At 38.8% G+C, this 288,358-nt stretch overlaps 5 protein-coding genes and 1 non-coding gene across 8 annotated transcripts; all 6 read left to right on the top strand.

The window, feature by feature from the left end:
• Positions 1 to 10,900: 10,900 nt before the first annotated feature.
• LOC138823453 (U6 spliceosomal RNA) lies at positions 10,901 to 11,004 on the top strand. The gene has a single exon (XR_011370813.1). It is a non-coding gene; the product is annotated as a U6 spliceosomal RNA (small nuclear RNA).
• A 75,375-nt stretch (positions 11,005 to 86,379) lies between these two features.
• Positions 86,380 to 101,124, top strand: Tlr3 (toll like receptor 3). 2 transcript variants are annotated; one of them, XM_070016376.1, is made up of 6 exons: positions 86,380 to 86,704; positions 87,489 to 87,559; positions 90,492 to 90,941; positions 91,226 to 91,417; positions 94,335 to 96,172; positions 96,385 to 101,124. In XM_070016376.1, exons 3-6 carry the CDS (start codon positions 90,501 to 90,503, stop codon positions 96,611 to 96,613), a joined length of 2,700 nt encoding a protein of 899 aa, XP_069872477.1. In that variant the 5' UTR covers positions 86,380 to 86,704; positions 87,489 to 87,559; positions 90,492 to 90,500; the 3' UTR covers positions 96,614 to 101,124. The 2 variants fall into 2 exon arrangements, with proteins under 2 accessions (XP_069872477.1, XP_069872476.1); XM_070016375.1 differs by lacking the exon at positions 87,489 to 87,559.
• Positions 101,125 to 106,942: 5,818 nt separating this feature from the next.
• Fam149a (family with sequence similarity 149 member A) lies at positions 106,943 to 150,353 on the top strand. Of its 2 annotated transcripts, none has more exons than XM_070016377.1 (14): positions 106,943 to 107,776; positions 132,243 to 132,353; positions 132,977 to 133,112; positions 134,312 to 134,454; positions 135,803 to 135,928; positions 136,768 to 136,938; positions 138,384 to 138,574; positions 139,559 to 139,713; positions 142,768 to 142,871; positions 143,354 to 143,563; positions 146,714 to 146,834; positions 147,963 to 148,091; positions 148,178 to 148,256; positions 150,095 to 150,353. In XM_070016377.1, exons 1-14 carry the CDS (start codon positions 107,184 to 107,186, stop codon positions 150,166 to 150,168), a joined length of 2,343 nt encoding a protein of 780 aa, XP_069872478.1. In that variant the 5' UTR covers positions 106,943 to 107,183; the 3' UTR covers positions 150,169 to 150,353. The 2 variants fall into 2 exon arrangements, with proteins under 2 accessions (XP_069872478.1, XP_069872479.1); XM_070016378.1 differs by lacking the exon at positions 106,943 to 107,776 and adding an exon at positions 127,602 to 127,713.
• A 5,158-nt stretch (positions 150,354 to 155,511) lies between these two features.
• On the top strand, positions 155,512 to 175,465 carry Cyp4v2 (cytochrome P450 family 4 subfamily V member 2). Its single transcript, XM_070016346.1, has 11 exons — positions 155,512 to 155,831; positions 159,470 to 159,582; positions 161,430 to 161,515; positions 162,496 to 162,686; positions 163,067 to 163,136; positions 165,677 to 165,803; positions 167,902 to 168,084; positions 169,288 to 169,390; positions 172,215 to 172,349; positions 172,448 to 172,627; positions 174,072 to 175,465. The coding sequence occupies exons 1-11, from the start codon at positions 155,618 to 155,620 to the stop codon at positions 174,242 to 174,244; spliced, it is 1,575 nt and encodes a 524-aa protein (XP_069872447.1). The 5' UTR covers positions 155,512 to 155,617; the 3' UTR covers positions 174,245 to 175,465.
• Positions 175,466 to 181,425: 5,960 nt separating this feature from the next.
• Klkb1 (kallikrein B1) lies at positions 181,426 to 203,462 on the top strand. Its single transcript, XM_070016345.1, has 15 exons — positions 181,426 to 181,503; positions 182,145 to 182,203; positions 185,914 to 186,076; positions 187,066 to 187,172; positions 189,561 to 189,720; positions 190,411 to 190,520; positions 193,587 to 193,746; positions 194,974 to 195,080; positions 195,251 to 195,413; positions 195,504 to 195,616; positions 195,760 to 195,928; positions 199,099 to 199,274; positions 200,509 to 200,604; positions 202,358 to 202,497; positions 202,980 to 203,462. The coding sequence occupies exons 2-15, from the start codon at positions 182,146 to 182,148 to the stop codon at positions 203,166 to 203,168; spliced, it is 1,911 nt and encodes a 636-aa protein (XP_069872446.1). The 5' UTR covers positions 181,426 to 181,503; position 182,145; the 3' UTR covers positions 203,169 to 203,462.
• An 8,012-nt stretch (positions 203,463 to 211,474) lies between these two features.
• On the top strand, positions 211,475 to 230,356 carry F11 (coagulation factor XI). Its single transcript, XM_070015978.1, has 15 exons — positions 211,475 to 211,779; positions 212,627 to 212,682; positions 217,691 to 217,853; positions 219,262 to 219,368; positions 220,507 to 220,666; positions 221,270 to 221,379; positions 222,307 to 222,466; positions 222,635 to 222,744; positions 222,851 to 223,013; positions 223,102 to 223,208; positions 225,057 to 225,225; positions 226,594 to 226,769; positions 228,154 to 228,249; positions 229,235 to 229,374; positions 229,809 to 230,356. The coding sequence occupies exons 2-15, from the start codon at positions 212,628 to 212,630 to the stop codon at positions 229,968 to 229,970; spliced, it is 1,878 nt and encodes a 625-aa protein (XP_069872079.1). The 5' UTR covers positions 211,475 to 211,779; position 212,627; the 3' UTR covers positions 229,971 to 230,356.
• Positions 230,357 to 288,358: the final 58,002 nt, after the last annotated feature.

The following is a 288,358-nucleotide window of genomic DNA, read 5'->3' as shown; positions in this document are numbered from 1 at the left end:
TTTTTAAATTTTCTCAAGATATTTATTTTTTCCATCAGTCATGGGGCTTGAATTCAGGGCCTGGCCACTGTCCTTGACCTTTCTTTTTTTCTTTTTATTGTGAAAATACTGTACAGAGGGGTTACAATTACATGGGCAAGATAATGAGTACATTAGGGAAAACAAAGGAGGAGGCTACAATGCTTGATATTAGCATCATCTTACATGGTCATATGTACATAGCTTTTCAGCTTTTCTGCTCATCTGATAAGATTATACTAGACGTATACCAATTATTGCAAATAAGGGAAACCATGGGACCTATATTTCTTTGGGTTGGTTGTGGGCCTGAACTTTAGGCCTGGGCACTGTCCCTGAGCTCTTCAGCTCAAGGGTAGCACTTTACCTCTTGAGTACCAGTGCCACTTCCACTTTTCTGGTGGTTAATTGGAGAGAAGAGTCTCATGGACTTTCCTGCCCAAGATGGCTTCAAACTACGATCCTCAGATCTCAGCCTCCTGAGTAGCTAGGATTATAGGCATGAGCCACTGGCACCCAGTTTGCTTGCACATTTTAAGCTCTAGATTACTTGGTACAATGCACATGATAATAAAATACTTACATGGAATTGTGACAAGAACAAAATTCTGCCCCTGTTTAGAACAGACTCTTTTTATTCTGAAATATTTTCAGTCTATGGTTCTTTGAATTTGTGGATACATAACCACAAACTGAAAGATCTTACTGTACATGAATTTGTAGTTAGAGTGCTCTGTTCTATGAAGCAACTATGGACTTTTCATTAAAATAAACAGGTTCAAATCTCACCTCAGTCATTTATTAGATCTATTATTATGAATAAACTCCTTAAATTTTCTGAGCCTTTATTTCATGGTCTGGGCAATGAGTTAACATTATCTATTCCAGAACATTTGATATGAAGCAATATGATGAAGTGATATGTTTATAGTGATTTAGACTTCCTTCTTTCCTTCCTTCCATCCATCCTTCATTCATCCTTCCTTCCTTCCTTTTTTCCTCCCTCCCTCCCTTCCTTCCTTCCCTTCTCCTTCTTCCCTGACTTTCTGTCTTCTTTCCTTCTTTCCTTCTAATTTCTCCTCTGGAAAAGTAGTGAAACAGGAAAAGGATACATCTCATAAAAGATATGATTTGATGTGTTTGCTATGGAGGCATTTCACTGAGACCTCAGCTGATATACTGAGAAATAGCTGATACAGTGTCTTCACGGTGTTAGCCATCCCTATTAACCACTTTCTCTTTATTTGAGGGGGTTGGGGGGAGCATATCTTATTCTTTTGCCATCTTTCTATGCTTGGATCTTTGGGAAATGTCAGCAGTTGTCACACAGTGCAGTATTTCCTTCGCTCTCTCCTATGTCTTCTTTCCTGATGTAGCCAGTGACATTCACTATATCTATAACAATGTTTCTAGGGGAACGTAAAACACCTTAGCATAATATAGACAAAATTCCAGAACAAACTTCGTATTAACTTAGGAAACAGGGCAAATGGCTCAGATTATACTATACTTCAAATTTAAAAAAATACTACCGTTCTGAATTCTTTTTTTTTTTTTTTTTTTTTTTTTTTTTGCCAGTCATGGGGCCTGAACTCTGGGTCTGGGCGCTGTCCCTCAGCTCTTCAGCTCAAGGCTAGTGCTCTACCACTGGAGCCACAGTGCCACTTCCGGCTTTTTCTATTTATGTGGTGCTGAGGAATCGAACCCAGGGCCTCATGCTTGCAAGGCATGCACTATACCACTGAGCTACCTTCCCAGCCCCCGTTCTGAATTCTTAAAGGAATGAGAGTCATTATGCGATCTTTCTCATCAATCTTCCTCAAGAACATTGTGTATCTTAATATTTCCACCTAAGGAAAACAGAACCTATGCATCATTTACATTGGATAAAAAGATAAACACTGTTGGGAAACACTAGAAAATCAGTTTAAAGTAGCTTATCAGCTAATTAGATTGTATCAAGCTGTACTAAATATTAAACAAGGAAAATCGTAACCGTCATAAGGATAAATTCACGATATCCAAATAGACCTCATAGTCTCTACAAAAGAGGACTTTTAAATTCACTCTTTTGACAGATCTTGAATGGCCAGATAAAAATCCGAACTCCAGCCAGTTCCCACATCTCTGAGGCGGGCTCCCATTCTGTGTGCCGGATGACTTAATGGAACCCCGAGGCAGATCAATTTACTGTAGCACAAGGTGTCTCTGTCCCAGGATTTGTGTACCTGCATTTGTAGCGAGTCCAGTCATATATTACACACCTACTTTGACTGTAACTGGAGACAGCTGATGTACAATAGTGTTGAAAGAAGTGTACTTTTCTAGCCAGGGAACTTGTAAGTGATCCTGCTTCGTCTAGAATTGCCCTCACAAAGTACAGAGTGCTTCCAGCCCATCCTTCCAAAAGTGCTTGAGAGATTGAAAGTGGTAAAAAGTTGAGCTGAACACAGTGGGCATGTCAAAGCGGGCCCTAGATATTCAACATTCCCAGAAGATGTAAGATAAGTCTTGAGTGTTTTCAAATTTTTGTTGTGTTTTAACTGAATACTTGAAAGCAGTTTATGAGAAAATAGTTTATTTGTAATTTTTTTTTACTAGTTTTCCTTGAGAAACTAGAAGAGTTCACAGACTTGGTACCTGCAATCCTGAAGTTTAACAAAATCTATTTTGCTGATCTATAGGAAAAGTGAGGAAAATAAGATGACACGATGATGATTAAAGTTATTTGCATAAATCAATAGCATAGGAAGGTCATAAATTTGGGCAATCTGGATGCTTTCAGTGAGCTATTCAATAGAAAGCTCCATCATGAAGGTCTGAATTTTAAGTATGACATGAAGTTGTGGCTTCCACTTTGATAAGAGTTCTTTACCACAAGAAACAGAGGGGTTCACAGAAAATATTGACACCTACTTATTAATTGGGTTGTTGTTTTTTGAGGATTTGTTTTGGGGGGTTAAGTTTTTGAGCTGTACGTATACTTTAGATATGAGGTCCTTGTCTCATGTATAACTAGTAAAGATCTCTCATCCTGAGGGCTTTCTATTTATCTTGCTATTTCCTTTGCCATGCAGAAACTATGCCATTTACTGCAATCCCATTTATCCTGGATATTAGGAAGTTTCAACCTCTGCCAAGGAGCTCTAATATTTTCCCTGGTTCCTGTAATATTTTCAGGGTATCTGGTCGTACATTGAAGTCTTTGATCCACTTGGAATTGGTTCTGATGCAAAGAGATATATAAGGATCTAACTTAGTTTTCTGCACATGTACAGCCAATTTTCCCATCACTCTTAGTTGAAGAGGCTCTCTTTCTTTCATACTGTGTTTTTGGCTCCCTTATCAAAGATTAGGTGGCTATAGGTCTGTGGGTTCATTTCTGGGTCTTTACTTCTATTCCATTGGTCTCCAGGCCTGTTCATGTGCCAGTATCAGTTTTGTTTTGGGTTTTGTTTTTATATCTGTGGCATTGTAATAGAGTTTGAAGTTTGGTATTGACATTTCTCTAGCACTGTTCTCCTGCTAAGGATTGTTTTTGCTCTTCAGGGTCTTTTATTATTCCATATGAATTTTTAGATAATTTCTTCTGTATTATTGAAGAACGTTGGGATTTTAGATGGATATTGCATTGAATTTGTAGATAGCTGTGGGCAGTATTGCATTTTCAAGATGTTAATCCTCCCAATCCAGGAGTGTGGGAGGTTTTTCCATTCCTTAAATCTCCTTTTATTTCCTTTTTCAGGTTTTAAGCAGACCCAAAGAAACATAAGATGCATACTTTCCCTCATTTGTAATAACTAGAATGTATCTATGAGTATACAAGTCAATCTAATGGATAATAAAAGAGAAATAATTACCCTTGGATATGGTTAGTTAAACAGTACTCTAAGCATCCACACACTGAGAATAAAGGAGGATATTCTTCGGAGAGGAGTGGCTCAATAACTATATGCATATGACCATATAAAATGATGCTTATCAAAATGAACTCCAAGAAATAAGAGAGAAAAAGGAGGTTTTGTACTGTTTGCAGCTATTTCTTTTTTCTCCTTTGATTTATTCCTTGTTGTCACTGTTTTTTATTTCTGTATCCTTTGTCTTATATATAAGTTTAGCTAATTTGGGGAAGAGAAGGGGAATCACAGAAACTGTGGGACAAAAAGTGAACCAATTAACAGCGATATTAGATTCTATGCTCGAAATGAATTCTACATCATGAGAGGGGGAAAGTTGTTGCGGGGGGAGTGGGAGAAAATTAGGGAAGGGTGACACTGTTCAAAATGAAACATACAGTAGTTTGGAGGTTCCTCAAAAGACTCCACATAGAGCTCCCCCTATAACCCAGCAATCCCACTTTTGGGCATTCACCCAAATGATCACAAACAAGACCATACTGAAGCTACCAGCACAACTATGTTTATTGCAGCATTATTTACCATAGCTAAGATATGGAACCAACCCAGATGCGCCACAGTAGATGAATGGATCAAGAAAATGTGGTATATATACACAATGGAATTCTATGCCTCCATCAGAAAGAATGACATTGCCCCATTTGTTAGGAAATGGAAAGACTTGGAAAAAATTATATTAATTGAAGTAAGCCAAGCCCAAAGAAACATAGGTCCCATGGTTTCCCTTATTTGCAATAACTAGTGTATGTCTGAGACAAGCAGAAACGGTCAGATAAGTTGATGTTAGGTGAAATGAACCCCAAGATAAGGACTCAAATGGTTTTTCTTTCTTGCTATTGTTTCTAACATATTTATAAGATATTTCCTTGTTGCTTTTTATGTCCTTCCCCCACAATATAACCCCTGTTTACACTGTATTTGATGTTGGTATAATTTGGGAAGAGGAAAAGAAAACTAATTGTTTAAATAGGGATACAGGTGGGCCCATTGCAACAATGAGATATACAAGATGTTATGTCAAAAAACGAACTTTAGCACTTTGACTGGGGGGGGGGGGGGGTGGGGAGGGAAGACATGGGGGGGAGGCGGCGAGATGTGAAGGGATGGGAAGGGGAAACAAAGGAGGAGGCAACAATGCTTGATAAGAAATGTACTCATTACCTTGCTCATAATTGTAATTGTAACCCCTCTGTACAGTATTTTCCCAATAAAAAAAATTGACACCTTATTTGGCAACCACGAATCTGTTTTCTTCTTCATCAAGGGTATAGAAGATTATGGAAGGGAAAGGGGTCCAACCAGATAGCCATGGGCTCAACTTGTATTTCTGTATTATATGTCAGCTTCAATTTTCCATACTTTTCATTCTTGCAGACATTAGACAGCATCCTTTATCTTTTCTTTGGCAGCTTTAATCTCTCTCCACTTAGCCATTTCTAAATTGAGGACAACACCAATACCAAAGGATTAGTTAAGCATGTTTGTGAGTAACTGACAATCATTCTAGGGTTTTTTTTTTCTTTTATAGTGTTACTTCAAAAGTGAAATTTTATGTAGTTTTCCAAGTTAAATAAAGAGATATCTCCTGATAAGAAATTGTTTATGGACATGAGGAAAAGCATGTCTTTTTTATCATTGTTGGGTTTGATCAGCAAATATTTTATTCAGGAATTCTGTATCTGTAAGTATATATGTAAACATATATAGGATGATATTTATGCAAACATATTAGCATACATATGTGTGCATATGTATATATGAAAATTCCAATGGTATAACTCCTTTTAACAACTAACTTACAGCTTAACAAAATGAACACCAAGAAGTTGGAAGATAATTGTTAGGGAGAGTGAGGTCAAAGGGAGAAGGAGTCTAGCATGGATGATGGGGTAGGAGAAAAATGGAATGAATTCTGTTGTAATATTCAATGTATATGTGTGAACATGGAACCAGGTAGATTGAGGGGATGACAGGGTTGGGAGAGATCTGGGAGAATGGTAAAAGGAGTAACAAGGATCAAGATGCATTATACTCATAAACCAACACGTTGAATTGAAACCCCTTTGTTCAACTACATAAGGATAATAAAAAGTAAATTAAAAAATGCATATTGGCCATATACTAAATAAATATAATTTTTAAAAAGAAAGAAAATGTCTATTCAATGGCTGCTTATCATTTTGGAAGACAAATATATTACAATTAAGTTTGAAGAGAGAGAGGGGGAAACTGGAATGTATCTTAATTAGCATAATAAGCCGAGAATAGTTCATGAGAGCCACAAGGTTGTAATGGCTTGGAGTTCATAGGTTTCCACCTTCACTTTTCAAAGAGACAGCTCTATCAACCTACCAATGAGATGGCTGCTATTTTTAGTTAAGTCTTTATGTAAGGGATTTGCAAGCTTTCCAGGACTTCAAAGGAGGTGATTCTGTTTTTTCTTAAAAATGAAATCCTACATTCCTTAGCACCAACTACCAACATTCATAGAGCCTCACCTACTCAGATGCTCAACTAATGGATATACCTGTTGGAGGGACATCACTAATTGTGACAATACATGCAGTTGGTTGAAATTCTAGTTAAATGGTAGGGAAATAGAAGTTGTTCACTTCATGAAAAACATCCTCCATATTACGAATAGATTGTTACTAACAGTCTTGTAATGTATGAATCTTTGATTCAGTTGCCCATTGCCTCAGCTCTCATTAGGCATCTGATGGCTGCATAGAATTAATTTGATTCTCTTCTGGCCAGTTGTTGGTAATGGTAGATTTTCACCAATCTTACTCTTTGCCTGCTTGAAATGATTCCTAGTGCAGTAATTGCAGTAAGGGTTGAGGGAACCACACATGTTAGAAGAGCCAGGGGTCACAGTTCTGCCTCTGGCCACAAGCAAGTCCCTGAACTCTCCAAATCCCAGTTCCTTCATTGTGGGTTCCTTCTAGATCTTTCACCTCAAATTGGTAGATTAGATCTTGGCATTGGGTCCCAGAAATGAATCAAAAGTCAGAGATTATCCTATTTTCTTCTGGAACCTGATGGGTTTACCCAGGAGTTTAAAGACTTGAAATCTTAAAATTATCCGTATCATAAACCCGTAACTCAAGAAATAAGGCCTTTTAAGTCAGATGGAAAACCTGGTTGATGTTTTCCAGCAGGCCTTTAAGAAGGTTATTAGACTTATTCTCTGTAAAATGGCAAGTGCTAATAGGCGGTGAGAATTGAAGGGGATAATTTTTAATTGTTGTCACATGGCATAGTTAACAGAATCCAGCAGATAATGAGTGAGCACACTGTCCTTTCCCCTCTTTTTCCATCTTTTCCCTTATTTCTATTCTGGTCAAACTTTAATCTGTGGTGTTTATGTTAGAACAGTATGACCAGCATCATTTTCTCAGTAACTTGTTCTCTTGGATCAGACATAATGGTGCTTTACATTTCTAAAACTTCAATTGAGAGCTGATTGGCTATGAATACTCATTTCCATGGCAATGAGTCTCAGGAATGCAGACTAACAACACACTGCATTTATAAATAAATAAAAAAGGCCCCAAAGAAGAGAAACACTTCCCCACTGCTTAGATATGGTGTCAGGGCTCTAAAATTGATTTCTAAAGTGTAAAAGAAAAGAAAAGAAACCCTGAGATTTAGTTATAAGAAATAAAAGTATTTCGCCTCTCCTTAGATTATTTCTTGAATCTCAAAAGCAATGGATTCTCAATGATTTCATCAGAAGCTCTCTCAATGGATCATTTCATATCAATCCAATCCTCTATAACACCCATTATCCTGCAAGAACGGAAGCAGCGTGAAGAGAGGGAGCTGGATGGTTTTGTTTTCTTTTACTGTACCTTTGTAACCTGGAGTAGACATGAGAAACCAGTAGGATTCAATGAATATCTGTGGCATGATTGAGTGAATGAGTAGATGAATGAAGTGTTGATGGGTCACCTATGCTGTGTGTGTCTGAGGATTGTTATATAGAGTTAGAGATGTTGCTTGCCTGCCCTCAAGAAACTTTGTCCATTTCAGGAGACAGAGGCTAAAAGCAGGGCAAATAAATCTGCGAATACAGGCAAGGCATCAATATTAGGAATAGGGAAAATATATGCCTTAGAAGTTCAGGAAATCCAAGATTCAGGGTAAGAGCTGAAATCTTGCTTTTCTTCAATAATCACTCTGAAAATGCTCAAATGGATACTCATCTCATGAAACTGATGATGATCATTTTCAAGCTCAAAATATGTCACCATTTAAATTCATTCAGAAGATGAAATTCAAAGCAGAAAGAACTACCATGATATAAGAATATACAAAAAATATGGTTTTATTTGCATCTCTTTTTTGGTGCCAGTATTAGGTAATCAGCTGAAGTCTTTTTTTTAATTCAGGGCTGTTGCTTTACTACTTAACTACCCCCTCAGTCCCTCATTTTGGCTGGTCATTTGGAGATAAGTGTCCCTCAGATTTGTCTGACTAGGCTGATTTCAAACTATGATTCTTTTAGTACCATGAGTAGGTCTGACCAACTGGCAAATGGCCACTGACAGCTTTTAAGTACAGAACTTCACAAGATCTGCTTTATACTATAAAAATCTATATTGGCAACAATGCCAGAGGGATTTGATGAGTGGCCATCACTGTTTCTAGATGAGAGGTTCTGGTGTCTTGTTGGAAGGTAGTAGCAGTGGAGGGGGAAAAACACTGGTGAGTTTAGGCTAAGTCTTGGAGTTGGTCTCTGAGGGCCTATACATATATAACATTGTTAAGAATAAGAGATGAAAAATGAGAGAACTTTAGAAAGGACAATATTTAACTTTTTAAAACACGCTTAAACTATTCCTAATAGTATAAACATTTATTTATATGCAGATGATGGGAAAAGAAAATTTTCATTGGCAATAATTTCAGATATGTGGAGTTGAAAATATCCAGATTATGTTTTCTTCCATATGTACAACAATGAAAAATTCTATTGTAAAAGCTATTCTTTTTACTGTAAACATCAATTTTGGGACCATGCTTTCCTATTTTAAATTAGATTATTGTAAATAATCTAATTTGTTTAAGTTTTCCTTGACTTGTACCTGTATGCCCTTAGGACACATGCTAGTTTAAATGAAGTCTTTTGATGTGTCTTAGGATTTTTCTTTATTTCTTAAGCCTGTGGCTTTTACAACCTCTTACATACATGGTCTCTCCTTATGGACTTACCCATTGCCAACCTTCACATCAACTTCGTCAACATCTTAATTGAGAATAAGTAATAACCTAAAGGGGAAAGCGAAGCTAGATCTTTGTAAGTCTACAAGTCAAGGAAAAGGCTTACCAAGGGGATTTTACAGTTTATTACTTTCATTCTAGTTGGTATTAATGCTACATAGAATGTATATTTTCACACCTTACATATAGCTATATACAAGCCTACACATGTGCACATACATATGCATACACATATCATGTTTGCTTGGCTTTTGAGGTAGAGTCTCCCCATGTAGCTCAGGCTGGGCTTAAACTCAAAATTTTCCTTCCTCTGCTTCTGGAATGCTGGGAATACAGGTATGCAACATCATGCCCAGTTTTGATTTCCATAACTTACTTTAAAATATTTTTAGAACCATGTTCTTACCTAAAGAGTTTAACTAAGCATGCAAAACATTAATCCACATGTCCCTGGGTTTTAATTTGAAAATTATATGTATTTAGTTAGAAAGTGAAAGCCTTATTGCTTGTAATTGCATACATGAGCAAAATCAAAGTTATATTATAAAATCAAAGTTTCTATTATTTACCTTCCTCCTTTGGTTCTTTTAATTCATTGTTTGGTATGCTTTTCCCAAAAAGCATCGCGATTAATTTTCACACAGCTGTTCTTTTGACAACCATCATGGTTATACTCTAAACAATTAAAGGCTTCATGACTGCCACAAAGGAGAATGAGAATGTTCTTTGAGTTACTTATTGGTGCAAGAAGAATTATAGAAAAAAATATTCCTTTTCTACATAATTTCATAAACAAAAAGGAAAAATTGCTTTGCAGACAAGTCAGCAGTGCTCTTATGAAGGGCCCCACAAGAAACCACATTGATCCCAGCATCTCATGGTTCCATTTAAAAGAAAGGTCTCCTCAGCTCTTGTCATGTATCAGGGAGGTGAAGTATAGCTTTCTGAGAAGTCAAGGGCTGTGTAGTGAAATAGAGGGTTCATTTCCTACCTGAGAAGGCTCACACCCTCTTAGAAGAAAATAAACTGTGCTAGCCAAAGAGAAGATTGCTGCTTCAGACTTAGGCCACTAGTTTGCAGCTTCTGGCTTCCCATAATGACAGTGATTTTCTTTGAAACTGAAATGTCTGAATAGATGCCTTTGATGTATATAAATAGCAAGAAATGCTTATAGCACAGACACTTAAATGTTCATTTATGTAACAGTCCTACAAGGAACTTGTGGCAGATATAGATAACATATTTTCTTTATATATACATACATATATTATCTAGGTAATTTTTCATTTGAAGGAAAATGAATGAAACTGGAGATCATTATGATAAGTGAAATCAGGCAGACTCAGAAAGACAAATATGATGTGTTCTCTCTTACATAAGAAATATAGACTAAAAATAAATAAATAAATGATATGAGCATGAATGAGGAGTGGGAACCAATAGGAGGGGTGGAAGGTTAACAATGTAAAAGGGAGGAGAATATGATGGAAGAACTTTATATACATGTTCAAATATCAAAAATAAAACCTATTAAAATGAAAGGGGAGGAGGATAAAAAAGAATAATGGAGTGAATTTGATCAAAATAATTATATGAATGTATGAAAATATCACAATGGAAAGAGCCTCTTTGGACAACTAATATATACTAATGAAAAAGGAAGAGAGACAGAAGTTTCATAACTCTTAAATTCTTCCTTGAATTAGGCAAAATTCTATGTGATAGAAAAAGTAACATTTGTGCTCACTTCGGCAGCACATATACTAAAATTGGAATGATACAGAGATTAACATGGCCCCTGCGCAAGAATGACACGCAAATTCGTGAAGCGTGCCGTATTTTTAGGACAGAATAGGAGAAACCCTAGATCTCCTTGGCACAGTCCGAAATTTTGTTAATAGAGACCCAGAAACACAACAAATCAAAGAAAGGTTGGACAAATGGGATTGCATGAAATTGCAGAGCTTCTGCATGGCAAAGGACATAGCTAGCAAGATCCATAGAAAGACCACAGATTGGGAGATCTTCACTAGCCATACAACAGACAAGGGTCTCATATCTAAAATATACCTGGAACTCAAAAAATTAAATCTCCCAACAACAAATCTTCAAGAAAACAACTGTCCAATAAACAAGTGGGCTAAAGACTTAAAGAAAAACTTCTCTGAAGAAGAAAGGATGGCCAATAGACACATGAAGAAATCCTCAACCTCCCTAGCCATAAAAGAAACGCAAATCAAAACAACATTGAGATACCACCTCACCCTAGTTAGAATGGCTATAATCAAGAACTCTAATAACAACAGATGCTGGAGGGGATGTGGACAGAAGGGAACCTTACTGCAATGTTGGTGGGAGTGTAAACTTGTTCAACCACTTTGGAAAGCAGTATGGAGGTTCTTCAAAAGACTACACATAAAGCTCCCCTATGACCCAGCAATCCCACTTTTGGGCATTCACCCAAATGATCACAAACAAGGCCACACTAAAGCTACCAGCACAACTATGTTTATTGCAGTATTATTTACCATAGCTAAGATATGGAACCAATCCAGATGCCCCTCAGTAGATGAATGGATCAAGAAAATGTGGTATATATACACAATGGAATTCTATGCCTCCATCAGAAAGAATGACATTGCCCCATTTGTTAGGAAATGGAAAGACTTGGAAAAAATTATATTAAGTGAAGTAAGCCAGGCCCAAAGAAACATAGGTCCCATGGTTTCCCTTATTTGCAATAACTAGTAAATGTCTGAGACAAGCAGAAACAGTCAGATAAATTGATGTTAGCGAAATGAACCCTAAGATATGTATTCAAATGTTTTTTTTTCTTTCAGGTGATTGTTTCTAACACATTTATAAGATTATTTCTTTGTTGCTTTTTATGTCCCTCCCCCATGTTATAACCCCTGCTTTCACTGTATTTGATGTAGGTATAATTTGTGGAGGGGAAGGAAAAAAAAAAACAAATCGTTTAAATAGGGATACAGGTGGATCCATTGAAACAGTGAGAGGTACACATTGTTATGTGGGAAAACAAACTTTACAACTTTGGTGTGGGGGGAGGAGGATTGGGTGGGAGCATGGGGGAAGGATGGGAAGGGATAGGATGGGGAAACAAAGGAGGAGGCTACAATGATTGATAAAAAATGTACTCATTATCTTGCCCATGTAATTGTAACCCCCCTGTACAGTATTTTCACAAAAAAAATAAAAAATTAAAAAAATAGAAAGTAACATTCATAAAAATTCTATGAATTTCTTTTTGTTAATGTATTAAGCAGCATATTTTAATAAAATTTCAAATGCCTTTAGAGTATATGCCATTTTGAGGGCTTAATGAAAGTCTGCTCCTTAGAAATTCATCAGTAGCAAAGCTGAAGACACATTGATTAAGTGAAGAATAACATATGTAAGTATATGTAAAGTGAAGATTTTTTTATTTTTATAGTATAATTACATGAATAAGTCTATGCAAATTATGGTTACATTATAGAATTATAATTGTTATTTTTCATTTTTATTCAAAACAGAGGAGGAAGGAGAGGAGAAGAATAAGGGAGAAGTAGGGAGAAATCAGGAAAGGAGAAGATAATCATGGTTTTTCACAATGATGTTGACTATAAATGTAATTCTCTCTCATGAGCCAAGAAGAAAATTTTTACCTAAGATGAGCTTAGAAATAAATTATAATACTTTTAATACCACAGAAAAATGTATCAATGGCTTTATTTACAGGTAAAGTGTGTTTCTAGAAGAGGAGACTTGGCTTAACTTCAAGGAAAACTAAAGATGTGTAGGCCAGGAGTAAGGTTGAGGGGCAGTGGATTGAAAGTTAAAGAGGAAATATCCACCCCCACGGTATAACCTCTGCTTTCACTTTATTTGATGTTGGTATAATTTGTGGAGGGAAAGGGCAAAAACAAATCATTTAATTAGGGATATTGGTGGACCCATTGCAACAATGAGATGTACAAGTCGCTATGTCAAAAAACGAACTTTACAACTTTGGTGGGGGAGGAAGATGATTGGGTGAGGGGAGATGGGGGGAGTATGGAAAGGGATGGGAAGAGGAAACAAAGAGGAGGTAACAATGCTTGATAAGAAATGTACTTGTTATGGGATTGCATAAGGTTGCAGAGCTTCTGCAGGGCAAATGACATAACTAGCAAGATCAATAGAAAGCCCACCGATTGGGAGAAGATCTTTACTAGCCATACAACGGACAAGGGTCTCATATCTAAAATATACTTGGAACTCAAAAAATTAAACCACCCAACAACAAATCCTCAAAGAAACAACTGCCCAATAAATAAGTGGGCGAAAGACTTAAAGAGAAGCTTCTCTGAAGAAGAAAGAAGGATGGCCAATAGACACATGAAGAAATGTTCAACATCCCTAGCCATAAAAGAAATGCAAATCAAAACAACATTGAGATATCACCTCACTCCAGTTAGAACAGCAAAAATCAAGAACTCTAACAACAACAGATGCTGGAGGGGATGTGAACAGAAAGGAACCTTACTTCATTGTTGGTGGGAATGTAAACTTGTTCAACCACTTTGGAAAGCAGTATGGAGGTTCCTCAAAAGACTTCACATAGATCTCCCCTATGATCCAGCAATCCCACTTTTGGGCTTTTACCCAAATGTTTACAAACAAGACCACACTAAAGCTACCAGCACAACTATGTTTATTGCAGCATTATTTACCATAGCTAAGATATGGAACCAACCCAGATGCCCCTCAGTAGATGAATGGATCAAGAAAATGTGGTATATATACACAATGGAATTCTATGCCTCCATCAGAAAGAATGACATTTCCCCATTTGTTAGGAAATGGAAAGGTTTGGAAAAAATTATATTAAGTGAAGTAAGCCAGGCCCAAAGAAACATAGGTCCCATGGTTTCCCTTATTTGCAATATCTAGTATAGGTATGAGTCAAGCGGAAAAGGTCAGTTAATGTGATGTTAGGAAAATGAACCCTTAAATATGTATTTTAATGTTTTCGTTTCTTTCATGCATGTGTTTCTAATGCATTTATAAGATTATTTCTTTGTTGCTTTGTATGTCCCTTCCCCACAGTGTAACCCCCGCTTTCACTATATTTGATGTCAGTATAACATGTGGAGGAGATGGGAACAAACAAGTCGTTTAAGGATTCAGGTGGACCTGTTGCAACAATGAGAAGTACAAAATGTCATGTCAAAACCAGCTTTACAATGTCGGTGTGGGGGGGGAGGGGGGTATGATTGGGTGGGGGGGAGGGGGGAGGCTGGGAAGGGAGGTGAAGGGTAAACAAAGGAGGAGGCTGCAATGCTTGGTAAGAAATGTATGCATTATCCTGCCCATGTAATTGTAACCCCTCTGTACAGTATGTTCTCAAATAAAATAAAATTAAATTAAAAAAAAAAAGAAATGTACTTGTTATCTTGTCCATGTAACTGTAATTGTAACTCCTCTGTACGGTATTCTCACAATAAAAAAAAAAAAAGAAAGAAAAAAAAAGAATTGGTTGATATTTAAGAAAAACAAAAAGGAAATATCCAGGACTAAATTGACTTTAAAAAATGATCACGAGGAAGACAGGCCAGAGAGATAAGTTATCAGGCGTGGGTTTAGGAATTTTTGTCAAGTATCAAGTATGATCAAATAGCAGAAGTGGGAAATTGTTTATTACTCTGGATCAGCAAGATACATGATAGGAGTTGACACATGGGTCAGGACAGAGCACAAGGTTTGGGCCTTGGAAATTTAAACAACCTGCCTAGAATCAAGCAGAGAGTCTTTGCAAATATACAATATAAAAGAAGAAAGAAAGAGAGGAAAAGAGGGGGTGGAGGGTAGAGTGACAGACAAAACAGACACTGAAATAAAAATGAATATGGAAGCAAATGGTCAGGGATCTAAGTTTAAAAGAGTTAAGAGAAAGTAGGTAAAATTGGGTGGAGACAGTTCTAAGGTGAGCTTGCCTAGACTACCTCTTAATTTGTAAGGAAGCCTCCTGTATATATTAGATACTTCAGAAAAAAAGGATCGGAGGGCAGAACCCCAAGATCATGAAGAAATATGAGTATTTAAAAGGAGCGAATAGCTGGGTAGCGGTGGCTCACACCTGTAATCCTAGCAACTCAGGAGGCTAAGACCTGAGTATAAATTACAGTTCAAAGCCAGGCTGGGCAAAAAAGTCCCCATGAGACTCTTATCTCCAATTAACCACTCAAAAAAACCAAAAGTGGAGCTGTGGCTCAATTGGTAGAGTTCTAGCCCTGAGCACAAAGAGGCTCAGAGACAGTACCCAGGCCCTGAGTTCAAGCCCCAGGACTTGCAAAAAATAAAAATAAAAAAGCATTGATTCATGTAGAGAACTTCGGGGACAGCAAAGAAGAGGTGGCAGATAGTGGAGGGTCTGAATCACCAGCTCCAGTAGTGTCTTAGATAGAGAAAGAGAAGAGAATTGGTCTTGACAATCTGGAGGAACTTCCTACAGAACATTAATGGAAATAGACAGGGGTTTCTTTCAATGGTCCACATGTGGTTTTTATAGTGTCAGCCACTATTTGTCAGAAAGGAGGGAAGACTGTAATTCTATGGCAATCTTAGTTCTGGATGGCAAGAATGGTGGTGTATATTCTGGCCAGTGACTACCACTGCCATTAAAAATATCCCACATGTTGAAATACAAGGTTGGCTAAAATTAGGTATATACCACATCAACACCTCCCTATATAATATCTAAGCCAACTGTGTGGCCTTTTCTTGTCAGCGAGAGCCAAGTGCTTTTTACAACATGTGAAAGAACAGAGTCACTTGAATTAAAGTCACTGCGTTGCAGGGCTGCATTCACAGGTAAGATTCTGAAGCCAGCCTCTGTCAACTGGTGTGGTGGAAACCTGACCTGAAGCTGATCGGGCCACTGACATGCTGACCTTTTGCCCCAGCTGGACCCTTTTCTATCATTTATCCTCTGGGAGGTACTTACCATTTCCTAAGAGCTAATACAAATTTTTCTAGATGTCTATCATTCATTAGAAATGTGGCTATTTAAGGACTATGCTATCAATTATCCTCTAATGCTTTCTGCTCTCAATAATCCATTGTTTAAGTCACAGGGAAAAAATAATTCTTCTTAAGCCTCCTAATTCCAAATGTTTCTCTGAAAAGTACCTTCCTTAGCTAATAAAGTGTTTCAGTATCATTATTGAAAGTGTGGGTCTCAGACAGTCAAAGCTATGATGAGCAGTTTCAGCTTTCAGAAGGAACAAGTTGATTTAACACTGTGACTACTAATGACCAGTCTGCAAAAACAGCACAGTGTGCATGGGTGATTAAGTTCTCATGTATTGGTAAAAACACCATCCACTCAATGGTCTTATGTCTACTTAAACATTAAACATCAAAATTAAGACTGCAGGGCTGGGAAGGTGGCTCAGTGGTAGAGCGCTTGCTTTGCATGCCTGAGGCCCTGGTTCGATTCCTTAGCACCACATAAGCAAAAAGGAAAAGCCAAAAGTGGCGCTGTGGCTCAAGTAGTAGAGCGCTAGCCTTGAGCTGAAGAGCTGAGGGACAGTGCCCAGGCCTAGAGTTCAGGCCCCACGACTGGACAATCCCCCCAAAAAACCAAATAAACAAAAAAAAATTAAGACTGCAGAATTATGAACCGTGCTATTCATTTCTGCCACTGAAGTAGGGAAGTCTTTGAAAAAAAATCTCTGTGAGCTTATTAATCATCATCATCATCATCAACAACAACAACAATAATAAAGTACCATGTGTACTTGGGGGGAGGGGGCTGGACTTTTTCTCCTTTAATGTTGGCATATTACTGATTGAGCCATAGCTCCATTTCTGGCTTTTGCTGGTTAGTTGGAGATAAGATTCTCATTGACTTTCCAGCCTGGGGTGGCTTTGAACAATGATCTTCTGATCTCAACCTCCTGAGTAACTCAGATTACAGGAGTGAGCCACTGATGCCTATCTAGGATTGTTACTTTTGATAATTGGGAAGGAAAAGTGGTTCCATACCTTTCTCTAGTTTCTGGTGGTTTGCTGGTAATCCTTGCCTTGGAGCTGTATCATCATAACCTCTGCTTTTGTCACACATATTGGCTTAGGTGTTCACTCTATATGATCTCATCTTAAGTAATTAATTAAATAAGTAAACAATGACCTATTCTTCAAAAGGCCACATACCAAAGTACTGGAGGTTGGAATGTCAACATATATGTTTGGGGGTGGTGCACACAATTTAACCCACACAGTGCCATTGTGGTGAAACTAGGTCACCTGAAATTAGTATCATTCCTAAAAAGATTAGAAAACTTAGGTTGGCCTCCAGTAACCTTTAAATACTTTCTATATCTAACTTGCTATGCTACATGCTTTCCAAAGATTGTGAGGGTTTTTTCTTAATCAAAAGTCTCTTCTTCAAAGCATTTTTGTCTGTAGGAAAAGAGTTTTCCCACTAGGTTCCATTTAAACCTCCCTCTCCAGCTGGCACTTGAGCTTTTGTGTGTTTCTTCCCTCATGACCTCCCTGGATAATATAGCAACTCAGAGCTTTTTAAAGGGACAAGAGGTCTTTCTGGTTCTCACTCAACAAAAGGGTTTGAGTGCACTCTTTATGTTGTGACCTTTATTAGCCCCAAAGGACAAAAGCATGCATAAGGCACTGTCCTTGCTATTGATGGGCTTGTACTCTACAGCTAGAGCTTAACAAGGATGCTATTCTACAATGAAGGTCTCCAGTTTGTCTTAAGTTAGAAAACTTTGGTTTGCTAGCAAGAGAAAGCTCTTTTGATCCCTACTAGGCTCAAAACTGTGTACTGACAAAGCAAATAAATACACACACACACACACACACACACACACACACACACACACGAAAACTTCTACTGTTTAACCACGTGATGGTTTACAGTACATAGAAAAAGTATTTGAGAGCAAAATCAAGGCAGTTATGATCATCTAACTCTGATCACCTACTCAAAATGAACTTCCTTTTCCTGAAAGTTCTTGATTTTTTACATGCTTTTCTAGACTGCTTTACATTCAAACTAATTGTGACTCTTCTCCCTAGCAAGAATCAAGCAGCTTTTGCATAATTGGCATTTTAGTGCCTTTTAAGTACCAAATATGTTCTACATCAAATCCAATAGAGATATTAACATAAACCAACAACCAGGACTTTAAAAAATTCCAGACAAGTCAATGTTCAATGTGTCAGTTGACCAGCTGATGGAGAACAAGACCCAGGCCAAGTTCAGCAATGAGAAGCTTTCCCGTTCTTAATGGATTTCCATGTGTTTTGCTTCTTCCCTACATGAAGGGCTCAAGTCTTGCTGCCAAACCCAAGACTGTCCATTTGCTACAATGTGCTTGAACATCACTTGTTTGTAACGTGAAATTCAAATGTAAGACATGGAGAATTTGGTGTGTAAGTAGAGATGATTGAGTTTCGTATCTGTTGGTTTGGTCCTCCAAGGCTTGTTGAAAACACATTTCAAAAGACATAAAATAGTACAAAACTTGTAGTTGGTGCCCATTGCATTTAAGTATAATTCCAGGTGTTATAATAATATTAAGATGTGTATCACCAGAACAAGCCTCATTAAACAAAGAATAGCATTTTGGACTAGCTATGACTGTGCACAACTGTAATCTCAGCCACTTAGGAGGTAGAGAGCATGAGGATTATGGTTTGAGACCAGCCAAAGTTAGCAAGATCTCATCCCAATTAATCTGGACATGACAGTTTATGACTATCGTCCCATCTACACAGAGGCAAAGAGAACATTTCAGGCAAAGACTGGCATGGGCAAAAAAAGCAGGAAACCCTATCTAAAGAGCAACTAAAAGTAAAAAAGGGCTGGGTCATGATTAATAAGCTTAAGGCCCAGATTTCAGCCTCCATCTCTCCTCCAAGTAAAACAAGTAATCCCCCCTCAATAAAAAAGCACAACTAGATAGCAGTTCATTACTAAGGGTCAATTGTTAGTCAGTACCCGGAAACTAATTCCTTAAACTAACTAACTAACTTTAACTGGGTTCTTCCCAGTGAGAAATCATTATCAGTTTGAAATAGACCATATAAAAATTGGAGAGGAAGGTGGTTTGGGGAATACATATATATGGAACAATTACACTCCCAAAGAGACACTAACAATTAAAGTGAGATATAACTGGCAACTTCATGCAAATATTATAGAAGAACATGAAAAAGAGACATGGATTGCTATGATTGGGAAGTGTCCGGGCCCCATAAAAGTCTCATATGCAAGAGCATGAGACCTCTAACATAACCCATAGATTATTTGCTGAAGTATTCATGATTTGATAGCCTTGTTGGTAAGTGGTAGAAGCCTTTGGATGTGGGGCCTGGTTGGAGGAAGCAGATTGCTTAGGGCATGTTCTTTGGAGCTATCTGTTGTCTTGGCCACTGACCTGTCTTTGTGCTTCCTAGTCTCCATGAGGTGACAGGCTCCTCTCACACATGCTCCTATCACTATAATATTCAGCCTCATAACTGGTTAGATGCAGCTCTGAAACATGAGCCAAGGAAACCCTTTCCTCCTTTTACATTGAATTACCTCAGGTATGTTGTCACAGTGATGGGAAAATTTAACACCTAGGTTACCCTGAAAATAAAAGTGAGAAGGTTGTGTATAAGTAGGATTTCAGTTAGGAGAGGTTTTCCATTTAAATTTTGCTACAGATTTAGATGCAGCACACGAAGGAAGTAGGAAATCTTCACGAAGAAAAAAGAACGAAGGAATATATCATGTTCTGGTTTGGGTTGGCTCCATGTGCACCCATCCTTCCCTGCTGTCAGCAGGCATTGATTGAGGCTGCCTGAGGGTAGGTCTCCTATCTGGAGTCTAACTATGAAGATTTGCTGTACTTCAGCACAGCCGATGGCCACAGCTCAGTGTCACAGAGCCAAAACACACACTGAAGTAATAAGACCTCAAATTGGGAGGGAGATTAACAGAGAGTGTTTTGGGGCTTTCAAGGTGGGCAAATGTTCACAAGTGTGACCCTGAGAAATAAATTCCGAAAGTAAGTTTTCTCAAATCTGATGTGAATTATAAACCTTTCTACAATGTGATCCCCTATGAGATGTATGATTATCTAATCATGACATTTATGAGATCTCATATTCCTATGATTCTCCTAACTTTCAATATTGTCAATTCACATGTCTCAATTTTTAGACCAGAAAATATGGCCATGATGGCAAATGGAAATGCAATTTAAGGCAGGTTTCTTTTTCTCTCCTGGTTCTGAAATTGCAAGAATCTTTCTTCCATTGCCCAACCTCTCTCCTCTGCAGTCATTGCTAATAGCACAGCACAGGGCTGGTTATCAATTTCTCCAAGACTGGAAATTCCTCAGGAACACCTGTCTAATCAGATTGTTTTAAAAAGAAGTTTATCTTCCCAGCATTATCCTTTAATTATAAACAATTGAAATCCTACACTGAATTGTCATCCTGAATGATGTTATTCTATTCTAAGGTGACACTGATTGATTTTTAATTGCAACAGTTTTCTACTGCCTAGGTACTTCTAACAAACTTTAAGAAAACATTCACTAGTATTGTACTGGTTGTGAGCTTTATAAGCACATAATTGGTATGGTGTTTCTTAAGCCTCTGAGAAAGGTACCACATATCTTTCTAAATACCCCTTGCTCTTTGGGTACTGGAAATTGACCCCAGGGCCTCATCTTGCGGGCTAAGCATGTACTATATGTACTAACTACACCCCAGCCCTAAGTGACTTTTTGAAAATTATGTCAAACACCACATTTACTAATAGCCTCACCATGTGCAAATTAACTTCTTTAAACTGTTTACTCTGACACATTGTAGAGTTCAGACAGTTACTTACCAGAGATTAAGATTAAATGAGATGATTTCTTAGGCAGGTGACTAAATCCAACTCTTGTGCTCATTTTTTGGCAACATAATGTCCACATCTCAAGACTGATGGGCTTGTTCTTAGTAATTAAAGGCAGAAATGGAAAACCCCAAATCTTAAATACAAGGGGTAACAAGTGAAATCCTTTTTGGTTCTATAAAACTTTGGTTCTATTCTCCTGCCCCAAAGGGCTCAGAGGCATATTTACAATGACTCTACATTTATGGCCAATCCCCTTTCACGATCCTAATTCAAGAGCTTAATAGGTGATGCCCAATAAAGCCACGAAGCGTAAACCATCACTTTGCTTCGATACAAAGTTGAGAGAGCAACTTGGAAAGAAGAGGCAATGGGTGAATATGACATGAAAGATGGATGCCGCCTTACCTAGCACTAGAATTTAGTCCCAGAGGTGGTGCTTTGTGACTAGAGAGTTACTCATCAGAGCAAATATCTCTTCTTTCATTCCTTGAAACTGCTTCATTTTTCTGAATAATATCTTCACTACATTACTCCTGTTGAGATACTTCCAATGACTTTCTACTTCCTAGATTTTAGGGAAGTCGTTCTTAACATTTTGTAGTTCAGATATTCTTTTGATGACCTGAGGGGACCTAGGACACACACACACACACTCACACATCCTGTTGTTTTACCTCAGTACTCTAAAGTCTATCCATGGGCTGGTTCATACCTGCAATCTCAGCAATTATGGAGGTAAAAGCAAGTAACTGAAAATAAGTAAAAGCCAAAAGGGCTAAGAGCACAGGCCTGGTAGTAGAGCAATGTCGTAGAAAGCAGTAGGTGATGAGTTTCAGTCTTAGTACTATCCCTCTGTCTATGAACTCCAAGTTATACAATATGATCAAGAATGTAAGAATCAAAAGCTTTGTCTAATTTTGCCATTTGTTACCAGTGACTTGAGCGTTTCTGAAACCCCAGCTGCAGGTGCGTACCCTCTGATACACATCCTTTATCCTCCCAGGCACTTATTGTAAAACTTCTTTCTCTTAGAATCTCTGTGCACACAAGCAGAGCTAACTGTAGCTTTTTAGAATGTCACTCATCCAGTTATATTTGCCATTCTGCTTTCTTTATCCCATATGACATTTTGTACATGCTCCACATGGGAAGGCCTTCATGTGGATGCGAATCCATAACCATTTTCTCCCTGTTTTCAACTTTCCATGATTCCAAGATCAGTGACTGGGTCTAGATTGGGTCCTGAGTGGAGACTGAAGTGCCAGTAAATCCACTGAGTAGATACTGCCTTCATTCCAAACTTGTACATATATTGGTATGACTTTGATCAAAGTTACTTAAAAACCTACATACACTGAGTGAGTCTCATTCCCATTTCTAGGGCTCTAGATTGTATTACACACAAGTTCGAACAAGTGAGCCCAGGCTAGAAATTTATATAATTCAATATTAAGAAGACAGAATATATCTGAAATTTGTATCCAAAAGTGCAGAAGACATACAGCTCTTTTCAGAGACACCATTATTTATGCTTCTCACAAGACAGAGAAATCGAAATGTGACACAAAGTCTTTGTAAGTATTTAGCAATAAAATTCCATAAGGAAGTTTGGCCCCATATATCTGTGAATCTTCACTGAAGACACTGATTAGACAGACAGATCAAGTGACCTTTGTTCTAGAAAATGAAAGCAAATATAAAAGACTATCGATGATCCTGTGAACTTCAGGAATGCCCTTATTGGGCTAGAAATCCTACATTCATGGAACAATGTGTTAATGCTTTGGTCCCAATGCACAGGTTATGTACAGGCTTAGCTGAAATATTTAGTGTCCTGTTAGTTATCTGTTGCCAATCACCTCTCATGGAATTTTTCAAATACAGCTGCCAACATTTGTGTGTGTGAGAGAAAGGGCTTTCTAGGATGGCCCCAACATAAAAATCAAGAGTTTCTGGGGCCTTGAGTGTTTCTGAATCATATTAAACAAAACAGTAGTCTGTGTCAAAGCTGTCCACATTTTACTCAAAAGTCACTGGTTACTTGTTGAATATTGTTACCCCCTCCTTGAAATGTGCTCATTAAACCACTCTGTACAGCATCTTTACAATAAAATTCAAAAAATTAAGTCACTGGTTATGTGAAGAGAGGCTCTGAGCGTTCAATAGACTATTAGCCATCCTCAATAAGGTAAAGGCATTGCAGTTTCCTGAAGACTTCACTCATCTATTTGACTCCATCAATTTGTGGCTATAACAACTACCATAGTGAAAGGTCTACCATGTTCAAAATTGGATGAACCCCATCAGCTTTGCCCCCACAGAATCAGGTTGAATGAACGAGGAGGCCAAATCAAATATTTGAGCAGGATTACCAGCTCATAAAAGGCATATCCTATTACTTAGAAAATTTTTAACTATGTGTTCAAAATTTGGCTGAGGCTAGGTTGAACAAATGCCCAAATTTTTCCGTGGGAAGAATGAAAAATAATGATTCAAATCCTAAGGGGCTGCCTGATCACTGTACAGTTTGGGTCAATCTTTGAAAAGTGCATTTGGTTTTATCTATAGAGCGTCTTCTAGAGGTTCGCTGGCTATTTTTTACTTGGACATGTTATTTTTCTTTGCAACTTTCATCACAGAAAATTATTGCTTTGTTATTACTCAGTCATTCATTCATCTACTCAACAAGCAGTGAGAACTAGACAAAGAAATAAAGTATGGCTGGTATGTTAGAAATAGAGATGAGTGGTAAATTAGCTCCAAAGAATATCTAACTGATGGTGGATAGTGGGAGAACAATGGAAGGAGTCATGAGGTGTTTGCTGTGAGCTGTGACGTACACCGAGACAGAGGTCAAAGCAGAGTGGTGCCTGGATGGAAGGGAAGAGGCTAATGTTTCAGGCAGAAGTAGCAGAATTCAGAAGGAGTAACCTTGGAAAAGCAAGATACATTTGGTAACTAAGTTGCCTAACAACTAAGTAAGTTGCTAAACTAAATAAGTTGACTAACTAGTAAGTCCACATGTACAGAGCCCCGAGTGGAGGCATTATGGGTTCAAGTATTCAGAGGTGATTATAAAAGGCTTTACAATTAATCCATGACAAGTGCTGGGCTTTATTTTGATAACAAAATTGAAGGAAGTTACTAGAGTGAGTAAATGTGCTATAGGAAGTAAATCCTGGTACTTAGGCAAAAGCCAGAGGAGGTAAGCCTACAGATTTGTCAAGGCTATTAAGGAGTGGTGAGATAAAGATAAAGGAAGTGATTGAAAAGAGAAATAAATGTTTTTGGAATTTTAATTATATGAAAAAGTAGAAATTCATGAGGTGGAAGTGAAATTTAGGTCTAAGCATGCATGGCAGAATAATCTATGAATGGTATTTCATGAGCAGTTATGTTTAAAGACATTTTTATTTAGTAAATAGAGCTCTGATCTTAAAAACAAAAATAAACAAAATAAAACAAACCAGCAGTGGGTCCTGCCTGTAATTCTAGCTCCCAGGAAGCTGAGATCTGACAATCACAGCTCCAAACTAGCCTGGGCAGGAAAGCCTGCGACTCTAATCTCCAATTAAATATCCCCCAAAGCCAGAAGTGGAGTTGTGGCTCAAGTGGTAGACTGATAGCCTTGAGCATTCCAAAAGTTTAGGGTCAGTGCCCAGGCCCTGAGTTCAAGCCCCAGAACTGGTACAAACAACAAACAAAAATAGAAAATGGAATTCAAACTACACTTAAATTTAAAAAAATGAATTTCCTTCTCTTCATCTACTTTATTTTTCCCTAAACAACAAATTCACTCTTTTAGAAATTTATCAGTAGAGTGAATGCAATACTTAATGTACATTATAACTAAACAAGACATATTTATAAACAGAACAAACATTTCAAAAGTAAAGTACCAGATAAGAAAATGAAACTTTCAATTAGGGTTTTTGTTGTTGTTGTTTTTTTCAAGTGGGACTGGCTGTCTAACCACACTGGTATTGAAATTCCAATCTTACCTTCACCTCCATGTATGGCGATAATAAACATACAACACCACACCCAATACTTAGCCTTTTATTTTACCAACTCAGTAATGTTATATAATAAAAGTCTCTTTCTCTTTTATTTCTTCAGCACTGGGGATTGAATCCAGATATGCTCTACTTTTTGAGTCACATCCTCAGTCCTTTGGCTCTTTTTATTTGGGACCGTAGTGGAGTTTATATTCAGTCAGAGCTTAAGGCTTTCTAGGTTTGTGTGATACCTCTGAACTACACCTGCATCCCTACTTATCACTGGTTACTTCTAAGATAGTGTATCACTTGGCATCTGGGCACATGCTTGAGCTAGCCTGTCAGTTCGGTTTCCTGTCATTGCCAGAATCAAAGGCATATGCCACTGTACCTAGGTTCTTTCTGTGGAGACTGAATCTTACAGATTTTTTTTTGCCTGGATTGGCCTTGAACTGTAATCCTCCTGTCTAAGCCTCTTATATAGCTTTGGATGATAAGAGGAGGCTACTGTACTCAGCTATTGGTTGAGAAGGAGGCTTGCTCTCTTTTTTGCCCAGAGTGGCCTCAAATTTCAATCCTTTCTTTTGTAGACTTTCTATGTACTTTCTAAGATTACAGGTAAGGGCCATCAGTGCTCATTGAGACTCAGTCTCCCTAACTTTGTCCAGGCTAGTATTGAGCCAGCAACTCTCTTATTTCTGGAATTACAGGCATGAGCAATCACAACCAGCTGAATGCTGGCACTGCTACACTTGTTACTCAGTCTCATTTGACCCTGAAGCAGAAAGATTGTTTCCAAATTAAATATCAACTCTGCAACAGAAGGCATCTTAGACAGGTAACATTCATTATCATATTTAAACTTCAAATGAAATATATAATGGAGATACATACAAAGTCCATTCCATTGACATGGAAATCAAACTTGTCAACTTCTAAAACAGTGTAGTGAGAACTTGAACTGAAGTCCACTTGATTGCAAGATTTCTATTCTATTATCCCAAACAAGGTAAGGAATTACAAAGGAGGTGGAGGAATAATGTAAAAACTGATTATTAAGATAATAACTATGCAGCAATATGGAGGAAAACCTGAAGAAGAAAGAGCCTCAATGTAGAAAAGCCCCATTACAATATAAGCATTTGTCCTAAATGATGCAGGAGTCTAAACAAAGATCGTGTACAGTTCACAGAAAATGTTGGCTTTGAGATCTCCTTGGGAACTGAACTAATAACATTAGCATTATCAGGATGCTCATTGACATTTTATCCTATGAAACTCAAGTTATCAAGGGTCTTGCTGATGACTAGAGGACAAGAAGAAGAGAAGGGGCAAATAAAAAGTATTTTGTCTACACTGGGAATTGGCCTATCAAGAATATTTTGAGAAGAAAGTTTTCAGAGTAACATCAGGGTACTGCTCAAAATTCACTCTGTATGTTGTAATGAAATAAGAAGCAATCCAAGACCAAGCAAATAAAATGAAATGAGAGGCAGGCGAAGTGTAGATTCCTGGAAAAGCGATATAGTCAATGAAGCTGCCATAGTGTAAGAGGAGACAAAGATGTAAGGTAGAAGATCTGTATATCTACCTAGCCTCAGAGTTTGGCAACAACCCTTATTAATACATTTCCTCACAAAGACATTTTACCCGATTGAAATATTTACCAAGCACTTGAGTGTCCTCAGCAAGGTGGCCCAGGAATGATAAATGCTTATCCTTTTCTAGGATGTTAGCAATAATTTTTAAACGGTTATCTGGAATCCTAAGAAATGCAAGACCACATTGGGAACAGTGTTTAAAACTTTTGTACACATTTTGACTTGTTGAGAATCTGGGGTGTTTTTTTTTAATCAACTTTGCCTGTTTTTCCCCTAAGAACAAGCTGAGTGGGCTTTCAAGAGACACTTGAGACATTGCACAAAGGCCTACATCAACAGTGTTGTGGGGGATGGAGCCCGAATTCTCTTCCTGTGAACTGAATGGAATGGAGCTCCAGGTGGCTCCAGAAAAGCTGGATGGCCACCAAATGAACTGTATAAATGTTTCCCTTGGGTCCCCCTAGGAAAAACACCAGTGAAAGAGTTGAATCGGAGACAAACTGATTCACAAGTTACAAACCTAGATTCTACCTTCAAATGATCCTTCAGTGACATCATACGAAACAAAGCGAGACACAGTTTTCTGGGAGCATTCCAGCAGAATAGCTGCATTGTTTTTTCCATTACCTGCCTGAAAGGGATTTTTCTATCCACACAGTCCTGGTTGTTAAGCAATCACATCACTACTTCAGGCGTACTAGGGCAAACATGCACTTGCCTTCTCTCAGTTCCTACCAGGATTTTGAAAAGACATGAGTATAGTTGACACATTTGTGAGAAATGGAAAAGGCCTGGAAAGGCTTACTTTGACCAGAGAGTGGTGATTGCTCAGTCTCATTCATTCCATTTGTGCCTCATCAGACTCTACCCCAGTCCAGATGATCACCCAGCTAGTGCTGTATTCTGTGCCCCTCATCTTTCATAGGAGCCAGTGGAATCCATCTGTCTATAGACAGAGACTTCAGTTGTCCTTCAACATCTGTTCTCACCAGCCCTCCTGACATAGCTCATTCTGGATCTGGGCTCCTACACTAATGAGAATGGCTTATTACTTATTGTACTGCATTTGTCAGACTTGCTTGGACATCAACATAAATCCCTGGTATCCGAAGTCCCACAAGGGTTCCAGCATGCATCAAGCTGAAGTTGCTGTGTGATGTCAAAGAAAGACAAACTTTCCCTAATTATGCATTTTACTGCCTGGTAGCTGCTGGCTCATGTTGCATTCTCCTTCACTTCAATAGCTTAGTAGTTCCATGAGAATGGATGCATATGCTTCCTGGGAATTGGATGACGTTAGTGAATTGGATAAATATTTATATAATATTTTCTATGTCGTAGTGGTAGACTTGAAGTCAGACCCTATCCTTTTCCTGGAAGAATGTCAATCTGCTAGAGTGGCTAAGCGGGTATAGTATTTTTCTCCAAGATTGCTGCCTCTCTAGAATTTTCATTTTGTTTTGGACCCACAATTCCAAACTGTACATCCCTAGTTAAGTTAGTCTTTCTGTAGCATTTATTTATTAGATTATCTCAGCGTTACAACGTTTTCCAGACTCTAAACTTTTTGCCTCTCAACAACATCCCTCTTGCCTCTTTTCTAATACATTCTTTCCAATTTTTGAAACCTCTTCTACTCAGTATTCATCTACAAGCCTCTACTCCCAGGTCCTGCCAGAACACTGAGGTAATAACATCTTAAGGTATTCTTCCCAAAGCGATTTGCATTTAAATAGAATCCAAAGCATCAATGGAAGGTAATGTTCTCAAAAAGTAAAAGTTTGCTATTATTTGAGAGATAAAAAAGGACAAGGAGGTAAGGACAGAATGAAGATTTTAACAAGAGCCCTCTACTGTTTCCCGGAGGTCAATTCCTCTGTTTAGGAGTAATAATGTTAGCTCAATTAGACCCAATGAAGTAAAAATCTATCTTGCTCTCCTATCTTTATAATTAATACCTTCCTTACATTCACATGCACTGCTAATAGATGGGCTTCTCATTCATTTCACAAACCTGCCAAGCAGGTGTAATCCATCCAGATTACACAGGGAGTAAGCAGGATGCTGGGATTTAAATCAGCCTTTCTCATGTTAAAGGCCCCATTTTGGTTTTAGTTGATCCTTATAATGCCTCTTTTTGGTTTTAGTGCATTCCCTAAATTAACCCTTCTTATGCTTTCCTAAAGTACTTTACTAACATTTACTAACATTTTGGTTCTAAGACATATTCTACCTGTTCTTTTCCTTTCCCAGAAATAGATTTTGTACTGTCTCAGATCTAAGAACTCTTCTTACAGTTCAAGGGCAAATATTGTCCCTTCCATTTTCTCTGAGGCCCTGGGTTTGATTCCTCAGTACCACATAAGCAGAAAAAAAGCTGGAAATGGCACTGTGACTCAAGTGGTAGGACACTAGCCTTGAGCTGAAGAGCTGAGGGACAGCGCCCAGGCTAAGAGTTCAGGCCCCATGACTGACAAAAAACAAAAAACAAAAAAAAACACTTGTGCCCAGATTTTGACCAACATTCATCAAAGTTGCTAATGGACTCCTTTGGCCATCTGATTTATTACCTTCTTGAAAGCAATATCCTTTAAGCAGAGAAGTAAATAAGATAATGATTTCACACATACACAAAAAGTTCCTTCATAGTTGATTTCTAAATCATAAAATTTAGAATTTTAATTTTTGTATTATAATTGTGAGTTATATTATCTATAAGTAAATAGTGTTTTTAAAATATTAGGTATATATATATATTAGTTTTACTTGTTTGTAAGTAGTTAATAAATACAATCAGAAACATTTGGAATTCCAAAATGTATCAGAATAGCACAACTATTATTGGAGGCAGAATACATTGAGTTTCAAAACAATAACAAAGAAGTAAATAAATTAGTAAAGAGAGAGAGAAGAGAGAGAGAGAGAGAGAGAGAGAGAGAGAGAGAGAGAGAGAGAGAGAGAGAGAGAGTGAAAATATGGAGGACTCGGCAATTTAGAATTCTATCAATGTCTTAATATTTCCCTAAAAAACAAGACAAAACAATGCCACCAAGAATCTGTATAACTGATGGAAGCTTCCAGAGGTGTATCATAGGAGTGTCAGCAACCTTCATTTCCTTGAGGATTACTATGTCTGTGGGCCATGCTTTCTAGAGATAAGTTAAAAAAAAAATGAAACAGAGACACTTCCTGCAGAAACCAAGGGAAAACAGAAGCTCCTATTTCACTGAGGCCACTGTTCATGACCTACCTATGTATGACTTCTAACATTCCTTGGACAACAGTGACAACTTCCCAGTGAGATCTTTCACATGACTAACAATTTCACGTCCAAGACATAAATTCAATCTTTGCTAATAGATGGAATAAATAATTGTGTTCATGTAAATACATGGGACACGAGAGAAAACATTTCGAACAGATCATTGATGGAGTGAGAAACAAAAGAAAGGATCCACTCTGGAAAATAAACGCTCCACCAAGCAATCTCATGCCTCACCTGATATGCCATATGCTTCTCATGGGTGTTTGGTTACGCTGATACATATTAAATTTTCCCTCCAATTACCTTGCCGACTAAAACAATATCCAGATGAGTTTTACATGGTTACACTAGCTGTCAGTAATGAAGGATAATAAAGGCATCATCATTATTGAGCACAATGACAAAAATGCTGTGTTCACTTTTTCAACACAACTTGGCTCTTAAAGCACACAGGAATCCAAATGCTACTCAAATGATCTTTCACTATCTTTGATCAGCAATTTAGACTTTTTTTTCTCTTTAAGGCTGATAAACAGCTCTATAAATTGCAACAACCTTGAAGCTATGTAGCCTGATTTCATCCCCTCCGTTCTCTTTAGTTATGACTATAGCAGAATGTGATTTGAAGCTGCATTTGTAACCAAATTACCTTCAGAACAATAGCAACATAAACAAAGAGTCTGTCCTAATGAAAGGTCTGTGCACAGTTCCGTGAATGCAATGAAAAGTGTTCTTCTATTCAGCTGAGTACCGTCCCCCAACCCCCTCCTCGGGGCTTAACCATTTTGAAGCTGGTATTTAGGCTGAGAACAAAGCGTTACTAGAAAGCAGAGATCCTCCTCCCGCATCAGCCTCTTCGCTTACTGTAATTCTTAGGCAATATGGGGACTCAATGTAAAAGAACAAGTACCTTCAAATGAGAACATTCCAGCACAGGAGTATTGTCTTGCCAGCTGCTGTGCAGAACAAGTTGCTGGGTCATCTATCTGTCCCTCTTCTTCAGGGTCTGCTGGGTAGCAGCCGCCAATGTAAGGAGCATTGACGACATTGATGTGGTGTTCATCCGCAATCAAAGGAAACTAACCAGCCCAGCTCAGTGCTGCTGCTTGCCTGCAGGCACCAGCTCTTTGGACCCTCTCCATCCTATTGGCTGCTTCCTGGTCTCACTGTACTGCTCAGCCTTAACCTTTGGCTGTCTTCAATAGATTTTCCCTAGGGAGAGTCAGAGAAGTGCCTGTTAGGCAGGTTAAATTGAATTTTTTTTAAAAATCATGGACATGATTTTCTATGAATACGTCTAGTGTATAATTTTCTAATATTCCATCTGTAGCTACAATCTATCCTGAAGAAATCTAATAAAATGGATAGGAATTAATAGTAGCAGTTTTGTTTCCTCCCTGAAAACATCTTGAGTTAAAGACGCGTGTAACACACATAAAATGATCAAGCAGCATTTTGTAGCGTGGCTTATCTGTATCATCAACCTTAAATCAAAACAGCCGGGATGACAGAATATATTAAGAGAGTTATTAAAAATGCCAAGAGATGCAGTTGAATAAATCCTCTGGCATGATCTCAAGAAAGTCTTTGTGATTTATTTTATATAGCTCTGATGACAAAAAAAATATAATCAATGACAGATAAAACCTTTATCTAGAAGAAAGAAAAATAAAATATTTTGCTATATGAGAGTACTAAAATAAATGATAGCAGAATAAAAGAAATACATCTTTTATCATCTTTCCATATATCAGATTCAATTTTCTCAAGAACTTAGAATAGGGTATTGAAAAATACCCATTTTCTTTTTCAAAGTAAGGGCTTCAAATTAAAGATAGTGATGTGACACATACTGTCAGCTTTGCTCACTCTCAAAATCTCACTAAAATGGCAGCACTGCTTTTATTTTATAAAGACAAAGAAAAAAAGGGAAAACAGCAAGCCAAACTTAGGAAAGTAGAAAGCAGATAAACTGATGGTTAAGGGAATAAAGAGAGAAGAATCCTCCAGTTAGCAATGGGCCAAGTTAAGAAGCAATGGTACTTAATCCACAGCTCTCATAAGCTCTGGAATTGGTAGCATAATAGACATCTGGAAGAGTGAATAAAGGTGAAGCTAAAAATAGCAGGTGAACCTGGGGGCTGTAAGTTCATGCCTGTAATACTAGCTACTCAGGAGACTAAGATCTGAGGATCCTAGTTTGAAGCAGCCACTGCAGAACAGTCTGTGAGACTCTTGTCTTCAATAAACTACTCAAAAATGCCAGAAGTGGCTCTGTGGCTCAAGTGGTAAAGCTTTAGCCTTGAGCACAGAAAGGCTCAGGAACAGTGCCCAGACGCCGAGTTCAGGCCCCAGGCCCTGCAAAAAACTAAACTAAACTAACAGCAGATGAGTGTCTGATATGTTGGGGCACACCTGTAATCTTAGCACTCAGGTTGAAGCAAGACTATCATGAGTTCAAAGCTAGTCTGGGCTACATGGCAGATTAAGTTCCAGCCTGGGATACACAACGATGCACCGTCTCACAAAACCAATAACAAGAAATGTGAATACAAGCATATCACTAAGAGTTAAGGAAATAAATTCTAGAAAAACTATAAAATTTTGCTTTGGTTATCTCTGTCAAACAGGAAATTACAGATACTGCTGTGATTTTGTTTTCTGGTGCTGGTTGTGGGGCTTGAATGTATGGCCTGGCCACTGTCCCTGAGCTTTTTTGCTCAAGGACAGCACTCAACCATGTGAGCTGTACCTCTGGATCTTTGGTAGTTAATTGGAAATAAGGATCTCATGGAGTTATTTGCCTGGGTTGGCTTTGAATAGTGATCCTCAGATCTCAGCCTCCTGAGTAGCTAGGATTACAAGTGTGAGCCACTGATGCTTGGCAATACTGTTGTTTTTCTAAATCACTGAATCCAACTCTCTATATTCATAGCATGCTAATGAAAATAAAAGAAATAATGAAACATTGAACAGAAATAAAATACACTCCCATTATTTAAGACTTCTACAATTCTTACTAATTTGGATTTAAAATTTGCTTTCTAAGCGTTAAGAAAAACATAAGATTTTTGAAAGCTTTGAAAATTGAAGTAATACATGAGTGTTCCTTAGTATATATCATATTAAACTGCATGTTTAATGTCCCAAATATAATTCATTTCAATAGCATAAGTGAATTGTCTATCAGAAGTTCTTTTAATGGCTGTGATTAGCACATCTGATAGGCAGAGTTGTTTGAGGAGTAGCTTGTTCACTCAGGCTAAGGAAATGGCCAAGAGCTTCTCAACAAATCACTAGTTAAAAGTTACTGAACTCGTGTAAAACTCTCTAGGAACAGAAGAGCTTTCAGTGAGATTATCAAATGCTTCCCACGTCTGTATCTTATCCTACTGGAAGGTCTTCAGGGCCGATGGAATGCCTGGATCTGCTGTCTCCTATCAAACAGACAATGCCTTCTCCTCAAATATTTCCCAAAGGACCTGACTGAGGCTCTTCTTGATAAGGTGTTACTCTTATCATAAATAAGTCTGGAGGTTTCATTGGTTTATTTCTATTTTTATCATAGATATAGTTATAAGTGGATGATATACCATGGACATTCCTATCTATGAATAGAAAATTTTCAGTGCTAGAATCCATGTGTTTGAACTTTGTAGGAAGACTGTTGATGTCTATAAAAGCTATTGTTGAACACTTCTCTGTGTGTTTTCTTGGGAGAGGCTCTTTTCTTTTTCCTCTTTGGAAGTTTCTTTTTCTTTGCCTTTAATTTAGTTATATGCTTCTGTTTTGGCTCTAACAACCTCTAATTAATCAATTCCTCAGGAATCATTTCTTTATTTTTTTTCTTGGTCCCACACCAGGACTTGAACTGAATGCATGATGTTTTTGCTCATGGACTAATGCCCTACCAAATGAGCCACACCTCTAATTTTTTGGAAAAAAAAAAAAAGGTTCTTTTCTTTTCCCTCTCAAAAACACTTCTAGAATTTTCTCATTGTCATTCTCATCGACTCAAATAACCAGTTGTCTACCATCTTAACTACAGCCTGTTGATTTCTATTGATTTCTGCATCCTATCCATGCTTGACAAGTTCTTTGACATCATAGAGTCCAAAGAATGGACTTATTGTGTTTTCTTCCAGGTGCCACTTCTGTAGGAATTGGATAACCTCACTCCAAGACCAAGTATAGTCAGAAATGTTTTTCCTCCCAGGATGGCTCCAGTGTCATCTCTGCGCAAAGGTGCTCAGAGAATAGGCCTTTTAGCTGTTCTTACTCCTTAATCCATTGGATGGATCAGAGAAGTCATGCCTGGCGGGTGAAAGACCATGTTGATATGAGGATGTAGGTTACCAATAAAAAGAAGATGTGCAGGAGACTTACCCATAACAGATAAATCTCAAAAGATATGCTGTTCTCCCAGTAGTATTCCCTCTAGCAATTCAAGCAATATTGTAGCTGAGGATATAGAATATCTGTGAGTTCTTAATGCTTGTATGATGCACTGGCAATGTGTACTTACTGCTATGCTGAAAGCCCTGGTGTTCCCACTGTACCAGGTCAGAAAGAACATAAAGGATTTCAATTCGTAGCATGCAACATTACCTGCAAACCAAAGTGTTTTTCTGACCTTAAAAGCTTTGAACTCTGGCATTACTTGTCTTCCTACAGATGAACATTGTTTTAGACATCCATCTTCAGAATAGAGACTTTCATCCATATTAAAGATTTGTTCTGGAAAGGCATTTCCTCCATAATCTTCTTACTTAGAGTTTCCAAGAATTCATTCAATGTCTTCCCACAAGCAGTCAGAAACTCATGCTTCCTTCATATTATTTAATGGATAAGGATTCTTGCTTAGTTTTATGTGGTTCTGGAGACTGGCCTCAGACCCTTGTTCTTGCTAGGGAAGTGCTCTAGCACTTAAGACACACCACCTTGGATTTTGGTTTGTTTTGCTGATAGAATCACGTAATTTTGCCTGGGCTGGCCTTCAATTGTGATCTTCCTAACTACCTCCTGTGTAGCAGGGGTTACAGATATGCACTACCACACCCACAATGAATAGTGATTCTTGAATCAGTGTAACCACACAGAATTAGCAGAAAATTCGATGTCAGAGTCAAGTCCAGCCTCATTATAAAGTTTTTTCTTTGGTTGTGTCCTCATGCTGCAGAGAAGGACATACTTTTCTGCATCTCATCCTCACTAGAAGTTTCGTCACATCTGATACAGGCTCTTCTTGAAGTTTTGTTAGTCTTCTCACTTTCAAAGAAGCAGATTTTTTTTTGCCAGTCCTGGAGCTTGAACTCAGGGCCTGAGCGCTGTCCTTTAGCCACTCTGTGCTCAAGGCTAACGCTCTACCACTTGAACCACAGCACCACTTCCCGTTTTTTCTGTTTATGTGGTACTGAGGAATCAAACCCAGGGCTTTATGCATACTAGGCAAGCACTCTACCTTTAAGCCACATTCCCAACCCCAGAAGCAGATTCTCTATCAGCCTCCATTACCTTGTTCTTGACCTTCAGGATCCTAGCTGTGGTAGAATGAGACAGGCCTGAGAAGTGAGCTGTGCCCGTTACTGATTGGCTACCTGGCAGGTCATAACAATTTTCAGTTTGGTGTCCGAGTCAATCACTTGACTTAGTCTCTTATCGCCAGCATTAGCCATGAATTTTGTTTCTGTAAAGGGCATGATGGACAAAACAACAGGAGACTAAAGCAAACACAGGATAAAGTGATACAATTGAGAGATGTGGTATTCACAGTATTATGAAGTAAATTATAGCACAGTAAATTGTTTTTTGGTAGTTATGGGCATTAAACCTAGAGCCTCACACATTCTAGGCAAGTGTTCTACCACTAAGTTACATTCCAGTCCAGTAAGCTTCCTTTTAAAATGGTAGAAGTACATTTCAAATCAATGATAAAGTGATTATGTACAGCAGACATATAAACTTGTTACATAACTGTCGTGTTAGCTCTCTTTTCATTGCTGTGACAAAATACATAAGCAACCTAAGGGAGGAAGGATTTATTTTGCTTATGGTATCAGAGGTTTCTGACCATCATGGCAAGAAGGATGTTATAGTTCAAAAGTGTAAGCTCAAGGACATCACTTGGGCCTTGAGTTCAAGCCCTGTGACCAACAAAAATAATTAAAAATTAAGAAAATGAGTGATTAAACATGGCACTCAGGAAGAAAAGTGGAGAAGGATGGAGCCAGGGTAAGATATATCACCTAAGTGACCTACTTAGTAGACCCACCCACCCACCTTATTCCCTTAATTAAAGTCCACCTCCTACTGTTCACCTCCCAGTAATATCATCATACTATGAATCCATCAAGACATTAGACCATTCAATACAGTAGCAGCATCATGATCTAATGGCCTCTGAGAACTCTCACAGACACACTCAGAGGTGTGTCTAGATGTTTTCCAATCTGATCGGGTTGACTATCAAAATTAATCATTACTGCTATTTGTTATCATTGAGAAGAGTTTTGTACTGAACCTCATGATAGGTGCGGTGCTTTTACGTGATTGATTGATAGTGTACCATGACTGTTTAAATAACATCGCCACACACCTGTGAGTATTGTGCTGTTCTCATTGCATGATGGCTACCACATCAATAAGTGAAAGGAATGTTCCAACTCCATTTTAATTTCATGGGATCATCATCAAATATGTGATTTCTTGTTGAATGATTCATTACATGATACCAGAACATGGTCAGCATGCCCAGGTCCCTACTTTGAGGTATAATTTCCTAAACCCAGAAGAAGCTTAGAAAAATCACATTTGATGCTTCTAACTTACAAACATTTGCAGGTATAATTAAGGGCTGCCCAATTTACTTCTAGGCTATATATGGAATTAATGGAGGAATAATTTAGACATCCTCAAACTTGTTTTGCCATTTACCAAATGAGTAAGCATTAGCAGCTTATATGTCTATCTTAAATCTTAATTTTTCAACCCACCTATCACACCTGAAATACCATGATAATCAAATGTCTTAAACCCTTTTTTTAGTGGTAAATTTAAGGAAAATTTTCTTACAATACAGAAGAGCTACTTTCTAAAATCTATATTATTCTTTTGGGTTTGTTTTTGTATCTTATATAAATGTGATAGTTTTCTCTGTAATGTCATTCATGGGATATTTATTTAATGTTTGCAAAGATAATAAATCCTCTGGTACCTGAGTCTTTTATTAGTAAGATTCTGCTTAGTTTCCCAAATTAGTTCTGGCTATGATGGTTAAAAATGTTGAATTATTTCTAAGTCCTTCACTGAGTATGACATCTTGGTTGGCATGCTGTTTCTGACTTATCAACTTAATTAACTTCTTATTAGAGATACTTTAACAGATCTTAAAATCAACTCCAAAACACTCTAGAAGTGGTATTTGAAACATCAAGTCAAATAAAATAGCATTCTCCAAAATATTTATAATTATTTGAAAATGAAAAAAACTCATTAATAAATATGAAAGAACCTGCTACATAAAGTACTGTCACTGCTTCAGCACCAGTAATATTTTATGCAATTAAAAGTTGATGGCAAATTAATTACTTGGGGAATTTTAAACAAATAGACAAAAGCTAATGAGAACAAAATACTCACTGAATTTGGAGAAGATCAAAGAGAGTCCAATTCAACTATAGGGAAGTTTAAAGAATTGGCAGCTACAAAACCATCTTGTACATCAGAGAAGAAAAATAAACCTTTAACATATATCTTTAATATTAGGATATAATCTATAATATTAGTTCATTAGAAAATTTGCTTAAGACAAATGGCAACTTCTTTGAACACTACTAAAAGATAATAATATGAACATTACAACTTGGGTGGGAGAATAGGGAAAGGTAAGTGGGAGATAATAAGGGATGGTGTAACAATGATTAAAAACAAATTACTTATTGCCTTACTGATGTAACTGTAACCCTCATGCTATCACCTTTTCAATAAAAAAAATAAAGAAAATAATAAATGTTTACAAGGATGCAGGGCAAGAAGAAACCTTTATATGTGGTTGTTGGAATGTAAATTAGTTCAGCCACTATAGTTCGGATTTAGTCTTTAGAACATTAGTTCTGATTTTTAGAACACTAAATAGAATGATCTTATACTTCTAAGTATATACCTAAAGATATTAAAGTCAGCATACATTCACAGTATCTGCATACTCAGTGCAGTATTCACAATAAACAAGTTATAAATTCAGCCTAACTGCCATGAATGAATGAAGAAAATATCGTATATACAGCACATATGTATTAATGTAATCATATCGGCAGGAGATTTGGATGGAAATGAAGAATATCACATTAAAAAAATAAGCTGGACACACAAGGTCACATATTGCATGTTTTCTTTAGTATGTGGCATTTAGAACTAAAAGGAAAAAAAAACATTAAATTTATGAAGATGCTGCCAGGAAGTAGGAAGGAGATGGAGAGAAAAGCAGAGGAGGTAAGTGAGGATAACATGACCAGTATGTATTGCATACATGTATGAAAGGATCATATTGAAGCCTATCAGTTTTCGCAATGCTAGTAAAATAGTTATTGAGTGAAAGTTGCTCTTGACAGTTTATACTTCAATCATTTATCTGTTGATTTAAATACTCTTCAAATTTCACATAAATACCCAAATTTGCATAAAACTTGATTTTAAAGCTTTGAAATAGAAGCTAGAAGGAATAAGAATTAGGAAGAAGAGTAGTCCATTTCTTCATCCTAACAGTATAATATATAATAGAATAATCCAGTATGGCTACTCTATTACCTCTATTTCATAAGATCTACCTAGAGATATAGAAGAGTAATTTTTGTCTCCTATTACTACACAATACATACAAGCAGATATGCTTTGTCTAATTAACTTTAATTTGGGCTTGCCAAGAGTTATTACAGATTTTTTTCTTAAAGCTTTGCTTCTAGAAAGTAATTGAGTAACTTTATATGTTATACGAAAGTAAAATCATCATGGAAGGCTGCCTAGTTCATTCAATCTGTGCATTTCTTAAAGAACTTAGAAGTCTCTCAGGTTTTCAAGTATAAACATTAACTAACTGGCAGTTTCACTTCTAACCACACAGGGTTATAAAATACACTTTTGAGACTTCGCCAGAGGTACAAGAAGGCAGCCTTTTTCTCTCCATGCACATTCCCACTGTTTATAGTCGTTCCCTTCTTTCCAATCTGTCAGGCTTTTGTCTGCTCACTTCAAAGCCATATTCAGCTGCAGAACCCCAGCACAAAGCAGCTGGCTGGTGTCTGCTTACTAAAGCCGAAATGCTTTATTTTAGCCTTGTCTTAACAGTAATTTTATTGGTTTAGATTTACCACCTTGACCTACTTCATTCATTTATTTCCATGAAAGTGGGAGACTTCTGATTCTGATTCATATGGAAGTATCCATTTGTTCCTTCCAGATAAAAAAGTAACTATCCAGGTAGATTGCACCATTCATATCTGCTCTTCTGAGGAGTAGGTAGAGGAAATAAAATACTAATGTCTAAATAAGCAATTATTGGAAAAATAGTCATTGCTAGTTTAAAGTATATCTTAATGTGTTTTTCATCTCTGTGAAATATAAATCATCCTTCAACAACACTTTCTTGTGTTTCTATCCTTTCAGACCTATTTGATCATAACTACTTAGTGATAGATGACCTTAGTTGAAATAATAGGAAACAGACATAAAAGAACTGAACTAAATGCATTTAACACAACGTATCTTCCCTCTATTTCTGTTTACTTTGGCTTAAGGATGAAAGATAGAGACAAGTTATTTCTGCATATAGCTTAAGGAAACCTAAATCATGCACTGCAACTGAGTTAAGGAATAAGGAAAATTCAGTAGTGTGTATATTCTGAGAAGACGCTGAGCAAGACCAAACTCTACAAAAATGTTACTGAAGATCAGTATGATTTTTTCAGCTGCAGTCTTTAAAAAAAAAAAAGATGGATTCTATAGTAATTTGATGACATAGATAAAAGTGCACTTCTTTTGTCTTTAGAAGATTAATGTGTATTTTTCTTTACAAAGCTTACTTTGTAATGAATTATCTTTAGCCAGAAAGAAAAAAATCCTAACTTTCGAAGTGACAATTTTCTTAGATTTAAAATAGAATAGAAAAGGGTTCAGTCCTTCACGAGATTAGCACTACTTAGTGAGAGGGCTATGGGGAGAGAAGGCAGAGACCCTACCTTCCCAGTCAAGCAGATGACTGAGAAGGAAGACTGGGTTTCAAGATTTCCAGCCTCAAGAAAACCTATCTAACATTCAGCACAGTTGGAAACCGAGCTCTGATAGACATTGAAAAGATCATTAATGACTATGGTAATGTTGATTTTCATTGCAAGAAAATTTGCAGTTTCTGAGACAATCTTGGAGAGGATTTTTAACATAATTGGAAATGTCATTCCTCATCAACACACAGGAATGGGGAATGAGTTCCAGAATGAAGTTCATGACAACAGTCACATTTTGGCTGAGACTCATGATTTTGCTACTTTGTATATGAGATATACAAGCCTTCAACCCCCTCCCTCACACATACCTTTTTTTGGAGGGGGGGTGGAGGAGGCTGGTCCTGGGGCTTGGACTCTGGGCACGGGCACTGTCCCTGGGTTCCTTGTGCTCAAGGCTAGCACTCTGCTTTACCATTTGAACCACGGTGCCATTTCTGTTTTTTTCTATGATTAATTGGAGAGAAGAGTCTTACAGACTTCCCTGACTAGGCTGGCTTCAAACCACAATCCTCACATCTCAGCCTCCTGTGTAGCTAGGACTATAGGCAAGAGCCACTTGTGCCCAGTAGCATTGTTCTTAAGGTATCAACTATGGTATATTAAAATGCATTTCTGTGAAAACATATTCTATAAATAAATATACCAGTATTTTTCAGACCAGAGCATAGTCTTTTTCCTGAAAACCCTGGCCCTCTTACACTCTGAGACCCAAACAGAGGTGCCGGTGAAGGACTGAGTTTGAGCTTAAAGTCTTGAGAATCCCACATTAACTCCTAGTGCAAGACAAAAAGTCTGGGCATTAGTAGGGTGAGTGGTATGAAATCCTAAAGTCAGAAGACTCAAGAACCAGGAGCTTTGATAGTTTGGGGGAGGAAGTACATGTCCCAGCTCAGAGAGAAAGGGAGAGACTTTGCCTTTCCCCTGCTTTTCTGTTCTATTCAGACCTGCAAAGGATTGGATGATGTCCGCTCTGATCTTTATTCAGACTACTGATTCAAATGCTGACCTTTTCCAGAACCAGCTTCCCAGTCATACCAGAATGTTTTATACTGATGTTAGCATTGCTCAGCTCAGTCAGCTTGACCCTTGAAATAACCATCATGATATCGATCACCTCTTCAGTCTTCCTTAGAAAGTTCAAGTGTTTTCTTCTATAGCAACCTTAGAATATAACTCCTTGTATCCTAAGGTGATATTGCTACTTGTCAAGAAGTCTCTTGGAACACTATTTGGATCACATTGGTGTCTCAATTTGTGTTTTCTGTCACTTTGTGAATGTCGTTCTATTTGTCAGCCATCTTTTTATAAATGAATCCACTTGCTCTGTGATTTGTGCCTAACTAACTCTGGTCATTCTGCATCATCTTTAACCTTTTCATTTTCCTGATTTTATGTCCCTCATCCCTGACCAAAGATGAATGGCCTAATTTGTGGCCAGTCACTAGCTTAGAAATCATTAAAAATTTCATTCTACAGAAAGTAGAAGATGTATTCCAGAATAATACACCATCATGGGCAATTCAACATAGACATGGCCTGTTAAGATGCACTGAATGACTCTCGGGGAAGAAAAGCTAGAGTCCTTGAGAAGCAGCTACTGACACAGCAGCAGCCAAGCCAAAACAGCAAACTTAGACAAAATGGGAATCTAGAATCATCCCAAATGATGCTGACAAATTGGAAGACGTATCTGCTTGTCTTGCATAGTTTACTCAGCATTGTTTTATGGACCATCCTGAAGGGTGAAATAAGAATCAAATTTACCAATAATAAAAAGTAATGTACCTCAGGTCATGAAAAGGAAAAAAAAAAACGTAGAGTAGGGTTTCAGCCTTACCTAACAGAGTGCCTCTTGAGCTGAGTTAAAAAATGACCAAGAATGAACTACAAGTAAGCAGTGAACCATTTTATGGTACTAAAGAGAAGGCTCCTGAATAAAGAACATGACACCGTTCACGTTCTCATAAAATAATTGATGAAAGAGACAAACTATTTATCCTCAAAGACCATACTTTCTAAGCGATTTCACTAGACGATAAGCTCCAAGAGGCAAAGGATTGATCTATTCTGTTTGTCATTGTTTTTTCTAGTGTATTCCTCATCTAAAGGTTGCAATCCAACACTAGTGTATAAGCAACACAGAGATCAGCTCATAGGATGGGACCAAGATATACTCTTTGAAGGCAGGCGTCCAACTGGCCATCTCCTCAACCTGGTTCTACCTTCCAAAGCATCTAATACCTTCTAGGTCTCAAGCTTTGAATCCATGATTGGGAGAAGATCTTCACTAGATCACTAGATCGTCACTACAACAGGTTCTAAGTACATCTAAAATATACTTAGAACTCAAAAAAATAAATCCTCCAACAACAAATCCTCAAAGAAAACAACAGCCCAATTAATAAATGAGCTAAAGACATAAAGAGAGACTTCTCTGAAGAGGGAGTAAGAATGACCAATGGACACATGAAGAAATGCTCAACTTCTCTAGCCATAAAAGAATTCAGGAAGTGGCGCTGTGGCTCAAGCGGTAGAGCGCTTGCCTTGAGCTGAAGAGTGCGGGGACAGCGGCCCAAGCCCAAATTCAAGCCCCACAACTGACAAAAAAAGAAGAAGAAGAAAAAGAAATGCAAATCAAAACAACATCGAGATTCCACCTCTCTCCAGTTAGAATGGCTATAATCAAGAAATCTAATAACAACAGATGCTGAAGAGGATGTAGCCAAAAGGGAACCTTACTGCATTGTTGGTGGGAGTGTAAACTTGTTCAACCACATTAGAAAGCAGTATGGAGGTTCCTCAGAAGACTCCACATAGAGCTCCCCTATGACTTAGCAGTCCCACTTTTGGGTATTTACCCAAACAAGGCCATATTATAGCTATCAGCACAACTATGTTTATTGCAGCATTACTTACCATAGCTAAGATATAGAACCAACCCAGATGCCCCTCAGTAGATGAATGGATCAAGAAAATATGGTACATATATATATATATATATATATATATATATATATATATATATATATATGAATTCTATGCCTCCATCAGAAAGAATGGCACCACCCCGTTTGTTAAGGAAATGGAAAAACTTGGAAAAAAAAGTGTATTAGGTGAAATAAGTAAGACCCAAGGAAACATAAGTCCCATGGTTTCCCTTATTTACAATAACTAGTATAGTCTAGGATGATCTTAACCAGACAAGCAGAAAAGGTCAAAAGTTATGTACATATGACCATATACGATGATGCTAAATGAAATGAACCCCAAGATAGGGGCACAAGAGTTTTTTTTTCTTTGTTGCTGTTGTTTTTAATGTACTATATGATTTTTTTAACTCCTGTTGTCACTGTATTTGATTCCGGTGCCAGTGCCATGCATCTTGTATATTCATTTTTCTAATTTGGGAAGGAGAAGGGAAATAACAAAATGCCTAAATAGGGATACAGGTTGACCCATTGTAACAATGAGATGTATAAGACACTATGTTGAAAATGAACTTTACAACTTGCAGGGGGAGGGAGGAGTTGGGGAGGTGGGGAGGGAAGGGATGGTAGAGGAAAAACAAAGGAGGGAGTAACAATGCTTGGTAGGAAATGTACTCATTACCTTACTCATGTAACTGTAACCTCTCTGTACAGTATCTTTTATATATATATATATATATATATGTGTGTATATATATATATATATACATATATATCACTTTGAATCCATTAGCTAAGCCCTCAAGAGGCCTCCTGATCTAATTTTTCTCTGAAACACCTCATAGAGACACACTCAAGTTGTGCTGTATTCCTAGTATCTCTCAAGTCAACCATCAAGATGAACTGTAAAAGAACATGACAACTGTACTGTGAAGGAGATGACATTTTGGTGTCTGAGTGGGGAGTTTTGACCCCACCTACAACTGTACTGCTATGGAAAAAGGAAGAGAAACTCAGATATATGATACCCAAAAGGTCATCCTCAAAGGTCATCCTTCTTTTAAAGGAATTATTTCCTCATTTGTAACCTAACGGTAAAATATCTCAGTAATCCTAGACTTTCAATGGTTCTCTAAATTGGTACTTGTATGATTATCCATTTGAGGTTACTTATTACACATCCTGGTTTATTAATCTCAAAGGCTTAAGTTTAACCAAACATTGAAATATGTGGCTTTTCAGTATTATATTTCATATTTGTGTTCGTGTTTATAACAGTTCGATAATATACTATTTATCTTTGATATAAATTAATCTTTTTAGTCAGCTTTGACATTAATCTTAACTATTCCACTGGTACACTTTTATCATCTTAGTCAGAAATTCCTGTCTTTGCCTAGGAAATCATTTTTTCTTTGTTCTTTCCTTTTCTATAATGCCTTCAATATATTTCTATGTTTTTCCTTATATTAGAGTTGATTTTTTTAAGTATCCAAATGTTGTCTATAGCTTTTTATTGTTTTTATCAATTGCTTAAACTTTTTAATCAATAATCCTGCATTTTCTTTTAGAGAGGTGAGAATGGATATTTCTTGGGGTGACTCCAAATCCCTTTCACTCTGGGGTTAATGGCTGATTAACTCTCCTCTTTCCTGGGAATGAGTTTTTTCACCACCTTTCATTACTCAAATAATTAACTTTGGGGCTTAGGGATTTACTAATTGGAGCCTTGACAATCTCCCACTGTTAGAAACTTGCTTTGACAAAACCACTTAGGGACAACTTTTCACAGCAGAAGGATGACTTATGATCTCACCATGTTCAGACAGTGCCAGGGCTCAGGCCTTAGTACTTCTTAATCCTTAAGCCATACCTCCATTCTATTGAGAACAGCAACAACAATCATAACTGCCCCCCAATTCTTGGTCTGAGTGGCCCAGTGAGCGTAAAGCAACCATACTGTACTTTAAGAAGCTGTTGTTCAAAAGATACTGAGCTTCTTGGACATATTATCTATCCAAGTAGTCAGTGAACTCTTCCAGGAAGTTAAGATAGCATGAAGATTAGGTCACTGATTCTGTAGTTTTAGTCATTGTACGTTGTAGAAGTTAGGAGACAAATCTCTGCATAAAAATTGCTTAAAAGTGCAAATGTCAATTAGTGGTATAAATGTGCAAACATGAACCTATTAAATTATGAAGTATAAAATGAATGAAAGTTAAAAGGCTCATTTCTATCTGCAGAGCTTTGTGATGGCAGAGGTAGAATCGGAGCGTACTCTGACTTTGCTCTTTTTTGTGTGACTTAACAGAGGTATGATGGTGCTTATTTTTTCTTCATAGATTTATCAAATGCAGCATATAAAAATATAGCCTTTCATGGGAATTAAAATGAAAGAGACCTTGTAGAATTCTGAAAATATTATCCAACTCTGCCAAGAGTAATATGGTCAAAGTTTCCATGAAAAGCATAATTTCATGGGAGTTATGCCTGCTCAGATGGATACAGCATTGCCTGCTTAGTGCTCCTTTCTGATACTTATACAGTGGAAATATGATTAACTTGGTTTACTGTAATATATACATATATACATATATATATTACCACTGTTGTTTTGCTATCGCTTTTGTCCATATTGAAAGTTTGAGATCTAATTTTTCTAGTTTAACATTAAAATGGGGATAATATGAACTATAAATATTTTTATCTGAATATCAATTAATGCCAAGTGACAGTTTATATAAGAAAGATTCTCAGGCTGGATTATAGAACAGTACCCAACCCTATAGCTTGTACAAGAAACATAGCTAAAATATAAAGACTCAGAAGGGGTAAAAATAAATAGTAGGGCAATAACCTTCAAAATGAAGATGGGATCAAGATTTTAGAATCAAAAAGATAAGTTAACTCAAAACATGTATCATTCATTAAAAAGTCTTTGACAGACACATAGTACTCTCTCTTAGAAAACTGAGAACCATGGAAGTGGGGCTGTAGCTCAAGCGGTAGAGCGCTTGCCTTAAGCTGAAGCAGAGCTGAGGGACAGAGTCCAGGCCCACAACCTACAAAAAAATAACTGAGAACCTAGAACATCCACTACCTGCTTTGTGTGTGTGAGAGAGAGGAGAGAGAGAGAGAGAGAGAGAGAGAGAGAGAGAGAGAGAGAGAGAGAGAGAGAGAGAGAGAGAGAGAGAGAGAGAGAGAAATGAATACTGGTCCTAGGGATTGAAATCAGGGCCTGGGCACAGTCTCCAGTTCTTTTCTCAAGGCTAGAGCTCTACCACTTGAGCCAGAATTCCACTTCTAGGTTTTTGTTATTAAAGAATCTCAGGGACTTTCATGCCCAGGCTGTCTCTGAAATGTCTTCATGTCTCATCCACCTGAGTAGCTAGGATTACAGGTGTAAGCCACCTGGCCCACTATCTGCTTTTTGAAAGTTAATTGGAGGTAAGAGTCTCCAGGACCTGTAGATAAAAGCACTAATTCTAATGCAGTTGCCTCTACATGAACTGAAGCACTCACAAAGCCTTCTTCATTATATTCATTGTGGAGATGGGGTCCCAACAGATGAATCTGGGGGTCTCATACATTCAGATGACACAAGCAGTGTTGACTATGTGCACCGGTGTGTGTCTGTACCTGTACACACACATGAACACGTTATTCTCTTACATGTGTTTCCATTCCCCTACGTGTTTCTGTAGCGAAGATTTTTTAATTCTCTTTTCATAATCATTTTGTCTCAAATTTTTTTATAATCACACATAGTAACACCAGCCTTGAGGAATCTCAGGCAATACAGCTTTTTTATGGCCATGCACATTGACAACATATGAGCATATTGATATTAGAACATTTTGAATTCATAGCTGCTTCTGAAAACCGAGGCACTGTCTACATACACCCAGGCTTTTCCTTCCATGTCCAGTTGTGCAAATCTGTGTAAGAAGAAACAGAAAACCAGGGGTATTTTGTGGGGGGTCCTGTTAGGGGAAGGGGCTTAGGTAACAAAAGGCCAAAGAGAACTCAGAACCCTGGTATCCAGGCAGCCACATTCCCAAGCCACACCAGCTGGCAAACGTGCCCAGAGATAGTGAACCAACAAGCATCAGCATTCTTGCTGTTTCCTGAGTTTGGGTTCCAGACTCCAGGAGATCTGGGGATGGTACCTGCTCCACACCTTGAGATGCTGGATCACTCTTCGACTCTGATCCTGACCTCAAGCTCGAAGAACCTTCTGGGCATTTCCCAGGAGAGATTTGCAGGGGGCACCTGTCCACCCCAGCCCACAGCAGGACAACACTGATCCAGACTCTGCTCTGACACCTCCTGACCAATCTGAGGTGCCAACCATAGTGGATGCCCAGTGGTCTACTCCACTCCAGATAAAGCTCTCTGGGCTGTTGCTGCAGCAGCTAAAAAGCCTCGAACTGGGCCTGCAGAGGAGCCACCACATTGACGTAGGGACATCGGTGTCCAAGTGGATTTGTGCACAGCAGCGGAGGCAGACCCAGGCCCACCAGAGGCATTGTCAGGAGGCCCGTCCCATGGCAGAACGGTTCTGCATCTTGATGTGCGTTGGCCCAGGGCATAAGATATCGGTCCACCAGAGGCAGATGATGAATGAGCATAGGGCAAAGTCAATGAGGTTCTCAAAGAACAATTTCCACCTTCAGCAGCAGCCCAAGAGCTATCACATGGGGCAGCTGATCTGCATTTGGAGTTCTTGTCCATACCATCAGAGACAAATTCGCTTGCAACTGCATCAGATGAAGAGCCATTCAGTATTAGAGCACACCTGCATTCTGCCGTGTATCTGCCCCTGGCATATTTTTGTAGATCCATCTTCAGAAGAGTTGGAAACTAATGAGCTAGTACATGGTCCACTCGGCGAGGCACGAAAGCCTCCGCTCCTGTCATTACAGGCAGAGTAACCCCTACCCATAGGCATCCTAGGAAGAGCCATCACATGGTAAAACACTTCAGTACCAAGTGGGGTTTGAGCTACTGCTTGTGAAGAAAATCCACTCTCATCAGTGGCTGATGTCTGAAAAGGCAGTCCATACTACAGCTGACCTCAATCTCCAGTTTCCCCCAAGTTGTTTAGGACAAAATGCATCACCAGTCTGTGCCTGTTCTCACTGCTCTAGAGATCTAGCAGGCTCTACAGACTTTGTCTGATAGAGACCCACCTTTACCTGCAGTGGGCAACTGAGCTCCAGCAGATAGATCCCAGTTTGATTCCAGTTTAAGACTTGGAGCACAACTTTGGAAGATTCAGAAACTTCTGAGCCCCACTGAGCACCAGCTGAAGTATTTGGTTATGTCCCTCTCTTTGGTGTAGTTATCTGCTGGGTTTTTCTGCTTTTTTACCTCTGTATAATGTTAATTGATTTCAATTAAAAAATGTGGTTTATTCATTTTGGTGTCATAATTCAGGGGTCTAAGCCCTGCCTAGCTGTAGAACCATGCGCTCTGCCAGCTGACTGGAGCCCCATACAGAGCCTGTGGTCTTGAGGAGAGGATGCTCACAGCTGTCCTGGAGGAAGTGGGAGGAAAGGCCCAGGATAGTTAGGAGACACCGACACTCTGATCAGACATTTAAACTCAAAAGATGCTCCCATGTGAGCCTCAGTCTCTTCATCTGTGAAATGGGATAGCATCCCCTCCCAGGGTTGGAAGAGAGAAAACAAAATAAAAAATGGTGTGTGGATCATCCTGTCACCCCTGAGCCCCAAGTCGGTGTTGCTGGGGTTTGGTCAGTGGTAGAGTGCCCTGCCTAGCATGTGTGAGGCCCTGGGTTTCATCCTTAGCACCATAAGCAGCAACACATTGGAAGGATGTTTGGGGGAGCTTTTGTTTTCCTTGGTGTAAGACCTAGCTACATCTCACTTAAGGCCCAGCTGGACTCCAGAGAGACCTGGCCTGGCAATGCTTCTACTTCCCCTGGCTGACCTCAGCGTGAGTGTCACTCCCCTTACCAACCTGGTTCTTTCCCCAAATGCTTCCATTTGTTTGGTCCGAGTTAATATTTTACTTCCCCCAAGAAGTATGTTCTCTTTGAGAGCGAGATCCCACCGGCTTTCTCTGTCCCATCCCCAGGACTTTGATTAGAGCACAGCGCCCATCTAGAATCCCAAACGTATTCAAATTATTCGAAATCATAGAAACTGAGGGATGAGACTATCTGGCAATGGAGTCCCTAGATGGAGGTGACCTACTGGATCTTATCCAAATGCTAGGTTGTCCACGAAGGAGGAGGTCCAGCGTTGAGGTAAGTGGTGAACGTCATGCGCTACTACCACGTCAGGAGTACTGCACACAGAACTAAATTAGAGCGGACTCGGTACGAGATTATGAACTGGCCAGATGCCAGACACGAACCGTGCCACATTATCCTTTTGAGCCCGCGAACCCTTCCAGCACCATGGGCACGGCGGTTCCAAGGGAATATCTGCAGCTTGGGATAGCTGCACTAAGTCCCACTGTGGGTCATTTCGCATTTCCAAAAAGAACGTGAAGGAGCTGGAGAAGCAGGCGCTGAGGAGGGCGCCTACCGCGGTCCCAGCCCATGTCTAAGGCGAGTTTCAAAGCCCCGTACATGACATCCTTATGGTGGACACGGAGCACAGACCCTCGCTGGAGCAGGTATTTAAAAATGGTCCGATAGCTTTGATCACTAGGGACAGGGTCCTCCGAAGACCCAGGCTTCACCATCACACTGATAATGAACCTGGGTTAGCATCCACAGGAGATCCTAGAAGCTTGGCTGGCTCAGAGATTCAATGGTGTCTTGGGCACATACCTGCTACTAGAACAGCAGAAGGCAGTGGGTAGGATGTGGCAGCCCCTTTAGCACCTTGAGTCCCGTCATGGCTTCCTGCCCATTCCCCCAGGGGCTTTGGCCTTACATGTCCTCACAGCCAAAGCCAGTGTGCCTGCCCCTCACCCCTCCACCTTCCTGGAGGAGGACCCAGAGGGGCCGCATCTAATATGTCTACTCAAGACACATCCATCCGTGTGCTGCCCACTTCCCCTCTTGGCCCAGTCCCAGCCCCAGACGCCATGGCTGTCCCTGTACCATCCACGGAGCGGAGGAGACAGAAGCAGGCCCCACGATGGTCCAGAGGACAGCAAGACCCACGCAGCATCCAAGGACTTGGCCCCCTCGGCTCAATGTACTGAAACAGCACAGAATCAGGGCAGGAGGTCGGGGTGGAGAGTCGTTGGATCAGCCTGGCTGTGAGACTCCCAGGTCGAAGCTTCTGGGCATTTTCCAGAAGGGACGCACAAGCCGTCCCCGCCTCCCTAAAGCTGGCCAACACAAGACAGCAAAGTAGCCTTGACTCATGCTGAACGCAGATCCCCAACGCTACGGATCTGACGCTGGGTGTGTGACTCATCAAATGAGAGCATCCAACTCTCCACTGTGACCGGTGCCCGCTGGGACAGTGGAAGAAGAGCCACCAAGTGGTACAGCTGCCCCGGGATCCTGAGCAGGCTCTACGTAATTCCTGAAGTAGAACAAGTTCTTTTTCGGGAGGAGATGGAAGCGCCACCCCATGGTTCGGCTGCTGAAGAGCTGACGCTGACAGTGCAGGTGAGCGAGCAACCTGCAGCCCTTAAGGCCCGGGTCTCCCCAGCTGGAGCCACTCCCAGCCGTGGCAGGAATTGAGTCCAGCAGCATCCCAGGACCCAGGACTCACCCCCTCAGGCAATGTCCTACAAAATCCTAAGCAGGAGAAGAGGACATGCTGGAAGTGGGTTCGGAGACACATTGCCAACAGGCTTCCGCACCATCGTTACAGCCAATGTCCTGTGCAGATGAGTAACTGATAGTGCTTTTGCCCTGTGTGCCTTCAGTTAAACTGGTGAGAATGCTAAGGTCCTGGGCGTGGGGGATGGGCCAACTGTGGGCTTCCCTCAGAAGAGAGCCTCAGCAGACAGCCCAGGGGTATGGCCCGCACATGGCCTGCCCCTTAGACTCTGTCCATTCTCCTGGGCGTTGTGCAACTGGCCAGACCGAGGAAGTCCACCATGGCCCAGGCCACCCTACCATCCTTGGCAGAGGATGTCTGAGCCTGTCTGGGGGTAAGCAGCCCCTCCACTGGCACCAGGAGGACTCACCACAGAACTCATCTCACAGTGGAGATGGTTCCCAATAGATTCCTCAAAAAACTTATAATAAACAGATGTTCCTGAGAGATGATCACATGCTTCTGTCTTGTATCTTTCTTGTACCAGCTTCATTGAGCTGCTGGCTTGAAAAGAGGGTGTTTGAACCTCTTGAGTAACTGGATTTACAAGCTTTACTTATAAGCAACTGTACTGTTGTTGTTGTTGTTGCTGTTGTTTAATTTTTCTTGAGGAATAGCATCATTCTGTGCAGCAAGGCAAACTTTTGGTCCATCAATGCCCAGCTTCTCTGGGTTTTTTTGTTATTTTTTATTTATTTATTTTGCAGGTTCTAGGGCTTGAACTCAGGGCCTGGGTGCTAGGCTCAAGGTTAGCACTCTACCACTGAGTTACAGTGCTACTTCCAGTGTTTTCTAATTAGTTTATTGGCCATAAGTGTCTCTTGGACTTTTCCTACCTGGTCTGACTTTGAACTATGATCCTAAGATCTCAGCCTCCTGAGTAGCTAGGATTACAGGTATGAACCACCAGTACCTGGCTCCTCTAACTTGTATACAAGTTGGAATAAATAGAGTCACTGTGTCTGGTTGATTGGGAAACTTGAATATAAGAGGTTAAAGAGACATTTTTACCAGGTAAAACTCACTTTTTAGAGCACACTGGTTCAGGGAACAAGCACACACCATGATTCTCGGGCTCTTTCAGGCTACTGTGTAGTCACTGTTTCAACCTGAAACACTGCTCCTTGTGGAATTCTCTGTGGTTATGGCACTTACTATAACCTGATGTCACTACCTGTTTATGCACAAAGACAGAATTGTTTATTTTGCCTATTCCCAACAGTACAGGTGTCAGTAATACATACTGTGTGAGCTAGGATTCAAACATTTAAATGACACCAAATAGAACAATTAGATGTGTGTGTGTGTGTGTGTGTGTGTGTGTGTGTGTGTGTGTGTGTGTGTGTAGGCTATTCTTGGTGCTTGAACTCTGGGCATGGCACAGATTGGGTCCTTGAACTTTTTTGTTTGACTAGGGTTTTACTATTGGACTTAGAGCTTTACTTGCAGATTTTTGGTGGTTAACTTGAGATAAGAGTCTGATGCACTTTTTTTTTTGCCCTGGCTGGGTTTGAACCACAATTCTTAGATCTCAGCTTCTGGATTACACGCATGACTCACCAGTGCCAACTAAGAACAATTCTGTTTTTTTTGAAGAGCTGGCAAATTAAAATTTCTGCTAAACAAGTGAGGTACTAAGAGCTCACACAATAAAAAATGAAAGAAAATTTCTGAGTACCTTAGTACACTTTTGTAATCCAACTTACTTAGAAAGTGGAGGCAGAAACATTGATATTTGAGGCCAGTTACCAAGAGTCTACTTTCAAAACCAGATTAAAAACAACAACAAAACTAAACCAAAAGTCTGGAGGTTTGGCTCAAGTAGGGAAAGGCCAACTCCAGTCCTGCCTGTGTTCAATCCACGGTTCACCAAGAACATTGTTTTAATTTGTGGTAGATTCACAATTCACCTCTTTTTCCTCTCTATTCTTTTTATACGTACTCACCTGGGGAGTGAGAATTTTCATTGCTATTGTTGTATATGGGAAACTCATTTTGTAATTATTGTCCAGTTACAGTGAAATATACTCCCAACATTACTGAAGAATAAGTTTGAAACCCGGAATGGTGAGTTACCCATATAATCCTATCTTCTCTAGAGGCTAAGATTTAGAGATAGATAGCTAAAGTCAACTGATATAAACTGGAAAATTGATCATGAATTAAGAAGCACAAAACCTGGATGACAGCATGGTTTAACTAGTAGAACACCAAGCATGTAAGGAAATTGAGTAAGTGTGAATACCTGAGTTCAAGCCCCAGTATAGCCAAAATTTAAAGAAAATTAACTACAATAATATTTAACTCCTCAGGCCCAGAATAGAAATCAAGCGGTTTTTATTCTCAGAAGGTTGGCTATTCATTAGGAATACCCTCAGTCCATCTGGACCCCAGTGATCAATGACAGGCATTGATTGCCAAGTCATCACAGACTAGGATTAATGCTGCTATTCAGTTGGCATAATGATCAACCAAGCCTCTCAGGATAAAGTTGATCAGGCTTGGTTTTAGGAACCAAAATCAACATCAAAAGAAATTTCAAAATCAAATGTGAAATTCCCAACTCAGTGGATGTGGAGAAGCTCAGTGGATCCCAAACTGTCTGTTAGGTTTCAGTCGCTATGATTTCTGCTGACTGGCATTTTGTGACAATGAGCCTCTCACAAAGCAAATAGTGCTGGAAACCAAGGGAAAAATTACAGTAATCCCTGCAAGGCAATAAGAGCACATCATCATAGAGTGAAAGACTGAGATCTGTGGAAAGAGGCTATATGCTTTTAGACAGTTAGGGATTATAGGAAAAAATGGTAAGCTAGCAGAGACTGAGAGAGAGAGAGAAAGAGAGAGAGAGAGAGAGAGAGAGAGAGAGAGAGAGAGAGAGAGAGAGAGAGAGAGAGAGAGACTAACAGAGTCAATACAGATTATACAGTTGGTTTATTAGATATCCTTTGCCAGGAGAACACTTACATTCAGAAGACTACCTTCAGATATACCTAGAAAGCTTGAGGGAAACAATACAGCCAAAATATCCCAGCCTACATACACCACTATCTTAACTTAATTACACAGAGGAGCTTGGTTGGTCTTCAGGAGAAAATGAAGTTCAAGGGAACCCAAGACAATCAAACACTTTGCTCAAGGAAGCCTGAGAAAAGTCCAGGGCCAGATTGCTTATCCTAGTAGCGTGATGCTGCACACAAAGACAGGTGTCCAAGTCCTCCTTGGTTAGGGGCTGGCTCTAAACACTTGGCAGCATCTGGAGGCCTCAGGCTCCATAGTGATGGTCCTTATACCCCATATGCCATCTTAAGCCCATTGCCTGGCCTTTGAGGGGCCTACCACAATGACTTGAAGCTGTCTGTGAACCAGCACTCCAGCTAAATGAGGGTGTGGTTGTGCTCCTCCATGCAATGGAAGTACTGTCTCCTTGCCCAAATACCTGCTCCTGCTGACCCTCTTCTAGGTAAGAAAAACAATGGAGCACTGGAGTTTTCCTGTCTGTCCCACCATGTGTCCATGCTGAGAGAGAGAGAGAGAGAGAGAGAGAGAGAGAGAGAGCTCATGTCCACATTGCACTCTGCCCATTTTACTCAGGACAGATAAAATCCAAGCAGCTGGTGGTAGAGATTGGACTGTAAATCTTAATTTTTATATATTTCTATGATACTTCAAGATACACATTTGAAGTAAGTTGGGTGGCTATTACTCTTACTGTTTTTCTTTTCAACTTGTAACAATGAAGTACAGAAATCTAAAGTGAACCTACATAGAAACCACATAGAAAGCAAATGTAAACTAACATCAGGTCTTTTAAGTTCCAGCTTTTTTCTGTCTACTAAAACATTTCTGAGCATGTACCAGTGACTCATGCCTGTAATCCTACCTGCTCAAGAGGCTGAAATCTAAGAATCATGGTTCAAAGCAAGCTAGGCCAGGAAAGTCTGTGGGATTCTTATCTCCAATTAACCACCAGAAAATTGGAAGTGGTACTGTAGTAGAGCACTAGCCTTGAGCAAAAGAGCTCAGGGGTAGTGCTCAGATCCTGAGTTCAAGCCCTACAGCTGAGCAAAAGAAAAAAAAAAACAAATAAAAGGAAACCAAAATCCTCTCTCTAATATACACCACTGTAAGAAATCTTAATAATATGAAATGATTGATTGTATTTAACATAGTTGTGTTCAGAGACTATATTCTTTTTAAATATTTTGCCTTAAATGTTAGCACAGATCACTGAACATGGTAACAAAAAGAAAGCTCCTAGAAACAAGGTCACATCTAGACTGAGAATCCCTGGGTCTGCCTAGAAGAGCTGGGAGAGAAGGCAACATTACTGCTTCTTTTACAGTAACTAAGCTGCCTTTGATAGATAGCATCTTTGTAACCAACACCACTGTCTCATTAGCGTAAATTCGAATCTGGCTTTGTGCAAGATTTTCCATTCAGTCCTTGGTTATTGTCCTTTGGTGGAGAGATCTGGCAAATGATATTTGTGTGACCTCATTCTTCTGAAATGAAGGCTTAAGCCAGAAACTGAATTTTGCAAAATGGAAATGGCTTGAGGGGAAAGGAAAATATGGAGACTGTATTAGTCAGAGAAGCTATTAGTGAGCAAATAAAAAAAATGATTGTCTCAGGATTGAATTTGGCTGCCTTTTTTGGGATTGATTAACAGGTAGCATAATGCCAAGTCATCTGATTAGAAAAAGAATTTACCAAATACAGGAGTATTAGATTTAGTGAGTTTTAAGCCAAATTAACTCTTACAAAAGACAATTTTCATAATGGTCATGCACATGTGGCAGGGAATTGTAGAAAACTATATTAAAATTTACATCATAGTCTACATAAATATATCACCAGGAAATATTTCACAACATCTATTGGTGAAATACATTTCAAAATAGTGTATTAGAATGTTGATCTCATTAAAGGCAGAGAATAAATTTTTCTAGAATACTCTAGAGTAATTGAGTCTTATTTTTAATAGGATTTACCATGTGACATTTCTTATAAAATTAGATCAGGATTGTCAATGTAAAGGATCAATTTATCTGACTACTTCCTGAACAACAGACACACATAAGATAAAAAAAAAGATAGCAAACTAATGTCTAATGCATGTTATAGATTAGTAGGTAAAGTATTATAATCTGTGTGATAAATAATATATGTACATATAAAGATACTCATTTTATTTCTTGCAAAAAGCAACAAAAAGTGCCTAAAGTACCCTTGCTGTGACCTACTGTGGAAAAAAGATATTCAGTAACAACCACTTGGACTGAGGTTTGTATCTCAGACCTGTTAAGATTTCTAGAACCACAGGCAAACATGTCTTAATCTCCCTGAGCCTGAACATTCTCATCTGTGTAATTTGATTGGTAATAAAATGAAATGAGAAGACAGTGGTATTTTAATAATGGGATGTTCCCCTTTCCACCCTTGGAGAAATAGAGAAATAGTTGCACATGATGTTTAGGCATCAAATACCTGATTTTCCAGCTAGGTAGAAATTTCTGAGTTGCACACCGTTAATTAGCATTGTAAATATTTTAATGAGCATAGTTTTTGCAATCTGAAATTTTATGGGCTATAAGTTTGCCTTTAAATGTTTACATTTTCATTTCTGCTACATGTTCACAAATTGACTCATGCTAAAATACTTAATTTCAGCATGTGTCAGAAATGTTGGAAAACTTTGGAAATGATTTTTAATGCTACTCCTTGAGTTAGATTAAAAGCTACTATTCACATGATCTAGAAATAATGTTATTCTTTGCCCATTAAAACTTTAATACTTTCACTGTGACCAGATTCAAATATTCTTACTTATACATTCAGCAAATATGCATAGGTGAAATGAATGAACACTATATTATAAGCAAGCAGAGTTGGTCTACTTGATTTGGAACAAATGAGATAATGACTGCTTCTGATTTTAGGCTATTAGGAGCCTTATTTTCTGAGCTGAAAGTGTGATTGTTTAGAGTCTGCATAGCAAGTATTAAAACTGATCATTCATAATTTTTCTATGTTATAGTAAGGGTGGAGAGGTGCCAGGTTTTGTAATTGGTCGTCTGCATTCCATCCTATAAAAATAAACTCTAGAGTTTTAAATTGAATCACAGTTATCATAATTTCACCAACCTAACCAAATTCTGAAGGCATGTGTTTATGCTAAAGGTTCCTTGTTACAACTTATATTTAAGATTTGCAAAGTTCTTTTATTTGTGTTGATGGGTAAAACTTAAAAACCATATCTCAATTACCTTTCTTCATGACCATTGACTTTCACCTTTATTACTTATAGCATATATAATATTGGTTTTGCCCTATAAAATCTGCATTATGAATAGCTCTAATACACAAAATCATATATGATCATTTATGAACAGTTTGGATTTTTCATGAGGTTTAGAGGAATAAATTAGTACAATTAATTGTTGGTGAACTAAGACTAAATCCAACATAACTCCCCTACCCCCTCCCAGTACTGGTTTCTTAGTGGTTAAACACTAAAAAGATACAAGTTGGGTTAAGATAATTAATTGTTTTTATTGCTCCGATTCGGTAACATTCTTTTGATAATGACACCCTAATTTTCTTTTGGCAAGTTATGTTCTCCCTCTTTACCCTCAGATCATTTGGCCTATACCTTATCCCAACTGTGATTTATTCATTAAAGGAGGCTCACAAGACCCAAGTCCTCCAAAAAAGACTTGACCTCAGGACTTGTGTTGAACTGTTGGGTAAAGGTGTTCATTTTCCTGTGAAGCTGTTGAGTTGTGATGTAAGCCTGGAGATGTGAGAGATATATGCCTACCATAATGGACGTCTTTTTTTTTTCTTCAGCTGATTAATTATGGCAATTTTAATTGGATTTCTGTCCCTTACAACTAGAATAATCCTGATCAATTTCAGTCTTTTCAAAGACCTAAAAGAAACTCTATACTTTGGAGTCCTAGAGAAGGTAGATAGGTTCCTAGTATGTGAGTGTATGGAAATGTCACGATTAAATACTTTAATACATACAATTTAATACATGCCAAAAAATAAACAACATAATTACCAGTCAATCAAATAATAATGCAAAGAAAATTACAGCAATTTAATTGTTCGTTGATCTCTCTGAAATGTCCTTCACCAAATCTGTAGTGAAAATGTTAATGGCTACCCCAATATGCATCTTCGATTTAAAATAAATAAATAAATAAATAAAAAGAACCACTCATCGAATGCTTTAGAACTTACTTGTAATCCAGAAGCAAGCCAGTAATAAGCATTAAGGAAGTTTAAATCGGCACCAACTTTACAATGTCACAGTCACTCAGGTGACTGCTTTCCATAGTCCTAGTAAGGGTGTGCCTCCTCTTGTATGCAATTCCTGTGTATCTGAGCCAGTCTCTGATGGCTCTTTGCACACAGCTCCTCCCACCTGGACTGCTCTTTACTCTTCCACTCTGCCTAATTAGCTTGTGTTTATTTAGCCTCTACATTTCAGTTCTGAGCAGCATCCCTGGAGTCTGCATGTGCCAAGGCCCTCTGTAATAATCACCTTCCTTGAACTTCTCCCTCATTATCAATCTATACTTAGCGTGCACACACACACACACACACACACACACACACACACACACACACACACACACACACACACACACACACACACCACTCTGTAGTAATTTGTCTGCAAAATATACACTCTAATGTAATCATCATTATTTCAAAGATTTATCCTACTATGAAGCCCTGACTTAGTCCAATGTCTTGCTTCAAAAGATTGGAGGGGCTAGGCACTGGTGGTTCACACCTGTAATCCTACTACTCAGGAGGCTGAGATCTGAGGACAGAGGTTCAAAGCCAGCCCGGGGAGGAAAGTCTCTAAGACTCTGGTCTCCTCAGCTGGGGGTGGAGAATACTAGGAATGATTAATATTGCAAAGTGCATCCCACTAAAAGGTACGTATTTTGTGATCTGAGACTGTGAATCACAAGCATCTTCTATGATCAATGGATCCTTGTGTGCATCTGTAAAAACGCCCTCACTGTGGACCCCTGACACCGTGGAAAGTGAACTGCTATGCAAATATTTTCAAAATCCTCAGTTGATCTTCCTAAAAGCATGACTATTTCCAGAGCCTTCTCTAATTCTAACTCCAGAGGGTTTCATATTAAAGAATTATTGGCTTATTTTTCTACCCAAGGAAGTCCCATTAACACAGACTCTGGGGATTCCCACAGCTGGTGAACCTTCTTGGCTGCTCATGGCTCCCTCCATCAGTGACCCCTGGCCTTCCATTTTCCTCAACTGATAAAAACACAGTTGTGCCCCTTGAAACAGACCAGTGTTTCTAAACTACTCACTCTGGTGGGGGGGAATGCTGGGCTAACTGCTTTATTTATTACATGCATTTATTGAGCATTGGCTATGTGTGAGACACTTTGAAAGCATTGAGAATAGAACAGTGAACAAAATAAACAACCCATGTTTTACAGCAGAGCTGGCAATAATGAAAGCATGTCAGGTGGCACAAAGGTAACAGAAGAAGAGATGCTGAGAAGGGGGAGCAGTAAGTACCATCAATACTAAGTAACAAAAGGTTTTGTAGTACAAACTCAGGACTTACTGAAAGAGGGTGGGTTGGACCTAGGGAACGGATGGGAAGCAGCTGTGAATAAGAGAGTACTGTTTGGATCTCGAAATGAGATCATGGAGAGCCTGTTGTAGTGGTGGAGAGAAAAAGAAATGAAAGACTGGTTCTCTGATCCAAAAGAGGTCATGAGCTCATCAGGGTGGGAAGCCATCAATATGAAGTCAGTAGAAATAGATCATGGGCGATGGATGCTGTTGCATAGGTCTCACGAAGTAAAATCTGTGTCAAAACACTCCACATGGTTTAGCACTCTTACCAGAATGATCACAGAAGCAGATAATTGGGTGGTGAGTCATAAGATTAAGACAAATTCGAACCCTTGTCAAAAACCACCTCTCACCAAACATGTCCTTAGCACCTACTGTGCACAGTCTACTCTTGTTGAGTGCCAGGGGAGGCTGAGGAACGCATGGGGAGCTTCCTGGGTGAGGATGTGCTGTGCTATCCACCCTTTTTTTCTAGGAAGGGTCAACACAAAGCTATGATGGAACTTAGAGGTGTCTGAGGTTGGAGAAAAATGAGCCAGTGGGCTTGCACAAACAGGTGGCCAAAAAGAGAGATGAGGAGGAAAAGACTGGTTTTCACAGTGCTGGGCTGTCTTCCTAGGTCTCTGGTGGTCAGCAGAGGGAGGTTGTAGGAGAAGACAAAGCCTGCTCATGAAAGCCCCCTAGAGGGGGAGCAGCTCCGGCTCACTGGAGCAGTGTTCCCTCCTTCACATGGCAGAAGCCGCGTAAAAAAGGCCCTCCAGTTTGAAAGAGGAAGCAATATGAACAAAGGAGATGTGTGAAATGTAGAATGTGTAAGGCTTTGGTAAGGCATCCCAAAGATTCTTAGTAACAGCTGTGCAAGGAGCTGGTTATTATGAGGCACTGCCAGAGAATGCATAATGGCAGACAGAAGGATGAGCCAAGAAGCAAGGACCGTTGGTGGAACAGATCATCATTGTACATGGGAAGTTGGAGGCACTCGAGGCTGGTAAGCCTTATGGAAACCAGCATCCTGAGTGAATATGTGTTAAGGCCTAGCCTACTTCTATAGAAGTAATGTGCTTTTTGCAGAATTGAAATGAATTATTCATCTAGTATTTCTGGAAATTGATTTCAAACAGAAGGTAAGGCCCTAGTGACACACATATTCAACTTAGAGGAGGAAGAAACATGGAACCCCACAACATGAATGAAGCCTTCATGGGCAAGGTAGGTGCCTGACTACTGTGGCTCTGTCTGGATGGAACAGTCTCCTAGCTAGATAACTTATGATTCATCAGCACCAGAGGGGACATGAATCCCATAGGCCAGGAAGTCAGCTCCAGTGTGAGATTGTTCTCCTGCACTATAAAAACTTATGGGCTATTTTTACATCCTTCTAGAAGCACTAGTTGCCATGCATTCATTTACATAGGCACTGGAGGAAACAATTTGGACATCAGTAAAAGTCTGTTGTTCAGTGTATTTTGGGGGGTAGAAGACAACCATTACTCACCAACAGCTCAGCACTTAAAGAGTGCACTAGGTTTAAAAGTCCTAGGATAATAATCATGTATTGGTAGCTTAACACATAGGAAGATGAAATAGCATCTCTACTAGGTCATGCAAAGTCACATCCCTGATATGTATGGCCTGTGAGGTGCTGGCTTACAATTTCCTTTGAACCCATACTGAGAAGTAAGATGAGCAGAGAACAATACTGCCCTCTACTGGAATGAGAGCTGGAAGTTTATTTTATTTTATTTCTCTCTATATACATACATATATATACATATACATATACATATATATATATATATATATATATATATATATATATATATATATATACTGTACAGAGGGGACCTGCATCATCTTGTATATACATTTTTCTAATTTGTAGAGAGGGAGGGAAATAACACAATGCTGAAATAAGGATACAGGATGACCCATTATAACAATGAGATGTACAAGACAGTATGTTGAAAAGGAACTTTACAACTTTGAGGGGGAGGGGAGGGAGGAGTTGGAGGGGTAGAGAGAAAAGGGATGGTAGGAGGAAAATAGAGTATGGTGCAACAGTGCTCGATAGGAAATGGACTCATTACCTTGCTCATGTAACTGGAAGTTTATTTTAATGTTTTCTTCCTAATGTCAGTGATTTCCCAGAACAACTCTCAGAGCAATCTGCTGCTTGCCAAAATGATAGATGGATTGATATAATTTACTGGATAAAATACAGGCCCAAATAATGCTATTTTTGTCTGACTTGACTGGATAATGACATCTGCGTGGTCCAATCCAACATCTGGGACAGTGAATGCTGTATATCATTCAGTTTCCTTAATGGCAAATTCAAGTTGTCTCTAGCCTATTAAATATGTATTACTTATTCTTTTTAAACACCTGTTCTTATCATCAATTGTATGCACAAAAGGGTTTCATTCTGATATTACTATGTATACGTATATGCACTGTGGCTAGACTCAATTCTCCATCACTTGCCTACCTCCTTCTGCCTTTCCAAAACCATCACAGAGTTCATTGGCCCATTTTCACATATGTGGATAAAGTATTCAACCATATTTACCTTCGTTAGTCCATCCTCCCACCAGTACCCACACCCTGGATAGAATCTGTTTTATAGTCTTTGCATTTTTTTCATAGACTAATAATTTGAAGGGAGTATTTCACACATTCATATGCAGTATTTTAATCAGATTGCTTTCTCATTTGGTCTCACTTTCCTCAACATTATTCCTCATTATTCAAGAGCTCTCAGCGGGCGTTGTTTTGCCAACTTCACTCACAAATGCAATGTATTTCAATATTGTTCACTCTCCAACATTTTTCCTTTTCCATTCCAATCCCTTTAGAAGGTACGCAATTATAAACATGCACACACGTGCTTGTGCACACACATGCATATGAAAGGATTCAATGATTGTGTGCGTGTGTGTGTTTGTGTGTGTGTGTGTGTGTGTGTGTGTATTCTCTCTTTGTATCTTTTAGGTCTCTCTGCCACATCTCAATGAAAACATGTGATATTAGTCCTTTTAAACTTTGCTAAACATGATGTTCATCAGCCCCATCCATTTCTGTGCGTAGGACATAATTTCATTCTTCATTATGGCTGAGCAAAGCTCCATTGCATGTGTATCTATGGGTGTATTTGTGTGTGTATATGTGTGTGTGTGTGTTTGACATTTTGTTGATCCATTTGTTAGTTTCAGCACATCTAGGCTGTTTCTGTAACTTGGCTATTGTGAATAGTGCTGCATTGAACATGACTGTGCACATGTCTTTATTGAATCCTGACTTGTACTATTTCAGATAAATGCCTAAGATTGGTATCATTGGGTCTTATGATAGCTCTATTTTTAGTTTTGGAAGCACCTCCACATTGATTTCAATAGTAGTTACATTACTTTACATTTCTCCCAACAGTGCATAGGAGTTCTTTTTATTCCCAATACTTGCCAAGATTTGTGTGTGTTCTTAATAATGGCCATTTTGACTGGAGTGAGATAAAATCTCAATGTCATTTTGATTTGCATTTTTATGACCAAGGATGTTGATCATTTCCTCACATATATACTAGCCATTTATATCTTCTCTCTTAAGAAGAATTTGTTCAGTTCACTTGTTCATTTATTAATTAAGTTGTTGATTCTTTGGGAACTTAATTTTTGAGCCCCCTATAGATTCTGGTTATTAACTCCTTGTCACATAGGATTTTCTCTAATTAGGTAGACTGTCTATACAGCCTATTGACTTTCCTTAGCTTATAGAGGTGTTATAGTTTGATATAAGCCCATTTGCCAAATCTTGCTCTTTATTGCTGAGCTACAGTGGAGTTCAATTTAGGAAGTTACAGCTTATAAGAATAGATGATAGTGCTTTCCCTGTTCTTCCTAGAGTAGTTCCAAGTCTTACATTATGATCTTTGATTTGATATTGGTACAAGGTGAAAACAAGGGTTCTGATTTCAGTTTTCTACATTTAGATACCCAGTTTCCCAGCACAAGTTGCTAAAGAGGCTATCTTTTCTCCAGTGTATGTTTGGGGTTCTTTTGTCAAAAATCAAATGGCTGATGCTATGAAGATTTGTTTCTAGGTCTTTTATTCTGTTCCATTGGTGTTTTGTATGTTTTGTGACAGTATTATGCTATTTCTGTTACTGTGGCCGGGCAGTATAATTAAATCCGGTCTTGTGATACCTTTAGTGCTGGTTTTTTTGTGTCAGATTACATTGACTATTCGGGTCTTTTATGGTTCAATATTAGTTTAGAATTTGATTTTTTTTACTTTTACGAACTTTTTTACTTTTATGAACAGTGGCATTGTAATTCTAATTCTAATAGGGACTGTGTAGAATCTGTAGACTGCTTTTATAGTACAACCATTTCCATAATAATTCTGTCAATTTTGGCTGGGAAGGTGGCTCAGTGGTAGAATGCTTGCCTTGCATGCATGAGGCCCTGGGTTCAATTCCTCAGCACCACATTAGCAGAAAAAGCTGGAAGTGGTGTGGTGGCTCAAGTGGTAGAGCACTAGCCTTGAGCTGAAGAGCTGAGGGACAGTGCCTAGGCCCAGAGTTCAGGCACCATGACTGGCAAAATAATAATAATAATAATAATTATTATTATTATTATTATTATTATTCTGTCAATTTATAATCATGGAAAGTCTTTCCATCTTCTGATGTTTTCATTTTCCTTCCTTAACATCTTATAGTTTTCATTGTAGAAGTCTTTTATCTTTTTGTTTAAGCTTATTTTTAGGTATTTTTTAAATGATTGTAAATGGAATTGTCTTTCTCAGCCTGTTCATTGTTGGTGTACAGAAAAGCTACTGATTTTTGTATCTTGATTTGTATCCTGGTACAATGCCAAATAACTTTATCAAATCTACCAAATTTGGAGGTGACATTTTTAGGGTCCTGTAGTGTAAGATTGTATCATCTGTAAATAGGAATAATTAGACATCATCCTTCCCTATTTGAATTATTATCATTTTATTATCTTACTTTTTTATTATTTTATCATTTTATTATCTTACTTCATTATATTATCTTACTTTTTTACCCTGGCTAGGAATAGAAGTACTATATTAAGGAATCGAAAAGGGTGTACAAGCTCGTCTTATGTCTGACTTTAGGAAACATGATTTAAGTTTTTCACCAGTTAGTATGATATTTGTGATAGCTTTGTCATATATAATCTTTGTTATAAGATAGATTTGATCCATTCCTAGTTTTTTGAGTTTCTTTAATCATAAAACTTTTGAATATTTTTCAACAGCCTTTTCAGCATCAATGAGATGATCATATGATTCTTGTCCTTGATTCTATTTATGTGTTGTATTATATATGTGTGTGTGTATATGTGTTATATGTACACATATGTGTATATGTATATATAGAAAGAAATAGATGGATAGATTGATTGATTTCCATATGTGAAGCAAACCTTGCATACTTCGGATGAAACCAACTTAACCATAGTGTGTGCTCTTTCTGATATGATGAATTCCATTTGTAAGTGTTTTATTGAGAATTTTTGTGTCATTTGATTTTTAAAATAGGTCTATAATTCTTTGTTGTTTTCCTGTCTGGTTTGGGGATGAGTGAAATTCTGGCTTCCTAGAATGAGTTTAGTGAGTTCCTTCCATTTTTCATATTGGTGTTAGCTCATTAGAGATCTAGTGTAATTTGGCAGTGAATCTGTTTTGTTCTGGAATTTTCTTTTGGGGGAAAATTCTTCAATGTTATTGCTTGTTGTAAATCTATCGAAGTGGTTTATATCTTCTTGGTTCAGTTGTGGTTGGTAAAATAAATCAAGTCATGTATTCATTTCTTTCAGATTTTCCAGTTTATTTGAATATAGGTTTTTCAAATATTCCTTTGTGATCTTCTGGATTTCATAGGGAATTTTTGTGATACCCCATTTTCATCTCTAATTTTATTTATTTAGGTCTATTCTTCCTCTTTCTATCATATTGTCTAAGAGGTTATCATCAGTCTTTACAAAGAAACAATTTTTATCTCATCAGCTCTTCAAATAGCATTTTTTAGTCTCTATTGTATTGATTTCTGCCTTAATCATAATTTTTTCCATCTTCTGATTTTGGGTTTGGCTAATTTTTTATTTTCTAGGACCTTGAGGTGAATCATTAAGTTACTTATTTAGGTTTTTGTTGTTAGTGTAAATGCTCATAGCTATCAATTTTCCTCTTAGCCCTTCTTTTGCTGTATTCCACCGATGATACTTAGACTCATATAATATAACATGATGGTGATTTTTTTCACCACAGCTGAAAAATATTCTCAGTAGAATATCAGATTCAGAAATCAGCAAGAGAAAACAAATTCCCACATACTGTGATAGGATAACAGGATATGGAGAAACATTTCTCATGAGGAAAAACCTTACTTAATGCAGATTTTTATTGATGTTGTATGGACCTTGAAGATAGTTAATACCTTGCTAGGCAAATGTTGACAGCTATTTTAACTTTATGGTTGCATAAACACTCAAAGTAATAGCAGAGGACATGGATGAGATTCAGACAAGCAAAGGTGGATCAGATATTTAGTTTGCATGTGGAATTAACTTAGCCCGCAGGGCTCAGTACATCTACTCCTTTGGTAGACTCTGGAATATTGAAGGCTGTTGTTATGTGCAATGCCAAAAAAAAAAATAGTGGGATTTTCTTTCTTTTTTTCTTCTTTTTGTTTTTGAGACAGCAACTTGCTTGATAGCCCATACTGGCTTCAAACTTCTGGTCCTCCTGCCCCAGTCTCCCAAGGGCTGGAACTACAGGTATGTACCACTACAGCTATATTAAACGGTGGGATTTTCCACATCAACTTTTTTCTCCTCTACCTCAGAGTCTGATTCTTTCACTCTTCGCTGTCTTATTTCATTCAGCGATTTTCCCTCAAGGAAAGGGAAACTTTTCAATCACTGAGCCATTTCTTTCCCTGTTTTTTTTTTTTAAAGCAATAAGCTTTGTACTTTTCACACCAATGTTTTCTGCGCATTTCACAAGCCACCTGTTAGTGCATTTGACACTTTAAAGTTAACCCAACAACAGTATACATATGGATTCATCTCTGTACTCCATATCTTTTTTGGTCACTAATTTTTGTCAATGTATTTTGGCATGAACTGCATGCATGCCATGCAGAAATGATACTCAATGGCCAATGGAAGTGGATTGATAAGATTAGGTTTACAGAGGTCAAATAGATTCTACAGTGTTAGGAATCATTTATGCAAGCTAGTTTCCCTCCTTCATTCCTCTTGCTGTCTTCTATTTTACCAGCCTCCAAGCTTGAATTGAGACAATGTGCTCATGGGCTTGGGAGCTGACATTTTCTGGGGATACTCTACCTAAGCTCAGCTGGCTGCAGACTCAACTTTTACCTTTAGGACCAAATTCTGGCCTATGTTCCATGCTCCTTTGGGCATCTGACGTTAGCATGTCCCTGTTTGGGCTGTGTTATTCTTGTCTTGGCACTGACAATTTGTGCTGTCTGGCTTATGCAAAAGAGGCCAGAATAGGACAGCTTTGAGAACTGCAGCGTACTTTCATTCTTTTCAGAAGCTAAAATAAACAAGTCTCAGTTATACATGCATTTGATACAACACAAAAAAAGTCTAAAGACTAAGACATTTAAAAAAAGGCAGGGTGGACAAATGTAAAAGATAGAACCTTAACTTCTGGTGTTAAGGTTCTTTTGTTAGCAAACAATCTAGTGTATTGGGGTTAGCCAAATAAAGAATCCAGCCAGCCTGGAAGTTGCTTATCCTTTGGGGAATTCTGTGGGCACCTGTGGGACTCAGACACAGACAGGATCAAGGCTAAGACTAAGTTGTCCTCAGGAGACAAATTGTCCCAAGAAATGGGATTCATACTAGTGGATGGGGAAGAGAAGGATTATTTTGCTGTAGGCAATTTCAAATCCTTTTCAGTACAAATAAAAACTCTTCTTCTAGGGCTGGGAGGATGGCTCAGTGGTAGAGCACTTGCCTTGCATGCCTGAGGCCCTGGGTTCGATTCCCCAGCACCACATATGCAAAAAAAGAAAAAAGCCAGAAGTGGCGCTGTAGCTCAAGTGGTAGAGCGCTAGCCTTGAGCTGAAGAGCTGAGGGACAGCGCCCAGGCCCAGAGTTCAGGCCCCACGACTGGACCCAAAAAAAAAAAAAAAAAACTCTTCTTCTAAACTCCAAAAGTTTCTCAAATAGTTGTGTTCAGATCTATACTCTTGAGGTGTTTCCTTCCCTTTTTTTTTTTATCCTGACATCCGTCCTACTGCTCTGTAACATTTGTTCATGTGCATTTCCTCCCTTTGGGTTGTAGGCAACTACAGAACAAAGATGGTGCCTTCTTTATCTTTGTTTCCTCAGCACTTTATGTAGTAATGTACAAAAAAACATGTTGAAAATCCAAAGTCTTAAATGCTTCAAAATCTAAAATTTTAGGGGGTGCTGCTTTGATCCCACAGTGAAAAAAATCCATGCCTTCATCTCATGGGACAAGTTGCAGTTTAAAAAGAAAGAAAAAAAAACAAGATCTTTGAAAATAGTATATAAAATCACTTTCAGTCTATTGTGTAAGATGTATAGAAAACACAAGTGAATTTAAGGTCAGGCTTGAGTTGTGACCCCAAAATAACTCATTATGTACGTGGAAGATCTGAATAAATCTCCAAGTTCTGGTTCGACTCATTCCAAAACAAGAAGATTCTCAGCCTGTAGCAGACAAAAAAATTACCCCTTAATAACTGAAAACATTTCATTTTTGAGGTTTCAGTAGCATGAGACCTTTGCCCAGCACAAACCAAATTCAGTTTTTGGATCTTTCAAAAGAGAAGCCAGCTACTTAAAGTGCAGATTGCTTCAAGATGCCACTCCATCTTTAGCAAGGAGCAAAAGCTTTGTAATCAGTGTATAGAGTTGCAGTCTTCATTTTTTTAGAGCACATCTAAAAGTTGACATTATGAGACAAGCAGGTAAACTCAGTTTTTGGAGAACGGCAAGTCCCCAGGAGAAGCAAGGGGCTGCTTTGTTTTGGGAAGAACAAGGAAGGAAACAGATGCTATCAGATTCTTCAAGACTAAGTGCATGCTAGTACACTTGATGGTTTACAACACTGAGGAGCCTCAGTTAAAAAAAATAACTTGCTAGTGTTTTTGCATTATGCGAAAATGAGCAAGATTTGGGGCAGGACAGGAAAGTCTCAGGCCATCAGTGTTGGACCATGTGCAAATGCTTGTGATGAAGATAGAGAACCTGAAGCTGTTTTCCCTGAGGGAGGAGCTGGAAAATACTCAGGTACTGGTTTCTGGGCCAGGCACCAAACACAGGTTTATTGCAGGGAATGGAACAAGACATTTTCTCCTTCCCAAGGCTCTAGGAAACCTTTCAACCAGAAACCGCAATGACACACCTTATTAGGCTTGTCTTTGTGGAGACCTCACTGCCACCATCTGCCTCTTAGTACCTACAACACAGGACATGGTGAGAGTCTGTGGGAAAGATGTCTGCACGATTCTAATGCATCTTCCATCAAAAAACTCCACTCCTCATAGTTGCCTGCACCTTGGCCTGGTGCAGTTCATTCCCCCCATCCAGATATCCAAAGGATCCCATGGTCAGGCCCCCAACTACAAGTGAGGTTGGAGAGTTACTGTTACAACCATTGCCTTTTCTGCTTCTACAGTTCAAGCAGAAACTCTAACTAAAGTGATTCTATAAGAGGACTGCAATTGGAGTTGGAAAGCCAGTTCATAAATCCTGCGGACATCCCTCCAACTAGAAGCCATTACATCCCATGCATTGCTTGTTTCCTTCCTAGCACTGGAGTACTTGGCTCACACCTGTAATCCTAGCTACTCAGGAGGCTGAGATCTGAGGATCATAGTTCAAAGCCAGCCCAGGGAAGGAAAGTCTCTAAGACTCTCATCTCCAATGACACACACACACACACACACACACATACATGCACAGAGTTGGAAGTGAAGCTGTGGCTCAAGTGGTACAGAGCTAGCCTTGAACACAAAAATCTCAGGAATAGTGCCCAGGCCCTGAGTTCAAGCTCCAGGACTGACACAAAAACACAAAACAAAAGTCACATGAAAGCTCAATTCATTTTTGATTTCTTGCTTAAGTCTCACTCTACCCCATTCATTTGTAAAATCTAGCCATGCTTTATTCTTTGTTTATCTTTATTTTTGTGGTGTCTAGGCTAGGAACTAGTATCTAGCAGAAAGTTGGCATGTGGTAAAAACTGCTGAATAAATGAGTAGACCCTGAGACTTGGGTAAGAACACAACAGTGGAAAAGTAGAGCACATTTGCAGTCAGTGTTTTGGCTTCATGGGTGAAAGGTTCAGGAAAAAGATAGTGATGGCGTGTGCTCCAGCTTACTTGCTTGAAATGCTTGAATATTGGGATGTATGTGAGCCACCTCATTTGTATCCCCAAAAAAGAAAAGTAAAGAAAAAAGAAATCTTTGAAATGTTCCAACATCTCTGGCAGGTATGCAATGTGTCACTGGCAGGTCACTACCCTAAAAGAACAAGCCATCAGCCCAGAGCCATGTTTGGAAGTCCCTGAACAGCCTACAGCAAACCACTCAGGCTCCATCTATCTCCAGAAGGCATTTACCCAAATTCCTGGAACAAGTGCCAGCTCGCCTTTCAAACTGGCAACAGAAAAGGAAGCAAAAAGAATTCCAAGGTCTTTGGGTGCATTTTTTTCATTCCCTTTCTACAGCTAAAAGGAAGCCAGAAGCTTAAAAAGGAGATTCATAATCGCTGAATAATAGCCAGAAAAGAAGATTAGCGAGGAACATTCTGTGAGCTGGGGGACTGCTCCTGGTTTGATCATGAGAAGAATTCGGGTGTTCTGTCTTGTGTATTCAGCTTGCTAGCGCTGTGGATATCATCCAAAACTTCAGAGCAGGAGCTCCCCATTGTCTCCTTTTTCCTTTGCTATGATGGGATTAAGAAGTAGGGGTGTCCATCATGTAGGTACAGGCCCCCCAACATACCCCAGAGGGGCAGAAAAGAAGGTCTCATCTCACGCTGCTACTTCAGACCAGAGACCTGCCCGCTCTGCTCCCATTTGCCAACCCCAGCAGAACAGAGAATCTAGTGTTGTGCAGAGAGGCCACCATTTGGCACAGAGAAAATCTCTTTTCAAGTGATTAACTTGCCAGGTTTCCATATTTCAAAGCAAGCCAGCAAATACACAGTAAATTTTAAAAATTGTCCTAAATTTCACAGTAACTAACAGCTTTCTGCTCTGTTTCTTTTTCAATCACTTTTCCCCTAACGACCTTCTTCCATTCAGTTCTGTGCTTTAACCAAATCAACAAAGCTCATTATTTAACCTTTAGACTTGTAAATTAACCTTTAGACTCTTCCCATATGGAATAAAGCCTGCTTTGCTCAAGGAAGGGAAAAGTAGTCAGAAATTTCACATTCATCTCCCTTTATGTTGCTGATAGTCTATAATGAGCACAATGTTTATGGAAATACATTCTTTACAGACATGCATCTGTTTCCTGTAAATCTTAATATCCTAGGCATCTCAGCTACCAACGGGTGAAGTTTAGTGCTTTAAAGGTAAAGAACTTCAGGAAATGCTGCCCCAAAATATACTTCTTGGGTATATTGGCAAAGCACTTGAGTGTGTTAGTCAGGTTTGCATTGTTGTGACAAAATGCCTGAAAAAAAAAACACATTAAAATGAAGACAGGTTCAGTTGATCTCACAATTTCAGTCTGTGGTCATTGGGACCATTGTTTATGGACCTGTGACTAGGCAATACATTATGGTAGATATGTGTAGCAGGTTCAGCTATTCACCTTATGGCAGCCAGGAGGCAAAGAGATGCGAAGTGAGGTTTAAATCCCAACAGCCCCTTCAAGAGTGCATCCCAAAGACCTAACTTCCTTCCATGGGGCCCCACTTCTTAATGGTTCTATCGCCTCCCAGTGACAACTTAGGTTAGGGAACTGAGCCATTAGCAGAGGGGTCTTTAGGAGACATTCTAATGGCAGTGCTATAACACAACAGCAAATGCGGAGAGGATCTTTCTCCAAATTTCCTTTATATGCCTGAATCAGGCCTGCCATATGGAACTCAATGATCACGAGGCCTTCTCCATAGGAATCTCCTCAACCAGTGAAAGTTAACTCACAGGAGACTGGAAGCTGACAGTCTGTGTCACAGGCTATTCTTCTGGGAGCCCATCTGTTCATTCTGAAAATCATCTTGTCTCTTAAGTTTCCTTTGTCTATCCCTTTTTCCATCTCCCTTGTGAGGAGAGTATGGAAGCTTCTAGATCTCATTAGGATCCGGAGTGTTAACTTTTCTTCCCGTCATGCCCTTGTGAATGTAGCAAGGCTACATTCTTTTTCAACTGTTAATCAGCCTGTTCTATTTTTATAGACTCAATTATCAGATCTTACGGGTGGAGAGGCTGAGTCTTGCCTTCTCTGTGAAGGGGGAAATATAGCTGCCTGCTTGCAGCAATGGTCTTTGAAAATCAAATTTGATTTTTGTGGTTGTCTCTTGCAACACAATTTGGAAGGCTGGACTTTAGTGAAGAAGAGAGAAAGAAAGAAGAGTAAGCAAAACCAATGGGGAGAGCAGAAGGAAGAGGAGATGAGAGAGGGGAGGGGAGGAAGCCAGAGTCACCCTTTTATCAGGAACACACCTGTGGTTACAAATGCACCCCTTAATAACAGCAGGAGTCCATTTGTAAGGGCAAGACTCTCACACCTAATCTTTCGTTAATTAACTCAGTTTTTAAGTAGTTGTACAAAGGAGTTGCCATTTCACAAAGCAGTTCATGAATACAATATATCACCTCTTAAAGCACAGTTGCACTGGGGAGTAAGTTGATAACACATAAACTTCTGGGGAGGAGGAGGTATTTGAACTATAGCACCAAGAATCAGAGACATTGAGCAGTAACTATAAGGGGGAATTAAATAAAGCCAGGTTAATTCAATCTTAGTTCATAATCCTGCCTTATTTCCAGTTCCCAGAGGTTGATACTTAGAAATGAGGTGATCATTACAGGCAGCCTGAGAAACACAATTTTCCTATCCATTCACATGGATCCACTTAGCCAACCAAAATAGACTACATGTCTATTTATTGGTGCAATAGTCCACTGGGAGGCAAAAATGACATTGTGAAGTAGTATGTGAGATGACCGAGTATTTTCTCAAAACAGATCTTTGGATTATTCTTTTTATTGATATAAGAAATCAAGGCAGCACTTTGCTGTTAAATGGCAACTCCTTTGTATAACTACTTGAAGATAATAAGCACGTATTTTAAAAAGTTAAGTCATTGAGCCTTTAACCTCTCCCCTTTCACAGAGGAAGAACTTTATTATTTGTTTATTTTTGTTTATTTCTCAATCTCCAGTGAAAGCCAGGTCATTTTAGCATCCTGAGTTATTTGCAGCCATGATCTGAAATGATGTTTGCTTTAGAAGGACAGCAAATTAACTTCCCACCTTTTTCAGAACTCCCAGACTTACACAGACTGACAGAAGAATCAGCATTCAGTCCCCATGTGACCTGCAGACTGCTCCAAAGACTCAAAGGCATTTAGTAAGATGAAAAACAAAAATTAAGGAAGTGATTAACACACTGAAAGGGAAATGAAACCAAATATTAGAAACCAAGTCTCATATACCCTTTAAGGAATACATGAACACATGGTGAAAAAAAGCTCAGGAAATTTCTGTCTATTCAATGAGGAAAATGGAAACATCCTAGCATTCCTTTCAACAGATTGCATTTAATTTATTGAAATAGCATCTACATACATAAAAATGGCTACATACCTATACAAGTTACCATTCAGTACAGAGATCATTTTTCAGTATATATTTTTTATTGTAAGGATGCTGTACAGAGGGGTTACAGTTACACAAGTAAGGGAATGAGTACATTTCCTATTGAGCATTGTTATCCCCTCCTTTGTTTTTCCCCTACCATTCCTTCCCTCTCCACTTCCTTAACTCCTCCCTCCCCACTCCCAAAGTTGTAAAGTTCATTTTCAACAGTGTCTTGTACATCTCATTGTTACAATGGGCCAACTTGTATCCTCAAAATCCTTTGCTACATCTTTGTGGCACAGCCTCCTTCTCTCTGTCCCAGAAATATTTCTTTCTTTTTCTTTTTCTTTTTTTTTTTTTGTCAGTCATGGGGCTTGAACTCTGGGCCTGGGTGCTGTCCCTCAGCTCTTCAGCTCAAGTCTAGCGCTCTATCACTTGAGCCACAGCGCCACTTCCAGTTTTTCTGGTAGTTTATTGGAGATTAGAGTCCCATGGACTTTGCTGCCTGGGCTAGCTTTGAACCTCGATCCTCAGATCTCAGCCTCCTAAGTAGCTAGGATTACAGGCATGAACCACTGGTGCCCGGCCCCAGAAATATTTCTGACCATATATGATAATATTTTGGAAAAATATTATTAATATAACTGTTTTTAATTAGTATTTTTAACACGTGTTGTTCAAATTGTATTATTGTTATAAAAACAGTTTGTGCAGTTAAAGTGGTTAATCTTGAGGCTGGGAAGGTGGCTCAGTGGTAGAGTGCTTACTTTGCATGCATGAGGCCCTGGGTTCGATTCCTCAGCACCACATAAGCAGAAAAAGCCAGAAGTGGTGCTGTGGCTCAGTGGTAGAGTGCCTTGAGCTGAAGAGCTGAGGGACAGCCCGGGAAAATAAAAGTGTTTAATCTTTTAAATTTAAATCTTTTAAATTGTAATAACATTTTGATAACTAATTCACAAATATACTGTTCCCTTTCAAGATCTCAATTCATTCTCTTTTATTACAGATCAAATCTACATACATGCCAAGCAAGTAGTCTACTGAGCTATACCTATAGTCTAGTTATTTTAAAATGCAGAATAGATATATTTTTAGTGGTCTAACATATGTCCGGGAAAAAATTGCTCTTGATATTTAATCTAAACAATGGAGAAGATTATTGATTGGTAAAGACAGAGACTTGAAGTAAAACAGACCACTCAGTATTTTTGTCTGTATATGTGTGTGTATTAACACACACACACACACACACACACACACATACACATACACAATTTTTGTGTTGCTAAAGGTTTAAACAAAGGATCATAAATGTCTTAGACAAGCACTCTGCCATTGAGCTAAGCCACAACTCACCAATCCTGCATTTTTATATAACCCACGGACTATCCTTCAAAGGAAAAACATGTTTGCTTTATATGTTTGCTGGATATTCTCACTATTCAGTTATTCATTTCCGTTTTATTTTTATATCCTTGCTCGTTATTTGATTTCCCATGTGGTTTGATTGCTGAGGTCAAGCCCAAATCTGTCACTCCGAGACACATCTCAATCCATTTTAATGAGCTAAAATGTAATGCAAATAAACCAGAGGTAATGTGGAAAACAAAATAGCACACAGTCGCCACAAAAACGACACAGCAGGAAACCACTGGTGACCAAGAGGAAAGATTACATGAGTGACTTCACTTGTAAAGAAGGAATGCGAACAAGCGCCCCAAATTCAGTTCAGTCACTGGCAATGGGCAACTAAATGAGAAGGACAAGTCAACGGGATGAGGTGGAAAGGGGAAAAGAGCAGGGAAAATAGTGAGGATGGATGGGAACAGTCAAGAACGCTAGTCATTCACTACTCATTGGTCCATGCATGGTCTGAACAAGTCAATAAGCAATGAACTTTGTGGAAGACTATATAACACACAAATGACAGGGGAAAGGAGGAAAAAGGACAAAGAGATAACCAATTCCGACTAAGAATTATACACTTTTTAGGTTGGGAAAGTACTTCTAGGGTTAATGGATTCCATTTGTTTGTTACACATATAAAAGAGATCATTAAAGTTGTGTTCTTAGAAAGGAAGGGATGCCAATGAGGGAAGAGGTGACACTGTTCAAAATGTACTCATGTACATCACCTTAGAATACAAAGGGAGGTTGGATTTTATAGGGCATGCTGGGAAATAAAAGAGCAAAGCCTGCCATATGCTCAGGTCAGCAGAGGATTGAGCTAGACCCTAAAAGAGCTCTGAGGACAGAGTTTAGCCACAATCCCAACACAAACCTTTCAGAACCTAGAAGACAGGCCATTCAACATGCAGTGTATCACAAGTGCTGACATCATTCCAGTGTCTCCATAGATAAAGGGAAGTTTAGATCACTAGTATGACCAACATGGACAGTGTGTTCCGCCCCCTCTTCCCCCACCACCACCACACACACAGCAGACACTTCTCTATTTCTGTAAAGTCAGTCCAAATCTCAATGTAGGCCACAAAACCAAAGGAGAATGAGAGAGCAGAGACCCAAAGGGGGTAAGAGACAAAGATAAGAGTTTGAGACGCTTGGCTTGGCTTGCTTAGTCGCCTAGCTACAAAATGAAAACTCTTCGGCCAGTACAGTATTTACAACTCAGAACTTAAATCGTTGGCGAGATTTATCTATTTGCGCCATCTACTGTTGAATCTTGAAATGACATGCTTCTTTGCCATCTCACAAGGGAAGGATCTGCAGTTGACTTGATCCATTAGCAACTGAATAACAGAAATGGTGAGCCAAAGGAAAGGGTGAACCAATGCAACAGTGATACTCACAAGATACTATGTTGGAATTCAACTTTACAATTTAGGGGTATGGATTGTGGGGGAGGGAAAACAGGAGAAAATAAGGGAAGGGGTAACACTGTTGGAGGGGGAGAAAGGTACTCATTACCCTACTTATGTAACTGTAACCCCTCTGTACATCACCTTAACAATAAAATAAGTAAATAAAATAATGACTTTAAACAAAAAAGAATCTGAATAAAGTGCAGGACAAAAACTTGATTCTATTGGTTCATAACTGAAAAGTGTTCCAAAGCAAAACATTATACATTCCAGGCACTGAATCAATGTTCTCCATAGTTCAAAAGGAAATCTTTAAATCTAGGACAAGGCAGTAATTGTGATCCAACTATGTCTAGGACAGTGAGAATAAACAGAGCCTAGGATGTGACTCTTCCTACAAGTCAATTTCAACAAGTGATCATTTGACAACATATGTATGAATTATACACAAGTGTAAGTTTTATTAGAAAGTGGGAAGGAAGGAAGGAAGGAAGGAAGGAAGGAAGGAAGGAAGGAAGGAAGGAAGGAAGGAAGGAAGGAAGGAAGGAAGGGAGGGAGGGAGGGAGGGAGGGAGGGAGGGAGGGAAAGAAGGAAGAAGGGAAGGTGGGTGTTGGGAATCTGTTTTGTAGGGGAATCTGCTTTGTTCTCATAAATCTATGTTGCTCCTCTCTCAGCCCAATGTTTTGTATGTATCCAAAGACCCTATATGCAGGTCTTGCCTCTCCCAATCTTTTTATGTACCTAAAGATGGAATATGAAGGATTGAGTCTTGACATTACCCAGGATCAAGCAAAGCACCAGGTGTGTGCTGATGCGCTTGTCTGCTGGCAGATCATTCTGATCTCTGCCTCTAGGAGATGAGAGCCCCCACACCCCAACATTCCACTGTGGACCTGGCCAGTGCCCTGGGTCCCAGGAGACTAAAGCCCATAAAATCCTTTGAACAATGGCCAAAGCCACAGGAAGGCCTGGGCCTCAATAAACATTCCGAGACCAGCCTATTCCCTTTTCCATTCTCCTCCATTTTCCCAACAGAAGGGAAGAAGGAAGGGGCAAAACTATGAGGTAAACTTCTACCTCTTATCTCTCTTTTTATTATTATTATTATTTCTTGAAGCACTGGGGTTTGAACTAGAGACTATGGCTTGCTAGCTGGGGACTTTACCACAGAGCCATGCTTCCAATGCTTATTTTCCACTGGCTATTTTGGCCAAGGGTCTTACTTCCTGCCAAGATGCATGTTTGGACCACGATTCTCCTGTTTTTCACTTCCCTCCCTACATGGGATTATAGACATCCACCGCCACATGCAGGTTCTTCCACTGTGATAGAATCTCAAACATTTTTTCTGTCTTTGTTGGCATGGATCTTTAATTCTCCCGTTCTCAGCCGCTCACCTAGCTTGGAATGAGAGGCTTGTACCACAAATCCCAAATAACAGGTAAGAAGAGGTTTAGAGGGGCTGGGAAGGTGGCTCTCAAGTGGTAGAGCGCTAGCCTTGAGCTGAAGAGCTGAGGGACAGTGCCCAGGCCCAGAGTTCAGGCCCCACAACCGGACCCCCCATAAAAAAAAAGAAAGAAAAAAAGAAAAATGAGCCAATGGGCTTTCACAAACAGGTGGCCAAAAAGAGAGATGAGGAGGAAAAGACTGGTTTTCACAGTGCTGGGCTGTCTTCCTAGGTCTCTGGTGGTCAGCAGAGGGAGGTTGTAGGAGAAGACAAAGCCTGCTCATGAAAGCCCCCTAGAGGGGGAGCAGCTCCAGCTCACTGGAGCAGTGTTCCCTCCTTCACATGGCAGAAGCCGCGTAAAAAAGGCCCTCCACTTAGGGGACTTTGAAAGAGGAAGCAATATGAACAAAGGAGATGTGTGAAATGTAGAATGTGTAAGGCTTTGGTAAGGCATCCCAAAGATTCTTAGTAACAGCTGTGCAAGGAGCTGGTTATTATGAGGCACTACCAGAGAATGCATAATGGCAGACAGAAGGATGAGCCAAGAAGCAAGGACCGTTGGTGGAACAGATCATCATTGTACATGGGAAGTTGGAGGCACTCGAGGCTGGTAAGCCTTATGGAAACCAGCCTCCTAAGTGAATATGTGTTAAGACCTAGCCAGAAATGTGGTGATAGGTATGGAATAAATGAATGAGCACAAAGTCTGAAACAATAGAATAGCTCAATAGCTAGGTACAGATGACCATATAAGATGATGCTAAGTGAAATGGACTCCAAGACATGGACACAAGAGGCTTTTCTTTGTTATTGTTGTTTTAATGTACTGTGTGATTTTTTTGTTTTTGTATGTTCTTCCTCCTAAGGTATATCCCCTATTGTCACTGTATTTGATTTTGGTACCATGGTATTGTCTACACGTTTATTTGAATTAGGGAAGGGAGGGGGAACAACAGAATTGTGAGACCAAGGACAAAGGGGGAACCAATGCAACAGCGATATTCACAAGACAGTATGTTGGAAATGATCTGTACAACTTGGGGGTTGGTGGAGGGCAAGTAGGAGAAATATGAGGGAAGGGGTAACAAGTTTGACAAGAAATGTACTTATTACCTTACTTATGTAACTGTAATCCCTCTGTTCATCACCTTGACAATAAGAATTTAACTTCATGTAGCATTTCCACTTTGACAGACAGCTCCCTTTGACCACAAGAGAAGGAGGTACCACCAAACAACAGTCTTGTCTGTGGAGACATTGGCCCCATGATGTCACTAAGCAGCATGATATTTGCAGCTTCAACTCAAAAGGAAGGTATGTCAAGTTCTGTCTTCATTAATCAAGAGCTCTTTCTGGGAACCAAACCATTCCACACTGTTTTCAGACATCACACTTCAAGTTTGGAACAACTAATTTTTATGAATATGTATGAAGGAATGTTGGCCCCAAAGTAGCATACTATCCTAGAATAGTATGATTTATCCGATACATATAAATCATATAGGTATCTATTACTACCACTGTTAAGCTTGAGGTCAAACCTCTTATGTAGAGAAATATAAAAGTATTTCATTTACTTCCTTTCAAATGTTACAGCTAATTTCTTTAATCCAGTAGTAAATTCAAGTCATCCCAAATAAAATAAATAAACCCTGAATAGATCATATGGTTATTTCACAAACAAAACCCTCTACTAAATAGTAGATATCTGTTGGAGATTGCATTGCATTGTTGCTATTCTGATACAAATATTTTCTTTCATGCTCACAAGCTGTTCTACACACCTGACTGGTTCACTTGGGGTATTTGAGACTCAAAGGACTCTGCTCTGTTTAATTATGACTCCGTTCATCTATACAGCAATAACAATAGCTTTGTTGTTTGAATTCATTCAAATATTTGGTACAATTGTCCCTAGTCCTCTCCAGAGTTCTACAAATTGAGGACATCATCTCCAAGTAATCAAGTAGGAAATATATAGTCAGAAAGATGAGATAATTTGTCAAGAGAAATCAGGAAGCAACTAAGTCATGAGTTCCATGAGTCACTAAACTGAATGCGTGAGTCCACTGAATTTGGTTAGCTCTATACTTCATGTTACTTCTGATGTGTCCCCTGTCTTTCTCAATAGTTAGAAATCACAGCTTAGAACTGGAATATTGGAATGCTTTCAACATGTATCACTGAGACATAGAAATTTATTGCAACAACTAAAGAAAGCAAAACATGATATTTACGAAGAAAGCCCCAGGACCAACAAATACATTTTCAAGTGTATGTCAATAATCTACATATTCTGAAGTGATTTCTTAAAACTTTTGACAATATGGCCTTGCTTCTGTCATGATCAGAATTTTATTATCACCACTTCCTGGTATATGCTCTATATGCTCCACTTCTGGCTTTTTGCTGGTTACTTGGAGATAAGAGTCAAATAGCTTCCAACCGCTGTTCTCAGATCTCAGGATGCTGAGTAGCTAGGATTACAGGAGTAAATCACTGGCACCCAGCTTTTGATTAACTTTTGAAAGTTGTTCCTTTTTCATTGTAATAAATATGCAAAACATAAAACTTGGTATTTTATGGGCTAGGAAGTTGGCTCAAGTGGTAGAGTGCTAGCCTTGAGCTGAAGTGCTGAGGGACAGCGCCCAGACCCAGAGTTCAAGTCCCATGACTGACAAAAAACAAAAACAAAAACAAAAAAACAAAAAAAAACCCTTGCTATTTTATGTGTGCCATGCAATGGGCTTAGTGGGATTGGTGCACTCACACTGTTGTGTAACCACCCTCACTATCTATGGGTGCAGTTGTTTCAGTATCCAAATGGGAACTCTGTACCTGTTAAACAATAACTTCCTGTTCTACCTCCTAGTGCCTGGTAGCCACTAGCTACCCTCTGTCTCAACTGTGTATTCTATTCAGGTGGAATGATCTATCCTTTCGAGGATGCCTTATTTCACTTAGTGTAATGTTTGCGAGGTTCACTTATGATGTAGTGAACAGAATAGTTTAATTGCCTTGTAAGACTAATATTCCATTTTATATATACAACATTTTGTTCAGCACTCACCCATGGGATGGATGTGAGTTTCTTTACACCTTTTGGCTATTGTTAATAATGCTTCTACAAGTAATAATAAAGGATGATTGAGTGGCTGATTTTCTTTCTTTTGGGTATACCAGGAAGTAGAATCTTAGGATCTCATGGTAATTTCATGTTTAATGATTTGAAGCCCAGCATACTGTTTTCTACAATGGTTGTACCTTATTACAACTTTCTCAGCAATGTTTAAGGTGTCCAATATCCTCACATCCTTCTTAACACTTAGTTTCTGCTTTTGTTGTTGTTTTTTATCCTAGCCACCCTAGTGGGTGAGAAATGGTACCACATTGTAGTTGACTTTCATTTCTCCAATTATAAGTGATGTTGAATTATTTTTCATGTACTTATTAGTCATTCATATAACTTTTTTGAAAATGAAGTTATTCCAGTTAAAACCCTTCAACCATTTTTAATTGGTTGTTTAACATTTATTGTTATCCTACATATTAATCTTGTATTACTGCATATTAGTCTGGATATTAATCAGACATTTTGATACAAAATTAGTACCCCATTATTTTCTTTGCCTTCATATTCTCTTGATATTACGTTTTGATGCACTAAATCTTTAGTTTTGGTAAAATCTAGTTGATCTAAGTTTCTTCTTTTGTCACTTGTGCTTGTGGTATCTTATTTAAGAAATAATTGCCAAATCCAATGCCAAAAAGTTTTTCTCCTATTTTTTTGTAAATATTTTTATAGTTTGAGGATTTATGTTGAAGAATCTGAGCCATTTTGAGTTATTTTGCATATGAGAATATTAAATGTTTTGCTTCATTCGTTTGCACTTGAATAATCTTTTGTTTTCAATAGTATCTGCAGAAAATTATCTTTACTGAATGATCTTGTCACCATTGTTACAAAAGTATCTGAACATATATGGTAATATTTATTTGAAGAATTTCAATTTATTTTATGAGTTTATATGTAAGTTGATATGTCAGTAACATTGTTTTGATTAATATGTCTGTATGGGAAATTTTAAAATCTAGACTATGAATTTTCCACCCTTGATCTTTTAAATATGGATGTTGTGATCTCTTGAAATTATGTAAATGTTTTAAAATGGATTTTGTTATTTCTATTTGGTGTTTCAAAAAATGTCTTTGGGATTCTTTTTTTGTCGGTCGTGGGGCTTGAACTCTGGGCCTGAGTGCTGTCCTTTAGCTCAAGGCGAGCGCTCTACCACTTGAGCTACAGCACCACTTCTGGTTTTCTGGTGGTTTATTGGAGATAAGAGTCTCACGGACTTTCCTGCCCGGGCTGGCTTTGAACCTCGATCCTCAGTTCTCAGCTTCTTAAGTAGCTAGGATTACAGGCGTAAGCCACCAGTGCCTGGAGTCTTTGGGATTTTTGTTGTTGGTGGTGGTGGTGGTCGTGGGGCTTGAACTCTGGTCCTGGGCGTGTCCCTCAGCTCTTCAGCTCAAGACTAGCGCTCTACCACTGGAGCCACAGTGCCATTTTTGAACTTTCTCTGTTTATGTGGTGCTGAGGAATCGATCCCAGGGCCTCATGCAGGCCAGGCAAGCACTCTACCACTGAGCCACCTTCCCAGCCCATCTTTGGGATTTTGACAGAGATTGTGTTGATCCTCCAATCATTTTGATCACCTACACAATATTAAATCCTTTGATCTATGCACAGAATAATTTTCCATTTGCTTTTGACTTCTTTAATATCTCTTAGGGATATTTTCCAGTTTAAGTATATAAATATTTCACTTCCTAGGTTAAGTTTATTCCTAAGTATATTATTCCTTTTGATTACAAATAGAATTGTTTGCATTATTTCCTCTGTAGATGGCTTACTGTTAGCTTACATGAACACAACTGATTTTGTGAACTGATTTTCTTTTTTTGTGTGTGGGGGGGAGGGGTCCGGTCATGGGGCCTGAACTCTGGGCCTGGGCGCTGTCCCTCAGTTCTTCAGCCCAAGGCTAGCGCTCTACCACTTGAGCCACAGCGCCACTTTCGGCTTTTTTCTTTTTGCTTATGTGGTGCTGAGGAATCGAACCCAGGGCCTGAGACTGAGCCACCTTCTCAGTCACCCTGATTTTCTATATTCTAAATTGTAGATTTTTTTTATCTAATAGGTTTTGTGGCATCATTGGAGCTTTCTACAGATAAACCATGCCATATGCAAAGATTAATCATTTTTCTTCTTCCTTCCCAATTTGGAGACATTTTGTTTTTCTAACCAGCACAATTGGTTGGCAGAGGGGACATTCTTATCATGTTGCTGACTTTACATCAAACTTCTCCTCTTTCATCACTATATATGATGTAACTGTGGATTTTTCATAACATTGTTTATTGTGTTGAAGAAATTTCCTTTATTTTTCGCTCAAAGATAATACAAAGGTAATACAATTTTGCTTTAATATTTTACGATGATTTTATCTTATCAGGTCTAATTCCTTGCTAGAGACCAGCAGTTCTCCTTCTTGAGTCACTTTCTGTGTCTGCACTTCAGTCAGTTCCTTTATCCCATGTCTGCGCCCCAGGCCGCTGTACATCTTCCCTAATTGCCTCAAAGACAAATACCACACAACCAAGGATATCTTCCACACCCTAGTATCCAAGAAAACTATCAAAGTAGTCTGTCTACAGCTTAAAATACTAGCAACCTTGTTCAAGTCTTGTTTGGCTTTTGCTCAAAATCACTAGGAGAGCAGGAAGCCCAGACTACTGGCAAATTTCTGCATTACCATGTCTGCTTTCTATTCTCTTTGTCAGCAAGTTCTCATTCACTGTGTTTGCCAGTGATTAAGTACTTTAAGTTAATTCATAATCACTGTACTCTTTTTAGTGCTATTGTACTCATAAACACCAAAACAGGGCAGTAATCTAATTATCCATCATGAAGGACTAGATAAGAAAAAAAAATAGAGTGCCTACACGCAATGGATACTATTCAGCCTTATAAAAAAGAAGGAAGTTCCATTACTTACAACACCAGGAGTACTATATGGTGAGCAAATGAAGCTAGATACAGAAGGATTAATGCTAGTGACACCATTCAGATGATGAAATGAGGGTAAACAAAACCAATAGAAGCTTATAATGGAACAAAGAGTTGGGGTAGCAGGGTTAAACAGGGAGGTATTCATTTTAGTCTACAAACCATGTGAATGTTATAAGATAAATGAGTCTTAGAAACCGACTATTTTATAGGATAGTAGTTAATAATACTGCATTGTATATTTTAAAACTTTTAAAGAAGATTGATCTTCTGTTAAACGTTCCTATCATAAAATATAATAATAGGTAAAGATGATAGAGGAAACTTTGGGGAGAAGTATAGTTTTATTGGATAGGTTGTGGTGATGGTTTCATAGGTATACACTTGTTTTCAAATGTATCAAGTTGTATCCAGTAAATATTACATATCAAAATATATTATATGTGTATGTCTATCATCATACCTAAATAGGATAACTTAAGAATAAAAAATAAAACTGCATATCTTATGACAGGAAAGAAAAATGTAATCATATATTTATTTGTATGTAAAGATTTTAATAGAATAAAAATAAATAAAAGTTTGGGCACCATCACAAGATTTTTGTGAGGAACACTGCTCTTTCAGAGGGGAAGTTTCTGTTTCACTCAGCTCAGTGGTCACCAGTGAGAGTGGAAGAGGGAACATGGCATTATTTCTTCTCCTTTTGAAGTTCTTCCTGTTTTGTTTTGTTTTTTTCCTATTTCCTTGGTCTGATTCACATTAGCTAATGTGGACTAAAAGTTCAATGAGCGGACATGGAAGTGAGGTTAGTAAGAGAAACTTTATCTTTTCTTTAGAGAAGGGTCCAAAAACAAAAGGAACACCTTCTAAACTTTCAGATTATACAGAGGCAGGAGCAAGTCCTTTCTCAGTGATGACTGTGAGTACCATTCACAGTGACCCTGTATTTAATGCTCAGAGGGAAATTTGACGATCTAAGTTCACATGGTGTCAATCACATGAATTTCCCATGCAGAGTTCTCATGATGAAAAAGTACACCTTGATTTTGAATTCCTGTTACCATGGAGATTACTCAGTCCCTCTTCATTCTATTCACAAAAGGTTTACTTCTCTGATTCTCTAAGAGCTATTTTAACTTAAATCTACGCATGATATTGACAGATATTGAAAACATGTCTCAACTGTTGAACTGGAAATTCATTATTGGAAGTAGTTTAAATGTTCCTCAGCAATTAGTTCTTTTTTTTTTTTTTTTTGACCATCATAGAATTGAGCAAAGTGGAATGGCCATTCAATATTAATCTGAATTTTTTTTTTTTTTTTTTTTGGTCAGTCTTGAAGCTTGAACTCTAGGCCTGGGTGTTGTCCCTGAGCTCCTCAGCTAGGCGCGGGGGAGGGGGAGATTTACCACTTGAGCCACAGCACCACTACTGGTTTTCTGGTGGTTAATTAGAGTTAAGAGTCTTGCAGATCTTCTTGCCTGGGCTGTAAATGAATCTTCAGAAAGAAATCGAGATAGAAAGGAAAGTAGCCCAAATGTTAGGGCAAAAGATGAATTTCTTGACCAGCAAAAATCAAGCAAAATGAAAGACAGGGAAAAGGATGAAGAAAGAAACCAAGAGAAACCCATCTCTAGTTCTGAGATGTCACTGGGAACTAAACACAGATTAACAGAGGAAAGGCAAGGAAAGGATAAGGAACAAGAAACACAAAAGGCTGTGAGCAAGTCTGGAAAGCGGAACAATGAGGAAACTCTAATGTCAGCTAGAGACAGGTACTTGGCCAGGCAGATGGCACGGATTAATGCAAAGACTTACATTGAGAAAGAAGAGGATGAATAGCTACCACAGCTGAAAGATTTGTGGAAGCACAGAACATTGTTACTCCTGGAACTGACTTTGTAAAAACTATGAAGGAGTATATGAACAGCACTTGGGAAGAAATTCATATTTTTATTCAGCCCTAAATTAAAAGTCGGTCCTTTTATCTTGAGTATCTCTGTATATATTTCTATGTCAATAATACATTGTTAGCTGTATCCAAAAATCATAAGTGTGTGCTAAATCTACAGGTACATAGGAAAATTGGCTCTACTACAATTAACAAAAATAAACTACTTTTCTAATGATAAAAAGAGAGAGAGAGAAATGAGAAAGAAATGAGAAAGAAAAAGAAGGAAAGGAGAGAAAAAAGAATGAGAGTAAGAGAGAAAGGAAAGAAGGAAAGAAAGAAGAGAAAAAAGAAAAGAAACAAAAAATAGTGGCTACATTCTGCCTTGTCGCTAACAGGGTTGCAAAGAAACTGAGGTTGGGAAGAGATAGTAGGAGAAAAACAAAGGAGGGGTTAACAATGTTGGAAAAGAAATGTACTTATTACCTTACTCATGTAACTGTAACCCCTCTGTACAGCATCTTTACAATAAAATTAAATTTTAAAAAAGCAAGCAAAATAAACAATGGGAAGTGCTTCCCTTAATTAAGATGAAGAGATTTTTTTTTCTGTTTTGAACACACAAACTATACAAAGATACAAATTTGACAGCTGTGTAATCGCCTACAAGTGTGATTTTCTCTGAGTTAAGCACCTCATTAACTTGCATACTTCCAGGCCCGCCCACACTCCCTCAGGATGTTAGTTCTTACCCTTTCAACTTTCTCCATTGCTGCACCAGAGTCGATTCCAATGCTATCGGTGTCTTTTATCAAAGACTCTTAAAAAGAGGAGACATTTGAAAGAAGCAATTTGAAACAGCTCACTGAAATTGTCCTGAAATTTTTGTGTATTTTTTTTCTTCCTTCACCCTCCTTAAAGCGAAGCGCAAAAGCCTTTTCCTTTTTTTTTTTTTTTTAAAGGTAAGTTTCACTTTCAATTTTCAGGAAACCTGCTGTGAGGGAGTCACTTCCGCAATGAAAACATGCCTGAATTTGGACTAAAAGGGGAAAAAAAGGAACGGGCTGCAGTCGGCAGAGTAAGGAGTGAAGGTATGCATTTTAAACTTATAATTGGGTACACTATGGATCTTGCTAAGCAAAGTCAGAATGTATTTGGCTCTTTTTTATTTTTTTAGCAGTCTTCCTTTAGTTAGTGTTTGACATTGCCTGAGTCATTCAACAAGGAAACAGAAATGGCAAAGGATACAGGTAGGGGAGAGAATGAGCCATTTTCAATTTCTTGAAATTTGTGTTCAATGTATAATGGACTTATTGGGATGTAATCCCACTGTAAATCCAGGAGCATCTGTATGTTGTTAGAACTGTTCTATTTTGTTGTTGTTTTGTCAACCTCTTACTGCATCTAATCTATAAAATAGATACACAGGTGCATATATGTGGGTAGAGACATAGTGTGTGTGGGTTCTGTTGCTATCTGCTCTATCACGTGGGCACTGGAGGGACTGGAATGTGTACATAAGGGAAACTACTGAAACATGCATCATAGGTAAATTTCAAAACTAACCTGTGCTATGAAAGAGGCCTTACGTAAAATACTGAATATTATCCCCTGTGTCTGAGATTATAAAGTACATGAAACTAATCCTTAGTAGGACAAAGGGCTGGGATAGCTTTAGGGCAGCACATTTGGGGAATAACCAAAACATGTTAGGGAATTCCTTGAGGTTAGAGTTTACACAAATGCATGCATTTGTCAGAACTCAAGAGAATGTACATTTATGATTTGTCCACCTGACTAAATTCAAGTTTTACATAAAAGTCTCCATACACAAATATTGAATGATAGGTAAGCATGTATATATTCCATTTACAGGGAAAAGCAAATGGATACTTCCTGTACTCATTTATGAACTGATGATAGATGGAACATTGATAAATGATTAGGTATGTCATAACACAAGCATTTTGTCTTTGAACTATATTGCAAACAAAAGATTTAAATTAAATATTGGAAAAATATTAATTGTAGTATAGCCATATGATGGAGTATTGTACATCAATGAAGATGAACAAGTGTGTTACAAAACACTGCGCATAAATCTTACAAGCTTCATACGGAGCCAAGAAAAATAGAAAGACAGTAAAATAATACACCCAGTAATGCCCTCACTCCACAGGTGAAGTGATCCGAGTCTCCAGTAGACATCTAAAAGTACAGATATACCAAATCTGTGTAGCTCTTGGTTTTCCCTATACATACAGATGTATAATAAAGCTTTATTTGCATGTTAGGCACAGAAAGAAAGAGAATTATTAGTAATTAGAGTAATTGTAACATTTACTATCATAAAAGTTAAATGAGTGAGTTTTCTCAAAAACTATTCTAGTTTAAACAATAATAGTTCAATGAATAATAGTTTAACTAAACTATTAATACTACTAAATAATGCTATTAAAAGTTGACTAGTTTAATAACAGCTTAATAATCATTTAATTAAACTTTTAACTCACTCATGGTCTATAGTAATGTTCTTGTGCTGTGGTATAGCTGTCCATCCATCCATCCCTCCATGCAATCAACCCAACTGGTTGTAAAACAATAAGTATGATTAAGAAGCTAGATGATATTGGTGTTGTGAAAATGTAGCTTCCTATAGTGCTTCTCTCAGCAATAACAAAATAGGGGAAGTATAAACTTTAAGAAAGTCATAGGCCAAATAGCCAATGAAATGGGTGATCATTTTGAAGAATTGGTTTAGTTTAAGGGAGGAGTATGGTGTTGGCTCTCTCACTCTAGGGTCACTGATGAGAGGCCCTGAACTCTGACTGCCCCGTTCTTAGCTGCGTTCATGTTCACTGGCAGAATTGCTTCCTGAATAACTCTATTGAAGGCAAAACATCCCAATGAATTAAAATCATACTTCCTTTCATTCTCTTGTGCAAAGCTGCGATTATATCTTTAGGCTCCTCAAGTGTGCTCATTTAATAAATCTAATTCTTTACATTTCCTCATGAATTGTACAATATCTTTCTGATGGAAGAGTAGAATTTATACATATATATGCATATATTCATATATATACATATATATATATATATATATATATACACCACATTAAGCGAAGTAAGCAAGACCCAAAGAAATATAGGTTGCATGGTTTCCCTCATTTGTGGTAACTACAATGTGCCTATAAATATACAAATAAATACAGTGGATGGTAATAGTAATAATAATAGTAATAATAATAATAACACACTGGGGCATGATAAATTATACAGGTCTCCAAAAGTTCACACAGAGACCAAAAGAGGATATTCAGGAGAGTGGATCACAAAGGCTCGATGTCCATCTGATCACATAAAATATTTTTCAAAACAAAATCCAAGAAATGGAAACAAGGGATTGTTGGTGGTGGTGGTAGTGGTTGTTGCTGTCTTTGTTGTCCGTTTGTCTTGTTTGTTAGCTTATTTGTCTTTGGGAGGGTAAGGGGGAGCACAGAAAAAGTGGGACAAATGCAGCAGTTACACTCACTAGACACTCTGTGGAAAATAAACTATATATTTGTGGGTGGGGACAGGATAGAAAATCTGGGAGAAACTGAGGGAAGGGGTGAGATAGTTTAAAAAGAATTGTACTCATCACCTGACTTATGTAACTGTAACCCCTCTGTTCATCTACAGTAACAATAAAAATATGTTGGGAAAAAAAAAGAAGAATTCTAACCACCTGGGAGGAAGGGATAGAAAGATTGCTATTTCTGGCCAACCTAGGGAGTAAAAAAGCTAGTAAGGCCTTATCTCAAAAAACTAGTCAAGGTTTTCCTGGCCGGAGGGCAGGGAGAAGTTCTAGAATCTATTTGAAAATAACTAACGCAAAAAAGTACCAGCAGTATGGCTGACATAGTAAACTTACTTGCTAGACAGATGCTCTACTGCTTGAGCCATGCTTTTATCCCTTTTGCTGTGATTACATTTAATACAGCCTCAATTTTGGAACCTGAACCATGATCTTCCTACTTATACTTTCCATCACAACTCTGAAGACAGACAGGTAACACAGCCCCCAGCTCTTGGTTGATATGGAGTCTCATGAACTTGTTTTCCCAGTCTAATTTGGAACCATCATGCTCCCAATCTCAGCCTCCCAAGTAGCTGAGGAATGGGAGCCATCAGCACCTAGCCCATAAAATGTTCTCAATGTAAAAAGAAATAAAAGTTGGAGGCAGTGAATATTGCAGTTACTTTAATCTGATCATTATATATTATATACGTGTATTAAAATATCACAAGCGACTCAGTAAATATGCACAATTATTATGTGTCAATAGAAATAATTTTTTATTGTGAAAATACTGTACAGAGGGGTTACAATTACATGGGCATAGAAATAATTTTCAAAAGAGATTTTTCTCTGAGGTTGACTGCTTTACAAATATTACAAATAGAGTCGGGGTATAGTTTTAGCAATTATATATGTAAGAATTGACTTAATAAAATAACAAGGTTGAGAAGAGATTAGGGAACTCATGATATCATCATCATGTTCTTTATCTTTAGAGTGGGAAGAAAAGGCTCAATGTCAGTAAGGAAATAGAGGGTCAATAATATTAAATGTATAGAGGTAATGGTGAGAATTGACAATAGAAACTCTCAAGAAAGGTAACCTTGGAGTATTGCAACTGAAGAAGAAGTAATATATAAGAAAGGGGTTGGCCTTTCTATGTAGTTTGGATTATCATTTTGTACAATATAGACATGCAGAAATGTAGCAGAAAATGATGAATAAAAGGATCATACAGAATCACCTATCAGTTATATATCTGATAAAGAATATACAATGCACTTGAGAGCATGTGTTACTTATGTATATGTACAGGGCATAACCATGAGATGTTTACCTGGTCATGTCTACTCCTTCCTGGGAATGATGCCCCTTTGGATTCTGGGAATATCTTCCATCAACCAATGCACTGTGAGACAGGAAGTAGCTGACTGCAGTCATCTGAAGTTGACTCACATACCTGATGACCTCCCAACAAACATCACAGTGTTGAATCTTACGCACAACCAACTCCGACGACTGCCACCTGCCAATTTTACAAGATATAGCCAACTTACTATCCTGGATGGAGGTTTTAACACCATTTCAAAACTGGAGCCAGAACTGTGCCAAAATCTCCCCCTATTGGAGGTTTTGAACCTCCAGCACAATGAGTTATCTCAGCTTTCAGATAAGACCTTTATGTTTTGCCTGAATTTGATTGAACTCCATCTAATGTCTAACTCAATCAGAAAAATTCAAAACAATCCCTTTAAAAACCAGAAGGTAAGATGAAAATGTTCATTGCTTCTGTCCAAGAAATGCAAAATATATGCTTGAATGCTAAGTTTTCAAGTCATTTATTTTGCTAAGAGAAATAATGTGACTCTTGAAGTAAAAAAACTAAATGTTTACAACAGGGTATTTTTAATCACAAAAAAGATTACTTATTACTCCTACTATTTGAGGTAATGTTTTGTTGTTGAACTATTTCAAAGACTGACTCAGATTTGGAGGAACTGCTTGGGATGACAAAACTAACCTGTATACTATTTTTTTTTAACTCTCAGAATTTAATCAAATTAGATCTGTCTCATACTGGCTTGTCGTCTACAAAATTAGGAACTCAGCCGCAACTGGAAAGTCTCCAAGAGCTTCTCTTGTCAAATAATAAAATTCATACACTAAGAAGTGAGGAACTTGACTTCCTTGGTAATTCTTCCTTACAAAAATTAGAGTTGTCATCAAATCAAATTAAAGAGGTAAGAAGTAAAAGTTATCTTGCTTCTACTTTTGTCTGACGTCCTTAACTGTCACATTGCTAGAAATCTCAAGTAGCTTTAGAGATAAAGCTACTGTGTCTTTCAGAAATTCTTCAACATTTTGCTTGGGTCCTTAGGGCCATTACCAAAATGGAGCTTTGTTAGTAATTACAAGATGGGCTCTGAGGTCAAACTGTAGTGTGCTAAAAATCCCTGTGCTGTCAACAAGAGTTCCTTGAACTGACCCTGGGAGACTGACTAGTCTTAGTTGCATTACTTTATCAAGTGGAAATAGTACCCAAATCTTGTGCATGCTTTCTGTCTCTCTGTCTCTGTCTGTCTCTCTGTCTCTGTCTCTCTCTCTCCCTTCCACCCTCTTTCTGTCTCTCTGTCTCTGTCTCTCCCTTCTCCCCTCTTTCTGTCTCTCTGTCTATCTGTCTCTCCCTTCTCTCCTCTGTCTGTCTGTCTGTCTGTCTCTCTCAATCTTTTTCTCTTCGCCAGACCTCAGGTTTGAACTCAGGGCCTAGCACTGTCTCTGAGCTTCTTCTGCTCAAAGCTAGCACTCCACCACTTGAGCCACAGCACCACTTCCAGCTTTTTCTGCTTATGTGGTATTGGGGAATCAAACCCAGGACTTCATGCATGCTAGGCAAGCACTCTACCACTAAGCCACATCCCCCCCCCCCCCCCCCCCCGCCCAGCCCTTGTGGAATCTCTTTTCTATGGTTAAGGAAACAGCTTTAGACTTGGGTTAGCTGTCTCCATGTGTGACTTTATCTTTTAATAATATTGTAATTGGGCATGTATTTGATTTCTTTCTGCTTCAGCCTCTCAGCTTTCAAATTGGCATATTAATGACACTGCTTCATAGTAGTAAAGAATTGGATACCCTATCTGACAGAAAGTGCTCAGTAAATGAGAGTTAGATCTGTTTTTTTACCAAAACTCTCCTCTAATGGAACATACATAGTTAGCCATTATGGATCCGTTATCTTTAGTTGAGCCATTTCCATACCAAATGTGCCTATATTCCCATGCTCCACTTTTCCATGCTCTAAGAATATTGAAAGAAGTAGTTAAGGACTAGTTAGGACTAGGCTACTTAAGGATTATCTTAAAGATAATCTTGCAGAATTGTTTTCCAGACATAAAAATAGACTATAAAGTGATCCCGGCATAAAATGAGAGTTCATGCAAGCTACTCATCTTCTGTTATTTATTTTCAGTGGTATTAGGGATTGGACTCAGGGCCTCATGCTTGCTAGGGAAGAGAGCTTTACCATTTGAACCATCTCACCCATCTTTTTTTAGTTTGCTTTTCAGGTAGTGTCTCACACATTTTCTCAGTCTGATCTGAGGCTGATCTCCTGTGACTACTTCCCAAGTAGCTTGGTGATAGGTATGCTCACCACACTCAGTCATTTTATTTTTTAAATGATATGTTCCCTAATTCGAATATTTGTTGTTATAATCTTATAAAACATATACTGAGGGGCAATAAAAATAAGGGGAGGCTAAGAAAAATCACTCTAAAGTCCACTTTAAAGAAATAAGCACCCTCCTACTTTGGCTATATTTATTTTCAGACCCTCCCCAAATAATTATTATTATAAGAAAAACAGGGAGTAGTTGTGGAAGTGGGAGAGAAGGGGAAAAACAAAGGAGGCGGCAATATGCTGGATAGGAAATGTACTCATTACCTTGCTCATATAACTATAACCCCTCTATACAGTATTTTTACAATAAAAATGTACAAAAAAAAGAAAAACAGAGCTAAATCTGTACCAAGCACTTTAAAGCATATATATAAATATATACGTACACACATATATGCTCTTTTAAATTAATTTATTATGATATTTTTATATAAGAGCGAATTGAAATTAAGAAGGATTAAGTGTTGTATCTAAAATCTCACAGGGTATTCATGGCAAAACAGTTCGAGTATGCACCTGGAGCCCCTGTTCTCAATGATGGTGCTAAGAACATCTCTGAAATGTTTTTTTCTTTTACTGCTTTTAAAAAATCAATATTTTTGTGTAATGAACATCTCTCATGTAACTTTAATTTTAGTGGCTAAAGAAACCACTATTGTGTAAATGTACCATAATTAATTTAGCAGTTTCCTGCTTTGCTTATAACTTCTTTTATTCGCAATGAAGACCATTTTCTTCCACACTTACCTATTTTATTTCTTTTGCCCAAACATCTCACCAGTGAAGCATTAGAAAGCAAAACTCCTTTACTTCCCACCTGTGTCTAACTGCCTGGGTCTGGCTACTATCCTCTCTGGATTGTTTTCCTCCTCCTTTCTTTTCTCTTGGCTCAGCACTGGGTCCCAGACCAGCCAAGGCTTCTGATGGGGGGAGGGGAGCTAGAAATGAGTGGTAGAGAGCTAAAAATATTATATAAAGTTAGGAGAGAACCTGGGTGAAAAGATGGGGGAAAAAAAGAAAAAAATCTGACCTCAGAATACTAGAGAGGCAGTGTGCATCACTGTTTCCTAATAAAAGCCATTCATTCATTCCTTGCATATCTGTTGATAACACAGGGGACACGATCAGGTGACTTCACAGAGAGTTCATTCATTTCAATTGCACCCAATGTAATACAGTACAGAAAACATGAGCTAGTCATGATTGAGAGCTCAGGAAAAGGCCCCTGCTTGAATGTTAGTGTTCATGGCATCTAAATGGATCCAGGAATGCTAAATGGAGATTAGCTAGAGGGAGGGGGAGGTCAGAGACTGGAGCCTATGGTCAGTGATACAGGCACGGAGGAAGGCTAGAGCTATGTCATGCAGAGGGGCTTAGCACAGGGAATATGATGAAAGCGGAGTGAGTATGCGTAGAGGATTTTCAAGGGTATAAACACCTATTATATTGTAGTTATTAACCTCTTTTTGTGTCCTCTCTAGTTCTCTCCAGGGTGTTTTCATGCCATTGGGAAATTATTTGGCCTTTTTTTGAACAATGCCCAATTGGGCCCCATTCTCATAGAGAAACTCTGTTTGGAATTATCAGACACAAGCATCCAGAATCTGTTTCTGAGTAACACCCAGCTGTCTCGAACCAACAACATGACTTTCTTTGGACTAAAGCAGACAAATCTCACTGTGCTTGATCTTTCCCACAATAGTTTAAGTGTGATTGGTAATGATACTTTCACTTGGCTTCCCCAGCTGAGATATTTATTTCTGGAGTCTAATAACATACAGCATCTTTCTTCTTCCTCTTTTTATGGACTTTCCAGTCTTAAATATTTGAATTTGAAACGATCTTTTACTAAACCAACACATCCCAAGATTGATGACTTTTCCTTTCAGTCATTGAAATGTTTGGAGTACCTTAACATGGATGATAGCAACATTCCAGACACAAACAGCCATATGTTCACGGGACTGGTAAACTTGAAGAATTTAAGTCTATCCAGCGCTTTCACTGGTTTGCAAACTTTAACAAATGAAACATTTTTATCACTCGCTCATTCTCCTCTACTCATACTCAACTTAACCAAAAATAAAATATCAAAAATAGAGCCTGGGGCTTTCAGTTGGTTGGGTGAATTAAAGGTACTTGATCTTGGCCTTAATCAAATTGAGCAAGAACTTACAGGCGAGGAGTGGAGAGGTCTAGGAAATATTTTTGAAATCTACCTTTCCTATAACAAATACCTACAACTGACTAGTAATTCCTTTGGATTGGTTCCAAGCCTTGAACGCCTCATGCTCCGAAGGGTGGCTCTTAAAAATGTGAATAGCTCTCCCTCGCCTTTCCACCACCTTCATAACTTGACTATTCTGGATCTCAGCAACAACAACCTGGCTAACATAGATGAGGAAATGTTGGAGGGTCTAGGAAAGCTAGAAATTCTGGATTTGCAGCACAACAACTTAGCACGACTCTGGAAGAATACAAACCCTGGTGGTCCTGTTCATTTTCTAAAGGGTCTTTCTCATCTCCACATCCTTAATTTAGAGTCCAATGGCTTTGATGAAATCCCACCTAAGGCATTCAAGGGCTTATTTGAACTAAAGAGCATTCATTTAGGGTTGAATAATTTAAACATCCTTCCACCATCTGTCTTTGATGACCAGCTGTCTCTAAAGTCACTGAGCCTTCAGAAAAATCTCATCACATCAGTTGAGAAGAGTGTTTTTGAGCCAGCTTTCAAGAACCTGAGCAATTTGGATCTGAGCTTTAATCCATTTGACTGCACCTGTGAAAGTATCGCCTGGTTTGTCAGTTGGATGAATAAGACTGACACAAACATCTCTGAGCTCTCAAGTCACTACCTCTGTAACACTCCACCGCAATATCATGGGTTCCCAGTGATGCAGTTTGATACATCACCCTGCAAAGACAGTGCCCCATTTAAACTTCTCTTCATGATCAACACGAGTGTGCTGTTGATTTTTATCTTAGTTGTATTGCTCATCCATTTTGAAGGTTGGAGGTTATCTTTTTATTGGAATGTTTCTGTCCATCGAGTTCTAGGCTTCAAAGAAGTAGACAACCAGCCAGAACAGTTTGAATATACAGCATATATAATTCATTCCCATAAAGACAGAGATTGGGTCTGGGAACATTTCTCCCCGATGGAAGAAAAAGACCAATCTCTCAAATTCTGTCTGGAAGAAAGAGACTTTGCTGCAGGTGTCCTTGGACTTGAAGCGATTGTTAAGAGCATCAGACGAAGCAGAAAAATCATTTTTGTTATAACACAACATCTGTTAACAGATCCATTGTGCAAAAGGTAGGTGATTATTGTGAAATTTTAAGTGTGTGCCATTTCAAATATTACCTACACTCACAATTCAAAGAATTTATTAAACAAAATTAAGAAAACAATCCTAATTTTTAATGGCAGATTCAAGAACTTTCTACCAAGAATTTTAGCTTGTTGCTCTTTTGACTGCTAAAAATTGATCATTTAACTTTATATTCCTTTTTTTTATTTTCACTTAGATTCAAGGTACACCATGCAGTTCAGCAAGCCATTGAACAAAATCTGGATTCCATTATATTGATTTTTCTTGAAGAAATTCCAGATTATAAACTAAACTATGCACTCTGTTTACGAAGAGGAATGTTTAAGTCTCACTGTATCTTGGACTGGCCAGTTCAGAAAGAAAGGATACATGCTTTTTATCATAAATTGCAAGTAGCACTTGGATCCCGAAATTTAGCACATTAAATTTCTTTAAAGGCTAAGTTAGCAAAGGAATTGCTGTCCAACTTAAAAAGTTTCATGGTAAACTTAAGTTTTACTTTAAAGTAATGTAATGTGGTGGGTCATATTTATGGATGAAGGTATCTCTCTTCTGTGGAAATGTATCTCCCTAGTTTAGGCTTCTTACTGACAGTGGACTTTCCCTCCTGTAAGAAAACTCTCTACTAGTGAATGCACAAGGGGTCTCTGATGCTTATCATGATTTTGACAGTTTCCTCATTTAAAGAAAAGTTAGAGTTACACTTTGTGATCACCCTTTTGGGATTCACTTACAATAGAAAGAGATAATTGCTTTGATGGGCATAAGGTTATTTCAATTGTAAAAGGGAAATGTGTTGCTAACTATGACCAGAGGTAGTGTAGTGCAGTGGGATACTGAGCCAATGAAAATTAGAAAACACTGAGACATAAACAGATAGATAAATTCTGTCTGGAAGAAAGACACTTTTCAGGTCTCAAGAGACCAGGGGTCCCAAGGTTCTCCCGCACTTGGACCTTGAGTCCACATAAGCAAGCACATTTTGAGTTTATTCTGGTATATTTTGGGTTGAGTTGACACAAGGAAGGTTGCTATAGGTACATGTAAAAAGTAAAGCATCTTTATTAATATTACAATCAGTTAAAACAAAGTTTATGAGAGACACTGGTTCCTTTATTTTGAGACAGGAGACTGTAGCCCAGGGAAAGTCCAGGCCAGTGTCTATATATTAACCCCAGGTTAAGTTGTGAAGGTCCCTGGTATAGCTACCAGCCCAAGGAAAGGGGGAGGTGGCTGCACCCCAGTCTTTCCACTCTCTCCAGAGTTTTAACCCTTCCATAGCCCGCTCCCAGCATTCCAAGTGCTGTCAAGGTGACATTCCAACCTCTCGAAACTTTTCCAGGTTTCACAGCTCAGCTTCAGAGTTCCCTGCAGAAAAGTATTGAGAAAAAAAATTAATTGCTGTCATATTTTCTATTGAAAAAGCTTTTTATTTGGGGGTCACCATGTTGATTTTGTTAAGTAATGTTTAATTTGTATACTCCGGGGCAGAACAATTCACAATGCACTTCAATTATTTGATGAAATAAAAACTTGAACTAAATACTCATTTGTGTTTTCCTATCCCTTGAATTCTACTAGAGGAATATTGTAGAAAGGCTTTCTTCCTAAAAAGTTAATTAGAAGGTAGACATTGTGAAAAAAACGAAGTTCTGTCTGTTGACTCAAAAGATGATGCCCAAGTCACTTGATTCTTTGTCTCTTGATCTTGAAAATTACAATGAAGAATAAAATTTCAAGTAGCTAGTGATGATGAGCATGAGTTGATGTGGAATATATTGTGCCAGTTTCATTTTGCAATCAAATTAAAAAGCTTAGCTTTAAACTGAGATAAAAATAGTCAAAATATTGGAAATGAGTAGTTTTTTGGAGTAGTTATAGTTCTGGTATTCCAATATAAGAAAGACAATGCTGAGTTTGCTTCTTGTATTCATCTCAACTTGTATTCATCTGGAAGTAGTTAAGCTGTCGTATTTTGGAACTTTTAAATATATTCCCAGGACTTGGTTGACATGACCCTGGAGTAGTGTTCATGTAAAGAGGGAGGCTTTGTAACACAGGGAAAGAGGACAATGCATAGCAGCAAAAAGGTTATTCCTTACATCTGAGCATCACATGACCCTCAGTGAAAAACAGACCATTCAAAACAGCTGGGACCAACCTGGCTGATAATGACTGCAAACTCCTTTTCTTCATTATAATGTCATCTTAATATTATTAACCCTGCAGATTGGCTCTTCCCACCATGCATCTGATACCACCATGCATCAAAAAATCCCCTATTACACTGGAGAAGAAAAGAAAGGAAACCCTATTCCATGAGTTCCCCACCTTCTCTCCCACTGTGACTCATGAATAATCTTTTCTTTCATGAAGCTTGACCACAAAATATGCTGTCCAAAAAACAAACAAAATTCATGTGGTTTGCTCTGAGAATGCCTACACTCACCTCTTGAATGTTTACCTTTTACTCTATAATAAAACTTTCTCCTAATGTCTTTCTTTTGTCTCTTCTCTGAAATTATGGTAGAGGTCTCTTAATCTCCTTCTCTGAGACCTCCCTCTTCTGATCACTGCTGATTTTGAAAGAGTCTATGAAGGAATAAATTTTCACTTTTGCATTATTCACAACCTCTACATCTACATATTTGTTTACAGAATTTTAAATGAGATTTGTTTTTAACTGAAATATCTTGTTCTATCTCTTGACATCATAAAATCAAACCATTACTGCTTTTCTTCTTGATATGCTTTGTATGTTATCTACCAATATCCTTAACTTTCATTAAAATGTTATTACATGATTATTATAAATTAATCTATGGTTTGTAAAAAGTGGGAGATAATTTTGCTTTAATTTCTTGTTCATGTACCTATAGGTGGTTGACTCAAAGGCCATAATTTAAATTGAGTTCAAACATAGTATTTGCTGAAGCTGTTTAATATTTTAGAGGCTAACACAGGCAAAGAAAGATTTGCTTAAATAAACACAAGTAAAACTAATAAAAGGTGAACTGTGATTTGCACTTGACCTGCACAGGAAGTAGCATCTGTCCTTCTTAATTGTTCTCAAGAGGAGACCTTGTCCCTTGGGTTCAAGACAAGGGGATTGCAGAAAAGGATGTTTGTAATTTCCACGAGCAGCTTGACTTGTTTGACTACTCTCTCAGGGTCACAGTGCTGTCTGCTCACTCCAATGTCTTCCTGTTCTCCATAGTGCAAAACAAAACCCAATTGAATCAATACTGATTTAACATAAACCTTAGTAGTTAGGCTTTACCAAAAGAGACTAATTTTTTTAGATTGTGATAAGAAGTACCTTGATAAATTCATTAGTGAGGTGGGGGATTTTTTTAGTGCCATTTAATGATATCTGGATATTCAAATATACCTACTTTTAGGTAACTTGTACAGTGAGTTCAATTAGTAAGCAATGGTGACTATCATACTTCAGACTAGGATTTCCTGCAATCTATAAAGACAGTTGTAAATGTAGCTCAAATGGTAAGTCATTTGTTAAACATGTGGGAAAAAAGCCTTAGTTCAATTCCCAGTACTGCAAACACAAACTATAGAGCTAGAAAGTAGCTGACAGGAATGGGGAGTCACTGCAGTAGACACAAGGTATCTTTGTAGCATGATGAAAGCATTCTAAAATTAAGTTCAGGTAAAGACTGCGCAAGTAAACTTACTGAAAAACACTGCATTATGCAAAGAAAACACATAAGTTTATGGTTATCTAAATTACATTTTCATAAAGATGTTAGAAATCATGTTCATTGAGCAGTCACAAGTGCCTAGCTCCTTGCTAAATTCTATTGTGTAAGAAAGGTGTGAAATACAGGTGTAGGAAATGGGACAAGTAGTGTAGAGAGTAAGAAAGGATTGTCCAATGTGGACCTGTACTAGCCAGGCTTCAGAGAACAGTCAGATCCTTCAAAGATAGGTCTTGATCTTATGAGAGAGGGGGAAGAAAACAGACTGAGCTGTAAGTCAGAAGGGAGGGGGGAGTCATGAACTTGGCATTAGAAGATAGTACGGACGCTGAAGAAAATGGAGACCTTCATGGCATGCAGATAGCATATGCTTTGTATGTTATCTACCAATATCCTTAACTTTCATTAAAATGTTATTACATGATTATTATAAATTAATCTATGGTTTGTAAAAGTGGGAGATAATTTGGCTTTAGATTTAGGTTTAGATTTATTCTATTAGTATTTGGAGTTGTGATTCTATGAGCTTCTTTTGGTAAAAACACATTTATAATGAAATTCCCTTGTGATATATATGTATACACACACACACACTCACACACACACACACCTTAGATTTACATAAAGGTCAACTGCTTTTATAGAACAATATAGCTTATAAAGTCCCAGTCTAAACAACCAAGCTGCTGCTTTCTCTCACAGAACAGAATAGGCTTTGAAACACTTCTACACTTCTACACTATGGTGTATAGCCATACACTACATAATAACAAGGATGGATCAAGGATGGATAGTACCAGTAATTCCATAAGATTATACCATTAAGTGGGCTGGTAGTGCAGCTCAGTGGTAGAGTACTTACCTAGCATAAATGAGGCCCTTGGTTTGATCTCCAGTACCACTAAAATGAAAGAAAGTATCACCTAGAGGTGACAGAGCCATCTTCGTTTGTATAAATATTCTAAAATACTCTAGAAGCTCAATGGCAACAAAATTATATAACCACTCATTTCTCAGAACCTATCCTTGCCTTTATATATTGAGTGGCAATTTATCTGTGTTAAAACAGCAGGGCATGTCAATCAACTGATCATTTGTTACTAATTTCAGTGTGTTGGATATAAAGCCTCTCTTTGTTCTTGTAAAAACTCTGCCTCTGTCACTGAAAACAATCTGGCATATTTATTAAAAACATCTAAATGGTATAAAAATAAATAAACTTTGAAGCAAATGTAGCTATGTTTTCCTTACTGTGTTTTTCTCTCATTATTTAATTAGATTTTTCTCACATTTAATAAAAATGATATACTGTGACCAGCTACTAGTGGCTCATAACTATCATCTTAGCTACTCAAGAGGTCATAGTTTGAAACTAGCTGGGAAGAACAATCAAAAACAAGCCCATACTAAGGCTACCATCACAACTATGTTTATTGCAGCATTATCTACCATAGCTAAGATATGGAACCAACCCAGATGCCCCTTAGTAGATGAATGGATTGTGTATATATATATATATATATATATATATATATATATATATATATATACAATGAAATTTTATATATTCTTTCTCTCTATATATATACAGTGTAATTCTATATATAAAATGGAATTCTATATCTCCATAAGAAAGAATGACATTGTACCATTTGTCAGGAAATGGAAAGACTTGGAAAAAATTATATTAAGTGAAGTAAGTCAGGACCACAGAAACATAGATCCCATGGTTTCCCTTATTTTGCAATAACTAGTACTTGTGCAGGACAAGCAGAAAAGGCCAAAAGCTATGTACATATGACCATATAAGATGATGTTAAGCAAAATGAATCCTAAGACAGGGACACATGCTTATTTCTTTCTTGCTATTGTTTCTAATGTATTTATAATGTACCATGTGATTATTTTGTTTCTTTTTATGTTCTTCCCCCACAGCATAACCCCTGTTTTCACTGTATTTGATGTGGGTGCCTGCATCTTGTATATACACTTCTCTAATTCGGGAGGGGAAAGGAAAACAAAATGCTTAAATAAGGATACAGGTTGACCCATTGTAACAATGAGATGGACAAAACACTATGTTGAAAATAGACTTGGAGGTGGGGGGGGGTATAATTGTGGATATGGGAGAAAGGGATGATAGGGGGAAAACAAAGGAAGAGGTAACAGTACTCAACAGGAAATGTACTCATTACCTTACTCATGTAACTGTAACCCCTCTGTAGCACTTTTACAATGAAAAACATACAAAAAATAAAAAAATAAAAAATAACATACTGCACCAGGTACTAGTGGCTCATGACTATAATTCTAGCTATGACCTCTCAAGAGGTCATAGTTTGAAACTAGGTGGGAAGAAGTCAGTGTGATTCTATCTCTATTTATGCAAAAAAAAAAAAAAGAATTTGAACTGCAGGTGTGACTTCAGCTATGAGCAAAAAAGGTGAGCAATAATGCAAGGTCCCAAGTTCAAGCCCTAGTACCAGCATGTGCACACACACAGAGAAACACACACAAACAACAACAACAATCAACACCCAATACCCATGTACCTCATCCTGACAGGGTACCACACGCCAGCTCTGTCCACTGCCCTTCTGGGTAGGAATAGTGTAACTTTCACAAGGCATCATTTGAATAGCTATTGTTATTATCCTTGAGCTACAGTTGAGGAAACTAAGGAACAAGGAGAAGCTGTATGTTGGTGAGTGGCTGAGACAGTCTAGCTATACTCTAAATAGCTTCCCTGGGTGCCCAATACTGAGTTGTTAAATCAAACAATGCCTTTCATTATTCATTATACTAAAAGAGGTGACGCTGATCAAGATGCGTTGTATTCATAAACTGCTTCGCACAACTACTTAAAGATAATAAAAATATTTTTTAAAAACAAGTTTCAACTTTCTCATGATAAAAATGTCCAGTGTTTCTCCTTATAGCCCTTAACCTTCCTGCCATGCTAAGCAAGGTAACTTAACTTCACAGAAAATTCATTGTTTGCTTTAACTTTCAGGTTCTCAAAACATGACATTTCTTTGTAATAACTTGTTCTTAACTCCCTAATGCTTTCTCCGTGGTGTAGCCAAGCGTTATCTTACACATCAGGGAAAAAAGTCCATCAAATTCTTAATTTAAAAATGTGAACAGAAGAATTCTATCAAATAAAACGCCACTTTGACACTTCTAATAGTCCATTTAAAACAAACATTGCCACACATAGACACTAGGATTTACTTTATTTACTTTCATTCCATTCTTCTTGAATGAATGGCTTCATCCAGTCCACAAAGAGAATACCCTGGGGCTGGTAATTAACCGGGAAGCTTGGAGCATCTAACGTCTGTCTTGAAAGACTGTTGATGGATGAACAATGGGTGCAATAGACCTAGCCTCTTACTACGAATGGCTCATCATGTTTGCAATTATGGGTCATTTTGAAAGGAAGTACCTCCAACAAAAGGATCAATTGTTCATTCACTGTCCTTTCCTTACGAGACTGGCTGTTCTAAAAAGCTACTTACAATGTCACTATCTCCCATGCTACCTCACTTCTATGAATTCTGACACACTCCCTATGGATTCATTTCTTCTGCGTCTTTTTTAGAGTAAATATATTTTTAAAGAAGAACTGGCAAGATACCATATTGGGGAAAGTACTTCCCAATTTTTTACTATCCCAATAGAGCATTAAGGGCAATCTTAATGAATTGCCACAACTGGGAAACTTAGACCAATAGAGATTGGAAACTGTAAGACTTAAATCAGGTCCTTCAGAACAATGCCCTCTGAAACCAGTGAATTTGGTTTCCTCTCTTGATCTTTTTTCTTCTTCTTTCCAGCAGTTGTCGCACTGTCTCTCTTGTCATATGGTATTGCCTCTTTGAGTCTGTGCTCAATGATTCCTCTTCTTAAGAGGACCTCACCCCTTGGATTAGGGCTCATCACTAATCTCCCACTCCCAACCCCATACATTTGTTTTTCAGGGTTTCAAAACATTACTATAGCACAATAAGGGATTATTAGAGATTGAGAGAGATGAAAACAATACAACAGATAAGTCATTTACATAGCATTTGTTACATGAACTGGTAGTTACAATTTGACCTTTTTTGAGACAGGATCTGCTATGTAGCCTTGAACTTGAACTCAGGATCTTTCAGTCTCAGCGTCCTGAGTGCTATGATTACAGGTCTTCAGGATTTCACCATATATTTGGGGAGGACACAATTCAACCCATAAACATGTATATACATTTATCTAATTTGGGGAATGGAAGGAGAATAACAAAATGCTAAAACAAGGACACGGGATGACCCATTGCAACAATGACACTCACAAGACACTATGTGGGAAATGAACGTTATAACTTTGGGGGGCAGGGAGGTAGAGGAGGGAAGGGACAGTGAGAGAAAAACAAAGGAAGGGCTAACAATGCCCAACAAGAAATGTACTCATCACCTTACTGATGTAACTGTAACCTCTCTGTACAGCATCTTTACAAGAAAATAAAAACATTTTTAAAAGAATCCATTGATTAGCAGCTTGGACACTAAAAAGAAAAATCCATCCTCCAGAAATTATCTCTTCTTGTAATGAGAATAGCCTGGTATAGAACTCAATTGTTCTTCTAGAATCAAGATGCTTATGAAGTAATCAAAAGAAAAAAAATTCTACAAGCTACTTTGCAATCTTGAAATGCTATATGGAAATGGCATGGTCTCTGATGGACCTTGCATGTTCTGGAGGCTTCCTGGTGAACTGGTGCATCAGGGCAAGGGTGAGAACAAGGGAAATATGGGTGAGTCCACCCCAGCCCCACTCTGCCGGCCTTGAGTTCTACTAGAGCTGACATAGCTTTCCTGGGCTGACTCTGACTTTTCTGTCCATTGCTGCTCCTGTATGTGCCTGCTGCTTATTTTCTTTTCCCTTTATTTTAATTCTTCCCTGTGGCCAATTGCATACCATTGCCTCTTCTGGTATCAATTAAGACCTGCCTTTATTACTCCATCTCTTAATTCTCTTACATACCTGAAGTTCTGCTTCCTTCTAGCTAGTGTTGACTATGATGACTGTCACCAGTGACCGTGGGGGGGGGTGTAAAAAGGAAAGGGTGGGTAAAGACAGTCTTAATATTCAACGTATAGAACTGAAAATGAACCTAGGAAACTTAAGGGGATGGATGGGAGGCAGGGAGGAAGAAGGATGTTAGGACTGTCACTGATCCAGATGTATTGCACATATCCATCAATGTGCTGGATTGAAGCTCCTTTGTACACCTGTTTTTTTTTTTTTTTTTTTTTTTGTCGGTCGTGGGGCTTGAACTCTGGGCCTGGGCGCTATCCCTCAGCTCTTCAGCTCAAGGCAAGCGCTCTACCACTTGAGCTACAGCACCACTTCCAGTTTTCTGGTGGTTTATTGGAGATAGGAGTCTCACAGTCTTTCCTGCCCGGGCTGGCTTTGAACCGCGATCCTCAGATCTCAGCCTCCTGAGTAGCTAGGATTACAGGCGTGAGCCACCAGTGCCCGGCTTGTACACCTGTTTAAAGATAAGTTAAATTTATTTTTTAAGAGAAAGCATGGGGCTGGGAAGGTGGCTCAGTGGTAGAGCACTTGCCTTGCATGCATGAGGACCTGAGTTCAATTCCTCAGCACCATATAAGCAGAAAAAGCTGATTGACAACAAAAAAGCATGCAGTAGGGAATGTCAGTTTACTTATTCATTATCATACTTATTCTTCTTCATTCCTTGAACTTTGAACTAAATCAGAAAACATATATCCTGATACAAAAACAAAACTCCTCCCATTATCAGTGGTAAGCACCACCCACCGCTTTAAAACAAAGCAACAACAGAAACGTTTGCTCAAACCTGACCCCCTCCTGCTACAATATATGTCATGCTCAGGATTCACTTTTCATACACATTTCTTCAAATGAAGCAAAATATAACCCATTCCACTGAAGAGCCTCCTCCATGTATCTTTGAGTCTGTAGATTGTATCTATTCATTCTCATTCACTGGAGTCCACAATACTTTGATTTACACAGGATGTTTCTCTTCATGCTCATAGTCCTTTGGACATGGATAAGCATGCACATTCACTAGCTGAGCATTCAGAGTCCGATTTCCAAAAACAAAACAAAACTGATTTTAAAAAAATTGTTTTTTTGATAGGGGAGGCAGTTCCAAGCTGTTTCCAATTGTCACCTTAGTGATTTCTTTCTTTCTTTTTCTTTTGTCTTGGGGCTTAAACTCTGGGCTCGGGGCGCTGTTCCTGCGTTCTTCAGCTCAAGGCAAGAGCTCTATCACTTGAGCTACAGCACCACTTCCAGTTTTCTGGTGGTTTATTGGAGTTGAGTCTCATGGACTTTGCTGCCCTGGCTGGCTTTGAACCGCGATCCTCAGATCTCAGCCTCCTGAGTAGCTAGGATTACAGGCGTGAGCCACCGGTGCTGGCAATGATCACCTTTAGTGACACACTTTGAAGGTGACCTTGGGGTAGGGAGCATATTCCTTCGAGTATAACTTTTTATCCACCTTTCCTCACATTATAAAACTAGCCCTGACCAAACCACGTTTTTTTCTGGTCAGAAAGAGATGAATTCAGAATCCTTTTGGCACCAGGATTTTGCTTCCCAGGGCTCTGCTCCACTTTTCTAGCTCTCCCGAATCCGGTGAAAACTCTTAAGGACCTTGGAGAAATTGGAGTCTGTGGCTTTAAGGCATGAATCAAGGAGGGAGCCTGGGTTTCTATTGTAGCCACAGCCCGGAGCTACCGTGTGGAGCCCATTTAGCCATTAGCTAAGCTGGGGTTTTGTTTGGCCTAGCAACCGCCCGCGCGCGCGGTCCCTGGGGCGGTCTGGGTGTCACCTGGCCTCTGGCTGCAATCTGCGCGCTCAGACTCCGGGGCGGGCGGTGGCACCGAGTCCGCTTTCTCTGCTCCAGGACCCTCGGCGGCCCCGACGTGTCGTGGCGAGGGGACTGGGGCGGGGTTGCGCCGTGCTGGGGGTGGTTAAGGTCGGGCTGTCACCACCTGCAGCCTCAGCTCTTGCTGAGCCCGTCAGGCGCGTCGGGAAAGGACCGTCCTTTTCCTGCAGTTTGGAAGTTCCTGGAGGTGCATCCAGAACCCGAGGCCTCCGGGACCCTGCGGTGCACAGGGACCCCAAGATCAACGCTCGCACCCGGGGCCACCCGATCCCGATCATCGCGGGCGGCGGCGGATGGAGCTTGGGATTCGGGCAGCAGCGGACACCGCATTGGCCTGGCCAAGGCCCCGGCATGAAGCTCGCCGTGTTGGACTTGGGATCTCTCTTTGCCAAAATCTTCAAGTCCTCGACGGCAGCGTCCCCCGCCGTCCCGTCGCCGGTCGCCCCGTCCAGCCTCCCCGGAGGCGCCGCCGAGGGCGCCTCGCTCGCCATGGCTCCGCCCTCCACCCTCTTCCCCTCGCTGGCTCCCGAGTCCTCGCGGGGTCCACCCACCCCGGTGCACCCTGCCCTCACCTGCTCCCACCCCAGGGGCTCGGCAGAAGTCCAGCGGTCCCCCTTCTCCCTGCCCGGTAGCCCGCGAACAGCCAAAGTCCAGCCCGCGCCGGGCGCCCCCGGCTCCCCCAGCCACCTCGGCGCCCTGGCGCGCTCGCCCCCCGGCCCCGGCGGCGTCTGGGCGGCGGTGCCTTCGGTCGCCGGCCCCGCGGGCTGCAGCGGCGGCGTGGCGGCGGCGGCGAGTCCGCGGAACCCTCGCCAGCCCGGCCCCGGAGAGCGCGAGCCCAGCGCCTGGATGGGCCCGGGGCCTGGCCCCAAGACCTTGTTCTTCACCTTGCCGGACATCGGGGAGGAGTGGGCTTCGGGCAGTGACTCGGAGGACAGCGAAGAAGGGTGAGTGGCTGCTGGGGAGGGGGGGAGGAGGGGGGAGGGGTCTGTCTGTCCAACTGTCCCTCTCTCTGTCTGTGTTTGGTTGGGAAAACTCAGTGCTCCACCTGCTCCTCGGGTGAATTTTCAGGAAAAGCTCCCTCCTTCCCCTTCTCTGCTAGCCTTTCTTGGCTTTCCAACAGCAGTGAAAAACTTTGTCCTACTTTAAAAACAAACAAACAAACAAACAACCAGGAAGGCTCAAGGGAGAAGAGGGGAAATTTTGTTTTCGTCTACCTGACGAAATGATCTATCCTTATATGATCTATCCTTATATGATCTATCCTTAGATCATTAGCAAGTGTCCACCGTGACTATGAAGGCTCCCTAAGTCCCTTTCTTTGTACGTAACCCACTGCGCACCTTGGCCACCAAGATTTGATTGTAGAAACAGTAAAACCCAACTAAGTCCCTACTTTCTAAGGATCAGCCCCAAGGCTTATCCCCAGTGGACTGGGGTTCCTGGATATGACGTGGAGTTCATTTACACATGCAGCTCATCTTCTGATGCAAACGGAACTGGCAAAGCTCACGACACCTCTGATTATGTCCCCTGGAGGTCTTGTTTGAGTTCTTGCTGTAGTGCCCTGGGTTGCTACAGAAACGCAGACTGACTTCATGAGATTACAACTCTAACTCTCTCTCTCTCTCTCTCTCTCTCTCTCTCTCTCTCTCTCTCTCTCTCTCTCTCTCTCTCATTACTTTTGCAAAATAAGTACTTCAGAGTAAAAGTGAATTTAAATTTTTACTGATCAGATCCTACAGCTAGCTATTCTTGCGAGTGCAAAAGATGTTTCACCTTTTTCAGAGCTACAAAGGAAGAGCGAAGTAGTCAAAGGCAGATCGGAGAAGCCCATTCACAGATGGAGGTTTCTGCACCATTCATCATAAAACAGTCAGGCTTAATAGCATAACCATTACCGTGCTCTTCCCCCCCCCCCCAATGTTCTGAGAAGGATTTTTGCTTTATGACTGATGCTCACTCATTTGCAGTTTAAAGAATTACAATTTCATAAAACCGCCTGACATTCCTATCAATGCTAAAAAAAAAAAAAAGCAGCCAAAGAATACTGAGTTAAATAAATCCATTCTTTAAAAAATACTGTGTTATGAAATACATATTTTTATTCATTGGTATTTTCTCCAGGGAAAATTAATTGTCATTAGAATTCTGCATAGAGCACATATGCCTAAGGAATTAGACCTTTGTTTTTAGCAACTGGTCCTTAACATTTATGCAATTAATGTTTTATAAGCCAACAGATCTACACACTGACCTCAAACTCTCAGTACTTTTAACAAATAGGCATTGCAACACGCCATGATCACTAAATGAAGTGGCATTAGTTTCCATTCTTCAACATATTAGCCCTGTATATGTTGTTCTAACATTTGTAATTAGATATTTTTTGAATAATGGTATACTTGGCATTAGTTACACAAGAGATTTTTAGGCATTAGCTAATTGCACTGAAAGTCAAGAAAATGAATTTTATAAATAATATTCTCAGAGATTTGTTTTCAAATTATCCTGATGATGAATGTTATCTGTAGCAGAAGATAAAGTATGGACAGAGGTAGTCCAGAAGATAACCCTTGTTTTGTTAAAATACACAACTACCCCTTTATTCTCATGCACACTTCTTCAACCTTTAAAATGTAAAAAGGGACAAAAGGGAAAGACTAATGCACTAAGGTACATTTTTTTCCCCAATGTTAGCAACCTTTAGCACTTTGAAGTATATTATCCCTTGTGGATCCCTGTAGTGGCTAGGTATAATATTGAGTAAACAAACACCCTAAGACAACACATTTAAATGATCTCCCTGCCATTTTAATTGCCTAACAGACAGTTGCTGCTGTCTGCCTGCTTGATTAATGTTAATGCTGAGTGTTTAAATTTCAAGAGAGACAGAGAGAGACAGAAAGAGAGAGTGGCAGAGACAGAGAGAAGGGGGATTGGTTAGTAGCCCTGGTTTTGAGCTTTGACCCCTGGATTCCACCAATGAGATCTTTGTGCAACAAACACCCTTTTCATTCACAGGACATATTGCAATACCTGAGTTAGGATGGAAGACACTGAGTTCTCTTTCCTTATCTCATATGTGCACCCCCAGATACGTGATTTGAACCTTTCACCTTGGCTTTTACCTCCCAATGTGTTTGTTTTCTAGATGCCACTTTAGTTATCATTTCCAGAGTCCCTCCTTCCTCCTCACGACCTTCTTGGCCACTGGTTTCTAGCCATGAAATTATCAGCTTGTAGAGGCCTTATTATTTGTTCTGTAAATAAAAGAACTTCCAGTGATGACTGATAAGTAGATAGTGCTGATTATGAGTGATGGTAGATGGCAGATGACAAACTTCAGTGAGGGAGTATGTGTATCTTTGGCAGGACATTGCTATTAGGATTACTAATTCTTTGTCTGATTGATTGTTTTCCACATTGAAAGTGTCTTAGCGTAGGCATATTGCAAGTAGCTGCCTGAAAAGCTTGTGAACTGGTTTGACAATAAGATTATTGCAGGAACTTAGATTTTTCCCATTTATTTATCAATGAGACAGCCTAGTATGGACCCAATAATCAGACAAGGTGGGCTTTAATCTTCAACTATTTTGCTTTTGAGTAATTATGAGAGTTAATCATTCTTTCCAAGCTGTGTTTTTTTTTTCCTTCTTGATAATATGGAGACAGTAACACTTTCTAAAAACAGATGTTCCAAATATTAATTGAAATAACATACTGAGTACCTAACATGTGGAGAATTATTTAAAAATTGTAATTACTACCTTGTTGGCACTGAAATGTAAACTGAGAACATGTTTTATGAAAAGAAATATAACAAATGAAGAGAAGAATGGAAGATCAAAAGGACTCATTTCTATTTCTTATATACATATAATAAATGACATATTTTCAGTTCAACTTTACACAGGGTAAAGTTTAGCTTAATTAACATTACCACCAAATTCTGTATTATGCCAAGAAGAAAATGTATTTATTTTCCTAGAACCAAATTTTTAGGGACAATACAGAGTAATCAGTAGTATCACCGAGCTTTTATATAGCCAATTTCCCTTCCCATGTGATCCACTGATTTATGTATCCTTTATTAGACTATAAACACTTCCTACTTGAAGCAATGCAGACTCACAAGAGGGATTTAGTAAATATTTTTTTAATTTAATTTAATTTAATTTGTGAACATACTGTACAGAGGGGTTACAATTACATGGGCAGGATAATGCGTACATTTCTTACCAAGCATTGCAGCCTCCTTTGTTTACCCTTCACATCCCTTCCCAGCCTCCCCCTTCCCCCCCAAGTAAATATTTTTTTAGGAATGAATAAAAATGTTTTTTTTCCTGGCCCAGCACTGGTTGCTCATACTCATAATCCTATTTATATAAGAGGTGGAGATTTAGAGGATCACAGTTTGAAGCTAGTCAGACAAGAAAAGTCTGTTAGGCTCCATCTCCAAAATAACCCAGGACAGAGTATGGCTAGCCTGGAAGTGTGACTCAAATGGTAGAGCACTTCAAACCAAGCAGGAGGTCTGAGTTAAAACTCCAGTACCACACATTGTTTTTCCTTCATGTAATCCTTTTTTTTTTTTTTTTGCGTTCCTAATTTCAATAGTCTAGAAACAATTGTTCTCTTCTTTAGGACTATTGTTGACTTGGGCCTTTTTGTTCAGTTGTCTTGGAGTTTTCCCAAAGCTGATTAATGCCTTCTGCTGGGATTTTACATTTCCACTGGGAGGAATGGTGATCTCACTGTACAGTCATCATGTGACTTATACTTTCTATTACAGTCATATGACCATGACTTTCACTAAAAGTAGTAAAGAGATTGGTTAGAATTCATTGTAAATGCATGGAAATACAATAATGAAATCTCCCCTCCCATATAGCTAATAAAGTTAATCAAAAAAAGAATAATAAGAAAATGGATGAAAGTTTTTTTATGTCTTTTTTTTTTTTTTTAAACTAGGGCTGAGAACAGAACCCAGGGCCTTGGGCACACCAGGCGGGCGCCCTTCCGCTGGGCTAAACCCCCAGCCCCTGAAAGTTTTTTTAAAAAGTAGTAATGAACTTGATAAAAGCTTTTAAAGTCTACTATTTGCTTAAAACCAAGAAAATGGTTTTGTTCTTACTCTTAGGCAGTATTTTATTTTAGCTTTCAATTTGCCTCCTTACTGGTATATTTAAAGTAGTAGCTGCTCTGTGTTCTTCTGTGTATTTAGAACATATTCTGGATTTTTTTCCTAATATAGTCAACACACATATATAACTTGATATATATTAAGCTCACAGGACCAATCACATGGTATTTGAGTTTTTGAAAGTTGTAGAACAGTAAACTTCATTTGAATTAGCTCAAATTTTTGAGCAAATATTGAAGTCAGATTGACAAGATACAAATTCTACTTTAAATCCCAAGAGTGCTAATTCAGTACTAATGCTGGATATCTTACTCCACCTCTCAAAGTCACTTCCCAACATTGAGAATTAAAAGTCATCACAATTCTTGTAATATAGTCCCAGTCTTCAAGGCAGTTTTTGTAACAAAGGCATGGATTGCAGATAATAATTCCGAAGTGTTGGAGACTGTAAAAGGATTGGCTACATCCAGCCCTGGGCACCAGGCAGAGGCAGGCAGGCACAGGAGAAAGATTATTATAAGGTTTATTAGAGGAGCCATATTTCCCCCAAGAGGGAGCCCATGGCCTCAGTCACCATCCAGGTAGCAGCAGGGTCTGGGGGTAGGAAGTGAGGTAGATGGGAGCTCAGGTGGGTCTGGGCAGAGAGAGGGAGGGGCCGGCTGTATGGCGGGAACTCCAGGAATGGGAGGGGGCCCAGGTCTGGGTGGAGCCGAGGACCAGAGGTGAGCTTACTAACCGAGACTAACCCAGACCTTTGACAGAAAATATATACGCACAACAGTCTCTCTATTCTTCTTATTTATATCTTTGGGAAGATTCTTTACTTAAAACTATGGATGATCATAATTTATTCTTCGCCCTGAATTCTCTAGGAAGGAATCATGTCACAGTGAGCTCAGTGAACTCATGTCTCAGGAGAGGAATTCCCCATAGCTTGAATTTAGTTTCCATTTGCAGCTCAGATGCTGCCAAGGTGATAGAAACTAAAACTCAGTGGACTGGGGCCTCCTTCATCTTTATTGTAGGCACGAATCTCATTCCGGTGGCTGTACATGAGACATGGACTCTCTGTGGTGAGGAATAAACGCACCATAAACAGCTTCTGTCCTTGGATCCATCAACATATTCATGAGCTCTTTTTGCCCTTGATTAGAGCCCAAGTCTCTCCCACAGATCCAGGAACTCCTGGAGTTCCCTAAGTCAGCCTACTGCTTTATTTTCTAAACCAATAGGCAAAAATGTCCTTTGGATTTTTTAGTGTGAGAAGGGACACGGGAAAATGCAAACACTAGAGTAGAAATGTCAGTTAAACATAAGAATCCTCTACTGTATAGAGAATCCTCCTTCTTTCTTTTTTTTTTATATATTTTATTTTATTTTATTTGAGAACATACTGTACAGAGGGGTTACAATTACATGGGCAGGATAATGCATACATTTCTTACCAAGCATTGCAGCCTCCTCCTTTGTTTACCCTTCACCTCCCTTCCCAGCCTCCCCCCTCCCCCCACCCAATCATACCCCCCTCCCCCCCCCCACACCGACATTGTAAAGCTGGTTTTGACATGACATTTTGTACTTCTCATTGTTGCAACAGGTCCACCTGAATCCTTAAACGACTTGTTTGTCCCCATCTCCTCCACATGTTATACTGACATCAAATATAGTGAAAGCGGGGGTTACACTGTGGGGGAGGGACATACAAAGCAACAAAGAAATAATCTTATAAATGTGTTAGAAACACATGCATGAAAGAAACGAAAACATTAAAATACATATTTAAGGGTTCGTTTTCCTAACATCACATTATCTGACCTTTTCCGCTTGACTCATACCTATACTAGATATTGCAAATAAGGGAAACCATGGGACCTATGTTTCTTTGGGCCTGGCTTACTTCACTTAATATAATTTTTTCCAAGCCTTTCCATTTCCTAACAAATGGGACAATGTCATTCTTTCTGATGGAGGCATAGAATTCCATTGTGTATATATACCACATTTTCTTGATCCATTCATCTACTGAGGGGCATCTGGGTTGGTTCCATATCTTAGCTATGGTAAATAATGCTGCAATAAACATAGTTGTGCTGGTAGCTTTAGTGTGGTCTTGTTTGTAAACATTTGGAATCCTCCTTCTTTCTGCATGTAGTACAGATACTCATTTAAGAACAGCCAAACCACAGATAAATATTGAGATTTTCATAGTTTTGCAATTCATAGACAGTTTCCCAAAAGTATATGTCTTATGTCTGTTCAAATAGTTCTGTTTGACACATATTTATTTAGTAAGATTTGATTCATCAAATACTATTTACTAATTATTGAGCTAAGGAAGAAACACAGTAAAGTCATAAGTAAAGCTCAAGGGTAAGAAATCAGTCATAAATAAGGAAGCTAAAACAATAGAATGGAAGAAAGACAGCCTCTTCAGTAAATGGTGCTGGCAAAATTGGTTAACTACATGTAGAAAACTAAAGCTAGATCCTTATATATCACCCTGCACCAGAATCAACTCCAAATGGATCAAAGACCTTGAACTCAAAGCAGACACTCTGAAAACATTACAGGATGGAATAGGAGAAACCTTAGGTCTCCTTGGCTCAGGCCGAAATTTTCTGAATAGAGACCCGGAAGCACAACCAATCAAAGAAAGGTTGGACAAATGGGATTGCATACGGTTGCAGAGCTTCTGCAGGGCAAATGACATAGCTAGCAAGATCAATAGAAAGCCCACCGATTGGGAGAAGATCTTTACTAGCCATACAACGGACAAGGGTCTCATATCTAAAATATACTTGGAACTCAAAAAATTAAACCACCCAACAACAAATCCTCAAAGAAACAACTGCCCAATAAATAAGTGGGCGAAAGACTTAAAGAGAAGCTTCTCTGAAGAAGAAAGAAGGATGGCCAATAGACACATGAAGAAATGTTCAACATCCCTAGCCATAAAAGAAATGCAAATCAAAACAACATTGAGATTCCACCTCACTCCAGTTAGAACAGCAAAAATCAAGAACTCTAACAACAACAGATGCTGGAGGGGATGTGGACAGAAAGGAACCTTACTTCATTGTTGGTGGGAATGTAAACTTGTTCAACCACTTTGGAAAGCAGTATGGAGGTTCCTCAAAAGACTTCACATAGATCTCCCCTATGATCCAGCAATCCCACTTTTGGGCATTTACCCAAATGTTTACAAACAAGACCACACTAAAGCTACTAGCACAACTATGTTTATTGCAGCATTATTTGCCATAGCTAAGATATGGAACCAACCCAGATGCCCCTCAGTAGATGAATGGATCAAGAAAATGTGGTATATATACACAATGGAATTCTATGCCTCCATCAGAAAGAATGACATTGTCCCATTTGTTAGGAAATGGAAAGGCTTGGAAAAAATTATATTAAGTGAAGTAAGCCAGGCCCAAAGAAGCATAGGTCCCATGGTTTCCCTTATTTGCAATATCTAGTATAGGTATGAGTCAAGCAGAAAAGGTCAGATAATATGATGTTAGGAAAATGAACCCTTAAATATGTATTTTAATGTTTTCGTTTCTTTCATGCATATGTTTCTAACACATTTATAAGATTATTTCTTTGTTGCTTTGTATGTCCCTCCCCCACAGTGTAACCCCCGCTTTCACTATATTTGATGTCAGTATAACATGTGGAGGAGATGGGGACAAACAAGTCGTTTAAGGATTCAGGTGGACCTGTTGCAACAATGAGAAGTACAAAATGTCATGTCAAAACCAGCTTTACAATGTCGGTGTGGGGGGGGGGGGGAGGGGGGTATGATTGGGTGGGGGGAGGGGGGAGGCTGGGAAGGGAGGTGAAGGGTAAACAAAGGAGGAGGCTGCAATGCTTGGTAAGAAATGTATGCATTATCCTGCCCATGTAATTGTAGCCCCTCTGTACAGTATGTTCTCAAATAAAATAAAATAATATTAAAAAAAAAAAGAAATCAGTCATAAGTGAAAAAAGGTGAGAAAGCATACAAGGTACTGAGTTCAAGCCCAGTAACAATAAACACACAAAAAATTGCTAGCACTTTAGGTAAAACAAAGGTCTGAATGAGGCAGAATTTCCTTTGGCAATATATTGCCCCTTTAAAATATACTTCATAAACAAAATTAGAGTGCCTGCATTAATTTAGCAGTGATACTATTATGATTGCTCTTTACAGGTATAGGTTTTTTTGTTTTCAGTGGAACTATTTACATAACTGGATTTTGACAAATCCTCAAGCTACATGGATGGCTTCTAAGACATCCATTGTTCCCTATTAGGAAACTGGCTTACATTTTGCTCTCTCATCTATTTCACTTATGAATGACTTCTTGCCATCGAGCTACATTTCTACTTTTGACTTTGACTGGTTAGAGATACGAGTCTCTCCAATTTGTCTCCCTGTGATGGTCTTCAGACCTGGACCCTCAGATCTTTGCCTCCTAAGTATTAGGGACTACAGGCATCAGCCACTAACCCCTGGTTTTGTTGTAGCATGTTGTAAATCATACTTACTGATTGATGCAGTGAGCTTTGCTCAAACATGTATTATTCTATTAGCCTCATAAAACTAGCTTTATGGACATTAACATGAGGCCCTAAACAAACGATCCAAAGATAGGAGTTTATTTTCATTTTACCAATGAAGAAATTGAGACTCAGAAAAGATAAGAAGTCATTGAATTCCTCATAGCCTAGGTAAAAAGTACCAGATTCAATTCCAGGCATCACACAGTTGTGCAATCAGGTGTGTGCAATGGATGGAGTGTTTAAGAGGGTAATGAGGATTTAAATCCACTTCTAAAGAAATGGGGAATGATTTTTCTCTTACAAACTGGCTTTGAGAAATTATATAATTAACAACAAAAATAAAACACGTTATGAATCTGTAAGTATCTTTATCAAAATAATATTTCTATTAGCAGACTCAAACAGACCACATTTGGAGTTTTTGTCCATTTTAAAATACAGATACAATTTTCTATTTTCTTAAAGTTAATGTTAGGTTTTTAAAAAGAGGTAGCTGAGTAAGAACCACACCATGCACGTGGTATTCAGGTAAGGGGTAGGTTTATTCATCATCAGGCTGGCACCTGGCCATGTTGGCCCTCCACGTGGCTGGGAAAGACCTGGGAAAGAGAGCATCTGGGCCTGGGCAAGGCTTTATCTAGGGTAGGAGTGGAGAAAGGTGTGGCCACATCAAATTCAGATGTGACATCAGCGGATGCAGATGTGACCTCTTCCAGGTGTGCCAGTCGCTTAGGTAACGCAGGTACTGTGTGGAGACTTTGCTGCGAGGAGGGTGGAGTCTGCTAGCCATTCAGGAGTGGACCTTACAGTTAAGATTTTTAAAAAATTCATGTGGTTAACTCACTTCAAGTTCACATATAATTACATTTTTAAACTAATAATTTTGCATTTATAAGACCAAATCAAATATTTAATTCATACTAGTAAAACATAATAAGCAAGCACTGTCTTACCAGAAGAAAATAGAAGCAATTAGATATGACACTTGCTAGGAGAAAGGTTATCCTGGCCTATTACCATTTTCTTAATTGAAAGTTTTACTTAAAACTTTAGAAGAAGCCTTCCCCTTAAATATTAACAGCTGTAACCCTTGGCAGGCACTAAGATTCATCTTGTTTTAATGAGTATAATTCTTGTCCATAACTTTTAATAAGTGGATCCTTTTTTTAAAGTACTGGTTTCTAAAATAAATCATGTAACCTTAAGGATCTAAAAATATAAATAACTGTTTTAAAGATTTATTAAGGTGATTTTTTTTTTTTGCCAGCCATGGGGCTTGAACTCTGGGCCTCTGCTCTGTCCCTGAGCTCTTCAGCTCAAGGCAAGTGCTCTACCACTTGAGCCACAGTGCCACTCACAGTTTTCTGGTGGTTAATTGGAGGTGAGTCTCATGGATTTGCTGCCCAGGCTGGCTTTGAACCACAATCATCAGATCTCAGCCGCCTGAGTAGGTAGGATTATAGGCGTGAGCCACTGGCACCTGGACAATTTTTAAATTAGTTATTCACTTTGATTCTTTACAATAAAATGTCTTTGAGTGTATCATAGAGACAGTGTAAAAGAAACATTGATGACAATTGCTAAATGCTGATGTAATCAGCTTACAACCACTCAAATAAACACCTTCTAGGTCTACACGATCTACTTTGGGGACTGCAAGAGAAATGAGTGTGAGCTTGCCATTCTGTGTCCTGCAGTCCGTCTTCCTGTCCATATGCTTTCTCCTCACTCCATTGGTTTTCTACACTGAATACTTTGTGTTGACCTTGTGATAGCATTTAACATTGGACATGATTAGTTCCTTTGGGCCCTGATATCTCCTCAGAGCTCAGATCTTGACTGAAATGGCCTTACAATGAGTGTTCTTAAAAATCTCCTACGTTCTGGCCAATCCAAATCTAGCTAAATGACCTTACCAATATGTTATCCTCTTAGCTAATGCCAGGTTTAGGCATGCCCTGCCTAGCTTGGAGAATGGGATAATACTTGCTTTCCTTTTGCTTTCATTAAATGATCACTCATCCCCAATTATGTTTGCATATTAGGTTAAAAAAAAAAAAAAAGAAGATGTCAAGAAGACATCTAAAAACCTGCTGCTGAAGAAACTCTGAAGACTAAATATCCTATGAGCTCCCTGGCCTGTTCTCACCATTTCATCCTCTCTGGATGAGCACAGGGCTTGCCACCTGTCCCACCTGCATTCCCTTTCAAGGCTCTCTAGACCTCGGTCCCTGTAGAGGGAAGCAGTTCAGGTGGTTTCTCAAACACAGGACAATGGTGCTGTGCTTCTAGATTTGCCCAAGGCTAAGTTGGAAACTTGAGGCAGGTAGTTAATCTATTTGCAACTGTTCATCAAGTGGAAGCGAGGCTCAGAAGGGGATGTGAATGTGGTGAAGTATGATTCTTCATGAAAATTTGCATGAGTGATGGCAGGCAATCCAGTGGGCACCACTCAGGGCTGTTGTCAGTGCCAGCAAGCTCAATCACATCAAGGACATGGCACAGTGTTTTGTTGAAATACAGGAATCTAATGAATTTTTGATGATGAATATTAATGAATGTTATTTATGGCTATACAGGTCCAGTTGATTCTGTTTCTCTACAGAACTCTGACATGGAGCAAGATGCAATTCTACTTTCCCTATAAAGATTGCAGGAACCATTTGCATTATTAAGTCATTAGAAAAACAATAGATTTTAGGGAATATTCTTTTAGAAAATACATGGTGTTCTATATTACACAGTCCAATATCTCAATGTGGAAATCTTCAGCAATGATAGGGTACATTTTTACAGCTCAATCACAGTCTAAGGCCAAGTAGAAAAACTAAACAATAAAAGTTGAAAGTCACTCAGCAGTTCAGATACATTGGGAAAAAACCCAGCCTCACAGAGCCGGAGCCTGGTGTTAGATTTTCTCACTTCTGATTGGATTAAGGTTTCCTGGGATGGTGTGTGACCACCATCTTAGTTTGCTGTATCCTTCACACAGTCCCCAAAACTGTATGTGTGTGTGTGTGTGTGTGTGTGTGTGTGTACTCCTCTCTGAAATTAAGCTACCAGCTACAACTGCATGTTCTTTATTAAGAAGTTCATGTCAATATAAGAATGTAGAAATATTTTAAATCTATCTATAAGTGAAGTATTTTCACATGCAAGTATGCTAGAAATAGGAAGACAGTATATGATACCAATTAGACTTGAAAACAAGGAGGATTAGTAGAGGTCCCAAGAGCCATTTTTGTAAAGATAAAATGGTCAACCTATTAATAGATATAAACATTTTAATTTACAAGCAACAATACTGAATGACAAAAATACACTGAAGAAATTAATATCTGCTTGTAAGACTTTCTGGACAGATGCAAGAAAAACATTTTCCAGTGTTTTGTGTCCATCTAATTCTGGAAGTCAACATCACTGGGGAGTATACAGAAATTGTATATAAAACACGGAAGATTATTTTAATATCTAAGAAATAAACTTTCATAAGAGTAAAAACAACGCCAGCTTGACTCCAAAGAGTGAATCTAAAAATTGAGTTTACACACTACATGTATAAATGATTACTAAAACTAAGAGAAGAAATAATCCCCAAAACCGAGTGTGAGATTTCAATATATCTTTCACAGTAATGATGTACATATAATTATTTGGAAAAATATCACAAATTACCTTTAAAAATTTGAACAAGAGAAATAGGCACATTTTCTTTAAAAAGCTATAGTAGCCATGCACCAGTGGCTCAAGCCTGTAATTCTAGCTCCTCAGAGAGGCAGAGATCTGAGGACTACAGATATAAGGCAGCTTAGCAAAAAAAAGTCCTTGAGACTTTATCTCCAATTAAGCAAGCAAAAATGCAGGAGTAGAGGAATGTTTCAAATGGTAGAACACCAGCCATGAGCAAAAAATGCTTACTTAGAATGTGAGCTCTGAGGTCAAGCCCTGGTACTAGCACAAAAAAAAAAAAAAACCAATAAGTTTCAGTAGATAAGACTTGAGACAAAGAGAAGAAAATAGAAGGTAGTACAGAGGCCAGAAAATGGATTTGTATATGAACATCTGATTGTTGCCAAGGTGGCACTGCAGATACTAATGAAAATCCCCAATGTACTGGCATTAGGAAATGGAGCCTTTGGCAAGTAATTGGGTGTACATTCAGTTATAAGGGCGAGATCTTCCTGACAGGACTCTCATGCTCTTATAAGAGAAAGATAGAGCTCTCTCTCCCTTGCTCTCTCCCTCCTTCTCTCTCTCTCTTTCCCTTTTCTCTCACCTCTTTCTCCTTCTCCCCTCCTCTAACTATACACATTTAAAAAATTGTAAGTCATTCTTGTGCTGATATCAAACAACAACACCTAGGCTAACCTCCAGAAAGGTTGTCAACCTTTACAGCCTGACTCTCAGGAAGCCTTTACTTGTTTAGCAGCTGAGGCTCTTCCTTTCATCCACACAATATACTGTGTGCTGGTAAAACACAGGCAGGGGCACTCTAGCAATTACTGGGGAGCAAAGAAGAGCTGTGGTGCTCCTGTTCTCTGGCTTGTGAAGCAGATTGCTGGTTGCTATAGTTCACAGGCTGTAACATGAAAACGACGGCCTCTATTTTCTGGTTGCCATGTTTGCCACTGGCATCTTTCTGAGGCCTAGGAGAGCAGTCGAGTGGTATAGGAAGTGTCTCCCAGGAGCTCTGTCACCCTGAGAGCAGCAGAACCCCAAGATCTGCTTTCAACTTTGCTCCACCGGGAGCCCCAGAGCGTGAAGAGGAAGGAGCCTCTCTGCGCTGCTCTGCCTCTTTGGCTTTAGTCTTCTAGGTTTTCATCACCGCCCAGCAGCACAGATGTGTTACTGTGTTGTGTTTCTTAGGGGAGTCTTCTTAGTATTCCCCACACATCGTGAGTAGAGCTCTCCACACACACACACACACACACACACACAGAGTCTTTGGGACTGTGTGAGAAATTCGGGTGTGGTCTAGCAAGTTAATCATTTATAATTCCTCAGGCACCTGTGATCCGGGAAGCCAAATGCAGTGCCCACGGATGGCAGTGCGCATGCGCAGCCTTCTCTTCTGCAATGACAGTTCCCACTTCAGACTTAGGGCAGATTGTGCCTGACATCAGCTCCAGGTCCATTAGACTGGTTTGCTTGTCTGATCCTCGAATACACTTTTGAAATTAAATAATTGGCTTTGTGAAGACACGCTATGTCATGTTCATAAATATGAACAACGAGGCGGGGCAGAGAGTGGATTCTCACTGTGTCCTGCTGGTTATGTTCCTCAGGGAGCTGCACAGTGCAAAAATGGCGACCACCAAACCATCACCAGCGTGGTGTGTGAGCGGTGAGCCATTGCTTTTAGGGGAAGCACAGTGCGCCTCCAGCCTCACATATTCACCGGCAATACATAACCTTAGCTCATATGCATGTGTCTAATATGCATGTAGTTTGTAACACATACACGTGTGTATGCATTGTTTAATGTACACAGAATTGACTCATGAACATTCAAGTTACAACTAATAGTAGCCGAATGACATAAACACATTCCCGTGTATTTCTTTTCTACGACTTTTCATGCTTCTGTAAACGTGGCCGCCTTGCGGGAGTCCCTGGTCAAAGTGAATTCACCAGCAAAGTAGCACAAAGATGCAGAAAGCAATTCACCACAGACCCCTAAGGGCCCCGCTGACTTAACTCAGGTGCAGCCACCTTCCCTCAGCTTAGCTGGGAGCCCAGGGCTCAGGTGACTCGATTCTTTATTGTTCCTATGAGCATGAAAGTATTGATTCTGGGGAGATCATTAATTTTAGCAAGTGGGTGAAGTCTCATCTCTCAAGCCAGAGAATAAGGAGGCTTAGCTAGGTTTTAATGTGTCTATTTACGTAATATGAAATCGTGAGTTTTCAGTAGTGACCTAGCTTGTGATTGCTACAAAGCCTTTGTTTTGGGCTGGGCTGCATTTCAAGAAGAAATCAAGAGAGAGCTATGGAAAACAGGTTTTAGCAAAGTTCAGCCCTACCAATATCATAGTTTGAGAAAACAAACTGTATTTGGGTAGCGATTTCCATTTTGAAAGACTGGTGAACTCTTTGTTAAATATGTCTACAAATCCGTCTTGAACAGTTTTTCATCTTTCTACTGAAGAGAAAATAGCAAAATCTTTAAAATTAAGAAAAATATTGGATACTAAAATGTTATGGCCTCCCCTTGTCTGAAGTATTAGGTTGAAACACCAGAAGTTTCTATTTCCCTGGCTCTTGACATTGTAGTATAGACCATTCCACATGGTTCTTCCTAATAATTATTTGTCCTTGATATTGTCATTTCTTTTTAAATTCAGGATTTCGGTAGTTAGGTGTTTTATTTAGAATAATATACTAATTGTGAATCGTGCTGTAATTTTTTTTGGGGGGGGGGGTCTGGTCGTGGGCCTGAACTCTGGGCCTGGACGCTGTCCCTCAGCTCTTCAGCTCAAGGCTAGCGCTCTACCACTTGAGCCACAGCACCACTTCTGGCTTTTTTCTTTTTGCTTATGTGGTGCTGAGGAATCGAACTCAGGGCCTCAGGCATGCAAGGCAAGTGCTCTACCACTGAGCCACCTTCCCAGCCCTTGTGCTGTAATTTTAGATGAGCTTAGGGACCTCCTAGGTGGCCCAGGACGTTGTGACTTTTATACTTTGCATAATAAATCTGCAATGTTTCACCTACCATCTCTTTCCAGAGACAACTCTATCAGTCTTGAAACTTCTTTCCATCCTTTGACAAACAGAGCAAGCCTCCATGTCTCTCTATCACTTGGAGAGGGCTTCAGGGGTGGGACTCATGTTGTGCATAGATTGAAGTATGTGATGGATAAGCCATGTGGCTAAAGGTCTTGCCAGTCTCAGATTTTCTTTAGTTTCCTAGACTACAGGATGGAACTGTGAGCAGTGCTCTTCCATTAACTGATTGTGAAGCTCAAATAGACAAATAAATGTGTACTGAGGGCTTCCAATAGGGGCTAGTATGTGGCACATCTTTAAGAACTATGGGTAAATACTGTCCCAGGAAACAATGATGCATTGAAAATACAGTAGGCATGTATGGACAGGAACTTTGATGGAAATCAGTACACCGACTTCTAGCCAAAACTCTGTAAGGTAACTATTTGATGGTCTCCATAAACTGCATGCCCATGGCAATTTACAAGAATGTGGCTAACCTTGACTTTCGTTTCCACATGGAAGAGAACCATAGCCATGGTTCTGGATGATTGTGAGTAGATTGCAGCTGGGCCCTATTTGCTTGTCAACACAAAGTCCTCAGCTCCACTCATCATAGATTCAAATGCCGTAAGACTTTCTCTGGGCTGTGTGTACCTAATTTGGTCTCCTGCAACAGTGATTTCTGATCTGAATAGGATTCAGTATCTTTTCTGAAAATGGGAATTCAATGAATCTTAGATCTTACAAGGAAAATTAAAATCTGAGCAAGGCTTATAGTGACAAATGAAGGGAAATCCTGACATCTAGTGGTTATCTTTAAGTACTACATACAAGCATTTGCAGTCTGAGGTGCATGTGGAATCTTGCTTTTCATAGATTGTAACTTGAATTTTTTCATGTTCATTTAATTCCACAGATAATTAATTTTAATTTCCTGGAATAATTTGAAAATAATATAAATTTCAATGCTTAATTTTTAAAACTCTTACACTTATTATTTTGGTCATTTTTTAACTTTCTAAGATGTTGATACCTTTTATATTAAAATAATAAAGCACAATATTGTTTATCATTCTTCTCTGAAAGTAGTATCTAATTTGTTTTTTTCTTTTTTATTGTGAAAATAATTTATAGAGGGGTTACAATTATATGGGCAAGGTAATGAGTGCATTTCTTATCAAGCATTGTTACCTCCTCCTTTGTTTCCCCTTCCCATTCCTTCCCATCCCCCCCCCACTTCCCCACCCTCGGCCAAAGTTGTAAAGGTCGTTTTTCGACACAACGTCTTGTACATCTCATTGTTGCAATGGATCCAGTTGTAACCCTATTTAAACAATTTGTTTTTTCCCTTCCTCTCCACAAAGTATACCAACATCAAATACAGTGATTATACAGGGGTTATACCATGGGGGAGGGACATACAAAGCAACAAAGAAATTATCTTAGAAATATGTTAGAAACAATCGCAAGAAAGAAAAAAAAACATTTGAATACTTATCTCGGGGTTCATTTCACCTAACATCAACTTATCTGACCATTTCTGCTTGTCTCAGACATATACTAGCTATTGCAAATAAGGGAAACCATGGGACCTATGTTTCTTTGGGCCTGGCTTACTTCACTTAATATAATTTTTTCCAAGTCTTTCCATTTCCTAACAAATGGGACAATGTCATTCTTTCTGATGGAGGCATAGAATTCCATTGTGTATATACAACACATTTTCTTGATCCATTCATCTACTGAGGGCCATCTGGGTTGGTTCCATATCATAGCTATGGTAAATAATGCTGCAATAAACATAGTTGTGCTGGTAGCTTTAGTATGGTCTTGTTTGTGATCATTTGGGTAGATGCCCAAAAGTGGGATTGCTGGGTCATAGGGGAGCTCTATGTGGATTCTTTGGAGGAACCTCCATACTACTTTCCAAAGTGGTTAAACAAGTTTACACTCCCACCAACAATGCAGTAGGGTTCCCTTCTGTCCACATCCCCTCCAGCATCTGTTGTTATTAGAGTTCTTGATTATAGCCATTCTAACTGGGGTGAGGTGGTATCTCAATGTTGTTTTGATTTGCATTTCTTTTATGGCTAGGGAGGTTGAGCATTTCTTCATGTGTCTATTGGCCATCATTCTTTCTTCTTCAGAGAAGCTTCTCTTTAAGTCTTTAGCCCACTTATTTATTGGGCAGTTATTTCTTTGAGGATTTGTTTTTGGGGGGATTTAATTTTTTGAGTTCCAGGTATATTTTAGATATGAGACCCTTGTCTGTTGTATGGCTAGTGAAGATCTTCTCCCAATCCGTGGGCTTTCTATTGATCTTGCTAGCTATGTCCTTTGCTATGCAGAAGCACTGCAATTTCATGCAATCCCATTTGTCCAACCTTTCTTTGATTTGTTGTGTTTCTAGGTCTCTTTTAAGAAAATTTCAGCCTGTGCCAAGGAGACCTAGGGTTCCTCCTATTCCATCCTGTAATGTTTTCAGAGTGTCTGCTTTGACTTCAAGGTCTTTGATCCATTTGGAATTGATTCTGGTGCAGGGTAATATATAAGGAGCTAGCTTTAGTTTTCTACAAGTTTTCTACCAATTTTGCCAGCACCATTTACTGAAGAGGCTGTCTTTCTTCCATTCTATATTTTTAGCTCCCTTATCGAAGAGTAGATGGCTATAGGTCTGTGGGTTCATTTCTGGATTTTGAAGTCTATTCCATTGGTCCTGAGGTCTGTTCTTGTGCCAGTACCAAGCTGTTTTGATTACTATGGCTTTGTAGTAGAATTTGAAATTTGGTATTGATATTCCCCCAGCACTGTTCTTTCTGTTGAGGATCATCTTAGCTATTCGGGGTCTTTTATTATTCCATATGAATTTTTGGATTGCCTCTTCTATTTCCTTGAAGAATGAGGTTGGAATATTGATAGGTATCGCATTGAATTTGTAGATAGCCTTGGGAAGTATTGCCATTTTCACGATGTTGATCCTTCCAATCCTTCCATGGGAGGTTTTGCCACTAAGTTCTGTGTTGATTTCCTTTTTCAGGTTTTTAAAGTTTTCATCATAGAGGTCTTTCAGTTCTTTGGTTAAATTAATTCCTAGGTCTTTTATTTTTTGTGGGGCTATGGAGTTAATGGAGTTGCTTTCCTTATTTCAGCTACACTTTTCTCATTGTTGACATACAGAAAAGCCATTGATTTTTGAGGGTTAATTTTATACCCTGTGAAAGTAGTATCTAATTTGGAAGATGATTTTTGTATGTACAGCAGAGACAGTTCTGAGTATTTCTTAGTGGCGAGCTCTTGACTACATGTAAAGACTTTGCTTTTAATCTCTACCACAGATTTTTTTTAAGTATAAAAGAAGGCAGCGCAAATAGAGTTTTTAAAAATTTAGTTTTATATTGAAAGAAAATTCCTGTTTTTTAAACATCTATTAGTATACTGGTACTTGTCACAACTAATGAATAAACACTAAGATATTACTATTAACTAAATCCACTTTTCTTTTCTGATTTCATTGGAGTATTAGATACTAGGTTTCTCAAGAAACACATTTCCAGTCGTATGTGTGTATGCATGTAAATATGCAAGGACAGACTCACACACACATTCCCAGAAAGCAGGGATTCCTCTCCCAGGGCAGGGGCGGCTGGAATTTCAGGCTACCCTCTAGAGGCCCATCTCTGAGTTTGTTTATTGTTTGTGTATTGCTGTTTGTTTGTTTTAAAATCATTGGCTCCTCCCCAAACCTAGAATCCTTGGGTGAGGATTGAGGGTGTAGGTGAAATCCTTGTGGACTTGGCTGCCTTTCTCTTGAACAATAAAATACTTCTTCAAAGAAGCAAGACGGGGTGGGGGGGGGACCCAGAGCCCGGGGGAGGGGTAGGGGGGTCTGACTCCTGCCCTCTGGAGGCTCCCACGGGGCGGTGGGTGGACCCCGCTAGGCCCAGCGGCCCGTGGCTCCAGCTCTGGTCACTGGGTCGGGAAATCCAGCCCGAAGCGGGGAGAAGGGGGACTGGGGTGCCAGAGCCGGTGGCGGGGCGGGGAGGGCGGGCAGGATTAGGCGGAGGGGTGGGGGGGACCCCGCTGGGCAGCTGGACCCCGGAGAAGGGTGCGGCTTGCGGGGAGGCGGCGGGGGACGCTGGCAGAGGGGCCGGGAGAAACCAGAATCAGCCGAGCCACGCGTCTGGCCTAGGAAGGGGGTGCAGGGCGCCCCGAGAGCGTCTGCGCCCCTGGGCCTTGCCGATCGGGCGCAGCGCGGCTCGGCCCGGGCGCCCGGGCACCCCCTGGCTGCACGTGGCCAGGCGGTGGCTCTAGGGGCGCAGGGCTGGGCCGGCGGGGGGCCGAGGCCCCGGGGGCGCGGGGGGCGCACAGCGGCCCGCAGCCTGCGTGGAGTCCGCCTGGGGAACCAGCCCGCGGCGCCCAGGCCTCGGGGTGCGGGGCCCGGCGTGGGGGGCGCGAGCCAAGGCCTCGGGCTGATCGTGATCGGGTAAGTGCTGCGGGGAGGGGGTCGGGGGGGGGTGGTCGCGGGGCGCAGTCGGTGCCGTGCGTGGGATTTGGTCTCCCCCCGGCGGGCGGAGTCGGCCCGCTCAGTGCTCTGGGCTCGGTGTCTTCCGGATCCACTCCCGACCCAGATGGCATCTGCACTTCCTCGCCAAGTCCTGCGGTCCCCAGGACCCGAGCCTTGGGCAACCAAGGACCTGGGCGCGTTCGAGACCCGGCTCCGACCGGGCCGCGGCTGGGGTTGAAGTTCTCCAGCTCCAGCGCAGCGTGGTAGATAGAGATGGTGGCCAGTGAAGGCACAAGTGTGTGGAAACGCACTCGTTGGAATGGGGGAGATCCGGGGGAGAACCCAAGCAGTGTAATTCCGTAGAAAGGCCCTGATCATAGCTCCCCCCCCCCACCCAGGAAATAGGTACTTGAACTGGGTTCAGTGGGTCAAAGGAAGAGAAGTGGGGGAGGATGCAGTTGGGGGGGGGGGGGCTGGGAGGGATGGGTGAGACGTGAAAGGGTGACCTTGATCAAGACGCATGGTATTCATAACTGTTTTGTCCTATAGACAATGACTTAAAAAGCTTTTTGTTTTTTGTTTTTCCCAAGAAGCAACCTTAGCAAAATGAATCAGCAGGAAGTGGGCCCTGGAAACGGGGGGGGGGGGGAACGGGGTCAAGGGGAGCAGAGTAGACAAATGAAGAGAAGAAGAGGGAAAGCGTCAAGAATCCAATGGCGCTGGGCACAGGTGGCTCAGGCCTGTAATCCTAGCTACTCAGGAGGCTGAGGTCTGAGAATCGCAGGTGGAAGCCAGCCCAGGCAGGAAGGTCCTTGAGACTCTTACCTCCAATAAACTATTTTCACAAAAAGCTACTGTAGCTCAAGTGGTAGAATGCAAGCCTTGAGAAAAAGAAGCTCAGGGGCAGCACCCTGAGTATAAGCCCCAGGACCAGCACCAAAATCAATCAATCAGTCAATCAATCAATCAATCCGATGTATATCCTGCAAAATTAAGAAAAGTGAGGGAAGAGTTGGGTAGGAGAGGGAGGGATGCAATATATTGAAAGGGGTAACATTGATCAAGATATGTTGTATTCATCAACTGCTTTGTTAAAAGGCAACTCTTTGTACAAGTACTTAAAGATAATAATAAAAATAGGTGTGTGTGTGGGGATGTAGCGCAGTGGTAGATCACTTGCCCAGCATTCACAAGACCCTAGCTTTCATCCTCAGCCCTGTAAACATAAGCATAAAAGTGATCAGACTGGAATCATTGGCTGAATGTTTGCCACAGTTTAGTCTCTCCAGGAACCCATATTTTTTGGTCTAATTTATTCTCAAGTTGAATGTCATATGTAGTTCCTTAAAACTGAGAGATACCCAAATCTCTCACTGATTTTTTTGTTTTCCCTGACAGAATAGATAAGAGCAGTGTGTTGAACAACCTTCATTCCATATGTTCTATTTAAATCCCACCAACTTTAATGTTGTAAAAGTGGAAATGAAAAGGTACTGGACTTCAGTCACTTGTGCAGATTGGAACTCAGCCTTAATTTTGGTGCATAACAAATGAGAACAGTGCAGTTACTTGTCTGTGTTAATTTCCCCAATGGGAACCTATGTCCTGCTCCCAAATTAAATGTGTTTCCAAGTGATTTATTATCTTTAAATTTAAGCAATGTAGGAAGAAATTGTCACGTCTATGTATTACAAAACATCACCTTTCCAGACATTTTAATATTCTCAATTTGAAAATACCAGCCTGAAGTGGTGGTGCACACCTATAATCCCAGCTACTGGGACAGCAGAGGCCTGGAGGTTGAACAGTTAGAGGCCAGCCAGAGCAAAGTCAGGGAGGTTTGGCACACTTCCTTACCATGTATGGAAGTGGACGACTTGATTATTTATAGGGGATTAAAGATGTACAACATGCAGCCCAGCAGATCCATGCTTGGTTATTGTACAGAGAAGCCTACAAACAGAAGCATACTATAACAGAGTACAAAGGATATCTTTTATGGGCTCTGTTTTGAATTCACCACCTTAGTACCTCGTGGTCTGTAACAAGTCAGTAGCCTTTTTGGTGGCCTTGGAGGTCATTGAGATGTAGCTTGAACCTCTTAGATCACATGTTTTACATTTGTCTATGAGTTCCAAGAAGTTCCACAAAACATGAGGAGGGGAGGAAGGGAGAAGATAATACTGGGAAAATGATGTGGAATGAGATCATGTTGTAATGCATTTGCTTTTTGGAAATTCCTGGGAATACTGCCACTTTCCCTGAGGTCCCATACCCCCAACCTCCCCCTCTCCTGAATGGCCACTTGAGCCACTACAATAGAACGGTTGCTCACTACTCCATTTGGAAAATCAGGCATTAGGTACTCCTGATTCAATACAAAACTAGACTGTTTCTAAATGTATGCCAGCATCATGGTATCTGGTTGGAAGTAAGGCAGATTGAAGGCTGTTCCCCATTTCATTGCCTTACCTTAAGTCAACACAAGTTTTATTTGAAAGGAAAATATGGTTCCTACTACACAAACATTAGTTTTCAAAAAGGACCAGGAAGGATTTTGACTGGAGGGAATTAAATGCTTTAAGAGGTTCATTGCCAGGACATTTTAAAGATTAACAGGAACTTGCTACTTGGTTCAGTTTCATAGTTTACTTAAAGTTTAAGTATTTTTTTTCTGTTTTAATCCTACATTGATTTTTTTTTAATGTTTTGAAGCTGTCTTGAGCTGGGGGCCAGTGGCTCATGCCTGTAAGCCTTGCTATTCAGGAGGCTGAGACTTGAATATTGTGGTTCAAAGTCAGGCACACAGAAAAGTCCCTGAGGCTCTTATCTACAATTAACCACCAGAAAACCGGAAGTGGTGTTGTGGTTCAAAGGGATAGAATGCTAGCCTTGGGCCAAAAAAACCCCCACCAGGATAGCTTCCAGGCCTTACGTTCAAGTCCCATAACTGATCGCCCCTGTCCCCCCAAAAACTCTCTTAAAACCTAGAATATACACCAGACAATGATGCTAAAGAAAAAAGAGTTAGACTTCATATTGACTCAAAAGAACGTGTTGCATTTAGCATTAATATGGGGTTCATTCTACACTGCAGTGTAGGTTGGGTTTTTCAAGGACAAGGACAAGCTGGGATCTAGCGCGTGACTGACTTGCCCAATCTTATGCCCTGGAGTAAGGCTGTGTCTGAATTCCTGCCAACTGCTCAGGGCAAGGTTTACTTCTCTTAATGTCAGAGAAACTTGTTGCTTTAGCTAGTTAATAGAAAGGTATCTGAGGCACTGTTCTAACTAGCTATTGACAACCTGTTCCAAGAAAAGACAAGTCCAGGCTCCATGTGTTCATGTTCCGTGTGTTCAGAGAAATATGGCAGGGGAAGAGGAGGAACTTCATACAGAAAGAAATGAGTGTTGTTGGGCCTTGACTTAGGCTTTTGTTGTTTTGAAGAATTTACACTCTTTGTGAAAGCATTACAAAATAAGTGTGGGCCAAGGGGAAAGGGATAGAAGAATGAAGCAAGGAAGGGGAAAGAATGCAGGCAAGAATTCATTTGTACGTACCACAGAATTGAGAAATAGAAGGGAAGGGGTGGGGAGAGGGGGGATGAATGGTGACACAGATCAAGAAGCATTGTTCACATAAACTGCTTTGTTAAAAGACAAAAAAAATTCAATACATAACCTAAAATTAAGATAGGGAAGGGGTAGGGAGGGAGGAGTAGGTGAGAAAGTTGAAAGAGATAAAATCGATCAAGATGCCCTGTAGTTATGAACTGCTTGGGTGAATGGCAAATCCTTTCTACAACTACTTAAAGATAATAAAAATAGCTGGGTGCTGGTGGCTCATGCCTGTTGTAATCCTAGCTACTCAGGAGACAGAGATCTGAGGATTGAGGTTCAAAGCCAGCTCAGGGAGGGAAACTCCGGGAGACTCTTATCTCCAATAAACCACTAGAAAACTGGAAGTGACACTGTGGCTCAAGAGGTAGAGCGCTAGCCTTGAGCTGAAGAGCTGAGGGACAGCGCCCAGAGTTGAAGCCCCACGACCACCACCATCATCACCACCACCCACAACAAAAGATGATAAAAAACATGCCAAAAAATAATTAGATGGGGTGGTGTATAACTCGTGTTGTAATTGGGAGTTATAGGTTAGGAGGACTGCAGTTCAAAACCAATGGGGGGCGGGGAGGAATGATAGTGAATCCCATCTCAACTAACAAGTCAGGTGTGGCAGCCTGTATCTACATTTGACACAGAGGTAGGAAAGGCAAAGCGAAGTATATTCCAGTCTTGGCAGAACCATGAGACCTGTCTGAAAATAACAAAGCAAAAAGGGTGGGGACTTAGCTTAGATAGTAGAAGGCTTGCCTAGTAAGCATGAGGCCCTGAATTCAAATCCCAGTGCCAACCCCCTCCCTGCAAAGCCATGAGAGTTTATAGGTTTTAATGAGTAAAGACAAATTATTTCTCCAGGAAGACATTTTATGTTTTAATTTTGTTTTGCAGAAGAGGACTGTCAGAAGGCCCTAGGAAACCCAGTGTGCTTTTGGAAAGCAAAGACTCTTTACCTGCAAACTTTACAAGGAATGTGCAGAAAGCCATTGATAAATACACCAGGTAAGAATTAACCTCTTAGATGCTGCTGATGACAAAATTCAACAATGTCCATATAAACATAGGAAACAAAATCCGTGATTAGATCCTATGAGCTTTGAAGAGTAAAATGCAGGGGTTTTGTTGTGGTGGTGGTGTTGGTGGTGGTGATTGAACTCCCTCAGCATTTTTGCTCAAGCTTAGCACTGTACCACTTTGAGCCATACATAGCTTCATGTCTGGTTTTTTGGTGGTTAATTAGAATAAGAGTCTCACAAACTTTTCTTTCCCGGGCTGACTTTGAACCAGGATCCTCAGATCTTACTCAGTCTCCTGAGTAGCTAGGATCACAGGTATGAGCCACTAGAGCCTGGGGCAGTTTCAGTTTTGACCCAGTAAAAATGATATATTGCAAATATATTTTAAATGTATAAAAGGTAAAATACATCTGGGCTATTTCTACATGGTATCTGTTTAATATTTAAACTATTTCAGCGGTCTTTAAAATGCATTGTCCTGCGGAATTCCCAGATCTAATTAAGGAATGATAGAAAATAAAGGCCTTGAGAAACACAGTCACTTGCTTGACTTACTGTGGAATTTCTTAGGGTAAAGTTTATTTCTGTTGCTTGTGTTCACACCCACAGTGAATCCTCCACATTCTCCTCCAGCGGGAGTGACACACCTACAGAAGCCCACAACTCATGGCCGGGGTCTTCCACACAGAGTTCCACCACTGGTCTGTCTACAGAGAGGAGCTCGGTTTATTCCTGGAGAGATGATGTATGTTATGTTTCAGAACACGGAATAATCCTGCGCTTGCAATGTGTACTGAATTGCATTCTTTATTCTTTATTAGTTTAGTGTAGTTCCTTTTAGATAGGGTCTTGCTTTGTTGCCCAGGCTGACTTTGAACTCACAATGCTTCTACTTCCATCTTCTAAGTGCTGGGAATACAGGTGTGTGCCACCACAGCTGGTTAAGAATTGCTTTCTTATCTTCAAAGAACCTTGTCATTCTTTTTAAAAGCATTCCCTACACTCATGCATCTCTCACTATTTACATGTTAAAATAGGAAAATACAGAGAAAAACATAAAGATCACTCATACTGTCAGAGATTCAGACTTTCTAGAGTCTTAGCTGTTGGAGGTTTGTTTTTCCTACTCCATAACTCAACCCCAACAATATTACATATAATTTCTTGTACAGTATCTATGGCTGGAAACCCAGTATAAAACCCTGGCAACTTCTTATTAAGAAGTCAAATAGAAGAATGATTTTGGAAACGTGAGGATTGTGAAACATCTCCATAGCTGGAGGATTTCTCCCCGATGCTCTGAACTGGGTATTTCACTTTCATCTTTTAACCCTAGGGAAACCATGACCTGGAACCCTACCTTGCATCTTTGTGGTGGTGGGTTAGCTGGGTAGGAGTTTAGTTCCAGCATGAGCTTTGCTGGGAATTCAGCTGCCTCTCCAGGCTCCGCCCAGTGGCGACCCCTTACCCCCCAGTGACCCTGTGCATCCTGGAATGTAGGTTTGGCAAAGTGCCATCTGCCTGTGGAAGAGCCTCCACTACACTTCTTGGGAGTTCTACTTCCTTGTTTGTCCTCTTTCTTTGCTTTCCATCCTCTGGCCTCCTCTTAAAACCTTCACATAATTGGGGATAATTTATTTCTGCTTTATTGATTAAAATAACTTTAGTGACCCTAGGTTCAGAAGTAATTTCTCTTCCTGTGGTATCATCAGAAGAAAAAATACCTTGTAATTTGTGTGTGTGTGTGTGTGTGTGTGTGTGTGTGTGTGTGTGTGTGTGTATGTGTGTAAGAGAGAGAAAAACTGTTGCATTGGTTCATCTGAGTGAAAAACCCATTCTTTCCCGTTTGAACCCTCATGAGTATATTGTCTTTTCCAACATAAGCATCAATACTTGGAGAGCCTGGTGTTTCCTGTCATAACTAAATGTTCATTTCTGTTTCAGGAATTTGACAAAGTCAATGCACAGAAGGTACAGCAGCTGTTCTGGGAGGTGGAGGAAATGTTATTTGAAGGGAAAGTGAGTCCCCAAACCCAGAATCTGCTGGCGGAATGCAGCCAGTGGGCAGAAAGATCTCTCCATCTGAGGTAGGGGGCCGTGCCCAGAAATTCTCTGAAATGACTTTGCTATTGATGGCTCCTTCCTGGAATTATTTGCTGAATCAAAATATGTAGGCCGAGCATGGTTCTTTCTGATAAGTGATATCATTTGTTTTGGTGCCAGAGGGAGACATTAACACCTGCCAATATTCAAATACCCTGTTATCTGTCAGGAACAAGTCTGACTAATCCTCAGAAAAGCTCGATATGAATAACTGGAACATTAGAAGTGATTTTTACCTTTGCATTCTCTCTCCACGAGTGTCAGGCATCTGACCCTGGGCACAGGAAGGATTCTGGAGTGGGCAAGTGCTGATTTTCTGAATGATTAGATGTACTTCTCATCTCCTTGCCATGCCTCCTGGGGGGAAAGCCCAACTTTCATTTTTATAATATCAAAAATAGAGGTTATGGAGTGGGTGGGAGAGAAACTGCTTTCTTTACCCTGCCAACCCACAAAGGGAAACATTCTCTCAGTTCTTGGGAGTTCTTCTGCATTACAGCTCTGGAGGATGATCTAGAACATGAGTTTTCTGATTAGCTTGATGGTATAACTCACAAAATAAATGTCTTAGATGTTCATGCTGACACATGCCTGTAATCCCAGCACGTGGGAGGACGGGGCAGGAGGATCATGGACTTGATGCCTTTCTGGGCTATGGCCACAGGTAGTTCCATGTTAGTCTGGGCTACATGGGGTGACCTTATCTCAAAAACTAAAAAGAAAACAGAAAGCCTTGACCAAATAGGTCATCCTTCATAATCTCCTACCATAAGGAATACAATGTGTCAATCGGATATTAATTATATTTTTCTGGGGATGGTGTAGCTAGCAAATTGTCAGGGGCATAGGCTTATTTCTGTCACCATTACCATATGTTTTATAATATATGTTTTAAAATATAAATGAAGAAGGGAAATTGGGAAAAGGAAAGATGGCCAAGGCCATACCGACATGGGTTTTCAGTCATGAGGTGATACTAACATTAGTGAGCATGTCTGTCACGTGCCTTGCCTTAGGCATCTGCGTCCATTGTACATTAGCTCTAATCACTGTGGTCAGGTCATTAGGATTCTGTTTTGTCTATGAAAAGCAAATGATCAGTAGCTGAGAGAGGCAGAGAACTGAGTTCTGACCCAGTCCAAAGTCAGAAAGACTACCCTGCCCACTCAAAGCCCAAAGCCCAGGTTTTCTCCGCTACCACCATGCTTTCACATGCGCAAACGCTAGCAAGTGACAAGGTGATTGCCATCTCCTCTTTACGTCAGGTCACGTGACAGGGTTCCCCTGTTTGATCAAAGGTAGGAGCAGCTTTGTGGTTTCTCCCTTTTGCAGGGTGTTAGGAAGACAGCTCATACCTCCAACCGATGAGGGCTTCCGGCACTTCCAGAAGAGTGAGGCTGCTTCTGCCCACCACAGGCCTCTACCTGCTGCCCCTGAGCAGAGTGGCAATGTCAGAGAGTAAGTTTTTCCATGCCATTTTAACTGTATTTTAATCATGCTTTGCATGTTGACCTCATCCACTAGTCTTGCCTCCAACAGATACTCAAATTTCAATCTCAGTGCAAGACAGGTACAGAGCATGTTTATTTATAAGGTACTTCTAGGGGCTGGGAAGGTAGCTCAGTGGTAGAGTGCTTGCCTTGCATGCATGAGGCCCTGGGTTCGATTCCTCAGTACCATGCAAGCAGAAAAAGCTGGAAGTGGCTCTGTGGTTCAAGTGGTAGAGTGCTAGCCTTGAGCTGAAATACTGAGGGACAGTGCCCAGGCCCAGAGTTCAGGCCCTATGACTGACAAAATAAAATAAGATAAAATAAAAGGTAAGAAAAGAAAAGAAAAAAGATGCTTCTAGGTCCTAGGTGATGATGGTGATGATGAAGATGATGATGATGATGTTGGTATGTGTGTGAAATAGAGGAGAGAAAGAGAGCAATAAAAACAAAATATACTCATAGGCATATGGAGTTATTTTCAAAAAACGTGGCCTATGCAGTAGTATTAACAGATTCTTGATAAATCTCTTTCTACCTTTATACATATTCAGAATCGTGCGATGACATCTTTTTTTTTTTCTTTTACTGCAGAGTGGATACAGACACATAGAACATTCCAAGGCTCTAAGAAGCCCTTAAAATTTTCATCACATCTCTAGTAAGGGATATGAGTTTTGGCAAATGCGCCACTGAATGGATTTACATTTGAGATGTTGTACTCTGTGGAGAGTTGGAAGGTTCACCACAATCAGTCTAGCATTACACTGTTCTACAAACTCCCATGTAGACTCTGTTTTGTCCTCACAGGTTGTGCATCTCTGGCTGCCAAATAATCCCAGCTGCCTTCCCACCTTCTGCCCTGCCAGGCCCTGAGGGCACAGGGATTGCTGACCTCCACGCATGTCCATCCCTGGAAGAAGAAGTTTATAATGAGGATGGGAAGTTTGAAGAGTATTTTGCCTTTGATGGAAAAGACAAGTAAGTTGCATTTATTTGGCATTGGTTTCATAATATAGTATTTATTTGTTTGACATTTGTTTTATTATATGATCATTAATTCTTTGTGTATTCTTCACTTATTTAAATGATTTCTGTCCTTTGGAAAGTAATAGATCCCTCAAAGGTTTTAGATTGCTGGAAGGAATCTAGCACAGGCCAGAAAAGGACTCATGTTAGGGCTCCAGGCCCTAACACTAACAGTTTACCAATCAAAAGAACAGTAAATGCACTAAATGCATGTTTCATTCATGAATGAAAACCTATAAGCACAGTATAGTAAAAATTTGTGTGAAGCCAGGTGCTGTGGCTCAAGCCTGTAATATCAACTACTCACAAGGCTGAGATCTGCCAATCTCAGTTCAAAGTTAATCTGGGCAGGAAAGTTTCTGAGACTCTTATCTCCAATTGACTTACCAAAGAGCTGTAAATGGAGCTGTGGCTCGAAGTGGTAGAGCAATAGCCTTGAGCACAAAAGGTTAGGGACAGTGTCCAGGCCCTGAGTTCAAACCCCAGGACTGACACACACACACACACACACACACACACACACACACACACACACACACACACACACACACACACACACACACACACACACACACACACACACACACACACACACACACACACACACACACACACACACAAAATCTCATGATTGAAAATTGGTACAAAGTAATCAGGTTCTAAAATCAGGCCTAACAAATATAAGGAGATTGATTTCATATCAAACATCTTTTCTGACCACAATGGCAAAAAAATAGAAATTGTTAGGAAGGAGGAAACTGGAAAGTTAATCTATATATAGAAATTAAACATTGTTCTCCTATAGAAATAGTGGGCCAAAGCAGGGTAAAAAAGAAAGCAGGAGAAGAGCTTAAGACAAAGGTAAATGAAAATACAAACTTAAGGGATACAATAGCTCTAAGAGGAGGAGAGTTTGTAGAAATAAATACCTGCATTAAAAAAGTAACAAAGATCTCATATAAGTAAACTAAACTTATACTTGATGGAATGAAATTCATAACAATAAACTAAGCCCAAAGTTAATAAAGGAATCATGGAGATTAGAGTCTCTAGTTAAAGACTAGAAAAAGAAAAATAGAACAGATCAATGAAGCTAAGAATTGCTTTGTAAATGAAGCTAAGGGTTGCTTTGTTTATTGTGCTTTCTCTCCTAGGTTTATTGAGGCATAATTAATAAATAACAACTTATATATTTAAAACAACAATGTGCTGCAGTGTTAAAAGTGTGTTGTGTATATTAATAAAAATAAATATGTAGATGCTTGCAAGACAGATGAAATAGGCAGGTAGATAGATGATAAATAGATGGATGGATGGATAGGTAGATCATTGTAGGTAGATTTATTTTAACTTTAACCATGATTATTTTAATCATTAAAATGGGTTTTCATCTTCAGTGGTGACGAACAGCTGGAACAAACATCAGTTCATCATGGCAGAAAGTGGAATAAACACGGGCTTCCTCCTGTGTCTCCGCATGACTGTATCAAAGATGCCGTGGCAGCAGAAGTATTTGATCATGTCTGGAAAAATGTAGTAGAAATGCTCCAAGAGCTGATTCGAAAAACTTGGGAAGCTACGGTCACAGGTACTTACCTGTTAAATTTAGCTTACTAAAAAGAACAAAAAGGGCATTATTGGTTTGAAAAGTGGGCTTTCTGCCTTTATTTTATATTATTCATTTTTGTCGATCATAGGATTTGATCTCAGGGCCTGGTCACTATCTCTGAGCCTTTTTTGCTTACCAAAGAAGCCACATTCCATTTCTAGTTTTTTTGGGTGGTATTGGAGAAAAAAAGTCTCATGGACTCATCTGCCTAGGCTGCCTTTGAACCATAATTCTCAATCTTAGCCTCATGGGTAGCTAGATTACAGGAGCGTGTCACCAGCACCTCGCTTCTACTTTTATTTATGGGTGATTTTTAAACATTTTTTTTCAAAAAGGACATTCTTGTTTTGGTGTTCTCAAAATAATACACATGCATTCTATAAAAACAACAAAAAAACAGAAATACACATGAAGAAAGTAGAAGACACTTTTAATTGTGATTAAAACAACCTAGTTGACTAATTCTAATAATTAGATGTTACTTTTTTAATCACATGGCATTTCTTATGAAGAAAATATAAATATAACTAATTTAATGATTGCTTCAATTATCTTCAACATATGAGCATTAGAAATACTGATGTGGGTCATTAATGACTAATTTGATGTAGCAATTGATAGAATTGGCAATAATAATCATGTGGATTTGAATACTGTTGTTTGTCCAGTCAAAAGGATTGGTTGGACTGTCATAAAATGAGGAGAATCTCTGCTGTGTAAAGTCAGTCCTTGCTCTGTTCCCCGTTTGTCTATTGGTCACCGACGTGAGCATCCCCACGAATTGACAATCCTGGGGAGGTGGGGAGGGAGGATAACTACTTGGTTCTTGACCTGCAGAACTCTTTAATTAGAGGTCACCTGGGAACCTGTGATAACTCAGCAACAATCAAGGACAAATGTCATCTTTGGTAAGTGTCACTTTAGGCCATCTGATGTTGCTCAACAATTTTTTTGCTGACACAGAAGGAAAAAAGCAGAACGAAAAACTGAAAGTATCTGAGAACAGAGCTTCCACTGTGTACATCTCCCGGGTCAGCACTGAGGTGGCCAGCGTCCCCCCGTCCAGAAGTTCTGAAACTCGTGGCATGTCACTAGCCTCTCATCTCCATCCTCCTCAGGTACCCCAATATCCACCCACCTCTCCTTCCTTTGACTTTTATATTTCTCTTCTCAAGTGGTAAAGAATGCTATTCGATTCAGTTCCCTTAAATCAAAATATTTGGGTGTTCTTCAATCAGTTAAAATGTAATATTTTGACTTACTTTATACCACATAATGTAATTTCATATACTATGTAAGATGTGATAGTTAAACTTAAAATATAATTATTTTAACTTATATAGTTACTTTGTGATGGTCAATAGAATCACCATGTTCTTTTTTCTCCTTCCCTGCTGTCCTATTCTTTATTAGTTGTACAAAAAAATTCACTGTGATTTTTTTGTACAGTTGTAGTAAGTTATTTTACGCTATTTGCATATATATATATATATATATTTTTTACTTTGATCATATTTACCCCATCACTCTTATTGGTCTTCTTAAACAGTCTCCCTTCACACACAATCACTACATTCTTTTATTTTTTAATGTTTTAATAATTTTTATTGAGATTAAGTGATTACATAAATTTCACAAATTTCACAGTATTGTGGGATAGTGATACTTAAAGTCACAAACACATTTAGCCTTCACAAAGCAAATTGTCATTATCATGGTCTATAAAGTTTGTGAATTCTATAAGCGTTGACAATACAACTATTTCTTCCCAAATGGTGAGATGTACATTTCTTTCCTTTTGCTTAGTGTCAGCTCTTCCCTCTTTCCCTCTCGTTTCCTCCCTCCCATTGCTGCCCTTGAGTTGCTTAGTTCACTTTCATCAATGTCCAGTGCAGCTGATGGGCCTCTCTGTTGTATTTTTTCACCTGTTTCCTTCTGACTCTGTGCCTTCCTCCCAGCTTTTCTCAGATGTGCATATATGTATACCATACATTCTTAGTGAACACTTAGACACTGCTTTGATATATGGGACTATTATATTTTGTGAGAGCAAATAAAACACTTTCTCTAAGTTTCTAGCTATTTGTGAAGTTACGAATGGCCTCCTATCCTTCCACCAAAGTGACAAAAATAATCAATTCATATGCATTGGATTCACTGAATAGTTATTGCTTATATGAAATGTACCATATTCAATATATTTTGGAGATGTATAGATGAATGAAACACTGTGTCTGACCTAGTAAAACAAAATTTATAGCAGAAGGTCAGATGCAATACATTCTGTATTGTAAAACAAAGCATCGTGGAAGAATCAAGGCAAGAATGGTTCATCCTGATTGGACAGTGAGGACTGATCTACAGTGGAGGTGAAATCAGAGCAGAAATACGAAAAGATGGGCAGAGATTTGTAAGTAGGAAAGCTGGTTGAGCCACTTCAGGCTGGACAAAAGTGTGAGTCTGAGAAAGATGGAGGTGTTTAGGGAGCAATGATTAAATTGAAGACAGAGTAGCAAACCCTGGGTTTTGAAGTCATGAGGCTTATTTTGCACATTTCAACATTTCTAAACTTCCTATCTGTATAATGAGCACAATAATATGCTGTCTATGTGATTGTTTTGAAAACATCAAATCAGATACACCAAACCCAACACCAAACCAGACATAAATTAGACATGCAATTCCTTTTCTTAGGCTTGTGTCTTTACTGAAAGATCTAGTAGCAAGTTAAGCTAGAAAGGATGGATTGACTCATATGAAATCTTCAGGGTACCTGTGGAAACAGGGCATCATATTTTACATGACCTATCTTATTGGGGATGAAGAAGAAGAAAGATCAAATAGGATTCCTGGTCCTACACTAGACATTATTTACAGTTTAATTGGAGAGGATCAAACCGCACCCCCCACAAAGATACAATATTGATGACTAAGGGTTTGAACTTTGCACCTAGGATACAATTTCAAATCAGTCCCTTTTTTTCTAAAATCTTTGATTTCACCTTGTGCAGGTGGCTCATGTCTAAATCTAAGCTACCCAGGAGGGTGAGATCTAAGGATCACAGTTCAAAGTCAACCCCAAGCAGAAAATCTGTGAGAGTCTTACCTCCACTTAGCCACTAGAAAGCCAGAAGCAGAGCTGTAGCTCAGGTCATAGAGTGCTTGCCTAAAGTGAAAAGACTCAGGCAACAGAGTTCAAGCCCCAGTTCAAGTGCAAGACAACAAAAAGCAAAAACCTCCATTCAAGTTACCTATGGATGATAGGAAGCTGTGAGAATTAGAGAATGTAAGACATTTAGTACAGTGTTAGTTTTTGTTTAATCAAATGCTGATTAATGCTATAAATCATACCATATTTTATAACTAGATATGTTAATTTCTAAGGGGTTCAGAGGAAAAAATATCATCCCTTTCACGAAGTAATCATAAACTAAGCTCTGCATGATAGGTTAGATTTGCTAACCCTGAAAAAGGAAAGAAATTCACCTATGTATGAGGCATAATAATAAATGAGTAAAAAATCTTTGTAGGAGGGAAGGATGCAGGCCTGAACACACTGAGTGGGGAAAATGGTACTTGCTAGACTTCTAGTGTAAAGGATTTTTTTTTTTGTCAGCTGTGGGGCTTGAACTCAAGGCCTGAGTGCTATCCTTGAGCTCTTTTGCTCAAGACTAGCCCTCTACTATGTTGAGCCACAGTGTCACTTACTGTTTTTGAGTGGTTAACTGGGGATAGGAGTCTCCCAGGGACTTTTCTGCCTGGGCTGGCTTTGAACTGTGACCCTCAGATCCCAGCCTCCCGAGGCATGAGCCACCAGTACCCAGGCAGTATAGAGGGTTTTTTTTTGTATATATATTTTTTATTGTAAAAATACTATACAGAGGGGTTACAGTTACATAAGTATAAAGGTTTTTAACTATCACTGTTTGCTTTTTCCAATGATAGAAAAGTTTGGAGCTGCCATCTACTTGTTGGATCTTTGGTCTCTTTAAACCCTTCTGATATATTTGACATGTATCTCCTACTCAGTTTAAGAGGAGTAAAAAACATTAAGAAACTTTATAACGCATACTCCCTTTCCTGAGTTTACCTACAACAGGCTATTTGCTCTGACTGGCCTTGTGATGGCACTGGACATGTTTTAAGTTTTAGCTTCTTTTCACTTTTCTCAGATCCATCGCTTCTCCAACAATTTCTACAGTGATTTGAATGGTGTGATGACAATTCAAGCCAAACCGCTCCAGCAAAGGCTTTCCTACTCCACAGACAGAACACAGTACGTCTCGGGGATGAGCCGGCACTTCCCTGTCCACACAACTCTTGAACACTAAAGATCTTAGGGGGATGAGACAGCGAGAATCCCATTTAGTTCCACTCTCTGAGTGAGCTGCAGGGGCGAATGCAGAAGGCAGCATGTGAGAACAGAAACAGTCTTGTCTCACACCCACCACAAACTAATTTCTGCTGCAAGTTAGGTTGGGCAGGATGAGGATGAGGGAATGTAGCTGTAAAATCTTCATCTCTTAGGCTTTATTCTACAGGCAATGAGGAATTTAGGTCTTTTCTTCTGTCATTGATTCTTCATTGACCTAGCAGTGGAAATGGAGGTGGTCTGAGCGTTCTCAATGGATGCTCAAGGGAATGTATTTTGTGTGCTGACATGGATGTAGGCAGTACTGAGAGGAACGCAGACATCATTGTGTTCTCGGATCTCAAGACATTTATAGCTAAGTAATGAATTGGATTCCCCTCTCCTAGGAATGAACAAGAGGACAGATTATCTGGTGTGGGAGCCAGTGCTCTTTCCTATCCCCGGGCCTGCCTGGGACGAATCTCAGATACTCGTGGTTTACAGACTTCGGCCAAGAAAACAGCAGTGCACAGGAGGCTGCCTTCTTTGCCTTCAGAATCACAGAGACTAAAAACTCCCAATGTGTACAGCGATGAGATTCTCAGAGGAACCAAACTGTGAGTCTCGTTTCTTTCATAGTCAATAAAGGATCACAAAGGACAGACACATCTGTCAATTGGGATTGATGGCTTAGCCTGGACACAGGTTCCTCTATCAGATTTTAGCTGGAAGCTCTTTTAATAACTTCATGTACTTGAGTATTTACCACTAATTTTGTCTGAGTGGTATATGTAGGTATATACTAAGTTGCAGTTCAGGCAGCTAAGTGTATTTAAGTGGAGTGGGCTGATACTGGGTGAATTCAGTAGCCTCATCTGTAAAATTATTAGTGCTCTTAAAATATCCCTAAGATGTAGAAATGAGCTTTGATAATGTACAATCATGTACAGCACAATAACGTTTCAATCAACTACACACCAATTATATGGTGGTAGGCCATAGGTTGATATTGCCTAGTGACATTAAAGCTATGTTTGTAGCTGTGTTTGCACTGGTACATCCTGTTATACTCACAGGATGACAGAACCTCATAATGATACATTGCTCAGAAAGTACTTCTATCAATAAGCCACATGTAACATACTTAAAAATAAAAGGTATGTAAGATGGAGCACCCTAGAATGCACTTATAACTCTGGAGGGAGACCAAGACAGAAGGATAGTTTAAGACCAGTAAGACCAGGGGTTTTGAATCAACTGGCCAATAAGGCAGGCAATATTCTCTCTCTCTCTCTCTCTCTCTCTCTCTCTCTCTCTCTCTCTCTCTCTCTCTCTCTCTCTCTCTCTCTCTCTCTCTCTCTCTCTCTCTCTCCCTCTCTCCCATTAAGTTTTATTTGATTTTGAGGAAGTGTTTCACTTATGTGGGAGTTTGGGAGATAGTTTTTTTTCACAAACATTGTTTAATTAGAAAGATAGTAAAATTCTTTTTTCTTGAATTTTCAATATGCAGTCAATATATTTTATACAAGTTGAAAACAATAAAAATCAGTATAGTAAAAAAAATATTGAGAGATAGTTTTGAGGCTAAATGTGATCGTTCTGTCGTTCTGTAGAGATGTGGTACTGTGTACTGTAATCCCAGAATTCATGAGCTAAGGTAGAAGAATTCTAAGTCTGATGTCAGTCTGAGGAATATAGTAATACTATCCTGAAGAAGGAGGATAAGGGAAAAGGGGAAGGAGGAGGAGGAAGAAGCAAAAGAGGAAGAGGAGGAAGTGGGAGAGGGGGAGGAGGAAGAGAAGGAGGAGGAAAAGGAGGAGGAGGGGAGAAGAAAGAAGCATCAGCTTTGATCTCAGTAATTAACATCAAGATCCTTACCTAAGTAAAAAGCCAATAGTCTCTCACTTCGTCCTAGAATTCTGAAGCACTACTCAGACAACATATTGTCAAGCTATATTTATATTCATGGTGACGTCTGGGGTTTAGTAATTGTTTTCTTTGTTGCCAACACTAGGTAGATGGATCACATTTATTATCTTATTCTAACCACAGACCTTTATTACTGGGGTATGTATATGTGTGTATTATTATCTCAATAATAATTGAAAGACAAGGGAGGTGTAGTTCAGTGTTAGAGCCACTTACCTACTATGAGCAAAACCCTAAGTCCAATTCCAGTGTCTGTGGACAAGTGGGAAATTAAAGCTGCACCAGAATCAAGGTAAGGAAAGAGAATAAGATGTAGTTACGCATGGTAACTGTGTCATGGCACAAAAGGAGGCCCAAAATTAACTCATAGATAAAGCACTACTACATGTACAGATAGTCTGTCTGTGGCACTAGCTTTCTATAGGGGAGCAAATAGGAAAAGCCTGTATCTAACTTTCCCAAATATAACTTCTAAGTTACCCCAAGTCTAACTTCTGAGAGAAGCTGAATAACAGGCTAAAGATCTTCACACAAGAAGGCTGAGCTGGGGACACCTACCCAGCCCACTGGCCTTGGAGTTTACCCCCTGGGCTATTGTTACAGGATTTCACCTGCAAGAGAGTGGCCTGCGGAGGGGCTGCTCTGTAGATCCCTGCAGGAATTGGAGGACTAAGCAATTTTCAGCAATCACTCTCAGTCACTGGGCTTTTTTTTTTTTTTTTAATGCATTCCTAGTATCATTTTCAGCTTTTCTTAGGCCAGTGTTTGATAATTTCAGGATTGACATTTCCAATTGTATGGTATCTTCTCTGTTAATTAAAAAAAAAGTATTTTATTTTACTTTAATTTTGTTGGTCGTGGGCCTGAACTCTGGGCCTAGGTGCTGTCCCTGAGCTCTTCAGCTCAAGGCTAGAGCTCTATCACTTGAGCCACAGCGCCACTTCTGGCTTTTTCTGCTTTTGTGGTGCTGAGGAATTGAACCCAGGGCCTCATGCATGCAAGGCAAGCATGCTACTACTGAGCCACCTTCCCAGCCCTTCTCTGTTAATTAAAAAAAAATTCTCAGCTGGATTCTAATGGCTCATATCTGTAATCCTAGCTACTCATGAGGCTGAGATCTGAGGATCACAATTTGAAGCCAGCCCAGGCAGGAAAGTCTGTGAGACTCTTATATTCAATTAGCCACCAGAAAACTGGAAGTGGAGATGTGGCTCAAAGTTCTAGAGCAATTGAGTGAAAAAGCTCAAGGACAGTGCCCAGGCCCTGAGTTTAAGCCCCACCACTTACAAAACAACAAAACAAGACATTTCTCCTTCCTTTTATTCTCAGTGTGGCCAGCTCCTACACCTTCTTCACTCCAATTTCAAGTGATCACCATTCTATGAACTTTCTTCTTCCTCCTCTCCAACGTCAACTTCTGAATCACACTTTTATCCCAAACCACCTCTATTTCTTATCCAAATAAACATAGACCCTCCAACTGTACATTTCTTTATATCTTGTCTTCTCTCTGTGTAGACCAATGTGTCATCATTTGTTTCATGGTCATGTTATTTGTAATAATTCTCTGGTTTTTAAGAGGAGTAGCTAGATCTTTAAATCCTCTGTGCTCTGTTTATTTCCTAGAGTAGTTGTGTACTCAGTTAGTCCAGATTGACAGTCATAGTTAAACTAGGTCAGTGAAACTGGGGCTGGGGTTTCCTGATGCATATTTATCTTTCCAAACTTCCTTGGTCTCTATGAGTATTGCTTTAGGAAGCACAAACTGGCAGCCTCATAGTTGTGTGTGTCTTACTCTCTCTTTGTGTATGTTCAGTGACTTGTTGTTGTATTTACAGGCAGACTGGCCTAGATCACCTGTCTTCCCCAGCAGTTCAAGCTTCCCGGAATAGATTACCCCCAATAGGCTCAGAAGTTGGGGAACAGAACACAGCAGTTTCTGGATCTCGCTTTGTTTCTGTAAGACAGATTTCATTATAAATATAACCATTTAGTTGGTTGGGAAAAAACAACACAACACAAAACATTTTTGGCATTTCCAAGAGAAGTCAGTACATAAGCTGAATAGTTGTATTCAGTATATTTTTATATAGGTTCCCAAAGAGTTTATGAACATTTACAGAAAGCATATGAGGATTTACGTAGTATGTGAGGATTCAATTCATCCTTTTGTGAAGTGAAATTGTCTTGCACTGACTAAATCAGAAAGACCAGGTGTCAAGAGGAAGACATGAAGCTTTAGGTCTAGAAACAGCAGATCTCTCTGGATCCTGCATGGCTTGGTAGAGATTACTTAACTGTCTCTGAACTCAATGCCCTTATCTGTTCAAAGATAAAATGGTTCCTATCTCAAGGAATTATTATAAAGATTAGAGGGACTCATAAATTTCTAATAAAGCTAAATATAAATAAGAGCTCAGTAAGTGATTACTGTCATCTTTTTTTTTTATGAGTTCCCACAGCTAACCTTTGCCATGTTTATTTCAGTGTGAAATATCTTCACACACACGGTCCTTTTCCCCTAGCAGTGGAAATAGATGTGGGGAAGTAGACCACCTGCGTATGGATCACCAGCCCTCTGCCAGCCTGACAGTGGCCTCTCAGTTCACTTGTGACTTTCGTATGAAGCCCAGAAGCTCCTCCCTGAGTTAAAAGAGAAAAAAAGAATCAAGCTAAGGCGTTTTCTTGCATGGGCTCAAACACAGCAGTAGAAGCTGTCCTCAGAAGGCAAGAGGAAAACTCTAGTACTGAGCCAATAAGAGAAGGCCAACGTCACATTAACAAGCCTGATGCTTTCCAAGTTCAGAATTGCGTTTCTATTAGAATTTAACATCAAGAATTTTACATAGTTAAGGATTTTGATCTCTGCTTACCTACTACTGCACTGGCATTCATAGGGTTAAGAATTACATACTTAAAGCATATGTAAGCATAGTTTCCTTAGTAGACTTAATACTTGGTGATATCTAAATAAAAGTTCCGAAGTCAGTGAGTATTAAATGGTTGAACACTTGCAGCATATATAGTATGTTTTGCCTAAAGACTGTATACATTTTTTAAAGCAAGAGTGTGTTGTCCCCCTTTTAGTACAGAGGAAAGCACCCACAAAACCGTGTACTGAGTGCACTGCCTGACAGCACAGAGCGCTCACCGCTTCGAGAAAGAACCATTACCTTGGAACAGCGTTCAAGGCCCAGCACAACTCATACATTCCGGGTAGAATTCTCCATTTGATTTTTCTTTTTTTAAAATATTTCCCAAAAAAGTCAAGCTTGTCCCTCATTTTATTTTTCTCTTTACAGTCAGATACACCTCGGAAAGGTTCGTTGACACCCATGGAGTTTACTGGTCACACGTGGACCGGGCAAAGTCTTTTAACAGGTTAGCTTTTCCCACTTATGAAAGAGAATGTAGTAAGCTGGGAATGATAGTGCATGTCTATAACCCCAGTACTTGGAGGCTGAGTTAGAAGGATGGTGAGTTCAAAGCTAGCTTACCTGTGTTACATTGTGAGAATCTCACCCTCTCAATAAAAGCCAGTGTTATAATTTGTGACAGTTCGTATTTTAGAACATGATTGTACAGATTATCTAGTTTAAAATTTCTGATTAGACCATGCAGAAAGATATAGTAGCATACCCTCAATGCATTTTCCTTCAGTTTTTTTTTTTTTTTTTAGATACACTCTTGATCTTTTCCTCATGCCAGCATACCACAATTTTCCTCCTTCCACCACCTGAGTATCTGGGACTATAGACTGTACCACCACAGCCAGCCTGGCAGAGATATTTTTTAGTCTTAAAAAAAATGTCTCCTAAATCAAGTGCCAGTGGCTCATGCCTATAATCCTAGCTACTTAGGAGGCTGAGATCTGAGGATTGCAGTTCAAAGCCAGAAAGGCCATGAGACTCTGTCTTCAATAAATCACTCAGAAAACCGGAAGTGGCTCAAGTGGTAGAGTGCTAGCCTTGAGCTCAAGAGCTGAGGGACAGCATTTACACCCAGATTTCAAGTCCCATAACCAACAACATAAATAAATAAATAAATAAAAATTCTCCTATGGTAATAGCTCCAGGCTGCTGTGTGTTTGCATGTTAGAGATCCTGACTACCACATGTTAACTAGAGATGTTGAATAGGTTGTTGGGACACACAATTTGGGATAAAGATAGAGAACTTAGTTGTTAGGCTTTCACCAAATGCTGAGTCAGTACTGTTCCCTGGTTCTGGGAATTGAGCTGAGACACTTTGCACATGCTAGGCTAGCGTTCTACCACTGAGCATATACCTTCAGCCCAATGTATTCTTGTCTCAATGACCCTGAGATAATTTTAATTATTGGTGGCTAGCGGTCTTTTCAAGTCTATGAAAGTGCTATAGACAATATTTCTGAGGGTTATATTCTTTTTGGTCTGATAAAAAGACATAGGAAACTGTAACACCTCTTACAGTATCCTTACAATTAAATAAATATATATATATTTTAAAAAATGGATACATGACCACATTTATTCTTTGATAGGAAACATTTTTTAAAAATCCCTGAAGATGGGAAGGTGGCTATCCTCAATAGCAGGTAGGAATTTTTACAGCAGAGGACATTCTGCTCTCCCTGTGAAGTTGGACTAGAGAAGGATAAGGAGGTTATGGCTCCTACTCCTTATTCAACTTCCTGGGACATAGGGAACAACCCAAACCAAGGTCTATACAGGAACAATCTCTGGCAAATGTGCATTTATGGAAGAAAGCATCCCAGAACTGTAGCTTCTCAGAGGGGTCATCCTTTTTTCTCAGGACAATAAAGGGGTGTGTGTGTTTGTGTGTGTGTGTGTGTGTGTGTGTGTGTGTGTGTGTGTGTGTGTGTGTGTGTGTGTGTGTGTGTGTGTGTGTGTGTGTGTCCTGGGGCTTGAACTCAGACCCTGAATGGCTGTACCTGAGCTTTTATTTTGCTCAAGGCTAGCACTCTACCATTTGAGCCACAGCTCACAGACTTTTCTGCCCAGCCTGGCTTCAAAGCACGATCTTCAGTTCTCAGCCTCCAGAGTAGGGTTTCTAGGGGTGAGCCATCTCTACCTGACCAGGTTTTTGTTTTGTATATGATAAATTATTTATTTATTGTATTAAAAACAAGGTTTAATCTACATAGGATGTCTAAAACGATCCTCTTGAGATGTTGAACTTCTGCCATCTATGAGAATTCCTTTTTGGTTTATGTTTTAGGTTCACAATATATGCCTAAATCTTTTCAGAGGACAACTTTGACTTCAAGGAAGAGGTTCCAAGTGGCATCTTGATACTGTGTGCCCCAGAGTTATGGACTTACTGGGGCCTTCAAAAACCCAACCCACAAGTATTATACTATATATCTATTAATCTGCTTGTCTTACATTCTGACATGTAAGACTTCCTGAGAGAAATGTAAACCAATAGGTTAACATAATGTTTTCACTGTACAGAGAATAAAAGTTGAAATGACTAATCTTTTCTGGTAGGTTCTTCAGACTTTGTTCAGAATACCCTAGAATATCTTTAAGTCCTCTCATTTGATCATCAGAAAATTCATATGATCATTCATTTGCAGGCTAAAAATATATAGGCATGTTAAATAATAGCCACTTTGTAATTTTGTACCATGATTTAAATTCTTTTTGGTTCCTATTCTCTAATTCATCAAAACACAGATCACAAGCAGTAAAGTCATATTTGAGACAATCTGTCCATTTGAAAGAGATGCTGTTTGTTTTAATCATTGTACTGAGTTTCTTTTTTCTTTTTTTTTTTTTTTTGGGTCCGGTCATGGGGCCTGAACTCTGGGCCTGGGCGCTGTCCCTCAGCTCTTCAGCTCAAGGCTAGTGCTCTACTAGTTGAGCCACAGCACCACTTCAGGTTTTTTCTTTTTGCTTATGTGGTGCTGAGGAATCGAACTCAGGGCCTCATGCATGCAAGGCAAGTGCTCTACCACTGAGCCACCTTCCCAGCCCTGTGCTGAGTTTCTTATACCTTTGTGTCAAAGCACCCCTGAACCTCTGTGAGGAAAGTCAGTGGCTAATTGGGAGCTACTATTGTGTGAAAACACAAGGGTAAAGTAGCTTTCATTGTCAAATTCAGACAGTCCATTTCAAAAACATGCCACATTTGTTGATACTTAAAACTGAATATAAACATAATTAAAATCTAGGGCACATAGTTGCCTGTTTGTTATGTTAGGTGCAATATCCACCTACTAGAGGGTTTACTTTCAGCATCTTCTTCCCCCTCTTTCCAGCCTCGCTTCCTGACCAATGTTCAGATGATATCTCTGACACCTGCACCCTCTGTTTTCCCAGACCTTTGCTCAGATGACTCCTCTGATCCCTTAACCTCTGTCCTCTTGCTCTGCTCTTCTCTCTTTCTCCCTTCCTTCCTTCCTTCCTTCCTTCCTTCCTTCCTTCCTTCCTTCCTTCCTTCCTTCCTTCCTTGCTTCCTTGCTTCCTTGGCCTGGGGCTTGAACTTAGGGGCTGAGCACTGTTCCTGAGCTTTTTACTCAAGGCTAGATATCTACCACTTGAATCACAGCACCACCTCTGGCTGTTTCTGTTTATGTGGTACTAAGGAATTCAACCTGGGGCTTCATACATTCTTGGGAAGCACTCTACCACTGAGTCACATTCCCAGCCCTCTGCTTTATTTTCTTTAGAGCATGAGTCACATCTGACATTGCTCTAGAAAGGGGAGTGGAGAATGTAAAGAGAAATATTAGTTAAGGAGATATACAGCAGTTTAAATCCTTAGAGTTGTTTACATATTCTTACATCTCAATCAGTCTAATTCCTTTTTTCCTAACAGATAATTCCCTTATAAACCTAATTTTCCTGACTCCAAAACAAAACTTGATAGATATAGATAGAAATATGTATTATCTAAATGTCTAATAAACTACTTTCACAAATATTTCTGGCTGAAAAGAATGAAGATCATTGTCTATTTGCTTAGAGATGTTTGAAAGTTTTAAAGTATGAGGAGATTAGAATTAGTGTTGTTATATTTTATCATGAAATGATGAAGTTGAAATGGCCTGCACGCTCTTATGAAAGATTGTATGTCCTTCTGTTATTTACCCCACCATCTGCAGTGCTGAAATAGATAAGGAGAATCACCACTCTAGGGAACTCCATTTCCTAGCTCTAGAGAATAGTGGTAATGCTTAGTTCCCCACATCAAGCAGACTAGGGCATTAGGACCATTTGCTCAATTACTCCACAACACAACCAATGAAAACTTTTAAAAGAACACATTAGTCTTAATTAAGCAATTGTCCAGTCAGAAGAACTTGTAGATAAGTGAGTGCTCTGGATCCATGCGCCAAAGGTCACAGGTGAGTTTCTATCTGGCTTGTCATGAAATCTGCTATAACACCTGTCCACTCTCTTCACTCACAACTGTTTAGGTGCTTTATATCAGTTTCTTGGTACCATGTAATGACTCTCCCATTCATCTCAAACTTCTTAAAAGAAGACAGAACATGGTCTATGTAAATGAACAATTAGGTCGCGTGTCCACGACAAATTACTTTGTTGTTTTTAGAGAAACACTAAATCTATCGGATGGTAGCTTTACATTGCTTGATATGAGAGGGTTAAAAATGAGAACATATTATTTAAATATTAATAAAATCATATTAAAAATAGAACCAGGCACGGTTTTGAAATTTCTCCCTCAAAATTGTGATTAGAAGATAAAGTACTATTAGAGATTACAGGGGATTTGGGGCTCTTCTTCATTCTAAAAGGGGTCTTCTTATAAAATTTATTTTTATTTATTTTTATTTTATTTATTTTTATATGTGGTAGAATGCTTGCCTTGCATGCACAAGATCCTGGGTTTGATTCCTCAGCACCACATAAGCAGAAAAAGCCAGAAGTGATGCTGTGGCTCAAGTGGTAGAGCTCTAGCCTTGTGCTGAATTGCTGAGGGACAGTGCCCAGGCCCAGAGTTCAGGCCCCACAACTGACAAAACAAACAAAAACAAAACAAAACAACTTATTTATAGGTTAAATGAAGTTTAGAAGTCAGCAAATAATGCTTGTATCAAGAATGCTACTTTTTAATCTAAAAAGTTTTTAGGGTAATGTTTGTCTTGTAGTCTACTTTGATAAATGGGTATTGTCTTACCATTTCTGTGATAAAGGCAAATTTAATTGAATTTGAGATCTATTTCAAGTACGGGTTAGTGACTACATTTATTAAAATAGCTGCTTCTTTATCCCAAACCACTGGAGGGAGTGAAATAATTTAAAATTAATTTCAAAAAATATAAAGTATAATAGAAAACTGAAGAATTTTATAAATTGAATAAATACAAGTGTCTGCATTCATATTATTCTGAACTAGAATGGACTTCCTATACCAATTGATAGGTACATTTTAAATATCATAAATCACATAAATTTTTATTATTGCTTTCTTATAACTACAGGTGATTCTTCACATTTGATTTTTTAATTTTAATTTTAATAAAATACAAAAGTGTTTAAAGAGTTTCCCAAAATGTATTGCATTGTAAAAGCATCTTTTCTTTTACTTTGGGCCTGGTCACTATCTCATTATTCCTTAGCTCTTCAGTTCAAGGTGCCACTTCCCATTTTCTGGTGATTAATTAGCGATAAGAGTCTCATGGACTTTCCTGCCTGGGCTGGCTTTGAACTGTGATCCTAAGATCTCAGCCTCCTGAGCAGTAGGATTACAGGAATAAGCCATTGGTGCTGGGTTTTACATTCTTAATATATGTAATCTGTGCGACTATCTCTCACTTTACAATTTTTAATACAAAAGCATTAAATTATTTCTAACTACATAGCAAAGTTCCTTCAGAGAATTCAAAATATATATTCACACAAATGCATGAAGGTAAGTTATGAATACACCAATTGAATAGTCCTTTGTTTCACACAGTAACATGTTTATCTGATAATTATTATGATTTCTTATTTCATCAAATATTAAATACCTTGTATAAAGTGTTATGAGTATTGGTATTAACAACACAAAATTGTTGCTCTAAAATAATTTAGATTATAGGAGTATGCATTTTGCCTGAATGTACAATAGTTATTATTACAGACTGAAAATAATGTTTGTAAAATGGAGAGGGTAGCAGAATAAAGGACACTGAGTTTGGTCAGTGTATGCTACAGCAAATACTATCAGTATGTATCAATAATACATGTTAGTGAAAAGTTTAAAAAATTACCGTTATCAATTTGTTGCAAACAATGAAACAGTTTGAGTTGTATGCTCAAGAAAATAGAGGAAAACGCACATAATTTTTAAAAAGAACTTGAATCTGACAAATAATCATTTGCATTTATAGAATTAAACACTAAAATGACATTGATAACAATTGCTATGTTTAATAGCATAGTAGACACAAAAATATCAGTGAGCTGAAAAATGAGGACAATACAACGAGGTAGACCTCATTCTAATGGTATGATGAGCATCTCTGTAATCACATGACTCCTGACAAGTGGCATAGTGATATTATTGGTTAAAGGGCAATCTTCTCATAAAATTGGTAAACTGGATATTCATACTTTTAAAATGGATACCTTCCTGCCTTGCGCACATGTTTACACAAAGACATCGATTAAGTTCTTGGGTCCAAATATTGGTGATACAAGTCTTTAACCTCTAGAACTTAACATAGGGATTTAAATTTTTTTTTATTCTATGGTGAAAAAAGGTATTCTAAACAAGACAAAAAGTAGTTATCATAAAGGAAAGGTAATAAATCGGATCTCATTAAAGTTATCAAGCCCTGTATTCATCCAAAGATATCGTGAATAGAATGATAAGCAAGCTACAACTACTTGCACTGAGTATTTGCCGAAGGGTTTACAGTCTCACACCCACAGGCATTATACAATAATTGCTTGTTGTGGTCGCTGAAGATCTTGAGGTGAAAACTAGGACACTGCTCAGTCACCCAGCAAGCAGCCCAGGGCCAGCCACCTCCCTGCACCTGGAGCTTGCTCAGTAGGCGGAAGTTAGCGTTCCAAAGGCTGAATTCCCATCTTCATCCTTACAGGACTGCTACCACAGCCAGCATCCCTTCACTGCCGACCCCGCGCTCCCCTCAGTCCTAGCTCAGTCCACGCATTGAGAGGGTGCGGGGTGGGGATGGGTGGGTGGGAAGGAGTGGCCTCCGAGCTCGTGAAGGCCGGTGGTTTGCAGTTCGAATCTCCTCTCCATCCCAAACCACCCTAGGTGGGTCCTCCTTTGGTCCCCAAGGCCCCCCGCGGGCCCGAGACAGGCTCCCTTCTTTCGCTTTCGCGCATGACGCAGGCGCCTGCAGCTCCGAGTGACACCAACTCCCCAGCGTTCTCCGGTTGGAAACCGGGTCCCCCCACCCCCGCCGGATCCCCCCAACCACCCCTCAGCGCCCTGACGCTTGCTCCGAGTCCCAAGAGCACTGTCGTGGGGGGGGGGGGGCGGCGGCGGGACTGCGCCCACCCCCAACCCTGGCCCCAGGAAGAAAGAGGAAACGAGCCTGGGGCCTGGTTTTTCCAGGGTCCCCGCCCCAGTCCCGAAACCCCTCCCTCTTACCCCCCCCCCCCGCCCCTTCAGTGCGCTTGAACTTGGGAGTTGAAGCTCCAGGGCCAGAGCCAGAGCCCTGCCCCAGCGCGCCCCGCCCAGCCCCGGGAGGACTCCCCATCTGCAACCCCTCTCCCCGCCAGTCCTAGTCCAGACAGGGAGGCTGCCGAGATGACTGGGCACTGGCTGGGCTTCCTCGGGTCGAAGCTGCTGCTCTGGGGAGCAGCCAGCGCCCTCTCCCTGGCCGGCGCCACCGTCCTGCTCCACCTTCTGCAGATGGTGGCGAGCTACGCGCGGAAATGGCAGCGGATGAAGCTTATACCAACCGTGGGCCGCGCCTTGCCCTTGGTGGGACACGCTCTGATGTTTAAACCCAGCGGGAAAGGTAACAGATCTGAGGGAGCGGAAGGCAGCGCACCCCGACACTTGACCGTCCGGGACCAGAACCCCCTCCCAAGTGTCACACCCCGGGTGCCACATTCTGAGCCTGGACTCCCCAGTTTAGCTTTTCCTAGACCTGGAATCTCAGTACTTGAGGATCTCAATACTTGAGATTGCAGGATGCAATGACGACAGAATCTGTCATCTGCTAGAAACTGGCAACCCCAGTCTATGGGCTCCCCTTGGGTACTCTCCAAACGTGCTCGGGGCCCTCCTCTCCATCAGTGATCTCTTTCTTTAGATCTCACACAGAATGCAGCAAATGCCGGTCCTGCTTTTGCTTTTGCTTTTCCCATTTGGCGCTACTCAGATCTTAAAAGCGTGTCATTTTTACCAGTCTTGGTTTGCAAAGCCATGAGAACAGAGGCCCCTCTTGCCTTCAAACCTAGCGCATGCTCTGTTGTCTCCCACTCTGGAAAACAGACGAAGGCTTCTCCCACACGGCCAGGCAGACCTCAGGTGGCTTGGCTGCTAACTTTCTGTATGTGTAAAATCATTGAGGCATCCTCAACGAATGTACAGGTGGCTCTTTTTACACTTGCATCTGGGAGAGATAAAATTCTCAACTTTTTCAGCTTTTTGGACAGCTATTTGCACATGCACAGACCATCATTGTGGGTTTTGATACATTGTATCATTGTCACTTAAGTTTTCTGTCATAGTATTTCTTATGTCTATGGTTAGGAAGAAGTACACACAGAATCTCTAATAATAGTGATATATGTGTATATATTTTACTTTTTGAATATAGTTTTATGAATAGAGTTTCCATCCATAGCTGTTAGAGACACTGGACTCTTGTCAATATACCTGAGTATTTATGATTGCAAACATGTGTACGTTATTATTTTATTGGGCAAGATGGCCTATGAAATGGTCCTCTGTGTTCTTATATGTTTTTTTTCAAGAAAATTCCTTTTAAAATAAACGTAAATACTTTAAAGACCTTGTTTTTAATCATAGTCTATAGGTCTTTAATGAGCAGTATGAAATAAAGATTTTAAATCCAAACCGGTCACAGTCTCCAGTCACAGAGCACTTTCTTAGGTCCCTCAAGGAATTTTTCTATTTTTTTCCAGATATGGTTTCCAGCTATACTGTGTTTTGATTTTTTAGGATTTAAACCTACAGAATTACAGAATTAGGATGTTTTCTTTGGGAATTATAGCTCACACCTGCGAATCTCTTTTCCCATCCACGCCTTTACAATGGGAAAGTCTTGTCACACAATTCTTTCCGGGATTCCACAAATTAAACCATTTAGTTAATAAGGAGGATCAGTATTAAGGTAAGCTGTGAGCTCATTGGACTGTTCAAGGTAATTCTCCTTGTTGTGACTTACCAAGTGATGACCGCAGAGTCCTCTTCCACAACTTGATTTTTTGTTTCAGCAATGCAAATTGGATTTTGATAGCAAGAAAATTGCTGCTCGATTTCCAGCTTTATAGCTGAGTTACCTGAGTAGATATTTAAAACTCTCATAAGTTTAAGGCTATTTTTCTCACTTGTAAACGTAACTCTTGCCAGCCACTGATGGCTCATGCCTGTAATTCTAACTACTCAGGAGGCTGAGATCTGAGGAACATAATTAAAAGCCAGCCCAGACAGGAAACTCTGTGAGGCTCTTACCTCCAACTAACCACCAAAAAGCCAGAAATGGAGCTTGCCTCAAGTGGTTCTAGTCTTGAATTGCAAAGCTCAGGATGGTGCCCAGGCCCTGACTTTATGCCCTAGCACTCCCACAAAAAAAAAAAAAAAAAAAAAAGAAAAGAAAAGAAAGAGAAGGTAATTCTATTTCAAAAGCTTTTTTTTAAAGAATCATATTAATTCACACAAAGTTTCTAGATCACTGTGTAGAACTTGACAAGAATAAGCCCTGTAATGCCAATGAAGCATTCACTGAGGTCCTTCTTTATGCCGAGTATTGAGCTCAACTAAGTTGAGGATAGCAGAAATTTGTAAGATATTATCCCTCTTCCTCCTCCTCCTCCTCCTCTTCTTTTTTGTTGGGTGTGGGGCCTGAACTCTGGGCCTGGGTGCTGTCCCTCAGCTCTTCAGCTTAAGGCTAGTGCTCTACAGCTTGAACTACAGCACCACTTCCAGCTTTTTCTGCTTATGTGGTACTGAGGAATGGAACCCAAGGCCTCATGCATGCAAGGCAAGAACTCTACCACTAAGCCATCTTCCCAGCTCTATATTGTCCCTCCTCTAAGCAATGCTACTTCAGTACAAAAGGCTAAACCTTTCATTCAGTGGGTAATGTCTGGATTCTGACATTAGTCATGGGACCTTGAGTATTTTGCACGGGACTTCCAGTTGATCTTTGAACTTGCACTCTGATTCCCCAAACTTTTGGATTAATACTTCCCTTCCCCAGCTACTCCCAGCTGTTGGCCCCGATAGCTTTAAACAACATTTAGACTGCTCTGACCTTTGTCAGACTGACCAAGGCAGACCACATGAAGTAGGATGTGTTGATATCCTGCTAATATTTTATCCAGGTGCTTTCACAATAATTTTGTCAATTTTTTTTATCTAAGAGACCTTTCGAAGCAGTGATACTATGTTCTAGAGTTTTGGTACAATGCCAAGTTCCACTGTATACTAACTTGGTGGCACAGGTAATGCATTTTGCTTATTTGCTTTTTCTGGTACTGTTGATTGAGTTCAGGGCCTCATGTGTACAGTTGCTGGGAAAGCTCTCTACCATTCAGCCATACTTACTTTATTTTCAATATTTTTGCTTTTTTGCTTACTTTATTTTTCAGATAGGATTTCACATGCTTTTCCTCCCAGGTACTAACCTCAGTCTATGATCCTCCTACTTGTACCTTCTATGTACCTGGGATTACAAGCATGTACCACCATCCCAGACTTGGGCAATCATTTTTTTGAGTGCAGATTTTGGCACATCAGAACCTAAGAATAATTATTCTATATAGCTGACATCATTTTTTTACATGTATATCTGTGGTAATACATATTTTGAAATAGTTTTTTAGAAGTACAGAATAATTTAAAAAAAGTAGTGCAAGGAGTTTAAATCGATCCTCACTGGAGCTTGCTTTAATGGTGTTATAATTCCCGTAGTTACTATATTTATAGAAATATTGCTTTTAATGTATTTACAATGTACTGTGTGATTTTTTAAAATTTCCTTTGTATGTTCTTCCCCCATGGCATAACCCCTGTTTTCACTTGATTCCGGTGCCCTGCATCTGGGATATACATTTTTCTAATTTGGGGAGGGGAAGAGGAAATAACAAAATGCTGAAATAAGGATACAGGTTGACCCATTGTAACAATGAGCTATACAAGGCGATCTTTACAACTTTGGTGGTGGGGGGGGGCAGGGAAGGAGGAGTCTGGAAGATGGGGAGGGAAGGGATGGTAGGGGAAAAACAAAGGAGGAGGTAACAATGCTTAATAGGAAATGTACTCATTACCTCACTCATGGAACTGTAACCCCTCTGTACAGTATCTTTACAATTAAAAACATATACAAAAAAGAAATAATGAATATTTACACAGCACTATGTAAAATGTCTAGATTGAATTAAAAATACAATACTTCTTTTTTAGCTTTTTTCCAGCAGATTATGGAGTACACAGAGGAATACCGAAATAAGCCACTGCTTAAACTCTGGATTGGCCCAGTGCCCCTGGTGGCCCTGTATGAAGCAAACAATGTGGAGGTAGGTATGTGATTAACAGCATAGGTGTTTTGCTAGGTATTAAATTCATCTGAACAAGTGTAATTTCATTTTGACTCAAACTAAAGAGAGTTCATTAAGCATTTTAGGCTGTGTTGTTAGCATCGGATGTTCTCAGGAAGTAGTTCAAATACCCCTCCGTATGTCTTTGTATATTTTTCCTCAGGTCTCAATATATTTGTCCTATGGTTTGTAGGAACAATAAATAGATTGTTCCACAAAGTTAGTTACTGTTTGTGATCTGTCATACACAGCTCTAAGATTCCAAAGTGCATGACTCAAAAAATGTGTTTCCCTCAAGGTGCTTAGGGTGTTATTTTCTGCCAGTGATACATTTATTATTTCATATTTACAAGCTATTCATTATTAATCTTGACTGATAATTCCCTTGGTCTACAGAAAATTTGGATCTCTGCACTCATTACTGTGCTACTGAGGAAATTATCTTGTAATATGTAGAGAAAAGGACATGGCCAGGTAGCAAAAGTGGAATCAACAGAGCTTCTCTTCCTAAAATTAAAAACAGACTTTCTCAGGAACTAGTGCTGGGACATAGCTTTCTTAGTTATTGTGGTAGAAAGGCTGGAATTTCCCTTGTACCACACTCCAGAGTCTAGTCCAGAGAAGATCGTGAGAGAACCAGGCATGGAATTTTGGCTGCCAGGCCTAGCAAAAGAATGTGTGGTGTATTGTAGGTAGAGATCTGTCCAAGGTACAGAGGACTGGAGTGAGAAGCCTGAGAGCATTCACGCTCAATCCTAGATGTTCATTCCTTCTTCTTTATCTTGACTCTAGGAAATCTAGCCCTAATCATGATTTCCAGTGTTAACTATATGCTCAAATATGTCACATATATGCCTTAATGCCTTAACCTGTGTGTGTGTGTGTGTGTGTGTGTGTGTGTGTGTGTGTGTGTGTGTGTGTGTTGTTAGTAAGGCTTGAACCCAGGACCTGGGCACTGTCTCTTAGCTTTTTCACTCAAGACGTGTTCTAACACTTGAGCCACAGCTCTACTCAAGATAAGAATCTTCAGACTTTTCTGGCCAGGCTAAGATCCTCAGGTCTCAGTCGCCTGAGTCTCTAGGATTATAGGCATAAGTCACCCATGCCTGCCTATATTACTTTGGTTTTTATCTTGAACCTCCCACTTGTTTTCAGATCATTGCAACTCAAATGCCTCAAAGTCAGTTTAACTAAGGACAAACCCATAATTTGCATTGCTGTAGTCATGGCAACCTGACACTTTCCTTTCTTCCCTCCACCCTTGCTGATGTTCACCACATGACTCCTAGTTCAGGCAAGAATCACAGAGTCATCTTTTATTTTTAAATTTAATTTAATTGTAAAGATGCTGTACAGAGGGGCTGGGAAGGTGGCTCAGTGGTAGAGCGCTTGCCTTGCATGCCTGAGGCCCTGGGTTCGATTCCTCAGCACCACATAAGCAAAAAGAAAAAAAGCCAGAAGTGGTGCTGTGGCTCAAGTGGTAGAGCGCTAGCCTTGAGCTGAAAAGCTGAGGGACAGTGCCCAAGCCCAGAATTCAGATCCCACGACCGGACCCCCCCCCAAAAAAAAGATGCTGTACAGAGGGGTTACATTTACATGAGTAAGATATGTTTCTCATTGGACATTATTTTACACATTTCCATTTAGTTCCTGAGGGACTTGCTCAAAATTCTGGTGGGAGTTCTTTAAGGCACAGGAATGGAAATGAACTAGAGAAAGTAAAATCTGTGAAATATTTACCTTAAGGAGTTATGTCCTAAGTAGGTACTATATTGAAGTTTCTTTCATGCCTGTTTCTCTCAAATATTTTATTTTCTATTCCTAAGGTGATTTTAAGCAGTTCAAAGCAAATTGACAAGTCCTTTATGTACAAGTTTCTAGAGCCATGGCTTGGCCTTGGGCTTCTTACAAGGTAAGTCTGTGTATATTATAAAGCTCTCTTGTTGATAGACTTACTTTTACAGTATGTTGTTGTTCCTGCAATTGAAAGAAGATAATTTTTCTGTAGCAAAACTATTTTTAAGGAGTACTAACAACTGGGTGCCCGGTGGCTCACGCCTGTAATCCTAGCTACTCAGGAGGCTGAGATCTGAAGATTGAGGTTCAAAGCCAGCCCGGGCAAGAAAGTCTGTGAGACTGGAAGTGGTGCAGTGGCTCAAGTGGTGAGCACAGGTCCAGAGTTCAAGCCCACAACAGATGGGAAAAAATAAAAAAGAAAAAAAAAAGAAGGACTAAGAAGGCTGGAAAGAAAGATCCTGTTAACATTGTGCCTTTGACAAGTAAAATTCCAGGGTAGATGGTAATCGCTAGCTTTTGTATTAGTGATGAGTATCGCCAGCATTTCAATAGGAAATCCTGATGTTCAAGTGCAGTAGAGCAACGGAGTTAGAGCAGAGAAATCTTGAAAGGCCAGTGGCAATGAACCCCCCAGAAAATACGTGGTGGCTAGTTACCTTCACTTTCCACCTTGACCTGTCATGAAGAAATAGAACTCCGGCCTATTTGTGGAGGGAGGGCTCAGCAAGCAAAGACAGTAAATGCCAAAGGACTGGAAAATTCCAACAGTGGAAATTAGGCAGAGTCATGGAGCATGGTAGTTATCTGAGGATTAAGGTATCCATGGAAGAAGAAAAAAAATCTTATTTGTAGAAACTCAGAACATAGACATGAGGAAAAAGAATCCTAAAGATTTATATTTTCCCAATGCTATTTTAACTATTTGTATTATACATCAGTGTCCGAGAGATTGGTATCTTGTAACTGTATATGAATATTGTACATATCTATATATCTGTCTTTGTTTTTCTCATCAAAGCCTTTGGTCACACTCATGGGCTTTTTATTTGGGATATTACTCCTTTTTAATTTGTAACCATTTTATTGTACTTTTAGTACTGGAAACAAGTGGCGCTCCAGGAGAAAAATGTTGACACCCACTTTCCATTTTGCAATCCTGGAAGATTTTTTCGATGTCATGAACGAACATGCAAATATATTGGTTACAAAGCTTGAGAAGCACGTTGATCAAGAAGCATTTAATTGCGTTTTCTCCATCACTCTTTGTGCCTTAGACATAATCTGTGGTAAGTCTGATTGGTTTCTGTCTCGAGTAGTGGTGTAGAGATAAAATGGCTCAAACAGAAAATAACCATTCATTAGAAAATCAATGGAAAGAGCTTTTCAGAAAGGACCCCAGATTCCTCATGGCAATGTTACTGATAAATGAGCTACCCTAGAGGCAGCAGGCACTTTTAGAGGACCTTAGACAGCTTGTTGGCAAAGTGAAGAGAAGGACTGTCAGGAGCAGGAAGTAGGAGAAACAGAAGCCACAAACAGGAGAAAGGAGAAGAGCATTTGGAAAATGTGGGAGAGCGAACAGTGTTCATGTCTCTTTAGTGTCTACTGTTGAAAAATAAACCTGAGTAGATAATTTAAACACCTACTTCTCACCTGTATCTTACAGAAACAGCGATGGGGAAGAATATTGGTGCGCAAAGCAATGGTGATTCTGAGTATGTCCGTGCAGTTAATAGGTAAATTGAATTCCTTTAATTATTAAATTAGGAGTTAGCCTTTTCAAATATTGTTAATTGCTTGTGTCTGTGTTGTCTATTTTTTTATTGTAAGTAAAAATATCTAATCCTAGCACTCAGGAGACTGAGGCAGGAGGATTGAGGGTTCAAGGCCACCCTGTGCTATACAAGCCAGCCTGAGCTATACAGCAAGATCCTATCTCAAAAGCAACACAACACAGCACAACAAAGCAAACAAAGCTAAACCAAAACAGCAACATGAGATAGTAAATTAAAATTTAACCTCAAGACTTAACTGTATGCTTCATTTATTTCTTTTCAGGTTTGATTTTTTTTTTTTTATTTAAGCAGTTGTACAAAGAGGTTCCAATTCAACATATCACTTGATGAGTTCAATGCATCTTGGTCAATAATACCACTTTTTAAATTTTTTTTTATTGTGAAAATACTGTATGGAGGGGTTACAATTACAATGGCAAGATAATGAGTACATTTCTTATCAAGCATTGTAGCTTCCTCCTTTGTTTCCCCTTCCCATCCCTTCCCATCCTCCCCCCCCCCACCGAAGTTGTAAAGTTCGTTTTCGACATAAGGACTTGTACATCTCATTGTTGCAGTGGGTCCACCTGTATCCCTATTTAAATGATTTGTTTTTCCTCGTCCCCTCCACAAGTTATACCAACATGAAATACAGTGAAAGCAGGGGTTATACTGTGGGGGAGGGACATACAAAGCAACAAAGAAATAATCTTATAAATGTGTTAGAAACAATCGCATGAAAGAAAAAAAAAACATTTGAATACATATCTTAGGGTTCATTTCCCTAACATCACCTTATCTGACCTTTTCCGCTTGACTCAGATATATACTAGTTATTGCAAATAAGGGAAACCATGGGGCCTATGTTTCTTTGGGCCTGGATTACTTCACTTAATGTAATTTTTTCCAAGCCTTTCCATTTCCTAACAAATGGGCAATGTCATTCTTTCTGATGGAGGCATAGAATTCCATTGTGTATATATACCACATTTTCTTCATCCATTCATCTACTGAGGGGCATCTGGGTTGGTTCCATATCTTAGCTATAGTAAATAATGCTGCAATAAACATAATTGTGCTGGTAGCTTTAGTGTGGTCTTGTTTGTAAACATTTGGGTAAATGCCCAAAAGTGGGATTGCTGGGTCATAGGGGAGCTCTATGTGGAGTCTTTTGAGGAACCTCCATACTATTTTCCAAAGTGGTTGAACAAGTTTACATTCCCACCAACAATGCAGTAAGGTTCCCTTCTGTCCACATCCCCTCCAGCATCTGTTGTTATTAGAGTTCTTGATTTTAGCCATTCTAACTGGGGTGAGGTGAATACCACCACTTTTATGCTCTCTCCTAACCATGAATTTAATAATAGAGGAAAGGTTATATCACTCATGGCGAATTGAGATTGTACATCAATTTAAAGTGACTGTTTTCCAAGATATTGACATTCCATTGTGATACTAGATAGAAAAATAAATAAATTCTGCAGTATGATAGTTACTAGCATGTAAAACATATTTATAGGGAAAAAGCTATTATGAAGCTATACTAAAGTGTTAGCCTTTCTTTACTATAGCATTTTGCTTTCCTTTTTATTTATTTTCCTTTTCTATGTTTTCAGCCATGAGTAAATATTATTTTTTGTATCTGAACCAATCGATGTTTACTTTAAAATTTCTTGTTTAGTTTTTATTTAGCTATGAGGATGCAATGTGTTTTAAGTCCACTGCACGTTTTACATCATTTTAACAGATATTAATTGTACATGTATAATTGGCCAACCACTGTACAAGGTACTAATTTTATAGTGTTACTCAAAACAGAATGAATAGTGGAAATGAGCATCAAATCAACCAATATGAACTTATGAAATCTTGGCTTAGGAAGAAAAGACCAAGTTGAGTTTGATGGGAAACAAGGATGTGTTGTATGGATGGAGAGGTCAAGGAGAGCCTCTGGGAAGGATCGGTGCTAAAGGAGATGAAATACAAGTCCTTCTGATCTGTCTCTGGAAATGAGAGTGATGTACTCAGGGCAACCATGTGACACATCATTATTTAATGTGCACTTGCAACACAGCTGGTTGCTTTTTCTGCACTGTAAAAGAAGGCAGAATTTGTCTCTGCACTTTTGATATAAAACTGCAGGCAGCCTTGGGAAGTTGAAAACATTCTATAGAAACACAAGCACTGATCACAGGCCATCTATCGGTGGATAGCATTTTATAGTGGGTCTCCATGCTTGTAAAGAGGAATGAGTGTAGATATATAGATAGATAGATAGATAGATAGATAGATAGATAGATAGATAGATAGATAGATAGATACAGTTTCATTGGTTATGCTATAGCTTAATCTTTAGCACTAAGCATGGAGACCTTAGTAGCCTTGAACATTGGTCATATCATTCTTAGGGGTTACTTTCATGTAAACCAGGTAGGATCATGTAAGTGTTCAAGAAATATATGTTCCTGATGTGAAAGATGGTATATTTATCCTATTTATAGGATGAGTGATATGATCCATCGAAGAATAAAGATGCCCTGGTTTTGGCTTGATCTTTTGTACCTTACGTTTAAAGAAGGATGGGAACATAAAAGAGGACTTAAGATCCTACATACTTTTACCAACAATGTAAGTCACTGATGTTTTCTTGTTGTGGTAAAATATACTTACTGTGAATTTCACAGTGATACCAATTTTTGTATAAGTTTGTGACATTAAAGGCATTTACAATATTGTGCCAGAACTATTTTGTAAGAGTATGATTTTTATATATTGTCAATGTAGCTAGTGAATGCCAATACAGGGAGTCTCATAAGAATAAAAGTAGAATGGAATAAGAGTGGGAAAAGTGGTTGGCATGATTGCATTCAAATGATATATTCAAGTAGAATTGACCAAGTACTTTCTGAATGCCAAAAACATTGGAAGCAGAATAGGGAATGAGATTAGTATGTTCCCATCCCTGATAGAGGCTAGTTTCTATAAACAAGTAATTGTAATACAGATTATAAACACTTGCCAATAAGATGCTGGGTAGAAGGGTCAGGAGTCCCAGACCTGTGGATCTGAGTTCTTTGGGGATTAAAGAGTTTGCAAAAACATTTATTAAAGTAATACATATCTTAATTTGCAAAAAAAAATAGCCAACTACTACTGTTTTATTTCAAACTGAAAAATAACCAGGAGATAGGGATAGTATATCAATTTTTGTGTCAATGGTATGCTTAAGAACCTTGGCTTTGTGGCTCATGCCTATAATCCCAGCTACTAGAGGTAGACAGGAGTGTAGAGATCACAAGCATTGTGGTTTATTTATATATGTATTTCTTGCAATGCAGGTGGCAGAGGTAGAGGGATTGGGCCTAAGGCCAGTGCAAAAACCTGAAACGGAATTTGAAAAAGAATCTGGGGCTCAAGCTGTAAAGTGGTTAGCCAGCAAGCAAAGAGCCATGAGTTTAATCCCTAGAATCCCTCCCCCCTCCCAAAAAAAAACAAGAAAGAAAAAAGAAATCAAGAAAAAGAGATAAAGTTATGTTTTTTTAAAAAGCAAGATACACAGAGGTACAAAGTTATCATTTAAAGTGCTAAGAAACATTTTTCTTTCTTTGCTATAAACTTTGGTTACGATGTATTGGGATTGTTTTCATATGGTAAGAAAGTCCCTGCCACCAACAGATCAAATGACAAAAAATATCAGTTAATGGCAAATGAATGTGATATTGGCTTGAACTTGCCACCATCTAATAACTTGAAGAAAGAGCACACAGGTTGCATTTTACAGTTACATTTCTCCTTACATTTCATACTTTGGTATCTTAATATTAATATTAAAATCCAGGCAGGATGGGACAAGGTTACTGGAGAAAGATACTGAATCGTAAATGTGATGGAATGTTAACTGGTAGATGGAAATGAGAAAAATACAGTAAGGTAGTGAGGGCAGCCATGCTCCAAGAAGGTTTTGATCGGGTACCAGTGGAAAGATGGGAGGATGAGCCATGCGGGTATCCCAGGACAGCACATCTAGGGTGCATTGGCTCATCCATTTGCTGTTTCTTTTCTAACACAACAGGTAATTAAAAGTTATCTATAATGAGTAAAGTTATCTATAATGAGTCTATTACATAATAATTGCTTTATCTCTGCCACCTACACTTTTTCTCATTAGAGCATTCAAATCTCTAGGGTATGATTTTGTAGAGTATGATTATATTCCCCGTGATAGAAAGATTACAAATTTGGCACTGTGTTTTTCTGACATTAATTTTTTATATAGAGTATGTGTGTGTGCTGTTCCTGGGACTTGAACTTAGGGCCTGGGCGCTGCCCCTCAGTATTTTTTTTCTCAAGGCTAGTGCTCTACCACTTGAGCCACAGCTCCTCTTCCGCCTTTTTTGGGGGATGTTTAATTGGAGATAAAAGTCTCATAGACTTTCCTGCCTGAGCTGGCTTTGAATCACCATCCTCAAATCACAGCCTTCTGAGTATCTAGGATTACAGGTGTGAGCCACCGGTGCCCAGCTATTTTCATAGTTTCGCTGAATAATTCTCAAAATCTTAACAGAAATTTTTACTGGATTTTTACAAGAACTCAGGTTATGAGACTTGAAAGGGTAGGAAAGGTTTAGGAAAAAGTAACTTGAAGAAAACTTGCATGCCTTCATAGGAAAATGTAACCTTCACCTAGTCCAGACAAACTCAAGTGATGGTCATTTAAATTGTTCAGGTCATTGCTGAACGGGTTAATGAAATGAAGACAGCAGAAGAATGTAGTTCTGGAAGCGACTCTGTCCCTTCCAAAACCAAGCGCAAGGCTTTTCTGGACTTACTTTTAAGTGTGACTGATGAAAATGGGAACAAGCTAAGTCATGAAGATATTCGAGAAGAAGTTGACACCTTCATGTTTGAGGTACTCTGTATTTTCCGGGTACTTTCTGATTCCACAACTCAGGGTGTAGCTCAATAAAATACTTGCCAAGCTTGCTGACCTCCATGGTCAATCCCCAGCATTGCAAACCAAGAAAGACATTTTAGATTATCATAAATTATAATACTCAAGCACCTGATTAAATATTAGAAGAACTTCCTTCTTTAGAAGATGATTTTCACAAGATGGCTGACTCAGCAGCCGACATTCTAAAGGTCAAGTTCCTTCTTTTTCTTTGCTAGGCTGTCTGTCCAGTGGGGAAGTCATTTGATATTTTTTACTTCCTCAAGTATGAATAGTAGTAATTCAGATTTCCGAGAGTTTCTGTGAAGATTCATTTCTGGGACATACTTAGTATTTGGCTAACACTCAACAAGTATTAACTAAGTTGTTTATCAGTCTCTTGGTGTGGAGAATACTGCTAGGAACCACATATAAATTCTACATCAACAGTCAAAGCTACATTACAATTACAGAAAGAAGAGAACTACAGATCTGTCAGGTTGACTCCTCAAAGTCAAATCATTCAGCCTCTTAAAAAGGTTTAGATCACCAAGATGTGTTGATCTGCCCACCTCATTAGTAAAGATCAGCTATTTCCTGCAATGTGTGGCACTGTAAAGCACTGAACGCGAAATCTTTTTCTTTCTTTCTTTGTGCCAGTCCTAGGGCTTGAACTCAGGGCCTGGGTTCTGTCTCTCAAGGCTAGCACTCTACCACTTGAGCCATAGTTCCTCTTCTGGCTTTTCTTTCCCTCCTGTCCCCTCCTCTTCCTTCCTCCCTCCCTCCCTCCGTCCCTTCCTCCCTCCCTCCTTCCCTCCCTTCCTTCCTTCCTTCCTTCCTTCCTTCCTTTTTTGGTGTTTAATTGGAAATAAGAATTTTTCCTGCCTAGGCTGGCTGGCTTTGAAGCTCAGTCCCCAGATCTCAGCCTCCTGAGTAATTAGGATTACAGGCCATGAGTATTCAGCTTGAAAATGCCATCTCTAAGCAGGAGCTTCTGATTAGTAAGGGATTGTGTTGTTTGTTTTACACGGAGGTGACATGTGCCATGGGAATATTTCATGTTTTGCAGTCACACTATAGCTGTCAAATGTAGGGAGAATTCAAACGATGTAAATAGCCACTTCTAATCTTCTCAATAGAACTCTATTTTTAAGCTTGTTTTTTTTCCCCTTATATTTGTAGGGCCATGATACCACTGCAGCTGCAATAAATTGGACCTTATACCTTTTGGGTTATTATCCAGAAGTCCAGAAAAAAGTGGATAATGAACTGGATGAAATTTTTGGTATGTTTAGACTATTTGCTAGTTTTGCTAGTTTGTAGATCCTAAGCCCTTCCAAGCAGTCATAAGCACAAAGGGGCCATGTAAGACCCCTTTCCCCTCTGCAAGCCCTTCAATAATCCCTAGCAGGCATTCATCAGTCTTTTGGTAAGTGATTGTCTTGATCTAGATCATCCAAGGCACAAATCAAAGATTGCCTTCACCATCTAACCAGTTAATATGTAAAACAGGCACATGCATATAAAGAGTTCTGGGCTTTACCTTTGAGTAGGTTGAAAAAAGGTGCAATTTGGAAGGTCAAAGAAGCAGGTAAAGCTATTTCTAAAGGCAAAGGAAAGCTCTTTCATATGCAACTGCCACTGACCACAAATTAAAGAGCAGCTGTGTGAGTTGATGAAAGGTAGATTTCTATTCCAAAGCAATCTGGAGGTACAGACCTAGGCTAATGCTAGTAGACATGTCCCAAGGTCTCAGATATGCTCTTCTCCATCTCCCAACTCTACCATCTCATCTCGTTGTTTCTTGTTCTAGGCATCAGACTCATCTTCAGAGCATGAAGAAAGGGGATATAGGGTATATTGGATTCCTGCAGAAATTGTAACAAACTCTTCAAATAGTGAGGGTTAACACAACAGAAACGTACTTTCTTGATAGTTTTGGATACCAGAAGTCCAAATCAACATGTTGTCAAGAATGTGCTCCTTTAAAAAAAGAATCCATTGCTTGCTTGCTTCTTAAATTTCTGGTGACTGCCAGGATACTATGGCCTATGGGTACATCATTGCTTAAACCTCTGCCTCAGTCTTCACATTACTCTGTGTGTGTGTGTGTGTGTGTGTGTGTGAGAGAGAGAGAGAGAGAGAGAGAGAGAGAGAGAGAGAGAGAGAGAGAGAGAGAGAGAGAGAGAGAGAGAGAGAGAGAGAGAGAGAGCAAGAGAGCAAGAGAGAGAGAGAGAGAGAGAGAGAGAGAGAGAGAGAGAGAGAGAGAGAGAGAGAGAGAGAGAGAGAGAGAGAGGAGAGAGGGAGGGAGGAGAGAGATACTGGAGATTGCATTCAGAGTCCTACTGAATCATTCAGGAGAGTTTTCCAAGCTTACAACTTTTCCTAATATGAGTTTTTCCAAATAAGACAATATTTACAGATCCCAGGAATCAGAACCTGTTATCTTGGGGGCTCTTACAGGAGGAATCTCACCGCTTTTATCCTTTATAAAACCATATGTTGGGGCTGGGAAGGTGGCTCAGTAGTGGAGTGCTTGCCTTGCATGCCTGAGGCCCTGGGTTCGATTCCTCAGCACCACATAAGCAAAAAGAAAAAAGCCGGAAGTGGCACAGTGGCTCAAGTGGTAGAGCGCTAGCCTTGAGCTGAAGAGCTGAGGGACAGTGCCCAGGCCCAGAGTTCAGGCCCCACGACTGGACTCCTCCCCCCTCCCCCCCAAAAAGGTGTCACATGATTCCCCACAGTCAGAGCATGAGAAAACAACGAGTTGAATTATCCAACCATCATTGTGGTCTGATTCAATTTCATAGAGAAAAGAAGTCGGAGCCAGGAACTGCTGGCTCATGCCAGCAATCTTAGCTACTTGGGAAGCTGACACTGGGAAGATCCATGGTTCAAGGCCAGCCCAGGCAGAAAAGTCTATTAGAACCCTTCTTAATCCATAGTTGGTAGTGGTGGCACATGCTGGCTTTCCATCCTAAATTACCTGGGAGGGTAAAATTGGGAGGATCATGGTTCCAGGTCACAGTTCCAGCCTAGGGAGGGGGTATAAGGGGGGCAGGCTCCCTCTAAGAAGATGGAGCTCAACAAAGCAGTGCACAGCAAGAAGCCTACAACCGTTGGGTTGTGGTCCAGGTACAGACCCTGACAGGAGGACAATGATTCTATCTGAAAAATAAGCCAGTGAGAAGTAGAGTGGTAAGCATGAATATCTGCTTACCAAGCTTGAGATCCTGAGTTCAAATCCCATTACTGCCCTACCTCAACACACTTTCTCATGTTCTCTCCAATTGCAATGGCTACACGATTTGCTAGTTTTCCCAATGCTCTTTAATCTTGCATAATTAGTAACACCATTTTTCTTACTACAATCACTGCTGTGTTCATGTTTTCACTTACTGAGCACTTTGATAATTAGGTCCCAAAATTTTGGCTACTGAGTTGCAAGTATTGATCTCTTTTGTTGGTTTTATAATGAAAATGAATGGCACATAACATAAAGACAAACATTTGAATGTATATGTTTCAGTGACGTTTAGTACATTTACAGTGTTGTGCAACTCTTATCTTTAATTCCCAGTGTTTTGAGCACTCCAAAATAAACCCTTTACCTTGTGTTTCTCTCCTCTCTATACCTTTGAATAACCACAAGTTTGCTTTCTGTCTAGAAAGGGTAGCGTACAATATGTGTATACTTATATCTTTGATTATGCATAATAGTTGACATTCTGATGTAGTTTTTAATTCTTTTTTTTTTGCCAGTCCTGGAGCTCAAATGGGTTTGGGCACTGTCCCTGATCTCTTTTTAGCTCAAGGCTAGCACTCTACCATTTGAGCCACAGCACCACTTCCGATTTTCTGCATGGTTTATTGGAGATGAGTCTCACAGATGTTCCTGCTTGGGCTAGCTTTGAACCATGATCCTCAGATCCTGAGTAGCTAGGATTAAAGGCGTTAGCTATGAGTGCCCTGCTGACTCTTGCCTTTTGTGCTAGGGCTAGCTTCACATCTTGATCCTCAGGATCTCAGCCTCCTGCATAGCTAGGATTATGGACATGATACTGCCTACAGCCAGCTCATTTTCTCTTCCTATTCTGACCTTAAACCAGGGAAGTCTGATCGCCTTGCTACATTAGAAGACTTGAAGAAGCTTAAGTATCTCGAATGTGTCATTAAGGAGACTCTTCGTCTTTTTCCTTCTGTCCCTTTTTTTGCCCGGAGAATTACTGAGGACTGTGAAGTGGGTAAGTGTTCTATAATTTACAGTAGTCATGAGAGTGGATCCAATATCCCATGTCTGTCTTGCACCTGTTTTATGACCTGTCCCCTCACTTCTTGACAGCGGGTTACAAGGTGTGGAAAGGCACGGAAGCAGTTATCATTCCCTATGCTTTGCATAGAGATCCAAAGCACTTCCCAGACCCTGAAGAATTCCAGCCAGAGCGATTCTTTCCTGAGAATTCCCAAGGACGTCACCCATACTGCTATGTGCCCTTTTCTGCTGGACCTCGGAACTGTATAGGTTTGTATCCACATGACTATGCTTCACCTTCCAATCCCATGTGAGGGTAGGTTTCCAACAAGGCTTTCTTTGAGCTGTGGTTTTACATTTCTCATGTGTGAAAGTCTTAAACATTGGGGCCCATCCACTTTACAGTATATTTTTAAAATATTACTGTCAGAGCATAGTGCTTTGCTATGGCTGATCTAACAAAATACTGTAGACAGGGCAGTTTAAACAACAGAACTTTACATTTCTTTACAGTCAGTGTCAATAGATTTTGTTATTTATTTACTTATTTATTGGGGGGGTCTCTCAAGTTTATAGTCTTCACTTGGTCTTTGCTCTTTGTGTACCTGTGTTTAGTCAACTCTATCAGTATGTATTTGTCCCCACTTTATTTGACTTTAAGTTTAACCATTTAATGTTTATGTTCTGTATTTCTAACTATTGTCATAGAATAAAATACTCTGGTTCAGGTTTTCCACTTAGGAATTTTGGATGTGGACACAAGTCAGCCCATAAGAGAACATATAATCAATACTATAATAGTATTTTAAAATGTTGTAGGTATGAGACTAAAGAAGAATTATTGTAGTAGCAATTACATCAGTCAGGCATAACTTTATTTTTCTGCTTATTTTTAAGAGTTGCAACCATATAATGCCTAAACAAAGAATGCTTGCCATGTGGCTACTTAAAGTACCTCAGGACATGAGTGTACTTCACCATGTAGTACAAGCACTCACAGTAATTCTAGTATTTTATATTTTCTGTAAATGCTGACATTAGCCAATTGAGGCTAGATCTAGGTGTGTGAATCTGAAGTACATTGGTGAATTTATAGTAAATTAAAGAGCGAATGAAAAGCAACTTAACATAGTTATTTTCAGGCTTGAATGAGACTAAAATCCATCTGGGTGATAGCCATCCACAGGTATCTTCAGGGACTGGTTTTTAGCATGGTCCTCCCATGGATACCAAGATGTTCAAATTCCTTCTACAAAATGTTGTAGTATTTATATATAACTTAATCTGTATTCCTGTGTGCTCTAGGTTGGTCTCTAGATTACTTACAATAGCTAATAAAAATGCAAATGCTATGCAAATAGTTGCTATACCACACTGTAGGGAAAATGACAGCAAAGCCTGCATGCGTTCAACACAGATGAATCTTTTACCCAACTACTTTTGATTGGAGGAGTCGGCAGACAGAAAACTGATGGATGTGCAGGGTCCACCCTATTGGTAAAATAGAGATTCCTTGGCCCACCGTAGTTAATCAAACACACTGAGTGAAAGCAGAAAAGGGTATGTAAAAATCTTCCTTTTAAAAACAGCCAAAGTGGTTCTGACTCTTTTACGACCCATGTGAAGTTATAAAACTGCTCCTTCTTGTAAGAGTGCTTCTTTCTCACATATGCTTATCTGTCATTGAAGTAATGGTTCTTATATTAATTTGAAGGTCAAAAGTTTGCTATGATGGAAGAAAAGACCATTCTTTCCTGTGTCCTGAGACACTTTTGGGTGGAATCGAACCAGAAAAGAGAAGAACTTGGCCTATCAGGAGATTTGATTCTTCGGCCAACGAACGGCATCTGGATCAAGCTGAAGAGGAGAAACACAGATAAATCTTAAAATGATGTTCCCAGGCTGTGCCAAGATAAAGTCATTCTGTAAGGGATACCTGATGGGAAATGTGTAGATCATGAATCTAGTACCCTGAATTTCCTGACCCCATTACTTTGTTGTTCTACTGAGCTTGGAATCTACTTTATCAAAGAGAAGGCTTTTGTACTTTTCTAAAAAAAAAATATTGTTGTAGATGTTATGTTACCCGTGCTGTTGAAGTACAGTGAACTATTGAGGTACAGTCAATACCCAAATAAACATTTATCAAGTTTCTCAAAAGAGAAACTCATAGGACAATTCCATTTAATTTGGTTGACTCAAAGGATGTAATTTAATTGCTGGTCCCAGGGCTTGAACTGGGACCAGCGCACAAAAAAGGTGGCCTGGGCACTGTCCCTGAGCTTTGTTTTGCTGGAGTCTTGTGCTTTAGCTCCCTTTATTGGCTTTTTGGTGATTAATTGGAGATAAGCATCTCACAGGCTTTCCTGCCTGTGGCTTCAGACCACAATCTTCAGACCTAAGCCTCCTGAGTTGCTAGGAATGTAGAGGTGAGTAGTTTGACTTAAGAGGCCTAGGTTTAAAAATTTTTATCAGTGGCAACAGTTATGGTAATCATCATTATGGGACTTTTCAGATTTTACTACCTAGAGCAGATCATTTGCATGCTGACTTTCCTTTGTTTAATATGCCCTTGTAGTCTTCTTTTTATTATGACCTGCATTGAACAAGTTCCTTCGGGCAGTGTCCAGTTAGAGTAGAACTTTTCTTCTTTTACTCTCATATTAGGAATAGCAAAGTGTGATCTACAAGAAAAGAAATTTCTACTCGAAGTCCTGCTAGAAGCTGGGACAGATCTAGAAATCAAGGTCTGTACTCTAGATCTCTCTACTCCTTTCTGATGCATTTTCTATAATACACTATGGCCTTACAGATCTCAACTATGATTTAGTTGTGTTATTATAACTCAAGATTTCTGCCTGTTGTTTAGGCATATTTCTTTTGGAATTCTCCCACCTTCAAAAGAAAAAAAGAAGCATGATCTATGCTTAGTAAGCCAATAATAATCTACTTTTGTTTAGGGCTAGACCTCTACTTAATTCAGTGTCGCAGAACCTATCTATCAAACTATTACATATGTCCTGAATTTAAAATTTGTATTTAATACCTCTATTTCTTACTGATTTTAAAACTTATTTTAATAAATAAATTTCACGAGATTGCTTTCAATTTTGTAATTTTGTATCTGCATTAGCAGATAGAATAGACTGCTCTTCAGTGGATAGCAAAGGAATAAGTTATCAAACCACAGCCATCTGGCAAACACTATAGCCTGGTGCTTTAGGGGTGTGTGAGCAGCTGTATCTGCTTGTCTAACGATCTATAGAACTCCAATGAGTAAGTCCAATCCCTAAACAGATGCAGAAATAATCCAAGAACACATATGGGACGGATTCCTACAAATAGTTTACCTCTATATCTAGCAAATGAAAATATATAAAAATTCTCATCCCCACATGATTTTTGTATATTACAGAAATTAGTGGGCTTTTTAAATTGTTGTTTATTGTTTTGCTAGTCCTGGGGCTTAAACTTGGGCTGGACACTGTCCCTAAGCTTCTTTTGCTTAAGGCAAGTGCTCTATGGCTTGAGGCACAGCACCATTTCTGGCTTTTTTTTGAGTAGTTAATTGGAGATAAAGAGTCCCATGAAGACTTTTTTTTTTTTTTGGCCAGGGCTAGCTTTAAACTGTGATCCTCAAATCTCAGCCTCCTGAGTAGCCAGGATTATGGGCATAAGCCACCAGTGCCTACCTAGAAATTAGTATTTCTTAATTTATGCCCTCATATTTATGCTTGCTAGTTTATTTTTAGTAAGCCTACATTAAGTATTAAATTAAATTGAAAATAAAACATTGTTCAATGTGTCTTTTAATCCAAGATCTTCATCTAGTCCTAAAATATTTTGATGCTCATATTTTAATGGCTATAATTCACTAAAACTATATCAGAATTGGAACTGAGAAGTTATGATATGTCCTGTAGGGTCAAAATGCAGTGATTTTGTTTTTTAAAAAGAAAATGATCACATGATCTGTTTGTGTTTCCACTGCTTATTTTACTCCCTCTTCAAAGAACAATCGCAAGAAAAATGAATTTTATATTTTAAATGATTTATTTTATTCTAAAATTTTATTTCTGTTTGAAATAAAGGAATCATTAAAAGTAATTCACTGGGCACGGATTCAAAATTGGTGATAAAACGTTTGAGATAATGTCATCACACTAGAGGAGAAGTGGAAATATCAGAGCTTCTTGCTCAGGAAATGAAATCTCCCAGGGCTACGTGGGTCTCATGGTTAGAAATCTGTTCATTGTTATTGCACTGGTAAGGCATTCACTGTCCTTTCAAATAACTGAGACAGGTCAATTTCTGTACCAACTCACCTATCTTAACAATTAAAGGTACTTGTCATAAAAGACCAGTTTTTATTTGAGAATATTTCTAGAAGGGTTAAAAAATCCTTCTATCCATCACCTAATGAGATACCCAATAGGTATGATTAATTATAGTTTGCCATATATATATACATATATCTGTATATATATATATATATATATATATATATATATATATATAGTTTTAGAATTATCTCTGTTAGTTTTTAGCAACTACTGGAGAGAAACAATTTGAAAGGATGAAAACAACACGGTTCACAGTTTTAGAGAAGATCTAGTCCCAGGTTGGATAGACCCATTGGGTGTGAGGACAGACAGAATATCATCCCAGCCAAGAAGGAGAGAAAAAGAAAGGAAAAGGGAGAGGGAGAGGAGAGAGAGAGTGACAGAAAGAGAGAAGAGACAGAAAATATTGTTAGGAAAATAGAGGAGAAAGGAAGGAAACAGGCCCAGACTCCATCTTCACTTCTGGAGGCTTTTCACTTGGGCCCAAGATGGAATGTTTACAACCAGGCTTAGCTAGATTGCCCTGCTGGAGTCAGGCTCTCTGCCTTTAACTTTGGTGGGTTACCTTTTATCTGCATGCACATGGGAAAACAAGGTACACTCAATCCTTCCTCCATCTTTTAATACATAGAACAGGCCCAGAGGCAAGTCTTCATATATATCTGTTTTAGTGGGCTTCTGCCTCTTTCTCTTTATTGAATCCAGATGCCCAGTCTAAGGAATGGCATCACCTATGTTCCTTAGTTAATTGTCTGAAAATTTCTTAACAAGCACTAATCTACTTATTTACTAATTTGCAAATCCACTAGATGACTCTTAATTCAATCACTTCAACAATCACAGCACAGTTCACTCCTTGTCAATTTAACATGCAAACATATCTTATTACACTGTTCTTAATCTCCAAATAAACATAGTGACAAGTTCACGATTTCACCTAATATAACTTAACTATCCTGCATACAACCCAAGTTGCAATAATTCCTTTCCCAAGGTGTCAGCTTTTTCAGTTTTGCTCATAATCCCAAGCCCAAAGTCTTCTTTGAGTCTCAAGGCAGTTTCTTAGCTGCAAGCCTCTGTAAAATCAAAAGAAATCTACTTGATTTCAATATTCTCAGCAAACAATGCTAACAAGTAAACATACCCATTGCAAAAAAGAATGGAAAGTACAGAAGAGACAAAAGGAAGCCCAAAGCCCAACAAGAAAACATTAAACCCATAGTTCCACAGCAGCAGTTTATGTACATTTAATAGGACGTAAGCTCCAAAGAGCTTGAGAACTACTAGCTATAGCTTGCTATTTGCAGCCCACACAGACCTTCTCTTGGGTTGGTTCCATTTTTTGCTTACAGCTGTCCTTGGCAGACATTTCTGGAATCTCAGACTTACTGGAGCCACATTGCAGCTTTGCCCTGATAGCTTCATGCATCATACTTTCAAGAACTGACTACAGAGATTCCAACACTCTCATATATTGCTTCTCCTACCAGGCTTTCTTTTGAAATTATACTGGAAGCCTCCATGATGTTGTAACTCTTATATTTAAAAACTCTTATATACAAAACCAACATCATGTATAACTGCAGTGGTCTGTCAGTGCCCGGGCAGAGGGGCACCATAAAATGAGTCCTGGCAAAACAATTTCCTAGGCAGCCTGTGACCTGAAGTTCTCTCCCCAAGGAAAAGTCTTTCAAATACATTTGTTTTATGTCCTTGAGTCAGTGATGGGTGAGGTCTGCTCAGTTTCTTAGTTGCTCTCAAGACGCCTCTCTTACTAAAGCAATACAAAATACTTGGTTTATTTTTAAAGATGCCAGTCTCTTCAACAACCAGGCCTTCTTCCACCCAACATTACCTAAATTTTCTGACCAAGCCCAAAGTCTTAGTTCTCTGCTTGTTCCTTCCCATTTTTAATGTGAACCTGACTAAAAGTAATTGCATTGATGCCACAAGCTAAATGCTACATTGTCTTGAAACTTTCTCTGCAAGATTAGTTGATCCAGTATCTTTGAATTCCATTGATAAAATGTAGATAAGTTCTTTGCCAGAATATGACATATGTGGACACTAGTTCAATACAACATATAATCCTAATATAATATAAAATATAATTCTAATTAGAAACCCCATATTTCTATCAGCATTATATTCTGAGCTCCCAACAAAAGTACCCTGTGAGCAATTCTAGACTTTTCTCTTATACTTGGTACCTCTCTGACTTCTTAACTAACATCAGGAAGCTCTGCTTTTCAAAACCTCTATAAAGAGGTTAGGTCTAGCCTAAGTAATATCCCATGTTGACTAGTTCAAATGCAAATGAGCAGAAATCTTCAGCATGTCTATGGAATTGCTTTAATCATATAACATAATCATGGGCAGACATGCTATCTCATTGTATTCTCAGTCCCCAACATTGACATGGGAAGTGTGGAAGAACATTTTTTTTTTTTTTTAGAATTCCGCTTACCACTCCCACTTTTCAGTTTCATTCATCTAGCTCTCTCAAATTCACAATGGAATGTTTGCTTTCTTTTGAGTTGCTGGAACGCATTATTTCTTTCCTTGTAAGAAACCTTCAAACACAACACAAAAGTATCATTTAAGGAGATTTCAATCCCTAAGCTCACCTTTTAGGTAAACAACCCCTGAGAACTTCTGCATAGCTATGAAGAAAGGGTGCCCTTGTTTGTCCCATTCATCTTTTCTCTTACTGAGTTGGGTTGCCAGCCTGATAACTCCAAAATTCATACTCTTTTACAGCACTCAGATCCAAGTGCTTTCTTTCTTTGTTCGCAGTTGAGCCAGTTAATACTCTAAAATTTAAAAGCAGCACAGCAGGTATATTTAAATAGGTAACTTCACGTTAGCCCAGAATATTTATTGTCATCCAGCATTCCAGTAATATAAAGTTTATGAATCAACACTCTCCAAATATAAATTTGCTAGTTAGAATGATGTTCTGTAATTCCAAAGAAGACCAACTGCAGGAGATCTATGGCCTCCAAATATTTCTGTAAAAACACAGGAAGGGACTGAATTATTTTGTGTATCTAATAGGTAAATCAAGGGCTGAAGGTTAGGAGCTGTAAGAAGGTGTATTTCAGTGCATTGTCAAACCAAGCAGCTGTAACAGAACAGCAAGCAAACAAAAACCAGATGAAATTTAAGCTTTAGCATTAGAAACCTGGGCAGGGTGCCAGTGGCTCATGCCTTTAATCCTAGCTACTCTGGAGGCTGAGATCTGAGGCTGAGATCAAAGCCAGCAGAGTCAGGAAAAGTCTCTTATCTCTGATAAACCACTTAGAAAACCGGAAGTGCACTGTGGCTCAAGTGATAGTGCACTAGCCTTGAGCTGAAGAGCTCAGGGAGAGTGCCCAGGGCCAGAGTTAAAGCCCCATGACTGAAAAAAAAATAAAAATTAGAAACCTTAGAGTGAATTGTGTGGCCCTAAGGCAAATTACCCACTTCTCCATGAGTTAAACTTTTGAATGTGTTTCCACATCTTTTTTGTTGTACAAATTACAAATGAACAATTTTCTGAATATATAATGTACAACATGTCTCGCCACACAAATACATACAAATGATAACACCATCAAATTCTTTAATATATCCATTATCTCTCATAATTTACATGTGTGTTAAGACGATAGATCTTCTCTTCAGAAATTAGCAATTTAAAAGGTGTTTTTTTTCAAGTTTTTATTACAAATCAACAGGGGTTTATCTCACAAAACATTGTTTTGCAGGATGAAGTGATTGTACGTATTAGAACCATGATAATGCAGCATATTTAGAAAGATGGCTGGCTTTATATATAAGTCCATAAGTTATAATACACTGTCACATACAGGCTTTCCTTACACAGCACAAACACTTGTCAGGAATGTAAACACAGAATGTAAAAAATGCCAATTCACAGGTGACATATTATGTATGAGATGCTATGTGACCTGTTTCCTTTTACCAGCTGGCAGGCTGCCAGAACATGGCAGAAAAACACAATATTGTTTGGAGCAAGCTCTTCCATTTGGAACAAGCCCTTCCAGTTGAAATAAAATACTACAAATACAAAATATGTTCAGGAGGTCTCTTGCTGAAGGACAAGGCGTGACAGGTACCAGGATCACCTGATACTTGGGTTCATGGGGATTGGGTCTGTTACTGAGTCCACAGAGGCCATCCTGGCACTGGCATTGCTTGATGCCGACCAGCAGCTGGGATTGGAAGTAACAGACAAGCCAGGCTTGTCTGGTCTAAAGTGGCTGATCTGATGCTAAGGTTTCCTGAGTTGGGCTTGATGTTGGGATCTGCAGTAATGTTGGACAGTCACATCCCTCTCCTTCCTCCAGGCAGAAGATATCTCTGTGCTGCATTGCCTAGGTTCCACAGCAGAGTATCATGGTGAATGTGAGACTGTCTTTCTATACTCTTTAATGTGTGTGTTTTTTCTTCTTTCAGGCACTGTTACCTCTCACTTGGGTTCTTTTGTTCTTTGTGGAATGTCTTGGTGCAGGGAAAGTTGTTCAAGTTGATGTTTCTGCAAAGGAGCGAGTGCCTGGAATTCTTATTCTTCCATCGCTTCTATCATTCCCTGAAATGGTTAATATATTGGATATCTGAACACAGATGTACATGGAGTATATTGACAGGACAAAAAGTTGAAACTGGTGGCAGAAAGCCAAAGTCAATATTGAAGCTAAGCAAATATGGTCTGCAGGGCCATGTTAAGGCAGCTTGAAAACTGTTCGTTTTTACATGGCAAGAGAGGCTCTCGGCTTCCAGAAGCAACTGGGCTTTCAGGTAGCAAATGTCTATTATTCTGATCATTCCCAAATACAGTGTTTTGTTTTGTTTTGTTTTGTTTTTATAAAAAAACTATATTTGCCTTATGAAGAATCTGTTAGTTTATCTCTTTATTTCCTGAGTATTTAGCAATATTAGATGGAACTAATGTTCTCCTAAGTGGAAATATCTAAATGTAAAATATTTGAAAGCCAAAGGTGATTTTTGACTGCTTTAAAATTAGAATTTTATGGGCTTGGATATTTTCAGAGGATTTATTTATGTAGGGATCTCCACATTTGCAATTATTTTATTTGTACTTAAATTGAGAGGTTTTTATAACTGTTTAATCCCTCTGTCAATTCCTTTTCTAAAATTAATAGCAAAATAGATGGCTAATTAACAACAAATACAATGGTAACAATTTCCATGTGTATCTTAGGAAGCATTATAAAATTGCAATTTCTAGATACAAAATATACCAAGCACCCCTCTCTCACCCACCCTAAAAGCCACCCCAGTTTCCATATTAGTTATTTTGTGCTTTGATTAGCAATATAGAAATTTATAAGAAAATATGTATGTATATCTATTAAAGTAAGTCCCATGTTAAATACTGTCTAAATCCAGCAGAGTTATATATGTGTGTTTCTTTTTAGGATGTTTTCATTCAGCCAAGCTGCTCATTTTCTTTGTTTGTTTTCTACAGTTTCCTGTGGTAAGTGTATTAACTCTTAACAGTAAAAGTTAATGGTGTGTGAGAGAGGAATTGTTAAGCAAAATTTACCACCTTGGAGAAAGTTACCAAGCATAAAGCTTTGGGAGAGGGAGGAAAGCTCTTGATGATTCAGATGTCATTTTAATGTTTCGAGGAAAAGAACTACTCTCCAGATGTATTGCTATAAACACATGTAATTGACCAAGAGAAGAGCTCAGAAATTAAAATCCCTTAAGGCACGAGTTAACAAAAATGTGTTTGGAGAGGAGTTCCTGTAAAGCAGATTTCAAAACAGGCAGTCAGTGCTCAGTTTTTATTGCCAATACTTAAAAAGATTAACTTTACCTAAAAATTTAAACGAGTGCTAAGCATTTTATGGTGCCTAGGTTCAATAAAAATATCTGACAAGTACTGGATATTTTTTTATTTCAAGCTACTAGAACAATATTTCAAAAACGAAGGACCCTGGTTTAAATTTAACTTTGTTTGACCAGCTCTTTGATGAATCCTTTTAAACAAAGGGTTTCAATCTTATTTCTTTCTCTTTTTACTCTATATTAGTTTTCAGAGAATAAGAATGAGTCAGTACACTGACTTTGATTAAGTATAGAATGGGATTTTTTTTATGGGCTACCACTACGAATAGGTTCCGGAGATTAGAGTTAAGATATGGTCAAACCACAATGATTGTTGTATGGCTAAAATCAATTCCTCTGGTTTACATTTATAAAGATATGTAATGTCTACAGGAAAAAGCTTTTGTTTCCCTTTCCTTAAATTGCAAGTGCCCTTCATTTGTCACCTCTTCTTTAATGTTCTTCTATGCTACAATTATTACCACATAATTAACAGTTTTTGGGTTTTTTTTGGTGTTTTTTTTTTTTTTTTTTTTTTGGTTTGGCATGTAGTCACCTTACCAGACACAGGATTCAAACTTTCTCCTGGAAAACTTCCTCCATCCAGTTTTGGTCTATATGGTTCTGATGATGTAGCTTTTGTGGTTGACAGTAGTGCTAGAAATTATACCCCAACAGACCAAGAAGCAGGAAGTGTATCCATCCTGCCTGCTACAAAAACTCAAAGTCTTGTAAAACTATTTTTGCTTAGTCTTTTAGAAATAGGACACTTAATTTTCTAATTTGAGTTGAACCATAAGAGAATACAAAGGCCTAAGCTATGAGTACTACCCACTTGTTATGTAGACCTTGAAACCAACGGTAGTACCATGGAACAAAGTAAGTCAATGCAGAAAAATTGTATGCTGTAGAGCACAGTGTTCTAGTACTGTGAACATCAGATTCATCATGGACTTTTTTGGCTCCTGAAGCAAAAATTTCATCTGTGCTCAAGGCACTTTGGACTAGGTTTCTATCATTTGGAAACAAAAGCTGTACTATATCAACACTTATTATTTAGTTTTTAGTTTTAGTTTTAGTTTTGTTTTGTCTTTTTGGTCCATCGTGAGGCTTGAACTCTGGCCCTAGACACTGTCCCTCAGCTCTTCAGGTCAAGGCTAGAACTTCCACAGTACCACTTCTGGTTTTCCAGTGGTTTATCAGAGGTAACAGTCTCCTGGACTTTCCTGCTTGGGCTGGTTTTGCACCATGATTCTCAGATTTCAGCCTCCTGAGTAGCTAGGATTACAGGTGTGAGCCACCGGTGCCTGGCTTTGGTTATTTAATTTTTAATTGCTGCTAATCTTATGGATAAAAATGACATCTTTTTATTTTACCATGTATGCATTTATGATTCTTACTGCTTTTTATATACTTATTTGTTGTATTTCTCTGGTAAATTATTTTTTCATATCTGTCATTAATTTAATATATTTTTCTTATTTCTTATTTAATATTAGTTTTTTCTTACTATTTTTGTACTGCTTTTCATATACCTTTTTATTGTATTTCTCTAGCAAATTAATTTTTCATATCTGTCACTAATTTAACATAGAGTATTTTTCTTATTATTATTAATCATGAAGTTTTTAACAAGATCATATAACCTGCCCAGTATCCAAGGACATGGGGAGGGACGTGGAAAAATTGTGAAAGCCATAATCATTATGTGATAACTTCTGCTAAATTCTCTCTACTATACAATACAAAGCTAATACTGTCATTGACGTCATCATCATCATCATCATCATCATCATCATCATCATCATCATCACTACTTCTAATCATCCACCCTCTTCTATTATCTGAGTCACATAGCCAGCATTGGTACTGCCAGGCCGACATTGGTCATAGTTTGCACTGTGTGCATAGGCACTGGGGAGAGATGACTGCTTTGTAATTATGAAGCAGCCTCCAAACACTAATTATCTACAGAGCAAGTCTCTTTATAGTTAGTATTGTCAGTGGGCCAACCACTCAATAGGTTATGTGAAATCCAGGTGAAATCCAGGTATACACACAAGGGAACTTGTATTCCCAGAAGTTTCTATCTGTGCTCTTTCCAAAATTAAATCTTACCCAAGAGGTCAGGCAGCTGAAAGGGGCAACACTGAACAAAATCGCTGTTTTCATATATCGCTTTGTTGAATGATAACTCCTTTGCACAACTTAAGAGTAATAAAAACACTAAAAACAACAACAACAACAACAAAGGAAGAGAAGCTGGTTTGGATCATCAAAATAGAATCTGGATCAAGATCCCCAGAGGGTTACAATAGTGCAGAAAAAAATACTAGTCTTCGGTGCTTAATGAAACGTGTCAACCAACCTGCCCATTTCCTAAAATTTAATATGAAAATTAGAAACCCATTAAGTTGAAATGTGACTACCACGCTAGCAATGTACATGGTTGTTATGAACTATCCCATGGTTAATGGACACATGGCTGACTAAAACACATGTACTCACTAAACTGCAAAGTTTATCAAATGGACATTGAATTGGGTCTTTCAAGGCAAATTCAAATTCATATGTTAAATCCAGTGAAGATAATTTTTCAATAATATGGGTGGTGCAAAGTATTTCAGAGTTGTAATTCCAAACAGCAAGCAAATTGATTTTTTTTTTCAATTTAGTATAAGGATGCATTTGTTCAAGCTATCTAAGAAGTGAGTTTGGTATTAGGAGTGACATTTTAACATTTCTAGAAAAGGGGAAAAGGTTGGGAGGCAGATTAACTTGAGATTTTTGTCTCATGTTTCTATGAAATATGTGAGTCTCTGAATGGCTTGATTCTCTCTCTCTCTCTCTCTCTCTCTCTCTCTCTCTCTCTCTGTCTGTCTGTCTTTCTCCCTTTCTCTCATGTCTCTCTCACACACAGAGTATTAGATAAAGATAATGAAGCCTGCCTCAAGCTTCCTTTACAAAGTGTGAGAATTTAGAGAGATATTTATTCTAAAAGTGTTTTGAATATAGATCAAACACCATTATTTTTAAGATACGATATTTTCATGTTAGACATCAAGCAGAAACAAAGTTATGATTATATTTATTGGGGATAATTTATGTGTAACTTATTATATGGTTAAAAACCAACTAAATTTTTTATATAGAAGTACCATGAAATGACTTTAAGGAGTTGTATATTGTTCAAACAGTTGCCTTCATGTTTTTCATCCTGCTTCTATGATTAAAGTCACATAAAGGTCTTTAGGTAGCCATTGGGAAATGCAATATAGTAAAAATATAAATATATTTTTATTAAAAAGTCATTCATATTCATTCCAGATCAACATTTTAACAATTGTATTGTAGGTTGTCTGACTCAACTATACAAAAACACCTTCTTCAGAGGTGGGGATGTGACCGCCTTGTACAGCCCAGATGCCCACCACTGTCAGATGGTGTGTACATTTCACCCCAAGTGTTTGCTCTTCAGCTTTCTCCCTTCAAGCTCAACCAAGGATCCAAAGAAAAGGTACAAGAGAGTTCATCACTAATTCAAATGGTCACTTTTCAAAGTAGTATCCGTTGTATGCAAATTGCACACAGCTTTGTAACATCTCTCAGGATTGTCTATGGTCAGTGCGTTGTTCAACGCTAATTCAGATATATCTCCAATTGGATGAAAGTCATCCTATTAAAAGTTGATTAAAAGTTGATTCCAGAGTATGTAAACAATGAAGTTAACCTTACAGTTGACTTTTCAGATGGAAGGGAGCCTTGCATTAGATGGAGACTACAAGGAGTTACTAAGACCTTGATATATAGATCTCAACTTCATGACTAATTAAACTTTTTAAATAAACTACTTAAAAAATCTCAAGTTGAAAAATCATTTCCTGAAAGTTAAGAAATGCTAGAACAATCTTCAATATGGTTGACTTTTGATACATATATGTATATATTATTATATATAATAACATTATATATTATATATATTTATTTAAATGTGTTTATTGCTAGGTGCTGGTGGCTCATGTCTATAATCCTTCTTACTCTGGAGGTTGAGATCTGAGGATTGCAGTTCAAAGTCAGTCCAAGAAAGAATGTCCATGAGACTCTTATTACCAATTAACTACCAAAAAAAAAAAAAACACCCAGAAATGAAACTGTGGCTCAAGTGGTAGAATGCTAGTCTTGAGTTCAAAAGCTGGGTGACAAGGTCCAGGTCTTGAGTTTAGGGCTCAGGACTGGAACACACACACACACACACACACACACACACACACACACACACACACACACACACACACACACACACACACACACACACACACTGTCTAGAAAGAAAAACAATGCTGAGGTGAGGAGTTGCAGAAACTACTGGATGTTATGGAACTGATTCTAAGAATGTTTCTCTCACAAGTTGCTGTCCTATTCATGTTAATATATAGACAACACGAGGCATGTTCTAGATGCAGGTTCATTATTCTGCTTCCTAAGTGACTCTTGTTTTGAAAACAGGTTTGGTTGCTTCTTGAAAGACAGTGTGACTGGAGACCTGCCAAGAATGCATCGAACAAATGCAATTTCTGGATATTCCTTAAAACAATGTGGATATCAAATAAGTGGTAAGGGGTGGATTTCTTAGCTGTATCTGAGTTCCTAATGGATTATCATGGAATAGTTTTTGCTCCAATGCTGGACTGCCATGGACTTTTAGAAGGGAGCAGCAAGAAAGATAAAACAGATGGAGTAGTGTTCTGGCTATGAATGTTGTCTTAATCAGTCAACATTCTTAATGAAGCTTATTTGCTTATTTATTTACTTGCCTATATTAGTTACTTGGAAGGGGGAATCTTATGGTTACATTTCCACATTTGTTTACAATATATTTTGATCAGTTTCACCTGCTCTATCATCATCCCTGACCCCCTGAGGCTCTTATTATTCATGAAATTAGTACAGACTTCTAAGCTTTGCAAACAAATGAATTCATATGCAAGCAAAAGCCGCTGCTTGACTTGGTGCCCTGTAAGTCACTTCAAGAAAACTCAGGAAATCTCTCTTCCAAGTTCACTTGAGGGTATTTGTGATTCTCAATCAGCAGCAGAGAATATTTAGCAATGTCTGGGGTCATTGGGGATTGTCACTGAGAGAGATGCTGCTGCTTTACATAGTCAGTTGAGACCAGAGCTGTCAACGAACATTCTAAAAGGCACAGAACCGTCCCCACAATAAAGAAATTTCTGGCCCAAAATGTCAGTATAGTGCTGTCGACAAGGTTTTGGGAAAGCTTCTCGCGTATCAGCCAACCTGAAGGTTTGGGTTCTTTGAATCCTGCTGAGACTAATACTTGTTAGAAAAAAAATCTGAAGGCTAGGATGACACATGTTGCTATTGATGGTACAGGAAATGTTTTCTACACTATCCTAAAAACCTAACACTAATTGACTATTTCTCTACAATGATGGGCTGATCAGAAAATAAAAAGGGTTACAAAAATTATCTCACTGGCTGAGCTGTATCCTTACTATTTTATCTTTACTATCTACAGTTAATTTTGCAGGGTAAAATTTCAGATACTTTCAATTTTTTCTCATCAATACCACACAATCAATACACACAAATTTTAAACATATTCTGATTTTTAAATAGTTAATAATAAAGGATAGCAATGCCTGAGTAATAATATGGAGGCATGACTTAGCCTAGTTAATCTGAGGTGAAGTAGATTAGGAAATCAAATTAATAAAAAAATTAGTTAATAATAGGGATACAGGTGGACCCATTGCAACAATGAAATGTAAAAGTCGTTATGTCGAAAATGGACTTTACAACTTTGGTGTGGGGGGAGGTAGGGAGGATTGGGTGGAGGGGTGGGAGGAGGATGGGAAAGGATGGGAAGGGGAAACAAAGGAGGAGGCTACAATGCTTGATAAGAAATGTACTCATTATCTTGCCCATGTAATTGTAACCCCTTTGTACAGTATTTTCACAAAAAATTAGTTAATAAAATAGTACATAAATAAAATAAAATTTCTATACTAATACAACTTGGTACAAGTTTTCAGTGAAATGTAATTTCTCATTATCCTCTCTTTCAGCAAAATTTAAAGGGAAAAAAAATGTGCCATTCCCTATACTGCTAGTTATGGTTAATTTGTCCCCAAATTTAGTTTTACTCATTAAACTTGATTTGAAAGATTTTTTTCTAACTATCTCAGAATACCTTAGATTAAAATAAAATAAAAATTCCAGGAAGAACATAAGGTCTCCAAGCTCAAGATGAATTTTAGTCAAAAACATGTAGATGTAGGTAAAGCTTTCAGATAATCATAAAGAAAGAGTTTTGTTGTAATATTTCTCCTATATCTTAGCCTATTCCTTTTCTTATCTGCAGTGAATTTGAAGAGTTTCCATTTCTATAATCAGCATATGTCCATGAATACCTCTGGGGATGACCCATTTACCCCAACTTCAATGTATTGTTTTACTTTTAACTTACATATTTTTGGTCTCCTTATTCTTAAAATTAGTTTGACTAGTTGAAAGTAGAGAAATTAAGATAAAGAAGATTCTTCATCCAGTGGCACATGCCAAAGGTTGTTTAATGAAATAATCCCCATAGCACTCATGATCAATATCCTGGTTATTTGAGACTTGTATAAACATTCCCACTTCCCACTGATAATTTCAACACAAAATGTGACATGTATTGAGGTATATGCTTTGAAGTTTAGAAGTAGAACAATTCCTTTTTAATTCTAGCATTTAAGGTTCTGTGTGTGTATGTGCGTGCATGTGTGTGCTTGTGTGTGTGTGTGTGTGTGTGGTGTGTATTTCATGTAGAATTAGATCATTTAGGGTCATAATAAAAACATTAAGTCCCCAGTTAATACAGCAGTACCCCCAAAGTGGGATATAATGATTCAAAACTGCCTTGCCTTATTGGTGTTGATGATCCTCCTCTAGAAAGAAATTTGTCTGAATTTGCTCTGCATATTTCATTTATACAGCTTGCCACCGGGACATTTATGAAAACATTGACATGAGAGGGTCCAATTTCAATATATCTAAAGTTACAAGTCCTGAAGAATGCCAAAAATTGTGCACCAATAATATTCACTGCCATTTTTTTACATATGCCACACAAACATTTCCCAATGCAGAGTATCGGTGAGTGAACCATGAGGTTTGTTCTTTGCCATTGGGTGGGTGGGGGGCTCAATTTTGTGGGGGTTTTTTTGGGTGTGACTTGTAACTTGTTTTTCTCCAATTAAAACCAAAGATTGAGTCCTAGTCACTTTGCTTATTTACTCAATTTTAATGGCATTTTTCCTGAAGAGATTAGAATCTACTGGACCCACAGGCTCTGTTTGGGAGTGGTGGTTTGGAATGACGCCTTCCACTTGTGGTTCTGGTGGCTTATAGCTGTAATCCTAGCTACTCAGGAGACTGAGGAATGAGGATCACCATTCAAAGCCAGCCCAGGCAGAATCCACGAGATTCTTATCTCCAAAAGGTTAAAAATGGAACAGTGACTCAAGTGGTAGAGTGTCAGCCTTGAATGAAAAAGCTAAAGGATAGTGCCCAGGCCCCTAGTTCAAGCCTCCGTACTGGCGCATACAAACCAAAAAGACTCCTTCCACTCCACTCCATTCTTACCCTAACCCCTCCTCTGCAGGGGAATGGAGGAAAATGTCTGCCAGTTCATTATCCCCTAACCTACATACTGCCAGGTTCTTGTTCACCTTGACATTTGAAAATGCCACTGCTTGTGGACCATATCAATGCCAAATATTACCTGGGAAATTGCATGCATCTTAATAAATAGGAAGCAAAGTCTTCTCTTCTCTTCATATTCAGGAACAACTGCCTGTTAAAACACAGTCCAAGTGGTACGCCCATGAGTATAAAGGTGCTGGACAGTGTGGTGTCTGGATTCTCCCTGAAGCCTTGCGCACTTTCAGAAATCGGTAATTGGATGACTAGCACTTCACTGAGTTCACTAGGCAGTGCAAGAGTTCCCCTGGGGAATGTGTTCATCTCTGAAGCCTGTGAGTGTGTTGGTGAGAGAGTTTGAAATAGGCATTACTCTCCAAGACCTCAGTGTGCCAGATCCAGTTGCAGATTTCTTATAAGAAAGGGAGGCTGGAGATAGAGAGGGAGGGAGGAAGAGAGGAAAAGAGAGATGGAGAGGGAGAGGGAGACAGAAGGGTCAGAATCAGAGAGAGAGAGCTGAAGATGCTATGCTGCTAAAGATGGAGGAAGTGTCCCTAAGCAAGACTTGAGCAAAAGGTGACCTATGGAAGTTGAAAATAGCCAGGAAACATATTTCTATGGAGCCACCCAAAGGGATGAAACCTTGCTGCCATCTTGATGGTAGCCCATCAAGACCAATTGAGAACTTCTGATGTCTAGGAGTTGTGTTTTTTTTAACTGTTTTTTTTTTTTTTTGTCTTTTCTAGTTTGGTACTGGGGATCGAACCCAGGATGTTGCACTTGCTAGGCAAGCACTTTGCCTCTGAGCTACATCCCATCCCTGATGTCTAGGAGTTTAAGATAATAAATTTATGTTGTTTAAAGCCTCTCAGTTTATAATAATAACCCTCTAACAGCAGCAATAGGACACTAGTTCAATGAATTTATAGAGGAAATTGTTAAGGCCATATTTAGTGAAATGACTCTATCATGATGCATCCATAGAATTCCGTTGTTTTAGACATATAAGTAATTTCAATTAGAATATCTAGACAGTTGCCATGAAAACCACTGGTACACAGTGCTAGCTCTGAGCTAGCTCTTGCATTGGTTTCTGCATTAGGCCCTCTGTGTGGAAGATTGGAAAGTTCCAAACATCAGGTATCTTTTCCTATTTGACTCTTTTTCCTTCCCACACATCCTTTCTATGCTCTATGCCATATTTGTTGTTTCAAATACATACTTTTAGATTCATATATGTTCTGGGAGAGTTTTTGAAGGTACGACTATGAGTTAAGAGTGGTAATTCAGATGTATTCCCTTCTGTGTGGAGCATTCATTTTTGCTTATTTTTTCTGTTGCTCTAGCAGAAAAGCCCCAAAACTAGATAATTTATAAAGAAAGGACATTTATTCAGTTCTTGATTCTAGAGTCTGGGAAGTGACCATATCCGGAAAGGGCCTCTGAAGGCCTTGTAACATGGGGAAAAGTGCAAAGGGAAGTAGACAGTTGTGGAAGAGCCAAAACCCAAGAGGAAGCTTTTCTTTGTAACAATCTTTCTGCAGAGAAAAGTAATCCAGTACCCTAGGAAAAGCATTAATTCATTCACTGGGGTTCTGAAATTCACAATACTTCCCAAGAAGCCTCTCCTCCCAACAATCAACACACTGAGGACCAAATCTCACAAGAGTGCTGATTCAAAAGTAGCAACACTTGCTGATAGTGTTTGCTGTGATCACTAGAGAGCTGACAAGATTGTCAGCTGTTACTACATAATTGTTTTGAAGGGCTGCTATTAAATATGGGATTAGACTAGTCTAGGTGGTTCTATAGGTGAGCTTAAGATAGATACATGTGTGCAGAATATAAGACAAAAACTATCCCTACAGCTTCATGGTCCAGAAAAGAAATGGACCTTGTCATGAGATAATGCATTCTTCACAACTACAAATATCTCAGTAAAGTTGTGAACAACCCATTGGGTATCCCTGTGAATATGCAAATTGTAGGCTGGCATCAGTGTCCCATGCACTCATTTCCAACTGTCAGGATCTGCGCATATCAGATTTTTTTCTTAATTTAGTTTGGTTTTTAAAATTATTATCTTTAAGTAGTTGTACAGAAAGTTGCCATTTAACAAGACAGTTGGTGAATATATCTTCATCAATGTTATACCTTTCAACATTCTCATCCATCCATCTTTTACCCACCCCTTCCCTCACTCTTCTTAATTTTGTTGACTATACATTGGTTATATTTGATTTTTTTTTTTTTGGTCGGTAATGGGGCTTGAGCTCAGGGCCTGGGAGCTGTTGCTGAACTTTTGTGCACAAGGCTAGCACTCTATCACTTTGAGCCACATCTCCACTTCCAGTTTTCTGGTAGTTGGAAGTTAAGAGTCTCATAGACTTTTGTTCTCCTTGTTGGCTTCAAACCTCAATCTTCACATCTCAGTCTCCTGAGTAGCTAGGATTACAGGTATGAGTCACCAGCACCTGGCTGATATATTTGATTTTTCACTCAAGTAATTGATAATTTCAGAGACTGCTTACATGCAGGAGATTCTCTGTGTCTCTCTGTTTATCTCTTTCTCTGTCTCTGTCCCTCTGCCTCTGTTTCTGTTTCTCTTTCTGTCTCTCTTCTCTGTGTCTCTTTCTTTATCTGTTTCTCCTCTCTCTTTTTCAGTACAGTTCTGTACATATAACTTGTGACTACATTCATTCTTCCCATAAATGCTATTATTATTTCTAAGCTTCCATAACTTTAATAGAACTATTGTTATCATATCAAGTTGAGTAAATAATATAAACACAAAAATAAATGAGAAATAACATTATGTCAGGAGAATGAAAGTGAATTTTTTTCCAGTTCTACTCTTAAGGATACACATGGCATTTCTATCATCTACCTAGGATTTCTGTTGCTCTCCTTTTATTAAAAAGTTTTTCATAATATCTGAGAACATAGAACATAAACCTGTTAAATCACTGTCCCTAAAGCCAATTAAGGATGAGGGAGTAGGAGGAAAACACGAATATACACTGAGTAACCGAAATGTTTTGGGGAGGGGGGAAGGAGGAGATGGGAGCAAAGATTATTATTCAATTTCTTTGATGGCATGGAATTTCTCTCTTATCAGCATTAGAATAGTGTTGCCTATCTCCAAAGGGCACAGAGGTTTGCAGGAATTGTAACAGATAGTTTTGCCCTTAGCATGTATAGTTCTATAAGTTCTCAGAGAAAGAAAATTCATCAGAATTTTCTTCCTTATTATGATAAAGTCCAAGCAAACTTAGCCCACTTCACCCACTAAAGGTGCTCTTCCTCCGTGAGTACAACAGGTTGCCATATGGATCTGTTCCAGCATCGAGCCTTTTCAGATATGGATGTGGCCAGAGTGGTCTCCCCAGATGCTTTTGTGTGTCGAACCATCTGCACTTACCACCCCAACTGCCTCTTCTTTACATTCTATACGAACGCGTGGAGCTTAGAGTCACAAAGGTGAGTGTGGCAGGCAGCCCACGCTGCTGTCCGCTCAGCAATCTTACATCCTTGTCTGAGTTTTGAAAATGTTTTATTTATCTTCCCCTGAACCCTAGCAGCTGCAGTTTAAGGATGTAATTTTCTGCAAGACTCAATTTAGTGGATATGCTATGCTGTATCCTGTTTTACATAAAACAAATATCAATCACTGTGAAACTATGAAACAATCACCCTGGAGAAGAGGAATTTGACACCCTTCTTCCTGGTATTTATGGGTTGGATCAGGTGAAAACTCCTCTACTCACTTGCAATATATCCTTTCAGATTTTTTTTTTTGGTCTAGAAATTAGATTCCTGTGTGTCCTGATTTAAGTTCTGATCTGACCTCTTTAGCCTGAAGTAATTAATCCTTTTAAAAATATATATACAGGACTTGGAATGTGGCTTAGTGGTAGAGTTCTTGCTTCGCATGCATGAAGCCCCGGATTCAATTCCTCAGTACCACATAAACATAAAAAGCCGGAGGTAGTGCTCAAGTAGTAGAGTGCTAGCCTTGAGCAAAAGAAGCTCAGGACAGTGCCCAGGCCCTGAGTTCAAGCCCAAGGACTGGAAAAAATAAAGTAAAAAATATATACAAATGGGCCCAACAGACAGCATATATTTTATAAGAAAAGCAAAAATCCCAATATTTCATCCTTTGATTTCCTTTTTTTTTTCACTTAGAAAGTAGAACTCTGCCACTATTTAGAAAGTAGAACTCTACAATTATCTTCTTTTGATATGTTATTAGTTTTCACCAGACAGAACTGTGGCTTGGTTTACATGTATACATTATAATTTATTAGAATCCTACAGTCTAGCTTACTTTGTCGAGATTCTTTTTTTTTTTTTTTTTTTTGTAGGTCGTGGGGCTTGAACTCTGGGCCTGGGCGCTGTCCCTCAGCTCTTCAGCTCAAGGCGAGCGCTCTACCACTTGAGCTACAGCGCCACTTCCGGTTTTCTGGTGGTTTATTGGAGATAAGAGTCTCACGGTCTCTCCTGCCCTGGCTGGCTTTGAACCGCGATCCTCAGATCTCAGCCTCCTGAGTAGCTAGGATTACAGGCGTGAGCCACCAGCGCCCGGCTTGTCGAGATTCTTAATAGAATAAAACATTCAGAGTTGCTTTTTAAAAATATAGACAGACTGCTTTAGTATTTTGTATTAATGTAGTTTTCTTTTTGTTTCTCATACTTTTTATTATATAGAAATGCATGTTATCTTAAGACTTCTAAAAGTGGTACCCCAACTCCCTCTATTCAAGAAAACACTATATCTGGACACAGCCTGGCCACTTGCAGGAAGACATTGCCCGGTAAGGAGAGTCCGTGATGGTACTAGATGACTGGCAGATATGAAGATTTTTTTCCCCCCTAAGTGCAAGTGGTCTAGCAGTCTTCAGGGCACTAGAACTGTGTGATCATGTGATTTATTGTTTGGTAATTGTGGTTGTTTTGTAACTTTTTCTGTTGTTACTTGATATAGAACCCTGCCATTCCAAAATCTACTCTGGGGTCGACTTCAGAGGAGATGAGCTGAATGTGACTTTTGAGGAAGAAGCCACTGCTTGCCAGGACACTTGCACAAAGATAATTCGCTGTCAGTTTTTTACTTTCTCATCCCTCCCGGAAGACTGCAAAGGAGAAAAGTAAGGGGAAATGTATTTGGTGACTGGTAGGGTATTTCCCACCATTTCTTTCTCTGAAGGTTTACTCTTTGTATGGTTCATTTGATGCAGGTGTAAATGTTCCCTAAGGTTATCACTGGATGGCAACCCAGCTAGGATCACATCTGGGCCCCACTGGAGCTCTGGCTATTCTCTGAGACTGTGCAAAACGGGGGACGGCTCTGGTGAGTCTTTGAAGCCCTTGTCCAGGGTTAGCTGGGTTGTTGCACTCGGTGGCTTCGTCTTCAGGACAGCATTGGGTATCTCGTTTTCCTCCACTCTGATTTCTCCCAGCTCTGACCCTGTGCTGCAAACCCTCTCGTTTTAGTCTGCACGACAAAAACAAATGCACGCATTGTGGGGGGAACGAACTCTTCTTTGGGAGAGTGGCCCTGGCAGGTGAGCCTGCAAGTCAAGCTGACATCGCGAAACCACGTGTGTGGTGGGTCCATCATCGGAGAGCAATGGGTCCTGACTGCTGCCCATTGCTTTGATTTGTAAGTTTATAGAAGGGGATCTTGTCTGTTTGTCTTGAAGAATCAAATCTATAGTCAGTTTCTTCAGGATCAGATGACTTTCTTTTTTAAATTTTTAATTTTATTTTTATTGAAAAGGTGATGAGCTGGAGGGTTATGGTTACATAGGTAAGGCAATAAGTACATTTGTTTTTAATCATTTTTACCCTGTTCCTCTTTGCCCACTTTATTAATAGAATAATTATTTGCTTTCTAAAAACTGTTTTATTTAAATTTTATTTTGGGGGGTAATGGGGCTTGAACACAAAGCCCTGGCTGCCTTGCAAGGCAAGTGCTCTACTACTTAAGCCATACACTCAGCTCTTTATGGGTTAGCTTATTTTTCAGGTAGGGTCTCACTAGATCCAAGGACCAGCCTTGGACTGCAGTCCTTCCATCTCAACCTTGTATATAGCTGTGGTTACAGGCATGGACTGCCATACTCAGACTCTAAATTGACTCTTTAAGCAATAAATAACATTATAAAAATTGCATATAATTATAGGGATCCATATGATGTTTCAATACATGCTTATTATGTGATCGTATGTGTGTGTGTGCACATGTGCGTGTGTGTGTGTATGTGTGTGTGTGTATGTTCACCCAAGTAAAAAAAACCTCAGGCTCGAGGCTCTACCACTTGAACCACAGCTCTACTTCTAGATTTTCTTTTTTTTTGGTATTTAGCTGACAATAAGAGTCTCACATACTTTTCTGCCCATTCTGGCTTTGAACTGTGAGCCTCAGATCTTAGTCTCCTGAATAGCTAGGATTACAGGTATGAGCCACTGGTGCCTGGCTGTTGTAAGATATTTATCTCCTCAAACATATATTTTTTCTTCATGGTGAGCCTACAGAAATATTCTCGACTAGATTTTTTGAAATATACAGTATACTATCCTGCAACAATTCCCAAAGACTTTTTACTATTATCTAGATGTTACTTAATAGTCGTTGTTAAATCTGTCCCTGTCCTTGATGCTTTTTTATTCTCCTCTGATCCTGGAAACTGCCACTGAGCTCTCAAGTACTATGAGATAAACTTTAAAAAATCCACAAAGAAGTCAGTTCTTCTAGTATTTGACTTTTGTTCCTGGCTTCTTTCACTCAGCATGCTATTCTTTAGTTCTATCCACGTTATCACAGATGACAATTTATCCTTTACTGTGGCTAAATTGTATCCCATTGTGTTGTTGCATAGTATTATCTTATTCATTGACCAGTTGTTGGATATTTGGGTTTCCTCCCAGGTTTTAACATAATATACAAGTCCTTTTCCTCCACAACCCTCCCAACACTTGTTACTTTTGACTTTTTGTAGCAGCCATTCTTAGTGGAGCAAGTGGATGTGATTTGTATATCCCTGACATTAGTGATATCGAAGACATTTTAAGGAGAGATGATATTCAAAATATTTAGCAGGATGTAGGGGCTTAACCAGTCCAGGCCATCAGAACACAGTGTGTGGCCAATTTGCACTATTTTATTGGACAGAGAGTATAATATGTCAAATTTTGAAGTTTAAAACACTGAAACTTTGTAGTTTGTGAGTCACAGCTCCACCAGTTATTACAATGGTGGTTTTGGGCAATTCACAAATCCTTTTGAGGGTTTAAAAAAAATTTTTTAATCTAATATTTTTCCTGTCTGGGGGCTTGAATTCTGGGCCTTGAAGCTGGCCCTGTATTTTTTTTGTGCTCAAGGCCATTGCTTTACCTCTTGAGCCACAGCTCCGCTTCTGGATTTTTATAGTAAATTGAACAGAAGAGTCTCATGGACTTTTCTGTTTATGTTGGCTTCAAACCACAATCCTCAGATATCAACCTTCTGAGTGGCTAGGATTACAAGTGAGAGTATCTAATTTATGATGTTGTTAGAATAATTAAATGACATTTGAACATTTAACATCATAGTTGAAATATAACAATTGCTCAGAAAATATTAACATATACTGCATTCCATAAGAATTATAGAAATGGACAAAACTTATGAATAAGCTAAAGAGATACCAAGATGTACTTGGGATCTCCCCAAAATAAATACAAATCATTTTTTTTCATGCTTTAATTTTTTATTGTGAAAAAACTGTACAGAGGAGTTTGGAATTCTATGCCTCCATCAGAAAGAATGACATTGCCCCATTTGTTAGGAAATGGAAAGACTTGGAAAAAATTATATTAAGTGAAGTAAGCCAGGCGTAAAGAAACATAGGTCCCATGGTTTTCCTTATTTGCAATATCTAGTATATGTCTGAGTCAAGCAGAAAAAGGTCAGATAAGTTGATGTTAGGGAAATGAACCCTAAGATATGTATTCAAAAACATTTTTATTGAGTGGAATTTTACCCTTCCCCTTCCCCAAAGGGTAAGGCCAGGAGCTGTGTATTAGAATCTACACACTGCCACAACTCCACAGCAGTCAGTGGCTTTGTGGAGGATAGCCTGGTCCCTATAGTTACCCGTGTGTGTGTGTGTGTGTGTGTGTGTGTGTGTGTGTGTGTGTGTGTGTGTGTGTGTGTGATGTCAATATGTGACTTTGTGGAAGGAAGATGATTGACCCAGAAAAGAATGTCCTGAGCTGGGAACTAATCTCTGATTTTTCTAAGTGCACCAAAATTGGGATCAAGCACTTTCATTCTTGAAGGCTCTGTACTGTGTTTTAAGAGATTATAGAGCTGGAATCATTGTGATATAATTGAAAGTCATTTAAGAATTATAATATTTACACCAGATTTTTGCTGGTACCAGCCCTTGATCTGAGGACCTCATGCTCTTGCTCAGTTTTTTTCCCCACAGATGTTACTCTACCATTTGAACTACACTTCTAGTTCCAGCATTTTGCTGGTTATTGAGGAGTTTTGAGGATTTGTCTATCTCAGCTGGCCTGGAATCAGGATCCTCAGATCTCAGCCTCTTGAGTAGCTAGGATTACAGGTGTGATCCACCAGTGTCCAGCTTATAGGCACTTTTTTGTAAACAAAATGATCAGAGATCCAGTACTGTTGCTGTGGGTGATCACAATTTACCAGGAAGAGGAAATGGATCATATGTAGAATTTTCTTCCTTAGTCTTTTTTTAAGAGAGGAAAGGAAAGGAAAAATGGAATAAGCAATAATCCTAGATCTCATCAGGCATTTCTGTTTTTCTCTCCTAGGATGCCCCACACGGATGTTTGGCACATTTACGGTGGTCTTATAAACCTGTCCGAAATTACAAAAGAAACTCCTTTCTCACAAATAAAAGAACTTATTATTCACGAGAACTATAAAGTCTCAGAAGGAGGGCATGACATTGCCTTAATAAAACTTCAGGCTCCTTTGAATAATACTGGTATGCAACCTATTTAAGGAAATGCTATAAAGTGAATGACACTTGATTAAGTTAAGACATCAGCTTGAATGAGAGGCAAAATCTGCAGAGGTTGCGTTTACTTCTTGCTTGGTGTCAAGTAGAAGTTGAGGACTACCAAGAAAATGACATTCCTGTGACATAAAAAAAAAAATCTTCTACTCAATGAATAAGAAATGATCAGTAGTTTTTCCAGAGAGTAGCACAGATGAATAGATGTTGTTAAAATAGTAGGCTGAGTCAAGTTGGTGCCTCATGCCTGTAATCCTCGCTATCTCCAGAGGCTGAGGTCTGAAGATTGTGGCTCAAAGCCAGCCCAGGCAGGAAAGTCTGTGAGACTCTTATCCCCAATTAACAAGCAAAAAAAAAAAAAAAAAAAAAAAAAAAAAAAAAAAAACCTGGAAAGTGGAGTCGTAACTCAAGTGGTAAAGAACTAGCTTTGAGAAAAAAAAAAAAAAAAGCAAAATGAAAATACCCAGATTCTGAGTTCAAGCTCTAGTACAGGCACAGGAAAAAAAATATATAATAGTAGGCCAAGTTAATATCCATGCCCAAACAAGAGCATTGGCCTTCTTTTGGTAAGAATCACCAGAATCATTGCTGGAATTTAGGGATACTGGGATGAAAAGAGTGTCAGGAAACGACTGTTATTTTCTAGGATGAACTTCTGGAGAGAAAAGACAGATGCATGAGTAAGTTCTGGGGAGAAGGGAGCCTTATTGTTTTGGAGTGTCACTCTAGAGAAACTCAATGTGCGCTCACACAACCCAGTTCGAAAGGCCCATTAACAACTGTGGCCACACGCAACTGGCCTTCTGACTTAATCTTTAATATCCTCATGTATAAAATGAAGGGAATCATTTCTTCTCTCCATTTGTTACAATAAGTAAGATAATAAGTAAAGGCACTTCATGGAACACTTCTGCTGTGACTGATTCATAACATATACTTTAAAAAAAAAAAGCAAGGCCTTACAACAGCATTTGACAGTAAATTTGGGCTCTGACTTTTGGTTTAACCAAGGAAATGTCCAAAATATTTTTATGTCATGTGGGGGAGAAATTTTCTTGAATCACCAATTCAGAAGTTAAGCAGAGAGCTGAAGGCTCATTCTCAGTAGGAGTCTGTGGAAAGAACTTCTAGGGATAGTTAAAGGCGTGTTTTCAAAGTCAGTATCTGTAATGTCACTTAACCTAGTTTTAACATTATCTTTCAGAATTCCAAAAGCCAATATGTTTGCCTTCTAAAGCAGATATAAATACAATTTATACCAACTGCTGGGTGACAGGATGGGGATACACTAAGGAAAAAGGTACAGGTTGACATTTTCTCTGTTTTTCTATTCTGACATGTTAAATCAGCTCCCATCTAAATTGATGTCCAAGTTTATGAGTTTTCTTTTGTGGTAGTATTGATATTTGAACTCAAGTTCTCACACTTTTGAATCAGGTACTGTACCACTTATGCCACATCCCAACCCCTTCATGTTTTGCTATTTTTTTTTCTAATAGGGTCTTATGTTTTTTGCCCAGCCTCAGGTTACAATCTTCTTACCTACAGCTTCCTGGGTAGTTGGGAATGACAAGCTTGTGCCACCATACCCAGCCTTTTTCTTGAGATGGGTCTTCCTAACTTTTGCCTGAGCTGGCCACAAACTGAGATTTTCCTTAGTTTTACTTCCAGAACACCCATGGTTATAGGTACAAGTCTCTGCACCAGGCCAAACTTATGATCTTTTTAATTAATATATTCCCAAATATTTTTTCGGTGATTCCTGAGATATAGTTGGTTTTGGCACTGAACATACAATGAGGTAAATTTTTTTAGCATCATCTTTCACAATGAAGATTATTTGTTTGACTTTGAGAAATTGGGCCTTTATATGATCAACAAGCCCACTTGGTCTTCAATATTACTATAGCTACAAATTAATATTAATTACTATTACTGTCAATAGTAGTTACCATTAACAATTATGTGCTATTGATATTGATAGTGTTGTCAATAATACTATTAATATTAAACACTATTAATATTAATTGCAATAGTAAAAGTAACTAATAATAATATTAAGAATAATTGATTTCTGCCTCCCCATTCTGTGTTCTTCCTTGACATCAAATAGATAGCTGTATAGACCATGAGACACATCATCTCTTTTTAAGGCCAGTTCTTAATCTGTTTTTACATTCATTTGTTTCAGGATCTGGTGATGCTTGTGACATTTTCTCTAATGCTTTTAAATGCTTACATCAAGCACATAGGTTTATGAAGAAAACTAATTTGATTGCAATAAAGCTAAAAGGATAGGTATAATGATAGATGTGCATCTATATTAATGTATTAAATAGTTGTTTTAATAACTACCATAATTTGGAAACTATGATGTATAAGTATTATTTTCATATTTTTCCATATATGCCCACCACTACTGTAATGCAATATGAACATAGTTATAATCTTGGTTTAGGACTAGATAAAAGCTGCAGCTACTGGTTAGAACATCCAGATGATCATACTGGAGGCAATGCACATCCTCCGAGGAGCTTAGACTAAGATGAGAGGAGGTACAGGCCGAGACACAGTCTCTGGTCAGCTTAAGTTATGGGATTGTTGAAACTGTCTCTGTGTTTCTCTCATTCCTGTTCCTTTCTCTTTCTTTCTCCAGTTCTCTCCCTGCCTGCCTCTCTCAGACCCTCTTGTTATCTTTCTGTGTCTTCCTTTGTCTGACTATCTCTTCCCCTCTCTCTCTCCAGATCTTTCTCTGTCTCTCTGCCTGTCTCTGTCTGTCTTTATCTGCATATGTGAGAGATGTTCATTAGCTGTTCACATATATACATACATATACATGTATACATATATATATACATATACAACAGCATATAAGCATATAAATGTATACATGCATGCATATGTATATACACATACATATATAAACATACATATACACACACATATATATGTATGACCCTACTGAGAAGTGCATCACATGATTTGTTCTAAGATTTTAGGTGCCATGTTTATTGTATTCCTCCCTTTGAACTTGTATATTGGTTGCTTCATAGATGAAATCCAAAATATTCTACAAAAGGCAAGTCTCCCTTTGGTAACAAATGAAGAATGCCAGAAAAGATATAGAGATTATACCATCACCAAACAGATGGTCTGTGCTGGCTACAAAGAAGGGGGAAAAGATGCTTGCAAGGTAACACATTTCATTATGAAACAATGCACAACACTTCACTAGAGTTAACTAATGTCAAAAATAGTTTCCAGTAATGTGTTTCATTGCATTTAAAATTTCAGACGGAAATTATCTGTTGATTTTATACACAACATCTAACATATATAATGTGCACCACATATTGTTTATGATCCATATGTCACAGTCAGTGCAGGTGAATGCTGTAATTCAGAATAACAATGATATGTACTGTAATTATACTAAAGTATAAGAACATACAAGTTCTTTGACTCAAGAATAAGGAAGTCAAAATTTCTTAGCTGCTTCTCCTTATGGATGGAAGCTGTAATACACGGAAAATGCAACCATTTTTGTCAATTTCGTCACATGCAACGATCGATGGGAATGGAGATGCCTGTGTGTGTTGTGCGTGCTGTGTGAGATGTTATTGTACCTCTGATATCACCTTCACTCATTGTATTTTTAAACCCACTGTGACCCAGGGTGATTCTGGTGGCCCTTTAGTTTGTAAGCACAATGGAGTGTGGCAGTTGGTTGGCATCACCAGTTGGGGTGAAGGCTGTGCCCGCAAGGAACAACCAGGTGTCTATACCAAAGTTGCGGAGTACGTGGACTGGATTTTGGAGAAGACCCAGAATGGCAGTGGAGATGCGTCAATGACATCACCCTGAAGAGCTGAGGAAAAGCTTGGGGTGCAGTACTCACTTTACAGCAAGGGTTCAAGCCCAACTCTGAGCCTTGAGATCCTTGCCCGCAAATGCACAGTAGCATCTACCTCACCTTGTCACAAATCAGAAGAACACAATGAATACACAGTCGCTGGGGACATTGTCTCATGACACTATCTTGCCCAAACATGCTTTGAAAATTTAGTCACAGAAGCTTCTATTGGGAGATGACTGAAGAGCTTCATGTTTTGTTTGTTGTTGTCGTTGTTGTTTTTTGAAATAAAATGTCCAACGAGTGTGAGTAGATAATGTCTTCTTATAGCTATGAAATGGAACTGAAAATAAGTCGCTTGAGATTCTCGCACAGGGACTGGGATCTTTGCCACTTACTGTTTCCCTTGAAACTCTGTACCTCTTAGTGGCCACTTCTCTAAGCCTCAGACTTCATCAATTATTTTGAATTATTCTCTAAACCAAGCACTGCTACACTGGGGGTAAAGAGCAGGAAAGCCTGAGCTTCATTTCACCCAGGGGAAAGAGTTCTGTGTAACATTCCACTTTGCAATGAAAAGAGGAGTTGTCTGCATGTGGGAAAACAGAGCACTATTCTATGTCAGTCTCTTCTTACCTTTGTGAGCTGGGCATTAATACTTGGTCCAGGCTAGATATGCAGATAAGGCTTACAGAGCTACATTTTCCTGGTTGTAGTTTCAGAAAGAGCCTGGATGGAAGGCAAGAATTTTGCTTTGAAAAGAATGTTAACCCTGAGAGTTTAGTGGAAATTGAGTTCTGCAACCTAATTAAAAATGCATCATTAGGCGTAAAGTTTTGCATAAAACAAAAACTTGTACATTCATAGTGATATTGAGTAACCTTAAAGTGCATTATATAAATCCTTATGTAACATACATTCCAAAGTTGCCAGTGATTACTACAGATAACTGTTGGTAGCTTGATTTGGTTCAGATACATGGATTATTATTGACCCCGAATAGGCCATTTACAAAATATCCTGAAAGCAGAAAAACAGAAAAGTGAACATTTCTACAGGAGATTCAATTTTTCCTTCCATATTCAAAGGCATGGTACATGATAGATACACCTGAAGATGGAGTAGCTGAAGAAAACCAAGAGTTCCTGGTTATGTGTAGGCTGTGTGGTAGGAAAACAAGAGTTAAGAATTTGGCAACAATATTAAATGAAGTAAGACAGGCCCAAAGAAACATAGGTCCCATGGTTTCCGTTATTTGCAATAACTAGTATATGTCTGAGACAAGAAGAAATGGTCAGATAAGTTGATGTTAGGTGAAATGAACCCTGAGATAAGGACACAAGTTGTTTTTCTTTCTTGTTATTGTTTCTAACATATTTATAAGATGGTTTCTTTGTTGCTTTGTATGTCCCTCCCCCATGGTATAACCCCTGTTTTCACTGTATTTGATGTTGGTATAATTTGTGGAGGGGAAGGGACAAAACAAATAGTTTAAATAGGGATACAGGTAGACCCATTGCAACAATGAGATGTATAAGACGTTATGTTGAAAAATGAACTTTACAACTTTGGTGGGGGGCGGGAGGGTGTAGTTGTGGAGGTGGGAGGGCAGGGATGGTAGGGGAAAAACAAAGGAAGAGGGAACAATGCTTGATAAGAAATGTACTCATTACATGTAATTGTAACCCCTCTGTATGGTATTTTCACAATAAAAAAGAGATTTGGCCACAAACAAATAGTTCTTATAAAACCTGGTAGATGGCAGCTGTTTATTTTATTTTATTTCATTTTTAAACTTTATTTTATTATTAAGATGTTGCACAGAGGGGTTACAGTTACATGAGTAAGGCAATGAGTACATTTCTTGTCCATCATTGTTAGCCCTTCCTTTCCATGTTGTTGTCCCACTAACCCTTCCCTCCCCTACCTCCCACGCTCCTCTCCTCCCCCTATCCTTCCCCTCCGAAGTTTTAAAATTTGCTTCCAATATACTGTCCTGTGGGTATCCTTGTTGCAATAGGTCATCCTGCATCCTTGTTTCAGCATTTTGTTATTCCCCTTCCCTTCTCCAGATTAGACATATGTATATACAAGATGCAGGGTACCAAAATCAAGTACAGTGACAACAGGGGATATGCCATAGGGAAAAGAACATACAAAGGAAACAACAACAAAATAAAATCACATGGCACATTTAAAACAATGACAATAAAGACAGACCTCTTGTGTCCATATCTTGAGGTTCATTTCACTTAGCATTATCTTATATGGTCATTTTTGAGCTTTTCAGCTCATCTGATAAGATTACCCTATATGAATACTAATTATTGCAAATAAGGGAAACCATGGGACTGGTTCTTTGGGACTGGCTTACTTCACTTAATATGATTTTTTTTCCAAGTCTTTCCATTTCTTAACAAATGGGCAGTGTTGTTCTTTCTGATGGAAGCATAGAATTCATATATAAATATATATATATGTATATATATATATACCACATTTTCTTGATCCACTCATCTACCGAGGGGCATCTGGGTTGGTTCCATATCTTAGTTATGGTTTGAATAATGCTGTGATAAACATAGTTGTGCTGGTAGCTTTAGTGTGGCCTTATTTGTGATGATTTGGGTAAATGCCTAGAAGTGGGATTGCTGAGGTATAGGTGAGCTCTATGTGGAGTCTTTTGAAGATCCTCCATACTGCTTTCCAGAGTGGTTGAACAAGCTTACACTCCCACTAACAAAGCAGTAGGGTTCCCTTTTGGCCGCATCCCCTCCAGCATCTGTCACTGTGAGATTTTTTTTTTGATTATAGCCATTCTAACTGGGGTGAGGTGGTATCTCAATGTTGTTTTGATTTGCATTTCTTTTATGGCCAGAAAAGTTGAGCATTTCTTCATTTGCTACTGGCCATTCTTATTGCCTCTTCAGAGAAGTCTCTCTTTAAGTCTTTAGCCCACTTACTAATGGGGTGGTTGTTTCTTTGATGATTTGTTTTTGGGTGACTTAATTTTTTGAGTTCTAAGTATGTTTTAGATATGAGACCCTTATCTGTTGTATAGCTAGGGAATATCTTCTAGTCTGTGGGCTTTCTATTGATCTTACTAGCTAGTCCTTTGCCATGCAGAAGCTTTGCAGTTTCATGCAATCCCATTTATCCAATCTTTCTTTGATTTGTTGCGTTTCTGGATCTTTATTAAGAAAATTTCAGCCTGTTCCAAGGAGCCCTAGATTTTCTCTGATTCCTTCCTGTAATATTTTCAGGGTACAGCTGACTATTTTTTTTTGGTATATGACCTGTCATTTATTCTCATGTCTCATCCTAATGGTTGACACATTGCAACATTCTTTTTTTTATTTTAATTTTTATTTTTTGTGGACATACTGTACAGAGGGGTTACAATTACATGGGCAAGATAATGCGTACATTTCTTATCAAGCATTGCAGCCTCCTCCTTTGTTTACCCTTCACATCCCTTCCCAGCCTCCCCCCCCCCCCGCCCCCCCAATCCTCCCCCTTCCCCCCCCTGCACCAACGTTGTAAAGTTCGTTTTCGACATGACAACTTGTATTTCTCATTGTTGCAACAGTTCCACCTGTATCCTTAAACGATTTGTTTTTCCCCATTTCCTCCACAAATTATACCGACATCAAATATAGTGAAAGCAGGGGTTATATTGTGGGGGAGGGACATACAAAGCAACAAAGAAATAATCTTATAAATGCGTTAGAAACAAATGCATGAAAGAAAAAAACATTAAAATACATATCTAAGGGTTCATTTTCCTAACATCACATTATCTGACCTTTTCTGTTTGACTCATACATATACTAGATATTGTAAGTAAGGGAAACCATGGGACCTATGTTTCTTTGGGCCTGGCTTACTTCACTTAACTATTTTTTAAAGCACACAGCTTCAGTCTTTACTTTTGCCTGCCATAAAGATCTTGGTCTGGTTTTTCATGCAAGTTGTTTTACACCTATTGCTTTGCCGTGGTCATCTGTTAGTTACACTGGGATTTTTAGTATTGCTAATTCTAAGGAGTTAATTAAACAGGACTTTGGAGTGCTTGCAGGGTAAACTTAGGTTCAGTGTTCAGGAGATGACCTCAGCTGGGCTGAGAGAGAGCGAGAGTGAGAGAGAAAGAGAGAGTTTTGAAATGTGGAACTTTCTAAGGCATAAATAATCTTTTTAAAGTTTGCCAATGGGATCCCAGGAGTCCTGGGGTGTTCTGTTTGTTTTTCACTAAGTGTTTGTGTTCAGGGCAATACAGGAGCTTTTCACACAGTTAAGAGCCTAAGAAGCGGGCAAGAGTATAAGAAAATAGGAGGTTGGAGTGACTTCACCCTTGCCCTGGAAGAGTGAGGATAGGAGGGGTAAGTCTATGGCAAGTCCTTCCAAGAAAAGGGTGGTGAGGAGTCAGCCAGGAAACTAGCTCTGCTCTTGCCTTGCACCAAAAGCCTGAGTGTGGATTACATAGCAGAGAGGGACACACCGGCTCACAGGATGGGAGCAAGGGCTCCAATGTCTGCCTCTAGTTTAAGCGTAGCTTTATTTTGACTATTATTTGTGTCTATTTGCGTGATTCAACTGTGAGTGCCTTCATATCGTATATTAGCAAATATCTAATGGATATGTGTGTAATAAAAACCAGGCAAAGCTTGAGCACCAGTGGCTCACGCCCATAATCCTAGCACCTCAGGAGTCTTGGATTTGAGGACTGTGGTTCAAAGCCAGCCCAAGCAGGAAAGTCCACGAAATTCTTATCTCCAATGAACTTCCGAAAAAAAATCAGAAGTAGCACTGTGACTCAAATGGTAGATTGTTAGTGTTCAGCAAAAGAAACTCAGGGACAGTGCTCAGGCCTCAAGTTCAAGCCTCAGGACTGGAACAAAGAAGAAGAAGAAAAAGAAGAAAAAGAAGAAGGAAGAAGAAGAAAGGAGGAGGAGGAGGAGGAGGAGGAGGAGGAGGAGGAGGAGGAGGAGGAGGAGGAGGAGGAGGAGGAGGAGGAGGAGGAGGAGGAGGAGGAGGAGGAGGAGGAGGAGGAGGAGGAGGAGGAGGAGGAGGAGACATGGAAGTTTGGAAGCTTGAAGACAAGATCACTAGCAAAGTCACAGCCAGGACTAAGCTTGACATTCATATCCCAGATAATGTCTTCCAGGTCCCTATTGTGATGCATCATGCTACCATAAGATGACAAAGACATTTATAACCATCTTTTTTTTTCATTTCATGGTCATCCAAAACAAGTTCTCCACTCGGGGTTATTTGGCAAAGTCTATACACAATTTAGTTGTTATAAGTATTGGATACAACTGTGGTGGGTAGCTTCCAGCCCATGACCCTTCTCAACATCCTAGAGTCTCCCTCACAACAAAGAATAACCCAAATCCAGGGATTGAGAAGCACTGAGCAAAGTTCAGCATTAAAGCCTGGTAATAAAAAGATGTTATTTCACGGCTAACAGCCAGATGGGAGTTGCAAGATGTGGCAGTCTATGCTCTTTTTCAAAGCAGGGTTTGATGAGAGGAAGTAGAAGAGGATGCAGCTGGAAGCCATGACTATGAAGAATTTTCAGCAGACATTTGTGGTCTCCCTGCCCCCAATAGAGAGATTTGGGTCATAATATGTTCAATGCATACTTCAGCTGTGATCCTAACCTATGACTTACAGTTGGATCTATTTTGACTAAATTTTAGATTCTTTTTTGTGATCCTGTCTACTAATTCCTAAGGTAGATTAGGCTTAAAAACATTTTATTTCACTAAAAATAAAACCCTATGTGAGATCAAACTAAAAAGTCAGTATCATACTTTTTAAGCTGCAATACTTAAGTAGAAAAGAATTTTTAGAATGCCTAATGCCACTTTGAAAGAAAGGTCTATTTAGGGGCTTTCTATCCAGGTTAAGACTCTTATTGTACTTTGACTAGACAAAAGTATTTCAGAGTTAGCATTTGTACTATTTCAAAGGCTTTAGAGAGTATACTAGTTAAATCAAATTTAGGAAAACATCATCTGGTTTTCCAGTGAAGCATTCATTCTGTCTTTTAAAGTTTTCATGTCTCTCACAATAGATTGAGGGCTATTACCTTGTTTTTTATATATAGGACTAGGACAGAGATGGAGTTTCTGAGAACAGGCAATACAGGGAAAGATTTAACTTAATCTCACATATCATCTTGCCACAAATACTTTTCTTGGTATAAACTTTTCTTTCTATATATGAGCTTCAAAAAAGGCCAGGTTTTTCACACACATGCTTGTGTGTGGGGGTGTGTGTGTGTTGAAATGGACTTAATTTTAAGTGAGAAACTCAAGCCCTAGAAACTAAGGTCTTTTTTTCCTGCCTAGTGTGTCACAATGCACTGGCAGTAGTTCAAATAAAAACATGTGAGCAGCTGCTTTCCAGAGAGAACAAGAGTAATTAGCACTTTGTATGGGTAGCTCTGCCAAGTTCAACCTATCTACCCTATGGAACTAAAGGCTGAATTTCCTTTCTTGGGGGTGAAAAAAAATCCCCCATAATGCCATAGGAGGCTAAGATTCAAATTTCCCTTCAGGAAATTTTCTAACTCTTCTCTCCTTGTCTTTCTCCCTGGAAGATTTTGTTTGGTAGGATTTTTTTTTTTTTCAAGATCTCTCCAGTGTTCCTCATCTTGAATCATCTTAGAATTTGGCCACAAGGGTCTGAATAGCACACCACTTCATAAATCATTCTGAAAGCCCCTGGCAACATTGCTATAATACTCAGGAAATGAGGTTGGGTCTCTGTGTCTCCAAATATTGAAATGCTGAAGGTCAACTGATGCTATTCTCTAAGGTCAGGGGATCACAGTCAGATTAGTATGCTGTCCCTGAACCAAGTTCAATGTTTCTTTTCCTTCAGTACACATGACTTCAGCAAGATCTCTAATGGGCACAAATTGTACTTCATTTCTGCCATGGACTTCATGCTAGAAGAATGAAAATGGCAATTGTGATTCTTCTTGTACATACAAGACAATATTGAACTTTTCTTTAGAAAATTGGGAGCCTTATCTGAACCTTAACATTATCTTTCTCTAAATCAGATATATTATTTCCTTAATAACCATATATATTAAACATGTTTTGTGGATTTTTGCTCTTGTTTTCGTTCGCTTTTGGATTAGGTTGTTGGAGGGAATCACACAGCGTTTCTTAGGGAGAGGTAGTTTCTAATGTCGTAAATGAGGGACCAGAAAGCTAACAAGAAAAACCACCTGGCTGAGGACCCAAAGGGAGCTGCTTTCCAGTGCTGCTGGCTTGATTTTGATCAACTTGCGAAGACTACTAAACTAAAATCACATTGGATGACGAACAAGATGGAGGGCCATGTATGCTGCGTGGCTCTCGGTACTGGGGCAAGCTCCCTGGGAAGGCTTTGAACAGAAACAGAGCTGGGTGAAACCCAGGGAACTCTCGGATGGCTTTCCTTTCTATAAATTTCAACAAATCCTACATTTTGAAGGTTCTGCCTTGTATAAGGACGCTTATCTTTCAAAGATTTAAGCCATTGTTTTATTATTGTCCTGAAAGAACTAGACATCTAACCTCCTAATTTTCCCTTCGGGTCTCTGTGTCCTAATAACTAATACAAATGAGAACACTATACTATGGAACGAATCATGCCTGCATAGACCTCTAATACTATATGAAGGAAAACAGAATTTTTAAGTGAAAAATATGTCACTTCTTTGGGGCATTACTGGAAATTGAGCCCAGGGCCTAGGCACTGACCATGAGTATTTGGACTCACGGTTATTATCACTTGAACCAGAGCTCCACTTCTGGTTTTACCTTTCTCTCTTTCTTCCTTTTTTTCTTCCTTTTTTCTTCCTTCCTTCCTTCCTTCCTTCCTTTCTTTCTTTCTTTCTTTCTTTTCTTTCTCTTTCTTTCTTTCTTTCTTTCTTTCCTTCCTTCCTTCCTTCCTTCCTTCCTTCTTTCTTTTTTTTTTGCTGGTTAATTGGGGATAAAAGTCTCATGAACGTTGTTTCCCAAGCTGGCTTTGACCCACAATCCTCAGATCTCAGCCTCCTGGGTTTCTACGATTACAGGTGTGAGCACCAGTGCCTGGCTGTATCACATTCTACCCGACATTGAACTCCTTAAATCTCTTCTTTTCACATACTGAAAATCAATAAGTTTATCAAACTGTCTGTGTTTTCCTTGTATATCTGGGATTGCACCTGGAGTAGAATTAATGGTTAACAGATGGTATTTAGAAATATTGTTTGGTTACGTGCAGTTTTGCCTGACTTTACCTGACTACTAAGGCACCCAGACAAGTTCAAATTCTTTAGCTGTGTCTCTCGGTGTGACCTGTTTGAATATACAACAAAAAGAAAACATAACAATTGAACACATTGAAAACGCTAGCCACTCTCCTAAGACACATTTCTGATATGGAGAGATTTTAGAGACTTGCTTAGGTATTCTGCATCAAGAGCTAACCATACCTAACCCTGGAAACCAGGGCAAGGAATAGTTTCAGTGAATATCATCTATGTGTGTTTGTTTAAAAAATGATGAAGACCATTTTGGAAGAAGGAAAGCAGCCTTTCTGACTGCTGAAGCCAATAAGTAAACATCTCCTCAGGTACGGTTTCAAAAATTATTATCTAACATTTCTTTCAACTAATTTGCCTCAATTACAGTGAGACTTTAAAACTTTCTGTGGTAGAGAATGGATGCTTTTTAAAGTGTGTTTAATTGAACATATTAGAGATTTTTAGTTAAAACCTCTAATCAATAACACATATTTTGTAAATAAAAAAGACATTCAAGAGCAATATAGAAAAATAATCAGAAGTACTAATGTGTCTCCTTGATGAGCCATCTAAAAAAAAATAAAACAGTCATTCAGTGTTAAGTTGGCCAAGGCCAATCTATTAGCATGCTTGCCATAGATTTTTTTTTTAAGTAAAACGTGTTATAAACAAAAGACCATTCAGAGCTCTTTGATAGACAGAGAGAGAAGCCACAACTATGGAAAGAAGGAAATGGGTTGGAAGAGGAAATAAAGATGAAAATGGGAAAGAGAGAAGAGAGTCTGAGGACTGTGACAGAGGATATGAGTATCAGGGGAGCTGGAGGCAGAAGCAAGGGGGAAGGAGGGAAGGAGAGAGGAGGGAAGGAGAGAGAAGGGAAGGAGAGAAGGAGGGAGGGAGGGTGTTGGGAGGGAGTGATGGAGAAAGGAATGGAAGAGAAGTCTGTCATGTGGCTTCTGCACAAACGTGACAGTGCTGGGCCACACACCATGCTGAGGGATGTTCTTGGATTTTGAAAAACTAAAATTGGCCATTAGAAACATAAGGAATCTGTGAGCACTATTCAATGTAATACTCCCTTTCCCTCCCTATTCCTTGTAGATTCTAATGGCAGTGAATGAATTATAAATGTACCTTTTTATGGTCTAAACACATGATTGTTTTTTCTCCTTGTAGGATGATCTTATTACATCAAATGGTATATCTCCTTTTCATTGTCTCTGTTTCTGGTGGTAAGTAAGACTTTGTCCTATGTGAAGACTAAAAATAAGCTGGGCACTGATGGCTCAAGCCTGTAATCCTAGCTACTCAGGAGACTGAGATCTGAGCATCCAGAAAAGGCAGGAAAGTCCATGAGACTCTTATCTCCAGTTAACTGCCAGGAAACAGGAAGTGGTGCTATGGCTCCAAAGTGGCAGAGCTCTAGCCTTGAACATAAAGAGCTCAAGGACAGTGTCCATGCCCTGAGTTCAAGCCCCATGAACGACTCAAAAAGAAAAGAAAGAAAAGAAAAGAAGGACTGGAAATAGCTTAATTTCTTTGCCTGCAGTGAGAGAACATTAGAAGGAAGATCACAGTATCACAGCGACTCCTCATTTATGAAGAAGGGACCCATGCTGTTCCCTATAAGGATAGTGATAAATTTCTTTCCTTTTCCATGTAAAATTCCAGCTGTTTCATAGAAAAAGGACATTTACACAAAAGATTACCAGTAAGACAATGCCTAAATCTATATCTGTATCTATGTTACATTTGTCTGTATATCTACATCCATAGCTACATATATAACACACTTAAGTGATTTCAAAGAGCAATATATTATAAGGAAGAGGTCTTAGTGTGGTTCTGGTGACTCATGCCTGTAATCTCAGGACACTAAGATCTGAGGATTGCAGTTTGAAGCCAGCTTGGGCAAGTGAATCCATGAGATTCTTATCTCCAATTAACTACCAAAGAGAAGTAGAGCTGTGGTTCTAGTGGTAGAGTGTAGTACTTGAGCACAAAAGCTCAGGAACATTGCCCAGGCCTTAAATTCAAGCCTAGAGTCTGCTAACAGGAAAAAGGAAGAAGTCTTTATTTACCTCACTCATTATTCACACAGCTTTCTATAAGGCAGTCAGTTCAATAATAAACATATGCACTAGCTATTTTAGATTGAAAATGTTATGTAAACATTCATATATGGTTTAATGCATTTCAGCAATTTTACTATTACTAATTCTCCTTACATTATATGCACAAAATGAATAGTTTATATACTACTTAATTAATATTCAGTAAAACAATGTATTTTAACCCTTATTTTTAATCACTTGAAATAAAATTTTAAGCATTCCTTTAAAAACTAACTTATTTATATTGCATTTAATTTCTAATTGTTGCCAGCATTTGACCTCAGTAAACTCTTCTTTGATTTTGGTATATGTGAAAAAGAAAAATCTAGGTAGGCATTTAAAAATTTAAAGTATACCTTGTTTTCACTGTATTTGCCTGCATCTTGTATATACACTTCTCTAGCTTGGGGAGGGGAAGGGAAAAAACAAAATGCTTAAATAGGATACAAGTTGACCCATTGTAACAATGAGATGTACAAGACACTATGTTGAAAAACAAACTTTACAATATAGGCAGTGAGGGGGAGGGGGGAGTGTAGTTGTGGAGGTGGGAGGGAACGGAGGGTAGAGGAAAAACAAAGGAGGAGGTAACAATGCTTGATAGGAAATGTACTCATTACCTTGCTCATGTAACTGTAACCCTTCTGTACAGTATTTTTACAATAAAATACCTATTTTAAAATTTTTAAAGTAATGCTGGAGGGGATGTGGACAGAAGGAAACCTTACTGCATTGTTGGTAGGAGTGTAAACTTGTTCAACCACTCTGGATAGCAGTATGGAGGTTCCTCAAAAGACTCCACATAGAGCTCCCCTATGACCCAGCAATCCCACTTTTGGGCATTTACCCAAATGATCACAAACAAGACCACACTAAAGCTACCAGCACAATTATGCTTATTGTAGCATTATTTACCATAGCTAAGATATGAAACCAACCCAGATGCCACTCAGTAGATGAATGGATGAAGAAAATGTGGTATGGGCTGGGAAGTTGGCTCAGTGATAGAGCGCTTGCCTTGCATGCCTGAGGCCCTGGGTTCGATTCCTCAGCACCACATAAGCAAAAAGAAAAAAGCCAGAAGTGGCACTGTGGCTCAAGTGGTAGAGCACTAGCCTTGAGCTGAAGAGATGAGGGACATGCCCAGGCCCAGAGTTCAGGCCCCATGACTGGACCCCCCCCCCAAAAAAAAAGAAAATGTGGTATATATTCACAATGGAATTCTATGCCTCCATCAGAAAGAATGACATTGCCCCATTTGTTAGGAAATGGAAAGGCTTGGAAAAAATTATATTAAGTGAAGTAAGCCAGGCACAAAGAAACTTAGGTCCCATGGTTTCCCTTATTTGCAATAACTAGTATATGTCTAAGTCAAGCAGAAAAGGTCAGATAAGTTGATGTTAGTGAAATGAACCCTAAGATATATATTCAAATGTTTTTTTTTCTTTCATGCGATTGTTTCTACCATATTTATAAGATTATTTCTTTGTTGATTTGTGTGTCCCTCCCCCATGGTATAACCCCTGTTTTCACTGTATTTGATGTTGGTATAATTTGTGGAGGGGAAGGGAAAAAACAAATCGTTTAAATAGGGATACAGGTGGACCCATTGCAACAATGAGATGTACAAGTTGTTATCTTGAAAACGAACTTTACAACTTTGGTGGGGGGGAGGGGGGAGGATTGGGTGGGGGGTGGAGGGGGAAATGGGAAGGGATGGGAAGGGGAAACAAAGGAGGAGGCTATAATGCTTGACAAGAAATGTACTCATTATCTTGCCCATGTAATTGTAACCCCTCTGTACAGTATTTTCACAATAAAAAAAAGAAAGCAATCCACTCAAAAAAATTTAAAGTATATACTCTCATATTTTTTTTCTGACAAGATTATACTGGTCCTTATAGTCACCCATTATTATTTTGAAATAATATTATTTTATTGATAAATATGTCAGTACAAATTTGATGACATATTTTGAACACTGCATTCAAGAGTTGCATCTGTCTACCTCTTTCTTTCCTTCCTTCCTTCCTTCTTTCTTTCTTTCTTCCTTTCCTTCCTTCCTTCCTTCTTTCTTTGTTTCTTTGTTTCTTTCTTTCTCTCTCTCTCTTTCTTTCTTTCTCTTTCTTTCTTTCTTTCTCTTTCTTTCTTTCTCTCTTTCTTTCTTTCTCTTTCTTTCTTTCTCTCTTTCTTTCTTTCTTTCTTTTTCCTTTCTGTTTTCTCTGCCTGCTTGCCTGCCTGCCTTGCTTGCTTGCTTGCTTGCTTGCTTGCTTGCTTCCTTCCTTCCTTCCTTCCTTCCTTCCTTCCTTCCTTCCTTCCTTCCTTCTTACCTTTCTATATGTTTGTGTGTCAAATATTCTTAATGCATGAATGTGAAATATTAACAAAACTCAAACTGATCATGTACAAGACTCTTAGGTGAAAATTTTACATTCAACTTGTCATTCGATTGTAGTAGCAGCAAAAATTCCCAAATGTTTGAGAAGTATATTTACCCTTTTTCATAAATATTAGACTAATACTATGATGGAAACTAGAAGGTGTATTAAATTCAATTATAATTAAAAATGGCATATCAAAACTCTGAAATATAGCTGAATCAGAGTTTAGACCAAATATTATACATATGTATGTATATGTACATATAGAGATATATGTACATATATACACACATACATACATATAGGGATATATAGGGATGTATACACATATAGAGATATACATTATATATAGGGATACATATATGTGTGTGAAGTTTTGTTGTATATTTGTGAACTGTAAGAAGAAAAGGGGTGCAGAGCAATACTTCTTAATGAGAATATGCCAATATTTAAAACTACAATTTTTCAGTCAGTCAGTGACTAAGGAAAAAATGACCCCACAACCATGCATCGTGGAGGAGGGAAGGTATGGTAAGGTAAAAACAAAGGAGGAGGTAGCAATGTTCGATAGGAAATGTACTCATTACCTTACTCATATAACTGTCTGTACACAGCATCTTTACAATAAAATAAAATTTAAAAAGAATATTAAAAATTAAGAAAGATATGATACAATTTAGCTTTTGAAAAGTAAAAACTTATTTGAGGTTTTAGATGAAGGGGATTCAATAATTTTTTTTCAAGACTCTATCTCCTGTTAGTAAATTAGCATGGTAAGGTGAAATTATATGTTATCTTGTAGAAATCCATTAGATGCTACTGGAAAATGGCCCTCTATGATCTGTGCTAACATAATCACAGAGCTGAGTGAAGAGAAGTAATTCATAGAGGTGAAAGGATCAAGCTCCTCTAGACCTGGTTGGTCTCCGAAAAAGCATCTTTCGCTAATAAAAATCTGAGAAATAATTTAATTTTTCACACAGTATTCATTGTCTCCAAGATAGTCACTCATAAGAATGATGTTTGAGGCAAGGGTTTTGATTTTTTTTGTGAAAATACCATACAGAGGGGTTACAATTACATAAGCCAGGTAATGAGTACATTTCTTATCAATTGTTGCCTGCTCCTTTGTTTTTCCCTTACTATCCCTGCCCTCCCATCTCCACAACTACACTCCCCACCTCCCCCCGCCAAAGTTGTAAAGTTCGTTTTTCAAAGTAGCATCTTGTACATCTCATTGTTGCAATGGGTCCACCTGTATCCCTAAACAATTTGTTTTTTCTCTTCCCCTCCCCAAATTATGCCAACATCAAATACAGTGAAAACAGGGGTTATACCATGGGGGAGGGACATACAAAGCAACAAAAAAAAATCACCTTATAAATACGTTAGAAACAAACAAGAAAGAAAAACCACTTCTGTCCTTATCTTGGGGTTCATTTCACCTAACATCCATCATCTTATCTGACCTTTTCTGCTTGTCTCAGACAGACACTAATTATTGCAAATAAGGGAAGCCATAGGAACCTATATTTCTTTGCACCTGGCTTACTTCACTTAATTTTTTTGATTTTTTTCCATTTGAGGTTATTAATTTTCCAACACAAAAAGTGTTGATTGCCTTCATGGCCAAGTTCAGGCATATTTTTGGTTAAGTAGACTTACCTGCCTTACCTTGGCCAGATTATTATTTAACTAGACATGTGCCCACTGATAATTAATAGTTACCATGCATTATATTACAGAATGTGTTACTGAGCTGTTCAGAGACATAAGCTTTCAAGGAGGAGATGTTGATACCGTTTTTACACCAAGCGCTAAGTACTGCCAACTACTCTGTACCCACCACCCAAGATGCTTGCTATTCACGTTCATGGCTGAATCAACATCGGAAGATCCTACCAAAGGGTAAATGTTTGTTTACCATTTACATAGAGGAAGTAGATTTTACAGGCCAATTGCTTACTAATAAATTCCCATCTGTAGTTTTGTGAAATGGCTGTTAACAGCCCTCTAGTTAAAATAGCTATTTTTACAGGGAAAAAAATGATGCTTAGGTAGATCAAGGAATGATTAAATTCCTCTCAGGGTAGCTTTCCTAGAGCTTGAAGTCTCAACATTAAAGGTACAGTTTTTCCTCTCTCTTTTAGGTATCTTAATCATTTTGCTCTAACTTTCTAGTTGTTATTGATATCTGATAACTTTCCCCCAGTTATTTTATTAGAAAAACCTAAATGCCACTTACAATCACAATTAAAAGAAAAATGGTAAATTCACACCATCAGCAAGACTCTGCTGTTTTCCTTAATCTGCCTCTATTAGTATGTGTGTGAATATTTTAAGTAATTGTAAGCTTCTTGATAATGTACCTCTAAATATCTCAACATGACTTATCCTACTCAGATATAAGAAACATAGCAAGATCTTTTTTAAAATTATATCATGTTCCTCAAATGTGATATGTAGCTATTAACTGAATCTCATAAACATTCACAAATTGCATTTCGTTTGTCCTAGGTTTAAATTTTTAGAATATTTCAGTCCCTTTTTGTTTCCATATTAAGTGCAAAAATGCAATAATTAATCCTTTATTTAAAATCAAGTTGTCAATATTTTTTAGTATTATTTCCACAAGTACAGATATTTACATAGTGCCCTGAACAACTCCTATTCTAAAAATTAGAATAAGAACCTGTGAGAATTTTCTAAACAAGGTAGTGGTGAATACTTTAGATTTTGTTGGTCTAAAAGCAAAATACTTGTATTATTATTCAAAATAATTATTGAAAAACCAAGGCCAGGCATGGTAATGCATGTCTATAATGTTAGCTACTCTGGAGGTAGAAATAGGAGAATCGTAGTCAAAGGCCAGACCAAGTAGAAGTAAGAAACTAACTAAAAACAAAAACTAAAAGCAAAAAATTCTGGAGATACGGTTCAAATGTTAGAATGATTGCTTAGCAAGGCCCCAACTTCAAACCCTAGTAATGCAAAAATAGAAATAGAAATGAAAAAACATTCTTGGCTCAAGGGCTATGCAAAAACAGGCAGCTATCTATTATTTACCAAAAGGCTGTAGTTTACTCACTCGGGTTTACTTTTAGAAACACATATCCTGCCTTTTTCAAATGTAAGGATGTTGAAATAAAAATACCAGAATCCTGCTAAGAAAACATTTGTTTTAGGGAATTAACTATTTGTTTGGTTCATGAAATACAGCTTAGTTCCTTCTTCTTGGTTTTCTGTATGCTGACTTTTACGAGCCATTATTTTAATACATGAATTCTGACCTAGTTGTGGTATTTTTTTAAAACAGGTTTGCCTGTGTCCTGAAAGACAGTATTACTGAAACATTGCCAAAGGTGAATATGACAGGAGCAATTTCTGGATATTCTTTTAAGCAATGTCCACATCAACTAAGTGGTAAGATTTCTTAAGTAGTTGTTGTTATGCTGTGTAAATATTCAATTACATCTGATAAAGTTTTATGGCTATGAAGTAAAGCACAGCTATATGGAAGTAAATCTCTACTAAAGTTCTTTCTTTAAAGAGAAAAAATGATCACATATATGTGCCTCTGCCCCATAAGCACTAAAATTCTTTGAGTTCATGTCACATCATATCTCACTATTCCAAATCTGACCATTAGCTTATTTCCTTCCTCTTTCTCAACCTAAAATTAAAAATTAAAGCCTTAATTAAATATAGCAATCCAAGCCAAAGTGAACAAATACAAAGAAGTACAAATACAGAAATGACGCTTCTCTTTTTCCTTGTTTTCTTTTTCAAAATACGTTTTATTATCTTTAGTTATACAAAGGAGTTGTTACTTAATAAAGCAGTTTATGAATATAATTAATTTTATTGTTTTTCTTTCTTTCTTTCTTTCTTTTTTTTGGTCTGTCATGGGGCCTGAACTCTGGGCCTGGGCACTGTCCTTCAGTTCTTCAGCTCAAGGCTAGTGCTCTACCATTTGAGCCGCAGCACCACTTCCGGCTTTTTCTACATGGTGCTAAGGAATTGAACCCAGGGCCTCAGCATGCAAGGCAAGCACTCTACCACTGAGCCACCTTCCATCCCCTTTATTGTTAATTTTAAAAATGCCTTATTCTAAATATTTAGGAAATTTTTCTGTAATTTTCCCATTCAGGTTCTCCACTGTCCATGTTTAGTTACAAAGGTCAAGTACATATCTAATCCATTCCTAGGAAATGGATGATCAATAAAATAGTAGATCAAATCCTTAATAGTGCATTGTCTCAATACTGAAACAGACCCTTGAATAGCTTTGTCGGTAAGACAGCCAACGAGCAAGATCAGAACATGAATATGTAAATTTACCTGTATAAAATAGTTGTAAGAAGGATGCTGTGAGAAGTATTCTGTTAATGCTTCCTTGTGAGAGGATGAACTAAGCAAATTGAGAATAAAAGGGAAGGCTTTCTGAGGAGGGTGGATGAGAAGCTTAAAGGGTAAGTCAGGAGAGACAAATGCTCAGCAATAATTCTGCACTTGCCCCTGAAATCTGAAGGGTATTCCTATTTTCCACATGAAATTCTAGCTTGCAACAGAGATGTTTACGTGGACCTGGACATGAGGGGCGTGAACTATAATGACTCTCTCGCCAGCAGTGTTCAGAAATGCCAAGAGAGATGCACGAATGACATCCACTGTCAGTTTTTCACGTATGCTACAAGACACTTTCCCAGTGCAAAACACCGGTGAGTGAGCTGGGAACTGAGTTCAGGGACATGGGAGCATTCCATGAAACGCAAAATGCTGACTTGTTAAAATTACTTTTAATCACCTTGATGCCAAAACTCGTGCTTCAGCCCAGAAGAGGAGCTTAAAATTGTAAGCATTAAGCTCCACCCAGACCTGAGCTCCTCCCTGCCCTGGAGTTCCCGCCATACAGCTGGCCCCTCCCTCTGTCTGCTCAGACCCATCTACCTCACTTCCTACCCCAGACCCTGCTGCCCCCTAGATGGTGGAGGCTGCCCTGGGCTCCCTCCCCCGGGGAATTCTGGCTCCTCTAATAAACCTTGTAATCATCTTTCTCCTGTGCCTGCCTGCCTCGGCGTGGTCCCCTGGGAAGGATGCGATGGATCCTTGAAAAACTAAAACAACCATTCTTATTTTGTCATGAAAAAGTCCATTAAGAGTTCAATTCATTTAATTTATGGCGAAGTCTATCTTTTAATGGTAGTGTTGTGAAATTCCTCCACTATCACACCAAGACTTTTGTGCAATGGAGAAGTTGTATTATCTCATGGATTTTCCTACTTGCAGTTAGAAGACTAATCTGCACTTTTGTCTTTACTCAGTCACATCTGCTTGTTGAAGTACACCCCAACAGGCACACCAACTGGAATAGCCAAGCTCAGTAATGTGGTTTCTGGATTTTCACTCAAGTCCTGTGCACTTTCTAACCTAGGTAACTATTGTTTTCTTAACCAGGTAGTTAGACATTAAATGTATATGAATCTCATGATGTATAATAGGTCTAATTTTGGATACCTATTTGTGCTCACTAATGAAATGGACCCAATGATCTTTTAACTTCTCTGTATAACAAAATTCATTATGTTCAGTGTGTATATATATATTATTTAATAATTATTGTTACTTAATTAATATATTAAAGTAGATATTAATATATAATCACATTTAATATTCAATATTATATTTAATATGTAAAATACACAATAGATAACACAATATAGAATATGCTATATAATATATGCTGTATAACTGCTATGTAATATATAATATAGCATATTGTATATGCTATATTTCATATTATATAGCATATTATATAACACAATATAATGCTAATAAACAATATTGTATACCATATATAAATACAATATTGTAATAATACAATCTACAATATTATGTAGTCTATCATATATTATGTTATATATTAATATATTGATTATGTATTATATTAATATATAATATATAAAGTTTATTTAATATATACTATATATTATATGCTATGCACATACAATATAGTAGTATATAATTATGTATTGATATATAATTATTTTGTTATATGTTATTGTACATAATGTATGACCTATCACATATGATATAATTAAATTAGTGATATGTAGTATAATTATATTATTAAATTAATTATATTGAATACAATTGCTTTTATGATTTAATATACATAAATGATATAAAATATATGATATGTATTTCAAGCTTAGAATTGTCTCACTTTTTTCTAAATTAAAACAATCAAAAGGAGATTTGGGGAAAAATTTAACTATGAAGCTGCCAAATACCATGACTGGAAAGAATTTTCATGCTGATGGATGGATAGTTTATCTCACATGGTTTTTCTGTCACACAGCTTGTATTAGGGACATTTTCCCCAGTACAGCATTCTCAGACAGTAATGTCGGCAGTGTTATGGCTCCAGATGCCTTTGTCTGCCGCCGACTTTGTACTCATCATCCCACCTGCTTGTTCTTTACCTTCTTTTCCCAAGAATGGCCAAAAGAATCTCAAAGGTAAGGAGTTATGATTAAGAGTGGTTTATTATCTTTTAAATCACTTTTTCAAAAGCCACCATTGTACATTCTGAGAATTTAAAACTTCAGTCCACACATCTTTAGATGGGGTTTGCTTTGATATAGTTTCTTCAGGACTTATTTACTTACTTACTTATTTTTGGTCAGAAACCTCTGTCTCCTTAAAACATCTCAAAGTGGATTGCCAAGTACACGCATTACAAAGAACCATGCCCTTTCTGGTTTCAGTCTACAAAACTGTAGGCACAGCGTCCCAGGTAAGCAATGAAGATGTTTTCTTTTGTTAAAACACCAACAATTCTTTGAGATTGAGGAACACTACGTTTATGCCTTCTCATATCTGACATGTGATTCATTGCCTAGTATTCTGTCATTCTTCAATTTACCATGACACTGATTTCTTGGGAGAGGAATTGGATATTGTTGATGTGAAAGGACACGAAGCTTGTCAGAAAACTTGTACCAGTGCCATTCGCTGCCAGTTCTTTACCTATTCCCCACCTCAAGAATCTTGCAATGAAAGAAAGTAAGGCAAATGAATAGTCAAAGAGATGTCCCCTGTCCCTTGCCTTGGTGGGTAAAGTTCATTACCTCTATACTGTTTCCCACTACAGGGGCAAATGTTACTTGAAACTTTCTTCCAATGGATCTCCAACTAAAATACTTCATGGAAGAGGAGGCATCTCTGGATATACATTAAGATTATGTAAAATGGATAATGGTGAGTAAATATATGTGCAGTAGTTAAGTACTGAATGGACCAAGATTAAGCTAGTGAATGATAGTCACAGAGGGAAGAAAAGTAATAAAACAACAAACAATAATTTATATGGCTTTTGTTCTTTTCACCCAAGCTAACCATGTCTAAAGGGTATAATTAGAGAGTTGACTGGCCTAGTATGAATTTAAGACCAGTTGAATATGTCTTGAATTTAAGACCAGTTGAATATGTCTTGAATTTAGCCACTGTTTTTGTAGGGATGCTTCTTGTTATGAAGCTCAAACATTTTCTTATTGTCTTTGCTGATTGAAATGTTCAGCAAACATCAGTTAACCAAATAATTTGTTTTCTTCCCCCTTGATCTTTTGTGAAACATCTGAAATGATTCACTAAACCATACGTGCTAAAAGTTATGTATTTATTCAAGAGATACCAGAGTGGGTTTTCTTTTTCAGTGACTTTCACTCACTCAGATTCCCTGGGAAGTTTCTGCAGACCTGTGAATACTGCCAAAAGTTACAGAAAAAAAATATCATAAATTTGAAGAACTGATTGTGGAAATAAAACTGTCTGTCTATATTATACAATTATAACAAAAATATTTTTTCAAAAATCAAATTGGCAGTATTCCCATCTCAGAAGCTAGTGTTCAGCACAGAAGGAAAAGACACTTTGCAGGTAAATTGAATTAGCCTAAGAAACAGAATCCCAGAAGAAAAGAACATATGACAAACTCTACTCCCTAAGTTACTTTTTTTAACTTGTACTAGTTCATTTTTAACTTGTACTAGTTTACTTCAATACATTTTGGGGGGCTGTTTGTTTAGTGCCTAATATTATAATGCCCTGCAAACTAAGACACTGCTGAAAAAAAAAGTAAAATAGGAATGATAATTATGCACTATAGTTTTAGAAGTGAAATTTTCTGTGCCCGCTCATTTACTGTACTGAGAAGTGGAATCAATCTTTAACTTCCAAGAACTTGTTTTGTAGAGTTACAGCACATGCAATAATAATGTCCTAAGTAGCAAACTATACTTCCTGAAATTTACAAAGTCTCTGATGATATCTTTGTAGATTATTAAGCCTCTTCAGTAAGCTCAAGTAAGTTATAGCTCCTGTATTCTGTTTTCCTCTCAATAAATTTGCCTAAGACAAGAAATGTTCAATTAAGTCTGTTTTTAAGTTCTACTTCTTACTATTAGAAGAGACAAATGATATTAAGTGATGTTAAATGATATTGGCATGGTTTAAACATATCGTAGATTCTATGTTCCACCCTGTCTCCTTTTTTCTATAGGAGAAATTCTATTAAATTCTATTGAATTCACTGACTTTAGTTTGTGATTACAGTTGTAGATTCATAGCTACAGGGAAAAGATATAAGAGCAAGTAAAGTAAAATGTTTTGTCTTTGCAGTGCACCTTCTGAGAAAAGTGAATTAGATAACGAGGTTTTAGATGAAATAGCACTCTAATATGAAAGAGAATATCTAATTGAGATATTTATCGTGTCCATCACTACCATTGACCTACCATATAGTTTTACTTTCTGAACATATGCAGCAATTTCATAGAAACACATGTATCTCAACACTAAATGTACTGTTAGGCATTGAATGTTCAGCATTTTGTTTAACCTGAGAAAGATAATAGAATGAACATCAAGATTCATGACCTGTACCTAATGTCTTTTGCTGCATGACTGGTATCTTAGCTACTGTTTACCTATGATTGTTGCCAAACTTTGCCTCTATGTCACTTCTTAGCTAGAAGACTGCCCGAGGCCAACAAATTTCTACAGATAATGTCAAGGTAGGAAGTCACCGTTACAATTTTTTTGTTGTAGTGTGCACAACCAAAATCAAGCCCAGAATTGTTGGAGGAGCTCCATCGGGTCACGGAGAGTGGCCATGGCAGGTAACTCTGCACATCACATCCCCAACTCAGAGACACTTCTGTGGAGGCTCCATCATCGGAAGTCAGTGGATATTAACAGCTGCTCATTGTTTCTATGGGTCAGTGCCATTGCTGTTTTAATTGGCTTAACCTTCCTCACACAAAACTACTATCTTACTAGCAAATAATTTGATACCAGTCTTGGGCACTATCAGAGCCTGGGCATTGTCCCTGAGCTTTTGTGCTCAAGGCTAGTGCTCTATTACTTGAGTCATAGATCCACTTCTGGCTTTTTGCTGGTTAATAGGACATAAGAGTCTCAGGATTTTCCTGCCCAGACTGGCTTTGGAACCAAGATCCTCAGATCTCAGACTCCAGAGTAACTATGACTATAAACATGAGCCAATGGCACTCGGCATTTACATAAATATTTTAAAATAATTAAATTATCCTATTTACCAAATTAATTTTCTATCTTTAGCCAGGGCTGAGGGAAGCCACAAGGAAGAGCTACTCATGGTATACCAGCAACAGAACAGGTGCAGGAACTTGGCTTTTTTTTTTTTTCATTATACCCCTGAATTCCCATTTAAATGGAAATGGATCCCAAGGGCTTTCTGTGGTTTGTCTATTAGAGCATATCAGCTCTGTGTATTGGGCTCAGAACTAAACTTAAAGCAAGTTTTCTATTCTTTGCATTATTTCTCCCAGCCTCTCTCTATTTACCTCCCAATGGCACTGTCAAATTGGATTCCCTACTAAGATCATTTTCAATGTTGACCAAATACAAAAGCTCCCATTGTAGAATGCATGGAATTCCAGAGTATTTCAGTTGGTCAAATTCCCTGTTGGTTCTTTTTAGTATCTTCTGAATTGTCTTCTTGATGGGGCTTTGTTTTAACTTCTATTGTCTTATCAATATACAGCTTACTCATTACTCAAGAGTATGTTTGGAAGTTGATAGTTCCCTTTATCCTTTCTGGATGGGAAAATAGTCTACATGGGAAAAGAGTCTACATTATTTTCTCAGGACCAAAGCTCATCAATAGTAGCAAAACTTAGGCTAAAACCCAGGTGTGTGTGTGTGTGTGTGTGTGTGTGTGTGTGTGTGTGTGTGTGTGTGTGTGTGTGTGTGTGTGTGTGTGTGTGTGTGCGCGCGCGCGCACCTGTGTGAGAGAAAGAAAGACAGACAAAGAGAGAGAGATAGACACAGAGACAGAGAGACAGAGACAGAGAGAAAGAGAGAGAAGGAAGGAATCAGAGAATGAAAGAACATTCAACCCTGTGTTTATTAGGCAAGTGCTAATCCAGTATTTACTTGCTATGTGCTGGAAAACTTTTAGAATTAAATGATTTCTTCGCACATAACATCCTACCATTCTAATTTTTTAAAAAAATATAAGCTCTAGTTAAATAACTAAGCAACTCCAAACGTTTGGGAGCTACTTAGTGAAGGAATTTTTTTCCCTCTATTGTTTGTTCCTTAGGGTAGAATCACCTAAACTTTTACGTATATATGGTGGCATTGTAAATCAATCTGAAATAAATCAGGAATCTTCTTTCTTTGGGGTTCAAGAAATAATAATTCATGATAAATATACAATGGCAGAAAGTGGGTATGATATTGCCTTGTTGAGACTGGAAACAACCATGAATTACACAGGTATGTAGAACTTTGAGGGGAAAGTTACCTGTAAAAGTGAGTGGTTAGGAAGGGTGAGAGAATGCAAGTCATGACATTCAATGCACAAATGTGAAAATGGGATGAAGTAAATTGAGGTTTGGGGAGAGATGGGGAGAAGAAGAAAGAGGTGGTATTGATCAAGATCCGTGGCACTTGCAAACTGACTGTTGAATTGAAAAGTACAACTACTCAAAGATAAAAATAAATAAATGAAAACTTCATAGTGAATTAGGTAAAGGGATAGAACTACCTCGCTCCATGCATCATTATGAAAAAGAGAAAGTTTGGAAAGATTTTTTTGTTTGTTTGTTTTTTTTTTAGCATATATTAGTTACAACCAGGGGAGGGGATTTCATTCTGATGTTTCTACCATATTATGCAATGTATTCTAATTAATCTCACCTCCTCCAGTATTCTTTCCCCTCCTTCTCTCTCCTAACACAATTTCATCAGGTTTCATTGCTTTATTTTCATACATGCAAACCACCTCCTTCCACTGTCTTCGTCATTTTCCTTAGTCCGACCCTCGCCTAGTAACAACTACCCCCCAACAGAGCTTGCTCCTCTTTCTCTATCTCCCCAACACCCCTACTGAGCAGCAGCTTAAAAAGCTAGTTTTTCATTCTCTTAAGAGCCATTCTTCAGCCTGACAACTGGATCTTGTTTTGAGGTTGGATAAATATTTGCTTCAGGTGCACAGAATGGCATAGTATACTATAATTTTATAATATATGGGAATATTAATGGTAATTTAGACTAATAGCTCCCTTTTCAGGGATAAAAAGAACTAAGGATCTGAATAATTAAGCAACTTCTTCAGGATCCTAAGGCTAGTTAGAATGTCTCATTGGAGGAGTTTGGATGGTCTCTCTCTGAGCATAAGGGACAGTAAGAGAAAAGTGAATAAAATAAACAGAGGAACTAAACAAGGGGGAAAACCCAATGCCATGTGACATAAGAACCGTCTGGGAAAGAAGAGATTTTGCTTCTGAGTCAGCTTTTTATTACTCTGAGAACATCTGATATAATCAGCTTGTAAGGAGGAAAGGTTGGGAGGGGTGGCTTCAACCCACAGTTAGCTGGCCTGTGGGGCTGAGGAGCATGTGGGAGAGCAGGGCTGTTCACATCCTGTCAGCCAAGATTCAAAGAGAGAAAGAGAAAGGAGAGGCTGGTGTCCCAATACCCCCTTCAAAGTCACACCCCCAATGACCTTCCTTCCACTAAGCTCCTCCTCCTAAAGGCTCTATTACCTACTAAAGCCATATCCCAGTAGCACCACCGATGGACAAATGGAACATTTAAAGCATGAGCCTTTGGATCATCCATTCAAACTTCCAACTAAACCATGGTTTTTAAAATTTAGATTCTCAACGACCTATCTGCCTACCTTCCAAAGGAGATAGAAATATAATGTATACTGACTGCTGGGTGACTGGATGGGGGTACAGAAAACTAAGAGGTAAAAACGATGTTTGTAATCGGCTACATTCTCAGAATAATGGGCAAGGTTTTTCTATAACTTCCATCTTGTTTATCAAGTCCCGTTGAAATGCAAATCAATTAACACTGTTTAGTCCCAGGAAAAAGAATAACGGTGAAAGAAAAAAAAAAAAAAACAACACCTTCCAGTGAAACTGATACATGTCTGCTTGATTAGAAATGGTAAAAAATAATTAAGCCTCTGTAAGGCAATTTTTAATGAAGTTTAATGTAACAATTTTGTGCAAATGTCCTGCTTTTTATCTAATTATTTTTTCTGAGAAGCAATTCTAGATCAAATTACAATTAATTTAAAGCTTAATTAACATTAATTACGTGATACACATAGTAGTGAAAATGTCATTTTTATTCTCTGTAACTACAAAAGTACTATGAGCTGAGATGAACATTTTTCTCTCTAGATTTTTATATAAATGTATTTTTTCCTGGTCCTGGGGCTTGAACTCTGGTCCTGGGCACTGTCCCTGAACCTCATTTGCTCAAGGCTGGTGCTCAACCATTTGAGCCACTGTGCCACTTCTGGCTTTTTTCTGAGTAGTTTATTGGAGATAAGAGTCTCATGGATTTTCTTGCCCGGGCTGGCCTCAAATCACAATCCTTAGATCTCAGCCTCCTGAGTAGCTAGGATTACAGGCATGAGCCACTGGTGCCCAACATAACTTTTAAGTATGTATGTGTGTGTACTTATATAGCATATATATATATATATATAATATAAAATGTATAATGGATGGATAGCCATATACAACCATATAGATAAGCCTAATATTTTTCTCTCTAGATTTTTATATAACTATATATTAAGTATGTATGTGTGCATATATGCACATATATATTGCACACATACATATAAATGCACACATACATATGCTATATTTCACACAATATATAACATGTGATATATATATATATATATATATATATATATATGATCTATTTTCCAGATAAAATCCAAAACACACTCCAAAAAGCCAAGATACCCTTGGTGTCACATGAAGAATGCCAGACAAAATACCGAGGGCATAAAATAACCAACAAGATGATCTGTGCAGGCTATAAAGAAGGAGGGAAGGATGCCTGTAAGGTAATATTCTCAATCAACTGAATGCATTCCAAAATAGAATTCTTAGTGCATTTTAAACCAACTTTTAATGGTTTTTGTTGCTTATTTTATTAATTTTATGTTGATGTGGTACCAAGGAATAGAACCCAGGGCCTCATGCATGCAAGGCAAGCACTCTACCACTGAGCTACCTTCCCAGCCCTCAGTGCATTTTTAAAAGCAGACTTCTGTCAATGGTCAGGAATCACAGCGATTTTGTTTTACTTAAACAAAAATCTAAATTTAACAAATTGGTTGAAAGTGAGCAGTCAAGCTCTTTGAAGATCAAGGAAGAGCCAGAACAAAATTTTTGGCAAAAAAAAAAAAAAAAAAAATCCCTGAACAGAACGTATTTTAACATAGGAAGTATCTGAAGCGATCTAGTCCTCCTTTCCATTTCTTCCTCTTTTCCTTAGGGAGATTCCGGGGGACCCCTGTCCTGTAAACACAATGAAATCTGGCATTTGGTGGGGATTACAAGCTGGGGCGAAGGTTGTGGTCAAAAGGAAAGGCCGGGAATTTACACCAACGTGGTCAAATATGTGGACTGGATTTTGGAAAAAACGCAAGCTGCGTGAGTCTCTGGGTATTGCTTGAGTAGCAGAGGAGCAAGCCAGAATACACCCTGGAAAAAGCCTTTGATTTCAGGAAGGAGCTGGGTAGTTGTAAGGAAAGAATCAAAAGAAAATAAATGGTCATGTTCAAAACTCTCATTCTGTGCTAATCATGGCTTAAGTTTTTCAGAAGCCAGTCTCTTGCTTTTTGATACCAATTTCATCAGCCACCCCCCCCAAATACCATCAGGAGATATTTTTGAAGATTAAAATATGGCAGACACACCAGAAAAGTGTTGAGTAGTGCATTGTGTTGATCAGCCTTTTTTTTCCCCATTGCTGTGACAAATTCCCAAGAGAACAATAGTTTAAAAGGAGGAATATTTTTGGCTCATACTTTCCCAGATTTTCTTCATGGTGTTCTGGCTCCATTGGAGAGAGAGAGACAGAAGAAGTGGTCTGGGACAAGATATGTCTTTCAAACAACCTCTTGCCCCTCCCTAGCTACTTCTTCCAGATACACCCCTTTTCTGTTTCTACCACCTTCCAAAATAGCAACACCTGCTAGGAACAGAAACATCCATCAGGTAGCAGTGCTCAAAGAAACTATCATAAAAGCATTTGTTTAGTGAAAAATAGGAACAGGAGGAAAAAAGGGGGAAGGACAGTCATCAATTTATGATTATCTATTTTATGCCTATGTGAGCACATTTCTTGTGCAAAAGAAGAAAGTGACTAAATTTAGAGCCACATTTTCAGAAAGTCAAGATATTTGTGTCTTTTCCATTTTTTAAACTATATTATTTTCTCCACTCACTTTGGTAGGCACGAGCTAAAAGCAAGGGTGAATGAGACTCCAGAAATTTCAATATGGGAGACTCCCAGGAGCAATGAATTACCTGGAAGGGATACCTTAATCATATACTTGTATAAAAACTGATTCTGCAGAATGTTATACTTATTTGCAGTGTTTGGGGGAGGAAGAGATATAGAAAGCAACTTAAACCTTCCTAAAAGCTGCTACCATTGAGCTGACAAATCAGCATAAAATAAACTCATGCTACAGAGATTAAAATTAAAAAAAAATCGGAGTGTGTGAATGAATAGTTACAGGAGAGTCTTCAGCATCATCAATCCATTCTCTGTGTTATGAATACTGGAATTGTTCTTTTCTATAAATAGTCACCTAATTATGATTTGAGGTTACTGTCCACATAGTTTTCAACTTGTGGAAATCATCACATAATTCATCAAGTGTGTATGTGTGAATATTCATTAAGAATAATAATGTGGCAATATCACACTGAACTTCAGGGGACGTAGGGCTTAATAAGTAAATTGTTCCTAATTTCATGGTTTGCTGTCTAGCTTCCATGAAGAACAAATTAAAATAGTTATACAAGATAGAGACTTCCAAATAGTAATAATCAGAATGCACAGGCTTCTGTGACAACGTAAAAGAAGGAGGTTATTTTGAGGATCATGGTTCAAAGCCAGCCTGGGCAGGAAACTCCATGAGACTCTTTTTTTTTTTTTTGGTCCGTCGTGGGGCTTGAACTCTGGGCCTGGGTGTTGTCCCTCAGCTCTTCAGCTCAAAGCAAGCACTCTACCACTTGAGCTATAGCGCCACTTCCAGAAGGAGGTTATTTTGAAAACTTTTAAAGATTAGGCTAAAGAATAGACAGTCATGCTGGCACTGGTGCCTAGAGGAAGCTGAGATCAAGGATCGCAGTTCGAAGCCAGCCCAGGCAGGAAAGTCCATGAAACTCTTATCTCCAACTAGCCACCAAAAAAGCCAGAAGTGGAGATGTGGCTCAAGTGGTAGAGTTTTGGCCTTGAGCAAAAAAACAAACAACAACAACAACAACACCAAAAACAACAGAAAAAAACAACTCAGGGGCAGCCAATAGGTCCTGAGTTCAAGCTCCAGGATTGGCACGGGGGGGGGGGGGGGGAAGGAGAGAGGGAAGGAGAGGGGGGAGGAGAGGGTGGGAAGGGAGGAGAAGAGAAAAGAATAGATGGTCTTAAGAAAGACAAAACACACATTCACAAATACAAATTAAAAAAAAAACTAAAAGATAAAAATGACTGAAATGGCAAAAACAAGCCAGATTCAAAAATGTTTGTATATTCAAGCAAAGAATTATAGCATTATCACGATTATCAAAAAATATTACCATCTTACTACTTATTCCCTTAGTAGTGTCAATGCAAGAACTAGGGATAATGGTACACACTTGTAGTCCCAGCCATCCGAAGATACTGGGTAGAAGCGCAAATCCCTGTCTAAAAGCAACTTACAGCAAAAAGGACTGAAGCATGCCACAAATTAAATTCAATCCTTATTACCACCAAAAGGCATGCGCCACAACTTAAATTCAATCCTCATTCGCACCACCAAGAGGCTCTGCCCAGGTAGAACCCCATCTCCCCTGAAATAAATGTTAAGAACGAGTCTGCAATCATCATGAATTCCCTATGAACTCGAGGTGCCCGTTATTCTAATCTATGGAGAGAACTCAAACTTGGGAATGAAAATTGCACAGAATTAAGGTGCTCATGTAAGAAGTCTTTACAAGCGGAGCTGGGGCGGGGGGACTCAAGCTTAGCTGCTTGGAAGGCAGAGACTGAGGAAACCCAGTTCAAGACAAGCCCAGGCATACTAAGATTACATCCATCTCAAGCAGTATCTGGGTGTGGTCGCCCATGCCTGCCATCCCAGTGACAAATGGAAGCACAGATAGGAGGATCACAGTCCAGTTGGCTCTAGCCTAAAGCAATACCTTATCTTGAACTGTAGCCAACTGGCTGTGAACTCATAAAGGGTCTGGCAGACTGGTTCAAGGGGTAGAGCAGCAAAAATGTGTCCCTGAGTTCAAAATGCCAGGACTGCCAGAATTTTATTTTTAATGTCACTACAGTTTATGCATATTAACGAGGAACACAGGTTCTTATCAGGGCCTGTTGAGCCCTACTCCTCCCTTCACCCTCTACATTCTATTCTGTCATCTATAGGCATGTGTGTGTGTGTGTGTGTGTGTGTGTGTGTGTTTAAGTAGTTGTACAAAGGAGTTGCCATTTACCAAAGCAGTTTATGAAGACATTGCATCTTGATCAATGTCCCTCCTTTCAACATTCTCACCCATCTTTCCCTTACCAACTCCTTCCCCTACTCGTTTTGATTTTGTAGGATATACATTGAGTTCTTGACTGCATTCTCCCCGTCTTCTCCTCTTCATTTGTCCACCTCTTACCCCTTGACCTCACCCCAGTGTTTTACTTTGTTGAACTTTGACTTTGCTTGTCGAAGGAATCACACTGAGCTCTCCCTGGGATCTCCCATATCTCAGTCCATCCGTTTCTCCACACTTGCATGCTACCCAACCTATTTCCTTCTACGTTTATAAGCTAAATGCAGCTTGCATGTATGCTACGCGCTTCTGCCAGCCTTGACCTGTCTCAGTCTGCCCAGGCCTTTCTTTGAGGGAGAAGGCTCAGTATTTTGGTTGGTGATGTGTCACAGCTCACATGGCCCAATGCTCCCCAGGCAGAGAATGCTGCTCCTCCTGCAAGATCACAGTCGTTTTCTCTCAGAGCCTCTCCCCGAGGGAACCTGTTTGTTCTCCAGGGATGGCTTCTGGGCGGAGGGGGAGACCACAGGGCCTGCTTCTCATGGTGTGTGAGCTCCAGCCCTCTCTCACCCATTTCCCTCACCTAGGAGGAGTGTGTGTTCATCAGAAGCGGGCAGGCTTCTCTCTTTCCTTCTTGGGAAGACATTTTCTGCCATTCTCAAGACGGTCTCATGAACTAAAAAGAACTCCTCAGAGCAGTTCTTCAGCCAGGACTGTGGCTCTGAGCATGTAGGGCTGAAGGGTGGGATGGGTAAAGATGAATATTTTGGGGGGAACTCAACCACCTCACACCCATTTCGCTGCCTCTCTGGTGTCTTGGGTTTCCTCATCTTTTGTTCTCATATCCATTTCCATAACAAATGACCATAAACATTGGGCTTTTAAATAGAAATGTATTATTCGCTCACAGTTCTGGAAGCCAGAAGTCTGAACCAAGATGGCGGCTTCTTGGCTTCTTGCAGCTGCTGTGATTCCCAGTGCGTTGGGGCTGACCCACTCTCTCTCTCTCTGCTTCCCTCTACTTGGCTTTCTCCCTGGAGGCTCTTCTTGTCTCCTTAAATGGAAACCAGTGGGAATAAGAGTCCAAACGATTGTAAATAGTATAGACTGCACGTTGGAAGCTTCCTGGTGTAGAGTTCGTAGTCATTCATGTAAAATGGAAAAGCTTGTACTGATTCAAAACAGTACAGAGGGGTTACAATTACATGGGCAAGATAATCAGTACATTTCTAATCAAGCATTGTTGCCTCCTCCTTTGTTTCCCCTTCCCATCCCTTCCCATCTCCCCCCCTACCCCTGTCTTCCCCTACCTGCCTCCTCCCCACCCCCAAAGTTGTAAAGATCATTTTTCAACATAAGGACTTGTACATCTCATTGTTGCAATGGGTCCACCTGTATCCCTATTTAAACGATTTGTTTTTTTCCCTTCCCCTCCACAAATTATACCAACATCAATCCTTCTTTTTGCCATTGGAAGTCAGGCAATTTTTTAAAATCATTCATGTAATGATACATATTGGGAGTTCCCATCCCAAGGGAAACAATTGTTTTTGTACTGTTTTACCTAGAGACACAACAAATTTGAATCTATTGACTCAGTTTTTCCAGTGCACCCAACAGTCCTCAGAGATCGTGTATTTTTTTTTAAACAGCCAGGTACTTTCAAACAACATTGTGCTATGCATAAGCCTAATTTACATATTCTGAGATGTCTATGTGGAGCTGCAATGCTCAGACACTATTAAAAGATCAGCTAGACCTGGGTACTGTGGCTCATGCTTGTGATCCGAGCTCATCAGGAAGCTGAGACCTAGAGGATCCTGGTTCCAAGCCAGCCTGTATAACAAGGCCATGGGACTCCTATCTGTAAAGCAATCAGAAAAAGCCATACTACAGGTCTGGTTCAAGTGGTAGAACACCTAGCAAGCAAGCAAGCTAAGCAAGCAGGAGATCCTGAGTTTTAAATCCTGTTGTGGCTCCGTGTGTGTGTGTGTGTGTGTGTGTGTGTGTGTGTGTGTGTGTGTGTGTGTGTGTGTACATAGTTAAGAGGTTACCAATGAGTTTAATAAAGTACTTGGAATAGAAAACTTTAGTTATTACCTAAAAAAAAAACCAGTCCAACCACAAAGTATAAGAATTTAAATTTATTTTTAAATGATTTTTGTTGGTTGTGGGGCTTGAACTCAGGGCCTGGCTGCTGTCCCTGAGGTCTTTTTGCTCAAGGCTAGTACTCTATCACTTGAGCCACAACACCTCTTCTGTTTTTTTTTGTTTTGTTTTGTATTTTTGGGTCCGGTCGTGGGGCCTGAACTCTGGGCCTGGGCACTGTCCCTCAGCTCTTCAGCTCAAGGCTAGCACTCTACCACTTGAGCCACAGCGCCACTTCCAGCTTTTTTCTTTTTGCTTATGTGGTGCTGGGGAATCGAACCCAGGGCCTCATGCATGCAAGGCAAGCACTCTACCACTGAGCCACCTTCCCAGCCCCACCTCTTCTGGTTTTTGAGTGGTTAATTGGAAGAGTCTAACATGGACTTTGCTGCCTGGGTTGGCTATGAACTGTGATCTTCAGATCTCAGCCTCCTGAGTAGTTAGGATTACAGGCTGAGCCACAGGCACCCAATAAGAATTTTTATTTTTTAAGTCTCTGCTGCCACCATTTGTAATAACTATTATCATTGTAAGAATGGGATACCAATAAACTGAAATGAAGATGGAGTTCCTTCTCAGAAGCATGTATGTAACTGCAGAGGCTGGAAACTGATTTGAGTGGCTCCATGTATATTCCTCAAGTCATCACTCCACTTAGTAGAGGGTGATGTTTAAAACTGATTTCCTGCATTATGATTCATGTGTTATGCTTATAACATAGCAAGAAAAAACAAGCTAGGCCTGTTTTCCAGACTTAAAAGTTATTTTTCTATACTTGGATTCTATTTTGTTGTATGAAGAAGCTGAGCTACGATGGGGAAAGTCTTTAACAATCTGATGGTCAGCGTTTTGTGTTTAGTACTATATTTGAGGATTTGCTCAAGTTCATGAAAATAGTATACAATGAATTAAAGGCTCACCTCTTAACTTTTCCCACTTTTAATTTAGCTAAATTTCTAGCATTATGCATTTGTACCTATAGTCCTACACTTTTCTCTCTTACTAATTGGGTATTAACATGCAATTAAAGACTACTATTTCTGTTTCACTGGAGGAGAGAATACCAAGGTCGAAGTTGCTCTGTTTGTGTTGCTCCTTCTAATGCTTGCATTGATCAAGGGCTGAGTGTGGTAAGGAAGTGAAAAGACTCGTGAAAGTATTTGGCAGTGAATTATTGGGGGGCTGTAAACTGTCAAGCTGAAAAGGACATTAGTGCTCATATCCAGAGAAATGATCTTCACAGTGGGGAGCCAGGGCTTTAGACTTCTGGTCCAGATCTTTACTTGACAACTTACATGTGAAACTGGGAAATAGAATTTAATCAAAAAGCAGCCCATTTGTCAGGCTTGAAAGAAGGAAACAATGTCCCCAGATGCTGCAATGATTATTTATAGGCATATTACATCCAGTGGTTATTTGATCTACTCATGTGTTGACATCAAGGTAGTCTCTGGTCCTGACTTAGGGAATCTCCATTTTCTCCTCCAGAAGCTTCCAGAACAGTCTGTAGGATTAGTGTATACTGAAGTCAATTAGGAGCTTTGTAAGAATCACGTGGAGGGTATGATCACCAGGAGCTTATTTCCATCATTATCATTTAATTTTATCCATAAATAGTGAAAACATATGACCTAGAGTTACATGAATAGATTGTTAAATAGATATCATAGATATAAAATCCAGTGTTACCACTCATCAGTGGTTAATATTGTTAATAATCTTTTGATTGGCAAGATTAAGAAAAGGAATACATAACAAAATCTCCTTCATCTGGGACACCTACTGTGTCTGTGCCATATAACAGACTTTACTCTTCATCCTCTCTGTGGAAGATATGGTATTGTTATTGCTGTCATTATATATTATTATTTTATTATTTACAGGAAAAGAAAAATCAGCTTGTAAATATTTTGATGCAATTCTCCGTGCTCCCACTAGATGGCACTTTCATCCTTGTCTTTAATACATTTAAAATCAGAATGTGGGCAGAGCACACTTAATTTCTCTAAACAAATTCCATGTACATATAATATCTGGGAGTATTAGTTAAGTCATTTGCTTCTATTCCAATATGCTCGACTTTTCTCGTCCAATGTCTACTCTCTGCATGGCAGTTTCTCTTTTGAACCATGCTTACTGAGTCTCACAGTTCCCTTGGTTGACTAATGAGTTCCTGGTGATGAATTTACAGATGCTCAGTGTGCACTGAGCTGTCCTCCCCGACTGTATTCTTCCTCTTCCCTCTACTTAGCTTCTGTGCGGAACGCAAGGACAGAATCTCCCCCTAATTACTCAAAGGGCATTGAAAATTACACAATACTTTTAAAAAGCAAACCAACCAAAACCCCTTGCCTGAAAAAGACTGGATGATGAGAAAAACAAAGAAATACACTTTGACACGAGTTGAATGGATAGCATGTAAAGAGCTACAGCCTGGCTATAAGAGGTGCTGTGGGCCTTTAAGAGGTGGGGCCTAGTGGGAGATACATGGACTATTGTGGGGGTGCCCCCAAGGGGATTATGGGGTCCCAGCCTCTTTCTGCTTTCCTGACTAGGAGGTGATATTTTGTGTCCATACACCTCCCCCACCACGATGTACCACCATCTACTACTGTCACCAGAGCTGGGCCCTGATGAGCACTAGGCCTTTAACCTCCAAGCTGAACTAAATAAACCTCTCTTTCTGTAATAGGTAGTATTTAGCTATAATAACACGAAACGGACTCACACTTGCGCATGTGCACACACACACACACACACACACACAAACCAAGACTGCATGAGAGCTCCTTCCACAGATAAAAGATTGTCTCGCTGGCTGTGTGCTTCCTTGGCTGCTCATTGCGGGCTTATGGGAGTCACATTCCAATCAGGGGACACACGGGGCAAAACCAGATTGTATGGGCTTGAAGCCGTTTAGTTTCTAGAGGCCGACTTTCAATCAGAATGTCATCCGCCAGGTGTGATCATAGAAAAGGCCTGAGGTATGCCTCTTCTCTAACTTGTCAGCAGTGTTAACTGAGTTCTAACCAGCTGATTAGAAACTTGAAAAAGAATAAAACTAGTAACCAAAAAAAAAGAAAAAAGAAAAAAGTCTGGGGGAAGAGCAAGGTGAACCAGTCAGTTTCCCTCTGTGGCCACCAGAGGGCGAAGTGCTTCTGTAAACAGACCATCCAGATAGCAAACTCTTGCTGGAAGGTTTTGTCCTCCTTCAGTTTGCCTTACCCGGTCTACCTTGTCTTAGTTGTAGAACCCTTAGGCTTCCTAAAGGTCACTAAAGGTGTTAAAGTCACATATCAGCTGGAGAAAACTCATAACATTATAAATCAATACCATACCAAAGTTATTATGCCTAAGCAAAGATACTTAATGTGGTGTGGGAGATCAAGCTGGGAGCCCATGAAAAGGTTCACTGAATATCAATTTATATCTGGTTCCCAGAACCTTTGCAGACTTCTGGTGCCATAACCTGTCTGAGCAGCTCAGGAATGCCTAGAATGGCTGCCACATTGTAGGCTAAAGCAATGCCTGACAATGAATCTCTGCTCAGAAACTCTTTGCTAAAAGACACCTGAGTGCCACCTATTTTGGGAGACAAAATGAGCTCAAAGAAGTCGAATTTTGGAGCTGGGAAGGTGGCTCAGTGGTAGAGCGCTTGCCTTGCATGCATGAGGCCCTGGGTTCGATTCCTCAGCACCACATAAGAAAAAAGCTGGAAGTGGCACTGTGGATCAAGTGGTAGAGCGCTCGCCTTGAGCTGAAGAGCTGAGGGACAGCGCCCAGGCCCAGAGTTCAGCCCCACGACTGGACCCCCCCCCCAAAAAAAAAGTGATTCTCAGATCTCAGCCTCCTGAGTAGCTAGGATTAAAGGCTTGAGTCACTGACACCCAGCTCCAGGAGACTCTTAACTTCCAATTAATCACAGAAAAAGCCAGAAGTGGTACTATAGCTCAATTTATAGAGTGCTAGCCTTGAGCAAAAAGAAGCTTAGGGACAGTGCCCAGGTCCAGAGTTCAAGGCCCAGGATTGGCAAAAAACAAAAAAAAGTAGAATTTTATACAATAATAAGTGATTAAGTTGTTTATCTATGAGAGCGGGTACAGGGTTAGTAGAAAATACAGAGCAACCTTTTAGAGAACTGTGTTATTTTGGAATATTAGAATAATCACTTAACAGTCTCTAAATATTTAGGTAGTTTAATGGTATTTTTATGGCTAGAAATATAAGATATATTTACTCTTTTTTTTTGCACATTCCTTATTATCTCCAAGTAGTCATACAAAGGGATTTCAATTCAACATGTCAGTTTACAGTACAACGCAGGATATGCTTCTTGAATAAAATAACTTGACATGCAAAATTATAAAGAAAAAAAAATCACTTGGGATCCCAATTAAGTCAGTGTCTCCTCTACTAAGTCCAATCATTCTGGTTAGTCTATATTTATAGTGTTCAGTGAAGGTAGCTTAACAGGAAGTTTCAGAGCAATGAAGTATATTCAGGAAAATCTGACATAGAACACAAGCACAGGATCCACATTTGGATGGGAATAAAGCAAATCAGGTAGGATGTTGTGTGGCTGTAAGGTGATCTGACCACTCAGGAAATGTAGGTAATTATGTGAATAGTCTCAAAGAGACACAAGGGAAAGCGATACATTTCCTTCCTCCTTAACGGGCATATAATGTGTTTGGAGAACAGTGAAAGCCAGCCTTGGGCCCAATTCTGCCAAATGCACAAATAATATTTTAACGAGTATGTACAAAGATAACCAAATGACTGCTTCTTGTAGCTTCTGAGTAGTGTCAGACACCAAATTATGTCTCCTCAAGTGGTGAGAATTCTTGAACTGAAGCTAGAAGTAGAAGAATCTGCCCTGCTTCCTTTGCCTGCAGAATGGCAGAAAAAAGAGCTACAATGACGGAGGTCTCCCTCCCCCCCCACACACACCCATAGGCCCTTGTGAGGCCTGACTTATGGACACAGTTCTTAGTGGCCCAGAGAGGGGACAAGCAAGCACCAGAGGTAAGTGGAGCCAACTCCATTGCTTCCCAAATTTTCCTACCTCTATAGGCTGAAATGTGTTAATCCTTAGTTTTGTCAGTATCATATGTATTGCTCTGGGTTAACATGTTAAATGATTAATATATATCTATATATATTATACAAGCACACTGGTACATGATAAATTATATAGTCTCTAGATATCACAGATTGAAGCCAAAGGAAGATGGCTATGCATAGGAGTGGATGACAAAGCCTCAGTAGCTAAGTGCATAGGATCATATAAATAATATTTTATGAAATGAGCTCCAAGAAAAGGAAATGAGAGGATTTTCTGTTTTGTTTTTTTTAGTTGCTGTTGTTGCTATTTTTGTTTTCTTTTCCTTTGGTCTTGTTCGTTGGTTTGTATTTGGGAGGGTAGCAGGGAGCGCAGAAAAGGTGGAACAAAGGACAAACAAATACAACAGTTGTCCTCACTAGATACTGTGTGGAAAATGAACAGGACATTTTGTGGGTGGGGATGGGAGGAAAAAACTGGAAGCGAGGGAAGGAAGGGGAGACATGGATACAAAAAAAAATTGTACTCACTACCTGACTCGTGTAACTGTAATCCCTCTGTATATCACCTCTACAAGAACAATAGAGAAGCACTATTTAAATGAAGATTGTAATGCACTGGAGGAGGGAGAGAAGCAGGCGAGAGCATCTGCTCAGTGGTGAAGGGCGCGGCAGGTGTAATAGAATTGCCTTCTGGTTCATCTTCCCATGGTGAACAGAAGTCAATCCCAGCTAAGCACCTATAAAGGGTTGAGAGAAATTACATGTTCTCTCCTCTCTTTTGTGCATGCTGTGTTGCACCTGGCGCAAAGGGTTTATTGAGAAGGAGACGGAGTATTCTGTAGAAGGGCGGATCAACATCCAATGGCGTTCAGCAGGCAGGGCCTCCGTGGCTCTTGCCACAGACTGTAAAGGTCAACACTTAGGGCAGAAGCATGCGGTGTGCAGCATTTTAACTCACACAAGCATAGTGGACTCTGGACAAATGTTTCTAATGAGCCCTCCCCACCTTACACATTGCAATCATGCTACTGGGCTAATTTTGCTCACAGACCCTCGGGTATAGATTTTGAACTAGCCACCTCCGGAGTGTTGATTAGGGTAAGCTAATCTACCACCCCTGGTTAGTAGTAGAGTTCTGAGCTACACCCCTGTTGCATGGACTCCCCAAGTCTCACTTTCAGTCTTTTCCCCCCTTTTCTAGTCTCAACCCAAGCGTCCAAATGACCCTATTAAAATGTAAATTGAGATGCTTTGAACAACTACCTAAAGACACTATAAAAATAATAAAAAATATATAAAAGTAAAAGTGTAGTCATTCCACTCTTCTTTCAGAAATTACGACGCTAAACCTCCTGCTCAGAGCAAGAGCCAACATCCTTATGCAGAACTGCGAGACCCTGCAGGACATGTGTGTAGCCTGCTTAGATGGGAGGGTTCATCAATACTGCAGTGTGAGTAAAGGAATCAAAGAACCAGTGAGACCAAGACTGCGGGGTCACATCTGAAATCCCAGCTTCTTGAGAAGCAGAGATCAGGAGGATTGAGGTCTAGAGTTAGCCTGGACAAAAGGCTAGCAAGATTTTTTCACTTGAAAGAACAGGTTGAGTATGGTAATAGCCCCCTATATCCCTAGCTATTTGGGAGGAATAGGTAAAAGCATCTTTATTTAAGGCTGTCCCAGGCACAAAGATGAGACCCTATCTGAACATTAACCAAAGCAAGAAATGTGTTGTATGTGTGTGTGTGTGTGTGTGTGTGTGTGTGTGTGTGTGTGAATTGATAAAACCTACCACGCATAAAACATAAGACCTTTAAGTTCAAACCCCAGTATTAACACATACACAACACAGACACACACACACACAGACACACACAGACACACACAGACACAGACACACACACACACACACACACACACACACACACACACACACACACACACACACACCAAAAGCCCAATGAATACTAAAATGGTCTAAAAATTTCACCACAACACAATATAACACATTTCTTATTATATTTCAAATGACTTCTTACAAGTTTCAATTTAATAGTCTTCATTCTCCAGCTGGGGTGCTTCTGCAGAATGAAAAGATGCCCCCCACCATAAATGAGCCCTTAAGTTGACTCCACATTCAAGTACAATACAACAAGAAGAGTTTTATTGTGTCTACCCTTGCACCCTACTGTGAAACCTCAAAGCACGCTTGTTGGCGGACAGCCTTTGTTTATTTATTTATTTTTGGAGGTCATGTGGCCTGAACTCTGGGCCTGGGAGCTGTCTCTGAGCTCTTCAGCTATAGGCTAGTGCTCTACCACTTGAGCTACAGTGCCACTTCCGGCTTTTTCTGCTTTTGTGGTATTGAGGAATTGAATCCAGGGCCTCATGCATGCAGGCATGCAAGCATGCAAGCACTCTACCACTGAGCCACCTTCCCAGCCCCAAACAGGAGGATTTTTCCTTAGCGTTTCAGCCTAATGCTCTTTTGTTACTGTCAGTACTGATGACATTTCTTCTGGGTTTTATTGTAATAATGACCCACACAGTTTTTTGTTGTGTTTTTTTTTTTCAGGAGGCAAAATGTCATACTGACTTTCTGAGCTCCTGAAGGCAGCAAAATTAAGTGGATAATCATGAATGATACTTTATGAACTGGGTGAAATATTGCTAAAAAATTCTTACTTATTATTTTTCTATAGAGGATGTGTTTATGTTCCTTAAGAGTCCCAAGATTTAAGGATTTTGTTGTAATTCTTTCAAATTCCACTCTGTGCCAGGCAGGGTGCCAGGGAAAGGCAGAGGCTGAGGCTAAGAAAACCCCTCCTCTAGAAGCTGACTGGTGGTCAGATGACAGAAGGGTGAGTAGCCACCTCTCAACCCAACGATCCTTCTCACACAGAAACTAATTAGTGTCATTCGTGTGTACGGATGAGTGTGCAGCTGATTTTGTTTGTGGGAAAGAGGCTTGGGAATGTGACAGGAAGACACATAGGTTTGGCTTTGATCTCTTCCACTTTTCCATATTCATAAATGTGTGGCTTGTGAGGAAAACACTTTCCTTGGGGGAGGGAGGATCTTTGCTTCTTTGAAGATAATCACAAAGAACATTTAAGAAAACAAAACTTAGCTGCAGAATTATCTCCTAGAATGCAAGGAAACCCAGGCTGAGATGCAATGTACTTCTCTACTTCTGATATTTTCTGTATTCTTCCTTAAATCAATTGTAATTTGTATCCTGGGTTCAATAAATTGTAGTCTTATAAAAATGGATTCCAATTTACTTGTAATCATTTATATTCATTGTAATCTTATAAGATTACAATTCAGGTGCATTTAAACCCACCTATCAGGACTGGGAAGTTGTTGGAACATCTCAAATAGCAGGACTTTAGCTTCCAACCTCCATTACCCAAATTCTTGTCTGCTCCTGCAACACCATACAACTTTCTTTACTGGCAAACTAACAAGAGCTTCTGCCAGCTGGTATTATTGCAAGTACTTTTTCTTTTTGCTGGTCCTGGGGTTCAAACTCAGAGCCTGGGACCTGTTCCTGGTTGTCTTTGTTCTCAAGACTAGTGCTCTATCACTTGGGCCACAGCACAACTTCTGGCTTTTTCTTAACAGTCCATTGGAGACAAGGGTCTCACGGACTTTTATGCGCAGGCTGGCTTCAAACTGTGATCCTTAGATCTCAGCCTCCTGAGTAGCTAGGAGTACAGACATAAACCACCAGCACTCAGCTTTTCCTTTTGTGTGTGTGTGCCAGCAAGCCAAAGCTCAGTATAAAAATCAGATTATGGCCTTCTTCTTCAGGTCCCTGTAGGCCTTTGTGAGGAGTTGGGGCATATTTTTCTCAGTGGAATTATATCGAGACCCCAGAGAGCTACTTGGTCCTCTCCACCATGGGAGGAGAGACTGAGGAGGGGCTATCTATGAGAACAGGGCTCTTCCTAAAATCTGATAGTGCCTTGACATTGGATGTCCCAGCTTCCAGGACTAAGTTTGCTTATTAGGTATCCAGTCTATAGTATTTTGTCATAGCAGCCAGAACAGGATAAGATATCCACCAATATACTCTTCCGAGTTACTTTTTACCTTCTCTCTCCTGAAGGTGCTATCATTAGTTCTCCACTATATGGGTTTTGCTGTTTTTATTTATTTATTCTCATCTCTAATGCTCCATCTGGGATCTGTGAATAAGTTTTTCTTATTTACATATTGTATATTAGACCCTTTCGTAGGCTGTCACTAGCAGACCTCTTTTATATCCTCATGGCAATTAAAAATGTTTTATTTGTTTTTTGTTTTTTTGTTTTTGGTCTGTTTTCTATCATCTCATCTGAATACAAGTTCTATTAGCTTCTAAAACATAATTGATCTTCATGAATGATTTGAATCAATGAATAGCTGAGAAAGCAAATAAATAATACACCAGAAAGTCCATCCTTCTTGCCAGTTATCATACACAGCTATTTATAAACCAAACCAAAAGAACATTTCCATTGACAATGTTTTCCTATTTTCCCATCCTTGTTACTGGAAATTAAGATTTCTGTATAGTTTTTCTCAATACAAAAAAGGTCTGAAAGACCTGTCCAAGGCACCAGATGTAGGTCATAAATGGAAGCATTAATGTTAACGGGGCAAATAAAAAGCTGGGTAGATACTTTGGTTCACCAAAGAGGTTCTATTAAAGGTCAGTCAGGCATGGCAATTTTGTCAGTACTTTCGAAATTTGCTGTGTTGAAGTAGGTCTGATTATATACTTTGACACAAGGTCGAGTGAAATAGTGCTGTGTTTGTCTCCAGTCTGTTCTCAATGCGCCAACCATTGAGTTTTACGATAAGACGGAATGTATCTGAAGTCTCACTAGATTTTCTGGATGGCTTCAGATCTGAGTCGTCTTCTGCAGAGGAGAAAACACTGGTGGGGTTGGAGAGCATCAGAAAACCTAAGATGCTAAGATTCTCTACTGAACAGAATGACTCTAGGAAAAGCATACTTGCCTATGGAGGCATTGATGCCTTTGTTTGCAGGGTACTCTTACTAGTGACTCATTCAAGTAGTGACGTTTCAGGTCTTACCCACTTATGGCCAACATTCCTTGTACCTGCTGTAAAATACCTCGACCCACCTAACTACAAAATACCCAAAGGTTATCGCTAATGCAAGTGGTGAATTGAAACTGTTGACAGTGGTTAGGCTTGTTCTGAAATCTGGGTACCAGGAAGGATACAGGGAGAACTAAGCAGGTTCATAGGAGCATGGCTGAAATTCTGGAAGTTATTCTTTTGACTTCTCTAATGTGGTCAAAACAACTGTTTTGATGGCTGTTTGGGTGATGTCAAGGAGACCTACAAACACTGCTTCAAAAGTCATTTTCCTGCCAGGGTTGTTTACCAAGGTATCACTTTCCCAAAGCTTCAGTCTCAACATCCAAAAGTCTTGAAACCAAAATAGTGGCTCTTTGGGGTCTTTCACATTCGCAGCACAGTGCCTGCTGCAGTATGGTCCACTCTGGATTTTCATCATACTTTTAAATTATCATCTTAATTTTACAAATGGTGTTGGAAAGTGTAATTACAGTCTCTGGTTATCATGAAAATACCACATCCTAGGCAGACTTGACAAGAATTGAAGGTTAGATAATGAATTCAATTAAAGATGACACTTCTATGTACCCATATTGCTAAATATGAGAGGAAAGACATGCATTTCCATTACTCAAAGGAATAAAAATACAGGGAAATCATTTATTGTACAAAAGATGGAACCTTGTTCCGAAGAAAGAATAAAAAGTACATATAATTCAGTTAACTCTTAAGTTAATGATGGGAAATACCTAGTTCTCTTGTTAGTTATATAATAAATAAAATTAATATACTCATTACCTTATTCATGTAACTATAAACGCTCTGCACTGTATCTTTACAATAAAACAAATTTTAAAATTAAAGTGTTCAAATCTGGATGTGACAAATAAAGAATAAGAAAGTAAGCCAAGTAGACAAATATTTTACTTTTATATAAACATTTAAATATTGATATTAAAGTAGAAAAATTTTACATATTTTAAATATATTACTTTTATATTATTTAATATAAAATATAAATATGACATCTTAGGCTATATTAATATAATATCTTAATATATTTTATGTTTTATATTTATAGAACATATGAAAAATATTGGTATCGATATAAAATGGATTCTATATTTATATAATTAATGTATATATTTTCTTCCTTTTAACAGACATAGCCTCAAATTGTGAGTCAACCATTTCTAACTCCCAATTAGCTATGGTTACAGACAAAACTACCTCACTACACCACACAATAACCTCCATCTTTGGTCTAGAATGTTCTCCTCAAGTCTTCTTTATCAGGAAGGACAACTCTTCTTGCCTATGATATATTTTCTATTCCTATGTTAATTTTTAAATTATGTTGTCACATTCTCAAATTAGAAAAGAAAGGGGGGAAAGGGGTGAAAAATCTAAGAATTTTGTCCAAAATTCAGAGTAAATACTATTGAGTAAGCCGTGTAGGTCTTTAGGAGCTACATGTTTCCCTGTCTGTGGCCCTCAGGTGTCTTCATTACTTCTGCCCTCATAAATGACTTCCAGTGTCGTTTGTGTTCATCCTTTTCAGCATCTCTTATGGATGCATGTTGGGGATCTCTGCTTCTGTGGGGGCTACTTGTAAAATAATGAGGGACTGCTGATCTCTCTATGCAACAGATTTTAAATATAAGTTCAATTACCTGGATGGCAAAATGTATGTACTTTAATACAGTATTTGAAAAAAATCTTAGTGGTTGAAAATGCTTCCCCCGCCCCCATGAGGAATTTCATTGTCTTTGGTGAGGAGCCAGGGATGCATCTGACCTAGCACAACTCCAACTCTATTGGCAGGGACGTGGGGTGGAGCCCCAGGGGCCCCACTAACCTTTCTGCTGTCTCTGTCTGCTGTCTCCGCTGCAATTACTACTGACATCTGCCCCAGGGAAGCCTCGATTTTATGTGAAGAATACATAGTACTTATGGCTCTCGTTTCAGTTCAGGCTGTAACATTTTCCTTCTTTCTTATAATCTGACCCCTTGAAGATTCTCTTGTGAACCTAGAAATGCAAAACAAATCAATAAATAAAATCGTATTTCGTGCAGGATATAGTTATTTTCCAACAAAAGGTCCCTTTAGAAAGTTTAATGGAATATTCCTCCCAAAGTAAAACAGTGAAGATCAACTCTTAGTATCTATTGCTCCCAATTTTCTCCTTCCCTTCATTTTTCCTTCTTTCTTTCCTCCCTCCCTATTTACTTCCTTCCTTCCTCCCTCCCTTCCTCTCTCCCTCCCTCCCTTTCTCTCTCCCTCCCTTTCCTTTCTCCTTCCTTCCTTCCTTCCCCCCTTCCTCCCTCCCTCCTTTACTTTCTACCTCCCTCCCTCCCTCCCTTTCTCTCTCCCTCCCTCCTTTCCTCCCTTCTTCCCTCCCCCTTCCCTCCCACCCTCCCCCTCTTCCTTCCTCCATTCCTTCTTTCCTTCCTTCTTTCCTCTTTCTCTTTCTTTCTCTCTTGCCCTTTCTTTCTCTCTCTTTCCTTCCCTCCTTTCCTCTTTCCCTCTCTCCCTCCCTTCCTCCCCCTCTATCTTCCTTCCTTCCTTCCTTCCTTCCTTCCTTCATTCTTTCTTTCTTTCTTTCTTTCTTTCCTTCCTTCCTTCCTTCCTTCCTTCCTTCCTTCCTTCCTTCCTTCCTTCCTTCCTTTCATTCTTTCTTTCTTTCTTAGATTTGAATGCTGGACCTCATACTGCTAGCTAGGCAAGTTCTCTATGACATTCCAGCAACCCCTTTCAATTCCTTTTTTTTTTTTACTTATTTTTCCAATAATGTCTTACATTTATGCTTGTCCTGGCCTGGATCAGGATCCTTATGTTTACTTTTCCTGTATATCAGATGGTGACAGGCATACTGCACCATGCCTGGCTCATTGATTTAGGACTGATTTTGTGAACATTTTGACTATTCTGTCCTTGAATCATGATCCTCTCTGTTTCTGAGTAGCTAAAATCATAAGCATGCACCACTATTCCTAGTTGACTCCCAATTTTAAAGGAGGAGGGGGAAGAGGAGGAGAACGAGGAAAAGGAGGAAGAGGATGAGAAGGTAGTTGAGTTTAGGGCTAATACAAAGGCTGAGAGGTGTTCTTCCATTCTATCCTAAGAGATTATTTCTTTGAAATAGGCAGCAGAGATTAAGTGTGCTCTTAATAATGAACTTCTGTACTCTTCTTCATATCCACTCATCCATGGTGAAACAAAAACTTCTTAATTAAACAGCAATGCTTTGGGGAATGCCTACAATATACAGGCGCCATATAAAGTCAAATGATTCTATTTGTTTATCGGTTCACATGCTTACTTATTTTGCTGACAGAGAACCTTGTTTATACCATTACTGAATTCCAGTAATGAGCATGCTCCAAACTTTCCTAGCTGTCTGCACCACTGTGTTATGAGGACCTGAATACCAGCACATTGATCTCTACCTTCTTTCTAGGGCTTCCTGTACCCCCATTACTCAGGAAGTAACAACTGTGCCTTATTCATGTCAACAAGCTATCTTGGTTAACGTTTGCCAGAGTGAGCTGTAAAATGTGAGGGTGGGAATGAAGAGTGTGATTATTCATTTTTTTATGATCCTGTGATATGTGATGTTTGAAATCAAATATAAGATAGTTCAATCTACTATCAGGTGCATATAATCAGAGAGCTCTAACTGAACATACCAAATAAGCTAAAATGGATGGTGAATATTTTGGGAGAATGGCACCCATAGGAAATACATAGACTTGGCAGTAGTACTTAATTGCATCTCCTTCTAAGTACCAGAAAAATGGTGAAAATTTACTCCCCAGCCTCGTTAGGGCTCATTTTCATTGGAACAGGTAGCCTAATTAATATCTTTGCTTCTAGTTTCTTTTATGTCCCACCTTGCATACAGACCACCTGCATTCCATCAATATTCTCCACCATTTATCTTTTCAAGTAGCAAACATTCATTGTTAGTTTACACTTTGAGTTAATGTACACTTCGAGGAAGACAATTGAAAAAGAAATGGCAGGTCATCATTCTCTGATGATCCAGAAAGAAACAGATGTAGACATATTTGGGGGAAAAGGATATATAAAATAACAAAAGGCAGTTAAGATAGAATTAACAGAAGTAATTATAGTTCAGTCAGATGGCAAAGTATGATAAGGAGTTTTGCAGAAGCCAAACGTGAAACTGGGTAATGCCGGAATAGAACAGATATTCCATGAGGAAAGCAGAAGTTCACATCTGACCTCATTCCTTTCCAGATTTTGGTGAATCATCACTTTTCTCCGATACAATTATTTCTTGTTTGGAAATTAGGCGTAATTAGCTAAGAGATTTTAGAGAGCTTTCATAGGATTGATGGAGATGAATTATAAATGTTTAGCACAGCACTTGACTCATAAAGTTCAGACAGAAGTGGCTTTAACGTTCAAAGGCAAGTCAGGCCTCATCAAGAAATGGGGAGTAGATCAATAATTGTTCTTATATTTTCCCAGAAAGCCCGAAATATCCTCAAACCCATCTCTTCTTTAATTTGCTACCTACATTTGATCTGATTCTGGAAAGATCTTTGAATAAATTAAAAGGACTGATACTCTGAAGATGACTTACTTCTCCTAGCATTTTGAATAAAGTTTATGATATGGAATGAAAAATGCTTGAGTGAAACCTGTCAGAATTCCATACTCTTAAGCTTTAATTGGGTGGTAGTTAAGGTCTGGGATGGAGGCTAGATCTAAAAATATGGCAAAAGAGAGAGCGAGAAGAGTTGATAAAAGCTGAGTTTGGGACTATAGGACCTATAAAGGAGTGAGAAAAGATACTAAGTATATTAGCCATCATCATTCATTACTCCAATAAAATACCCAAGGACAATAGCTTCATAATGAGGAAAGGTTGTTTAGCTCACAGTTTTGAAGAGATTCAAGGGTATGGCATCTAATTGGCTCAGTTCCCAGTTCTAGTCACATCATGACATAAATACATGTATGTGTCTAGAAGAGCTTAGACAGAAAAAAAGCCTGGGGTCCCACAATCTCTTCTGAGTGAAGATTCTGAATTACTTCAGGACCTCCCACCAGGCTCCATGTCATGAAACATAGAGAAACATAGATGATGGGGAAGACATTGATGGACACATGTGTCATTCCACGGTGTCAGCATTGAGCAAGTATCAAATTCACAAGCTATGTCAATTTGGTTGACATTAATTCACCAAGGACTACTGATTTCACATGAGAGCCATGAGCCTTTTGTAAACAGGTTCTTCTATTCCAATTTTGACAAATATGCACTCTCAGAATACATATTGCAATTTGCAATGATGTCAGTTAGTAAATGGCTAAGAAAGGCTTAAAGTGGCTAGAGGGCTCAGAAAGACCTTACGGAAGGCAAGAGCAGAAAGCTGAGACTCTATAGACTGGGAAAGTCACTAGATGTGGTGAGATAAGCTGTTTCCATAGGAACTCAGTGCTGCTCTGTCTACCCCAGGGCACACGATTAACGTCAAGGATTCTCACTATTTGTTGGTCTGGTGTATTGGATAAGGACTGGGTTCTTTCTTCCCTCCCTCCTTCCCTCCCTCCCTCCCTCCCTCCCTCCCTCTCCCCCTCCCTCCCTCCCTCTCTCCCTCCCTCTCTCCCTCTCTCTCTCCCTTCCTTCCTTCCTTCCTTCCTTCCTTCCTTCCTTCCTTCCTTCCTTCCTTCTTTCCTTCCTTCCTTCCTTCCTTCCTCCCTCCCTCCCTCCCTCCCTCCCTCCCTCCTTCCCTCCCTTCCTCTCTCTCTCTCTCTTTCACTCTCTCTCTTTCTCTCTCTAGGTCAGTTCTTGGGGTCTTGTGCTTTCTTGGCTTGTTTGTACTACTGGTACTGTACCACTTAATCCATGTCTCCAGCCCTGCTTTTTGTGCTGGTTATTTTGAAGATTGAGTCTAGTGAACTTTTCTGCCTGGGCTAACTTTGACCCATGATCCTCTGGATCATAGCCTCCTCAGGAGCTAGGATAGTAGGCATGAACCACCAGAACCCTGATAGATTTTTCTGATATGAATTTGATATGCCCCTATTTCTATGTGTTCCTGATTTTTATTTGACAAATTAATAGGTGATAATCTTCTAGTTGCATAAACTCTTTATTACTCTGTCTCATGGCTTGTCAAAGACAAATGGTGGTTGTTGGCTTGTAGAAAAATGATGTAGATTCATCCTGTCTCAGAATTTGTAATCAAAATGGAGCAAACTGATTTTTAAAAAATAATATCATGTCATTCAGGACAAAGGACAGCCCCCAAACCATTGTTCTTTACAATATGAAGTAATTTCGGACCAGGGAATCTGCTCTCTATCTGCCAAAGGTACCACTATATCCCATAACACCCCCACGTAGGGACCCAACCCTCAATCAAAATGGGCCCCTGGAGATAATTACATACAGGCCATAATAAATTAACCAAATAAGTAAATTAAGTGGAAATATAGGGTGGATGCTTTCATAGCTGCTGCTTAGAAGTTTGTGCATTCTTATTAATCTAACATATATTTTTTGAAATCATGTTTAGTGGTCTTTAGAATTGCCTTGTTCTTTTTTTTCCCCCACTGGGGCTCAAGTAAGGACAAGAATGATTAGCAATATTCCTTCTGTTCCCACTTAAACCTGACTGCCTGTGGTCACTGGCTTAAGAGGACCATCTCCCATTCCATCACGGACAGTGCTCTGACACCAGCCTGCCATGTCAGAAGCAGACTCGGCCGGACCTCACAAATAAAAGTCAACAGACTTTTATTCCTGACTCCTAAGCCCTTTTGAGAAATATTGCTTCCATATTCGCCTCATATCTGCCCTCTTTTTGAGTTGATATTTTTTATTTAGAGAAGATAGTAATTCAGCCATTTGATTACTAGAGATAATCGAGAAACACTAAGTATTTCTAAGTGGTTTTTTTTTAAATAAGTCACCTGAGATCCTTATGGAATGGGAGGTGTATTCATTACTGAAATAAATTAAATATAATCAATTCTCTCAATCTGAATTATTGCCTGTTTTGATTAATTGGTTTTTCTGGAAAATATAATTCAAATTCTCGCTAGGTAAATTACCTTTTATCTTATAGTATATACCAATGAATAATGATTCCACTGGCATTTTGTACCATTACACCAAAATACATAATGGCAATCACCTGTCACTTATAGAATTTGAAAGCAAGTTAATTTAACATATGGATAGAATAGATAGACTTGATAACATGTTGAATTTAGGCAGTATATAATTTAATAGTTTAAGATATTTAATAAAAGCAGAACATGAATTTCCATGACTTATATTAAGATAATAATTATTTTATATAAGGCTTGAACTCAGGGCTTGGCCACTGTCTACTATGCCTTAACTTTTACTCTCAAGGGACTTTTATACATTCTTAAAAGTTTGCTACTCTTAATATTACAGGCCAGGAGTGGTGGAGAACACTGGAGTCTGAAGCAGGAGGATGCCAAATTCAAGATCAGCCTGGACGATATAATAAGACCTGGCCTCAAAACAAAACAAAAAAAGAAAAAATATAACACTATCATATCATATTTTACTATAGAATGAGTACCTTACATTTATATTTATATCTGCAGTATGTTTTCTGAGGTATTTAAATATAGAAGTGTGCAGTTGGTTATATTTTATAAGGACATTAGATTGAAGCAGCAGAAGATAAGAATACATAGAAATGTAATGCTTTTTTTAAACTTAAGTACTATGAGCATTTACTGAAATTTACCTCATTTTTCATCTATCTTGATATTTATTAATTTATTAATTTTAAAATGTTGCTGCATTCAGGTTAGAGCAGGCTAAGACTTATTGGCTGGCCCATAATAATACTAGACATTTTGATAATAACAGCTAGTTGCTTTGATTTTTCAAGTGAATTTTATATTCCACCTACATGTTCTTGGTTCTTAGAAAGAAAGAGGCTGTAACCCATTTCTACAAGCAAAGTACTCTTGACCCTCAGTGGAACTCTTCACAAGCAGTGTTAAAGCAAGATCTTTCAGAGGTTGCCATTTACCAGTAATTTGTACAGAATGCTACGTTAGCAAGATAATCCTTGTCTGTCTAGGATATATTGTTGATTGCCAACGAATCTGGCAGTCACTTTGAAGAATGAATCTTGAAACAGAACCAGGGCAAGCTATGTGATGTGGAAGATCATGAAGCAGTGAGATCCCCAACTCTGCAGTGGCTTTGTGGCTACCTAGCTCATGCTGGCATGCAAAAGGCCACCCAGGCAGCTATATTTGATCAGTGTGGGAACATGGAGCTGTGAATGCTGCACAGCTATTGTAACCAGAATTCTAGGACTGACTTAGGTGTGGATCACAACAAATTGGATCTGGTTACTTACCACAAAGGAAGTAATGGTGGAGAAGTAAAAAAGGATTTTAATCAAGATATTGGTATCTTCAGGATACTAACATAGGAAGGCTTTAGGCTTATTTATCTGTTTATTTTTGTGTGGTACTGGGGCTTGAATAAAAGCTTCTCACTGTTTTTGTTTTTAAATTATCCAGGCACCAGTGACTCAGGAGGCTGAGATCTGAGGATCACAGTTCAAAGCCAGCCTGGGCAGGAAAGCCTGTAAGACTCTTTTATCTCTAATAAACTACTTAGAAAAACCCAGAATTGGTGCTATGGCTCAAGTGATAGAGCACTAGGCTTGAGCACAGAGAGACTCAGGGACAGAGCCCAGTTATGGAGTTCAAGCCCCAGGACCCACAAGAAAAATTATATATATATGTATATGCATATGTATATGTATACATATACATATATATGTGCATATATATATAAATATATGTGTGTATATATATATATATATGTATGTCTTGGTTAGGCACTGGTGGCTCAAGCCGTTAATCCTAGCTAATGAGGAGGCTGAGATCTGAAGATCACAATTTGAAGCCAGCCCAGGCAGGAAAGTCTGTGAAATTCTTATTGACAATTACCCAGCAAAAAAGCCAGAAGTAGAGCTATGGCTCAAGTGGTAGAGCACCATTTGTAAGCACAAAAAGCTCAAGAACAGCCCCCAGTCTCTAAGTTAAAGCCCCAGTAACCCAAGCAACCTGCAGCTGGTTTTCTGCTCTGTTACTACCTGACTTGATTTTTCTAAGCATGTGAGAAGCTGTACTGGAACAGATAGTAGCAAAACATTTGGTAGCACAGCTATGTGCTCAGGCTGGAGTTTTCTGACAATGGTAATGATCTCATTAGTTATTTTAATAGTCTTAATAGTGCCTTGGAGAGTAAGAAGACCTGCTATTAAGAGAGGAAAAAGCACAGCTGAATTGCCTAATTAATGATTGAGCCCCTCATTAGCTTATCTTTTCCAATGTCTCTAATGATGTCCTGGATAATGGCCACTAGAAATACAGAAGTATTTCAATACAGGGTCCTCAATCTAAAGCCATTACAGCTATAACATTGATTACACACAATAGTAACACACACACACACACACACACACACACACACACACACACACACACACACACACACACGAGAGAGAGAAGTAGCCAGCTTTTATTTTGTGTTTATTATACATCAGATGCACATAGAACAGAATACCTGAAAAGACAAACTGAAACATAATTAATTCATTTGGCTGGCTAATGAATATCTAACTCAAGTTATACGTAAGTTTATTAACTAGACAAGCTAATGTGATTGGCTGACTCTTCTAGATTGTGTGGGTGGAGACTAGAGGTAGAACCTGAAGGTTTATAATCTATGAGAAGACATCTTGCCTGGATTGGGGAGAGAATTCATTTTCCATAGACAGCATCAATAAGGAAGGAAGACTTGTGGCATCAGTGTTTTTTTATTGTTTCCTTAATCTTTGCATTTTCATTTAAAAGTCAATCCAACTCAGTCACCAGAGGCTCAGCCCTTAGCTACTTAGGAGACTGAGATCTGAGGATGGTGGTTTGAAGTTAGTCAGAACAGGAACATCCGTGAGACCTTTAGCTTCGATTAGCTACCCAAAAAGCTATAAGTAGAGAGAGAGCACCACTGTGGTAGGGTTGTAACTTGGAGCAATAAAGATCCCAGACAACACCCAGGCCCTAAGTTTGAGCCCCAGGAGCAAGAGTAGGAGGGGGTGGGGGGAGAGAGATACAAAGAGAGAGAGACAGAGACAGAGACAGAGACAGAGAGACAGACAGAGAGAGACAGAGGGGGGAGAAGGAGAGGGAGAGGGAGAGGGAGAGGGAGAGAGGAAGGAAGGATGTGAATCCAAAAGCTTTATAGTGTAGCTCAGTGGGAGAATGCTTGGCTAGCATTCAGGAAGCCCTGTTGCATCTCCAACACTGAAAATCAAAGAATATTTTTAAAGAAAACTATGAATTTTCATCCTATTGAATGCAAATCGTTGTGTTAGGTGTCATGGGAGAATGAGACCATGTTTCCAATCCCTTAAAGCTATGTCTCTGATGGGCTCCAGCAGTTGATTCAGTCTGTCTCCTCTGAATCAAGATCAGGCTACACTTCAGATAACTCAGCACCAACAGTGTTGACTAACATCAGGAGCCTTGCCTGGAAGTTGAAGTCTGCATTGAACTTCCAGCTCTGCTTGTTACTAGTCTCGCTGAGGTTATGAAATCTTTCAGCATTTCGACCTTCCTCCCTGGAAATGCAAGCACTAGTAAATCTTCACTTGATTGTACTATTGAGTTCATATATAATTAATGGGTATATAATAAATGTCTAACAAACAATAACCATCCTTTATGATATTAAAAACAACATAATATTATCAGTACATTATGCCTCATTTCCCTTTGTCTGAGACTTCAATATCCCTCCTGCAACCAGATCTTGAATTTGCCCATATTTCTGGTTATCTGTCTTAAGCTTTTCTAAAATTTCCTCCCAAGGGCTGTATCCTGTTTTAAACTCTTTTTTAGAAATATCCTTTCCTACTGACTCCTCCCAGGCCTCTGGCTGTATTCCTGACCTCAATTCAATCATCAAAATGCTACTGACAGCCACTTGTTTCTGACCAGCACCTGACACAATAACTTTCCTCTGGAGGTCTGCTCCACTTAACAGCCAGACACCTTCAGTTTCAGCTGAGCTGGCTTGCTGTGTACAATGAGTCACATGGCTGCTACAGTGGAGCCCTTTGAACTGTGCTGTTTCCCAGGTTCCTTCCTTAGGTTTGGTGTTTAGCATAACTCCTATATGAGGAAGAAAATGGAAACCAGCAGCATCAAAGAAGGTTATAGTTTAGAGTTTAGTTTTCAATATAGCCTTAGCTTCTAGTCCTAGACAATTAGTCTTTAGCAATTGACATCTATCATTGCTATTTTATTAATTTAACTATCAGTAGAATTTTTTTTGCCAGGCCTGGGGCTTGAACTTGGGGCCTGGGCACTGTACCGGAGCTTCTTTTGCTCAAGGCTAGCATTCGACCACTTGAGCCACAGCACCACTTCTAGATTTTTCTGTTTATGTGGTACTGAGGAATCGAACCCAGGGCTTCATGCATGCTAGGCAAGCACTCTACCACTAAGCCACATTCCTAGCACTTATCAATAGAATTTTATTAATGAATACCAGTATAACATCCAACTTAGAAGCACATACCTGCTTTTATTCTAGCTTATATTGATTGGCTGGTGTGGATGGAAAAACCTACAATTGAACAAGAAATAGAAGTATGTCTCAAAATCCTTAATTCATTTTCACCAATCTATAAGGAAAATTCATCAACTGCATTTTAGTTCTATTTTGATGTTAAGTATCATTGATGCAGTTCAACATTGTTTTTTAAAGAGGAAGTCCTAGATAGTCATCTGAAATAAAAAGAACTTGAAAGTAAAAATAATGGCCACTGCCCCCCACCCCAAACATACTTGCTCTCCCAACTCTCTGTGCCTCTTAACATTATGATTCTAGTTATCTAGGGACCTCACTTAGCATACTCAACATGATAGGCCTTTTTTTTTATAAACTTTTTTTCTTTTTCTTCAATGCTAGGGATTGAACCTAGGATCTTGAACATGCTAGGCAAGTGCTCTACTGCTGAGCAAAACCACCAATTCATCAAAATATTTTAAATTTAATGTATTGAAAACAACCAGACTTGATTGTCCACTCAAACTTGTACATGTGTTATTCTTCTAAAACTTTCAAAACCAAGCATTTAGCAATCGAGAAATGCTATTTCATAATGACAGAAATACCCAATACCAGTTTCCACTGGTACAACTGACACTTCCTTTTCATAAGGTTTAGATCTAATTTAAGAATGTCAATATCTAATATAATCAGGACAGGCTATGCTCTGTTAGCATCCCATGGCAGGACTTGTGTGCACCTTTCTTCCAGGTGGTGATTCTGGAATCCAGGCTCCTGACATTATAAATCCACGGGCGCCAGCTGTTGCTATACATAGGGCAAAGAGCATGGAAACTTGTGTTAGGAGGTCCATGGCCAAGTCTGGAGTTTTCATGCATAGTAACTCCTCATTCCTTTGATTAGAAACCACGTACCTGCAAAAATCATTGGGAAATGTATCTTTCAGGGGGCCCAGGAGGGAAACAAAATAAATTTGGAAAGTACAGAATTTGGAAACTGTAGCATATTATTCAAAATTAAGTAGCACCTGTAAGGTCAATAAACTGTATCTTGTTTGTTTACAGTATCCAAGTCAATGTCTTTTACCATTTTCGGTCATAAAGGGTAAAAGAGTAGTGCCAGATAAATATCTGTTCTTTGCACCGATAGCCAGAATGACAGTAATAAATACATTTATATGTATGTTCACTGAAACATATTGTGGAAGGGAAGAAAGACAGAACACAGCAATTCGCTGTCATTGTCACAATCACTATTAATTATAAAGTGGAAAACTCCAGAAATAAAGGTGGTAAATTAGGACATGCTTCCTGTATAAATTCTATCAGAGTACTCATTGACTTCTTATGTTTTCCAAATAAACTACATAAAACCATGAAGGCACATAAAAGATCTCAATGAAGAATGGATTCTTCCCTTGATAAGCAGGACAATGTAGCTGTTGCTAGATGAAGACATCTCCTGAAGCAGTTCTTAAATTGGAAGCAAACATTAAGGCCTCATGAATAGACAGGCAAAAAGGAAAAAGAAAAAAGAAAAAGAAGAGATCAATCAAAGATGGATTGTTTTCCAGTTGAAAACACACAGCCCTTTACCATTGGCCTGCTATGTGTTGTATAAAAGTATCTTTTTGCAAGATGGACAATTAAATCTTATTCTCAGTCAGGGGTTTGGCTTAGCTTCACTTTAAATGCACCTCCTCAGACAGACACCCTGGTCATTTGTAGAGATTCTGAAGCCTAATACTGTTTGCCACTTGCTGCTGCTCCAGCCCTAGGTCACATTTAGGCCCCTTGCTCTTTGCTCTGTGTCATCTCCTTCTTTCAGTTGCCTGGTTACCTCTCTCCAAAGGGCCTTTTCCAAGGAGCCTGGTCTTCCTTCTAGGTGTAATTCAATTGTCATCAGCACAGAAAGAGTAGATTAAAAATCTCTATTATAATTCCTGGACATTTAATAAAAATGTAGTCCATACCATATGTGTTTTTGTGTGGCTGGCTTCTTCTTTGTGTATGTTTGTTTCATTTTTTATTTTTAAAAGTATTATCTTTAAGTACTTGTACAAAAGGAGTGCCATATAACAAAGCAGTTTATGAATACAATGAATCTTGATCAGTTTCACCCTCTTCAATAGTCTCAACAGCAAGCACCCCCCCTTTCCCCTCCCCCTGCCTACCTCTTCATTACTTTTCTTAATTTTGTGGCATAAGACACAAGACATAACCTTTGGTTGTCTGTGATGGGAAAGACAGTAGCAAATGACTGCAAATAGACTCAGAAAATTTTGTGGTTAATGTAAAAATTCTATAACTGAATTACAGTGGTGATTTTCTAACTCTATGAATCAACCCACCAAAAATTCGTTGAATTATACATGCACTGCAAGTTACTTTATGGTACACAAACAACCTCAAGATAATTTACAGAAAAGCTAAGGCTAAGTAATAGAAGGAGGATATTTAGAAATAATTGTAAAATAAATAATAAAATATCTATTAATGAAAACCCTTGTCATTTCCTTCCTTCCTTCCTTCCTTCCTTCCTTCCTTCCTTCCTTCCTTCCTTCCTTCCTCCTTTCCATCTTTTGTTTGTCTCTCTTACTCTCTGTGTCTCTATAAATAGTTCTCAGGTCTTCACACTTTCTACAAAGAAGTTATACTGCTTGAACCATGATTCTAGGCCCTTTTGCTCTGGTTATTTTTTAGAAGACTCACATTTTGCCTGGGTCAGACTAAACTGTGATCCTCCATTCTCACATCCTGTGTAACTTGGCTGACAAGTACATGCTATTATGCTCACCTTTTTCTGTTTAGGCAGGATCTTGTGAACTTTCTTGACAGTGCTGACCTGGAAGCATAATATTCCCAATCTCAAATTCCAGAGTATCTAAGATTATAGGTATGAGCCACAGTGCCTGGTCAATGCTCTGTGTGTGTGTGTGTGTGTGTGTGTGTGTGTGTGTGTGTGTGTGTGTGTGTAAGTGTGTGTGTGTGTGTGTGTGTGTGTGTGTGTTACATTATGTGTCCATTCTCAGCATCATTTATCACATTGCACTGTTTCATGTAACGTTCACCTGTATGGTTGACCTATGTCTGATTTTGAACTTCCTAGCATTTCTGGGGCAAGTGAGGTTCCGGGTACACAGCAAATCCACTAAAGCATACTTCAGTAAAGGCGGAGGAATGACAAAATGTTAAACCAGCCTTTCCTTTTCAACAGTACATGCACCTGGTCAATCCCAGTTCATGGCTCCCAGGTTAGCACCTACCACTCCAGTTTCCAGGCTTCTACAGCTGTACCTGGCTGTTGGCGGCTCACGCTGAGTCGCCTCTTTTATTGAGCTGGTGTTTTTGCTTGGAGGTGTCCCACTTCTGTTCATTATTGTGCCTGGTACTCTGAAAGCCATTGATCCTTCATTCAAACCATTCTTGCAGACTCATCATAGGCCCAGCGGGACCCTGGCCTTAGTCCAGGTCACCTTCTGTAAGCGCTGAGTTTGACACTCTGTATTAAATATGGTTGCCAGGAAGCACTGGAGGAGCCATTCACAAACCCAGTGGATGGAGGGCAAATGTCATTCTCTGTTCAAAGCCCCCACACCTGCACTGTACTCACCTTTGTGAGCTTTTCACTTTCATGATTTTTTTTTTTGTCTCAGACAGATACTCACAGCTTGGATTCTATTCTCTCACTCTTTCTTTGCTTGGCTACATTAAGAAAAAAGGGACTTTGTTTATCAAGTAAAAACAAGTCTTTAAATTACAGAAGGATAAGCTGGCAAAAATTCTGTAAAAATGCTGAAGGATTGATGTTTTTATCAAGGTTCTAACAGATGAAAACAGGTTGGTATTTACATGGACAGGTTCCTCAGCAATATTGAGTCCAGCATTTCAACTGTCACTTGGATGGTACAGAGTCCCCCACAGAGGCCCCAAACTGCACCTGTTTATAGAACTTTATTAGTAGGGATAGTCAGAGTCCTGGTTTTTTTGAAAGTACAGCTAATTTACAGTATGAACTTGATCCAAATTCCAATTTAATCTTCTACGTAAAAATCCACTCTTGCTGGGTGCCAGTGGCTTATGCCTGTAATCCTAGCTACTCAGGAGGCTGAGATCTGAGGCTTGCATTTCAAAGCCAGCCCAGGCAGGAAAGTCCATGAGACTATCTCCAATAAACCTCCAGAAAACCAAAACTGGTGCTATGGCTCAAGTGATAAAGTGCTTGCCTTAAACTGAATAGCTGAAGGACAGCTCCCAGGCCCAGAGTTCAAGCCCCATGGCTGACAAAAAAAAATCTACTCTCTTTGGAAGTCAGAAACATGGACATTCCCTAATCACTTAATCATTAGTAGATTTGCTAACAGTAGGTCAGAAAATGATCAAGAATATACCATCTTGGGGCTGGGAAGGTGGCTCAGTGGTAGAGTGCTTACCTTGCATGCATGAGGCCCTGGGTTCAATTTCTCAGCACCACATAAGCAGAAAAACCTGGAAGTGACACTCTGGCTCAAGTGGTAGGCGCTAGCCTTGAGCTGAAGAGCTGAGGGACAGTGCCCAGGCCCACAGTTGAGGCCCCATGACCAACTGAAAAAAAAAAAAGAACATATCATCTTCACAGACAATGTAAGAAGAAACTTGAGAGAGAGTAACTCATTATTTCTGATGTCTCTCACACTGGGAATTTGAATTCCTTACTCTTCCCTTGTTGATTGGTTTTTCTTTTGTGAGTTCCCACCTGTTTCAACTTTTCTTTTCTTTTTTTTGGGGGGGGGGTCTGGTTGTGGGGCCTGAACTCTGGGCCTGGGCACTGTCCCTCAGCTCTTCAGCTCAAAGCCAGCGCTCTACCACTTGAGCCACAGCGCCACTTCCGGCTTTTTTCTTTTTGTATGTGGTGCTGAGGAATAGAACCCAGGGCCTCAGGCATGCAAGGCAAGCGCTCTACCACTGAGCCACCTTCCCAGCCTCTGTTTCAACTTTTCTTAGTCACCTATCTAACTTTGATTCTTTAATACAAGTCTTTAATGTGTCCCCTAAATCTTAACTTGTTTCAGGCTGAATTATTGATAATAAATCTTCTAACTTTGGTCCTAAGACATTTTCTTTTGGGTTGCCTTGATACACAGGACTTCAGAGTGTCAGGTTTAGAAACATTGTGAGATATATAATTCATTGGTTATAAACTTTCATTTTGTTTCTAAGTTAAAGGTCCAGATTGGCACTCATACATTTGACCTGTCAATTTCTTTTGTAATACCATTTCTTCTTTGATAATGAACTTGTTTAGACCAAGAAGTATTCACAGTGCAGCCCACGTTAGCTGTATCTTAATATGATTATATTCTTCATGCAGAAGATCATAGGGCAATTATTCAAATGCATTTTAACTTAATACAATGCAGATGGGAGTACGGTAACTACTAATAATCTGTAGATTGACTGAATACTTATGAAAAATATTGCCACAAAATGCTAATGTGTGGGTCATGGTGCAACTCTATAATTTTAATGGACATTGACATACCTTTGAGACTGGAAGGGGACTTTAATAATAACTGTATGGGGCCAAGAAGCATAAAGCATTAACTGAGGTGGGTCCACTATAGTGTATGATCACTTTAGCCATACCTATTCTGATATGTGCTATGGACCACTTGAATAAAAATTAAAGTAGTATTTTATGTAAATTAGGACACATTCAAAGTTATTGCTCATATGCCAATATGATTTCTTGGTGGGGATATTTACAATTCATGTGTCTTGATTATTAATAATCCTGAGTAGGCTCACACAAACCTTGTCACAAGATATCAGCATTGATATATATAGCAAGAAAAAAGTTGAATATATATAGCAAGAAAAAAGCCATGGGAATTTAGTTTCCAGAAATCCTATATTGAATTTCTGTGAAAAATAGGGTTTATAATTTGTATCAATTCATTTTATATGAATTTATATATCTATGCTATGAAATATCAACAATTTAATAGCATCTTAGGATACATTTTAACTTACATACCCTGTAACTACAATTAATTTATAGGTTATATAATTTGGTGTTTCTCAAAATATATTTTTTTTGGGGGGGTCTGGTCATAGGGCCTGAACTCTGGGCCTGGACGCTGTCCCTCAGCTCTTCAGCTCAAGGCTAGCGCTCTACCACTTGAGCCACAGTGCCACTTCTGGCTTCTTTCTTTTTGCTTATGTGGTGCTGGGGAATCGAACCCAGGGCCTCAGGCATGCAAGGCAAGCGCTCTACCACTGAGCCACCTTCCCAGCCCCTGTTTCTCAAAATATTGTCATGAACTGCTGCTAATGGATGGGCTGTGGTACAACAGGATAATGTTAATGGAAACTGAGATACTTTTGAGCATGAAACATAATTACATGCTGAAACGGGCATAAAACATTAACTGATGTAGCTCTCTTACATGAATTTCCAGCAAAGCCTGAATTCCATTTGCTACCTTTTAATACAGCCTCCTCTTCCTTAGCAGCCTTCATGCTAGAAGCCTATGTCATTTTCAAATTAATCTAAAATAAATCATATTCATCTAAGATCATTACAATCATAAAACTTTGAAACATGAAGTTTCAAGTAGCAGATTTGTACTATAGTCATTTCTAATTCCTTTTGCTATGTGGAAAGTTGAACAGAAAGCTTATTCTTTGAGTCACATGCCCTCTGTGGTTTTCCTTTCCTTGTAACTCTCTTCCTGGATATGGTCCTAACCATGCCTTGCTCAAAACAAGGAGGAAGATAGAGATCTTTTTCTATGTGACTAAGGGAACATGCTGTTTCACTGTAGGGATCTATCTATCTATCTATCTATCTATCTATCTATCTATCTATACATATATATGTATATATATACATATATATGTATATGTATATATATATATATATATATCTCAATAGGGATTTCTTTTCTCAAAAAAATTTTCAAGCAATATCTAGAGAAGCAACAAGGGAGATCTAGATTCGAGACAAAATAGTGTGTCGAGTGTTGGAGTTGCATCTTATCATACCTCACCCCCAAAATGTGTCCAAGCCCAAGCCCAGTGAACCCTAGACTTTTAGAGGAAATTGATAACCAGTCCTAGAAGGAGCAGGAGAATTATCTGTAACACGCAGTCTGGAAGAGTGAGCTGAAGTTGCTTGGTGCTCAGCTTTTTACAGAGGATCAGAGGAAACAAGTTGGATAGTAGTCCCAGCAGAAAGACTGCCCTTGTAGAAATAACAGATTATTCCTCCACGGACATTTTCCATATCACAGTTCAAAAATGCTTCAGATTCAAAAGTTAGTAACTGGGCTGGGAATGTGGCTTGGTGATAGAGTGCTTGCCTAGCATGCATGAAGCTTTGGTTCAATTCCTCACGTCCATATACACAGAAAAGGTTTAAGTGGAGCTGTGGCTCAAGTGATAGAGTGTGAGCAAAAGAACCTTAGGCCCTAAATCCAAGCCCCAGAACTGGCAAAAAAAAAAAAGTAACAATATAAGTTGGATGATTTGTAACATGATTATAACCTTCTCATAAACTTCCTTCAGGAAAGTAAATCCCTGGACTGAATATGACCCCCTCTACAAAAAGAAAACGTAAATACAAAGTGAAAAGCATAGGTTGAAATCTTTTTTAAAAAAAATTTTATTGTGAAAATACCATACAGAGGGGTTACAATTACATGGGCAAAGTAATGAGTACATTTCTTATCAAGCATTGTTGCCTCCTCCTTTGTTTCCCCTTCCAATCCCTTCCCATCACCCCCCCACCCTCCACCCCCCCCCACCTGGCCAAAGTTGTAAAGTTAGTTTTCAACATAAAGACTTCTACATCTCATTGTTGCAACGGGCCCACCTGTAACCCTATTTAAATGGTTTGTTTTTGCCCTTCCCCTCCACAAATTATACCAACATCAAATACAATGAAAGCAGAGAGGTTGAAATCTTAAGCACCCCAGTGCTAGTGTGGATGGAGATGGAGCCTGTAAGAAAATAATTATGGTTAGAGGAGATCATCAGGCTTGGTCCCTGGTGTAAAAGGATTAGCGATCTTGTAAGGAGGGACATCAACTCTGACCCTACTTGCGCATGCTGACAAGTTGTCCATCTGCAGCCCAACAGGAAAACATTAGACAGTTACCAACTCTTCTGACCCCTTCATTCTAGACTGAGTGTACAGAGGTAAATTTCTGTTGTTTAAGCCTCCCGGCCTATGGTATGTTGTGAAGGGAGCCTGAACACACCACTGTGTGACCCCTGGAATCCATTGGCATGAGTTACTGCACTTGTCTTACTCCTTGAAATGCAGCAGAGTATCATGTACTGTTGGTTATAAGGAGGAGTTGGTTATAAGCTTGGTGTCTGTGTGCTTTGTAGTTAATATCCTTTTTGTTTTTAAAATCAATAATGGTTCTCAGAATCACGTCTTTTTTTCCCATTTATGTCTGAGTTTCTACAGCTTTAGAAGAAGAAGAAAGAGCAAACTAGTTGTATGGTCAGTATTCTTTGTTCTGAGCTTTGCTCAACTGATTATTTCTACAAGGCTAGCAGATAAAAATTTTAGGGACCAGCTTTTGACCTTTTCTAGTACATGTACTAGTTATTGCAAATAAAGGAAATCATGGGACCTATGTTTCTTTAGGCTTGGTTTACTTCACTTAATATAATTTTTTCCACGTCTTTCCATTTCCTAACAATTGGAGCAATGTCATTATTTCTGATGGAGGTATAGAATTCCATTCTAAATATAAACTACATTTTCTTTTTTTAAATAAGTTTTTTATTGTAAAAATACTGTACAGAGGGGTTACAGTTACATGAGCAAGGTAATGAGTACATTTCCTATCAAGCATTGTTAGTGGGAGTGTAAACTTGTTCAACCACTTTGTTTTTTTTTTTTTTTACTTGTTTTTTAAAAACTTGTTCAATCACTTTGCTCCTTTGTTTTTCCCCTACCATCCCATCCCTTCCCCTGCCAAATTGTAAAGTTCGTTTTTCAACATAGTGTCTTGTTCATCTCATTGTTACAAATGGGTCAACCTGTATCCCTATTGAAACATTTTGTTTTTTCCCTTCCCCACCCCAAATTAGACCTGCATCAAATACAGTGAAAACAGGGGTTATACTGTGGGGGAAGGACATACAAAGCAACAGAAAAATCACATGGTACATTATAAATACGTTAGAAACAATAGCAAGAAAGAAAAAACCACGTGTGTCCCTATCTTGAGGTTCATTTCACTTAACATCATCTTATCTGTGAAGTAAGCTAGGCCCAAAGAAACAGGTCCCATGGTTTCTCTTATTTGCAATAACTTGTACATGTCTAGGACAAGTAGAAAAGGTCAAAAGCTATGTACATATGACCAGATAATCCCAAAAGTGGGATTACTGGGTCATAGGGGAGCTCTATGTGGAGTCTTTTGAGGAAACTCCATACTGCTTTACAAAGTGGTTGAACAAGTTTGCACTCCCACCAACAATGCTATGACCATATAAGATGATGTTAAGTGAAATGAACCTCAAGATAGGGACACAGATGGTTTTTTCTTTCTTGCTATTATTTTTAACTTACTTATGATGTATTATGTGATTTTTTTGTTTCTTTAGTGTGCTCTTCCCCCATGGTATAACCCCTGTTTTCACTGTATTTTATTCCAGTGTCCTGCATCTTGCATATACATTTTTATAATTTGGGGAGGGGAAGGGAAATAACAAAATGCTGAAACAAGGATACAGGCTGACCCATTGTAACAATGAGATGTATAAGACATTATGTTGAAAACAAACTTTACAATTTCAGGGGTGAGGGTGGGGAGGAGGGAGGAGTTGGGCAGGTGGGGAGGGAAGGGATGCTAGGGGAAAAACAAAGGAGGAGGTAATAATGCTCGATAAGAAATGTACTCATTACCTTGTTCATGTAACTGTAACTCCTCTGTACAATATGTTTTTACAATGAAAACGTGTTAAAAATTTTAGGAACTGATGGGAGGAGGATGGGAAGGGATGGGAAGGGGAAACAAAGGAGGAGGCTACAATGCATGATAAGAAATGTACTCATTATCTTGCCCATGTAATTGTAACCCGTATGTACAGTATTTTCACAATAAAAAAAAATAACAAAAAAATGTTAGGAACCAGGAAAACCAGGAATATGAATATCAAGCCTCTGATGCTCAGTCTAGCACTCCAGGTCTTTCCAGTTTGATTGCTCTTTAATCTCTGAGTTTTCTTCAAAGACAAAAATTGTTTGTCCTATGATTTAGAGTATTGTTATTGTCCTGTATGCCCTACATTCACATATTCATTGCTCTCCTTAAGCAGATTTAGTGCTTGTGATACTGCCATCTTGAGTAACCCTAAATTCTGGTGATGTTCTCCCTTCTAATTGCTTAGCTAAACTTCTGGAAGAGATAAATGCAATTCCCTGTGTACTCCATTTGCTGGGTATGTGAGGATGACCACACAGCAATATCATGACCATATGTCAAAGGACCTGTTAGCACAATTAGAAAATATCTCTTCCCTTGCTTAGTCCATTCTCTCTCCCATTGCCTTAATTATTGCATCCTTTACAAACCCTTCAAATGCTTCACAATTCTCACATTAATTATTTCAGTGGGAAAACAATGTTATATCTTCACTCTGTCACAGTCACAACCCAAACCTGACCACACACTGCCCAAATAACTTGCCTTTATTAATATGCATAAATCCAGCCAGCCTTCCAAATTTTACTCCAATCCAGGGTAATTATCCCTTCCCTGTGGTCCATTGCTAACATTCTTCATTCCAGTTCTTTGCCACTCTTCACAACAAAACTTTTCAAAATGATCTTGAATTCTTCTCATTTCTCTAATCCATTCCAATCCAGTTTTCACCTCCATTGCTCCGCCACCAAGGTAACCAACAAATTTATATTGGGAACAAATACTTGCTATACTATAAATTAATAAGATAAATACTAAGCAGAAAGTGTAAGTGGATTATAACAGCCTTTGCCTCAGTCATGGTTTTGCTGGAAGTCAAGTGTGGTTAAATGTTAACAATTACTCTTACTTGCATAGTCATAACTACAAGAAGTGTAGCAATGACTATTTTTCCTCAATAGGAACAAATAATTCTAAACATAAAATCAGTTTTCTAGGAAGCTAATCACTACAATGATTTTCACCAGTGTCCTTATTGGGTCTATTGATGTGTTAACAAACATGTTGTTAACGTCTAACAATATCTGAAACATATTTAGTCATGAAAAGAATGATTCACAAATTAATATTGCATCCATACAGAATTTCTTAAAGAAATTGCCGTGGGGCAGCTGGTAAGCACAGAGCCGCTGAGAGAATTTTTTTTGTGTGCTATCCAGGAATATAAAACCTTTGGCTCACCAACAACCTAAGGATAATTACCTGCATATTTTTTCTTGTGAGAGTCTTGCTAGGAAGGACAGCAATATTGAAATGATCACCATAAATTGTAAGCTGGGTACCAATGGTTCATGCTTACTTACCTGGGAGACAGATTGAAGGGATAGTGGTTCCAGGCCAGCCCAGGTAGTAAAAAGTTTTCAAGACCCTTTCTCAATAAAGAACTGGAAAATGTGACACATGCATCTTATCCTAGCTACCCAGAAGCCTACCAGCAGTGGTCTGTGCTCAGAGGAATGCTGAAGAAATAGAGTCCTTATCTCAAAAATAAAGAGCAGTAATCAGGACCAGAGATGTGTTTCAATGATAAGAGCACCTTTGTGGCAGTGGATTTTAAACCTCAGTACCATCCTCTAAGTCTAATGACAGAAGAATATTATATCAAATGTGTTTAGGGCTGGAAATATTGGGATGTTGCTCAGTAGTATAGTGCTCGCCTATCATTCACAAGGTCTTAGATTCAATCCCCAGAACCACTAAAAATGCTTTCTTTCTAAAAAAATGTTGTATTAGCTCTTTCCCTCTCCCTTTCTCTCCTTCTTTACCCTCCTTCTCTCATTATTATTTTATCCATTGACCCTCACACTGAATTGACTTGATGAATGAGTGTAAGTGAAATTCCACTGAGTTGTTGAAATCAATCAGTACTTCTGATCTCTCCCAGCTCCACAAGAAAGTGTAGAGGTGATGTTGGGAGGTGTCTTACTTTGTTTCAAACTGAGAACATCAATAAATACCCCCTGCTGCAAACATCCAACCCAGTGTGTGAAGACACTATGTCAGCCATTAGCGGTGTCAGCAAACCCCAGATCGCTATCAATTTCATTCTCTAACAGCATTGTCAAAATTGAAATTGCAAAATTCTAGATCTTTATGGGCATCTTAATGATAGCACTTAAAACAATTTCCAATCTTTTACAACTCCTTTCTATTCATGCATGTGATTAGAAAAGAACATATGGTTTCATTAGAAATCACTTGAGGTCAATGTTAGGACTGGAAAAAAAAAGTATTCTGAACAGAAAGAAAGTTTTGCTTCTCCTATTCTTGGTTTTGTGCTACCTTTGGACATTTCATCAACTCATTAACTCCATCTTTAAAAGTTAACCTGACATTGATTGTTCCGTTTTGTTTATCACAATTGTCTCAGGGCTAAAATGCCTTTGAAGCAGAAAGTGGAGCTGTGGGCTGGCACAGAGGCAGTAGAGAGACATAGCCCAGAGTGCTTCAGAGGAGAGTGTAAGGCTGTCAGTATGGCAATGGCATACAGGGCTAGGCCAGGACTTCTCTCAGGACTTTCCCTCTACGTTCTGGACACTGTGTCCCAAGTATTTCACTTCTGAAGTCACCAGTTGAGAACCAGGTAGGCATTTATCTGTTTCTTATGCATTCCTTATCCCATATTACAGTCGCTGGGTTTTTTTTTTTTTTATTGTGAAAGTACCGTACAGAGGGGTTACAATTACATGAGCAAGGTAATTAGTACATTTCTTATCAGGCATTGTTGCCTCCTCCTTTGTTTCCCCTTCCCATCCTTTCCCATCTCTGCCACCTCCCCCTCTCCTCCTCCCCCCCTCCCCACACCAAAGTTGTAAGGTTCGTTTTTTGACATAATGACTTGTACATCTCATTGTTGCAATGGGTCCACCTGTATCCCTATTTAAACTATTTGTTATTTCCCTTCCCCTCCACAAATTATCCCAACATCAAATACAGTGAAAACAGGGGTTATACCATGGGGGAGGGACATACAAAGCAACAAAGAAATATCTTATAAATACATTAGAAACAATAACAAGCAAGAAAAAAAAACATTTGAATCCTTATCTTGGGGTTCATTTCACCTAACATCAACTTATCTGACTGTTTCTGCTTGTCTCAGACATATACTAGTTCACTTTTGGGCATGTACCCAAATGATCACAAACAAGACCATACTAAAGCTACCAGCACAACTATGTTATTGCAGCATTATTTACCATAGCTAAGATATGGAACCAACCCAGATGCCCCTCAGTAGATGAATGGATCAAGAAAATGTGGTATATATGCACAATGGAATTCTATGCCTCCATCAGAAAGAATGACATTGCCCCATTTGTTAGGAAATAGAAAGACTTGGAAAAAATTATATTAAGTGAAGTAAGCCAGGCCCAGTGGTTTGAGAACCACTGTCTCTAACTTAAAGCTGGCCAAAGGCAATTCTTACCTGTGGCCCTTGAACTTCAAAACTTGTTAGCAGTAGATGCAAATATCTTTTAAAAATTAAATGACCAAGATGCATTCTACTGACTGTTGGGCTGGAAATTCTTTGATCAAATGACTTAAAAAATACTAAAACATGAAAATGATTAAGGAGAGAGTATCCTTCATATCCAGCTGCCCGTGTAAAGATAATTAAGGGACAGATGAAAGTATCTAGTAAGCCACAAGCCAGTGAGTCTGCACCTGTTTCTCTGAAAGCTTTAGTCAAGCCTTTTTGCTTTCCTGCTTACTCAGCATTCTTTGTCAAAACAATTCTCCCCAGATTATTGCATGTTTTGTGGGACTGAAGTTTTGCCTACTAAAGTTTTGTCTGGGGTGAATTATGCTTCAAAACTTGAGAGCAAGAAGAAATGGAAAACATCTTCACTAGTTATTATCTGTTGCTTAAGAGTAACACATTCATTTCCTTCAAGTGAAGAAAATATTCACATGGTTGAATTAAAAAAAAATCATATGCTCTACAAAGTGCCTTATTTTCCCACTAGGATTTAATCCTTTAAAGACTCTTACAATATTTAGGGCTTGAAGTGTAGCACTGGTACAGTTCCTGCTTAGCAAGTGCAAAGCCCCGATTTAAACCCTCTCTACTGTCAAAACATACAACAAACAAACAAAAACACAAATTCTTATGATGTCTAAATATCATGTAGAACTGATGAATACAAGACAAAAAATTCCCTTTCCAGTTTTAAACTTCCCATACTATTTTATTAAGTACTTTTTAGAATGAAGAAGAGTTGAAAGCAATGTAAAGAAGATGTAAAAAATAAAAGTTGTGTCAGGCACTGGTGACTCACATCTGTTAATCCTAGCCACTCAGGAGACTGAAATCTAGGATCATGGTTCCAGCCCAGGCAAGAACATCTATGAGACTTATGTCCAATAAACTGCTCAGAACAAAACAGAAGTTGTCCTGTGGCTCAAGTGGTAGAGCACTAGCCTTGAGCACAAAGAGGCTCAAGGACAGTGCCCAAGCCCTGAGTTCAAGTCCCAGGACTGGCCAAAAAACCAAAAAGAACTTTTAGTCCTTATATTTAAGATGCTAGTATTTAGTTGTATTTACTTCTTTTGAATAAAAAAACATAATAATAAACAATCATGTCAGCAGGATTAGTAATGTTCTATAATGTTCTATTATTGTCTAAAGTAAAGATACTGTTTCTTTTGGGTTTGAGGCTTATACACAACCTGAAATAAATTAAAATTCCTTAAACTTGGGTCCATGGCTTCCTATAAGAAAAATCAGCCTTTCTTTGAGCACTGAGTGTGTACTAGCAAATCCTGTTTCTTGGATGTGAACAGCCCTGAAGCAAGATTTACTGGGGATAGCCAGTTATATGTGTGAATGTACTCAAGTATAGTCCCAGGCTATTTGATGGGTCAAATGTTCTATACTCATCTACTGTAGCTGAGATGGTATTTTGTATATGTACGAACTGATTTTCATAATCTGTTAAATTATGTAAAGGAGATTATCCTGTCATCTGGGAAGGATTGATTGAATTAGTTGAAAGCCTTAACATTAGCATGAAGGATTCTGTGGAGAAGAAATTCCACTAGTGGTCTGAAGCTTCAGCCTGTTCTATGATTTTGGACTTACCTAGAATTCTACAAGCCATTTCCTTGCACCATAGCTCTTAGTCTGCAGTACATGCTATGAGTTCTACTTTTCTGGTTGAACCTTGACTAGTACACAGCCCTGTCTTTATTTACTCACATATCAAATCATGAATGCTTTACCTTTTCAGCCTTCAACACACATGTGCTGGGGATTCAAAACATCTCACACGTGAGGAATAGCTTTGATGAGAATAAAGACAGAATGCATTTTGGATGCAGAACTTCAACACTGAGCCACTAGACTCTACAATACATGGCTAAGCCTAGTACCTGAGCAGGCTTGATAAAGAGTCATATTTCTGAATTTAGAATAGACTTTGGGGGCTCAAAAGTTGGTACTCTCTAAAACTGAACATCTCTCCATCTCTCCTTGATTCCAAGTGCAGCAATGTACCCATTTTGAAGTTGTTGTAATTGACAGAGAAAATTCCTTCCAAGCAAAATGCATTACCTGAAACCCATCCCTAAGCATCTCATCAAATAACCAGATGTTAACCATCCGGAAAAGAGAAGACATCAAGATTCAGCACTATCCTTTTGCCCTAGATTGGCTTCCTTGTTCTTCTGAAAGTATCTTCTAGAAACTTCCTGGACAACTTTATCTGAATAATACAATCTTTGTTCACGGTAAAGTTCTACCCTTTTTCCTCTTTAGTACCTTTCCTGTCATCCCAGAACTGTGTGGATCATTGTCACATTGTCACAGACCATTGTCTGGTTTGGGGGCTTATTTATTTGAAAAATGATTTAATCTCTTTCTAAAACTGTCAGACCTGTCACTGTTTATCCATTCCTTTATGAAAAGGATAGGAAGGCTCAATCATTGATTCTTTGAGTTTCATATTTTGTATGGCTCCTGTGCTGATTGTGAGTAAACGTCAGTGAAACTTCAAAGCATGGAGGGACATTTGCTTTGACCCTACAAGGTCAAGCGGTAGTATGAAAACCTTCACAGATATCAACACAGTAATCGTAATTACCCTATGAAGTAATCCCTCTTAGTCTGCCTATTTTACAGAAGAGGAAAGTTAATGCATAGAACATTTAGAACATGCAAGAGTATGAAGCAGAGCTAATATTTAAATTTGTTCCATTTAATTAAAATTTAATAAGGTTACTATATTCACTGACAGGTCAAGGAGTCATGACTTCTGGGTCATGTTAATGAGCTTGCTTTGCATTATTTTAGCATAGAGGATATTTCAGAAGAAGTTGGACTCCTAGAACATTGCCTTGGACAAAAATACTCCTCCAAGAATCAACTTGTCACTCTAGCATTTATATTAAAATAGAATGAATTAGCTAAAGTCAAATCAGTTGGGGCTGATTTTATGGTCCAACTCTAGTGTTGGAAAAATAGGCTAAGAAAAAAATCTGAAACAATGTGTATTGGATTTGCAGTTTATACATCTTATACACACAGAGGGTAAAAATATCCTTTCTTTGTTTAGAGCGCAAAATCTGCTGTACAAAGCAGCTCTTACTTTCTGCATGGTTCTGAGGACATAGTTGGGAATTACACTTCAGTGCATTGCAGAGGTAAACAGTAAAAAAAAACATAGCATTTAAAAAAATTACATATGGGCCTAGAAAAATTATGTTAAGTAAGTAAGGCCCATAAAGACAAAGGATGCATGCTTTCTCTCATATGGGAAGTTAGAACTAATTTATAGACAAATAAACATGACATAAGGAATTGTATGCAAGTATACATAAATGTATTAACCAAAATATAGTATTCACAGGGGAAAATTTAAGTGGTATAATTCCCTAGAAAAATAAACTTACAGTCAAACAAATGAATACCAGGAAACTGGTATTTGAAAGATAGAGTGTCAAGGGTAATGAATGAAGAAAAGAAGGTTGGGAGAAAGTAGTCATAATATTCAATGAATAGCCTTTAAAATTAAGAAAATTGAGGGGAAGAGTTGGGTTGGAAAAGATGGGGGAAAATGATGAAAGGGGTGATATTTATAAAAATGCATAGTATTCATAAGCTGTTTTGTTGATTGTTAACTCTTTTGTACAACTACTGAATCATAATAAAAATATAATTGTAAAAATACATCAAAATTACTTTCTATGTAATACTATTATGCATGTATGTATGTCCTTTTGGCTCAATTTAGGTAAGTCAAGTGTATCTAGAAATTTATCTATTTTTTTCCAAATTTTCTATCACATTAGAATATAAACTTTTAAGTATTCCCTCATTATCCTCTTGGTTTATTTGGTATTTATTATTATACTTCCTGTTTTATCTATAATCTTATTAATTTGAGTCTTTGTGCTTCCTTCTTTTGGTATTAGATTAAATTAGGTTTTGTCAACTTTATCTTTTCAAAGACCCAACTTCTTATTTCATGATTGTAAGTTTTCATCTAATTTCTATCCTTATGTTTAATTTGTTTAATCTACTAATTTGAGGTTCAGTTATTCTTCTTAGGTTGGGTACATTATTAGTTATTTCAGGTACCTTTGGTTTTATTCAATGTATCCTCATGGTTATCAGCTTTCTTCTTAGCACTGATTTTGTGGTATACCAAAGGTTCTAGCAAGGTATGTTTTTATTTTCATTACATTCTAGAACTTTTATATTTTCTCTTCTCTTCTCTTCTGCAATGGTCCACTGGTTGTTCAGTAGTATATTGTTTTGATTCCTTGTTTTTAAATCCTTCCTGTAGTTTCTTTTGCTGTTGATTTCATACTCTATTTTGGTGACAAAATGGAGGGAGATATTTCATTTTTCTTGTATTTGTAAAGATTTGCTTTATGTCCTGAAATATGATCTATTTTGGAAGAAGACCCATATCTACCGAGAAGAATATGTATTGTGATGTATATGTTTGGTCTGTGGAGTCCATTTGGTATAGACTGTCTATTAATGTGAAAGTTTCTATGTTGGCTTTTTGTGTTCAGATGGCCTATCTATGTGAAAGTGGGGTATTGAAGTTTCCCTCCTTATTAATTACAAAGAGAAAGATGAACAATATAAATAAATGTTATGACTAGAAACAGTTTATACAAATGAAATCAATTTTATGGAAAAATCTGTTAAAATATAAACCATGAGTTCTGCAGCTAGTTTAAATGAAATAAAATAAAGATTCTTAGTAATAGACTAAGAGTATAATACATGTGAAATTGAAAGGACAATTCAAAGAATAGTCATTACATCTATCCAGGAAATCATTTGAAATGCCAAAGACTCACTGCTTTTACTGAGACACATAAATTGAAAAGTGTTTTCTTTCTCATAAAAAGACAATTTCTCATTTGCTATTTTGCTTCTTCCTGTGAGGTAGCCATTAGCATACTAACTACAATCACCTTTCCAAACTTTAATCACCTGGAGAGCTTGTAGAACATGGCTTGGTCTGTCATGTTCCTCGAGTCTCTGATCCAGTAGGCCTGGAGTATAGCTGACGGTTTGCATTTATTACAATAACCCAAACAGGAGGGGGATGCTGATCCCAAGAGGATACTCTGAGAACCTTTAACTTAGAGCTCTCTAAGCATAAGCACACAAACCCATACCACTCTCACACAGTGAATGTGGAACTTTTAGGAAAATGTCACCCCTGAAGGAGGAAGATATAATAGCTTTTCTTGTTGTGTTACAATATCCAAAAAATAATATTTACCATTTTAACTACTTTAAACACACAATTCACTAGCATTAAGTAATTCATATTCTGTGCAAACATCACCAACTTCCTGTCAAACAATTTTCATCATCCCTAAGTACAACTCTGTTATTAAATAATTAGGCCTCAGTGCATCTGCCCCTAGCCTTTTGTAACTGCCATTTTTTCTTTCTTTCCATGATTCACTACTGTAGGAACCTCATGCAAATGGCATGATGCAATATTTGTCCTTCTGTATCTGGCTGGTTTCACTAATATCCATTCTGTGCTGTCTATCAAAGCCCCATTCCTTTTACAGGTGAAAAATACACTGATCTTTTCCATATTTTGAAAGTGAGAGCCTGTCTTATTATGAGTTTATTTATCATTAGAAGCAATGTGCATCATCTGTAAGATCACATATATATGCTCTCACAAAAACTGAAATCATACAGTACTGAGCATGTGGCTCAGTGGTAGACACTTTCACAGTGTATGCCCTGGATTCTAAAAGACAGAGAAAGAAAAGGGAATGGAATATTTGCAATTTTTAAATAAATTTTTAAACAATGGTTATGACATAGGTGAGTTTTCAACTACATTTTCATCTGAAAACACCAACCATAATTTGAGTGTAAAAATTAAAATCTCTTCCTAATTACTACATAAAATGGCAAAAAATGAATTTAAAATTTGGAGAACTTGTTTTAATTTTTTCCTGTTAAACCTCTTTATAAATGGTATTTTCAGTTGCAAACTCCACTAAAGCTGAGTAATAATATTATCAAATAAAGCAAAACTAGGCCCAATTCTTTGAAGTGATGTGCACAGAATATTAAGCTCACATTATAAAAATTAGTGAGGCATTGCAACTATTAATTCACTGAAGTAATTTTAATTATGCTTTTGTGTAAGCACAAGATATTTTGCTTAAATTTTTCAAATGTTTCACCTTCACTTCATACTTTCCTAATTTCCATGTTTTGTACAATAAAGAATTATTAGTGGATTAAAGCAAGAATTTCACAAGTAAATAAATAATCATATGGTGGTTGTATAGCTCAAATGGCCTCACTGATAAAGACACACAATCTGAAAATTTGGATACTGGTTTTTGGGCAAGGTTGTCCAATTCTTCAAGAATAAAATGAAGGTAGAATTGGAGAATGCAGTACTAAAAATGAAGGAAATGGTAAAAGAGGTGATATGGTCAAAAGACGTTGTATTCATAAATTGACATTGAAACCCCTTGCACAACTAAAGATAATTTTTAAAAGATTAACATGTCTTGAGCAACATGGTTGACTTTAAAGATGTCTGAATTGTTTAATATTAGTTCTAAGAAATATATAATAATAGTAGTAGAAGTAGGGATAGCCTTGAAAATTTGATCTGTATATATTATCCATTTGATCCTCTCCATCCATGTGCCATGGATTCCTATGTGTCATAGAAGGGGCTAAAATTTGACTACTCTCAACCTCCATTTTAAGAAAGTCATTTCAAAATCATATGTTTTTATTGTCGTCATGTTGGGCCACTTCAGCACCATCAAGGAAGAAGTAGCTTGGACTGAATCTATTCTGGTGAATCCTGGAAATATTCCATACTCCATGATGCCATAATTTTGTCAATTTATCCTTGATGCACTTAAGATAAAAAGGTAAGATACTCTATCAAATCACAGTGAGTTTTGCTATAGAACTCCCACAGTGACAGTGTGTAGTGGGGATATGGTGTGAATCCACAGCAGCTGGACTAGGTGTTAGAAAACCAAATACACTTCTCCATTTCTAATCATTTCACAAAATAAACTCATACCAGGCCAAACTCAGGAGCTCTTTAGTTTAAATTTTCCTAATTAGGGGCTGGGAAGGTGGCTCGGTGGTAGAGCACTTGCCTTACATGAATGAGGCCCTGGGTTCGATTCCTCAGCACCACAAAAGCATAAAGAAAAAAGCTGGAAGTGGTGCTGTGGCTCAAGTGGTAGAGTGCTAGCCTTGAGCTGAAGAGCTGAGGGACAGCGCCCAGACCCAGAGTTCAGGCCCCACAACTGGACCACTCCCAAAAAAATTCTCCTAATTATCTGTGGGAAAAAAACAACTAACTAACCAACTAACAATTTCTACCTTCAAAGTATGGGTTTTGTAATTCCATGCTGTTTGGAAAAAAATACAGTAATTTTAAATAATGCTTTGTTAGTAGCTAAAGTATGCTTTAGGAAGATATGTCATGTTTATCCATAGTCTCTTGGCTCAGTCTGAGGATGGGGAAATACTGAGGGTTGGTGGTCCTTTGAGAGAGGCCTAGGTCTTACCATCAAGCCTCAAATGTCCTTCCCTGATATGCAAAGCTTTACATCAGGCCTCCCTGGCCAGTCTGTCTTCTGCAAAGTCCTGTCCTCCTGAAACAGCTTTTGACATGTTGACTGCTTTCTGAATACTAAGCTCTCTCAGTCCTCCATTTTTTTCTGTGCATACCCTCCTGTTTGCTTGGATTATCCTTCCTTTTCTTACCTAATTAGGGCCTGCTTTTTGTTCTTTATGAGTCTTTCCCCTTTTAGCTTCCTTTTGAAGCCCTTTTCTCTTCTCTTGTGCATGCTCTTGGCTGTTCTACATTATCATATTGTACCTGCATTTGTCTCTTTCTATTTCTTCCCATCATAATGAATTCTTTAAGGATAGGGCAGTTTCTTATTCATCTTCTGGCACACAGGTAAATGTCTTGCACATACTGTACGATCTCTAAACAGTCCGATTAAGGCACACTTTCCTTTTATAGATTTGTTACTCACATAGATGTTTTGTAGCTTTCTTTTTTTTCTACTATTAATTCTTTCAGTCTTTATTGTCCTGAGTCAAACTTCTCACAATTCTACCGAGATATTAATGATCTATAGGAAAAGTTTGTCCTTGTGACAATTATGTAATGATTCAACGTTGCACATGTACGAACAGCCCACATTGCTAAGAAATACAATTTCCTTAAGAGCTGTTTTCAGTAGCTGATTTGATCTATGTCCTCCAAGACTGCTTCCACTTACTTAAATTGAGCGATTATCCCAGACAGATGGCCCTTACCAATAACAGGAACCAGGCTAGTATAAACACAATCTAATTGCCAAGAGAATCTATCTCTTTTATTGACTTTTCTTGTCTATCTTTTCATTATCTACTTTCCAAACTCTAGTGGGAGGAAAATGATATGGTTCAACACTTGTGAACCATTATTTTATGTGCCCCAAAGATTTAAGGTGAGGAAGAAAACATATTATGATTCCAATTTTGAGAAAAGTGTTCTGCTTTGAGTCTATACTCATTGTGAGCATAGTTTTAAACTATGCAATTGTAAGTCACCTGTTTTCTAAGGTCTTATCTCTTCCATATATATTTTTGTTCATATAACACATTATACACCTGAATCTGAGCTTAATTGTCTTACTCCCCAGATTGAAACCTTCTTGTATTGCTTTCAGAATGTTATTTGAATTCCTTTGAAGAGCCTCAGTATCTCCCCAACAGCACCTCTGTCTCCTGCTGCACATTTACTGCTAACCCTGACATGTAGACACAAGATCACCACTTGTTAAAAAAAAAAGCATTTGCACTTCTGGACACATTTCCAGGAAAGAACCGCACCTTTCAACTTGTGTGTAATATACATACACACACAAACATACACATTTGAGCATACTTATGTACACAATACTATCCTTACCTCAGTTTGGAGATTGGCCATTTATTTTTACCTTAAAAGGTATTGCTTTTTGGATGCCCTGGCATTTTTTACCTTGTAGTATCACTTTAGACAGAAATAAGTGTATTTGGTAAAAACTGAAATTGGTTATTATTTATTAGATGAGAAATCAACCATTGGAAAGACATATTTAAATATATGCTTATTAGATTATTTCCTTTGGCTATATACCGAGTGTAAATTCATCAGATTCCAAATAAACTCCTTTTTTCTCTTTATTAGTTATAACTTGTTCTACTATGTATCAGAACACAGAACGTACTTTGTATTGTTTCCTTTTTTCTTTTCTTTCTTTCTTTTTCTTTTTACTTGCAGTACTGGGGTTTGAAATTAAGGCTTAGTAGTTGTTAGGTATTCTAACATTTGAACCATATCTCTAGCTCTTTTTTGCTTGCTTGCGCGCGTGTGTGTGTGTGTGTGTGTGTGTGTGTGTGTGTGTGTGTGTGTGTGTGTTGGTTGGTTGTGTGTCTTGAACCAAGGGCCTGGTGTGCTGTGCCTGAGTTTCTTTTTGCTTGAGGCTAGCACTCTACCACTTTGAGCCACAGTTCTACTTCCTATTTTTGAGTGGTTAATTGGAGAGAAGAGTCTCACAGGGTCTTTTCTGCCTGGGGTTAGCTTTGAATCACGGATCTGAGGATCTCAGCCTCCTGAGCAGCTAGGATTACAGGCATGAGTCACTGGCACCAGTGAGTTATTTTTGTAAGTACATTTTGTTGTTATTATTAAGGTGTTGTAAAGAGAGGCTACCATCAGGCAGTGTATACATTTCTCTTTTGGATAATGACACCCTTTTCTTCACTTTCCTCCAGTGTCCCCCTCCCCTTCCTGTCCACAAGTTGCATAGTTCATTTTCCACAGTGTGTACTGAATATATGTTTGCATATGTTCACAATTCCTTCCTCCTTTTCTATGTCCCTCTTTGCTCCCTCCCCCAAGAAGCAGGAAAAGAAAAAGAAAAAAAGCACACACACACAACAGCAATACCAGCAACAACATAAATAACTTGTATTTTCTCTGGTGGTTTTTGAGTACAAGTCTCCCATTTTGCTTAGCCAGCTTAGACCACAATGATCTTGTTTATGCATTCCATGGTAGCTGGAATAATGGCACTCACTGTTGTGTTAACTACTGTGTGAGAAAGGATCTTGCAATCTTTTGGCCAAAACTGGCCTCAAATCATGATACACATATACACACAGTTATTTTTATTTATGTTTGAAACTTATTTCATATTAGGTTATGGTGCCTTTAGATAACCAACCTTATCTGTACTTGAACCTGGACCTGTTCAGGAAGGAATTGTAATGAACAACTCGGCTTTACAAGGACTAAACTTGCATTTGTTTCTACATTCTACATTCAGCAACTCATTTATTCATTTTACAACATTACGTGAAAAGAGAAAAATTTCTGCTTCCATGTGTATTTAATTGGCCATAAACTAGATATTAGTTATTAAAGTATGTTTGGGGCACATCTCTATCAACTAAATTCTTAAATCATCTGCTTCGCAGGAAGAGTCACAATGTATAAAATCCATTAATGCAGAGAACAGGAATATCAGCTGTGTATAAATTTCTTTGGCGAGAAATGCTCTCTTTGTCTCCAGCATAATGAAGAGCATCACCAGTGTGAACATCAAGAGAGCTTTGAAATGTGCCAGGCAGTGGAAAGGCTTCACGCCTGACTCACAAGCAGAGCACTCAGAGTGGGAAAATATGCTCACTCCCTGAAGGTATGTATGTGCATGGTTTCCTTTCTTTTGGGAACCAAGGGATACCTCTGAGAGTAGATATGGTCCCAAAATTTAAAAAAAAAATTTAAAAATACTAGAGAAATGGAACATTCTGAGCTTTTTTTCCTAAGAGAATTTTTCGCACAAGCATGAGAAAACACTCCAACACTGAGCTTGAGGATGGATGCTGGAGACGTTGAAGGACGTAGATGAAGTTTAACAGTAGAGAAGTAAGGACATAAGTATAAAGCTGAACTTCTGTTACCAGTCATGCTATTTTTTGGAATGTCAGTTGCTAAAGCGTGTTCTCTTTCACTGTGACAGGACATGTGTTAGTTACCAACATTTGAAAAGATGAGGTACCTTGAGTAGCTCCTAATAGCACCGTGGAGGTTACACATAAAAAGAGCAACATGATTTTGTTACAGAAATGTAACAGGGAAACAGCACAGATGGAAACAAAAGAAGAGAGTAATGAACTATAAATTGGTAATCAAGGAAGGCTTCACAAAGAGATGCCATTTTGATCTGGATTCTGTACTTTGGAAAGAAGTTCCTGTACAAGGCAAGACAGCATCAAAGCCCTTCTGTTTGCTGGGCTGGCTTGCTGACTGGTGCTCAGTTGCTTAGCCACACCTCCAGCTAGTAATTTCAGAGATGAAGTCTAGTGAACTTTTCTGCCTCAACTGGCCTCCAAACTTCATCTAGATCTCAGCTTCCTAAGTAAGGTTATAGATGTGAGCCATTGGCACCCAAGTGATACTTTGCTTTTAAGGTGACATGCAGCCTTGGGCTTGGAGGTGAATGAGGTCCAAATACATTTGATGGTTGACACATCGAATAAATCTGGAATATGATTTTCACACTCCTCACAGACTGAGGAAAAATGAGTTGAAGATATGGGAAAGAGACCTTTTCAGCTTTTGAAGGTTTTGCTGAGTCCCTTAGAAGCCTCTCCATTTGACATAATGGGGTGTTAAGTTAGAAGAGGCTGCAGCCCTAGAGAGAAACACTTTTTCTCTTCAAAAGCTTGGCATTGGAGATCTGCACAGAAAAGTGAGTGCTAAAAGAAGCTACTGATTTCCTCCCTTCTTTTTGGCTGTGTATTTCATTCTCCTGGATAGAACTAACCTTACCCTAGAAAATTCTTGACAGGTAGAAATGAGTAGACACACACACACACACACACACACACACACACACACACACACACACACACAGAGAGAGAGAGAGAGAGAGAGAGAGAGAGAGAGAGAGAGAGAGAGAGAGAGAGAGAGAGAGAGAGAGAGTCCAAAAGTCTCTTTTTGTGGATTGAAGTCAATGTGAGAAATAAGTTAGATATCCACCTTCTTTTACCAGAAGATAAACAACAAAATTTTTCCACAAGAAACTCGCAAAAAGGCTTCAGTGGGTTTCATAATTCTCCATGTAAAATACCATGTTATAAAAAGCAGATGGAAGCTTTTCTGAAGAATATTGTCATTACAGCTGGAGGTACAGTTTATCAGTAGAACACCTGCCTGACATTGTCTGAGGCTCTGGATTTAATATTCTGTACCACACAGAAAAAGAAAAGAAAGTATAGGTGTATGTGTGTGTGTGTGTGGGGGGAGATGTATAGTCATAATTTCCTTGGCAAAAAAAGAGAAAAACTTGTTGCAGTATTGGAGACAAACATTTTCTTAGATGTCAGATGCAGATGGAGTGCTTTCTGAAACACTAAGTCAACCAAGCTTCCAATGAAGAAGACTATTCCAGGATTATCTTCATTTTGAATAAAGTTACTATGGAGCTATATGAAATGAAATATTGTAAGCTATGACTGTAAGAATGAAGAACTCTCCTACCTCTGGAACACTGGGCGGTTGTACCCTGTATATTTCTGGGTGAGGATCCAGCTTACACGCTACCTGGTCCCCTTCTCTAGGATGAATCCTCTACCCTCTACAGGAAGGTCAAGAAACACTGCCTGCATACATGTTGCTTTGTGGCTTTTTTCTATGACAGTTTTCTTCAGAGCCTGAATGTCTTCTCTGTGTGCTGCTTTGTTTGCCATGGGCAGGGTAAAGGAAAACAGATGAGCAGTTTTAGATACAAACACATTATGTTCTTTTTGCCTTCTTGCTAAGTAATATGCTAAGACAGTGGGCATGGAGAAGCACTGTTGACCTGTCAAGGATGGAATCTTGGAAGACAGGCAGGTGGAAAATTCACTGAGTGTCTACAGTTTTTCTACTTACAGTATCATGACAACTTCCAATTAACTGGAGATACAAGGATGCATGCTTTTGTATAAGGCAAATGGCACCATCCAGTGTGATCTAGACTTACAGTTCACACTTCAAGAGGGAAAGGGTCTGATCCCTCTAGATATGGATAAAGTCATAAGAGGTTGGTTGGGATTTAAAGCCATCAAATGGACTTAGGATAAGAAATAAAATTAGAAAGTTCATTGCTAACCATGTACCATAAATGGGAAGGTGTGATTAACTGAGTTCTCACCTCAAGGAAAGGAAAAAAGACAGTGGAGAGGATAGGGAGGAAAGAAAGAAGATAGGTTTCGTCCACACTAAATTCTGCACCAACTATGAGATGAGAAAAGGAGTCTGACAGATGAAGACAAACAATTTTTAATCACTGATCTGGCTATTGAATCCATGGCTTGGACCTGGAGTCTCCATAAATTTCAGTTCTGAGCTTCTTGGTTAGGTAGATTTGGCCACAATTCATGGGCAATGTGGACTAGCGGAAGACCTGTGATCCCAGGGGAAAAGCTGGGCGAGTAAACCAGAAAAGCAGGTCTTTATGCTGGAAGGAATGTTGGGTTTCCCCCCAATCATGCATCAGATAAATTACTTCTGCATCTGTGGTGACTAAGACCAGTCCCAGGACTCAAAGAAGGAGGGACCTCTAGGGGAAACCTTTGTCATATAACTCAAAAGATAGGAGAAGAGGAAAAGTCTCCCTTCCCCGATACTTTGGCAGATTCTTTCGATGAATGGATTTCAATTAAAAGCCCATGTAGCCTAATCACCCAAAGCATCACTTTGCTTCTGCTTTCCTAAGTGCCTGCTTGGGCCTGAGAATTAAATTAAGAAGAGATTGACCGTAGAAAAATTGTAAACCAAAAAAGATCCAAAGAGATGCTAAGACCTAAATGTTTTTATATTCTATTGAACAAGGAGGGAAAATTGTGGAAACTGAAATAAATGGGAATCTAAAATACGAATTAACAAGGGCCATTTGTATCAATTCTCTTGCCTGTGACCCTCATTAAAAATGTGGCTCACGCCTGTAATCCTAGCTACTCAAAAGACTGAGATCAGAGGATCACTGTCTGAAGCTAGCTGGGCAGAGCAGAAGTGATAATGAGACTCTTAGCTCCAAATGGGAAGTGAAGGTGAGGCTCAAAGTAGAACACTAGCCTTGAGCAAAAATGCTCAGGGACAATGCCAAGACCTGAATTTAAGCCCCATGACTGACAAAAAAAAAAAAAAAAAAAAAAAAAAGGTTTCTTTCTTCCTGGTGCAAAGAGGGAATCTTTCACAATAGAGGAGGTGTTTTCCCCCCCAATGCCCTGTTTTTAAAAAGAAAAATGAAGAATAGAATGTCTTTCTTGTAGTCACTATTTTCCAAATGCCTTTAGCTCAAAACATTCTTATATAAGTGACATGTTTCTGCTACCCTATCTCTATAAGTACATTTATTTCAGTGATGGCTAAAACATTATACCTTATCATCATCTGAAAAGAAAATTAATAGCAGCACAGTGTTTGGGATTTACTGTAGACTTACTGTATTAACGCCTACCAGCAGGAAATATGAAATAAATGACCCATTATCTCAGTCATTCTTTTTTCTCTGCTATAACACTTATTTTTCTGGTGAGTGCTATTTCTATTTGTAAGTTTTGCTATTTTCTTTCTATTTTTTTTCACACAGTGCATATCAGTGATCCCAGTTCCTGGCTGTCATTATTTTCTTTCTCTATCACTGAAGGAATTAGATTTTGTGGACATTTCTTAGGTAAGGATGGAGGAAAAGGAAACCTCTAGATTTTTGATACAAAAGATTCTGACTTTGGCTGCTAACATAGCTTCCAGCAAGCATGCTCAATTATTACACTTCTTTTCTTTCTTTTCTTCTTTTGCTTTCTCTCTCTTTTAGAGTTCACTTCCTCCACCTTTGAAACAAATCTTCTGGAGATTTCTACCTATAACCTTCTTTCTCCACCCATTGTTACTAATAATGGATATTTCCATTGCATTCATCATTTTTAGGACATTTCCTGAAATCTGGTAACCTAGCTCATCTGTCACTTTTTATGTGTTTCTTCTTCAATTTTAGATCCCAGCTCTTTGGGGGGGGGCATTCTAGGTTTTTTTTTTTCCTCTTCCAAATGAAATGTTTCTCTTTAATAACCTCCAGCAGGGCCATGAACCAGAAATTTGAGAAAGAGAAAACTGATGACTTGTGCAGCAATGCTCATACCAAAAATCCACTTAGAACTGTTTTAATTTGATTTTTCTTGGAAATATTTTCCATGAGACTTAGCTTTTAGTTCATATGCAATATAACTGCAAGGTAATTTCAAGGATCTTGTTTTTCTGAGGAGGGTTCTAATTGAGGAGTTCTTTGTATGGCAGAAATATAAGAGTAATCATTTAATTGACAAATCATAGGATAGAGGATGACAGTATCTTTGCCCAAAAAGTAGATGCAAAAGTAGCCTGACCCAGAGAAAATTCCCATTTAACATGCTATCCGGTGTCCTTAACCTCTTATTTATTAAGGTGATGTTTTGTAGGTTTCATCTCTGTTACCAAATTTCTCCCATCTCTGCTATTGCTACAGGGCCCACTCCCCCTCTCTGGACATCAAAACTCCATTATGATTGCCTGTTTCTAATTTAAACACAAGTCAATTTTCAGAAATGGACCAGAACTAAGCAAAAAGATTCCTTTCTCTTGGTTATGGCCAAACTCTCAACATACATAAAATACCTAGAAACAAATAAACCTAAACACATGATAATTTTTTTTTTGCTTTTGGGTAGTAAGAGACAAGCCTTGGTTTCAATATTAAGTTGGGATAGCACCTAAATATTAAACAAAAGTCAGGCTTCATAAAAGCAGTGATGAGTTCTCTTGCAGAAAGGGCTCTGGATATTATTTGTAACTTAACTAGCATCCATCCATGTCTGGTTTGTAAGGTATTATTTTTTCTGATGAATTCTATTGTTTGATTTTTTCATTTTTGTATGTTTTCTTTGTAAACTAAACTTTTTTTGAAAATTTGTGAGTGTACCTTATGATTGATTTTTGGACACTCACATTTAATTGGAGAGAAATAAGCAGTTCTTTCTTCTGTATAAAAGAAGTAGCAATTTCCCCATTTCTCTTCACAAAAATGGAGTTTTACATTGTTGAAGTAAATGTTTAGTCAATTGAAGCAGGATTTTAAAATTCCTAGATGTAACCATATTATAGGTTTTATACCAATAATAAGCTCTTTAAAAAAGAAACATTTCCAATAATGATTAAATTTAAAAAAGAAATGAATTAAAAATTAATTCCTTCTCTGAAGAACAGGTTCATTTTAGGGGCTTGTGGTTTGTTTTTTTTTCATATGACCACTAGCTTTGGTTCTAGATAAAGAAGATATTTATCTTAGATTTGCAAAGTCCTTAAAAATTTCCCATTACTCTGGTTATAGATGAGGTAGAAACTGCTGTTTCTCATGAGGGAAAAAATTTAGAGACTCAGTTTTAATCACTCTAATGAATCTGAAATTATATCTACTCATTAGAGCTATGGACAGTAGAAAAAATAATGGTTTCATATGGAAGTATATGTGAGGTTTTACCTGTGGACAAAGATCTTTGTGTGTGTTTCCTGTCCAGGGGGTTAAACTCAAGACCTGTGTGCCAGCACTGAGCTGTGTTTTACTCAAGGCTAGCTCTCTAACATTTAAGGCACAGCTCCACTTCTGGCTTTTTTTTTCTTTTTTTGGTAGTTTTTTTTTTTATCAGAGATAAAAGTTTCACAGACTTTCCTACCCAGGCTAGATTCAAACAGCAATCCTCAGATCTCTCTCCTGTACTCTGGAGAGCTACTGCTCTCCTAGCTACTGCTAGGATTACAGGCGTGAGTCACTGGCATCTGGCAACTAAAAAGAAACAAATCTAGTTCCTTTTTCCAAAAGATAAAATAAGTTCATAATCATTCAATGTCTTTTAAAAATCTAAATGGTAGGATACATTTAATAAAAATGAATAGTAGACCTTTGGATTATGATATATAAGACATGATAAGATGTTGTATTTTATATCTTTAAGAATCAATTTCTAACAGTTTTATGATCATCCTAAAATTGAACTCATCATTTGGTGGCTCAGTTTTCTGCGAATGAGGCTTCAAGCATGCAGCCTTATTCCTGCATTCATAGGCTCAAATGATTGTATAGGACTAAATGATAAAATGGGGACAATCAATCGATAACCTTTGTTGAAAACACTAGATGCTTGATATTGGATGGGAGAGGTTTTATTCATACCTTTTGGTATAGTGTGGACTCATGGTGCAATATTCTGCTATGTTTTATATATATTTAATATAGAAATATGTAATTCTATTATATATAAGTATATAATATAAATATACATAAATGTAATTAATATAATAAATATAAATATATAACAATTATAATTAAATACAATGCTATTATATTATATAATTATATACAGTATAATATATGTAAAATTATAATCTATTATATATATAATAAACATATACATATTTGTATATATATATTTTTTAATCACTGTAACAAAAGCAACTTAAAAAGAAAAGATAGATATTTGGCTAATGGTATGGGAGGCTTTGGCTCATGGTCTGCTAGCTCCATTGTTTTGGGCC

The sequence above is a fragment of the Dipodomys merriami genome, unplaced genomic scaffold (assembly GCF_024711535.1).
Source record: "Dipodomys merriami isolate MVZ:Mamm:240054 unplaced genomic scaffold, mDipMer1.0.p SCAF_12, whole genome shotgun sequence".
Classification (NCBI taxonomy): domain Eukaryota; kingdom Metazoa; phylum Chordata; class Mammalia; order Rodentia; family Heteromyidae; genus Dipodomys; species Dipodomys merriami.
Note: the sequence above shows the minus strand (reverse complement) of the source record. Positions and strands in the feature narration are given on the sequence as shown.

Excerpts from the sequence above, each read along its gene's own strand:
- Fam149a (XM_070016377.1), top strand. The coding sequence starts at position 107,184 with ATGAAGCTCGCCGTGTTGGACTTGGGATCTCTCTTTGCCAAAATCTTC. Across the intron at positions 135,929-136,767 it reads CAGAGTGGCAATGTCAGAGA|GTTGTGCATCTCTGGCTGCC; the intron begins GTAAGTTTTTCC and ends TTGTCCTCACAG. Across the intron at positions 148,092-148,177 it reads GCACAACTCATACATTCCGG|TCAGATACACCTCGGAAAGG; the intron begins GTAGAATTCTCC and ends TTCTCTTTACAG.
- Cyp4v2 (XM_070016346.1), top strand. The coding sequence starts at position 155,618 with ATGACTGGGCACTGGCTGGGCTTCCTCGGGTCGAAGCTGCTGCTCTGG. Across the intron at positions 159,583-161,429 it reads ATGAAGCAAACAATGTGGAG|GTGATTTTAAGCAGTTCAAA; the intron begins GTAGGTATGTGA and ends TCTATTCCTAAG. Across the intron at positions 172,350-172,447 it reads TACTGAGGACTGTGAAGTGG|CGGGTTACAAGGTGTGGAAA; the intron begins GTAAGTGTTCTA and ends ACTTCTTGACAG.
- Tlr3 (XM_070016375.1), top strand. The coding sequence starts at position 90,501 with ATGAGATGTTTACCTGGTCATGTCTACTCCTTCCTGGGAATGATGCCC. Across the intron at positions 90,942-91,225 it reads ATCCCTTTAAAAACCAGAAG|AATTTAATCAAATTAGATCT; the intron begins GTAAGATGAAAA and ends TTTAACTCTCAG. Across the intron at positions 96,173-96,384 it reads ACAGATCCATTGTGCAAAAG|ATTCAAGGTACACCATGCAG; the intron begins GTAGGTGATTAT and ends ATTTTCACTTAG.
- Klkb1 (XM_070016345.1), top strand. The coding sequence starts at position 182,146 with ATGTTTTCATTCAGCCAAGCTGCTCATTTTCTTTGTTTGTTTTCTACA. Across the intron at positions 193,747-194,973 it reads TGGAGCTTAGAGTCACAAAG|AAATGCATGTTATCTTAAGA; the intron begins GTGAGTGTGGCA and ends TTTATTATATAG. Across the intron at positions 195,929-199,098 it reads GCTGCCCATTGCTTTGATTT|GATGCCCCACACGGATGTTT; the intron begins GTAAGTTTATAG and ends TTTCTCTCCTAG.
- F11 (XM_070015978.1), top strand. The coding sequence starts at position 212,628 with ATGATCTTATTACATCAAATGGTATATCTCCTTTTCATTGTCTCTGTT. Across the intron at positions 225,226-226,593 it reads GCTGCTCATTGTTTCTATGG|GGTAGAATCACCTAAACTTT; the intron begins GTCAGTGCCATT and ends TTTGTTCCTTAG. Across the intron at positions 226,770-228,153 it reads AACAACCATGAATTACACAG|ATTCTCAACGACCTATCTGC; the intron begins GTATGTAGAACT and ends TTTAAAATTTAG.